This window comes from Pinus tabuliformis, chromosome 4_2 (genome assembly GCF_031772625.1).
Source record: "Pinus tabuliformis cultivar Carrire ecotype Pingquan chromosome 4_2, CPIR1, whole genome shotgun sequence".
In the NCBI taxonomy this organism is placed as follows: Eukaryota; Viridiplantae; Streptophyta; class Pinopsida; order Pinales; family Pinaceae; genus Pinus; species Pinus tabuliformis.
Genome location: NC_142304.1, coordinates 502,266,976 through 502,555,333, shown reverse-complemented (window position 1 = coordinate 502,555,333; position 288,358 = coordinate 502,266,976).

Below are 288,358 nucleotides of genomic sequence, written 5' to 3'. Positions count from 1 at the left end.
AGATAAGGTAGTATCTGATGTTTATCTGCTAGAGCAATCATCGAATACGAGATTCCTCAATAATCGAATCCCACCTCTGGCCGTCACAGAGAATCACTGTGGTATCCATCATGTGTACAAATAGCTCACTAAATAGCTTCCCCAACCAAGTAGCTTCATACAAGATCATACTCGTAGATATGTATCCAGTCTCGGCAGTGCTTATAACAACCAACTTCTGCTTCCTGCTCATCCATGATATCGAAGTAGAATCCAAAGAGAAACAACACTAATAAGTGCTCTAGTGATCCTCCACACTTATTGCCCAATCAACATTCAAATAATCATGCAATTTCATATTTCCAGCAGTGTATCTCAATCCATGAGAGATTGTGCCCTGAAGACATCTCAGAAGATTCTTAGCACCAATCCAGTGAGGCTCAAACAAATATGAGCTCCCCGTGCTAACTGCAAAACATATGTCTGGACGGAAGTTCACCAAGAACTTTCCCAAGTCTGGTCTGGCATCACTACCGTATAACTTCTGAAAGTTAAGATCCTCGAGGTAGTCACAGGCTTGCAGTTTATCATTTCACATCCGGAATCCAACTCCCTCTTACTTCTGCAAGTGAGAGGGTCTGCATAGGTCGTCCTCATAAGGTGCTAGTATGAGAGGTCTATCATCCACAGCCTTTGGATGGTTTGGATCCATTTCACTCCTAGTGAATCTCAGCTTTATCAGATAGCTATTGATCCTCTCATACTATGCTTGGGGTGTTTTGCTTCAAGCCATAGAGGGCTTTCTTCCACCTGCATATATAAGATTCCTGATTATCAATCTCAAACTCCTCCGGTTGTTCCAAACCCGTGGACCAGTTGTATGAGGGGAATGGCCCCCTTATAATATTTTCCTTCAATACATCTCAGACATGTACCTTCATGCTCTTTTAGGCATCCCTGTCACCATCTAACTCACAGGCCTCCGGTGCTGTGTTAATGGACATGGTCCCCAATGGATTTCTTGCAACTTGATACAACCTTGAACTCAAAAACATCTTTGAAAAATATATTTCAGACATGTACCTTTCCATCGATGAGTGCCATCTTGACTTCCATTTCGGAGATGGACACTAGGTTCTTCTTGCGATCAGGTACATAAAAGAGATTCTAGGGTTCCTTGCTTTCTTTGAAGAGTCGACCATTTCCTTGATGACCTGCATTATCAGTCATTCCTTTGATCATTGAAGATGTGAATGATTATTATCTTCATCAAGAGATGTGTCTCTGCCCTTCGGACACTCCTTTGCATGATGGCTGAACTTATTGCAACCAAGGAATCTTCCTTTCCTTCCACCCTTAGTGAATGAGAAGAGGGATAATGATCCCATTGATCCTTTTGTCTTGTCCCAACTATAATTGGTGATTGCTCTTTCCCTCTTGCTTGGGCATCGTCTTCAGCTCAGCTCTGATACCATGTCAATTTTAGGTATGTTCTATGCTAGAACAATTTATTTAAATTTTCACAGTTCGCAATCACATCTGCATTAAAGTAAACTGCAGATAGAACATAAATATAAATTGTATAAGACAAGCCAAGACAATAGGACACAAGATGTGGCACTAGCCAGGGACAAACCCCAATGTGGGGAAACCCTTGATCAATTCTTCTTTTATGTTCTTCAAAGTTCAGTAGAGAGAGAGATAGTACATTAACAACAGAAGTCAACACTTTGACTTATCTAGATTTGAGCATAGATCATCTCCTATAACGATGAGATCAGTTGAAGACATTCTGTTTCAACTGTTTCTCCAAGGTGATGGCTTCACCTATCGTAGTGCTACCTTTCGTCCATTTGTTGCACATAACTGTGTGACACCATGTTGTACTGTCACATGTGTTGAACCTTGATGGCTGAGCTGCTCCTGCTCTCATCATCATGCTGCTCATTATTTATCATGCCCACTGTTTCATTCGTCATAATGCTACCCTTGCTAGTGTGCATCATCATCATCATGCTACTCCTTGATCATGTTACCCTTTACATCATCATGATCATGTTGCCCTTTACCTTATCATGATCATGCTCATATACATATATATGATGATGATCTATAATTAATGTGATCCTTATCACTGAGATCATTGATGTCACATTACTCTTGCACATTGCCGCACTAAGATCATCACCCTAAGATCACAAGAATACAAGATCATGATTCTAATACTATGACAGCTACGAAGACTGTATGTCTCCCATCACAAGTATGCTGAGAATCTATCATCAACGAAATCTTGTTTTATCTTTAGGTTGTGACAAGACTGTACCATATATATATGAGGTTAAGTTAACATTTGACATGGTCTTCACTAAGCCAAGAGAGAGATCTATCACTGGTGTTCAACGTGTCTAGGCTGCTATAGGAGATCAACCAAGATCTAATGCCAAGATGGTTCCTTGTTAAGTTGAGATTGGTCTATCACTGTAATACCAAGTCTAGACCTACAACATTCATCATACGATGTCTTAACCGACTGATCTGTGGCTCCTTAACTATGGATTTTTGCAGCTGCTCTTCCTTTTATGACTGCGACTTCTTAACCCACTGATTTGCGGCTTCTTAACCTTACTGCGGCCCACTGATCTGCGGGTCCTTAACCTCCATTGGTTGTGGTTGTTCCTTTTATGACTATGGCTTAGGGTAGCAGATTACGACATCACGTTGACTGTATATGACTGCATGTAAGGAGTATCTTAGCCCTGTGTATAAATGTCTTCTAGAACAGCGTATTAGAGCCTCCATATTTTGACTGCATTTAAGTGCTATTGGACAACGTATTATATTTCCTCATAAGCATGCGGCTTACTGCTACTAGGGAATCACGTGGCTGTAGTTTAGGGCTGCATTTAATACCTTTTCCTCCACTGTGTTTAATACCTTCTTCTCCAAGACTTGTAGGCCAGTGTATTAGTCTTGGTGTCTCTCTCCTTCTCCAAAAACCCAAGACGTGGAGAGGAGGAGATCATCTCAAGAATGTTTGTTCAAAATGACTTCAAGTCCACGCCAATTTATACTAAAATGTAGATGATGAATAGACACGACTATTGGGCTTTTGAGCCTACTCAAGTTGCTGACCGACTTGACAATTTGTCTTATAACATAAATAAATTCATATCTCCATGAATACATATCATAATTGGATGATCTTTAGATCAATCATACACCTCTCGATGAGAGGGATCCAATAAAAATATTAGCTTCCATAAATAAGATGACACGCATGGAGTTTTGCCCTAGTTTCCAATTTTAACACAATCGCAATCACAAATCAACAATGCTAGGGGCTGATTCCGTAACCCACAACCTCTGTTTTCTGCAATATGCAATATGCAGGACCAATGGTAGCCTTCCACTTGGCGCTTCCCCATTCACTGAAATTTTTCCACTTGGACAAGTCAATATTTAACTTTGACTTGATCTAACTTCTTCGTATGAACTCGGATTTGAGTGTCGTTCAGACTGTTGGAATCAGAATGACGAGCACTTCAATCTGATGATAAGTTTCTTTAGATTCTGCTACTTTGAGTTTTGAGCCTTTTACCATGCCACTGGTACTTTTTGAAGATCCAATTGGATCAATCCTCTATGATTCTTCTAGAGTAATCCTCCAGGATCCTCTTGGATCAATCCTCCCAACTAAGAGATTTCGGACTGCCAAAAGCCTTTTTAGTCAATCGGTAAGTGAGGAAATTTCTCCCTCACTTTTTCCTTCTCCATCCATCGAGCTTTACTTGGATGCATTCGTTTCAAGCCAACATGAATGTACTCCACATATCCCCATTGTGAAGTTCTAGTTTCCCGATCGAGTATGATATCTCGGGAAAATTATCTAGATACTCTAGTGTAAAATCATCCACTGTAGGAATCTGTGCATCCTCTTCGATATGCATAATCAATGGAGGTCCATAAAGCTTCAAGTTTTCAACATTTACCACTGAGTAAATTTGCATATAAGCGGGAAAGTCAAGACGAAAATCATTGTCTCCAATCTTTGCCAATATGGTGAAGGGTGATCTGGATTTAAATCGGAATGCAACAAATTATAGAGATAACCATAAACACAGAGATGCAGTGGAAATAATACTTCATTTCATTAATGTAAAACACTGAAATATGCTTACAAATAGAAATCGAAATAAACCAACTAGGGTGATGGTAGCTTATCTCTAAGAAGATATGTGGTGGCTACATGCCTTTGAACTGTGTTACAATGAGGCTTGAAGGCCTATTTATTGTTGAGAAACAATGGAAAACCCTAAACATCCAAAAACCTAACCCTAGAAGATGAAACACAAAATTGTGGGCCCCGTTTGGGTAAATTGGTACATCAACTTGCTGGGGTCGTAACTTTGGAATTCGATTTCCGTTTGACGTGTACAATAGCTCGTTAGAAAGATCTATCTGAGGAATATAACTTTGGGAAGAGAAACATGTTTCTCCTCTTTTTCCCCAAAAAATTCCATTTAGGGCTTCAAAACAGCTCCGGAAGTTCACGACCCGAAAAACTGCTAAAAATAGTAGATTGTGCTACAATTAAGGAAACTGAAAAACTGAAAGAGACAGTTGTGGGGGTCCAAGTGGGATAGGTGGGTGACTACCAACATCCACTTGGATCAATGGGACCATATCGAATGGGTCTCAATTTATTCCCTTCTCCCTTCATTCTATCCTTGTTGATGTGGAGCCATACCTTGTCGCCAACTTGAAACTGATGGTCAACTTGTTGCTTATCATGTCGAGCTTTATACAGAGCCTGAATCTTCTCCAACTTCTCTTGTACTTCCTAATGAATCACTTGTATGCGCTGAATAAACTTTTGTGCTTTGTCCCTATCATCTCATCCATTGCCATCTTCATCTTTCCCAATGACCATGTCCAAGGGATCTCTTGGTAGATAGCCAAAACATGTCTCAAATGGTGAGCTCTATGTAGATGAATATGTTGCTCGATTGTATGCATGCTGCACATAAAGAATTTGTTCATCCCACAACTTGGGATGTTTTCTACAATATCCTCGTAACAAGTGTACCACAGCATGGTTGACGACCTCTGTCTACCCATCAGTCTGTGGATGAAATGTCGTACTTCTTTTCAACTTAGTGTCCATCATTCTCCACAAGATGGTCCAAAACTCTCCAAGAATGCAAGAGTCTCAATTTGACACTGTAGATGTGGGCAATCCAAAATGGACCCAAACATTCTAAAATAAAATATAAGCAGTTTGCTCAGCAGTGACCTGCTTTTTACAAGGCATTAAAATACACATTTTACTAAAACGATCCACAATGACATACAAATAGTCGTGACCTTTCCTAGACATTGGAAAACCTCCTACAAAGTCCATGGACACACTTTCCCATGGTCGAATCGGAATAGGGAGTGGTGTGTAGAGCCCAAGTTTTCTATTAGAGGGCTTTGAAACAAAACACAACACACAACCCTTTACAAATCGAGTCACAATGTTTTTCATATGAGGCCAAAAACAAAACCTCTGTAAATGACATAAAGTTTTTTCAATTCCAAAATGATCAGACACCAGAGAGGTATGAGCCTCTCAGATTACATGAACCCTTTCATCAATGGGTATGTGCAACTTGCCAAGGTTGTACAATAGTTTTCCCTACAAATAATAATTGTCCACCTGCGATCCATGAGTTAGTTTTGCATAGATGTCTTTAAAACCATCATCATTAGCATATTTTTTAGCATAACTATCTAACGATAAGGAAACATTCTGCAAAACTACAGTTGTAGAAATAGGATGGCGAGAAAGAATATATGCTATTTTGTTGCTGGGTCCCTTCTTGTATTTTATTACCAGATGAAACTATTGGAGGAATCCCATCCATCTGAAATGACGGGCTTGCTGAAGCTTGGTCTATGTCTAAAGGTATTGCAAGGGCTAATGATCCATATGGATGGTGGTCTCCTTGTCGATCAGGTAGTCTTTCCACTTCTTTACACTCTGAACCAAGGCGTACAACTCCCTGTCGTACGTGGTATTATTCACAACAACCTGGGAAAAAGTATTTAAATGTTAACATACAGGCTTTCTTTACTGCATCAATACAACACCCATGGAATATCCGTTGGCATTTATTTCAATCTCAAAAGGTTATTGAAGGTCTGGTAAGGCTAGCACTGATGTTGTACTGATCTTCTCTTTCAGCATGTCAAAGGATTTCTGCTACTTTCCTCCTCACTAGAAGGTCTGCTTCACACTAGTCAATGCATGTAAGGGGGTAGTGATAACAAAGAAGTTCGCAATGAACCTTCTCCAATATTGTACCATGCCCAAGAAACTTCGGACCTCTGTAACATTTGTGGGCTCAAGCCATTTCATAATCACATATACTTTAGAGGGATCTATACTCAATTTCCCATTACCAACTATGTGGCCTAAATAAACTAGAGAGGTCTTCCCAAACTCACACTTTGATAGTTTCACATAAAACTTTTCATTTTTCAAAACATCCAACACTTTCTTCACATGACATACATGTTCATCCCATGTCGTAATATAAACAAGAATATCGTCCAGATATACAAGCACAAAATGATCAAGAAAAGGCCTAGACAGGTCATTCATTACCCTCATAAACATGGCCGAAGCATTGCATAGTCTAAATGGCATCACAACCCATTCAAACAACCCCTATTTGGTTTTGAACATAGTCTTCCAAATGTCTTTCTATGCAATTCTAACCTAGTGATATCCACTCAGCAAATCCAATTTTGTAAAATAAACAACATTTTTCAACCAATCTAATAATTCATCAATGCGAGGGAGAGGGTATCAATTCTTCATCGTAATATTGCTTAACGCCCTGTAATCTATGCACATTCTCCATGTGCTATCTTTCTTTGGCACCAACACGATTGGTGAGCCACAAGGAGAAGAACTCGTTCTGATGACTCCCTGATTTAACAGTTCCTACACCTGTTTCTTGATCTCCTCCATATCGATAGAAGCCATCTTGTACATGCCAACATTCGGTAAAGGAGAATCTTGTTGTAGATGGATCTCATGTTGGATTTCCCATTTCTGGGGAAATCCCCTCGGTTCTTGAAACAGTCCATCATAATCAGAAATAATTTCAAACAATTCTTTCTTATGATTAGGATTACAACCTTTGAAAGCATCAGCCATCTCGGCTTCTTTTGCTCTCACTATCATGAGCATGCATCCTTTGCTGGAATTAACCAATCATTTAATTGGTCCTACACTTACAAGGCTAGAATTAACTTTTGTATGATGAGCTTTGACTATATACTCTACCCCATCCTTTGTGTTGGGTTGTGTTATATTCTTTCCAAGACTAGCTACCCTAGTTAGCTCCAGGGTTAGAGGGGGGGCAGATCCCCCCCTTCGTTGCGCAGCAGGGGGGGTCACAGGGGGTTTGAGGGGGGTGGTTAGCCCCCCTCTACGATGTCCAGGGCAATGCCCTGCTGAATTTTTTTTTGGACCCTATATTAGGTTTGGAGGACCTATGGTTTTGTGTGTGGTTTTGGGCATGATGGTATTGGATGCTTCAACATGTATATATATATGTGTTGTGACATTGAAACGAACATAATGGAAAATCAAGCTGGTAGTCCTGGTTTTGGGATCCAGGGGAAAATATCTGTGTATATGTGTTTTATGTGTTATGCTCTCGCATTGTTTATTTTCTGTTCTTAGGATTCGTATGCAAGTAATTTCTATACGAAGTTAAAACCTACACTTTGTGAGGTGGTATTTGTTTTCATGTCAAAAGAAAAATTCCTTTCTATCATATAAATACGAGATTCCCAAGATGATTCCATAGATGTCCAAAGCACAACATCTAACTCTACCTCATCAACTAATTTAGAAGAAATAACAAATCTGGCCCTACATTGCTTGGTTACCTATAGTTTGGCTTTATCGCTTGCCCAACCAAGCAGGTATGGACTCAAATGAGGCTTAGTTTCAAGGCCTACCGTTTTCACTAAGGACTCTGAGATTAAGTTTTCTTGGGAACTTGAATCGAATAGAGTTTCCACCTTTGTATGTTTTATAACAACTCTAATGCGGAATAAATCAATTTTCTTTTTCTCATTACTTACAAGCTCATTCAAATAGCTAGTACTTGCAATCGAATTATAACTATCACTAATAGAAAGAGTACCTCTTGTGCCCACAACTGTGATCAATATGTCATCACCGAAATATGATCCAAGGTCCTGCATTTTTGCCACTGTCTTCTACTTCCCCTTTATGCTAAATCTCTTCGGTCTCAGCTCCAAATGTAGCTTCCAGTAGTGGTCCACGTCATGACCTTCTTTCTTTCAATGAGTGTAAGACGGTGTTGTTTTGTCCCCTTTCTTGGCTATGACAACCTTCTTATCCTTCCCTTTGCCTTTCTTCTGGAATTCACCATGCTGAGGTTTGAATGGTTGTTTCTTGGCTTGATCATCTTTGTCATTCTTGCCTCGGATTTCAATATGAATAGATTTTACATTGGCTGCATCAATTTTAGTAGGCTCAAACAATAATAATGAGTGTTTGATGTAACTATGTAGCCTACCTACATATTTAGTTACAGTCTTGGGTGAATCTAATGAGATGCCCAAATTCAATGCTTCTTTATGAAATTCTTCAGTGAATCTTTGCACATTTTTGCCCTTACCTTGCCTTAGATATTTCCATTATTTAAGTGCCTTTTGTTTATAACCCAAAGGGTAAAATTGGTCTTTCAACGCAGAAATAAAACTAGACCAAGAGGACAGAAGGTTACCTAACTTTGTGTTGCCCTTTTGCAACCTGCTCTCCCACCAAATGAGAGTTGTACCACTTAGTGAAAGAGATACTAACTAGACTTTCACCTCATCTTCTTCAATCTACTGGATCTGATAGTAAACCTCTATCTGTCTTATCCAATTATTAAGTTTTTATGAACTACACTCTCCATTGTACATAGGCAGGTCAAACTTTACGTCTAACTTGAAGAATGATTTCGTAGATGTTTGCTTGGAATTTCGATGAGAGTTATGAGAACTATTGCTTGAAGAAGGAGAGGGAGGAGGATCTTCTCCACCACCTTCATGATTTTTTGACCCATGGTCATTGACATCCTTCTTCTCACACCCAAGTGCCTTCTCATACTCTGCGAACAACTTTTCTACTTTCCTTGCCATATTGTAGAATACCTTGTAGAAATTATGTTCCTCTTCCTAAGGAGCTCTTCATTGGCCATGTTTCTTCTTCGTTGTGCACATCCTACTTTAGGATCAAAGGACTTAAGCGTTCCTTCTCATTTTCAAAACTTGTTCTGGGTTAGCATAAACTCTTGCAATTCACATCTATAAAGACCTACTATGATACCAAACTTGATCCAAGATATTTTACTTATAGATGCATAGAAATTACATATAATAGATCTAAGTAACCATGGAACTTAAAAGCACATAAATAATGCAGAAATAACTAGAATAACATGAAGCCATGACACAATGATTTGATTACGGAGTTCGTCCAATTCGGACTACGTCTCTGGGCCCCGCTCAATACTGGGGAGGCCTTCATTCATTAAGTGGGATAAAAAGAGATAAAAGTAAAAGAAAAATTCTTTACAATCCCTATACCTCCAAGCTAGAATATTGACAAATAATGGAGAGCTCAGCTTCAGAAACATACAATACCACTGAAATCCTGGTGAAAAATCATGCAAAAACACCAATCCAAACACCGAATTTGGATAATCAGACCTTCTGCGACTTCTCAGAACCTCCATGCTACTCAAGGTGAGGATCCAGCCTACTGGAAAGTTAGGGTCTACTACATGCAAAGCTTTTGAACTATTCTATTGATTCCGTCTACCTTCTTCTGACACAAAATGGCCTTTTATACAAGTAGGGTGGAAAATCCTCAATACTTGGGCAGTTTCCAACCATAGACCAAGTTAAGCAGGTGGGGTAGTCTAAATACCAAGGATATAGAGCCTGAATGATAAATGTAACAAACCTTTACAAACATGGCGAAATTCTTTAACTATGCGTTTAAGCCGGCGACAGGACTATCGATGTTCCTCGCAATCGGGGGACAGACCCCAAGCCCAAACAATAGGCACTCTGCAATACAATAGACCTGTTGAGAGCATAAAACATAATATATAACACATCGCATCTAGGAACCTCATCGCAATCGCAATCGGCACTTAAACCATTGGCGTATCGACCCAAAAACTGTGTTCTATGATAACATGGACCCGCCAAATTATAAATTACAGTGGGTAATAGATCAAGTCTGGAAGCATATTGCAATCACAACCGGGATTACTACTAGGGCCCCTTTGTAAACACTAGCCCTTTTGCGATTGCGATATGTGATATATCACATCACAACTAGGCTCTTCTAGGGGTCGATTCGTAATGCTTGTTCCTCCTCTGATATGCGGTATGCGATATCACAATTGTAAATTGTCAATGCTGGGAGCCAATTCCTGAACCCGCAACCTCTATTTTTTGTGATATGTGATATGTGGGACTAATGACAGCCTGCCACTTAGCGCTTCCCCATTCGTTGAACTTTTTCCATGTCAACTCCTCCTGCCACCTGGACAAGTCAAACTTGAAATTTGACTTGCTCTAACTTCTTCATATGAACTCGAATTTGAGTTTCGTTCACACCGTTGGAATTAGGATGATGATAGCTCCGATATGATGCTAAGTTTATTTAGATTCTTCCACTTTGAGTTTTGAGACTTTTACCATGCCACTAGTACTTTTTGAAGATCCACCTAGATCAATCGTCTAGGATCCTCGTGGAGAAATCCTCCAAGATCCTCCTAGATCACTCTGAAATGCTTCACATCTTCCAACTATATGTATGCTTTCCCTTTGAGGTTGAAAATAACTATCTTGGCCTTCATGTTCTCAGTGTAATCATGCAACTTAAAGAATTTATTCATCCCAAGCAACCATGCCTCTGCATTTTCTGGTTTCTTCAATTCTCCATCAAGTGTAGTTTCATTGGATTTCTTGAAATAATCTAACAAATATCCCCTATCACTCCTCCTATAAGGATGATAACAGTGATGACCATGATTCTTATTTGAACCAAAACTAGAGTAAATAGCACGTCCACTGGTTCTCCTATCAGGTGTATCCAAGAATCTTCTATCTCTGGTCATGTCATCTCTATATGACCTGTTCCCACCATGAGAACTACTACCATATAACCCATTGTTCATTTCCTCCTATCCATGACTGATCCCAAGCAGTCCCTGTCTTTGTAAGTTTGACAAACTCTGAAGGATAACTGCATTGACCTCTACTTGTTTCTCATGTGCCTTGGAAAGTCTCTCTTGTGACTGAATGATTCTGTCATTACCTGATTTGCAACTTATTATCTCATCCTTTAAACTTCTCAAAGTGTTTGCTATGTCATGAGAGTACCCATCACCATGTTGTTCATATGATCTGTAGGGAGAGTCTTGTGAACTATAATCCACCATTTTGCTAATCATTTTGATCTTCTTCTCCCACAAGTATATCATGTCAGATAAACCAAACATAAACATAACCAACATACCTTGGTATAGTTTAGGGGAGGATATCTCATTTGCAATATCAACCAAATTAGCACGATACATGTATAATCATAACAATATATCGACCTCATGCATGCCAATACCAACTGCATACCATGACCTTATGCACGACAACCATGAAAATAACAATGCATTCATAACAAACATATAGACATTGACATGCATAAGAAATACATGTACAACTGACATACACGCATGACAAACACAATCTTCCCATCCATTCCAAGTATTGAATCATGCTCTGATACCACTCTGTGGTATCAGATATTACCCAAGGAGAGCACAACCTTATCTGATATCACTTTGTATGACTCTCATCCAACACTTACCTAATTTCATCAGTCCACCGGGGTAAATATGTGACAAAGAGTTACTATGATATGACTCAATCTACTAGGTACAATTAAGGAAGTGGAATCATCTACCTAAAACTTTACTGACCTTTCTCAGGACCTACAGGATTCCGAAGAGCTAAACAACTATTCCAGATGCCTAGACCTCAAGCTAGATTTCTTTTTCACCAACCTAAACCCCCTATCACTTGCATAACAAGGAAAGCTAGTGATAGTAAGCCTTCAGTTGCATGGATAAACCTGCATCCCAGCAACTGCAGTCTAAATTACCGAGTTCTATGCATGTGACCCCGAGATTTGAGCTACTTTTTTAGGGCTAGGATCCAAACCTTTACCCAGAACTTGATAGAAATTTCTAGAATGATGATTAACACAAGGGAAAATCCATTAATGAAAAACTTAGTGAATAAATTGACCTAACTAGGCCTAACCATGACAGGAATTTTGTCAAACACATTGTGAACATGTAGTCTATAGGTCATAGATACATATCTAAACATAGGGGTCTCATACTTATATGAGAATGATCAAGAAGGTCTGATGCCATCTCACAATAGCTACATTATCATCTATTAGGTCATACATTCATTAACCATTCATTTAGAAATCAAAACATGATGACAATCATAACTAAATTCTATCATAAAACCATGATTATAACAAACATATAACCAAAATAATAACAATGATAGAACAACCATCAAAGCCACATAATATCAAGTATAAATACTCATGAAATACAAGAGGAAAATAGATCTTATTAACATATGCAAATCCAACCAAGTCAAGGACTTCCACGTACCACCTAACCATAGATTGGGTTGAACAAAATATTTCTTTCAGCCAATCACTCTCATGCCATATTCCAAGAATGAATGTGGGATTCATAACAAAACAACTAGGGCTTCCTCATGCTTTACCACAATATCGCCAAAACTGGTCAAGGGACTCCTAGGATTGAAAACCTATCCTATACAACCAGGATTTACTACAATATTGTTGGGAAAAATACTAGGGGGGGGGGGGGGGGGTGAATCAATATTTAAACTTTCAAAATAATGATTTTATTTTTCAAACTATATACGCTATTTTATAGAAACCAACCAGTGTATGTCCGCACCTATAAAGAATGAAACGAATGTATAGATAATAAACTTTGATAGACAACTAATTCATTATCTTAAATCAGTGTGTGATGCATTTTCTAAGCAGTAAATAGATGCAGTAAGATCAAAATAAATCAACACCCATTAGCAGCACACATGAACACCACAATCTTTTAGGTGGAAACCCAATGAGGGAAAAACCACTGTTGTTGTCATCTCAGTATTCAATCTTCTTATTATAAAAAAATGTTTACAAGTTTTGTATTGTTGCAGACTTTTTCCAGTACGTAGGCATCTACCTGCTGAAGTCTACAACCTTCACTCATTTTCTAGCTTCTATTGGAAGGGAGCTCCAACCCCCTAGCTCTTGTACTGGATGACATGTTTACTAGTACGTAGGTGCCGACCTATAGAAGGATACTACCTTCACTCTTCCTCCGGGGGCCACGTTTCATACATTTTCAAATTGGATACTCCTGGTACATAACAACACAATATGTAGGCCATGTTTCATCAAATTTTCATACTAGACCCATCAATGACATTGAAGCTCAAAATCAAACACAACCACAATACAACCATCAAATAAAACTACATCTATCAACAATCAATCAATATGAACAGTTAGATCACTGTCACCAGAACACAGAGATGAACCAAGAACGCTGCATCAACAACCATAACCAACTGCAACCTCAAAAATCATATGTCAGAATGCATACGCTACTTCAATGAAGCCAACCTGCATGTATATGCTACTTCTGTAACCCAACTTGCGTATACCTCTAAATATACTGAATCATAAAACCTCTAAACCAAAAACTATACAAGGCAATGACATTCTAAAGATCTATTGTCATATTACAGGGTTCTAAACAGATAGCAACAAAGATCACCCTTCTTACTCAACCAATCAATCAACCAGACTCAATATCCTTATACAATTAGTTTTACTTTCAGATATAATGAAGACATCAATGAAAAGCAACAGTAAAATAACAACGTTTATAGATCAGTCATCTCTAAACAACAAGCTTTTCTTATGCATACACTACTTGGAAGTGTCGAACCATCATTTATACATGCCTTCACCAAGGCGAACCAACGTATAGATCTGAAAATAATAACTTATAACTTCACAGCTATTCCAGACTTCAGATATACCCAGACCATAACATATAAAGGATGAAACATGCATTAGCAATCAGATCTATACTATCCATTATCAGATCATACACTGATAAGTCATTCAGGTCTCATGATCCTGATCCAACATTGTATCTAAGGGTGAACGAAATATTTCAGATCTATATCATAACCATAGCCCTTACAACACAAATTATACTTCAGATAGAAGTATTCATGAAAAATCATTTCACTTGCACTCCTAGCCCTTTGATATTCTCCTCCTTATATACTTAGAGCCCTTTTCAATACCTCAGACCAAAAATATTTAGAACCTGTGGTATTCTTAGACGGGAACAAGTAACCAAAATTCCACTCAATATTGTGGGCTAATACCATGGTATGGACCCTTGGTATTCTTTAACCTTAATTTTCCATCCCATACGTGCTTTTCCTCTTGTGAAAGTGTGTGCATATGTATATGCTCCTTTTGTTCTATTTACCTGCTTGTATACACTACTTGGACTAGGTGAACCAGTATATACAACTTAATACAACTTAAAACATTATTTTTTTTCAATTGCTTGATTCTGATCTATAATCCTTTGTTCCATCATCCTTTTCTTCTGTGCCATTACTCTGTTACCTCTGAATTGAACCGTTACAATGTGAGTTTCCCTTTATCAATTCTGAACTGACCTATGTGTGGGTTGCCATCAAGGACAACACATGTATCATAATGCCAACAATCTCCCCCTTTGGACTTGATGGCAACCATATTGGTGTTGATCAATGTAGAACCAAGCTGTAGAACCTGTTATCTATATCAAACAACACCAATATACTCTCCCCCTTTGAAATCAAGGGCAAAGGGTAGACCAAGAAATTCTCCCCCTTAATACATGCTGAGATGCACTATAATGTCCATGCTCCCCCTGAGCACATGCAGAGTCTACAAAAATATTTTTCAAAAGAATAACATGACTTTATAACTCAACTATGTGAGTATGACCTTCCTACCACCAATGAAATATACATACATGAATCACCCAACCAAGTGGGGATATACCAAATGTTGATACATGACTGAAAATTGCAATTATTACATCATCCTTCCCAGGCATAGTGGGGGTACAAATTACATCATATGTCCAAAGGACTCATTCATAATAGAATATGAGAGAAAGAGACATATTATTACACAATAGGTATTTACATGACCTTTACAACAAGTGATATTAATAACGGAGACCATAGTTGAATTCAGCAACCATGATGCCAACAATGGATAATGTTTTGAAGGGTAATGCTCCCCCTGAACCTGTGCTACCTGTGCATTGTCAACAATTCATTCATCAAGTCGTCTTCATCAATCAAATAAAAATCAATGAGAAAAGCATCTCAGCAGACTGTAACCATCAATATCAGACTGAACACCCATGTCAGAATTTGATTTTGATTTTGACCCACTATTTTTCTATCAGGAAAACACATACGCCACTATAGGTACAGAAACACACGTATATATGTGACTCCACTTCATGAAATCCACGTATAGGAAACATTCCTCTAAATATTGGTTTTAACAATAGGATGAGGGAGAAACAACTCCCAACTTTTGTCTGAGATATTGAAATGCTTCTTTGGGAAGAGTTTTGGTAAATATATCAACAAAATATTCTTTGGAGGGAACATACTCAAATTTAACCTTTTGTTCAAGCACTTGTTCTCGTAGAAAGTGGTACTTAATGGGCATGTGTTTGGTCTTGGAGTGCATGACTAGATTTTTTGAAATAATAATATCACTTGTATTATCACATAGAATGGAGATGGGTGGAGAACACGTTATTTGAATATCTTGTAATGCTTGCATCATCCAGAGTAGTTGTGTGTAGCAAGATGCAACAACCACATATTCTGCTTCAGTTGTAGATAAGGAAATCTAACTTTGTTTCATGTTGAACCAAGATACTAATCGTGATCCCATATAGAATGCACCTCCAATAGTAATTTTTCAGTCATCAATATTTCCAACCCAATCTGCATTTGTATATGCATGAAGAGTGAGATCTGTATCTGTAGGATACCATAGATTGAAGTCATGAGTTCCTTAGAGATATTTGAATGTTCTTTTTAATGCCTAAAGATGTGGTTCCTTTGGATTGGCTTGGAATCTTCCTATAATTCCTACTGCATGCATGATATCTGGTTTGGTACCTGTTAGATAAATTAGACTTCCAATCATAGATCTGTACTTTGGTTGATTCACTGTAGGAGATTCATCATTATAACTAAGACTACATCCTGTTACCATTGGAGTACATATTGGTTTGGAATCTTCCATTCTCAGAATTTTCTTGTGATATTTAGTTTGTGAAAGAAAGATGCCATCTTTTGTCTGTTGCACCTGTAGACCAAGAAAATAGGTTAGTTCTCCAAGTAAAGACATTTCAAATTCGTGCTGCATAACAAAAGAAAAGTTTTAACTCATAGATTCTTCATTACTACCAAAGATGATATCATCAACATAAACAACAATAATTAGCAGTTTATCCTTATCAATTTTTGTATATAAGTTGTTGTCTGTAGATCCTATTGTGAAACCTTGTTATTGAAGATATTTGTCAAGACGATAATACCATGCCTTCGGAGCTTGTTTTAGTCCATATAAAGCATTTTTGAGTTTTCATACAAGCTTTGCATCATTTCCCATAATGGATCCTTCTAGTTGTTCAATGTATACTTCTTCTTGTAAATCCCCATTAAGAAATGTAGATTTTACATCCATTTGATAAACTTTGAATTTTCAAAAACTTGAAAGAGAAATAAACATTCTTATGGCTTCAAGTATAGCAACAGGTGCAAAAGTTTCTTCAAAGTCTATACCTTCTTGTTGAGCATACCCTTTACAAACAAGCCTTGCTTTATTCCTAATAACCTCTCCATTTTCATTCAACTTATTCTTGAATATCCATTTTGTTCCTATAACATTTTTATCATGAAGTCTAGGAACTAATTCCCAAGTATCTTTCTTTTCAATTTGGTCAAGTTCTTCATCCATGGCCTTAACCCAACATTCATCTCTGCTAGCTTCATTTAAATTTTGTGGTTCTATGGAGGATAATAATGCTAGATAACTAGAAGATCCTATAAGAGTTCTTATTGTCTGTACTCCAGACCCTTTTTATCCTAGAATTTGAGATTCTAGATGATTCTTTTGAACATAATTGGATGGATCCTTTTCCCTGTCAAATGTATCTTCCTTTTATGCTTCATTGGTTTCTTCCTCTATATCTTTTCAATTTCATATGGGAAATAATTCACCGTCTTCATTATTATCATATTCTTTTGTTGATGTCTCCTATTTCGTATTTCTACATGCTTCATCGATTACAACATCAATGCATTCAATTTTTTTTGAAGTCTCTTATTATAACATTTGTATCCTTTACTTCTAGATGAATAACCAAGAAATATTCCTTCGTCTACTCCGGGTTCAAACTTACCAAGTTTTTCATCAATCTTTTTGATGAAACATTTGCTTCCAATAACTCTGAAGTGTTTTATAGTGGGAGAATTACCATACCAAAGTTCATATGGAGTTTGATCACTATTTACATGTACATGATCTTTGTTGAGAATATTTACTGTAGTATGTGCAACTTCACCCTAGAAGGTATCAAGAGTTCTAGAATCATCGAGCATAGCTTAAGCCATTTGTTGAACTCTTCTATTCATTCTTTCCACCGTGCCAATTTATTGAGGAGTTTTGGCAATAAATAATTGTCTCTTTATTCCATTTTTTTCACAAAATTCAAAAAATTCATTTGATGTGAATTCTCCTCCCTAATAAGATTTGAGACATTTGATTTTTAGATATAATTCATTTTCAACTAAAGATTTGAAGACTTTAAACATTTCAAATGCTTCATCTTTATGTTTTAGTAAATCAATCCAACACATTCTAGAAAAATCATTAATGAATAAAATGTAGTATTCTTCTTGACGAGGTGAGTTTTTCCTATTCGGTCCACACAAATATGTATGAATGAGTTCAAGAGGATTACTTGTTGATCCTTCCTTTGCATTGAATTGAAATCTAGTTTTCTTATCGAATTGACATGGTTTGCAGATGGTATTTTCTGGGATGATGATATCTAGAATATCATGAACAACCTTGAGCCTACATGATTTTCTTATTTGAGAAAAGCTTAGATTCCCCAATCTTTTGTGCCATAACTAGTTCTCTTCTATTTTTCTTAGATAACATTGTTCTTGACTTCCTTTTAATATATATAGATTGCTTGAAGTTCTTGTGCCTTTGATTATGGTCTTTCCTATGTCAAGATCATGAAACACACATTCTTTTGATTGAAACACAACTTCATTTCCTTGATCACACATTTAACTAACACTCAATAAGTTATCCTTTAAACCATCAACATACATAACATTTCCAGCTTTAACATTTTATTTTAGATAAACAAAACCTTTACCCTTAATGATAGCTGATGTGTCATTTCCAAAAGAGACATTCTTTTCATTTTCTAAAGCATTGTATGAAATGAGTTTATGTTTATCACCTGTCATGTGTTTTGAGAATCCACTATCAATGTACCATTTATATTCTTATCCTTCTACAAACAGAGCTATACCACATATTTATGATTATAGTTCCTTCTTTTTCCATGCCTTGGAGTTGGATGATGTTTGCTCCTTTTGATATGTTGGCTGAAATGTTCTCCTTCATTTAGATTCTTCATGACCAAAGTTATTGCAAAATGAACATTCAATTTCATATTCAAGAGGAGAAAAGTTATTATAAGAGCTCTTCTTGATTCCAGTCATGCTCCTTTGTTTTCTTGCTTCGCTAGTCATGATAGTTTTGTAAGAAACACATTGAGGGACCTTATGACCATAGTTATGGCATGAAAAACATTTTCCATTAAAGAAGAAGTTTCTGTGATCATAAAATATTTTAGTATTTTTCACCTTTTGGTTGGTGCTTCTATTGATGTTCACCTTTGGAGTAAAATGAACATGATTTACCTGGGGAGTACCTTTAGGCTTTTGCTGAGGATTGATGCATTGTTCATTGGTTTTTGCTGCATCAAGATAGCTTTTGGTGATGGCTGAAGGCTTTTCTGGTTGGGATGTTTCTCTACTGTATCCAAGACTAGTTTTTATAAGAGGAGAACGTTGAACCTTGATGATTTCATCTAAGATTTCTAATCCTTTAGCAAATATAATATTCAAATATTTTGTCTTCTCAAGTTCTTTTTTGACACACTACTTGACATTCTAATTTCTCATTGTAATTTTCCCTTTCAGTAAGTGGATGTGTCAAAGTGTCTATGACCACATTCTTTTCTTCCAAACATATTTTTAGATGAGTGATTTCTTCAAGAAAATATTCTTCTTCTAAGGCATCCATAAACTCATCATTTTCATAAGCTGTGAGTAGTTTAATATCTTTTTCAGATTCACCTTCATCACTCTTAGACAGGCCATCACGATCTGCATGAGTATAATGAATCCTTCTATTAACAAACTATTTCCTATTACCTTTTGCATAATCCTTTCCTTTGTCATGGTTATCTTTATGAGGAAATTTGGTAGCATAATGACCAACTCTACCACAAGAAAAACATTTGAAGGGAAGCTTACCTTTGAATCTTTAGGTACCTAATTGAAGTTTCTTGACAAATTTTACCTATTCTTCTGATATATATCTCGATTCCTTGTGATCTTGCTCATTTAAAAGGCAGTTAAAATTCCATGAATTTGAACAACAGTAACAAATTGTAGATCTTGCTTCTCTTCAATGGAAAATACTTTTGACTCAAATTTAGAAGATAGAGATCTTAAAATTTTCTCTACTAAAGTAGCCTCCTTTATTTCTTCACCCAAATTATTCATACGATTTAAAATCTCATCTATTTGTAAGAAGCAACTAGCAATAATTTCATCACTATGCATCTTGAGAGTTTCATATTGAATTTTGAGAGTTTGGAGCTTAACGCGTTTTACTTGGGAGTCTCCTTCACAAATCTGAATGATTTTGTCCCATATTTCTTTGGTTGTGTTGAGCTGCATGACTTTGACGAATTCTGATTTTGATAGACTTCCCAATAATGCATTGACGACTTTGTCATTGGTTTCATATTCTTTCTTTTCTACTAGATCTATGGGGACTGTTGCTGGATATTGGCATCCTCCTTCCAAATTTGCCCAAACATCAGCTCCAAGTGACTGAAGATAGGTTCTCATTATTGTCTTCCAATATGTTAAGTTATTTCCATTCAAGATTGGTGGTCTGATAGATCCCATTCCTTCGTGATTTATCATCTTGAGAGATCTTCCTTCAAGTGATAAAGCTTCTTCTGAAGGACCTAGCTCTGATACCAATTGCTGGGAAAAATACAGAGAAGGGGGGGGGGGGTCAATCAATATTTAAACTTTCACAATAATGATTTTCTTTTTAAAACTCTATACGCTATTTTATAGAAACCAACGAGCGTATGTCTGCACATATAAAGAATGAAACCAACTTATAAATAATAAACTTTGATAAATAGCTAATTCATTGTCTTAAATCAGAGTATGATGCATTTACTAAGCAATAAACACATGTAGTAAGAACATAATAAATAAACACACATTAGCAGCACACATGAACACCAAGATTTTTCAAGTGGAAAACCGATGTGGGAAAAAACCACCATTGTTGTCATCTCAGTCTTCAATCTTCTTATTATAAAAAGTCTTTACAAGTTTTATATTGGTGCAGAATTTTTCCAGGACACAAGCATCTACCTGCTGAAGGCTACAACCTTCACTCGTTTCCCAGCTTCTACTGGAAGGGAGTTCCAACCCCCTAGCTCTTGTACTAGCTTATATGTTTACCAGTACATAGGCGATGACCTATAGAAGGCTACTACCTTCATTCTTCCTTCAGGGACCACGTTTCATAAATTTTGACACTGGATACTCCTGGTACACAACAACACAATATGTAGGCCACGTTTCATAAAATTTTCATACTGGACCCATCTGTAACATTGAAGCTCAAAATCAATTACCACTTCAATAAAACCATCAAATACAATTTCATCTATCAATAATCAGTAAATCTGAATAATCTGACCACTATCACTAGAAAATAGAGCTAAACCCAAAACACTGCATCAGCAACCAGAACCAACGACAACCTCAAAAATCATATGTCAGAATATATACTCAACTTCAATGAAGCCAACTTGCATGTATATGCTAATTTCTGTAACCCAACCTACGTATACCTCTAAAGATACTGAATCATAAAACCTTTGAACCAAAAACTGTACCAACCAATGACATTTTGAAGATCTAGTGTCATATTACAAAGTTCTAAATAGATAACAACAAAGATCACCCTTCTTACTCAATCAATCAATCAACTAGAATCAATCTCCTTATATAATCAGTTTTACTTTCAGATCTAATGAAGACATCATTGAAAAACAATAGTAAAGCATCAACACTAATCAGATAGATCAGTTATCTTTGAACAACAAGATTTTATTTTGCATACACTACTTGGAAGTTCTGAACCAACATGTATAGGTGCCTTCACCAAGGCGAACTAGCGTATAGATCTGCAAATAATAAATTATAACTTCGCAGCTATTATAGACTTCAGATATAACCAAAACATAACATATAAAGGATGAAACATGCATTAGCAAATATATCTAGACTATCAATGATCAGATCATACAATGATAAGTCATTTCAGGTCTCATGATCCTGATCCAACTTTGTATCCAAGGGTGCATAAGATATTTCAGTTCTATATCATAACCATAGCCCTTAAAACACAAAATATACTTCAGATAGAAGTGTTCATGAAAAAGCCTTTCACTTGCACACCTAGCCATTTGATCTTCTCCTCATATAATTAGATCCATTTTCAAGACCTTGGACCAAAACAACATTTAGAACCTGTGGTATTCTTAGACGGGATCAAGTAACTATAATTCCGCTCAATATTTTGGGCTAATACCATGGTATGGACCCTTAGTATTCTTTAACCTTATTTTTCCATCCCATACACACTTTTCCTCTTGTGAAAGTGCGTGCATACGTATATGCTCCTTTTGTTATGTTTGTTATGTACACCCTCTTGTATATGCTACTTGGACTAGGTGAACCATCATATACAACTTAATACAACTTAAAACATTCATTTTCTTCAATTTCTTGATTCTGATCTGTAATCCTTTGTTCCATCATTCTATTCTTCTGTGCCATTAATTTGTTACCTCTGAATTGACCTATTATAATGTGATTTTCCCTTTATCAATTCCGAACTGACCTATGTGTGGGTTTCCATCAAGGAAAACACATGTATCATAATTCTGATAAATCTTTCCATTATCGATCAAGGGATTCCTAAGCCCAAACAAAAAATACACTACTAGGCTTTACCACAATCATGTCAAAACTAGTCAAGGGATCAGTAGGTCCTAAACAAGCTTGGATGCCTTCATATTTCTTCATCAATACCTTGAGGAATATTCCCGTCTCCACCCTTAGGATTTACAAAAATCCCACCATTGTTGGTTAAGGTATTCCTAGGCCCTTGGGAATTTTCCTGAGATCGCCTCACCCAATTCCAAAACCATCCGACATTCCAAAGCTTAAACAAATGAAAAAACCCCATCACATCATGGCTATCTGGAAATGGATACTCAAAGTTGAAACCAATGTCACACCTGGCAAAACCCATGCATTGACATCAAGTAAACCAAATAAAAAAATGTGTGTACCATGCATGTATAAAATAGCAAGGAAATCATGCATGCAACTTTATACCTCAAATAATCTCGTAGTATCCACTTGATCCAACTCTTCCTTGATTGATCTTTGCTTTCCTTTGCTTTCTTGTCCTTCCTTTAACTTCCTTTCTCCAATTCTATAGTGCTCCAAGAATGCTCTAAGTGTGCAAGAGTATGATGTAATAAAGAGAATAGAGAGAGAGCTCGAAAACTGAACTGACAAAAGCTACGCTAAAAAATCTATGAAGTGACCCTCACAAGCCTTTTTATCATTGAGGCCTCTATTTTCTTCAATTTCCACTAATTTTCCTTCAATTTCCTCCTCACATGCAACCTGTGACCTTTCACCTTCCTTTTCTCCTATTTTACATTATTTTCATAATTAAAATGCCAATTAATGCCTCTTTTCCTTTTCAAATACTTTGCCATTTCCTTTGCCAATTTCCTTAGCCATAATAAACAAAATGAACACCCACTAGGATGTTTTCACAACATCCAGCTTGGAATACATGCCCCATGACCTTGGTCTTATTTTTCCTTTATTAACTTTATTACATCAACTTTTAACTTGGGGTTGTTACACAGGATCAGGGAAATGTGTCATGGTATTAGATTGAAAAAAAAGTTGTTTTGATGAGCATGGCAATGAAAAATGAATGAACAAGTTGTTATATGTTAAAACAAATAGATGAAAATAATGATTACAACGTGATGAACAAGGTATGGCGACATTAGTTATGATTACAACTTGATGTACAAGGCATGAAAACATTGTGATAATAATAACATGATCAATTTTTGAAGACCTATATTGTTTTATGGTGCATGTGGATCTAGTCTAAATTTTTTTGAAAGGTGGTCCACCAGTTTGTGAAGGAGGTGGGTTACTCCATCATAGGTTGGCACCTCAATCAAGTTGTTTCCTACACCATTCAAAGGTTGGTGCTTGAACCAAGTTGTTGCCTACAACAAGCTGGTACTTTCATCATTTCGAGGTTAGTGTCTTAATCAAGGTGTAGCCTAAAGCAAATCGATGCTTTCATTTTTTAGGGGATGGGTGTCTCCTTCTAGTTGGTTCTAGTAAACAATGTAGATTGAATATTGAGGATTAAGGATAAGGATATTTTTTTATTTTCTCCCAAAGGGATTCCCCCATAATATTTGGTGTTCTCTTATTTTGATGTAATGATTGTTACTTGATGCATTGTTTTATTCACTTTTATGATGCATGTTGTTTTTTTATTCATTGTTATATCTTCAGTTATTGATGGAATGGTTTTGAATTGTTAAATTGGTTATTACACTGACTCATCCTACCTCTCAATGTAATATTTAGTCTAACAGTTGGTATCAGAGCAGTTTCCCTTAGGAAATATTAATCATTTGAAGGTAGATCATAGTGTTATAGGCCATTTTGTCGCATCTAGTCAATAGGCCTACAAATTAGATCAATCATCATCCATGAACATGTTGTCATCATCCCTACACAAAGCCTTAAGAATGACCATTCCAAGTAACTGAGTTTCTGGGTCTACATGCTAAAATTAGAGCTTTCAAGCCTCATCACACCCTGCCCCTTTAAAGACCTGCATTCAGTGTTGGTTGCTTTCTTCTACACCAACGCTGGTCAACACCAACTTGCTCCTTGTACTGCCATCTACGACATCAGGGTTGGATTTTGGAGACTGATCATACCCTCATACTGCTGCCTTGAATCTAAGAGAGTCATCATCTTCATGCGTTAGGGTGACATTGAGGTGTGCTTTATGACAAGGAAGGACAAGTCAACTTGGGGAGATCTCTACAAGATCAACTACTATTTTTGGTTGTAAACTTTCTCCTATTTCTATTAATAAAAAGAGTATCATGTTTTCCTATATGTGTTATGTTACATTTACATTCATGTATTTAAATTCCTGGCTAATTCATTGAATAGAGTAATTGAATTATGCTACATAGATGTTATGGATCCTTGGTTTGTTGTGGTTATATGTGCAGGTCGTTCTAATTATAACAATCAGAGCTATGATTGGAGCTTACAAGCTGGGAGGAAAGTAAATCTTACTACAGATTCCAAGTAATCCTCTTTCCATTCTTTAGTTTCTCTAAGGGAAATTATATATTCTTTGCTTTATGTTGTTCTTGACCAGTCTACTAGGTATAGGGAATATAATTTTGTCTGCAATCGTAATTTTTGCATAACAAATTAGAAACTCAACTGGGGATCGAACCCAGAATCTCTGGTTTCACTGGGTGGGTGGCTGAATTGTGTATGAGTGTTAATTACCTCTAAATGTCATCAAGTTTTAGGTAATATTTTGTTTCATTCTTTCTTTCTTCATGTCAATTCAAGTTTGCATGCATAGATTGATTGTTGAATTTGAGAAGTAACTTTACATTACAATTAAGTTTGTGTGGTTTCTTTTCATCAGTGATCAAGTTTCATTCATATGTTTCTTTGCATTTGAAAAATTAGAATAAAAGATAAAAAAATATTTGCATTACATATAGGGCTTTGCTTTGATTGGAATAGTGAACTTGAGGAGATCAATTATTACATCAATTCTTTGTTGCATTGTTGATTGATTTCTTCTTCCCCTACTTAGTTAGGCCTTTCATTGTTAAAAGGAAAATCAAAAGAGTTAATTTTGTCATAATAGTTTCATTATAGGTGTTTTTAGGTGACATCAATTTTTGAGCATTGAAATCAAAACATAATTCAAGATAAACTATAAAATTCACTCAATTTACCGAAGGAGCATTTGAAACTTAATGACACACATAGAGGTCTAGGCTAGAGACGTGTTCTGAAATCTTTAAACGTAGGAGTTTTTATTTCTTGCTAGTGTTACAATCTAGGGGTGATATCTCATTCCACGTACATGAGTGTATCAGATCATTCTCCACATACTTTTGGGTATATCGGATGGCGCTCCACGCATGAAAAGTATATGGGAATGCTCTCATTGTACAGCTACACATCAGAAAACACTAATAAGGACTGTTCTTCCACATACCTTTGGGTATATTTTGGAATTCCCTTCTAGGTTGCTATCCCACCTTAGGTAACCGAGTCAGCCGCCTTGTACGATGTTGTACACTGGACACAATATTCAGGGAGATTTCCTTTCCGTATATAAATCATTGGTTCACCAAGGTGGTATATTGCAGTTCACAGTGACTTGGTAAACCCTTTTGCCCAGTTACCCCTTTGTTTTATTTTGTGTCCTTAATTTCTAAAATCAATTAATTTACCACAAAATAAGACCCTCCCTGTGGAATGACTCAATGGATCTTAGGTTGAGAGTAATGGCAACAGTTCCTGAGTCCACCCATCAAGGAATCCTGTCTAATGGGAATCCTAGACCTTTTCCTTCTTTTGGAAATATTGGTGCTCCTTATATGCAACATTGTCCCTTCCCATATTTACCATTGGTTTACCAGTTTGGTTGTTTTTGACCCCTATGGTTTCGAATGTCCAAACTTTTTCTCAACCAAGTTCTCCTCCACCTAAACAATATCAACCCAAACATGATCCTAAAGTTGACCCTTTTCCTTCTTCACTTATTGTTTCTTCATCCCTTTCTTCCTCCTCACCTGGTGAAATTCTTGATTCTAGTAACTAGGAAGCTAAGAAGAAGAAGAATAAAAGGACAAAGAAGAAGAAGTAAAATAAGCATGGGGGCAACCAAGTAACCATTGCTATCCATGCGACTGGTATGGATAAACTTTCCAATCAACCCCACAAGGTGAAATTCCCTTGTAAGTTATGTAAGGGTGACCACCTTCTTAGTGATTTCCCTGGTATTCCATAAGTATTAGAAGTGTGGTCCACATGCTCACATCAGTCTTTGTCATCATCTTCTAGAGATCATGTTGGTGATAAACCATCAGCTAGTATTCATAAGGTTCACAAGAGAAAGGTTAAAGTCAAGTTTCCCTATAGGTTATGTGAAGGAAATATTCCTATTCTCCTTTTTCCTTATATGGATGAAGCCTCAAAAGTGTTGGCAAACCTTACAACTTCTCAGCCTCGACTCCCAGCTAGTTACTGAAAGCTTTCCCCTAATTCTCCACTAGTTGATGAAATTATTGATCAAAATCCATCTCCATTCAATCCCACTCTCTCTGAACATGAATCCCATGAATAATTTCTCGGCCAACCATCAGTTGAGAAAATGGTTGACTTGATTCCGCCTTTAGTTGATCATACCTTTCTCGTAGAGAGTGAAGTCCATACTGCTCAGGATCTTCTTGTTTCTTTCGATTCTAATGATTTGGGGGAAATCCTCCCATTACAATGACACAAGGGAAATCCTCCCATTCCCACGATACAAGGGATTAGTTCTCTTGTTCCCATAGCACAAGGGGACAGTTCTCCTATTCCCATCACACCCCCTCCAAGTAGTATGATCACTTCCTTTTATTGGAGTCGACTAGTAGGATATTGTCTTCCTCTTGATGTGCCCTTCCAAATCATAGTACATGCTTATAGTATGCCCGTACCTGACACAATCATAAATAAAGGTGTGTTTGTTAGTATTATGTCCTCAAATACTTGGCAAGATTTTGGTTCCCCACATTTTGTGCCTATAACCAATAATCTATTGGATTTTAACAGAGGAACTAGTCAACTGTTAGGGATCCTTCCTTAGTTTCCTATTACTTTGTGAGGAAAGATTGTCTATAAAGATGTGATGGTAGTCCAAGGCCCTTTGGATTTTAATTTACTCCTTGGGCGTGACTATGTCTATGACATGGGAGTTCTTGTCTCTTTACTCTTTCATGTGTTGTGTTTCCTGCATGAAGGAAGAATCATGACCATTGGGCAACGTTCTTTTTTTGGTCCTAATTTGACTCCCAATCAACCAATTTCCCTAAATGGTCCTTATATGAAAGTGGTATCTCCCCCACCAAAGAATAATTAGGTGGAAACCCAATCCATTCTTGTGTCTACTGATGATTTAATAGGTGTTATGGTAAATCATTTACTGGGGGCATTGGAGCTTGATCTTTCCATTCGATCCTTTGATATGTTTCCATTCCAGAGAATTGTTCTCCCATATGATGAGAAATTATTGGAAGCCATAGTATTTGTGGAACCATGATTAATATAACCAAAGATATTGGAGCAAACTCCCTTTTCTCATGTCAAGTTCCTTAAAAAATGCAACAAGGTCTTGGAGCAGAGTACCTTGTCTTGTGTCAAGCTCATTAAAAAATGAAACAAGGTGTTGGAGCAGAGTTCCTTTTCTTATGTCAAGATCTTTAAAAAATGAAACAAGGTCTTGGAGTAGAGTTCCTTTTCTTGTTTCAAGCTCGTTAAAAAATGAAACAAGGTATATGAGCATATTTATTTTCTTGCGTCAATCTCATTAAAAAATGAAACATATCCCCTTCTAATTCGAGTCTTTGATTAGATCTCATAAATTCCCAATCGAGTCTTTCACTTGATCTCATAAATGAAACTTCATTTCGCCCACCTATTAGTAACTGGGAGTCTGCTTAGGTGAATGAAATGAATATTATGGGGGGTGCACCTCAAATTAAGTCATTATGATAGGGGCATGAAAACTTATTTCAAGCATAGTTTGTCCCTGTTTCAAGATTGTGTAAAATTGAAACCAATATCAAGCATAGTTTCCCATGGTTCAAGCTTATGTAAACATGAAACCATTCTCATCCTATTCTCATGATTGCCATTTTTATCAACTTGATTCTACTAGATGAACCTTGGTTTTCTCATTCCATCATTGCCATCTACTTGGCTGATCATATTATTTCACTTGGTTGTTTTACCCTTTCTCGAGGAACCACTGCGATGAGTGGTCTTATTAGCCAACCCCTTGACCTTTGCATGTTTTGAGTAGTTTCATCATGGTCGGGACCAATTGATACCCTTTATACAACTCGTTCCTCTAGGAGGAGTCCTTTTTTAGCTCTTTTCAAACTCCCTAAACATGAAAATATTGTCGAGTAGTTGTATTTTCAAACTCATCAAAGTAAATGAAAAGATATATTCCCAGTATAAGTATAACCCTTTTTCAGACTAGGATAGACTATTTATGAAAAACAAATACCTTAGTCAAACATGGCTAAGAGGCTCTCATGATTATTGTTTTCTACCTTTCTAGGCTCAAGAGGTTACTTACAAAAATGAACCTTTAGATTTTTCTTTTCCACCTCTTTTTCAAACTCTTTAAACATGAAAAAGGAGTCGAGTTTCACCTTCGCTAGACTCGTAAAAGCATCAAATAATGATGGATTCATCGAATATGATAGTACCGAACCATGCCTTCTCATGGTTTGTTAAAAATACTCAGAAGGATTCGTCTGAAGGATAAAATTATAAATCAAGCATATGTTATCCTCCTCAAGCTTTTAAAAAAATAAAGAGGTACTGGCTAGGAATGGTTGGGGGAATTGGGAAACAAGATACTCTACCTATTAATTGCAGTGAGTCGCTTTTGAACATGAAACTCTTCCACTTCATCTCCATGGTTTTTGGTTGGGAAATATATTTGTCTTTTGGTTCATCATACCATATCAAAGCCTTTGCTTTTGGTTTTGGGTCAATGCTGACTCCATTTAGTGTCACTGATATGTTCAAGAGAATTCATTCAATTGATATTTGCAACAATACTCAAGCCTTCATTCATGTTTGTTGTTACTGAACTAGTTCCACATAAACATCATTCTGTCTCAAACCATGATACCCATTTGGTGTCATTGATGGGGGCTACATCAAGGCCCTCCTGTGATGGGTCACTTCCTATCGACATTAGCTCATTATCTAGGAAGTTGAATTAGAAACTCTCCCTTTGGTATATTGGGGCTTGCATACATTAATGGCATGTTTCATCTATTTTGGAAACAATTTTTCATCATTGGCCTTAAACCAAAATATTTTGTGTGGTGTTTGACTTGAACTCATTCATTTACACCTTACGGATTATACTATTGTACCTTGAGATCCATTAACATCATCAATGTTTTCTCTCGCATATGTTAATGGATTACATCATTGACCAGTAATCAAATGGTCTTCACCATGTTCTACTTCAACTCATTTATTGACATGGTTATACTTGTACATTAGATGATTGAGTGAACAAGTTAGAAGACCCTAGATCTAGTTCCATCCATCCCGGTTGTGATTTCAGGATTAATGCAATATTACAAAGCATGGTGGTTATTATCATACGAGATAGTCACCCAAGCATGGGTCCACTATTTGTCATCAGTAGTCGTGAATTTTTTATCATTGTACGTGTAATGTTAGCTTATGTGCTAAGAAAGGGTATGCCTCCATAAAAAAAATATATCATGATGAAAATGTATTGTAATAGATAATGATCTCGATCGATTGTTCTTGATATGAACTTGTCACAAGGTAAAGCACTTAAGTCATCAATTGTCATTTATGACTTTACGATTTAGGGGGAAATCTATTATAGGCCATTTTGTCCCATCTAATCGATAGGCCTACAATTTGGATCAATCATCATCCATGAACATGTTGTCATCATACCTACAGAAAGCCCTAAGCATGGTCATTCCAAATAAATGAGTTTCTGGGTATACTTACTAAAAATCAAATGTTTTAAGCCCCATAGCACCTTGACCCTTTAGATACATGCATTCAGTGTTGTTTTCTTCCTTCTGAACTAGCGTTGGTCAGCAACAACTCGCTCCTTACTGGGGATGCGTTGATTATAGAAATTTGGGAAAATTAAAAATATTTTTGAAGCTTCCTCTTCCAAAATATTCCGGGGTTGTTTTAACCATTTACCTTGGATAAGAAGTTCAAGTCCTATCTGGTCATACCTTGGAGACTTCACCTCTTATCCTTTGAGGTCATCCTCCCTTCATAAGTGGATCTCAAGCTCATTATGGTAAATTCTAAACTACTATCACTCTCCTATAAATTTATTTCCATCCTTAATATCAGGGTAGGCTTTTGGAGACTGATCATGCCCTCATGACACTACTTTGAATCCAAGAGACTCATCATTTTCATGCGTTAGGGTGACATTGAGGTGTGATTTTTGAAAAGGAAGGACAAGTCAACTTGGGGAGATCTCTACAATATTAGCTACTATTTTTTGGTTGTAATTTCTCTCCTATTTCTATTAATACAAAGAGTATCATGTTTTCCTATATGTGTTATGTTACATTTACATTCATATATTTCAATGCCTATTTTATTCATTGAATGGAGTAATTGAATTATGGTACATAGATTTTGTGGATCCTTGGTTTGTTATGGTTATATGTGCAAGTTTTAATTATAGAAATCAGAGCTATAATTGGAGCTTACAAGCAGGGAGGAAAGTAAAGCTTGTGACAGATTCTAAGTAAGCCTCTTTCCATTCTTCAATTTCTCTAATGAAAGTTTTATATTCTTTACTTTTTGTTGTTTTAGACCAATCCACTAGGCCTAGGGAAGATACTTTTGTCCTCGATCATAAATTCCTCATAACAATAGAAATTATGGCCAATAAAGAGAAGAGTAAGAATATGTTATCTTAAAATAGGAAGGGCTTTGATTATGTAAGTGATACAATAGATTCCAAAAAATATATCTTATTCATGGTAATGAATGTTGAAAACAAACAGAAAGAGGAATCATGTATTACATATTATTTCAATTGTAGTAATGATGGTCACTATACATATATGTGTCCATGTCTTGTTATAGATAATAAAGATGATGTTCCCCATCTAAATTAAGGTTAGCCACTCAAAAGAAGAAGAAAAAGGAAAAGATGAAGAAAAAATTGATAAGTGATCCAGATTGGATCATTATATTATTTTTCATCCATCTCGATGCATTTGAAGTGGAAAAAGGGGAGGAGTCAGCTCACGGGACTATTTTACCGGTGGGACCTTGCTTGGCAAAAAGGGGCCTGAAACCTTCTGGGAGATTTTTGAGGCATCAAACGAAATTTTTTGTGGCTAAAAGTTTTCCAATTTAGCACCACACTATTTCATGCTATTCTACAGATAGAGATCCTTCCAATGGTGCAAGAAGCACGTCAATCAGAGTTTGTATGCAAAAGTTATGCCACTTAGAAGTTGGCCTTCCTGGTTTTAGACCTATAGTTCAAGAGGATGCCACATTAGCCCCCATTATTCATGGAAAATGGGCTAGCCACATGATTATGATTAAAAGAATCTAGAAGAGTCTATATTGTAACTCTAGTTAAGAGTTGTAGTCAAAATTAACCACTAGTATGCTATCGAGTTGTGTTATAACTAGGCCATTAGGAGGAAGAGACATTCCATTCTTTTGAGAGAATTTTTGTTCCATAGCGTTGGCGGAAAAATAATGGATGGTTTGAGACTCAGGGTTTGGGAACAGGGGCCAAAAAATTCTTCGTCATAGTCTAGCACAATGCTGACATTTTCACCTTATTCAAGATGAATAAGGCATCTCACCTAAGGCATGTCGTGACCTTAGTCAGTTAAGGGGCATGAATTCAGTGTCAGAATGAACCACATGGAGGTGATAAACACCTAATAAATTATGAACTACAAAAATTAGAAATCCAACCATAACAGATCAAGCGCACATAGAGAAATAATATCATACAGGTATAAGCATATTTAATTTTGAAAAAGCCACATAAGGCCATACACAAAGGTACTCAAGTATCCCTATAATATCTTCTTCTATTAAATCCTGCAACATTACAACATTTCATCAGGCTTGAAGGCCTCATAGACATTACAGGAAAACTAAAATGAAAAAGAAATACACAAACAATATAATAAGGAACAGAGTGTCACTCCAACAACTCCACAAAAACATTTCAGTATACTCTCCATCTCTCTCCCTCTCGGCTTTCCCCTTGACCTTATTGAACCCTACGCTCACTTGGACTACAACTTCTCCGTTAGATGATCCATATTTTTCCTCTTTCAACTAATCTTGTTTCTCAGTTGCGTCTGCTTCCTCAACTGTCACCATTCCTCTGAACTCGACTATGACTGCCTAAGTATGGGTTTCTCTAGCCATCCTTCCACAAGTGTTGGTCTTTAGCGGGTCCCTTATTCTTCTCCAGTTGTCTCCTCCATGACTTCCCAATGGTTACCTCTATTCAAAATGTGTTCAACCTCTATAATGTATCGCAACCCAAAATGAAGGACCCAAAAGGCCCCGACCACATTCCATTGACTCATCCCCGAGTCAATCATTTGGTGATGTTGGTGATTTAACTAGTGCTACTAGTGCTTCTTCCTGTGTTGTTCCTTCTTGATTGGTTCCCTCAAACAAGGGACCCAAATCTCGTATAGACTCAATGGTTTCATCTTTGAACCTTGTGAACTCCTAAAGAGACTCCTGCCAGGAACCTACCAGAGTGCCTTCTTAATCAAGGAACTGCAATGTAAGTTCAGGAGTAGGATTGGTAGAGCACGTCTTGAGGAGAGTATTAAAATGCATTTTTGTTTCTTCACTGATCTATTTTAGTGTCTCCAGGTGACCCTATGATGGCTGCTTAAGGTCATGAAGGATATGTTTGGCCTTACTCGACTCATCTTCAATTTTGTGGATCCAGGTCTTTAGGGCATCCACTTGTGCCAGAATCTCCTTCCGTTGTGTCTTGTCTTTGGTACCCATAGCTTGGTTAAATAGAGGATTGGCGTGGTGGCATAGAGGGTAAAGAGGTTGATTTTTCTTAGCTAGGAAACCTGGCTCATCGTGCACTTTATCCAAGAGTCCCTGAGCTTCCTCTGTAACCTAGATGATATAGGCTTTCAGACTAGCCAATTTTTCTATTTTCTGCTCAATTTCTCGAGCATACTAGATGGCAGGATTTGGTAGTGTCGTCTAAGTGGTAGTAATACTTCTCTTAAGCTCTCGGTTGGTTGAAAAAAGGTCTGCACAAGTTCCTTTGATGTTAATGCAACATTCAAGAAGAGTGGAGGCTAAGAAATATTCATGGGAATCTATGACTATATCAATGAAAGAGGGTCATAGATCCTAGATTTTTTTCAGTAATTTGGTCGAGCTTACCATGGATAGTCTACTTCTCCCAGAGAAGATGGTCTTGATCTGCCACAAAGGAAACAATTTTCTCCTGCTAAGTATCTAATTCATACTTGCAGTAACTGATTAGATAACAGAGTTGACCTCCATTTTCGTTTATGTACCGAGCGAAGTACCAAATGACATGATTTCTGAAATGGTGGCAGATGTGGAGGTTGTGCAAGGTGATAGATTGCATGATTGTAGTGATGCAATGGAAGTGGAAGGGATATTTTCCTCGATGATGGGTGTGGTGGTGTGAAAATGGGCTTCCTCATCCATGAGATCAAGAAATGGGGTGGAGGTGCTCGTTTTCTTTTTCTTGGGCCTGGATGGTTGCTTGGTGGTAATAGGTCAAGGATTCATAATTTTTTGACTGAGAGTGGGGGCCCACTATAGGAATCAAAGCAACAAGTGGGCTACAAGGTAAAGAAACGTGTAACCTTGAACTGTGAAATTCAGAAAAAGTTGGAAATGGACTTACTAAGGCATTGATATTCACCATATTTTCCTATAAGGACTACATCTGTGTCTTGAGCCTCTTTGATGACAGGGTTCATTGTCTCCTCGACCAACTTCTTTCTTGATGTCGCAGGAGTTTCTTTCGGTAATGAATGAGGAACCATACCTCTAAACAAGTATATATGCCTCCCCTCCTAAACTTCTCTAGCAATCCTTAGCCAGGAAGAGACTTCGATATGGAAGGCTTCTTTAGTTAACATAAAGTTTTGGGCCAGCATCTGAAATGTGTCAGGATGGATGCACTTAGGCCATATCCAAGCACTGCCATGGTAGATGTCGAACCATATATCCTATGACTAGTTGTTAAGGAGTAAATTTGGGATTCTTTATGTGGCCCTGGTGACTTCCAACATCTTCTGATACCATTCAGAAAAGGAGGTCTCATTGATTTCTTTACTGCTAGGATCCTCAGAAGTTCACTATGGTACATACCTGAGACCAAGTGAATAGTCTTCAATAACTGTTGCCATCTCTCGGCCCTCTCATGAGTACAATTTCCACATGATCAATGTGACAACAAGATATCCATAAACAAAGAGAGTATCCCTTTTATACACATTTTCACAAGCATCAAAAAGTTCCTCTAATAGAAAGATACAACAATTCAATCGTGTTCCCTGCACATAGGCCTTCGCAACTAAAATGGTGTCTAACATGCACTTGCCTCTAAAATAATGCTGCATGATTTTCCAAAAAATTGTGTAATGGGCGAATTTTATGTTGGGTTTATTAATTGTATCTATCATAATGCACTTGCCTCCTCGTTGGGTACCATACATGTTATAATAGTTGTCATCACCCGCTTTCTTCCCCTGCTTGGATATTTTTTGAAAAGTAGTTGATGCAGTGGATCCAAAAACAAATAGGCCTGTGAGTCTTTGAATGTGAACAACATGGGTCGGGTATTCCTTGTATATCCATAACGAACCTCTATGAATCCTACTGATGAGGAATTTTGTACATTGCAGAGTTGCTCCAGTCATATTGAATATTGGAGAAGCACCGACCTCTATAGCCCTTTGAAGTCTTCTGTAACTTTATTGACTAGATTATATCGACTTTGATAACAGGTTTTGTGTATACCTTCTTTCTTGAGTGTCAGAAATTGGAATGAATCCAAGAGGTCATTGTGTACAAGCAAAACTTTATCATTATTGCCATAGAGATGCTCTTTCTTCATAATTTTTGAATCTGGTTCAACTTCTTGAACCAAAATTACAGTCTTTGTCCTTGCTACAAAGCGGCGGTGATACAAAAAGAACACAGGGGGCTTGAACTCGGGCTGGGAACAGGGAAATTTAGATACAAGCTATAGAATTGGCAATTCGACCACCTCAACTTTTGGTTCTGAGAAACATATCATTAACATGCAAATTAAATAGAAAATCCCAATACGACATTTTTTATTATACTACTTAACTAGTTAATAGGGTAACTTTCCCCACTTAGTATCAAACATGGCAACAATGAAGACAGTTGAGCCGAACCTGAGTTAGAACTTTAAAAGGAGGATGGAATTCATGGGTAATTTTTGTGCTATGATGACAGGAACCTAAAAGATGATGATAATCATGCAAGGGATATTACAAGAAATATTTAGCCCAAATTTAAATTGAGATAGGGAATTATTACTTAATTATTATGGATACAACTACTAAAAGATGTGACTCCTTAATCACAAAAAGTTGCAGTGGGGTGAAAATACTTTTGTAACTAAAAGAAAAAAAAAATTATCTCGACTGACTTCGAATGGGACAAGTCACCAACTAAATTAACTAACACAACTGATATAATACAAAGGAATGACTAACTCTACTTAAACCTACCTATGATCCCCTTTTAGAGATTCAATCAAGTTTATGCAGAATTATTCGAGCCATGGAAATCTTTCAGGTGTGCACCATTCATCCATATTGTCAGTAAAACACCATCCAATTGGGTGAGATTGACAACTCCTGATTCTTTCAATTTCTGAACAATGAAGGGTCCCAACCAATGCATTTGCATCTTCCTAGGAAACTTTAAGCATTTACTGTTGTATAGAAAACATGTCCTCCGACTGTAAAGAATTTATGTTTGATATGCCTATCGTTCCATGCCCTTTGCCTCTACTTTTCAACAATTTGGTGGAAATATTCCAGAAACCTAGCCTTGTCCAGTTCTCAGAGCTCTTCCAACCACTTTGGAATTGAATCCTCCTCTGTCATTTGAGTGGCCTGCGCAATCAAAAGTTTGGAGATGATAAAATCAACATGTACTACATCTCTCATTATATACGAACTAGAAGGGAATATACTTGTGTAAGCACTTGAAATTTGTATGATAGGCCCGTAGAGTAGATGACACCCACTCATCCCAGTCGTCTCTATTGGCTGATCATATCTTAGTGAGTCCCCTCTTTAAGATTTTTTTAAGAGCTTCCACAATACTATTTGCTTGAGGGTGATACATGTTGCTCTTATGGTGCTATATCATAAAGTTTTGTAGTAATGAGGTGACCATTTCATTAATGAAATGGGTCCCCTGGTCACTGGTGAGGCTTCAAGGGAACCCAAATTGGGTGATGGTATTCCCAAAAATGAATCTAGCAGTAGTGTATGTAGTGAAATCTTTAACAGGTTCAGCTTCAGGCCATCTGGTAAGGTACTATATGGCGGTGATAATGTATTTGGCATGGGAGTGGTATGTCAGTGGGTTAATAGGTCCGATGAAGTCAATTTCATATTTCTCAAAATCCTGCATTTCTCTTACTGGTTGTAAAGGAAGTTCATCCTGTTGGAATTATGATACAAGTGTTGTCCTTGATGGCAACTCACTCAGAGGTTGATACAGGTAATGGAAACTTAATCAGAGGACAGATCTTAGTACAACAGGTCAAGAGAGAGATATACGCAGGTTCATTGTGAAAAATCCACGTATACACACGGGTTAGATGTTACAAAGGTGCATATGCGTATACACACACTTTCACGCAAGGAAAAGCGCGTATATGTTGGAGAACTTACTTTTGGTCCGTGGTAGTTAGTCCTTGGTATTTGAACCTATGGTTTTGGACCATGGTATCTCGTCAGAAGTGTTGATCCAATGTATTGGGTCCATGGCATTGTTTCTACATGGTTTTGGACCATGGGATTGAGAGAAGCCTAACCTATATAAGGAGAAGATCATTAGGGGAAGCAAGGAATGGATATCTGACGAAGTGGGAAGATCTAGTATTGCTGGTTATGGGTTTGTGATGCTTGGCACGGGTTGGATATGACAGCAAAGGTATAAGTAATTATCTTTAGATCTGTATGCGGGTTGTCTCTGGTGAAAGTGTGTATACATGTGGTTTTGATATAGTCAAGTAGCATATGCATTATGAGATTTGGTGTTTCAGGTTGCTGTTGATTCTAGTGGTTTTTGCAGAGTTTTGGGCTTTGGTTTGTGTTTTGTGTTTTTGATGACAGGGTTTCACTGATTCAATATTGGGTGATTTAGAGATTTATGATGCAAGTATAAGTTGATGATTGTATTGCAGTAGTGATTGTTTTGTACTTATGGATCCAGTCTGAAAATGTATGAAACGTGGTCCCTGGAAGAAAAGAAGGTTGTAGCCTTTTGTAGGTCAGCACCTACGTACTAGTATCTTGGCTAGTGCAAGAGCTAAGGGGGTTGTAGCTCCCTTCTAGAAGAAGCTGGAAAACGAGAGAGGGTTGTAGCCCTTGCAGGTTGCAGCCTGCGTACTGGTAAAGGACTGCACCAGTACATTGTAAAAGAAGTTTCTTATTAAAGGAAGAAAGAGACGAATTGCAGCAGGTGGTTTTCACCCACATTGGATTTCCACCTTATATCATGGTATTCATGTGTGCTTCTTATGTGTGATGATTTGTTTTGTTTTAATGCACCTGTTTACTGTTAATATGGTTAATAATGTTCTGATGCAATTACTGAAGATAAGCTAACTGAATCATAAGATTACTGTATGTACGCTAGTTGCATTTAACATAGTCACGTATATACGTGGATATACTAAACTGAAGCTCCGTATATAAATCTGAGTATGAAAAATGAAAAGTATCTGATTTGATAATACTGATTCACCCCCCCCCTCAGTATTATTTCCAACAATTGGTATTAGAGTAGGTCCTTTAGAAGAAGCTTGATCGCTTGAAGGAAAGATCCATCAGAATGGCTAATCTAGAAAGGGAGGCACACATCAGGCCACCAATCTTTGACGAGAACAACTTTACCCACTGGAAGATAAGAACCACGACATATCTACAATCGCTTGGAGCAGAAGTTTGGGGAATCGTGGAAGGAGGATACAAATACCCATCAACAATTCCTACATATGCAGCAGAGAGAAAGCAATATGAGCTCAATGCCAAAGTTGTTACTGTCTTATTGGGTAGTTTGACACAATCAAAATTTATGAAAGTCATGCATTTCAAATCAGCTAAGGAAATATGGGACAAAATCATTCTAAGCTACGAAGGAGATGAACAGGTAAAAAGAGCAAAGCTTCAAACTCTCAGAATCTGGTATGAAAATCTTAAGATGCATAGTAATGAAAGCATAGCTAATTACTTCTTGCGTATGGATGAGATTGTAAATTGTATGAGGAATTTGGGTGAAGAATTTAAGGAAGTTGTCTTAGTTGAAAAGGTTTTGAGATCCCTGTCTGCTAAATTTGATTCCAAAGTGTCTGCCATAGAATAAAAGGACAATCTACAGAAAATCACCATGTCACAGCTTCACGAAATCTTAACTGCTTTTGAGATGAGAAAAGAGGGACCATCAGAAGCCGCATTCGAAGCATCAGGATACATGTCAAAAGAAGAAGATGAGGTAAATTTTGTCAAGAATCTTGAATGGGGAACTGGACGGTTCGAAGGTAAGATACCATTCAAATACTTTTCATGTGGTAGAGTTGGTCACTACGCCGCTAGATGCCCTCATAACAAAGGAAAGATGTCTGAAGAAGGTAATAGAAGCTATTATACCCATGTTAAAAGTAATGACTCATTCAATGATAGTGAAGACATTAGAATTCTCATGGCATATGAAAAGAAGGATGCAGAAACTGAAGAAGTTACCAAATTAAACGAACAATTGGAGTCAGTAACCAGGGTAAGGGAGAAATTGCAGGATATAGTAAAATATTTGAGCATAACAATTCAGAAACTTGAATCAAAGATCCTCTCTCTAAAAGAAGATCTTGAAAAATCAAAGAAGTAGAACAGAGAATCTCTTGAAGAACAAGAACATGAAGTGATCAAATTAAAGCAGCAAGTGGAAGAAGGAAGAAAAGCTAAAGAAGACCTAAGGAAACAATATCTGGAAAAGGAAGAACAACATTAGGTTAAGGTAAATATCTTAAAAGGTAAATTAGAAGAAAATGATAAATTGTTGCAATTTCTAGATAGTACTAAGATTTTGGATGACATTCTTGGTAGTCAAAGATCCCCTATTATCAAAACTGGTCTTGGCTTTTATGAATCTGTTGAAGGTGAATCTAGCTCACAAGGTGAGGCAAGAAACTCTAATGAGAAATCTGAAATGCTCAACAAGGAACAACCAAGGAAAGAAATTTCTCAAAGAAAATCATTTACTCCTAACTATGGAAGTGATAGACAATTATTTCCTTCACTGAATAATGTTGAATGTTATGTATGTCATAATCTTGGACATGTTGCAGCTAGATGTAGAAGTAGAATGGTTCAAGACCATCACAAAAGATCATCACATTCCAGGTATTTCACAGGATATTGTTTTGCCTGCAATGTGTTTGGACACAAAGCAATTGATTGCAATAGAAGGAACATGAAATATGTAAGATGTTATACATGCAACAAACTTGGACATAAAGCAAGGGAATGCAAGAGCAAATTTTAAAATTCAAAACAAGAGGACCATACATCATCACAGTTCTAGGAATTGAAGAAGACAGAATTAGAGACAGAAAGGTGTGAAATAACTCAGTTAGCTGACATAACAGGGGAAACTAAAAGTGAAGAAATTCAGTATTCCATCTTGCATACACTGATATAATGAAGATAAGTCATGTATATATGTGAGTTACATGCTGCATAGTCGCGTATATGGAGATCAGAAGAAAAGGCAGCAAAAAAGACTCAGGAAATGGTTCGGTCATGATATGTAATGGTTGGCACAGGCTCAGGGGGAGCATATACTTCAAATAATGCATTGTTGGCATTATGGTTAGAAGTTGTTGATCAAGTTTAATGATACATCTTGTTGTTTGATCAAAGGAATGATATTGCAGGTTTGGATGCTGATGCTTATGGTGCAGATCATATATGATGTATGATAGGTGGCTAATGACTATCATGGTCTTGAATGGATTGCTGGTCTTAGAACTTGCATTTGCTCAGGGGGAGCATGGATGGATTGATACACCTTGGCATATACAAATGGGAGCCCAATCAGAGATTTCAATAGGTACTCAGGGGGAGTATGAACAGCAGAGGGAAAGAACTTCTTGGTCTGCCCTTTGCCCTTGATGTCAAAGGGGGAGAGTGACTTGGTGTGGTGGTTGCCATCAAGTCCAAAGGGGGAGATTGTTGGCATTATGATACAAGTGTTGTCCTTGATGGCAACTCACTCAGAGGTTAATACAGGTAATGGCAACTTAATCAGAGGACAGATCTTAGTACAACAGTTCAAGAGAGAGATATACGCAGGTTCATTGTGACAAATCCGCGTATACATGCGGGTTAGACGTTACAAAGGCGCGTATGCATATACACGCACTTTCACGTAAGGAAAAGCGCGTATATGTTGGAGAACTTACTTTTGGTCCGTGGTAGTTAGTCCTTGTTATTTGAACCTATGGTTTTGGACCATGGTATCTCGTCAGAAGTTTTGATCCCAAGTATTGGGTCCATGGTATTGTTTCTACATGGTTTTGGACCATGGTATTGAGAGAATCCTAACCTATATAAGGAGAAGATCATTAGGCAAAGGGGAGGAAAGGAATGAATATCTAACGAAGTGGGAAGATCTAGTATTGCTGGTTATGGGTTTGTGATGCTTGGCACCGGTTCAATATGACAGCGAAGGTATAAGTAATTATCTTTAGATCTGTACGCAGGTTGTCTCTGGTGAAAGCACATATACACGCGGTTTTGATATAGTCAAGTAGCGTATGCATTATGAGTATTGGTGTTTAAGGTTGTTGTTGATTCTAATGGTTGTTGCAGAGTTATGAGCTCTGGTTCGTGTTTTGTGTTTTTGATGACAAGGTTTCACTGATTCAGTATTGGGTGATTTAGAGATTTATGATGCAAGTAGCAGTGATTGTTTTGTACTTATGGATCCAGTCTGAAAATGTATGAAACATGGTCCCTGGAAGAAAAGAAGGTTGTAGCCTTTTGTAGGTCAGCACCTACCTACTAGTGTCTTGGATAGTGCAAGAGCTAAGGGGGTTGTAGCTCCCTTCTAGAAGAAGCTGGAAAATGAGAAAGGGTTGTAGCCCTCTGCAGGTTGCAGCCTACGTACTGGTAAAGGACTGCACCAATACATTGTAAAAGAAGTTTCTTATTAAAGGAAGAAAGAGACAAATTGCAGCAGGTGGTTTTCACCCACATTGGGTTTCCACCTTATATCACGGTGTTCATGTGTGCTTCGTATGTGTGATGATCTGTTCCATAGTATCTAGAACTTCGTCATTGAACGAGGTAGGTAAGGGGTCATGAACACATTCATTATTCGGATTGTAGAAATCCATGCAGACCCGAATTTATTTAGTTTCCTTCCTATTTTGTATAACAATTGGGTTGGCCCACTAAGCCTCATCGACTGGGAATATAAGCCTTGCCGCTAAAATTTTATCTATCTCCTTCTTCACTTTCTCTTTTACTCTTGGATTCATCTCCCCTAACTCTCCCCTGATCCCCTTAAGCTCTGTAACAGACATAGGGAACAAATATTTGTGCTATATTAGGAGATCAAAGATTTCCTTGATAGTTTTCTCATCCCAGTAATCTCTGATTGAGGCTAGCTTTAGCATCTCCTCAGTGTCGATGTTATGTTTCTGCAACTTCAAGGGTAGTAGCTACCATTAGTTACAGGCCCATCTTCAACATTCTATTCACCCTCATTTTCATTGAATGTCAAATGTCTTAGTTCCTCCAAGTCATCCTCATCCGGCTCCCATTTGATCTTTCCACAAGATATGAATTCGTGAAATCTAGATTCGTATATATTCTCAAGGGTGTCCTAGTCTATACATCCCTTTTTCAATTGTCCTACCATGAGCAGAACTCGTTTAACAACTTGCAAAGAAGTGGTGATTCATTCATCACTATCAGTAAAGGAAAAATATTTGATAAATTGAGTTGCCATATAGTCCCAATCACGGGTATACCTCCTTATATCCTCCTTTACGTACCATGCCTTTGTAAAGGTCGCCAGGGTGTGTATAAATATGTGTACCCATAAGTCCTTTGAAAGCCCTTCCCTGATCTAGCTGGCCTTAAATTCTTGCAAGTGTTGCTAAGGGTCAGAGCTCCTTCTTTACTTCATGAAGTTTTGTGGGTAATCCTCTGAATGCCTAAATATGACTCTTATCATTGTCTTAATCTTCTTCCATTCCCTAATATGGTTGCAGTGAGATCCCCACCACCTTGTTGGTGTCACTTGTAAGGCAACAACCAGTAAGGGAAATTTGTATTCTTCAAAGTCAATTTCATCAACTATATTAAGAAAATCATTAACCGAGTCCATGCCATTGAAAATAGGGAATTTTTGTACCTCAATACCAACCCCGTTGATATAATGGGTCGTGGCACAATGCCTAATGTTGATTTTGTACTTTCCCTATTGCAAGTCATCCTAAGCAGCCTCAGATCCAACCTTCGAGCTGGGAATGCTCCTCTTACTGATCGATCCCTCTATTGTCAAATTGATATAGTCTTCTATTCTTCTTGCTATAAGTTGGTACAAATAATCCAACAACCCAAGTTCTTCCCTTTTATCTCCTGGTTCGGTCAACCTTGGTCCTTGGTATGGGTCTAGGGGTTGGATCACTCTAACTCCCTCCACTACAAATGTCATCAACTCCTTCTTTAAATCAATTATCGTGTAATTCTCAAAGGCCCATTATATTCCAGAAATGCTAGATAGGGGTCGTTGTCCCCCATAATGTCTATTACTTCAAAGTTAGCATAAGTTTTCATCCCTGCTATGTCAACTTCTATGTCCTCCAGCCTTCCAATTGGAAGGATACAATATTGATTTTCTATACCCAGCTGAATTGGATAAAATTCCAACTTCATCCTTCCTAGGGCTTCCCAGGTTTCTATCGGTAGGATATTCACATCTGATCCTAGATCCAACATTGTATCTAATGAGCCTTTCAACAAGAATGTTGAAACTCCCAAGGCTACCAACTTTAATTATCAACCCGAAGTTCCTACAAACTTAAGAAGTATCGACACTATATGTGAAACATATAATGTGTCCTTATTTCGCTTTCTTTATGTAATGGAGTGAATGCAATGAAATCAAACCCTAAAGTAATTGCATAAATGGACATGTTACATTGAAAAGAAATTAATCCTAGGCAAGAACAACAATTTGTGATTGAAATACTAAGAGCATGAATTCAAATAAATAGGCCTAAACTACTTTTTAAAAGACATGTCCTAATTGGTGTTTTATTCTTCCTCAATCACGGATTTAGAGACTAGGGGTTATGATTAAACCCTAACAGACAAAAACCAATATTTTGGAGAAAATTTGGTCAACTTTACACATGCTAGAGGAGTGCTACAAGAAGTTACAGTGTTTGCTACAGGAAGTTACAGATTTGCTACAGGAAGATATAATTCACCGAATGACTAAGTAAATCAAATCCAAATGGGATGGGACAATTTTTTTTATTAAATAGGATGTTTTAGGTCTCCATTCCAAGTGGAATCACTTAGAAATACCTTTGTTAACATGTGCTAAAAAATAACAGAAAATTACTAGTCTAAAATCTAGAAATTCAAGAGCGAGTGAGCTAGTTAGCCTATCAAATGACTAACCTAATAAAGTGAAAATGAAATGGGGTAAACCAGGGAAAAAATTCATGTGGGTCATATTATTCATGGCTGATAATATTTTTATTAGATTCCTCTCATCGAGAGGTGTAGGATTGATATAAAGATCATCCAATTCCGATAAGTATTCATGGAGATATGAATTTATTTTGATTATGGAATTATTATCAAACCGACCTACAACTCATGTAGGCTCAGAAGCCCAACAGTCACATCTATTCACCCACCAAAGTTGTGTATAAATATAAGAGGAATTTTCCTCATTTAGACTCACTCATCTCATCACATCTCTCTCTCTCTACTGCGCAGATATGAGTCTCTTCTCTACTGCGCTGAAATGGGTCCCTCTCTCTCACACATGTGAAGCCGGAAGCTGTTGAATTTGAAACTGCAACTGCAGAAGTAAAGATTGACTTGCGTGGCCTAGAAGATCTCCTCTTTGGAACTACGTTGTAGGTTCATCTGAACCTCCTTTGAAAGCTGCAACTTTTGGTGGTGGAATGAAGTCAATCCGACAAACGGTTTGCAAGATATCGACTACCCTAGTTTGAAGCTGGAAACTGCTGAAACTGAAGCTGCAACTGCAGAAGTAAAGATTGACTTGCGTGGCCTAGAAGATCTCCTCATCTGAACTGCACTGTAGGTTTATTTTAACCTCCTCTGGAAGCCGAAACTTTTGGTGGTGGAATGAAGTCAATCCGACTGTCGGTTTGTGAGATATGGTCTGCCCTAGTTTTGATGCTATTGATCTAGGGTTTGCTACTGCTGATATGAATCAGATTTATTGTACTATTTCTCTTTGCTGAATTATTGAAGATAAAAGAAGATTTGATCAAAGGGTTTCCCCACACATTGTGGGGTTTGTCCCTGGCTAGCCGCCACATCTTGTGTCTCTTGTCTTGGCTTGTTTTCTGTCGATAATTTAATGTTCTATCTGCACTTTACTTTATGTACATGTGATTGCTAATCGGTGGAATATAATAAGAAAAAGAAGTAAACTATTATAAGCATAGAACATACCAGAACTTAACATGGTATCAGAGCTGAGGTGAAGACAAAGCCTGAGCAAGAGTAAGAGCAATCATTGAAGAAAAGATTGGCAAGGCTATCCTAAAAGAACTATGGGGTCCTCAACACTCTTTCCTGCCGAAGACAAGCTCCGTGAGAAAGCTGACTATCACAGATGGAAGATGTCTATCGATCTAAACCTTGAAGATCAAGGAGTGCTGGACCATGTAAGAGGCAATATTGTTGAGCCTTCATCAAATGCATCTGTTGCTGCCTGGAACAAATGGAAAAATGGAGAAGTCAAAACAAAGAAGATCATCCGAGACTCTATCGACAAGCGCTTGGTGGCCTACATCTCTAATCTAGACACCTCCAAGGAAATCTACGACAGACTAGTGAGTTTATTTAAAGTTAATGATGCAAATCAAGTTTTTTTCTTAGAAATAAGTTGAGGGAAATCAAGAAGGGTAAAGATGAAAGTATGCAAGCATACTTCTTAAGAATCACTGAGATCAAGAACGATCTCCTATCTATTGGGGAAACCATTACTGACAGAGAAATGGCACTCACAACTCTCAGAGGATTACCATCTGAATGGTATGTATTCAGGACTACTCTTTTGAACAATAATGTAATTCCTAGTTTCAAGGAATTAATGGATATATGCATTCAAGAACAAACAAGGGTAGAAGAGCAGGAAATGCCCTTGCCTAAAGGTCCTCCTGCTGCTTTTTCTTCTCATGCTAAGAAAAGAAATAATTCTGGGTCTAAATCAAAAGGAAAGGCTGGACCTAAGGGTGGAAGAAAAGGATGATGTTACATCTACGATAAAGCAGGTCACTATGCAAGGGAGTGCCCTGATAGAAAGGACTCACACCGGGACAATGATCAAAATCCCTCTGATGGCAAATCAAAGGAATGACAAATTCAACAGCCAAGGTAAGAGGAGAGTTGGGGATCAAGGAAGAGGACAACCATTCAAGAAGGCTAGAAAGTCCAGGATGTATTAAATGCACCTGACCTCAAAAAGAACCTAGTGTCCATCTCGGCAATGGAAGACAAAGGCTACAAGGTAACCTTAAGCAATGGCAAGGTATGTATATGGAAATGCCTTTACTCTTGGGTTTAGTGTTGATTCATCATATCAAGTCGATGGAAGTCCGCTAGGTGTCATGTCTTGTGACACAACTCTTCAGTCCGAACTTTGGCATCAGAGGTTTGCCCACCTTCATTACAAAGCTCTACTTGGTGTAAAACAAATGGTGACAGGGATGCCCGAATTCCAAGTAGAGAAAGAAGGTGTATGTCCGGGATGTGTCGAAGGAAAGCTCAAAAGGGGACCGTTCTCCTCAAGCCAAAGCAAGACCTCCAATGTATTTCAGTTGGTTCACTCAGGCATATCTGAGGCTGGCATTAAGAGGGAGACTACTACACCACATACTCTTGAGCATAATGGTGTGGAAGGAAGGAAGAACAACTCGATGATGGAAGTTGTCCGGGCCATGCTACATGATCAAAGACTTCCAAAGTTTTTATGGGATGAAGTTGCAAACACTACTGTATATGTACAAAATCAATGCCCTCATCAAGCATTGGGTTCCAAGACTCCTGAAGAAAAATTCACCGGTAAGAAACCTGATGTTTCTCATTTTAAAATTTTTGGAAGCCCTGTATACTTTCATGTGCCGAAAGAGAAAAGAAATAAATTGGGAGCATCTGGAAAGAAGGGAATTTTCGTGGGCTATGGTGAAAATACTAAAGGCTATAGAATCTATGTAGCCGATCAAAGGGAAGTCATTATTAGTCATGATGACACCTTTGACGAAGATATGGCTCTCAACAAGGTGATCAATCTTCCGACTTTTAGGAGCTCTCAAGAAGCTGACACCAGGGAACCGAATACCCTCAGCGGACAAGAGCTAAACGCTCCTTGCTTTCCTAACGTCAAGCAAGCAATAAATTCCTTACCCTCAGCGGACAAGTATCTTCGCTCCTTACTTTTTCTTTTCTAAATACCTGCCCAAGACCTAGTACCCTATACTTGGATGAATGAGGGGCTTAGGAGGTACCACTATAGACCCGGCATGGGATGGTATTTCACTACCTTACTCTTACCTTTACACCTTCAACCTAGGAGATAGAGTGATGGATGCGGATGCCCAACCCCGGATGATGAAACAATGCCTGATGTAGAAGAACCCATGGATCCGATTGATCCTCATTCACATGAGCCTTCCTCTTCTAGGAAGAGGCCTTCATGGCTTAGGGGGATACTTGATGATGCTGAAGGACATGCTGCACCCTGAGGAACCTTCCATCAAAGTAAGAAACTTAACAGGTATCAAGGATACCTGACCATCATGAGCACGATCATACAAAATGAACCTTCATCATTCTCAGATGTCATCAAGCATTAACTATGGAAGGATGCTATGACCATAGAATATGAGTCTATTATGGAGAATGATGTCTGGGAAGTAGTTCCCAGCCCCTGGACAAGACAATTGTTACTTCAAAATGGATTTACAAGATAAAGCATGCAACAAATAGAAGTATGGAAAAGTATAAGGTTCATTTTGTTGCTCGTGGTTTATTCCAGAAGGGAGGTATAGACTATGATATTTGCACCTGTTGCCAAATATACAACTATGCGCTTGATCTTAGCCCATGTAGCTTCACAAGGATGGAACCTACATCAGATAGATGTTAAGACTGAGTTCTTGCATGGTTCTATCAAAGAAGAGGTCTATGTGGAGCAACCTGAAGGATTTGAGATTTATGATTGAAAATCTCATGTATGCAGGTTGAAGAAGGCTCTCTATGGGCTGAAGCAAGCACCCCGAGCATGGTATGAGAGGATCGATAGCTACTTGATGAAGCTGGGATTCACTAGGAGTGAAGCTGATCCTAACCTTTACTTTAAGGTTGAAGATGACAAGCCTCTCATACTGGTGTTGTATGTGGATGACCTATTTCTAACAGGTGCAAACCCTCTCATTCACAAATGTTAGAGGGAGATGGATTTTGAATTTGAAATGAAGGACCAAGGACTTGAAGTGTGGCAGAAACCAAGGGAAATTTTCCTATCTCAAGGAAAATATGTGGTAAATATATTGGAAAGATTCGGTATGATGGACTGCAAGCCTGTGACTACCTCAAGGATCTTAACTTTTAGAAGTTATATGGTAGTGATGTCAGACCAGACTTGAGAAATGCCTCTGAGTTTCAAAAACTCATTCGCATTGATGTTCTTGGTGAACCTCCGTCCGAACATATGTTTTGCAGTTATCATTGTGAGCTCATATTTGGTTGAGCCTCACTGGATTGATGCCAAGAATCTTCTGAGATGTCTTCAGGACACAATCTCTCATGGATTAAGATACACTGCCGGAGATGTGAGACTACTTGGATATACTGATGTTGATTGGGCAGGCAGTGTGGTGGACCATAAGAGCACTTCCGGGTACTGTTTCACCTTGGGATCTTCTTCGATATCCTGGATGAGCAGGAAGCACAAGTCGGTAGCTTTGAGCACCGCCGAAGCAGGATATATTGTTGCTAGCATAACCTCGTGTGAGGCAGTCTGGTTGCGAAAGCTCTTCAGTGAGCTGTTTGGATTTACATTGGATACCACTGTGATTCTCTGTAACAACCAGAGGTGGGATTCGATTATTGAGGAATCCCGTATTCGTCAATTGCTCTCGCAGATTGACATCATCTGGGATATGGTAAGTTGATGAGCAAGGAAGCTCCATCACATTAAGATAATGTACAGGTTGATACACCTTGTCAAAGCCCCGAGGAAAGATCTAATCTATGATTTTCCAAAACGACTTGGAGTTGGCAAGAAACCTTTGTACAAGGGTCCTGCATGTTGCATACATTGAGCTCTGGGAGCTCTAAGGGCTTGCGGTTCCTACTGGAGCAACATATGACCACAGGGTGACTCACCCTCCCCTGGTGGTGCACACTGGAACAGGATGATTCGCTCTCTTGTGGGATAAGATGATTCACTCTCTTGTGGAATAGGATGATTCGCTCTCCTGTGTAGCAGGATGATTAGTTCTCCTATGAGGCCTGGATTAATGTGTTCTCCATGGCAGCTTGGATTGATGTGTTCTCCATGGCGATTGTAGCAGGATTGATGTGTTCTCCTGTGAGGCTTGGATTGATGTGTTGTCCATGGAAATTGTACCAGGATTGATGTGTTCTCCTGTGAGGCATGGATTGATGTGTTCTCCATGGCAATTGTAGCAAGATTGATGTGTTCTCCTGTGAGGACAAGATCGATTAGTTCTCCTGTCGAGGCATCCTACCCATGTAGTCTGGGACTCATGGGAAGTACCTCTCATCTAATCAATGAGCAGGGAAATGAAGTTAGGTACCATAGTAGTACCGATGGACGCATCGTTGTAACTACCGTACTCCCTACACTAGGATGACCTCCATTGATCTAGGATCAATGATACTGGTCTGGGACTAGTGGTAGGAGTTGTACCATACTATGACGCTGTCTTCGGGTCAGTTGAGACTGGTTTGGGATCAGTGGTACATACTCTAAGACTGACTTTGAGTCAGTGGAGGATGATATTGGTCTGGGACCATTGGAGTTGTACTCACTATGATGCTGACTTTGGGTTGGTTGAGACTGGTCTGGGACCAGTGGTACATACTTTGAGACTGACTTTGAGTCAGTATGATACATCCTCGATCATTTCTTCTTCTTTATAATTTGAACAAAAGCAGAGCAGAACAGAACAATGCAAGAGCAGAGCAGAACAGAGAAAAATAGTACAGATCAGTGCAGGCAGAATAAGACAAAGCAGAACAGGCAGAATAGAGCAGAGCAAGGCAAGGGTCAGGCTCTACAGGGTTGTGCATTTGATGGATGAATAGTAACGACCGATAGACAAATTGCAGATGAAGTTCTCCATGGTTGAGAGGGAGTGTTAAAATTGGAAACTAGGGAAAAACTTCATGTGGGTCATCTTATTCATGGCTGATAATATTTTTATTAGATTCCTCTCATCGAGAGGTGCAGTATTGATATAAAGATCATCCAATTCCGATAGTATTCATGGAGATATGAATTTATTTTGATTATGGAATTATTATCAAGCCGACCTACAACTCATGTAGGCTCAGAAGCCCAACAGTCGCATCTATTCACCCACCAACGTTGTGTATAAATATAAGAGGACTTTTCCTCATTTAGACTCACTCATCTCATCACATCTCTCTCTCTCTCTACTGCGTAGATATGAGTCTCTTCTCTATTGTGCTGAAACACATGTGAAGCCAGAAGCTGTTGAATTTGAAGCTGCAACTGCAGAAGTAAAGATTGACTTGCGTGGCCTAGAATATCTCCTCTTTGGAACTGCACTATAGGTTCATCTGAACCTCCTTTGAAAGCCACAACTTTTGGTGGTGGAATTAAGTCAATCCGACGAACGGTTTGCAAGATATCGACTGCCCTAGTTTGAAGCCGGAAACTGCTGAAACTGAAGCTGCAACTGCAGAAGTAAAGATTGACTTGCGTGGCCTAGAAGATCTCCTCATCTGAACTGTGCTGTAGGTTCATCTGAACCTCCTCTGGAAGCCGAAACTTTTGGTGGTGGAATGAGGTCAATCCGACTGTCGGTTTGTGAGATATGGTCTGCCCTAGTTTTGATGCTACTGATCTAGGGTTTGCTACTGCTGATATGAATCAGATTTATTGTACTATTTCTCTCTGCTAAATTATTGAAGATAAAAGAAGATTCGATCAAAGGGTTTCCCCACACATTGTGGGGTTTGTCCCTGGCTAGCCGCCACATCTTGTGTCTCTTGTCTTGGCTTGTTTTCTGTCGATCATTTAATGTTCTATCTGCACTTTACTTTATGTACATGTGATTGCTAATCGGTGGAATATAATAAGAAAAAGAAGTAAACTATTATAAGCATAGAACATACCATAACTTAACAACTTTGTTATTAAATTGAATGTTTTTATGATATAATGCAATTTTAATAAACTCAAATGAAGCTCATTAGCATGTTCTACAAAATAGCATAAAATTACTACTATTTGATACAAGGGACTTCCAAAATATTTTAGCTTTGTGAATAAGAAAACTAATCCAAGAAGCTCAATGAATACTATGACCTTCCAAAGTTTTTACAAGGATTAAATCATACTTTGATCTTGTAGAAGAACTCCAACCATTTTACCCAATCCTACAACATGAAATGATCAATGCTAAATGCAGAAATAGGAAAAACAAGAACAAGAGATGCATGTGAATACGAAGTGAAAAGAAGAAAATTAAATTATAAAAAAGGGCTCTGAGGATCCTGGGATGGCCAAGCCCAAGGAAACTTAGAGTCCTATGAAATATAACAAGCTTTAGAAGATAAAAATGGCACCGAGCTTCATTATTTGAATCAATCTAATTACATCCCTGCTAGAAATAAAAGTGGAGCTGCAAAAATACAAGTTTTCTCCAGGAGAAGACTAAGAAAAATCAACTCCTAGAGGAAAATTCGAATTGGTACTTATACAAAATGATGAGAAAGAATTCTCCTTGAAAGGAGGAAGCTTTCCCCTAAAAAATCCCTCAAATAGTGGATCTGGTTCCCAACACTAGGAATCTGCATTAAATGATAGGGAACACATTCCTAGATTTTATCAATAATTGGAGCTCTAGAATTTATGCAATACTTTCATAATATCTTGTTGATTTATTAACCAATATTTATCCTCCTGTAGTTGGGAGCAAGTCCCTAAATTATCTCCTCCTCCAAATCTTCATAATATGCCCAATATTATCACAATATTCTACAAAAGTAAATAATATTAGGCACAAATACGCAATTATCCATAAACCTTCCTAATTAACATATTAAAGATAAAAATATGTCATCTAATGCAAAAAGAGAAGTTTAATGTGTTGAAGGATGGTCAGATGGGCCTTAATTTATGTCTAGTTTGGAGGCCCATCATACCCCCTTGCTGAAAGTGTTTCTCATCCTCTAAGAAACTTAGTGACCTCATTGTGCCTCATTCATAGCCTTGATGGCCTCTCTCTTTTACATTCCTCAGTCCTTTCTCTTAAGAATCTTGTTTGTAGGTTCTGCATGGTCAAACACAAAATTTAGTTATTTTCATGATTGTTTACCAGTCCTTCAAGCAAAAAAAATAACTTTCCTCTTTGCAAGTGAACTCTGTTGGCTTGTAGATCCATTTCATTCACATCCTCTCCCTTGAAACCTTCATTCCATTTTCACTCATTTTTACAAAACTGTTTGTGCATAGAAAAGTCAAAGTATTTCTAGAGACCATTAGCCTGCCTTTTTCCCCTTATGTAATATGGGCTTTTGAAGATTTTTTTGGTTTGGAAAGTTCTTCTACATCCTTTTCCAATCTCCTACTACCTTTTTCCACCATTTGGACATCCCTGAAACCCTCAAAACGCCCTCTGATGCGATCCTGTAGGAACACAAGGCATCATGTAGCAGACTGATAACACACCAAAAAATTTATCAAATCTTGACCAAAATTGCACCTCATGCCTAATTTTTTCCTCTTACATTTCTATAACATCTTCTAAGCCTTGGAAAAAGCTAGAAAAATATTAGAGACCTCTTGGAAAACCTTTTTTCATCACTGTGGTTTGAGTTCTATTTTGATGGTGAATGACTTCTTTCCTTTTATTTCCTTCTTCTTCTCTTTTGTGGCCTAGATGATTGCCTAATAGGATTTTGATTTCTTTATTTTGATTAGTTCTCCCTGTTTATTCAAGCTCAATTAAAATGAAACATCCATATTTCATTTTTTTATTTGTAAACATTTATTAGAAGTTCCCCATAGGCTCTACTACTGAAAAAAATGAAAATGTTTGGAGGCTTATTGTTCACATATGACAAGAAGAAATATGCATTTACCCTTGATTTGGGTGTTTTCATTTGAATCCTATGGTTTGGGAGTGAAATTCCTCAAAATCGGGGTCTCTTGCAACAAATTTTGCCTTCCTGTAGCATCTCTGTTTTCTCTTGTAGTAGCTCTATTTTTTCCTGTAGCACGTAGTCTGTCTCTCCTGTAGCAACACTATTTCTCCTATACCAACTGTGTTTTCTCCTGTAGCGGTGAAAAATATTCTTACAACTGGTTATTCTTGGCTCGCTAAGTGTTTGGATTTCTCTATGAGGCTTGGGATACTTCCCCTTATCTTGGAGGTAGGTTACTCCATCAATCTACTCCTTATTTCCCTCCAATTCTTCCTTTGCTGATAGGTCGATTGCTTAACTGTGATTAAGGTTGCTGAGGGAGGTTGAGGCTTCCCTTGCATGAGTCTAGTGCTTCTCCTTATATTAAACCTTCCACCCATTTCTCTTAGTATTGCTCCTTGATGTTATGTAGGTGTGGAACCGAGAAATTTGTAAAACAGTCTCAGTGGTGAAAAAGTCATAAATTGTTTGGTATTATTGAGGAAGATGGGTGCTTGAACTAATTGTTGGCATTATGAAACCGGTGTTGTCCTTGATGGAAACTCACCCCGATGATTGTTCACAATGCAGCAAGTTAACAACAAAAGATTATAGATGAAACTCCAAAGAATGAAGAAAGAGAGGTATATGCAGGTTCACTTTGTCCAAGGAGTGTATACACGCGGGTTAACAGAACAAAAAGAGCATATAACGTATACACGCGCTTTCACAGGAGGAAAAGCGCATACATGTTGGAAAACTAAGTTTTTGGTCTGAGGTATTTGGTCCAAGGTATTTTTGTAACAAGGTATTGGTCCAAGGTATTTGGTCCAAGGTATTGACCCTAGGTATTTGATCCAAGTTATTGGTCCTAAGTGGTTTTGGTCCAAGGTATTGATAACGGCCTAAGAGCATATAAGGAGGAGAATATCATTAGACTAGGTGTGCAAGCAATAAAATTCTAAGGAATACTTTTATCTGAAGTATATTCTATGTTGCAAGGTTATGTTTGGGACTAGATCTGAAATATTCATGTGCACCTTCAGTTCAATATTGGATCAGGAATCATGAGAATTGAAATGACTTATTCTTGAATGATCTGATATTGGGTGAGACTAGATCGGACGTTTTGCGCTTGTTCTATTCGTTACCTATCATGATCTGGGTTTGTCTGTAGTCTGGAATTGCAACAAAGTTCTAAGTCAATATTTGCAGATCTGTACGTAGGTTCGTCTCAGCCAAAGAGAATATACACGCAGGTTCGGTTCCGTTAAGTAGCGTATACTAAACAAAAGTTTCTTTTCAGATATGATTGATCTATTTGATAACATTATGTTATTTTACTATTGTATGTCAATGAAGTCTTCTTAGATCTGAATGTAAAACTGAATGAATAAGGAGGCCGACATTTGATTGATTGATTGTATAAGTGAGAAGAAGTGATCTTTGTCTCCGCCTGTGTAAAGCTTTGAAAGTTGACAGTAGATATTCAGAATATTGATAGTTGGTACAGACTTGATTCAAAAGTTTATGTTTTCAGTGGTTTTAAAGTTATACGCAAGTTCAATTAATGGAAGTAGCATACATACTTCTTACCTACAGAGTCTGTAGGAATTACTACTGGGGATTGATATCCTCCTTCCAAAATTTCCCAAAAATCTACTCCAAGCGATTGCAGATAGGCTCTGGTTCTTATTTTCCAATATACTAAGTTGCTCCCATTGAAGATTGGTGGTCTGATGGATCCCATGCCTTTGTGATTATTCATCTTGAAAGAACTCCCCTCAAGCGATCAAGCTTATTCTGAAAGACTTGCTCTGATACCAGTTGTTGGAAATAATACTGAGAGGGGGGAGTGAATGAGTATTATCAGATCAATAATTTTATTTCCAAAACTGATTTATATAGGCTACTTTTGTGAAGTGAACTATCGTGTAAATGCAACTGTGATTAGAGAAACTAGCGTATACCCAGAGAACTTGTGATTTAGAAAATTTATCATGTGTTGATCCTAAACAGTGCATCAGTAACTTATTAAACAGTGTAGTAAAACAAAATAAAGCATCAAATATAACCAACACACATGAACACCAAGATTTAAGGTGGAAACCCAATGTGGGTGAAAACCACCTGCTGTTGTCGTCTCTATCTTCTTTTAATAATAAGAAAATCTGTTTACAATCTTGTACTAGTGCAGACTCGTGCCAGTATGCAGGCACCCACCTGAAGAAGGCTACAACCTTCCCTCGTTTTTCAGCTTCTACTGGAAGGGAGATGCAACCCACTAGCTCTTGTACTAGTCAATGAGTTTACTAGTACGTAGGCATCGACCTACAGAAGGATACGACCTTCTTTCTTCTTCCAAGGACCACGTTTCATAAATTTTCAGATTGGATGCTCCTGGTACACAAAAATACACATGAAGGCCTCGTTTCATAAAATTTTCATACTGGACCCATCAGAAACTTTGAAACTTAAACTGCATCAACCAACATTCAGTTAATCTGAATAATCAGATCACTAACACCAGAACACTTTGCTGAACCCAAAAACCTGCATCATCAGTCAGAACCAGCTATAACCTCAAAAACCATGCATCAAAATGTGCATGCTACTTTTCTGAACCCAACCTATGTGTATACGCTACTTCTAGTAATCAAACCTGCATATACCTTCAAAATTACTGAAACCTTAAACTTTTGAATCAATTTTGTACCAACCAACAATATACTAACCATCTACTATCTATTTACAGAGATTTACACAGGCAACAACAAAGATCACCCTTCTCACTTATACAATCATTCAATCAGATATCAAACTCCTTATTCATTCAGTTTTACATTCAAATCTAAGAAGACTTCATTGACAAACAACAATAAAATAGCAGCATTGATATGATAGATCAGTCATCCTTGAACATCAAGCTTTATTTTTCATACACTACTTGGAAGAGCCGAACTGGCATGTATACGCACCTTCACCTAAGCGAACCAGCATACATATCTACAAATACTTACTTCATAACTTTGTTGCACTTCCGGACTTCAAAAAAACCTAGATCACGATATTTAAAGAATGAAATAGGAATACATAATCAGATCTAGCCCAATATCGAATCATTCAATAATAAGTCATTTCAAGTCTCATGATCCCGATCCAATATTGAATTCAAGGTGCACAAAGTATTTCAGATCAAATCACAAACATAGCCCCTACAACATAAATTATACTTCAGATAGAAGTATTCCTTAGAAACCCATACACTTGCACATTTGCTTTTACTTCAAAAGATATTCATTCCTTATGTTTTTAGCCCTTTTATCTTCTCCTCCTTATATACTTAGATCCTTTATCAATACCCTGGACCAAAACCACTTAGGACCAATACCTTGGACCAAATACCTAGGGTCAATACCACATACCAAATACCTCGTACCAAATACCTAGGGTCAATACCACGGACCAAATACCTGAGACCAAAACCTTGGTTTTCTAACATGTATGCACTTTTCTTCCTGTGGGAGTGTGTGTATATGTATATGCTCTTTTTGTTCTGTGGACCAGCGTGTATACGATGTTTTGACTACGTGGACCTATGTATACTTCTTTAAATTTCTTTTCATTAGCATTTTCCCTTACCTTCTTTATTCTGATCAGTATACCTTAGTTCCATATTCCTGTTCTTTTGTACCACTGCCTTGTTAACTATGAAAATACCTGTTTTATTGTGAGTTTCCTTTTACCAAAACTGAATTGACATATGAGTGATTTTCCATCAGGGACAACACTTGTATCATAATTCCAACAAACATTTTGTATCTAATAGGGTGGATTTCAACCAATTAGGTCTCTTTCTAGTCCCGAGGATTACCACAGGCTATATAGGGTATGTTGGGCATGGAATCCCCCCACAACATGTTTTGGGGCCAAAAGCCCAAGTTTTGGTCAAATGTATTGTAAGACTCCGCGAATTGCGGGCGTGAAGTGCAAAGTATAGGTTGAGTCATAGGGATGTTTGCCCTAAGTATTGTAATGTAATGTAATATATGTCATCCTACCCATGGTCCGCATACCATGGGATTGTATAAATATAGCAAGGCTCTAAGTGATAAAGATAGCGAAGGGAAGAGATAGATGAATACGAATGGTTCGAGCATAGAGTAAGAGTCTAAGTGTATTGGGTCGTAGTAGTAGGAAGAGGCTCTACAGCTGAGTGCACAGAGGCCTAGTAGAGTCCGTAGCTGAATACACGGACCCCTGCAGCTGAGTGTGTAGGGCAGTGTCGAGTCTATAATCTTGAACGAAGAATAATAAAGAGAAGTTGATTCCAGTTTCTATGGATCTACTTGTGTATTGCCTTCTTTACATTTGTACTATTTTGGTTATTGCGCTCACTTATATGATTATTGGATATACTCTTAACTATCACTAGTCTTACACAGATAAGTTAAGAAATTGGGTAATAACAGGTTAAATAAAAAAGGAACTTGGGTATAATACGAATCGTGCCTCGAGTAGGGCTACACAAAGGAAACCTCATAGGTTGTGAGGGACTAATAGTACGTGTAGCGATGTGTGTGCAGGGTCAAACCGTGGACCACCAGAAGCCCATCAGACATCCCCCAAGGTGCAAAAACTTGGTTCTAACACCCTCTCATACTACTTTGGGTGAGACCTCAGTCCGCGCTCCGCGGACTGTTGCTGAAAGGGCCAATAGTACTAGGATTTGCTTGGCTAAAATACATCTAAACCTAGGTCAAGCACATACAAGCCAACAAATGCTTTCGTTGCTGGGACCGGGATCTGCATAAGGAATGTCTGACGTCGTGCCACTGGAATCCAACAAAGAAAGAAATTGAAGAGTGGTTGGACAGGAATATTCACGAGTTCGCAGTGCAGGAAAACAGAAATCCGCGAGTGTCTAAGGAACAATGGTCGGAGTGCTACTTGTATATGGAAATCCATGACATTTTATTTGCATCCTTTACTTTTTAGCTATGTGAGTGGATCGCGAAGCTAGCAGACACTCAGGGAAGGTGTAGGCTCGACAAACCAATAATGTGGACTCCGGAATTAGTGCGCAAACTAGAAGTTCCAGGAGATAAGATCGCGTGAGCTATGGACCATTGGCTCAACCGAATTATAGGAAGATTTATCATTGAGTTCACTGTAGATACGACTGTCAACTATAGTGAGGCGGAGCGACATTCCTCAAGGGACAGCGAGGTAAGTATATTAAATATTTGAACACTTGGATTAAGATGTTATTGTGCGAAAAGTAGGTTATGTGAATAAATTAATGTATGGGGCTACGTGAAGTGGGAAGATCTATAGAAGTGGACATGGAAAATTTTAGGGGCGAATTTTTTCCCTTGGGCGAAATTAAGGGGTTTTATATTTTTATTGGGCAAATATTTTGTATCACATTACATTGTTACAAATCACCTCAAATTTATTTTATAAAGAAATTAGGTATGGAGGTTAGCCCACCTTATTTTAAGGGAGAGAGTAAAGAAAGTAAATTTAGCCCTTGAAATTAGGAGTTACAACCTTCCATTCACCCTAATTTTCAAGAACAGGTATTTATGATAGTTATTTCACCCTCCACATTCGGCGTAAAAAAGGTTTTTTTCTTTCATTTTCCCTTATTTCATGGTATTGGGGTTAATTTCGAGAAAATGACCTTATTTTTTGGAACAAATGGTCACAAAAGCATAATTCATTTTATTTAAAAATTCAAGTCTCTTGTTTTCATGTTTATTTAAAGATTGAATAATGTTCTTGCCATATTCCAAGTTTGCATCTGTTTAGTCATAATCATATAAAGAATAATGGAAAATATTTTTTTTATATTTACTCCATAAGTCACCTTATATTTAGTGTGTAAATAAATAAAAATAAAAATAAAGTGGAGTATGGTAAATAAATAAAACCTCTTTTTATATTTAGTCCATAACCCTCTTTCTATTTAAGAAGGCTCAAAAGAGAGGTTTTATTTAGGTGAATCCTATGGGCCAAATAACATATTTATAAAAGAGGTATGATAAATAATAAAAATATAAATAAATGAGAGGTATGGTAAATAAATAAAACATTTTTTTATATTTACTCCAGAAGTCACATTATATTTAAGAACACTCAAAAAATGTGTTATATTTAGGTGAAGCTTATGGGCCAAATACCATGGGCGAAATTATTATTAATACTATGCAAAAAAACATTATTAACCCTAATATTAATATTAATAAAAAAAAGATGGCACATGGTATTGACCCATGGTATTCACATGGAATGTAGGCTATTTAAAGGGGAGAATTAAACCAGTATAGATCCATGTTTGCTCTGGATCTACTAAGTCGAGAGGGATCAAATATCGTGATATGCAAACTAGCATAGAGTGAAAAAATATTTGATCCTCCGGCTTGGTAGATCAAGGGTAAAAATGGATCTTGTAATTTAATGTCACTTAAACATTTTAATTTGGTTAAAATAAAAAAATAATTTAAAAATCAATTATTAATTTTTATAAATTACTAATAATAGTTTTTAAGCTCCAGTTTTATGATAACCCATGGTATTGACCCATGGTAATATCATGGTATTCATGTGAGCATAAACTATTTAAAGGGAAAATTCTATCATCTTAGATCCATCTTAATTCCAGGTTTACCAAGTGCTAAGAGGGATAAATAGATTTCATCCCTCCAAGAGTGGTAGAAGTGGAGTTAAATGGATATAGGTTGGTTTTTATGATAATGAAGATATTAAATAGACTTAGGAAATTATATTATAAAAAACATCTTAAGGTGAATGGTTAAAGCTACATTTAGTCACTTCACTAAATTTAGTAAAAAATACCAATATCTCCATTAATATTGGTTTTTCTGATTTAACAAAAAAAAATTCAAAACAGTGAAATCTTATCACTCTTTCTGCATCACCCTCGCAGAAGAGAGATAGTCAGTGCCCAGATTTCCCACCATTTTTCAAACATTCTCAATGTGATATCTTCATGAAAAAGTAAGGTACTGATGTTTGATTAGTTGTTTGAAAAATATGTTGGTTTGTACAACCTTTCATCTTCTCTGTTATTCTTAATTTGTCGTAATGATCTGTAGGGGTTGGGCAGTGCTTGAAAAATATGTTGGTATGTACAACCTTTCATCTTCTCTGTTTTTCTTAATTTGTTGTAATGATCTGTAGGGGTTGGGCCAGTGCACCATATTGTCCTAAAAGGCAGAGATTGTGCACCAAAAAGGAAATTAATCCATATGTTACAACGTTGTTAAAAAATGCAAGACATATGAAGGTAGTGAATTATGCTAATAAGCAATTTATATTGGGAGAGACGTAATTAAATTTTATTATTTAATTGAAGATTTCCAACTAAAATAATAATAAATCAATATGTATATATTAATATATTGATTGGAAGGCTTCTGACAACGACCACTTCCTTCCATTAGATCCCCTTCATTCCTTTTGGATACCTACTACTTTCTTATATTATATAGTTGGGGCTTGCTACTTGTTGGCGTGTTGGGTTAAACAAAATGTATTTTTTTTATCTTTCAGTTGGAATCTATGGAATAAGAAAGAAATTTGATAGCGTGACAAAAGTGGTAGAGAAAATATTAATCTCTCCTACCTTGATAGATCTGGTGGTCAATATCAACACCTACAAGAACTTTGTTGTGGAATATTATCAAAACTAATAGAAGGATATGAAAGAGTGTACAGTGAGAACCTTGACAAACATGGCCACTGAAACTTGCAACATTGTTTGTAGGAAGAGAAAATTATGTTTCTTTTTTCCAAACATGTATGTTAGTATATTACAATTTAATGAATATGTTTTCCTATTATCATATATGGTTTCATACTTTAACAAAACATTCGCCAAGACTTCACTTTTTATTATTCAGTGAAAGATTTGCCAAGATCTTACAAGATTTTATAATTCAGTGATAGATTCGCCATGACTTTACAAGATAATATAATCCGGTGAGAGATTCGCCAAAAAAATTATATATACATATTATATTATTGATAAAATCGCCTCCCATTTTTCCTATGTATCATGGGGATTCACCCATTTATTATACATATAAATTTAGGGTGGTTCTTAAAATTTTCCCTGGAAGCGGAGGTAGAGAAGAAACCAGTCCCTTAATTTCACCCTCACGGGAAAGGAAGGAAGAGCTCGCGAAAGTTTCTCCAAGAAGCGCAGTTAGTCTGATAAGGTAGCCCATTCCATGTTTACCACCTCAAGCCACACCACCACCCATCTCACCCTCCTCACCTCCATCTCCATCCACCCCACCTCCCCACCACCACAGTTCAATATGGCGAGTGCAATCAAACTACCAGTATTCAGAGGAGTGGGGAATGAAGATTCGGACCAATTCTAGTTCGTGGTAAGAGCAGTATGGGAAGCATAAGGCATCATGGATGACAATATCAAGAAGGATATGCTAGTGAGCGTGTTGAAGGATTGCACATTAACATGGTACATCAAGCATTATAATGACCATCCAAATGCAGGAATCACAAAAATCCAGACTGCGCTTAATAGGGAATTTAGCAGGCCAAAGTAAAAAACACAACCAATCATCAGGTTTAAGGAGATCACGATGCTCCTAGGTGAGACCCCCTAGGATCTAAACCAAAGGTTGAAGGGTACAATTCGCAAAGCCAATATGACTTTAACAGATGGACAACATTGCACATGGTTTGTAGTGTCACTTACACCGCACTTAAGGATGGCATTGTCACAGTAAAAACTTTCCACCCAGGCCAAAGCTTTGGAGATCGCAATGAGATTGCATGAGACCCCTATACAAGACCCTGGGTTGAGAGTCCAAAAAATACACGTGCAACTGCAAAATCAGTGTTTGGAGATGAAAAGTTTGAAACAGGACAGGACATCTCAGCTAGAGGTGCAAGAGGAGGTATGGTGCATAAAATGCAAAGGCCAAGGGCATGACAAGGACCACTATCCAGCATTCACGAATTACTTAGCGGGAGGAGGGTCGATGCCGTTAAGACCTGAGGCGCAGGTAGGCCCAAGCATGATACCTGCATTATGGTGTGTGATCTGTAAGCTAGGATGAAAACACACTATGAATAATTTTCATCTATTGCAGAAGTATACGCAGATGTCCCAACAATTGTTTTGTAATTTCTGCAGATCAGTAGGCCATGATGAATGCACGTGCTGAAGCTACAAACTAATGATGGATCGAACTCATGCCTACAGGGTGCAGACCGAAACACAAGCCCTCTACCCAAATGCAGGAATGGCACGCACTACATTTCAAGGGCGCAGTCGAGGTCGAGGCAGAATCAGACCAGGAAGGGGTCGCAGACAACTAATTTGTTACAATTTAGGAGGGCCAAGGCACTATGCCCACGATTGTACAAACCCGACAAGGACATCATGTTTGTATTGTACTTATTTTGATCATGAGGAAGAAGAGTGCCCTTCATTGATAGTGAGGATGCATGAAAAAGGAGTACTCCAGCCCCCTCCGACTCAGAATTTGTAGATGATGAGGTCTGAACTGCACAAAGAAGACCCGAATGTAAAAATGATGCTCAAGAGCGGTGTGACAACTGGCGAGGATAAAGGGAAACAATCAGAAGAAAGTGCGTGGGTTCACAAGGCTCCTACAAAGGAACTCGAATTTGATTTAGAATGCGCAAAGGAGACATTCATGGAAGATAAGAAGAGCTTCACGAAGGCCTCCACTTCAGGTAGTAAGGATCAACTAGAACCAAGGATGGTTCCTTCAATGCTCACTACCTTTCTGGAGACATGCATGAAATTGTTGCACGACAGCAAGGCAGTAAAAGGACTACAAGTACTTATCACTAGGTGCGTGAGGGCAGGAGAGCCATGTGTGGTCCGAAAATTTGGTAAGCATGCATTGCGCACGAGAAGGGAAATGAGGTTGACTGCGCAAATCGGCAAGTATGAAATGGATCAAGTAATCCTAGATCTGGGATCGGACGTGAATGTACTACCAAAACAAACATGGGAATGCATGGGCAGACCCGCGCTACAGTGGTATCTTATTCAGTTACAAATGGCGAACCAATAAAAGATTTTTCCCATGGGAAGATTGCAAGGGGTAACAGTAGATATTGAAGGTGTGAGTGTGCAAGAGGATTTTGAAGTGATAGATATTATCGATGATAGTAATCCCTATCCCCCACTACTAGGAATAAACTAGGCCATCGATATGAACGGAGTCATAAATCTAAAAAAGCGCAAAATTATTTTTGAGAAAAAGTCACTACGCGTAGTAGTACCTCTAGATCCAACTGAAGGAGTGCGATATACTGAACTGGTGTGCGCCGATGATAGTGATGACGATCTTGATTTTATTTACAAAATAACTACACGAGAAGAGGATTGGGTGAATCTGGTTGCAGATGGAAGGATTTCGTGCGAGCATGAAAGATCCTGCACTTTTGATTCAGACGAAGAAGTAGAGCGATGGCAGAATCGGTTGCACAAAGTAATAATGCTTAATTGCAACATGATGGTTAGATCACTGCACTGCATGACGATAGAAGCAAGGGATCTACCGACGTATGATGGGTTGACAGCAGTGGATGGATTCCTGAGAAAATTTGAAAGCGTAGTACCAGAACAACAGCAAGTCGATGCTCTGAAGTGGGCGCTGCGTGCAACGCCTACACGATGGTGGGATACGCATCAGTGAAGCTTTGAGGATTGGCGCGGATGTAGAAGGATGACACACCTATGTTTTGGAAAACCCTAGCTCGAAACGAGAGTCGGTCAACTAGGGTGGAACAACTTGTGCACCCACCTTTCTCGATGGGTGCGGACACATGCGGTATAGCCCACACAAGCACACACCACTCCTAGAATAAATAATCAGAACAAAATACAACAACAAGAAAGGCGATGTGCACTACCAATTATCCACAGAGAATCATTCGCTAGGGTGTGCGAAGTACTGAAAAGGGTTCACTAGGTGAGACGCACTGATTGGGACCTATGCGTACTAGCGGTTCAATGGGCCTACGGGACCATGTGTAAAACCCTGACTATGGAAACAATTCCAAAGGTGTAGAACAGAGTGGAGACCATAATTTCTAAGGAGAATGTAAAGAGGAATCCTCACATAATAGCTCCCGCAGTTGTGGCAGTGCGCAAAGACCAACATGAAGAAATCACATAGTTATGCGAGGTTGAACACATAAGGGTTCAGGAAGCCATTCCGCAAGGGAACCTTAGACTTCACGAACTCAGAAAAGACCAGGTATGGCTGAGGAAGAAAAGAATTTTTATGGATGCCGAGATCAAGAGGTTAGAAAACGAGATCAAGCAAGCATGTCTCATCAATAAACCAAGGATGACAAGACAAGGTGTGGATGATCATACCACTGGATTAAAAGATTATCATCGAGAATTTATGACTCTGCTGCCATGGCTACAACTGCACCTCACCAAATGTAGTAATCAGGGGAGCACACTACATATGGTAGAACACATGGCGCCAGCTATTGCAAGGGAAATTGAGGAGTTTACGTAGACTATACTAGAAGGCGAGTTGAAGACTCACACAGGTGGTGCGACCACCTGAATAGCCGTAGGGAGCACAGTCTTAGCACTCCAGGTAGTTGAAAGAGAGTGCAGGACTATAAAAGAGTCTATTTTGGAGCTGCGCGATAAGGGAGATGCGTGTAGGATCAACATGTCACAAGGTTCATGCCTGCACATGGGGGGCTACGTTGCCGTGCGGGTAGGCTGGGAAGTTACCGTTGGTGTCACTGTTCATGACGGGATGTCTGATTTAAGGCAAAAAGGAGTGAATGGCGGGCATTTAAGACATAAATTAAGGGCAACATTGGGACAATCTGCTGCCAAGAAAGCATTAATGGCCCAAAATTGGTGGGAACGGTCGAATTTGAATTCAAAAGGAGCTATAAAACTCCAGGGGCTAGCCATGAGACACACTTATTCACTTGAGATTTGAGGAGTTTATTAGAGAACCGAGTGTTGAGCGCCAAGCGGTATTTGAGCCCTGAAGTTCATGAACGACCACAGACAGTTCAAACAAGATGGCGACTACCGAGAGATGTTTGGGCTTTGTAGCAAGAAATGCTGAAGAGGCTGCGCAGAACCCCACAGTACACAAGGTCCCTGAATATGCTGGGGACGCACCCGAAATCCCAAAATCATCGCAAATGCCAATACTAAAAAAATATAAGTAGGCAGCGGGACCAGTCTGCATGTCCCCGTGGAATCCATGGTTCGGTAAGCTCTCAATGGAAGAAAAGGGCAAGGTTGTCACCATTGAGACAGATGATGAGGAGGAGGACCTACAGGCTCTTGTCAATGAGATAGAGGAAGCAGAGGACATGGAAGAGGACATCCAGTCGGTGTGCTCTGCAGCGAAATTTCCCAAGTACGTCCCTCTGTAAAAAGGGAAAACTAAGACAACAAAGGATCTGGATGCCACCAAGAGTGCACTCCAGACCTTGCTCCTCCCTGATGGAATTGTGTTCGAGGGCTTGCACCTAGGCCACATGCCCATAATGAAGTTTGAAGATTTGGACCTCGCGGACAGCGAGAAGTTCCCACACTTAGAGATGGAGAGCCTCATGAAGCAGAGCACGGAGGGGCCAGTCACAACATTAGAGCCACGAAAATGGTTGTGTGGTGTGGAGAAGGCCAAATTTCTTCATCTGTTATGGATTCCACACTTTCACTGTGCGCCCATCACTATTTTCATCATCAAGCAACTGCTATGCCTAGTGCACGATGGGTACTTATGGCTGGAGGAGCCTATTCCCATCATGGCAGATCTCATCCATAGAATTTCTCGGCTTCCCTGTAAGGGAAAGGACCTCATGGCGATAATAGGAAAAAGTGGCGATTTGGATCTCGCAGAAGACATGAAGAAAAAATATAAGCTCAAAAAGAAAAAGAGGGGTTACACAATCAGCAACATCAAAGATAAAGGGGTGCATGTAGACACCCAACTCCTGGCTGGGAAGGTAATGAGGAAATGTTGCAGTGATGAAGTACCAACACTGGTAGTTCCATTGGCTGAACAATGCATAGAGGGGGTCCAATTCAACTGGGCTGGGTTCCTCTGCGAGGAATTCTTGACCAACTGAAAGGAAGCCCAAGAGCAAGGTAAGACCTTCCACTATGTGTTGTTTCTCTTGTCCATTCTGTTGATAGTGGGAGAAATGCCAGAGGACAGTTAGTTCTCAAGCATTGAACAAGACTTACCAAAGGCCACAAAGTACGCATCACTTTAGGATACCAAGGACACGAAGCGGATTTGCGAGACAAAAATCTTCTGGGTGCTGATGGAGGCGAGCATCTGGATGTGGATTAATAGGAGGCCTCGCCTATCCCCCATAGTTTACAATAGTTTGCGGATCTTTGTGGACTTCAAGGTAGACATGCACAACCTCTACATCAAGGTGCGAAAGGATTCAGCGCAACAGTGGACCAAGATCCCCTTCATCGCCATTGATGATGCAATTTTTTACAGTGTTAGAATCATGGCTTCTCGAGTGGCGCGCCTCAGATTTGGTGGAACTAGATAGGATAGTAGCACAGAGAAGAAAGGATGAGGTTCAAAAGAGGTGAAATGAAAAAGTGGCAGCAGAGGTAAGGGCAGCCCACGAGGCAGAAAAGGCAGCCACAGAGTAGGCAAAGGCTGTCGAAGTAACAGCAGCAGCGCAGACAATAGGGGCCACAACAAAGCAGCAAGAAGAGGGCTAGGAATTGTCTACAGCATAGGAGGCAGAGGACACAGACCCTGCAGAAGAAGGCGTGGTCATAGGCACAACTTATACCCAACTGAAAAGGTCGTGCATCACAGAGAGATCGGGTCCACGGAAAAAGGTCAAGGCCTCCAAATTGGCCTTTGACTCGATCACATTAACAAAAGGTGACCTCTACGACATCGGTGACATGGTTCGTGAGGTCACCAAGGAAGCGCTCCAAGAAGCCATGTCAGAGTAGCAGACTATGTTGGGGGCCCTAAGGGTGCAGCTGCAGGAACTACAGGTGTGGTCCCCACAGGAAGGAACCGTAGCCACCTACAGTGTAGAAAGCACATCAGCAGTGGAGCAGTTGCTACGCACAAAGATGGCCAACACCATAGTGCTACCAGAAGGGGCACAGTAGAGAATGAGACCGATAGAGCCCCAGTTGGAAGGATCAAGGGACTTGGCATTAATTTGGTTGCTCTTCTGCGAGACACATTGTACCAATTGAAGGATGGCATAACAGCAGAGCTCCACACCAAGGAGGGCCACACGATTCAGGTGATGAGTGATCAAAAGATCAACAATGAATAGCTCAACCTGTAGTGTGACGAACTGGTGTCACAAAACCAGCAGATAGTGTAGACAGTTAACGAAGAATGCTGGCAAGTACCAGAGTTGTCCATCATTGCAGACTTACCAATAGAAATGCGGATCCACTATTTGGCAAGTGGAGTCTAAAATGCACGCGAGGAAACAACGCCAGTGCAACTGGAGCTGAATCTCTATATTGTCGAGTTGCGGTTGAAGGCTCAACCTTCCACTCTTCTAGAAGTTAGAGAGCAATGCATTAGTGCTATTCAAACGGGATTGGAAGAAATTGGACGGGCAGTGCAGGATTGTACCAGTATGTTGGACCAAGCCTTTAGAGTCCTCACATCCTTGCAAGAGGACCCTAGCATACAGTGCCTAGAAACAGAGGCACGCGAGCTTTAGGAGTCGTACGATAGTTTAAGGGGAACTATGTAGATAGTCATCCTCACTCAACAGCTGGAAAAGATGCAGCAAGCAAGGGCACTAAAAGAGTAGGTGGATGCTGCAAGATAGAAAGAGGCACTCCTCAAAGCGCGCATCCAACCGTGGATTGATGAGGCCTTCACCATTATGGCAGATATCGAGGGTAAGCTTTCATAGATGTAGGGGTTCTACGCACGACGACAGGGATTTTATCCTCACAAATAAGCATCAGAAGAGTGCATGCAACAGGTCTAGCAAACCACAGAACAATGCATTGCGAACCTTTGAGCAGTACGACACCAGTTGGATGGACTCCGCGCCAAGATCGTTGTGCCAACAGAGTGACTCAGGGATGAGTCATGATGACTATTTTGCGGTCTCGTTGGGCGTGGAATCCCCCCACAACATGTTTTGGGGCCCAAAGCCCAAGTTTTGGTCAAATGTATTATAAGACTCCATGAATTGCGAGCATGGAGCGCGAAGTATAGGTTGAGTCATAGAGCTGTCCACCCTAAGTATTGGAATGTAATGTAATGTCATGTCGGCCTACCCATGGTCCCCGGACCATGGGATTGTATAAATAGAGCGAGGATCTAAGTGGTAAATATAGCGTAGGGAAGAGATAGATGAATACGAATGGTTCGAGCATAGAGTAAGAGTCTAAGTGCATTGGGTCGTAGAACTAGGAAGAGGCTCTGCAGCTGAGTGCGCAGAGGCCTAGTAGAGCCCGCAGCTGAGTGCACAGACCCCTACATTTGAGTGCATAAGGCAGTGTCGAGTCTGTAATCTTGAATGAATAATAATAAAGATAATTTGATTCTAGTTTCTATGCATCTACTTGTGTATTGCCTTCTTTACATTTGTATTGTTTTGGTTATTGCACACACTTATATGATTACTGGATATACTTTTAATTATCACTAGTCTTACACATATAAGTTAATTACTTGGGTAATAATAGGTTAAATAAGAAAGGAACTTGGGTATAATACAAATCGCACCCCAAGTAGGGTTGCGTGAAGGCAGCGTCACAGGTTGCGAGGGACTAATAGGTGTGTGTAGCGACGTGCATGCAGGGTCAAACTGCAAACCACAAGAAGCTCATCAGACATCCCTAGGGTACTTCAAGTGAGACCTCAATCCATGCTCCACAAAATGTTTCCAAAAGGGCCAGTAGTACTAGGATTTGCTTGGCTAAATTACCTCTGAACTTAGGTCAGGCCCATACAAGCCAATAGGGTCACTGGGACCTTCATCTTCATGACTTGATTTTGTTTCTTCCCTAGTAACTTTCTCTTCAAATACCAGAAGTTATTCATCATCAGAGTCTATAAGGAGATATTTTTATTTCTTGAATGCAATACTTTCATCAAATATCATATCTCAACTAACATCTATTCGATGTCCTTCTTTTATGTAGATCCTACAGGCCTTAGAGGAATTACTGTAGCAAAAAAATGTTTCCTTTGTGCTTGATGGATCCAAATTATTTCTCTTGTCCTTCGGATATGAATATAAACATGACAACCAAAAATTCAGAGATGATATATGCTTGGTTTCTTCCCAATGAATACTTCTTCAAGAGTCAAGTTATCTAGTGACTTGTGGGGACTTCGATTTTGTATGTATAAATTTGTCTTTGTTGCTTCATCCCACATGAATTTTGGAAAATATTGATCATGTAGCGTTGATTTTACACTTTCTTCAATGGACCAATTCCTTCGTTCCTCAACTCCATTTTTCTTAGGATTATATGGGACTATCAACTCCCTCTTAATCCCAGATTCCTTACAAAAGGCTATAAGTTCTTTTGAATTATATTCTCCTCCATTATCAGATCTTAAAATCTTGATTCTCCTTTCTATAAGGTTTTCTATTTTAGCTTTGAATTCTTGAAATTTAATAAATACTTCATCCTTCGATTGCATTAAGTAAACCCAATTTTTCTTGGACTGTTAATCTATAAATGGGACATAATATAGATGACCTCCAAGTGACTTTGGAGTCATAGGACCACAAACATCGGAATGAATAAGATCCAAGATTTATTTTGACCTTGAAGCATTTCTTCCAAATGGTCTCTTGGTGTTCTTACCCAATGCACATCCCTTGAAAACACCTTCATGATATTCTTTCAGTTTGGGGATGCCATTTACTATGGTATTTAGGGATGGTAATATTTTGTAGTGGAGATGACCAAATCTTCTATGCCAAAGTTCACATTGGCTAACTTAAATGTGAACCAAGGCTTGAGCAAGGAGAGTTATCAATCTATAGAGTCTTCCTTCATGAATTTGAATAATTCTTGCATCTTATATGCTTGAGTTTTTACCCCATACTACAACCTTTACATCAATGAAAGCAACTTGATCACCCTTGTCCTCTACACATGAAATGGAAAGTATAATTTTTGTGCAAACCTAGAACAAATAAAATATTGTTGAGATGGATGTTTCCTCCATTCTCCAGCTCAAGAAAAGTTGATCCAATTCACCAAGTTCTATAGAGTAAGAGGACTACCCTTTTGATAATGTCTTCAATTGTTTGGGTTGAACTATCATATATCTTGATGATCAACTATTGATCACCCAAATATTCTCATCTTGGAAAGTCAGGGTTAGTGTTGAGAATAATCCTTTATTCTTTGTAAATGTCTTGGTCACTTCCTATTTAGAAGAAAATAGGAGATCCCATACTTCTTTGATGTGCTTATTTATATGAATTTCCACCTTTCTACACTTCTTTAGGAACTTCTTTAATGTAGAGGAGATATTCATTGTGCCCTTAGCCAACCTTAGCTTTGATTCCATCACAATTATAATTTGATATGATACAAGAAATAAAGTGGTCCGATCTTGTTATTTCGATGGAGAATAAGGTATCATTAGTTGAATTTCAATAACTTACTTGTATATTGTTATGTTGATATGTCAATTTGCATTTCTTGTGTTGAGTTGTTTGTTTATGTGTAACTTGAGTTATTTTGTGCTCCCATTGGCCATATCACCTTTATAAAGCACTAACCTTTCACTATGATCAATTCCTTAGAAATTAATATCCAATCATGGCTTTATCAAGTACTTTCCCAAAAACCCTAGGCTAAAGGATGGATGCAAGACCATGTAATACATAACTTGGAGACCTTATCTTGTGCATTAAATTAAATTGCTTGTTTAATTAGACCACTTTACCAATTTTGGCTTCCCTCACCTACTCTGTATAGATGGAAGATAATGTTTTTGTCTACAATATACTCATTACTCCATCTATATAATTGTCATGGAGAGTTCTTAGTGCTTGTGTGATGCAATAGAGGAAGGCCTAGAGTTTGTGACATAAACCATAAAGAATAAATGAATATGAATGCTAGTAGTAGGTGTTATCACTCAAAATTTTCTCTAGAAGTTATTAGAAGAAAAAAAATGACCGAGGTAACCACAAACCAACTTTTAGGCTTAGTCTCTAGCCAACCTAAGTCTAGATAGGTCTCTCCATATATGATTTAGCTTTGTTTTACTAAGGTATTAGGCTAGTTCTGAAAGGTTCAGGGGGTTTTTTATTTGTATTGAAAGATTGGGTGGTGGGAATCTTTAAACATATGGATAGAAGGATGTCTCTAGACCATTGGGCATATGGAGTCAAAAGAAGGGTAGCAGAACTGGATCAACTCACTAAAGGGAATGTTCAAAGGGCAAGATAGCAGGGTATAATGTAGGTCTTTAGGCCAGTGGGATGGAAAAGGTTTGAACTAGGGTGAGAGAAAAATTAAGAATTCTCAGACCGGGATTGAAATGAGGAACAAGGGGTAATTTGAAACAAAGGGAAATTAATAATCCTTTGCTATAGATTAAAAGAAACAACCTGAACTACGAAGCAATTAAGAATTCCTTAACTTAGATTATTTGTAGAAAACATATATTTGCATAATTGTTATAGCAGAGTGTAATTAAAAAAATTCTGATATAATACTTCCAGTTATGGCATTCAGATTTAGATCAATAGTATGAAAACTTTAAGAGATAACAACAATGTGAGAAAATACTTGTCTACACTTTGCTCTACACATGAATCCTTTGAAATATCTTGTCTTTATTCTTCAATCCAGCTGGCTGGCTCAATCAATGCTCCAATAGCTTTTACAGTCTTTCAATTAAGAAGTCTATAGAAATGTCTAAAAATCCACCATACATACTTTAATTTGTGAAGTATTTATACTAAGGGGTTGTTACAAATATCTCAAACTGACTTGAGATTTAATCTAGGAAGTAGAAAATATCTTCTCACAGGAAGATAGAGACAACTAATGAACTGCTTTCATGTTGTCCCTTTTATTGTGGTACCGTTGGCTTTTATTGTTTGTTTTAGCTCTTTATGCTCTGGCTGTTTGAATCATCTCACTGGGTGCTTTAGTTACCTGTGTCTTTCATCTGATATTCTCTGTCACTAATACTCTTTGACTTTGATGACTTGTCTTTATCCTTTCTGTTTCTTCTTCCTTTCACTATTACAATTTACCTTTTACTTTGTTTTTCAACAGTAAATTCCTTTGTTTCTCATGTGTATCAGCATCGGAAGTGGATATCGATCAAGTTTCAGTGTATTTTATTTATTTGACTTCTATCTGCATCTATGGTCTGGTTATTCTATTCTGAACTGTCACTGCTTTGTTCCTTGTCTTCTTCTCAGCTATGTGTGTATTAGTCTTCATCTTCTATGCATGTATACTAGTTTTCTTCTTCTGAATATGGTCTTTTAACAGGTTTCTGGTCCGGGTCTTGGAGTAAACAAGTTCTTTGACTAGTATCAGTACTATTTATCCAAGCTCTGATCTTAGTCTAATAACCTGAAAAATTCAATAATATTTTAGAAAACACCAGTCTGTAAGAAGGGCGCTTGATGGATCTCTAGCACAGGAATGCTTAGGAAAGGGGCTATGGCAACATTTTAGACATAATTGGAGGGGAAATTACATCATAGAGGCTTAGGGTGGCGATGAATGCTTTCATAGGTTTACATAATAAAACAGGTGAAAAGCGAGAAAACTTGGGTTCTTAGGGTTTAAAATTTAATGGGAAAACTTTTGAAATATGGCAGGAACTTCATTTTTATTAAGGATAAGTGGTCTATTAGAATGGCGAGGAGGTGGTTTTGAAGGTTGTCACACCGCTTTTAGGTGTGAGAGGTTTTGAGGAGGGGTCATCTGATGTATGTTAGTGCATGACACGTAGCGATCAGGAGTCGGGGGAAAACTACCTTATTGGGTAGGTAAAGGTAGTCCATTGGGTCCAACCGATATGGCTTTGGGCAGTTGGATCTACGGGATTGCAACTAGATGGTAGTCGGGTCGGACAGCTACATGGGGGGGAATGAATGGGGATTGAAGGGGTACCTAGGGTTTAATCACGACAGTTTGGGATTATTTTAGGCTTAAACCTTGGGTTAAGAGATTGGGCCAGGCTTAATGAGGGATTAGGGATTTGGGTGAAGCCGATGTGGGATAAAATTAAGTTTACCAAGATTGGGTAGACTAAGTAGAGTTATATCAGGATAAGGGGTAGTTTATATTATTTTTTATTAAAACTAAGGGTCGGGGTATTTTATATAGGGGTTTAGTTTAATACAAGAAAAGGGCTATATTGGGGTCATATAATAAAGTTAAGAATTAATATGAATTGTGATGGCAGGGGTTTTTTCCTAAGTAAAGAGGGGTAAAGTGTATGTGATTGCACATTTATATCTATACTTAGGATAAAAAGGCTTTTTGTGGGTTTTTTGTGCGAAAGGGATTTACATTGGGGGCGGGGGGTATTACTTTTCCTAGGTAAAAGGTGTTTAAATCTTAGGGAAAGGGGTTTTCTTAGGGTGATAAGTGGGAATGTGTTTATGAAGGGGATTCTAGTACTTGCATCCATAAATCATTAAGCCAAGGGTCCGGTCCCTCCAAAAGTTAGAGCAATGCTATGAGCCTCTTTGACTTGTAGGGTTAAAGTACTTAGAACATACTTGTCGATAGGAAATTAGTAAGTAAAGGGTAAAAGTGAATGAGGGGAAGTTAATCACATGAACTTGCAAACCTTTGTCTTTGCCTTCATAGTTGACCGTACATGTTGAAATATGTATCTAAGCATGATGCATGTTCTTTGATCCAAGTAGCTTTTTAATTCAACAACCTTTCTTCTACTTACCTATTTCTTACCTCTAAAATATTTTCTTCATTTCTTGGTGTGAATTTAGGCTAGCAAACCCTTATTCATATTAGTTTTCTTTTGGAAAGTAATATATCTAATTCTAACCTTATATTATCCAAGGGCTCAGATTAAGCTAATGTGCTCCTTTTATTTTCTCTACCTAACTATGATCTGCCAAGATTAAACTGTTTGGTTAGATTTTATTCTCTAATATATAAACATAAAATTCAAAGCATGGAATAACCAAGATTAAATAGTTTGATTACCATGCATTGTGGCATGAATAACAAGTTGCACACAATCATTATTATGCATAAAAGTAAATAGTAGTGGCATTTTGACTTGCACACTTTCATGGTCTTTTGCTTCTTGGGTTCATATACTTCCATTTTTTTTACCTTCTTTTATTCTTTTTTTCCTTTGATTTATCTTTTAGGACATGCCCTCTTTACTTTTTTAATTTTAATAATATGGAAAACATTTGCAGAAAGCAAAGGTATGTACAATATTACAAGGCTTAACCTTAGATGTTCAAAATTATGACTCCTATTGGTATAGTAACCTAACAGTGGCTCCACTTGGGGATGGCATTTCATTGTGAAATGTCAAGAACTTTAGAGACCAGTAGCCTTTGAATTGTTTTTGGTGTTGCCTTGCAAAGTTTTGTTCTATGAATCTACATTATTGATACTTATGATAGTGAGTCTTTTGAAGCTTAGGGCCTTCTCTTCGGGCTTCAACCTCAAAGATCACCATCCAATCCAAACTATACTTTTGAAAATAGAATATATACAAATGAAAATTAGTAATTAGGTCCAAAGTAATGTTTCAGCATTTGACCATTCACTGGCCCACCTTCTGCATCTGTACCATCAATTTCTCTTAAAAATACAACATTACTTCCTCTATAAGCATAAATGGCATAGGGACCTTTCCATAGGAAATCAAATTTCTCATGTTTTCCTTTATCTTCCCTTCTTGAGTCCCACTTTAGCACTTTGTCACCAATGTAGAAGTCTTCAGCCTTGGTTCTCTTATCAAAAATCTTCTTTATCTTTTCTTGCACAACTTGAGACTTGACATAAACCTCTTCTCTTGTTTGTTGTAGATGTATAGTTTGGTTGATTCTTCTTTGGATACTATTTGGTTCAACCTATATTTCTTGAAGTATCTTCATTACTGGCACTCCCAAAGAGGATGGAAAGACAACTTACATTTCATAAACTAGTTGATAGCGAGAAGTACCAATTGATTTCTTAGTAGTCAATTTGTCTTCCCATAAGGAATTGACTAGCTTTCTATTCCAAGTTTTCTTATTTTCCTCTAGTAACTTTTTGATGATATTTACTAGGCTTTTGTTTGAGGATTCTGCCATTCCATTACCTTGAGGGTAATATGTTGTGGAATGGCCAAGGGTGATATGGTATTTATTGTAGAAATATATCATTATTTTGGATTTAAAGGCTGCTGCATTATCAGTAATGAGCTTTGTTGGACATCCAAATCTAGATAGAATATTGGTTTCAAGGAAGGTTATGATAACAGTATCTATGGCTTTCCTTGAAGGTATGGCCTCTATCCATTTTGTAAATTAGTCAGTGGCAGTAAGGATCCATTTGTGTTGGGCAGAGGAGGGTGGGTGAATTTCACCAATGAAGTCTAGACCCCATTGTTGAAAAGGTATTTCAGCAGAGATTGGCTTGAGGGGTAATGGTAAGAGATTTTTCTTTCCCTAAAAAATTTGACACTTGTGACAGGAGGTCACATATTTCTTGACATCAGCAAACAAGGTAGGCTAGTAGAAACTAGCTCTAAGGATTTTATCTGCAGTAGTCTTCCAGTAAAGGTGTCCTCCACAGTCACCTGCATGAAACTCTTGTAAAACTTTGTCAACTTCTTCTTTTAATAAGCAATTGAGAAGAATACCTTCATGGTCTCTCCAAAACAAAACATTGTCTAATATACAAAATCTTAAGGATTTCATCTTTAAAAACCTGCTTTTAGTCCTAGATAATTCAGGAGGAGCTTGTAAATTTAGTAAAACATAACAAATATCAACATACCATGGTGATTTGAGAAAGGCCTGGCTCATTAGAGTCACCATCTCCTCTTCATTATCTCTTGCTGCAATAATGTTAATATCCAAGGCCTGGCAGTTCGATTCAGCCATGAGCTTGGCTAAACCTTGGCCCTTGATTAACTTCGTTGGTTTAATTTCTATGTCATACTCTAAGATAGTAGCAATCCACTTCCCTCTCTTTCCATCTGGACCATCCTGAATTAGGATGTCTTTTACTACTGAATTAGGAACGTAGGCTACTATGTGAAAATATAAGATGTATACCCTAAAATCTTTAATGGCTTTGACCAAAGCCAAGGCCTATTTTTCCATTATATTGTATTTTAAGGGGGCATCTCTCAGGGCTTTGCTAAAGAAAGCAATGGGTTGTTCATAGCCTTGGTCATTTTTCTGTAATAGGACTACAACTATTATGTTCTCTGAAGCAAAGGAAAATAAAATGAAATCTCTATCAAACTTGGGACTTATTAATACATGTGTTTTAGTTAAGGCTAGTTTAATGTCTTCAAAGGATTTCTTAGCCTCAACAGTCCACTTTATTATGGAGTCTTTTTTCAACATATTGTTAAGTGATCTAATCAATTCTGCTAGTTTAGATATAAATCCTCTAAGAAAATTGATTTTTCCTAAGAAAGCTTGTAATTCTCTAATGTTCCTGGGGTGTCTTATTTGTAAGATGGCTTCTATTCTGGCTAGGTCTATTCTTATACCATCTTTCAAGATTATATGACCTAATAAATTTCCTTCCTCTAACCCAAACAAGGACTTTTGGGGGTTCAAGTAGATTCCAAACTTCTTGCATTTAATAAAGACTTTCCTTAGATGATCTAAATGTTGATTGTCAAACTTTGAAAAAACAGTAATGTCATCTAGATATATCACAAGGAAATCATGAATTTCTTTAGAAAAGGCTATATCCATAGCCCTCTGGAAAGTGGCTCCTGCATTCATTAGCCCAAAAGGCATTTTCACATAAATAAAAGTGCCCCGAGGAGTAGCAAAGGCAGTTTTGGGTTGGTCATCAAGATGAACTAAGATTTGATTATAACCAGAAAACCCATACAACAATGAGAATCTGTTTGATCCAACTACTCTCTGCAAAATGTAATACATCTTGGGGAGAGGCTAATTGTCTTTCAGTGATACTTTATTGAGGTTTCTGAGATCCACACAGAGTCTGATCTCACCTATTTTCTTTCTTGTTGTCACTAAGTTTGATACCCAATCAGAGAATATAAGTGGTGCAATCATTTTAGCATCATACATCCTTTGAATTTCTTTTTCTATGGTAGCTAATCAGACATGATTGATCCTTCTTAGTTTTTTTTTGAAAGGCTTTTGATTTTCTTTTATGGGAATAGTGTGCTGGATGATGTTGGTGTCATAGGATTTAGGGTCCTCATAACTCAAAGAAAAAACATCCCTAAATTATTTCAACAATTCAATGTATTTTGCTTTTTTAGTTGGAGGTAATGATTTTGAAAGTTTGATCATTTTGGGACTTTCATTAGTGCCTATGTTGCATTCCTCAATGTCAGATCTTAATGGTTCCATTTTAGGTTTCCTAGGAACATCATTTGAATCAAATAAATCTTCTATAGGGGTTAATCCCTTTAGTAAGAAGTTATCCTTCAGATTCTTTACTTTAGTTTCTCTATTTATCATTTCATCAATTTCCATTAGCTCTATGTTATCTACATCTAATTTGTTAAATTTAGTTGGGTTAAGTCTATCTATTTTATCATATTCTAACTTGTTTATTTCTATTTTATCCTTAGTGTTAGGATTTATGGATGTATCTGTATCTATGTTATTATTTACAAACTCTTCTTCTAAAAGTAAAAATCTATTTATCTATTTATCATTAGTGAATATCTGTCAATTCTTCAAATTATCAGGAATTGCAGGTCTGTGCCTAACTTTAGCAGTGTATTGATAGTTAGGTTGGAAGGGTAACTTACAAGTGCTCGCAAACATTGCTAAACTATGGGCTTGCATGTTATGTTTTCTAGGGATGAATGCAAGCTTTGTTTCTAAGAAAGTATTAAGTATTTCTACAATAGTATCTCTATAGCAGCTTAATCTAGGGTCTTTAGTCATATATACAACATCAATTTTTTTCACAATTAGTCCAGAGTCTCCCATAATAGATACTCTTTTAGCTTCTAGATTCCTAACTAACTTAAGACCTAAAATCAATGCTTCATATTCATCTATATTATTTGTACATTTAAAATTTAGTCTATATGCATGGCCTTCTGAATAATGATTCTCTAAGTTATATATCCACACTCCTGCTTCTGCTCCTAACATATTTATTGATCCATAAAACTCTAAATGCCATAGTATCTGATGATCATAGTTTTCACTATCTAGTGGAACATACTTTTCATCATTCACAACAATTAGACCTTCTTGTTCATTGAATAGCTCTATAGTCTGATAAGTCTCATCTAGTATAGAAACTGCAATTTCTTTTGGTTTTGTATTAGTGTTGTCTAAAAGTGTTTCTTGAGTCTGATAAGCATTATAAAAAATAAAAGAGTCAATATCTGAGTGTATGGAGTAGATGGGAAAGTTTTGAGGACAATCCTGGCTACTTACCATATATTTCATTAAGGTTTTTCAGTACAATTTCTTAGGTTCTCCAAAAACAGAAATCGTTGAATAAGACATATCTAGTCGTAGAGATCCCTGAAGTTTGGCTCCCCATGATCTAGATAAAAGCATGCCATACTTTGGTGGGATGTCAACAACTACAATGTGTTGGAAATAATACTGAGAGGGGGGGGGGGGGGGGAGGATCGGGTAAATCAGTATTATTAATTTAACAATATTTCATTTCCATAAACAGATTTATATACGCTACTTCTATTAATGAAACTTGCGTGTATATGCAACTGTGTTTAGAGAAACCAGCATATACCTTGCAAACTTATAATTTAGTTAGTTGATCTTAATCTGTGTATCAGAACCATATAACCAGTAATCAGGTGCAGTAAACAGAACAGAAAATCACACACATGAACACAAGATATAAGGTGGAAACCCAATGTGGGTGAAAACCACCTGCTGCAACCGTCTCTATATTTCTTTAATAAGAAACTTCTTTTTACAAATTTTGTACTCGTGCAACCTTATACCAATACGCAGGTTTCTACCTTCAAAAGGCTACAACCTTCTCTCATTCTCTAGATTTTCTTAGAAGGGAGCTACAACCCCCTTAGCTCTTGTACTAGATAATGTGTTTTTTAGTACATAGGTGCTGACCTACAGAAGGCTACAACCTTCTCTTTTCCTCTAGGGACCACGTTTCATAAATTTTCAAACTAGATCCATCAATAACATCAATCAAACAGCAAATATATCTGCACCAACCAAAACTGAATCAATCAATCACCTTTCTAAATGTTGTAACCAAAACACAATAACAGTAACTAGAACCCAAGCCAAAACCCAGAACACTGCAACAACAAACAGAAGTAGCTAAAACATATTTTATGAGGTGTATGCTACTTCAATGTGTCGAACCTGCATGCATACGCACTTTTCTCAAGACAAACCTGCGTATATGTTGTTTTGAACCAGTGTGCATACGTGCCCTTGCTGTAATGAACCTGCATATAGATTTGTAAAAGATGATTTAACCTTTACAACTACTCAAACATCAATTATACCCAGATCATCAGATTTACAGATTACGACATGTGCCAATTATTCAGATAAAAGATCAAAACCACATAAAGATACTTCTCTTCAAGCCTTAAGATCTTGACCCATCAATTGAACTTATCCTTCTTCAAGCGCTCAGGTTCTTCCTTGATTCAGATTCAGCTATGCACCATAACCCGATGACCAGTATTCTAGATCTTGTTCTTCATTAGATATTCAATTACTTGAGTGCCTTTGCCTAATTATCTCCTCCTCCTTTTATAGTATTAGGCCTTACTCAATACCATGGTCCAAAACCACTTAGAATCAATACCTTGGACCAAATACCTGGGGTCAACACTTTGAAAAAGATACCTTGGACCAAGGGTCAAAATACCATGGTCCAAATACCACTAACCAAAACCAAATTCTCCAACATGTATGCGCCTTTCCTTGCGTGAAAGTGCGTGTATATGCATACACTCCTTTTGGTCAGCGAACCCGTGTGTATATGCGGCTTGGTTAAGGGGAACCTGTGTATATCTCTTTTTCCTTCATTCTGAGAGCCTGAACTGTGATCTATCATCTGAGTGAGTTGCCATCAAGGACAACACCTATGTCATAGTGCCAAACCTGTGTCATAATGCCAACAATCTCCCCCTTTGGACTTGATGGCAACCCCAAGTAACTCTCCCCCTTTGTCATCAAGGGAAAAGGGTTATGCTCTCCCTCAGTACATGCTGAATTCTCTGATATGCTGAAGTGTGATGTTCATGCTCCCCCTAACTGTAAGCAAGGTCTACAAAAAGATGTTCTACAAGAATAACATGACTCTATACGTCATAAATGACCTTGCTATCACCAAAGACTCATACATACATCCATCTCCCAACCAAGTGGGGATATACCAAGATTGGCTCATCCACCCAACCAAGTGGGGATACACCAAAAGTTTATACATGATAAAACAAGAACATTACATCATCCATCCCAGGCATAGTGGGGAAACAAAATAGGTTGTTACATGACCTTGATAATAAAATATATACATGACATAGAGACAAAATATCTAAAACAAGACTATGATAGTCATCAGTAGCTATTATCAGCAACATCTGTCAATCACCATCCAGACCAACAACCATGATCTCCCTCTGCACCTGTTCCACTTGAATCAGAAACAATTGTGAAATTGTACCAAGATAATACCAACAATGCATTATTAGACGTATATGCTCCCCCTGAACTTGTGCTAGATGATCATTGTCAAACCCATATCAGACTCTTTTCCTCCTGAGTCTGGCCCACTGTTTTTCTTCAAACCAACTTATACACAACTCTATCCACAGAAACTGGCGTATGTACACAGATATGCTTCATGAAACTCATGAACACCCACTTTTCTTTGAATCAGATAGGTTTCAACAACAAGATGATGCATCAACTACTCCCAGCTTCTGTCTGAGATATTCAAATGTCTCTTTGGGAAGGGGTTTGGTGAATATATCAGTAACCTATTCTTTGGAGGGAACATACTCCAATTTGACCTTTTGTTAAGCACTTGTTCACGAAGAAAATGATATTTGATAGGTATGTGCTTGGTTTTGGAATGCATGACTGGATTCTTTGAAATACTGATTGCACTTGTATTATCACATAGAATGGAGATGGGTGGATTATATGTGATCTGAATGTCTTGTAATGTTTGCATCATCCAAAGGAGTTGTGTGTAACAAGATGCAACAACCACATATTTTGCTTCAGCTATAGATAATGCAATTGAACTTTGTTTCTTGTTGAACCAAGATACTAATCTGGAACCCATATAGAATGCACCACCACTAGTGCTTTTTCTGTCATCCACTCTTCCTGCCCAATATGCATCTGTATATGCATGAAGTGTAATATCTGTATCCCTAGGATACCATAAACCAAAGTTTTTTGTTCCTTGAAGATATTTGAAAATCCTTTTGACTGCCTGAAGGTGTGCTTCCTTTGGATTTTCTTGGAATCTTCCAACTATTCCCATTGCATGCATGATGTCTGGTCGGGTACCTATCAGATAGAGCAGACTACCAATCATGGATCTGTAGGTTGGTTGATGTACTGTTGTTGATTCATCATTTACGGTGAGGCTGCATCCTATTACCATAGGGGTACATACTGGTTTAGAATATTTCATGCCATATTTCTTCAAGATCTACTTGAGGTACTTGGTTTGTGATAGAAAAATACCATCTTTATTTTGTTGAACTTGTAAACCAAGAAAATATGTGAGCTCACCAAACAAGGACATTTCAAATTCTTTCTGCATTACCAAAGCAAAGTTTTGACTCATGTCTTCTTCATTGCTACCAAAAATGATATCATCAACATACACAACAAGTATTGGCAATTTATCATTGTCAATTTTTATATATAGATTGCTATCAGCTGATCCTTTTGAAAAACCTTGTTGATGAAGGTATTTGTCAAGATGATAATACCAAGCCCTTGGAGCTTGTTTTAGACCATAGAGAGCCTTTCTGAGTCTGCATACAAGTTTTGGATCATTTCCAAGGATGAATCAATCTGGTTGCTCAATATATTCTTCCTCTTCTAGGTCTCCATTAAGAAAGGTGGATTTCACATCCATTTGATATACTTTGAACTTCTGAAAGCTAGAAAGAGCAAGGAGCATTCTTATGGCTTCAAGTCTAGCAACAGGTGCAAAAGTTTCTTCAAAGTCTATACCTTCTTGTTGAGCATACCCTTTACAAACAAGTATGGCCTTGTTTCTAATAACTTCTCCATTTTCATTCAGCTTGTTTTTGAATATCCATTTGGTTCCTACGACATTCTTATCATTAGGTCTAGGAACCAATTCCCAAGTATTATTCTTTTCAATTTGTTCAAGTTCTTAATTCATGGCCTTGACCCAACATTCATCTTTGCATGCTTCATTTACATTTTGCAGTTCGACGGAGGAAAGAAATTGATCTAGGTCTGGGTGTGAAGAAGGACCCTTCCAAGACCTTTTTCTTTCGTGATGTGATAAAATTGCTTTTAAAAGAACATCAAAAAATAAAACTACAGAATATAATGAAGAGGAATATAACAATCATCAGCACATGAAAACAAAAGCCGTTGATAACGGAGTTCGTCCAGGAGGGACTACGTCTCCGAGCCTCGGTGTTAAGATGGTGTAGGCCGCTGCATTACGTGTTGTCAATAAAGATGATGTACACAGAGATGATGTCTCGATCATACAAGGAAGAATGCCCTCACGTAGGAGTGGCTCTAAGAGATGTTCCACAACTAGAACTCTCGATCAAAAGACTCCTATCAGTATGACACAAAACAAGCATGGTGTGCATCCCACCAACATGGCACAAAAGGGATGTCAAAGCAAAACACATGCATGACGACAACAAGAGTATCCCAACAACATACAGAAATGGATCTCAAAGCATAACATAAAGAGTTATGACAAAAAGTACATCACATATAAATATTCCGCATAACATAAAGCAAGGAATCATGACAACATGAAATAAACAAGATCCTGCATCAATCATCAATCATGAATCTATACAACATAATGCATAAATAAGAAGTACATGAACACATCATATACCTCACCACCAAAGGCCATCTGAAGCAAAGGATGTCAAAGTGATGAACCTTGCTGAAGCATCGATTTCACATCGTCAATCGCAAGAAGAAGACTATTCGCACATGAAGATGGACATCTACACTGACACTTAGAAAAGTGTCTGGGAGAAGAAATGAGAGAAAGACAAATCTAAATGCATCATCAGATTTGTGGCATCGAGTAGTACTGAAACGACTGTCAAAAATCTGAATTCTGAGAATTTGAAAATTCGGAGCCCAAGGAATCTTTTAGATTCCCTCGGGATTCCTCAAAGATTCTGTTTTAGGGATGAGCTGAAATTCCACTACTCAGATTTCAAATCTGATTTCACCATTAGGATCCCTATAAAAAACCATGAGAAACAAGTATAAACTTGACCATATTCTGTCAAAGTGAAATTTTACCTCCTTGGGAAAATTTCATGGCTCATGGTTCCACGCCCTGCTTTCGCTGAAATCATGGTTCCACGTGCATTCACGAAATGAATGGAAGATGAAAAACTCAAATTGAAAAATGGATAGCGCCATCGTGTTCGTGGCGATGAGAAGTGTAAAATCCATATAAAATTTGTCAATTTCTGAGAAAATGAAAATTTTGCCCTCCTACAAAATTCATGATCCTGCATTAAAAAATTATTAAACTGCCTCGATTTTCATGCTTTCTCTTGTCTCGAAATTCATGTTGTCCTCCTCCTCCCAGCGCTGGTAAAAGTCTGAGTTTAATTTACCAAAAAATCTGTTTCGCATAATTGGTAAATGGTTAATTTAGTGTGGAGAAGGTTGTCTAATCCCAACTTTCCACAAAATATCACTTCTCAATTTTATAACCCAACCAATATATACCATATATATTTCTTTTAATTAAAAAATACACTTTAAGCATTCCTCGATAACCGTGAACGCCTTTGGAGTTGGTTAATAGCTCATATTTGTTGACCTATAATCATTAAGCGCCGGTGGGCATTTGTATTAATGGGAGCGTACAGTTTTAGGTTTAAGGTTTGTATATTGCTAGTTGGTTATACAACCATGCCACATATCCATTCATAAAAATTTCATTAACCACTTTGTGCCCATATTAATCCAACGTATCTCGTATCTTGGTTAATGGAGTTGTTGATATGTATATATATATTAACCCTTTTTCTTGAAATTTTTTTTTTTTGGTTAATATCTATATCTATATATATAAAAAGATTTTGTTTTATATGAATTTGTTAAATTATTTTTATATATAGTTATTTTAATAACTATATTAAAAATATTTTTTGTTGTATGATTTTTAATAATGATTTTCTTTTGTCTCTTATGTAGGTGGAAGAGGTTAATGACGGGCTGCCATGTGTCAATGGCTGATGGGCTGCCATGTGGGTCTCACTCTCTTACTGAGATGCCATGTGGCATATTGTGGGTCCCACTTTTTCCCTTGTCATGTCAAACTTTGAAGAGCTCCATCTTTTGCATACAAGCTCGGTTTGATGAACCATTCGCACCTCCGTGATTAGGATGACAAGATCTATGATCTGGTCTTGGGTCAAAGTTATTCTGATGACTTTGATTTTTGAAAATTCATAAGCCCTCTTTGTCCTGTGTGTGTTCCTGAAGATCCACCTGGATCAACAATGCTAGATAGCTTGAAGCTTCTATAATAGTTCTTCTTGTTTGCAAACCTGCCTCTTTCTGCCCCAAAATTTGAGTCTCTGGTTGATTCTTCTTAACATACTTGGATGGAGTCTTTTCTTCTACCCTTATCTGTTATTCTGGTGTCTCATTGGTTACTTCTTCAGAATTAGTCTGATTTGATGTGGAAGGATAGTCCTCATCTTCTTCATAATCTTTGATTTTTACCTACTTTGGATTTTTGCCTGCTTCATCAATCACAACATCAATACTTTCAACATTTTTCCCAATCTTTTATTATAACACTTATATCCTTTACTTCCAGAAGAGTAACCAAGGAGAATGCTTTCATCTGCTCTAGGTTCAGCCTTTCCAAGTTTTTCATCAGTCCTTTTGATGTAACATTTGCTTCCAAAAACTTTGAAGTATTTTACAGTAGGAGTCTTACCATATCAAAGTTCATGTGGAGTTTGAGTGCTGTTCACCCGGACATTTGTTTTGTTGAGAATAGTGATGGCAGCAAATGCAGCTTCACCCCAGAAGGTTGTGGGAGTTCCAGACTCATCTAGCATAGCACGAGCCATTTGTTGAACAGTTTTGTTCATCCTTTCTACCACTCCATTTTGCTGAGGAGTTCTTGTGGTAGAGAATTCCCTTCTTATTCCATGTTCTTCACAGAAGTTGAAGAATTCATCCGAGGTAAATTCCCCCCCTCGATCAGACCTAAGGCATTTGATTTTGCGATCTGATTCATTTTCAAACAAAGCTTTGAAGGCTTTGAACTTTTCGAATGCTTTGTCTTCATGCTTTAGAAGTTTTATCCAACACATTCTTGAAAAGTCGTCAATGAACAATATAAAGTATTCTTCTCCACGAGGTGACTTTTTCCTAGATCGACCACATAAATCAGCGTGAACAAGTTCAAGAGGCTTACTAGCTGATCCTTCCTTCTCAGGGAAATGTGCTTTGGTTTTCTTAACAAATTGACATGATTTGCATATTTTATTCTCTGGAATGCTGATATCAGGAAGATCACGAACAACCCGGTATCTGCATGCTTTTATTATTTGAGAGAAACTTAGATGCCCCAATCTTCTGTGCCATAGCCAGTGTTCATCGTTTTTGCTTAGGTAGCGCTTTTGTTGTCCCCCCTTGAGTATGTACAGGTTGTTTGAAGTTCTTATACCTTTGATCAATGTTTCTCCTGTATTAAGCTCACGAACAACACATCCATTTGATCGAAATACTACCTCATTTCCTTGATCACACATTTGAATGACACTCAATAGATTATGCTTTAAACCATCAACATACATAGCATTCCTAGGTTTAACCTTTTCTTTTAAGAGAACAAAGCCTTTACCTTTTATGACTGCAGGAGTGTCATTACCAAATGAAACCTTTTTTTCTTTTTCTAAGGCATTATATGACTAAAGTTTTTCTTTATCACCTGTCATGTGTTTCGAACATCCACTGTCGATGTACCACTAATTTTCTTGTCCTTCTGCATACAAGCCTATACCACATCTTTATGTTTGTGGTTCTTTCTTTCTCCATGTTTTGGGACCCAATGAAGCTTGCTCCTTCTGAGATGTTTGCTGAAATTTACTCCTGCATTCAGAATCTTCATGACCGAAGTTGTTATAGATAGAGCATTCTATTTCATTTTCAAGAGCATAAAAGTTATTGTAGGTCCTTTTCGTTATCCCAGTCACATTCCTTTGATTTCATGCTTCTCTAGTCATGATGGTCTTGTAAGAAACACATTAAGCAACTTTGTATCCAAAGTTATGACATGAAAAACATTGGCCATTAAAGAAATTCTTGTGATTATCGAATCTACTGACCTGATGATTGTAGTTTCCTTTGACATTGATTCTTGAAGAAAATTGAGAATGACTTACCTGTGGTTGGTAATAACTTCTGTTAATCCTTGAAGTAGATTGAACCCGATTTACGTAGTGATCTGCTTTATGCATTTGCTGACGATTGTCAACCTGTTCACTTCTCCTTGCTGCATCAAGATAGATTTTGGAGGTTGATGGCTTTTGTGCTTGAGATGCTTTTTCAGTATATCCAAGACCTATCTTTATCAGAGGAGAATGCTGCACTTTGATAATTTCATCTAAAGTTTTTGATCCTTTCGCAAATCTAAGATTGAGAGCTTTTGCTTTCTCAATATCTTTTCTTAGACCCACAATTTCACATTCTAACTTTTCATTGTGTTTTTCCCTTTTAGCAAGTTGGAATGTTAGAGTATCTATAATCATACTCTTTTCTTCTAAACAGATTTTAAGTTTAGAAATTTCTTCATAGAGACCATCTTCATCTAAAGCATCCAATAAATCATCATCTTCAAAAGCCATCAAAAGTCTATAATCATTACCATATTCATCTTCATCGCTATTTGATAAACACATCGCTATCTTTATGTGTATAGTAGCTCTTCTTACTTACATTCTGTTTTCTATTCCATTTTACCGATTCCTTACCTTTATCAAGCTTATCTTTATGAGGACATTTGGCTGCATAATGACTAACTCTTCCACAAGAAAAGTGTTTGAAAGGTAGTTTGCCTCTAAATCTTCCAGAACCTTGTTGAAGGTTTTTGACAAAGTTTGCTTCTTCCTCTCCTTCTGAAATGAGTCCCAATTCATTGAGCTATTCTCTTCTTGAAGTCTTGTATGTGGCTTCTCTCATATCCGATGGACCTCCTTTTCTCATTTCAACAACATTTAGGATTCTGTGTAGCTGTGGCATAGTCATACTCTAAAGATCCTGCTTTTCTTCTATGGCAGGAACTTTTGATTCAAACTTAGAAGACAAGGATCTTAAAACCTTTTCAACTAAAGTAACTTAGCTGCCCATGATGATAGATCTTCCTTCAAGCGATCAAGCTTCTTCTGAAGGACCTGCTCCGATACCAATTGTTGGAAATAATACTAGGAGAGGGGGTGGGGGAATCAGAATTAGCAATTTAACAATATTTCATTTCCATAAATAGATTTATATACACTACTTTTGTTAATGAAACTTGCATGTATACGCAACTGTGTTTAGAGAAACCAGCATATGCCTTGCAAACTTATAATTTAGTTAGTTGATCTTAATCTGTGTATTAGAACCATATAACCAGTAATCAGGTGCAGTAAACAGAACAGACAATCACACACATGAACACAAGATATAAGGTGGAAACCTAGTGTGGGTGAAAACCACCTATTGCAATCGTCTCTATATTTCTTTAATAAGAAACTTCTTTTTAAAAATTTTGCACTCGTGCAGCCTTATACCAGTACGTAGGCTTCTACCTACAGAAGGATACAACCTTCTCTCATTCTCCAGCTTTTCCTGGAAGGGAGCTACAACCCCCTTAGCTCTTGTACTAGCTGATGTGTTTGCTAGTACATAGGTGCTGACATACAGAAGGCTACAACCTTCTCTTTTCTTCTAGGGACCACGTTTCATAAATTTTCAGACTGGATCCATCAATAACATCAATCAAACATCAAATATATCTGCATCAACCAAAACTAAATCAAACAATCACCTTGCTGAATACTGTAACCAGAACACAATAACAGTAACCAAAACCCAAGCTAGAACCCATAACACTGCAACAGCAAACAAAAGTAGCTAAAACATATTTTATGAGGTGTACGCTACTTCATTGTGTCGAACCTGCGTGCATACACACTTTGCTCAAGACAAACCTACGTATATGCTATTTTGAACCAGCGTGTATATGCGCCCTTGCTATAACGAACCTGCGTACAGATCTGTAAAAGATGATTTAACCTTTACAACTATTCAGACATAAGTTATACCTAGATCATTAGATTTATATATTACGACATGCGCCAATTATTCAGATAAAAGATCAAAACCACATAAAGATACTTCTCTTCAAGCCTTAAGATCTTGACCCATCAATTGAACTTATCCTTCTTGAAGCGCTTAGGTCCTTCCCTGATTCAGATCCAGCTATGCACCATAACCCAATGGCCAGTATTCTAGATCTTGTTCTTCATTATATATTCAATTACTTGAGTGCCTTTGCCTAATGATCTCCTCCTCCTTTTATAGTCTAAGGCCTTACTCAATACCATGGTCCAAAACCACTTAGAATCAATACCTTGGAACAAATACCTAGGGTCAACACTTCGGACAAGATACCTTGGACCAATACCATGGGTCAAAATACCATCGTCCAAATACCACGGACCAAAACCAAATTCTCCAACATGTACGTGCCTTTCCTTGCGTGAAAGTGCATGTATACGCATATGCGCCTTTTGGTCAGCGAACGCGCGTGTATACGTGGCTTGGTCAAGGAGAACCTGCGTATATCTCTTTTACCTTCATTCTTAGAGCCTGAACTATGATCTGTCATCTGAGTGAGTTGTCATCAAGGACAACACATGTGTCATAGCGCCAAAACTGTGTCATAATGCCAACACAATGTCCATCAGGATGCTTTTGGTAGGATATTGGACTAAAGTAACACATAGGTCTTTGATTAATCCTAGACACTTTACTTGAGTAGAGTCAAATGAGAATAAGTATTTGTAGGGCCTGGTTATGTCTAGGTTCAATTTTTCCATTACTGATTTGGGCATTAAATTGTGAGAGGCTCTAGAATCCAACATTGCATTGTGTAGAATCTTATCATGGATAATAAGGCTTATATAAAATGGTGGAACTCCTCCTTCTAATGGTTTGTGATTAACATTAGGACTGAATATAAGTTTTGGTTTATCATCAAACAAGTTAACTGAATCCTCATTTCCAGCAACGTGTAAGGTTTGGTTTATTTGTGATTTGTAAGGTTCATTCTTGATTAGTTTTGTTAAAGGGACTGGAATCTTTAGCTTTGCTATCTCTGCTCCCAAATTGAAAGGCAAAGAAGATTTTTTTGATTGAGGGTTTTTAGTTTTAGCAGCAGGGATTTGAGTAGGATTGTTTTCTTTTTATTTATTGGGGATCTCTTTCTGTGTATTTTCAAGTGGAATTGAAGTGGATGGTCATCAATAGAAGGTTGATCAGGGGTTATATCTACAATTGTGGGGCCAGAAGGATTTGGGTTCTGCCTAGGGAGAATTCGAAGGACCTTTGAAACAGGGGCTTCTATTGTCTTCTTGGGATGATTTTGGGTTCTTTTCTTTGTTTGGTTAGGTACATCCACATTCCTTTCTTAGATTATATTTCTTGTGCACTTCAAAAATAGCAGAGTCATATCCTTGTTTATAATCAAATGATTCACTATACTGTACCTGTAATTGCTACAACATATACAGTTCGTGCTCATCTTGGCTTAGAAAAATAGTGTCTTCATCATTTACTCCCATTAAGTTAATTTGTGTGTCATGTTCTGGATTTTCTAGATTGGATGTTTCTACATAATTTTCTTGAAAAGGAGGCCTTATGTTATGATCTAGTCTATTTTTCCCTATGTTTCGGTTATTTCTGAAATTTGGGTTTCTAATAAGAGGTGCTTGTTGGCTATCCCATTGGGGTTTCCTTTCCATGTTACCTATTCTCTCCATTATTATTTCCATGTTTTTAGCCAAGTTATCTATTTTAAGATCAGATGGTGAAGTTTCTTCCATAACAGTTCTTTTTTCATTTCTAACTCTAGCCCTTTTAGCTAGCAAATTTGCTTCTACATTAACAGCTACACTTTGCATTTCTTCTAAAGTAGGGGGGTTTCTTTCCCTAAGTTGGTATGATATATCAGTATCAAAACCATCAGGGAACTTTAGTAATGCAAAGTCAGGTGGGGGTCTAAGGTTAACTAGGATTGCATTATATATATTATTGAATATAGTACAGTAATCTTGAACAGTTTTGTTAGGTCCTCTCTTAATATTCTCATATTATGAAAGGATTTGTAAGGGATTCTTTTTCTTTTCCCACCTATCAATAAACAACCTTTGGAAGCTTGCTAGGTCTGCTATGTGATTGGTATGGAAGGCTTTAAACCACTTCTTGACATCACCAGTAAAAGATTTGGCAAAGAGTCTCATATGGACATCAACTTCATCTAATTCATGTAGTTCAAAGAAGTCAGACATCATGTTTACATGTTGTTGGGCAGTGTATTGACCAATAGCATCAAACAAGGGAATCTTCCTTTGATAATATACAAGCATAGCATGAAGTTGGGCAATTAAAACAAGAGGATCATATCTGTTTGCCATTGTTGTTGATTGGGATGGGATAAGTTATGGGGTTGATATAATTGGGACTAATGCAGTAGTGGATGAAGAACTAGGACAAATAGGTGGTGAATGAGTAATGATAGGCTGGTGAGGGAGTGAAGGTGTAAATGGTGGTGTAGAATGGGGTTCAAGAGGTATTGAAGTTGCAGGGAACAATGGTGAAATCAAAGTAGTGGAGATATGTTCAGAAAAATCAAGGGTAGTAGTGGTAATGGATGATTATGGAGATTTCAGAATATACTCATCAATGGATCTGTTGACCTGTTGGACTTCAAGGTCTACAATGAACTTAGGGTCTAGAACAGTATCGTATATTCCACTTTCAGACTTTGCTTTAAATAATGAAAGACCAAATTGCTCGTCAAAGGGAGGATCTTCTAAAAACAACCACTCATTAGGACATGAATTATATTTTACTAAAGGTGTGTGACTAGCTAAAATTTCTTCTTTTTTTGTTTTTCTTGAAATCAAGTCGGGATTATCAATTACTAGGGGAGGATTGGGATTTGAATTAGCCCTAGTAAAATGAGTCTTCCTAGAAGCCAAAACTTCAAATTTTCTAATTGTTTTTGTAAGATTTTTCAATATAACTTCTAAGAAACGACTTTAAGAGCCTTAAAATACAGAATTAGAAATTTCTTAAAGCTTTATTAGGACTGAGGAATTGTTGGTTCCCCAGTGGAGTCACCACTATGTTATCACTCAGAATTTTCTCTAGAAGTTATTAGAAGAAAGAAAATGACCGAGGTAACCACAAACCAACTTTTAGGCTTAGGCTCTAGCCAACCTAAGTCCAGAGAGGGCTCTCTCTATATGATTTAGCTTTGTTTTACTGGGATATTAGGCTAGTTTTGAAAGGTTCAGGGGCTTTTTAATTTGTATTGAAAGATTGGGTGGTGGGGATCCTTAAACAGATGGATAGGAGGATGTCTCTAGACCATTGGGCATATGGAGTCAAAAGAAGGGCATCAGAACTGGATCAAATCACTAAAGGGAATGTTCAAAGGGCAAGATAGCAGAGTAGAATGCAGGTCTTTAGGCTAGAGGGATGGAAAAGGTTTTAACCAGGGTGAGAGAGCAATTAAGAATTCCTTAACTTAGATTATTTGTAGAAAACAAATATATGCCTAACTGTTATAGCAGAGTGTAATTAAACAAATTTTTATATAATAATTCGAGTTATGGCATTCAGATTTAGATCAAAAGTATGAAAAATTTAAGAGATAACAACAACTTGAGAAAATACTTTTATACACCTCACTTTGCACATGGATCCTTTGAAATATCTTGTCTTTATTCATCAATCTAGATTGCTGGCTCAATCACTGCTCCAATAGCTTTTACAGTCTTTCAATCAAGAAGTCTTTAGAAATGTCCAAGAATCCACCCTACATACTTCAATTTGTGAAGTATTTATAAAAAGGGGTTGTTACAAATATCTCAAACTGACTTGAGATTTAATCTAGGTAATAGAAAATATCTTCTCGCACGAAGATAGAGGCAACTAATGAACTGCTTTCATGTTGTCCCTTTTATTGTGCTACTATTGACTTTTCTGGTTTGTTTTAACTCTTTATGCTCTGGCTATTTGAATCATCTCGCCGGGGGCTTTAGTTACTTGTGTCTTTCATCTGATACTCTCTGTCACTGATACTCTTTCACTCTGATGACCTTTCTTTATCCTTTCTGTGTCTTATTCCTTTCATTGTTAAAATTTACCTTTTACTGTGTTTTTCAACAATAAATTTCTTTGTTTCTCATGTTTATACATCGGAAGTGGATATCAATCAAGTTTCAGTGTGTTTTTTTTGTTTGTCTTCTATCTGCATCTCTGGTCTGGTTATTCTGTTCTGAACTGTCACTACTTTGTTCCTTGTCTTCTTCTTGGCTCTGTATGTGTTAGTCTTCATCTTCTGTGCATGTATAATAGTTTTCTTCTTTTGAATATGTTCTTTTAATAGGTTTCTGGTTTGAATCTTGAAGTAAACAGGTTCTTTGACTAGTATTAGAACTGTTTATCCAAGCTCTGATCATAGTCTGATAACCTGAAAAATTCACTAATATTTTAGAAAACACCGGTTTGCAAGAAGGGCGGTTGATGGTTCTCTGTCACAAGAATGCTTGGGAAAGGGGTTGTGGCAATGTTTTGGATGTAATTGGAGGGGAAATCACATTGCAAAGGCTTAGGGTGGCGATGAAGGGTTTCATAGGTTTACATAGTAAAAGGGGTGAAAAGCGAGAAAACCTGGGTTCTTGGGGTTTAAACTTTAATGAGAAAACTTTTGAAATATGGTGTGAACTACATGTTCATGAAGGATAACTGGTTTATCAGAATGACGAGGAGGTGGTTTTGAAGGTTTTCGCACCACTTTTAGGCACGGGCGATTTTGAGGAGGGGTCACCTGATGCGTGTTAGAGCGTGACACGTAACCATCGGGAGTCGGGGGAAAACCGCCTTATCGAGCGGGTAAAGGCAGTCCATTGGGCCCGAACGATATGGATTTGGGCTGTTGGATCTGCAGGATTGTGATCGAACGGTAGTCAGGTGGGAGAGCTGTGCGGGGGGAAATGAATGGAGATTGAGGGGGGGGCCGGGTTTAATCATGGCGGTTTGGGATTATTTTAGGCTTAAACCCTAGGTTAAGTGATTGGGTTGGGCTTAATAAGGGATTAGGGAGTCAGGTGAAGCCAATGTGGGATTAGCTTAAGTTTACCGGGATTAGGGAGACTAAGTAGAGTGATATCGGGATGAGGGGTAGTTTATATTAGTTTTTATAAAAACTAAGGGTCGGAATATTTTATATAGGGGTTTAGTTTTAAATGGGAAAAGGGTTATATAATAAAGTTAAGAATTAAGATGAAATGTGATGGAGGGGGTTTTTTCCTAAGTAAAAGGGGGTAAATTGTATGTGATTACACATTTAGATCTATACTTAGGATAAAAAGGCTTTTTGTGGGTTTTTTGTGTGAAAGGGATTTACATGAGGGGGTATTACTTTTCTTAGGTAAAAGGTGTTTAAACCATAGGGAAAGGGGTTTTCTTAGGGTGATAAGGGGGAATGTGTTTATGAAGGGGATTCTAGTACTTGCATCCATAAATCATTAAGTTGAGGATCTGGTCCCTCCAAAAGTTAGAGAAATGCTTTGAGCCTCTTTGACTTGTAAGGTTAAAGTACTTAGAACATACTTGTGGATAGGAAATTAGTAAGTAAAGAGGAAAAGTGAATGGAGGGAAATTAATCACATGAACTTGCAAACCTCTGTCTTTGCCTTCATAGTTGACCATACATCTTGAAAGATGTATCTAAGCATGATGTATATTCTTTGATCCAAGTAACTTTGTAATTCAACAACCTTTCTTCTACTAACCTATTTCTTACCTCTAACATATTTTCTTCTTAGGGTGCATTTACGCTAGCAAACCCTTATTCATCTTATTTTTCTTTTGGAAAATAATCTATCTAATTCTAACCTTATACCATCTGAGGGCTCAGATTAAGCTTATGATCTCCTTTTATTTTCTCTACCTAACTATGATCTGCAAGATTAAACTGTTTGGTCAGATTTTATTCTCTAATCTATAAACATAAAATTCAAGGCATGGAATAACCAAGATTAAATAGTTTGATTACCATGGATTGTGGCATGAATAACAATTTGGACACAATCATTATTAGGAATAAAAATAAATAGTAGTGACATTTTGACTTGCACACTTTCATGGTCTTTTGCTTTTGGGGTTCATATACTTTCATCTTTTTTTTTACCTTCTTTTATTCTTTTTGTCCTTTGATTTACCTTTTAGGACATACCCTCTTTACATTTTTTAATTTTTATATATGGAAAACTTTTGCAAAAAGAAAAGGTATGTATAATATTACAAGGCTTAACCTTAGATATTCAAAATTATGACTGCTATTGGTATAGGAACCTAACAGTAGGGATGATCTCGAGTCTTAGCACTTATCAATTATTTTCGATATGGTAGGACAAAGGGTGTATTGAGGTCTAAAACTTTTGTTTTGTAGTGATATATATGTGTGTGTGTGTGTGTGTGCGTGTGTCTGTGTCTGTGTGTATATACATATATGTATACACATATATGTATATATATATATATATATATATATATATTGAATGAATTAAGCAAATATGTAGGGACATGGCTATTCGAATAGGAACATTTACGATGTAGGCCTATGTTGGAGCCTTTTTGAAATTTGAAGGCCTGGTTGGAAAGAAAGGACCTGAAACTCTATAGGACACTTAATTTTCTAGTCCTATGGGGAGTATGGTTAGCACACAACTTGGTGATTTTTCAAAACATATCACTTCCTACATTCTAGCCTACAACACAAGTTTGTTCGGTATTCCAACTCTACCAGACCCTTATTAATCCTAAATCAATTAGACAAGTGGGGTAGGTGACAATAGACCTATAGATGCAATGTCAACTAGTTTTTCGAGAAAATTAATGAACAAATTCAACTGGCCTACTTTTGTGATTACATCCTTTAAAATTGATGGTGTAGTATGGAGAGAAGAACATAAAGAAACTTGAGGTTTAAATAATAGGGCTAAGCAAAATCATATGCATTAGAACTACAATAGAGAGCATGAAATGGATAGAAAACGATGTAGAGACTACAAAATGCTTCATTGATACTTCTTAGATAAAATTCACAAATATCTCAACTATTCACATGACATTGATAACTCTATTAATGAAAGAAACCAACAAATTCATTACACAAGTCTAAGAAGAAGAATAACACAAATGCAAAGTTACTAAGAAACACCTCTTTGGCTGCCCATTTTCAAGCTTTGGCAAGCAAGATGAAATGGCTTGTTGTTATAATATCTGTTGTTACAACATCTGTTATAGCATTTGTTGCTACAACATATGCTATTACAACATCCGTTGTTACAACATTTTCTTCTCAATCTGCTATTACCTATGTTTGTGCTTCTCAGTTTGTTTTCTTGATCCCATAAGTGCTAATGTAGTGTTGGGTGGTAGAAACACCTCTTTGGTTTCCCACATTCAAGCTTTGACAAGCAAGATGAAATGAATTTCTACCTCCTCAATTGTTAGAACACCTGCTGTTACAACACCATTGTTACAACATATGCTATTACAACATCCACTGTAATGGTCACTGTTTCAGTAGTTTCAATAGTATCAGTTGTTATAACAAAATATTTTACAACATTTTAAATATTTGCAACAGCAATGGGTGTTACAACATCAACTGTTACAACATTTTTAGCAGATTTACCATTGACATGTTGTTATGGCATTGTTGTTATAACATATCTTGTTACAACATTCGTTGTTACAACATCTTCTTTTCAATCTGATGTTACCTATGTTTGTGATTGTCAATTTGTTTTCTTAATCCCCGATGTTGTATCTTTATAGATATTCCTCAGCTAAAGAAATGAGCCAAAGCATCAATGTGAGGAATTGAGAGGAATTTAGAAGGCTAAACATTATCCCTAGACATTTAATCATCTAATAATAATAAAGACATATAGATGAACCTCTATAGTCAAAACCAATATATCCAAGTACAACGTAGAAGCAACAATCTAAAGATTTTTGGGGAGTAAATTAAACAAATTTTTCAATTTCTAACTTAGTTGTGAACATACTATTTGCAAAGGTATGTTAGAGAGATTTCTACTCAATCTAGCCCTTCCCAATGTCCTATAATATTCTCAAATATATGTAGAAACAAACTATGAAATTACAAGAACCCACAAGTACACAATCGTTGTCATGAATGAAAACCAAAAGCCTTTGAATATATCTAAGTTGAAAGTATTACAATAATATTACAAAAACTTGCTCCAAGAAGCAACCCTTTCTTATTCAAAAATAAAGTACATATAGAGTGCTTTAAAAAATATCCTATCTCTTAAAATATTTACACTCAATATCCAAAGCTTTGGATAATTAAAAAAAAATAAAAATTAACCAATGTTGCAAACATCGACATTGGGATAAATCGACAAGAGTCCAGAAAACCAAAAAATCGTAAAAATTGGAAAAATATTGGTAAAAATTGGCAAACATTGGAAAAAAACAGGATACCATCAAAATATTGGTAAAAATCGGAAAACATAGGATGCGCCAAAAAATCGTGATTTTGAGATAAAATTGGGATGTTATTGAGATGTTTGCAACACTTCTATTAACTAAAAATAGAAAATTGCTCCAAAAATGTCACCAAATGCGCTTGATTTCTACATTCAGGTTCAATATATTTGAAACTGCTTTATTCTTCTTGCTTGAAATGCTTAATAGTTGTGATTTGTTGCTAATATGTTGCATTGATAAGATAAATTTATTGAACAAAATTGACCAACTACTATCATTCTTCATTTGTTGAGTAACTGAGATCCATCATTTGTCTGTATGATTCATTGCATTAGTATACTTCTCATAAGAAGGTATACTATGAATAAGTGTTTGATTTCGTAGCAAATGAAAAGGTCACCAGGTAACATTTGAAGTAGATTCTTAACACTAATATCTCCCTTGATTCCAACAAAATTTGTCCTGTCCCCTGCCTCTATCTTCAACAATATTTCATATTGGTCTTCTGCTACCATCTGGCCATATGAATTCTTAAATGATGGAAGACCTCTCTCTTGCAGTTTTTTTTTTTTTTGGTTTTGGATTTTGTTTTGTTTTTGTTTTTTTTCTCTGTAAAATTTATTAATTTGCACTATAATATTTTCACACTTCTCCTTTGTCTTCAACATCAAGGTTTTCTTCATGAGAACTTTTATAGTCTAAATAATTGATTATGTATTGTCTATAATTCCTGGTTCTTCAAGTTCTTCTCTTGAAATTGTCTTTAGAGCTTTTATTATCCGACTTTCTTGTCCAAGTTTTTTTCCAATTGTATTTTAATGTCATTAATAACTTCTTTGGCTCTTTCAATCATCTCATCCTATTCTACAATAATCTCCATAGATTGCCAAATATCATACACAGATGACATAATTTCATTCCAAATTTTTTCTTTGGTTTGTGATAAACATTGAATACTATTGGAGTTGCTCAAATATTTTTCTAATTAATTTTTCAAATTTGCATTTTTCTTTATTTCCCCAGTTAAGGAATTTTCTGATTCATTCTTTTTCATCTCAACTCTGTCAATTTTTTCTTTCAATATTCTAATCTCAACATCCTTTATATTAAGAGAAGATAATTCTTGTGATAGAATTTCTATGGAACCCGTTTCTAATGTTGAAATTACTACACTAACACTTTGGGATTCTCTTTTAACAACTCTTCCATCCTTTCTTGCAATTTATGAATTTGCAGGTTCTGTTCAATTAGATAGTATAATATAGTTTCATTCTCCTTCTCTAATTCCACAATCTCTTGTGTTTGGGCATGCTTTGTTGTGGGAATATTCAATTATCTTCTAAGTGCTTAAATATATTCAATTTTATTCTTGACAATCTCTTAAGTTGCATCCACATTTTTGGGATCCAAACCTAATTTAATTACAAGTTCTTCGAGTGATTTTACCCTAACATCCTTTTCTAGAGAATAAGTATTTTCCATTTTAAGTTCTGCAATAGTGTTACTCGAATAATTTTGCAAGTTTGATACATTTGAAGCAGAACTAGTATGAGAGGAATAAATCATCTCACCAGTTTGTCTATGCATATCAATTTGATCTATAGGATGGATCTATTTAATATTGGAAGACAAAACAAAAGTCTTATAATATCTAACAGCTCTAGGAGAAAAAAAAATAGGTTAAAAAATTGTTAACTTAAATTCACCTTTTCCAATATCAAAATCTGAAAGAAACCTACTTTTACTGGAAGAAGTTTGCTTCCAGAACATGATATAAGTTACTTCCTTCAAAGCCTCATTCTATTTCTTCATTTTCGTAAACTCAAAAAAGATATTTTGGTTAGCAGAAGAAGGAGAAGATTGTTCTATCCCTGGATCCAATTCTTTCATTCTGAAAATAGGCTCACCTGAAACAATAATAATTGGTGAATAAATGTTAGATGAGACAATTTATGATACTTTTCCCTCTATATTGTTTGTCTTATTTCTCTTGTGTACTCTAAACTGTTCCATTTCTAGCTCTGATTAGTTTTGATCTGTCCTTTTAAGTTCTTTTTATTTCATTGGAGGTGTAACCATAATTTTCTATCCTACTGAATCCTCCACATTTTGTTCTTCAATCGCTTCCTCCAAAGTGTTTTCCTCCCAGGTGTCCTTATTAGAAAACTTCTCTATCTCAGGCTTGGACACATGAAAATAAGGTGGGGCTTTCTATTGAACTCTGATGGATGAAATTCTCCGAATGGTGTCATATGGCCATGTAACCCCTAATTTAAACTTCATTTTTGCCAATAATTGTTCCACCTCTTTGTTTGCTGACCTATAATTCATTATAAATGGCCCTACTCGTGACTTTAGTTTAAAATTTTTTTGTTTCCTTCTAAGTAAAAATTTCACTTGATCTACATTGAGGATTTGTTTGATGAATTCAAGAACAAAAATATGCACAGGGAAAAAACTGGCAATTAATAGGGTGGAAGTTCACACCCATACAATCTAATTTCTATCAAATGTTGGTACAAATTGATGAGTCCCATCAATAGGTACATTTTGAAGACCATTATGCCATCCTACAACCTTAAAACTATAATTCTCTTGCATTAATTCACATTTGTTGTTATAGTATGCTTAGTAAGAGGATTAAAAGGCGTTTGTCATAGTATGTGGATTAATGTGGTTTAATTGCAAGAAACTGAATCATTTTTTAGACTACTTACTCTGCAGGGGTTTGGTGGAGACAACTAGGAGAGAGTCAAGGGGGTTTTTCCACCTCCTTAACTCCCTAAACTTGACTTGGGATCACAATATTCTCTCTCACCAGTTTGAGTTCCTTGGCTGTCGAGTGACTCCTAGTCCAAGTGAAGGTCAAGAGGGACAAGATCCACCATTTTATAGATCAAGGAGGGAACCACTCCTAATTTCAAGGGAGATACTTTAGTTGCCATTTTGTATAAATAAAGTAGAACAAGAGCTCATTAGGATTCAAAGTTTTTGTTCAGATAGGTGTAGCTATTGAGCTTAAAGATTGATATTGTGACTTTAAACATTTATGTGATGTATTAGACCTGCACTTTTTGATAATGAGAAGTTGGATTTTGTTATGAAACCAGCTCAAGAAAAGATAGAAAAGATAGATCAACACCTTATAATTCAGCCTCTTCGAGGGGGCAACCTCCTCTACATTACATAAATGAACAATTCTTGGATGATTCAAATGACAAAACCTCCTTTCTATATATAGGAGTCTAAGGAGTCACAATATAATCTAGCCGACCTAACAATAATAACATAAAGCCACAAAAATAACAATAGAGGGATTCTATGGGGCACAGAAATAACAATATGGGGGTAATAGGGGCACAACAATATAAATAAGGGGTATAACTACAATAGTAATGGGGTAATCGCTAGTATTATAGGGACCCAACATGCCCCTCTCCTTCAAAAAAGTGTTGTCATCAACGCTTGAGTAGTTCTAGATACTTCTGCATAAAATTCTCATCCTCCCATGTGGAATCTTCAGCGGATAAGTTCTTCCACTTGATAAGATACTTTGAAATTGATCGATTTCGTAGCTGTCGAGTTCTTGTTTCTATGACTGCTTCCGGTTCCAATATAATTTTTCCTTCCTCGTCAAGTTCTGGCAATATTGTTTGAATTGGGAGCTTGTCGCCTATAACATTCTTTAAACATGAAACATGGAAAACTGGGTGCAATCGAGAAGTTGCAGGAAGCTCCAATTTGTATGCCATAGTACCAATCTTTTGCAACACCTTGTACGGACCATAATACTTTGGTGATAATTTATTATCCTTCTTAGCTTGCTTTAGGGACATTGCGTATATGGTTGTAGCCGTAGGAATACCCAATCACCTACATCAAAACTTCTTTCACTGTGATGTTGATCTGCCTGTTGTTTCATTCTATTTTGTGCCAACATGAGGTTATCTTTTAAGAGTTGGAGGACTTGTTGTTGATGTTCGATGTGATGTTCCACTGCTTAAACTTTAGAATTTTCTCTTAAATATGATGTGATGGATGGTGGTTGATACCCATAAAGTGCCATAAATGGGGTCATTTTTGTTGCTATATGGAAGGAAGTGTTATACCACCATTCAGCCAGAGGCAACCATTTGACCCATTGTGTCTGTTTATCAGATACAAAGCAACTAAGATATCCTTCCAAACATTTGTTTACTATCTCAATTTGCCCATCAGATTGAGGATGATAAGATGAGCTATGAGCTAACTGAGTACCAAGACAAGAAAATAATTTTGTCCAAAAATTTCCAGTGAAAATGGGATCTTTGTCACTTACAATAATCTTTGGGTTTCCATGTAGTTTTTGAACTATTTCCATAAATGCAGTAGAAGCTGTACTGGATTTAAGTGGTTGTGATAATGCACAAAAGTGTGCATACTTGGTAAGTCTGTCAACTACCACCATGATGACACTCTTTCCCTCAAACTTGGGTAAACCTGTGATAAAATCCATTGAAACCTCCTCCCAACATTGGCTTGGAATGGATAAAGGTTGTAATAGACCCGGTGTCTTAATTGTTTCAACTTCATTTTGTTGGAAAACCAAACATTCCGCCACAAACTTTTGAATATCTGATTTAAGGCCATCCCAAAAAAATTCCTTCTTAACCCTGTGGTAAGTTTTTAAAAATCCTGAGTGCCCTCCTAAGGGAGAAGTGTGCAATTCCATAAGAATCTTTTGTTTTAGCTGGGAATTATTACAAAGGTATAAGCGATCTTTGTACCATAACGAATCATTTTTCCAGCTAAATGTATCAGAAGTACTGGAATCTTGTTGTAGCTTTCAAATAAGTGCCCACACTTCTTCGTTATTCTTCCATTCCTCCCTTGCTTCGTTTATCCAATCTGGTTGGATAATAGAAATGGCACACAACAATGCTTCCACATCCTCATCCTTTCTTGAGAGTGCATCTGCCACCACATTTTGCTTCCCTTTTTTGTAGATGATTTCAAAGTCATAACCCAACATCTTTGTGACCCACTTTTGTTGCTCTTCAGAGGATAATCTTTGTTCTAAAAAGTATTTAAGGCTATCATGATCCGTTTTTACCTTGAATTGTCTTCCCATTAGGTAGGGTCACCATTTCTTAAGTGCATGGAGTATTGCCAACATTTCCTTCTCATAAATAGCTTTTCTTAAAAACTTCCCTTGATTGGACGACTTTCAAAAGCAATGGGTTTTTCATCTTGCTTTAGAACAACACCAATCCCATTTCCTGAAGCATCAAATTCCACAATAAAGGTTTTTGTGAAGTCCGGTGTAGCTAAGATCAGTGCTTGGCACATTGCCTCTTTAAGATGTTCAAAGGCCTTTGTTTCTTCAGGAGTCCATGAAAATGAATCTTCTTCAATAATGTTGTTAGAGGTGCTGCTATACTCCCATAATTCTTAACAAACTTGCGATAATACCCTGTCAACCCAAGAAATCCTCGCAGATGCTTTATGGATGTGGGGATTTTCCATTCCTTAATGGCTTTAATTTTGCTAGGGTCTACCTTAACTCCTTCATGAGATACAATATGACCCAAATATTCCACCTCCTGGACTCCAAAGAAACATTTGGATCTTTTTGCATATAATTGTTTCTCCTCCAATAGTTGTAGCACCCTGTCAACATGTTCAACATGATCCTTCCAAGACTTGCTGTAGATTAGTATATCATCAAAAAATACTAACAAAATTTTCTAAGGAATGGTTTGAAAATTGAATTCATCAAACCTTGAAATGTTGAAGGTGCATTGGTAAGGCCAAAAGGCATGACCAAAAATTCATAATGACCCTCATGAGTTCTAAATGTCGTTTTCGGAATGTCTTCAATCTTCATTCTGATTTGATGATATCTCGAACGAAGATCCAACTTGGTGAAGTAAATTGATCCATGCAATTCATCCAGTAATTCATCAATGACAGGAATGGGGAACTTATCTTTAATAGTGAGCTTGTTGAGCTCCCTATAATCCGGACACATGCGCCATGATCCATCCTTCTTGTGCACCAATACTACTGGAGCTGAGAAAGAACTTTGACTCGGTTGAATTATACCAGCCTCTAGCATTTCTGCAACCATACGTTCAATTTCACTTTTTTGGACATAGGGATATCTGTACGGCCTGATGTTTGGAGGAACACTTCCTGGAATCAGATGAATAGCATGATCATGATCACGCATAGGTGGGAGACCTTTGGGAGTCTCAAATACCTTGGAATGATTGTCCAGGACTTTTTGGAGATCTGGAGAAATAGATGATTCCAATGTGGAAACATCTAGCGAACATAATTGTGCAATTACACCTCTTTGCTCCTTTTTTAGAAGCTTTGTCATGCCATTAGAGCTGATTATCTTTCCTGGTTTCCCTGCAATACCCCTTAATTCAACTTCCTTTCCTTCCGTAGAAAATTTGATGAAAAGTTCTTGAAAATTAAAATCTATTGTACCCAAGGATTGTAGCCATTGGACTCCTAGTACAACATCAGCACCTCCCATTGGAATGGAAAGCATTGGGCTAGTCAATACATATTCTCCCATGGATAGCTTGATATTATGGCACTTTCCAGAGCAATTTATTGTTCCTCCATTTGCAATCATCACTTGACACTCTGGTGCTGGATATAGGAAGCAATTCAATTCTTTTGCTACCCTACAATGAATAAAATTGTGGGTGCTTCCTGAATCAATCAACACTATTACCTTTTTCTTCTTGATTTTTCCTTCTATCTTGATGGTTTGAGGAGTGGTAATTCCCGCCAATGCATTACAAGATATGGTTGTATTTATTTGTTCTTCATCTAGGCTTTGTTCCTGGAGTATATCCTCTTCTTTTGACCTTTCTTGCTCCTTTTCTTCTTCCTCTTCACAATCTATGTAGAATAATTTCTTCTCAGCACACTTATGACCTTTTGTGTATTTGCTATCACAACTCTAACAAAGCCCTTTTGCTCTTTTTTCTTCCAATTTTTTTGGTGTCAACCTTGTAGGTTGTGGAGGACTAGGGGCAACAACACTTTCGTCTTTATAGTTGTGAGTGGTATGCTTCCTAGTTGCCATAATTTTGCTTTCCATTTTTCTTGCTAACCTGAATGCCTTCTCTAATGAATCAGGTTCCCAAAGGCAAACATCATGTTGGATATTATCCTTTAAAGACCCTATGAACACATGAATCCTATGCTCCACTGGAATATCTTTTACCCTTATGTTCAATTTTTGGAACTCCTCAATGTGCTCCATTATTGAACCCTTTTGTTTGAGACTTATCAATTGGCTAAAAAAAGTGTTGCTTTTTGTATCCTCATAATGTGCTATCAATTCTTCTGTAAAAATTTCCCAAGTTATAAATTGTTTACGAGAGCAAAGCCATTGATACCATACAAACTGATTAGGTTCCAAATATACAGTTGCCATACGTACCTTTTGTGCGTTTTGCACATTATTGAGATCGAAGAATTGCTCCATCTGTAATATCCATGTGGCGGGATCCTTGCCATCAAACTTCCTCATATCGATTTTTGGAATATGGTGATTCTTCAATCCAACATTACTGTCTATGGAATCATGATTAACATTTCTTTTTTTCTCATCATGAATTTCCTTTACTACCTTTTCACCATTAGTAAGTATTTCTTGTAGAAAATTTGTCAAATCTGTCTTTAAATTTGCCATGCCTGTCTTCAAATTTGTGTTCAAATCAATCTTCAAATTGTCCATCTTAGCTTCCATGCCATTCATCTTAGCTTCCACGCCATTTATCTTAGCTTCTGTTAAATTTTATGAGCATGACCTTTGTTGCACTTGTTCTTGTAATTTTGATATATCATGTAGCATTTCTTCCTCTTCTTCATGAGTCATGCTAGAGCTTTCAGGTTCCTTACTAGGTGTTTGCATTTTATTTCCTTGGGGCATCAGTTACTGATGATAATTCTCTACTATGCCCTTTAAATTCCTTCAAAATAAATTTTCAAACCAAGATTAAGCAAAAATTTAAAAAAATCTACACACCTTTTTTCACTTTGTAGGAGCTCGATATTGACTCTGATGTATCTCTGTACTTTCCAATCACCTAGTTCTGAATTTGTGACCTATAGTAGCTCTCTGTGTCCTCTTTCTAATGCCACCAATCTGATCCAAATTGGATTCTCCAAGAAAGAGTTATGCACAATCTCCCAAGATGACCTCATTATAGACCTTTCCAGAAGAGCGAAGTCATATGAAGTGCCACGTGTAAAATTTTCGATATTTGGTTCTGAAAAAGATATACACAAAACTAAAATCTGTCCTCTTTCTATACCTTCTTACAAAATTTCAATCTGATTCCCAGATAGAAAGTTATGACGATTTTCCCCAGGTCACCTGTTTTGAATGTAATTCAGGAGTCTGCAAAAAGACCAGCTTCCTCAGATCATATCTCCGCAAATATCGCGCGAAAAGCTCTGAAATTCGGACCCAAGGTTCAACGCGACTTCTTCTCAAATGGGTTTTTTTGCAACTTCTGAAACGTTACAGAAAAAAGTTATAGCGAAAATGACACGATGACCTGTTTGGAGCAGCGAAACCCTAGAATCCAAAGCTCTGATACCAAATGTTATGAAATCAGGTCAAGAAAAGATAGAAAAGATAGATCAACGCCTTATAATTCAGCCTCTTCGAGGGGGCAACCTCCTTTACATTACATAAATAAACAATTCTTGGATGATTCAAATGACAAAACCTCCTTTCTATATATAGGAGTCTAAGGAGTCACAATATAATCCAGTCGACCTAACAATAATAACATAAAGCCACAAAAATAACAATAGAGGGATTCTATGGGGCACAGAAATAACAGTATGGGGGTAATAGGGGCACAACAATATAAATAAGGGGTATAACTACAATAGTAATGGGGTAATAGCTAGTATTATAGGGAACCCAACATATTTTAAGTTGCACTTGAGTTAGTTTTAGAGGGATGAGACACTTGGGTTTGGGCCCAACAGAAAGGATTTTTTTCCCTCTTACTGTACTTGTTTCTTCTTGATTCCAGGAAGTTCATAGTTTCTTGCATTTCAGTAGTGATTAATCTATAAAATATTATGGTTATAGCCTCTACGTCACCTCTCTTGCGGGAGAATGAGTTGAAGGATCACAACCACAGTCCAGAAATATTGTGTTTATGATTTCTTGGAAATAGATTAGTGTTACTTATCCTGTTTTACATTTTTTTTCTATAGCATACAAGGCAGTTTAGTGATTAGGCTAGTGTTATTGAATAAATTAGATGTTATTTAAATTAAACTCATCTTTTTCATCATAAGTTACTTCATTTTATTAATGATAAATGGATGCATGCATGTGATTTATTATAGGGCTAGTTGATATGCATGGCAAGGAACCTTTACCACTTCCATCTCAAGCTCCTTCACCTTCTCTTTCCACTTCCAAATTCTGTCCCAAAACCCTATTTTATAAGTCATTTTTCCTAGTATCTCGAGAACACTCATCCTAGAGAAAGACAGGCCTATGAGAGGTCCTGATCTTGGATAGGAGCTCAAAGAAACCTCCCTCCATTTGATTGAACTTCTATCCACCTCTCCATACCCTCAAGACAACATTTTCACCTTCAAAAACCACTCGGATTCCCTCCTGTAGCATTATAGTCCTCATGTAGAAATAACTTGTTGAAAACCTATAACATCACTTTCCTTCATCAATTTTGATCCCTATTCCAACTTTGACATATTATAGATGAATGATGACCCTCAGTCCACTCCAACCATTCCTTTTCTTAACTGCAAAAATAGAGTAGAGTTAGTTTTTTTGTATCACAGGTATGATGCAAGTAGGCTAATGATTTATAAGCAAGTGTGAACTAGGTAGATGGTACATGAAATTCCAATTGATAGTTTGATGAATTATGCAAGACAAAATAGTTTACTTTATACAAGTAAATTTAGTATATTGATGGATTTTGCAAGATAAAATACATTTCTTTCTGCAAGTAGATTAGCCTTTTCCCTTTCATGAGTTTATTAGTTAGCATTTACAAGTTGAGTCAATGGAATTTCCACTTTCATAGCTATAAGTAATTTCCAATTCTACCTTTATCAACAAGCTTTCATTCTAATTCAGTAGGAAGAATGGTCTTTGAGTACTTTTGATCTAATGTCATAACTGAGGGTGGTATGAGTGGAATCCTATCCATTGTGCATATAGCATTGTCACCTCAATGTTTGTACAAACCCTAGGTTGATAATTTGAGTTGAGGAACCCTTGGGAGTTGAAACATTCTTGGTGCAATACCACGACTCACCTATTTTTTGCATTGTTGCTGGGGAGGTGTCTAAGTAGATGTTGTTTCTGCTTAAGCATTATTTTCTGTTTTGCATACAAGCTTTGAGAAAGTAAAAAAATAAATCAAACATATTTCATTCATTCCTCATAAGAGTAGGGAAAATTCTTACCCTAAAAACCCACACCCTCAAACAGTCAACCTTCACTCTTCTTCGGTGACTATGAGCTTACCTCTCTGACTATAAGGGAGTTAGGAGACCCTCTAGGTGAGAAACCTGAATTTTTTGAAGAACCTATTATGGAAGAAGAAGAACCCACTTTACCTACCCAAACTATGACTGAAAAAAGGACAATGAGGTTTTCCTTATCAAAGAGACCAATGGAGAGGCTAGAATGAATAACATAAGCCCTACTACCTTTCCACACTTCCATGTCTTAACCTCTGAGGATCATGATACCTTAATATTTGAATTTCCTATTTTCTGTAGGACCTATGACTATGCCTCTAATGAGTAGAAGCTAAATTTATTCCCCTCAACCCTTAAAGATGTTTCCTTGCGCTTGTTTATGGGTCTTCCTAGGGGTAGCATCACTACCTAGGCCCAAATATAATAGGCCTTCAATAGCAAGTACAAAGACTACTATAGGTCCAAATAAGCCAAGGAAGAAATATTTAGGATGAATCTTAGACCCAATGAATCCCTAGAATACTATGAGGAGAGATTTCAACTTAGTTATAGGAGGGCCAACTGTACCCTTGATCCTAAGTCACTCAAGGTAGTTCTTCTCTGAGGGATCAGGGAGGATATGTTGGAAACCCTCAATATGTTGTCTAGAGGATATATCTATTAGTTATAATATGATGACATCAAATTTGTGTTCAAGAATCACTTTAGGGCTTCCAGGAAAAAGGGTAGGGCTAGTCAAAGCTTCGCCAACTCCTCTCCCTCCACAACATCCATTAAGAATGAAATAGGTATTATGTTGGAGGATTTCAAGAGTGAAATGTTGCATACCTTTGCATTTCAAATGAATACCATGAAAATAAAAAGAAAATAGGAGGAAGAAGGAAGGGAACTAGCCATTTTCTACCCTAAATACACCAAAAGACATCCTAGGAATGAGTGCCCATTGAATGTCATGGAGGTCTGCCTGTCTATGAATAAAATCATGCAACAACCAAATTTCCTTATTTTCTAGGACTAAAAGTTGTATATAAAGGGGCAGAATGGGTTTCAGAGCAACTTTGTTTCATCAATCAAATAAGACCTCAAGGACCTAGACCATATCAAGAAGGCATTCAGGGTGCAAACTACTCTTATTATAATCCAAATCAGAATGCATGCTTGCAACCCTGGTACTCTTACACTCAACCATCCTAGTCCACTCCTCACTCTTGGCCTTATGCTCCTCCATATCCCCCTCAACCTGTCAAACATCCTTTACATCCATATTCACCCCAATCTTTTCAATGGGGCAACCCATCACAAGGGTGGAGGCCTCAAGTTAACCTGCCTCCTGCTTTACTACCTCCACCCCAACCTCAACCACATCTCATTCATCCTAGTCCATCTAAGCAACCTCAAATTCCTACTCAACCATATCTTAACCTGAACAACAAGTAAGCACAACAAGTCTATATTGGAGAAACATCTTATCCTGCTTATACTATGGAAATATAGGAGATCAACGCTCAGTCTAAGAGAGTTCTTCCAGATAAACACCCACCTTATCCACCTCAAGAGCTTGAAAAAAGACAAGGAAGAATTTTTTCCTCAAGTCAATCCACCTCCTTTTCCTGAGAGGTTGATCCAGCCTATCCAACACACCCTAAAAGAGGTTGAACTTTGGGGAGAATTGAAGAATTTACGTGTTAAGATACCCCTTCTCCAGGATATTAAATATGTTCCCATCTATAATAATTTCATCAAGGAGAAATGTTTCAAAAATACTGGGAGAAGAAAAATAGACATCGCCACCATAAACGTTGTCGGGAAATTATCTCATTTGATGCTTGGGAGGTTGATCTTCCCAAAATATCTAGACCCTGGAATCCTTGTAGTAGGTGTACACATTGATGGCCTTATAATCCCTAATACCCTTATTGATCTTGGGGCTACAAACAATGTGATTACTAAGGAAACCATGCTAAAGCTAAATCTTTAAGGGGCTTTGAAGAAGACCACCACAGTGCTGCAACTTCCAGACAAATCCACAGTAGCTCCTGAGGGAGTTGTTGAAGATGTTATGGTCTACATTGACTCTTGGGAGTATCCTATTTATTTCCTGGTTCTCCAACCAAAAACCAAGTTTAAAGGCTATCCTCTCATCTTGGGAAGGCCATGGCTAGCCATTACTGATGCTTACATTAGTTGCAGGGCTGGGAACATGACCATTAAGAATGGACATTTGTCTAAGAAGTTGGTATTGTATCCTCCTTCTCAACCTTCTATTGAGCATGACTTACCTCTTTGGTTAGAAGATGCGGAATAATATGAATTGTGTCACACCACCCCCCACCCAATCTGTACTCTGGATATTATTATAGGAGGGGGGCAACTTGATGAAGATGATCTCATTAACCATATCCTTCATAATCAACCTCCCACTACCATACCAATTGATGAGTTAATGAAATAATATGGGAGTAATCCTTGGGATGACTTATTCCCTATTGAAACAAGTCCATACCATGTCAATATTGTAGCCCATCCAGAACCTTAAAGATTTTCTAGTCAATTTAACATCTTAAATTGCTCTACATAAATTATCAATCTGAGTATCGTAAACTGATGAAGTGTGGTGCACTATATGTGCTTAGTTAACCTTTTTCTTACTTCATTGTTTTATAGTTTATGTTGTTTTAGGGGTTTTGTTCTTGTTGGTTTCCTAAAGTGTTTAATGCAAATGGAAATCCTATTCTAAGGTCTTAAGAATACTTTTAAAGGTCAAGTATGGATGTAGATTTCAAGACAAGGTTTATGTCCCTTATGGTAACTTCCAAAACTTAGCACTTCAAAAGATCTCAAAGCATGCTATTAATAATTGAATAGGAATGTAAATATGTAGCTACTTAACTCAAACAAAAGATGAGATACTAATCATGAAATCACTGTCTCTGTTGCCCATCTAATTACAGAAATAAAATCTAAACTATTGCACTCAAACAAACCAAAAATTGCAAACTAACGAAAGCAAGATCAATTTACTTCACTTATAGTCCGATAGCTCGCCAAGCAGCTTTTCCAGGTTAAGCCATGGCTCTAGAGATAACGTCAATAACATGAAGAATTGATATCTAAATTACCTACTTGCAAATGAAAGTAAAATCAAGTCACTTCACTTATAATCCGATAGCTCGCCAAGCAGCTTTTCGGGGTTAAGCCATGGCTCTGGAGATAACGTCAATAACATGAAGAACTTGATATCTAATTGCAGAGATGAAAGTAAAATCAAATCACTTCACTCATAATCTGATAACTCGCCAAGTAGCTTTTTGGGGTTAAGCCATGGCTCTGGAGATAATGTCAAATGACATGAAGAATTTGATATCTAAACTAACTAACAACAACAAATAAATAAGACTGAAATCAAAGCATAATTGAAATTGAAAAGCTTAAGAGAAAGTTTAGCAGAGAGAAAAATCTCATGTCACTATTTGGTGCAAAAACATGTAAATAAAAACTAATCTACAATCAACTGGTTGAACACACTTGCATGAATTAAAATTGCATGAATGGTAAATATAGACTATCAAACTTGAAAGCAATAAAATGACATACATGAACGAAATCAGAGAAAACTTACAAAATAAAATATTCTCTACCTTAAATTCTAATATGCTCCATGACATCTACTTCACATCTCCTTCCATGTTGAGAACACCAAAGCTTTATTCAAATTCTTCAAAATTACAAAGTACAACAAAGCTCTCCAAAGCTTTCCAAAGCCATCAAGGAAGAACTACAAATCCAAGCTAAGCTAAGACTAACAAGCTAGCAAGCTAACAAATGAAGGAGAGACATCTCCTATTTATATCAAAAGATAAGAAGCCATCTCATTAATGAGAGTCCATGAATCTCTCCCTCTACCTCTAGATTCCTAATCAAAATAGGAACTGATAAGACACTTGTCTTTTTAGAGTTTCAATACAATTAGGAGATGTGACACATATCCTCATGATGATTCTCTCCACTCAAATTCGAATTTGGCCTTAGAGTGCCACATAAGGGTCTTCTAGAAGCCTCCTTTTGACCTACACATGTCAACAATCTCAACCCACTTGTTATATAAGCATATGCACATTATTTTCTAATTTTTAACCACAAATTCACTTAAAAAGACTAAGAATTAATAAAGTTTGGAAAAACATAAATGTGGCCCAATGATAATTAAAGTGGGATTAATGTAGTGATATAGTAGTGAAATGGAGGTGATATAATGGACATAATAGTGAAAGTGTAATGGAAATGAATGACATTTTCAAGACCCAACAAAGATCATCCCTTCTCTCTCGGTCAAACTTGAAGAACAATTGTGCAAAGTGCTAAGGCAACACCTGGATACTTTTTCTAGGGACTATAAGGAAATGAAAGGTGTGCATCCCTCAGTTTGTACTCACCATATTTACATCAAGTAGGAGTGAAAGCCTATGCACCAACCCCAGAGAAGGATGAAACCAACTCTTAAGGACATAGTGAAAGAAGAACTGCAAAAACTACTGGAGGCAGGGTTCATATACCCCATTTCATATTGTGAGTGGGTGTCATCTCTTATGTTAGTTCCTAAGAAGAATGGGAAGTGGAGAATTTGTGTGGATTACCAGTAAATCAACAAGGCTAAAAAGGAGGACCATTTTCCCTTTCCCTTCATAGATTAAGCCCTAGATGGCCTTGCAGGGAATAAGTTCTTCTCCTTCTTGGATGGATTCAGTGGATACAACCAAATCCAGATCACCCCCTAAGACCAATATAAGACCACATTCACATGTCCTTGGGGTACCTTTGCTTATAGAGATCTTCCTTTTGGTTTATGCAATGCCCATGTTACTTTCTAGAGGTAAGTTTTGAGTATTATTGTTGAAGTGGTTCATGAATCAGTTGAAATATGCATGGATGGTTTCACTCCTTATGGGTGTGACTTCCATGAATCTCTCTCCAAGGTTTCTAAGAAATGCATTGAGATGAATCTCTCTCTAAGCCATGAGAAATGTGAGTTATTATGAATGAGGGGACCATCCTTGGCCATTCCATATCTAAGGAAGGGATACAGATAGACCTAAACAAAATTTACATCATCAAAAGGGTCCCTACCCCTCAGAAGAAAAGAGATGTCAGGAGCTTCTTGGGACTAGTTGGGTATTATAGGAGATTTATCAAAAACTTTAGTAAAGTGGCTTCACCTTTGTTTGGTTTACTGGCCAAATATTCATATTTTTATTGGACCAACCATTGTCAAGTGGCCCTTGAAGTGTTGAAAGAAAAGTTGACCACTACACCCATCCTAAGGGGTCCCATCTAGGCATTGCCTTTCCATATCCATACTGATGCATAAAATAAATATATGGGGGAAGCCTTGGGACAAGTAGAGGATAAGTTACTTTATGCTATATACTTCATTAGTAAGAATTTGTCTGAAGGTGAGATGAATGACACTATCACTAAAAAGGAACTCTTAGTTTTAATACATTCTTTAAACAAATTTAGGCACTATATCACTAGGTGCCAAACTTTTGTTCATACTAATGATGCAGCCATTAACTATTTGATGAACAAGCCTAATTTTAATGCTAGGATAATTAGGTGGTTGTTATTGTTACAAAAAATTGATTTGACTATTATTGACAAACTGGGGAAAGAAAATGTGGTTGCATATTTTTGGTCTGGGTTAACCTTGCCTGTAGGTGATGAAGAGGTGGTGGATGATCAACTGCTAGATGAGCACATCTTTTCCATCTCGGTGCTTTCTCCTTGGTTTGTTGACATAGAAAACTACTTAGTTTCTGGGAGGTTCCCTCCTAATCTATCATCCAGGGAGAAAAGAATGATTGTAAGGAAAAGCTCTCCTTTCACTTGGATTGGGGGAAATCTTTTTAGATTGGAACCAAATCAAATCTTGAGGAGATGTGTAGGAGGAGAGGAGGTCTTTGACATCCTCTCGGCATGTCATGATGGGCCTTGTGGAGGTTATTTTGCTGCAAAAAGGTCAACCTTTAAAGTTTTATAGGTTGGTTACTATTTGCCCACTTTACATCAGGATGTAAGGAGATAGACCACTAGATGTGATCAGTGCCGAAGGATGGGAAAACCCACACCTAGGGATGAAATGCCACTACAACTTCAAGTGGCCTTAGAGCCCTTTGAAAAGTGGGGCATTATTTCATTGGTTCAATTGATCCTACATAAGGATAGGAAAAGTACATCATTGTGTGTACTGATTACTTAACAAAGTGGGCTGAGACAAAGGCAGTCAAAGTAGCAACTGAGCAGAAAATGACAAAATTTTTAAGAGAAAAAATCTTCTACAAGTTTGGGTATCCAAGGGAGGTAGTCATCAATCAAGGAGCATAATTCACATCCAATTTGATTGAATATATCATGAAGCAATGCTATATCAAGCATAAGACATTCATTATCTATCACCCTCAAGCAAATGGGAAAGTAGAGGTGACAAACAGAGCATTGGAGAGCATCCTCACCAAGGTTGTTAGTAGTGACAGGAACGTTTTGGAAGAGAGATTAGTAGAGGCCACTTCGGCCTACACTACCACTTGGAAAACCACCATGATATTCACTCTTTAGGATTTGGTTTATGGGAAGAAATATCTACTTTATATTGAGTTTGAATATAACACTTTGAGAATGGAAGCTCAGTTGGACGTAGATGTCACCACAACACAACAAGAAAGGTTGTTCCAACTGAATCGCTTAGATGAGTTCAGAATGCAAGATCACTTACACACTAAAGTCATACAACTACAAAGGTAGGTCTAACATGACAAGCATATCAAGGAAAATACATTTCAAGAAGGGGATTGGACCTTGTTATATGATTCTAGGTTCAAATATTTTAAAGGGAATCTAATGACAAGATGGTTGGGTCCATACCAAGTACAAAAGTTTCATGAAAATGGATATGTCTAGATCATAACCAATGATGAGGAAGACAATCCCTTAATTGTAAATGGTTATAGGTTGAATCTATATAGAAGACCTCTATCCAAGGAAGAATTTATCAGTTTAGTCAACAAAGAATTAAATGCAATTGGGAGTTTCATAGCTTCCAGTCCACAACATTCTTAGAAATTTGAAAAAAATAAAAATAAATAAAATGGCCTAGATGAAAACCTTTGTGAGGCATATAAGGCCAACTCCAGGGTTGAAAACCTCTCTGAGGTAGCCCATGAGGAAAAAAAAAAGGAAAAGAAAAAATAATAAAGATCCCTAGGTGAAAACCTCCCTTGAGGCAACTAGGGCAGACATGCAGGTTTAAAACCTCCTCTGAGGCAGCCTGTGTGTCTCAAGAAAAAGAGATAAAAAATAAAAATAAAAAGAGAAGAAAAGGGGAAAAAGGAAGAACCTTATGTCATGTTTTCTAACCTTTCTTTTATCTTGCAGAATTGTACACAATGGAAGATTTCATGGCTATAGGAAAATACCTATAAACTACCATCCATTCCTCCATCCATACACCTCATATCCATCCTCTCCATTCATATTGCTATCTCTCTCCACCATCCCATCATCAATAAGTCCAAATTTAACCTCTTCTCTCTCATGCTATAGGAAGGACTTGTATTGTTGCAGGAGGGTTTTGTAATGCTACAAGAGGAGCCTATGGAGCTATAGGAGGGAGATACGAGGAAAACAATAGCCCAAAATACAACCCTAAATCTGAGAAATGATAAAGAGGGTACTCCTATGAATTTTCCATCATCCATGCATCAACCATCCACTCCATTTCACCAAAAATTTGCTCAAATTCTCCACTCTATCCTACCTTAAGAAAAAACACACAGAAGTAGTGTTGACACTACTCCTCCATAACTCTAACCCTATCTTCATAGTTTATCATAATCTCCCTCATGTCCATCATACAAATTGAAGACTTCAAGGGGAGATCGAAAGACTGTTGTAGGAAGAAACTCTTCCTATAGTAGCATGTGTGACCACAGCAACAATCACTGCTATTATTTTTTCCTCCACTAGAAGGGATGGTGAAGCTTTGATTACAGCTATCAAGAGACAACTCATTCTCAATGAGGTTTTCCACCAACAGCAACAACTTGGATATCAGAAGAGGCACTTGCAAACACACAACAAAAGCAACAGTCAAGGTCTATCTCCAACATGCAAACCTCTACAATAGATCAATCCATAGGTAGGCTCAAGTATGGAAATCCTAACCTCCTCCCTCTACATAAAAATGAAAAAAATGTGTTTTGAGCAAGAAAAGTTGTTTTAATAGGCTACAGGTGGCCAGTGAACTTGACCATCCTTGACTAGGAAACTCAACTATGAGTTAAGTCACCCATGAAACGTGGAAATGTCAAATCAAAACAAAGTGGTGTTCTTGAAGAGTGGGGTGATAATCACGAGGAGGGAGAAATGATTATAGTTAGTGGGGAAAATGGTCCAAAAGAGGAAACTCGTTTTCATTCCAAGTCACTAGAACTCTCTAAGCAAAAGAGGATATTATGTGTTGGCTCAACTTCATTTGCACCATCACTTATACCAAAAATAGGTAGAGGAATGATGAGCTAGTGGACCGAGCAACCTAGAGTGTCGTTGAGGAGCTTCAAACCTTGCCTGCAAGTGCTATAGGATAAAGATACAGGCATTCCTACAATTTATACAAGAGGGGCGAGATGAGCTATAAAAGGAGTTGGGAGGAGAAAAAGAAGTCATAATGGCTTGATTCTCTCAAAACCTTCATGCACACCCAAAATTTCTCTAACAAGAAGTAAGTGACACCCTCCTCCTTTGTTTCCACACCCAATTGCATGAGAAGGCTTGAAATTAAGAGGCTATAGCAGTCCATTAGTTAGTAAGAGGTAATTTTTTATTTTGTTGTGGCTAAGAGAAGAGAAAATAATTTGGTTTTTATCAATTGGAGCACCCTTCTTCCTCACAACAACCAAGCACTTCACCACTGTTTCACCAATGGGATTGTTTGAATTTTTCTAAATTCGACACCTACATAGCATCAAGGAGTAACAAAGAATAAATGGGGGGAGGATTTAACAAAATGGAACCCTTAGACACTAGGAGAATTCACCAACACCCTCTTGTAGTTGACATCTTCAGAAGACACCAATGGTTGGGGGAGGATTTAACAAAAGGGAACCCTTAAACACCAGGAGAATTCACCAACACCCTCCTATAGTTGACATCTTCAGAAGACACCAGTGCTTGGGTTTCTTTGAGTTGCTAAAGGGGCATGATGATGGTATTTCCCATGAATTTTCCATGGAATTACACTCTCAAGAGGAAGACAATGCTACAACTATTATCAGAGGGTTGACCATCTCTCTTAGTCGTTTAACCATCAGCAGAGTGACCACCTTGCCTTTAGGAATTAGGTGGAGCAAATAAGACAGACAAGTAAGTGTCATAGCTAGGAAAAAATTCTTCCTTTCAAAAGAGAAGCTTGTAGAAGGCAAGAATGGAGAGAGAATAGGAAGTTTTCCCTACCCTTGGGATGAGGTAGCTTACCATATCCTTAAATATATATCTTGTTAAGGGGGATTAAGTGTGGTTTATGCCTACCACTTCAAGCTACTCTAGGAGATGAGATCCAAGGCAGAATTACCCCCTTCTCAAAGATTTAGTGTCCCTTATTTCCGCCTAATGAAAAAGGAGGAGAAGGAACCATTGTATATCAGGGAAAATCTAGTGAGCCCAAAGGTTTTCATTACAAATCATAACCTCATCTCCAATGATGCTACTTTAGCACCCGAATAAATTCCTACCTAGTAGCAAGCCATTCTACACTTTGAGGACACATTTAGGATGTTGGGAACATAAAGTTTGCAACATTTCCAAAGGAGATGGCATGCCTTACCCCACTACCTATAGATAAAAGAATATCAATCTACTAAAAGGCTAAGGAATTTCCTGGAAAGAACAACATTGCACAAGAGGATCATGTAGAGGATGAAAATCAGGTGGATAGGACAAAGATAGAGAGGAATTTAGGTTTTTACCCCCAAGAGGGCATGCCATATGAGGAGCCTTGGGATATCAGGGAGGCCACCAGGGACATGAAAGAGTTACACAAAGATGACTGAGTTTCTTAGAGGATGAGCAACACTTTCAGTAGGGGGTGATGATGGGTCCCATCAATAGGTACATTTTGAATATCATTATGCCATCCTCCAACCTTAAATCTATCATTCTCTTACATTAATTATCATTTTTTGTTATATTATGCTTAGTAAGAGGAGTAAAAGGATTTTTTCATGGTATGTGGCCTAATGTGGTTTAATTCCAGGAAAATGAAGCATTTTTTAGGTGATTACTATGAATAAGTTTAATGGAGACAAATAGGAGAGAATCTAGGAGGTTTTTCCACCTCCTTAACTCCCTAAACTCGACTTGGGATCACAATATCCTCTCTCACCAGTTCGAGTTCATTAGCAACCAAGTGACTCCTAGTCCAAGTGAAGATCAAGAGGGAAAAGATCCACCATTTTCAAGATCAAGGAGGGAAGCAATCCTAATTTCAAGGGAACTTCTTCAGGTACCATTGTGTATAAATAAACTATAAGAACAACTCATTAGGATTCAAAGTTTTTGTTCAACTAGGTGTAGCTATTGAGCTTCAAGCTTGACATTATTATTTTAAAATTTTACGTGATGTATTAGACCTGCACTTTTATATAATGATAATTTGGATTTTAAGCTGCATCTGAGTTAGTTTTAGAGGACTGACACCCTTGGGTTTGGGCCCAACCCAAAAAATTTGGTCCCTCTTCTTGTACTTATGTTTCTTCTTGATTACAAGTAGTTATTAGTTTCTTGCATTTCAGTAGGGATTAATCTATAAAATCCTCTGGTTGTAGCCTCTACATCACCTCTCTTGTGCGAGAATGAGTTGAAGGATTTACAACCACAGTCAAAAAAGGTTGTGCTTATGATTTCTTGGAAATAGATTAGTGTTATTTGTTCTATTTTACATTTTTTCTATAGCATAAAAGTCAGTTTAGTGACTAGGTCAGTGTTATTGCATAAATCAGATGTTATTTAAATTCAACTCATCTTTTCCATCATAATTTATTTCATTTTTTTAAGGATAAATGGATGCATGAATGTGATTGATTGTAGGGTTGGTTTATACACATGGAAGGGAACATTTACCACTTCCATCTCAAGCTCATTCACCTTCTCTTTCCGCTTCCAAATTTTGTCCCAAAACCTTGTTTTATAAGTCGTTTTTCCTAGTATTATGAGAGCACTCATCCTAGTGCAAGACAGGGCTCAAAGAGGTCCTGAGCTTGGCTAGGGGATCAAACCAACCTCCCTGCATTTGATTTAACTTCCATCCACCTCTCCATACCATCAAGACAACATTTTCAACATCAAAAATCACTCGAGTGCCCTCCTATAGCATTACAGGCCTCCTATAGCAAACACTTTTAGCAAACCTGTAACATCACTTTCCTTCATCTGTTTTGATCCTCAATGAAACTTTGACTTATTCTAGATGAATGATGACCCCCAACTATGATTTTATGATCAGGGGAAGCTCCTAGGCCACTCCAACCATTCCTTTTCTTCACTAAAAAAAAAAAAAGAGTTAGTTTTTATTTTATCACAAGTATGACGCAAGTAGTTTAATGATTTACAAGAAAGTGTGAACTAGGTAGATGGTACATGAAATTTTGATTGATAGCTTGATGAATTATGCAAGACAAAATCCTTTACTTTCTGCAAGTAGATTTGGAAGTTTGATGGATTTTGCAAGATAAAATATCTTTCTTTCCGCAAGTAGATTAGCCTTTGTACTTTCATGAGTTGATTATTTATCATTTATAGGTTGAGTCAATGACATTTTCACTTTCATAGCTAGAAGTAATTTCCAATTGTACTTTTATCAACAAGATTTCATTATAATTTAGTATGAAGAATGGCCCCTTAGAACTTTTGATGTAATGTCATATTACTGAGGGTGGCATGAGTGGAATCCTATCTGTTGTGCATATAGCACTGTCACCTCGAAGTTTTTAAGAACCTTGGGTTGATAATTTGAGTTGACGAGCCCTTGGGATTTGAAACATTCTTGGTGCAATACTAGGGCACACCACAAATACCAATCACCAATCCTTGTTTGTTCACTAAGCTGCATAATCCTTTTTATTTCAGGTGAAATTCTTGGAGGACTATCGCTAATCAATATAATGTAGCATATGCGAAGAAATTTGTTCACAAACTCAGCGAAGGAAAATTCCTCAGAATTTCTTCTAACCAAGGATGTCCAATGAATAAAAAACTGTTGATTCCCTTGAAGATCTTGATTTTGCAATTATATTGGGAATGTGTTTAACTAGTAATGCAAAAACAAATAGACCATGACTGGTTGATATTTAAAATCTTTTTGAGCTCCAAATTTAACAAAACGGTCATGAATGGCCTTAGATCAAAATTGGCTGAAAATGAATTAGGTTTGTGGTTTCTTATCTGGACATAAATTTGACAGAAAATATAGAACTACTTCATCCACTTTCTCATCAATATGATACCCTAAAATACAACATAAAATGGGTATTATTTGTCTTGAAAGATCTGGAAACATTGATTAAGGGTAAGGTAGATTGCGAGTGGGAATACATGTGCCTTCAAGAATGAATAATTCAAAAATAGCCACAAATTTTTCAAAATTTAACTTATGATATATTTCTAAGATAATTTCACTAGAGAATGGGCGCAAAGATCTGGTAAAAGATATGCACGGGGCTTTTAAAATTGATTCAAAAGTTACAGAAAATAGGGTTTCACCATTTTGAAATGTTTTTCTCACTGCGTAAGTACCTATGTGCACACCATACTACAAATGATGGAAAAGGATGAGTTTGTAAACTTGGGTAAAAAGGACTCCCATAGAGAAAAATCATCGCTATTATCTTGAAAATTTTGGGAATCCCAATTCTACAATTCATATAGGTCAAACTATGAGTTTGTATCTTTTATTCTGTTTTCCCTATCAACTAAGGGAAATCCATCAATTTTTGGGAGGGTTTCAGACTGAACCTGGAAGTCTTTTCCTTTAGTTGAAATCATTTTAAACTATCAACGTTTAGGAAGTAACATAATTATTTGTCAAACGTACCATGTGTTGTATTTCTCAGTTGTTGCTAAGGGATTTCTGTAATTCCACACTTTGATTCTCTGTGTCTGACGACTAAAGGAAAGGTGAGAGCTGATAGACAAAGGTGGGAGAAATTAAATTATGAATGAGAGTGAGAACAAAATGGAATGAACGTTATAATAAGGGGAATATTTAGAATTAAGTCGAAAATGGTATTTAGAATTAAATGACAAACAATCAATAAAATGGTGGCAGGTGATATTTATTATAGAAAACTGGGAATGGTTTTTTGCACGGGGGGTAGATGGTAAGTGGTAATGAGTGGCGGGGGGTGCAATTCATATGTATTTTCCATGTTGCAAAAGTTAGTTTTCTAAGCTAAATTTTTGCGTCCCCCCTCCCTTTGTTAAATGTCAAGCAAGCCAGGGGGTCGCACAATAGAATAAGAGTCGTCGATCACCAAAGCATCAAACACCACCAATAGAAAATGCACAATAGTTAGTGTGAAACAATTTGACATTTTATTTATTAAAATAAAATAAGATAATATATTTCGGCATGATATATTTGTGTGTAAACTATTAAAAAGTGCAATAAAAACTTTTTTTTAATATTTAAATCAAAATTTTGAAATTTTCAATGTAGCAAGAAAATGTTACAACACCCCAAGTGTTGGTGTAGTGTTGGGTGGAAGAAACACCTCTCTGGATTCCCAATTTCAATATTTGACAAGCAAGATGAAATGGATTTCTACCCCCTCAATTGTTACAACATCTGTTGTTACATGATCTGCTATAATGGTCATTGTTTTAGTAGTTTCAATAGTAGCAATTATTATAGCATCAACATTTACAGAAGTTTCAACAGTAATGGGTTCTACACCAGCAACTGCTACATCATTTTCAGCATATTTAACATTTCCATGATGTTATGGCATTTGTTTTTACATCATCTACTATTACAACATCCGTTGTTATAACATCTTTTTTTCAATCCGTTGTTAACTATGTTTGTGCTTCTCAATTTGTTTTCTTAATCCCCTTAGTGCCATAGAATTTGGTGGCGGAAACACCTCTTTGGCTTCCCACTTTCAAGATATGACAAGAAAGATGATATGGCTTGTTGTTACCACATCCTCTATTATAACATTTACTTCTCATTCCACTGTTACCTATGTTTGCTCTTCTAAATTTGTTTTCTTGATCCCCCAAGTGTTGGTGTAGTGTTGGGTGGAAGAAAAACCTCTTTCACTACCCACTTACAAGATTTGAAAATAATTTTGAAATGGATGTCTACCCCTTTAATTTTCTCCTCATGGTACTGCATCTCCTTCAAGGCTAAAACTTCAGTTGCTTTAATAACATATGATCCAAAAATAGTAGGCCTATCTACTGTTTATTTTATCAACATGGATCATTGTTGTTGGGGAAATTAAATGAATGATATATCGCAAAAAATTAAATTATCAACCAGGGATTCATAATTAGTAGAGTTGATATACTATATGTGCCGATAATGAATAAGTTCCTATGTCTTGTTAGAACCTAGATTTGCTTCAGGTTGAAAAAACAAGGTTCTAGGTCCACATCAAACCACGCTCAGCCTCATAGCTAGTCCTACGAGGACAGGAGAGGGCTCTCTCCGAGTCGATCTCGGCAAAATTCAAGTGATGGGGCTCAAGATGGCTGAAATAAAAGCTTATTTTAGGCTAGGTATGAAGTACAAAATATTTGATTTGAGTTTTGGGGTTTTTATGTTGGAACAGGGAAAGGCAAATTTGGGTCCAGGGATGAGGCACAATTTCTGCAGAGTTCTGATTAGGGCAAGGAAGGTAATTTTTTTGATGCTATAAATTGAGTGAATGAATAGATCGGACTGGTGAGGAGCTAAGGAGAGCAAGAGAGTCTCAAGAATTCTCCATAAACTGATGAAAACATGGAAATTTAAACAAATTCAAAGGCAGAGCATAACAGTTAATGGATTCCACCTTAATCACTCATTTGTTCAAATTCAGAAGAAGATACAGGAAAATGATACACATAACACTAATGAACTTACAATTACTTAGAGAAGAACACCATCAAAACATAAAGCCACATGGATCCCAAACAGTGCTGCAAAACCGTGGTATTTCCTTAGCCAAAAATACAGAGATAGAATGTACAATGATATGCCAAAGTAGTCCCAAGTGTCCAACCATGAAAATGACTTAGAAATTACATAATATAGACAAGCCAAACCTATTCGCTTACCTCTAGGGGCCGAGCTCATCATTCTAGGAGCTGTTTGAACTAATTCTAAACAAGGAACTGAAAACTAGGTAGTCAAACCACTTACCCCTATATGCTAGGAAATTGATTCATTCACTCACATTTAACCTTTTGGTGAATGAATCTTCTAGAACAAGTAAAAATGAGCCAATATTACATCATGGTTGTCAAATTACATCATGAAAAGTCAAGAATAACTTCAAGAAGCAAAACTGGTCAAAACTGGGCGAATTGCTGAGCTGAACAATGAAAAATAAGCCAAAATTCTCTGTGCGCCACGCCAATTTCTCTCTGCATCACGCCACTTTGAGGCTAAGTTTGAGGCACTTCCTGAAGTCAAAATTGAGCCCAAGTGTGCTTTTTGGAAAGCCCTACCTATCTACTTTCCAACCGAAGTGGAATTTCTGAATTTGGTTCTCATTTTCCCCTCCAAAACTTCAATCTCCCAAGAATGCTTGCTATGTGTCAAAATAGGGGTAGAGAGGTCATTTTCTGAGTGTTTTTGACCTCATGAGGATTCAAAATCGCCCAAAATTCTTGGCCATGCGCTAGCAGTCATGATTTTTCATGACAAATCCAAAAATATAAAGTTTTTTCCATTTGGAGATTCCTATCATAAGCGCGCGCCACGTGGCACAGCGCATAGGGAGAAAAACACTATTTTTGCTCAAAAATGTCTAGGTCCGCACTTTTTCTTCACATTTCCTGTGGTCCCACACCTAATGGTCATCTATCCCGTGGACCTGACCACACCTTTTCTTTGTGACAGGTGCAGACCCCTGAGTGCGCCATGCCTTTTTCAGATGACTTTTGGAGTACTTCCCAGTGTCCAAATTGGGTTTAGGATAGCTCTTTGGAAAGGTATTTGAGTGTAATTTCCAACCCAACTAGAATTTTTCAATTTGGAGTTCATTTTCCCTGTCAAAATTCAAATCTCCCAAGACTAGTCAAAATGTGCAGAATGAGGCTGCCTCAAGGCAGAGTGATGTTGCAGTCAACTTTTGAACGTCTTCCTCAACTCAAAATTGAGCTCATGATAACTCATTGGAAGTATCATTGCGTTGAGTTGTCATTTGACTCATCAAGAAACTGATGTGGCAAACCAAGCTAGGAGAAAACTTTATTTTCCCAAGGTTACTTCAGAGGTGCATCAATTCTCCCGAGGTGACTGTATTTTTGACTTTTCTCTAAAACCATGACACCTGTGTAAAAAGTGAAGGGCGCTTTTCTTCCATGGCCTGTTGTGAACAAAAACCTCTCTCAGGTTTTCCAAATTCATCTTCCCTTGCTCAGAAACATCATTTGAGTGAAACCTATCCCGATGTGTGGAACAGGGGATTTGTCGAAATGAAGCGAAATGAAGGGGATAAGGGGGTTTCTAAATTCGTGAGGAAATTTTTCTAGGTGGGGAGGGATGTTAGAAAGTGGGGAAAGTGGAATATCAGAAATTTAGTTAGGGGAAGGGGTGAAAAAGGGAAAAACACAGGCCTAGCCTTGAAAATTGTCAAGTTGTAGCAAGAAACTAGGGTTTGTGCGAAAATGAGGAATTCAGGGGATCTCAGTGATGGGAAGTGTTTAATAGGGTATATTAAGGATAGAGGAAGGTGTATGAACATCAGGATACAAGTTTTGCCGATGATTTGACCATTCAAGAGAAATTGCCTTCAAAACCCTAGGAGAGGGAAATGACCTTACCTAGGCGCAACTGAAGCATGAACAAGGTGTAAAATGACCCATTGGAACCTGAAATGATGATGAAAACCCTCTGAATGATGGTAGAATCAGCTAAATAGTGACATAGACCGAAATTTGGACAACTTTGAAAGGAGTGAAAGCAAACCCTAGACCTAATGCCTAGTGACCAAATTTTACTTAAAGACTCACTGAAATGATAAAATTTGACCTTGACACCTTAAAATTGCTTTGTAAGAGCATGTTTGATCACTGGAGGAAGGCTAGAAAGACTGACACTAACATGTCTAATGAGTATAGCCTAGATAATAATCATTCAAAACTAATGCTCCATTTGAAAAAATTTGATCTAACTTCCTCACATAATTAGAAAAAAAACTCAGAAAAAAATATTAATAAGAATGTAATCTAATGGTTCTTACTCAGGTAACAAGTTTGTACATTTATAAGCTCATGAAATGAAAGGATGGATTCAACTTTGTTTTCCTATAGTCGCTGGTTTCAATTAACTTACTACAATCAAGCATCAAAGCAAAGAATTACTAACCTAACTAGTTATAAAGGAAACCATACAATCTTATACATGAAACATTAGGTATGACAAGATTCCTCACTTAACGACACATGTAGGTGAATGGTGAGATCTTTATTCTTAACACTTCTTGTTCTTTCCAATTAAAATTCAACATTTAAGCCTATAGTCTAAGAAATAAGTTTGCATTCATAAAACCAATGTGTTATCACTCAGAAATTAACATCTCTAGATTTATATCTCACACTTTCCAATAGATTACTAAAAACTGGAATCATATCAAACACTCTGAAATTGAATTATCATACTAAGTCACTCTTCACACATAAACCAAACTAAATTCACAATAACTGTAATAAAAACTTGCCTTGATGGCTTTGGTGGGCCCTTGCCGAGCTACCAAGGAAAGCTAGAAGAATTTACAGAACTAAGCGATCTACTAACATATCGAATTCATCAGTTGCTACTTATATCATTGATTTCAAAAGAAAGAATTACAAAATCAAGTCTCCAACATAACAATAATGTTAAAACTCTGTCTCCAACTCTAACTATGTTACTAACTCTCTGTCTCCAACTTTAACTGAGACTATCTTACTAACTGTCTCTAATAGATATAATCTACAAGCCTTCTCTTATAGAGGAATGACCATTATATACAATGTTAAAATATAAGATCAAATCATTATAAAAATATACAGTTCACTTTCTTTTACATGCTTCGCTTCATCCTCATGACACATAGTGCATGAGTGATGAAGCATATCATCTTGATTTTCCATAAAAAGGTAAGGCATTGACCATTAGTTCCATCAATCTCATCGAAAGGCATCTCACTCGAACTGTTGACGCTGAAGAGTTAGGCATGGTATCGGATGAACGCAGGTAGTGGAGGAAAATCACAGGTACTAAATTAACACAGTGGGTATCATATGGGTGATATCAGTGCCAGATGAATGTGGGTACCAGATGAATACATGTATGTTGTTACAAGATGAGAAGAGGTACCAGATGAACACAGGTGCATGGGTACCAGATCAGAAGGAACAAGGGTATCGAATGAGAAATGTTGGTACCGGATGAGTAGGAACAGGGTCTAAAAATCTATGTGAGACAATCCAATCATTTAGAGAGTAAAAAGAATCAAATATTCCATTCCTACTAACAAGAAATCATAAAAACCATGCTTTAAAATATAAATTACCTCATATATACACAAGGAGGCTAAAATTCATGTTCTTGAAGAAGGTAGGTGTCACACGGAATGAGTCGATCTTGCGGACAAGATAGACCTTCCTAGAATCTAAAGAAGACCTAATGACAAGCAAACCAACCAGACACTATCTTTCTCTAAATATGCTTCAATAAACAATAGCAAACAAGCATTTTTAGGGCCTACCATTGGTCCAACGCAAGCTTGTGGATGCCCTTGCTCCTTTGATCCAAATGAGCTCCTTTTCGCGAATCTGCAAACACAAACAAGGCAAAAAAATTAAATAGCACCTGAAAAACCAATTGCATAAAACATATTTAACATGAAAGTCAAGGAGTCCATGAAACAAATAACATAAGATACTTGTTGAGAAAAATGAGTTTGATTGTATTAATTCAAAAGAAGAAGAACTTTACAACCTTTTCCTTGACGCTGTACAAGCTCCTCCTAGGGTCCAACAAGATGTCTCCTCTACTTTGACAAGTTTCACTCACTCTCCAACGGAACCAAGAGGTATGTGATCTCTCCTCTCAAGCTCAACCAAAGAGTCTTAATTTCACCAGCATTTACCCTCAAAATGTTCAGCTTCTAACCTCCCTAGTCCTCACCCCAATGCCTGTATTTATAGTGCAATGGAGGTAAGTTGCTAGGTCCTCCTTCAAAGGGATAAAGCCCTCCTTCAAAGGGATAGCTCCTTTAGTCAAGGGATTAGCTCCTTCTCTTTTGGGATGCATGAACGACCTCAGAGCGAACAATCCACGTCAAAATTCCTTCTAGAAAACTCTAGAATTAACCCAAAGTGAGTTTTTTAAGATAAAACTTGCGCCTTTTGACTTTCACAGGGGTCCGAACCTACACCATTATGGACAAAGAGGGTAGGTACGCTTTGTATACAGAAGGTGTGGGACCGCAGGTGACCATGAGAGAAAGTGCGGAACCAGAGTTACATTGATTTTTAATGTCTTTCTCCCACTTCCAAAGCTTGATTTGAAGAGCTGAGGTCTTAAACTTGCTTAGGAGGACAGTACAAGTGATGATAGACCCATACTGACTGCAAATAATCATAGTGACGATATTTTTGTGTAACAGATTGCCCCCTAAACTGTGAAGTCTATAAGAGATGAGGATTTCATTTATCATATAGTAAGAGTGAATTACTTTATCATTTCGAGTATCATCTTGTGGAGAGCCCGATCGGAACCTGTAAAAACATTCAATGCAAGATATATATATGAGATCATATCATCGCTGAGGTAGGCATTCCCATACTCAGATCAAAACTAACTAGAAAACTATCTACTGCTCTGATATAGGAATGATCTTGTAAAACATCACAAGTATAGACTCATGTGAACACAGTATGGATGCAACCATATGTTTATGAATAGTACACAATACAATGAATACAAAATTCCTCGCAGCATGGATGGTAGAAACTAGATCCAGGGTCTTCATTTCTACTTCGTGAAAAAGTATGATTCTATCCATGCGAATAAATGTGTTCATGTCGAACATGGTAGAAACCACTTGATTACCAGTCAATGATGTAAACTGTTAACAAGTGTGAGAGAAACCACCAGTGATGTCAATGGCTCTCAAAGTACCCAGTACAATCCATGAGATGTGAATAAATGTGTTGATGTTGAACATATCACGGAATCCTTCGATCGAAAGTCAATGATGTAAACTGTCGTCAAAGGTGAGAAACCTGCCATTGAGGCATGCAGATTTCAAGGTACTGACGATTCCTAGATCATCTTTCTAGATAATGAGTTGATGTCGATAGAAAGCGATCCGTCGTAGGCAAGCCCACAACACGAAATCATAGATCAAGTTGAAGAAATTTAGTTGCAAGGACTGACTCAGGGATGGTCAAGATGGATGACAGGTATTTTTACATATGAATGGATTATTGGCAGTGACCTCTTGAACACATAACGACACGACAGATGGCTTGGTGACAATTGACCCAAAGTTAATACCCAGAAACTGGCTGAAGACTTTCAATGTGGTTTGATCAACTGTTAGGCAAAGGATTTCCCAACCCAGGTGAATAAAAGTGTCGTGTTCAAGAGTGGTTACAAAGTATGACAAACATACTCATTTTTCTCTCTTTTCCCCCACCATTTCTGGCAAGTACCTCTTTATTTTTGACAAGCTTGAGGAGGATAACATTTGCTTGATTATAAGCTCATCCTTCGGATGAGTCCAACTTAGTTTAAATTCGAACCCTAAGAAGGAGTGGTTCGTTCCTGTTTGTATTTGAACAGGTCCTTTACTATGAAATTTTAACGAGTCCAATATAGGAGAAACTCGGGTTTTTCAGTTTTAGAGAGTCTGAAAAAATGTAAGAAGACTCCAGAGTTGACCTTTTTCGTAAATTTGTGTCTCCCAAGCCCGAAAAAGTATAAAATAATACTTGAGAGAACCGCTTGATCTTTTACGACCAAGGAGTACTTTTCGTTAATAGTGCCCTTGACCCGAAAAAGTAAAAAAGTGATCAATGGCACGTCGTTTTATAACCAATATCGAATTCGAAACGACAAAAATCCGGCAATCTTTTCATGTTTTTACGGTCGGAAAAGAGCTGTAAGTGGACCGTCTTTTAATTCCGTTTTAACGAGTTTAAAAGAAACACTCGGTAATCTTTTCATGTTTTAGGAATCAGAAAAGAGCTTAGAGATGACTCTACATGTTTTTCTGTCGAAAATGATAGATTTCGCCTCAATAATCCTTTATTCTGCACAAAAACACAAACATTACTCATACCTGTTTGAAATGGATAAAAGCGTTGCAAAATACATTTTCAAAGTGAAACATAAACAAATTTGCGATTTATTTACTCAAAAAACTTATAAAAAGGGCCTTTGTCGATTCATTTTTACCGTTCGAGTTTGGGTGAGAAAATAGTGCTTTTGCTTAGAAAACTTCCCGTGAAGATTGTGGAAAATCCAACCGTCAGAATCGAGCGCCGTCTTCTCCAGGTAATCCACATCATCCTACTCTTCATTTTCAACCATTTAGTTTTTTGATTTAGTCCTTCATTTCATTTTTGGGAGGGATTTTAGGCGCAAAACCCGTGCGCGGGGGTCCGCAGGGTTACCATTGCGGACCCGCGGACCCCGACTTTTTCTCCATTGGGAAAAAGCTCGGGGTCCGCACCTTCCGTGTAGACAAAGTGCGGATCCACGCACTGTGTCTAACTCGGAGGGTGCGTACCCCGCCGCAAGGGTTTTGAACCCAAAAGTTCTAAAAAATGGACCAATCAAAATGTTTTCTAGTAATTTAATTAATCTTTATACTTGATGCAGAGAGTATATCATGCTAGATTGGCGTGAACGAGAGCATGAGGACATGGATACTGCCGCATGGAATCATCAGCCTTCACTTGATGCTTTGAGGGCATGCGGACTGTACAAATTCTGGACCATTCCTGGCATGAAGGCTCAGGTGGATTTCTTACAGTGGCTGGTTGACAGATGGAGCATACAGGACCAGTGTTTTTTCATTGGAGGCCACCGGCTCAAAATCGAGCCGACGGACATTTATTTCTTGACTGGTTTGCCTAAGAGAGGCGAAGACTTGACTCTGCATGGGACTAGGCCAGGTGGCCAGTCTGTCGATAGCCTCCGGCTAGAGTACTGCAACAGCCAGGCTAGAGACAAAAGGATAGACATAAAGACCATATCCCGTCCTGGGCTCATGGTGATTGCGTTTACTGTCACCAGACTTTGCGGAGCTGCCACATTACATAGTGCCACCGGATCCCAGATGCGTATGGTAGTTGATTGCTTTCGAGGCACCATCTTCAACTGGTGCAATGCTGTGCTGGCCAATGTGAAAGGCCAACTGACCAGGGCCAAGAGCGGACGACTAAAGACTTTTGGTTATGGGGCTTTGGTCATGAGTTTTGGCCTGGAGAGGGTTCCTATGCTGATCCCACGGCACCTTAATGTTGGAGTTGGGCTTCCTCGAGAGCCCAAACTGATGCGATGGGTCGCAGTCATGGCCCGTCACCCGGACGAGAGGACAAAAGTTGCTCGATTCAAACCTGAGTATTTCTAATGGTTGGAAAGTCAGGTATTTTCCATTCAGGACTTCCCTTACGCTGGGATAGATTTCCGTGGTGACCCAGACATGGCTCTTCCACCAGGAGAGCAGTGGGATGAGTCAGGTAAAATCCTTTTCAACTTTTCCTATTTTAATTTTTTTATTTTTCCATCGTCTCAAAACTGATAGTAAAAATTTCAAATGCAGATGTGGGTCCACAGCGACCAGCCGCTCTCCGACCTTTCGAGAGGAGGCAACCAGTTGCACCCGCGCCAGCCCCATAGGACGAATCAGTAGAGGTTTTGGCCGAGTTGGAGGGTCATCTTGAGCGCTTGACAGGGGATATTCCTGAGACCACTATAGACGACATTCCTCGCCGACTTCAGCGCTATGTGATTGGAGTCCCGGGACCTTTTAGGAGGTTCCTTTGCAAGGTGGCCTGGGCAGTGGTTTCTTATAGAGATCATCACTAGTGATAGGATGATCGCCTTTTGTGGGCACATGTGACATTTTCGTTTTTTGTACTTATCATGTTTTCCGATCATAAGGTGTTTTTTCAACCTATGATCGAAGACGATGTATTTTTTGACACACTCCTATATATATATCACTATTACCGGCTTATCTTGTAAATCATGTTATGGAATGGTTTTAAATTTACATGGATGATTATTGCAAATGTCTATTTAACATTCGAGAAGCAATTGCATCTGCTAATGTATTTAAAGACCTTGGAATATGCTGATATTCAATATAATCAAACTCACGTTCCAAGAGACGCACTCTCAAAGATAATCTTAATAACACTAGATTTCTAATGGCATACACTCTATTAAGTTGTAACACAACGAGTTCAGAATCTAACCTCACTATCAAACTCCGAATCCCAAATGAAATATATTCAGACAATAACTCAATCACTGCACTGTACTCTGCAATGTTGTTTGTTGTTTGACCGAGGCTTACCCCATGCATAGAAACTAACTCGTCAGAGGGTGAATAGATAACCCAAGCTGCAGAAGAGATGTTCCGTGTATTACGAAAAGCACCATCAGCAAATCCAATGTATGTTTGGAGAGGCATCGACTTCTGCAATATCAAGAGTAAAACCATGATAAGCAGGAATAATGACGGAAAAACACTCTCTAAGCTAAGCACACTTTTTTTAAACTAAAACACACCAGCTAGAAAGAAAAACTATCCTAACTAAAAATCTCCATACCCCATTCTTTTAAGCATAATACCTCTTCAAGTAAAGGCCATTTCTGGGTTTACCTAAAGAGTCCCCATCAAAGTCTACCAATTCATAAGCCCCTTTGGCTAGCTTTCGCTTGACAACATAGGGACCATGCCACATAGGAACGAATTTTCCAGCGCCTAATTTATCATTAGCTTGATCATAAACTAAGACTAGATCCCCTTCCGAAAGATTTCGAGGGGTCACATTTCGATCATACTGAGCTTTCATTCGCTTTGCGTGAGTCTCGATCGCCAATGCAACATCACGTCGATTCTCATCTAATTGAGCTAAGTATAATAAATTCTTTTCCTCTTCGGAAGTGGCTTGAAGTAACTCGATGGCCATTTGTAGTGACGAGATTTCGCATTCAATGGGTAACACGGCTTCAAAACCATAGACTAGTTGGAAAGGAGTGAACCTTGTTGATGTTTTTACTGAGGTTCGATACGCCCAAAGCGCTGAAAATAGCATGTTGTGCCAATTCGACGGATGAATCCCAATGATTTGTCAGATCATGATAACTAAAACTTTGTTGATGGATTCAACTAGACCATTCACTTGTGGATAATAAGGGGTTGAACTATCGTGACGTAACCCAAGCTGACCTGTAAGTTCGGTCATCATAACGTTTCGAAAATGACACCCATGATCAGTGATTATCGCTTGTGGGACACCAAACCTAGCAATTATATGATTGAACACAAAAATTGCAGTTGTTTTGCCGTCTGCCTCGAATGTAGGCATCACCTCAGCCCACTTAGTAAAATAATCTACCGCAAGGATGATATACGCATGCCCCCCGGCCGAGTGAGGGTTACATGTAATAAAATCGATACCCCATTTAGCAAAAGGACCAACGGAAATTATAGGGTTGAGAGGAGCAGGTGGAGCGTGCATCTTACGATAAAAAATCTGGCAGTTGTGGCATTTTCGGACTGCCGTAATACAATCTTTAAACAAGGACTGCCAGAAATAGCCAGCGCATAATATCTTTTGGGTTGTGGCATACCCAGACATATGACCGCCACACGGTCCATAGTGACAGTCATTTAGAACCCTTCCAGCCTCTTCGTGAGCTAAGCAACGTCGAAAAATAGAGTCCGCCCCACGGCGATAAAGAGTATCTCCAATAATTTTGAATTGTTGGGAATGGAATCGAATTTTTCGACGTTTCGACCTTGAAATTTCTGGCCGAAAGGATTGGGTTTGGAGATAGATGATGATATCCCCATACCATGGATCTAAAGTGCTGATTAGAAACAAATATTCGTCCGCAATGGGCTCCTCTGCCACAGTTTCCGTGTCAGCACGCGGGAAGTCACACATTAATTCTGCAAAAACTAAAGATTTCTTAGACTTAGATTTCTCAAACTCCAAGTCGAACTCCTGCAGGATAACGATCCATTTAGAGTACTTGCCCCCTAGCAATTGTTCGGTCAAAATGTATATCATAGGGTTGCAATCCGAAATTACCGTAGTTTTACGTAGTAAAATGTAGTGATGAAAACGTTAGACATCTTGAACGGCTGCAAATGCCAATTTCTCCCATGTGAGTATTTTAGCTCAGTTGGATTTAACGTTTGACTAAGGTAATATATCACATGTTCCGTTCCGAATTCATCTTCCTGAACTAAGACCATTCCAATGGTGGAATGGGAGGCGGTGAGATACAAGAAGTAATCCTGGTTGTAGTTGGGAGGATGCAACAACGGTGCATGGGTCAACGCGTGTTTGAGTGCATCAAAATATTTCTGAGCTATCTCATCCCAAGAGAATTGAGTATTTTGTTTCAACAATCAGGTAAAACCCTTTGTAACTTCGGCGTAGTTAGGAATGAATCGTCGTAAAAAGTTTTCTTTCCCCTGCAAACTTTGGAGTTGGCGAAGACTCGAAGGAGGAGGCAATTTGATGATAGCTTCGACCTTTGAGGGATCAACACAAATGCCAGCTTTCAAAACTACAAATACTAGCAATCGACCCGTTTCTATACAGAAGACACATTTGTGTGGGTTCAACCGAATACGATAATGCCTACACCTCATAAAGATTGCTTGTAAATGGATGAGGTGATCAGCTTGTTGTAATGAATGAGCAGGCAAATCATCGAGATATGGTTGCACAATGTGTTTGATGTCATGAAACGCATAAGACATCGCCCTTTGAAAAGTTGCTCCGGCATTCTTAAGCCCAAAAGGAAATTTGCAATAAGGAAATGTCCCCCATGGACAAATGAAAGCCATTTTTGGTTGACTGGCAGGTAGAATGTTGATTTGATTGTATCCGGAAAAACCGTCCATAAAGGAAAATATTTCGCTGCCGGCACAATCATCAATGATTTGATCGATATAGGGGGTTGGGTAATTTTCCTTTGGACAGGCTCGATTAATGTCCCTATAATCGATGCATATTCTTATTGTTCCCTATTTTTTGTTAACCGGAACAATATTCGATACCCAATCCGTTAACGAGATTGGATAAATGAAACCTGCTTTCAACAATTTTTCAACTTCTGCTTTAATTGCAGCAGCTTTTCGTGGGTGAATCTGACGCAAACGTTGCCGGATGGGTTTAGCATCCAGGTAAGTCTTGATCTCATGAACAACAATCGCGAGATCAATTCCTGGCATTTCCTCATAGGACCAGGCAAACATGTCGTGAAATTCTTGAAATAGGGCCTTATATGATTGAATTTTGTCATCTGCACACGAGGCACCTATATGAATGTTCTCAATAATTCCGGGCTTAACCGAAAAGTCAATGGGGATAGTTCGAGAGATGTTTCCCAAATTTAACTCTAAGTCGGGATGTTTCATTGGATTCTGAGGTTCCTTGACATATTTAGTCGTAAAGATTGATGAGAAATCATTTTCAAAACGATCATCCTCAGTTAAAAACGAAGATCTGTGATGGAGATCTTCCCATTGTAAATCATCTACACATAGGATTTCACGAATTTTCTCATCAGAGTGAACAAGTTCAGAAAACGTAGTTAGTCTGAGGTTGATGTGAAAAGTGATTCCTCAAGGACCACATTCATTAAGTCATTTTCGGTTGAACACGGGTTGGCAAAAGACTGCACGGCTTCATAGGCAATTTCATATGGACTCAAAGGCATGGAATTACCAAATGAGTCTATTTCAGATTCAGAAGGAACGATCCAAGGATTGTCATAAAAAATGGTGTCTGATGTAATCATATGAATGGTTGCAAATGAAGATGATGCATTGATTGGAGGAAAAGGAAAAGTTCCCAGTGAACTGACATCTTTAACTAATCCTACTCCAACATCCTTATATGGGATAGTCGATTTACCGACATGCTGAATACTCTCCAAAGAGGCCGGGTCGGATGAAAAGTAAGCCAGCTGGTCTATTGTTACGATCTTTCCATTATGTGGAAACTTTATTACTCGAAAGACCGATGAAACGAACGCTGTCATAGCGTAAGACCAACTTCGACCCAAGAGAAGGTTGTAGTCTAGAGGGGCATCAACAACCTCCACATCTAGACTAACGGTTTTTCCTTCAACCCCTATAGGCAAATCCTATAGAATGCCAAAAGGATGAAACCCACGGCCATCAAAGGCCTTAAGAATTGTCGGGGATTGATTTAGTGAAGGAGAACTAAGCGATCTCCAACACTGTATCGACATAATACATGTTGAGGCTCCCTCATCAATTACAGTCCGATGAATAGGCCTGTTTTTGACTATCATTGGGATCTGGAAAGCCATTTGATGACGCAAACGTGGTGTACTATTTTCTAGATCAAAGATTATTAGGTTTGGGTCCTGAACGTCAACAGCTCCTATAGCCGATAAAAGTAATTTACGCTGTGCTGGGCATGATTGCAGCACTTCCAAAGCTGACATTGCTGAGGGTGAAACAACTAAATCCTCAACAATGTTATAATTCTGAGCCGCTCTCGCGTGTGGATTGAAAGCTGACTTTCGAAGTATACCCTTGGCGGGCGATTTGATTACTAAGTCTGGATTAGGTTTCTCGATCTGTAGTGGATCGGAACTGGGAGCTGAGGTTGATGGATTAGAATGAGAAGATTCTGCTTCTTTACCATCAACAAGACTTTTACTGCCATAATCTTGCGATCGAGTCGCAATCCTTACATGGGACATCATCAATATGGGTTCTTCATTAGCACTCGAGGAAGAACCTATCATCTTGCTATCTTGACTTGGAAATGGATCCTTCAAAACAGCAGGAGTTTGGGAACCTTTGACGATCTTTGCAACCTCTGCTCGATGAGGGAAGTCTCTTGTAAAATGTTCTTCATCACAAATGAGACATGGATAACGAGGTTTGCGCTTTTCATCATTGGATTCTGCCTTTTTAGATTTCTCTTTTGAAATTTTGTCCGTTTTATTCTTCTTCTTTCCTTTCTTCTTCCCACCGGATTTTGATTTAGCTGTAGATGACTCTACAATGTGAATATCGGCGGAAACCTCTGCAGAAGAATCTCCTGTCGGGGAATTAGGCAAGGTTATGATAGGACAAGAATTCTTGGCAGACTTCTTCTTACTTTTAGTGTTAACCGTACCAATCATACCGTCAGCGGCATGAGATCCTGAAGGAGCTGCAGTGATTTGATTTGACTTGGGAAGATCGGGGATATTTTCGTGTAACGTACCTGACTGAGTATAGACCAAGTCAAGGTAATGTGCTTGAGCAATCACTTGCTCCTCAGTAACAACTCCGGCTTTAGCAACATATTCAGTGATCCTTCGTAGCAAAGATTTTACAAACCACTCAGCCAAGATTTGATCCGGAATAAATACCTTCACTAAACGTCGTCGACGTCTCCACTCATGAATATGATCTAAAATGTACGTGGATGTTGACTATTTTAGTGAAGTTAACAATTTCGTTCCATTGTCATATCGGACTGGCAACTGGAAATGAGTTAAAAACGAGGTAGCTAACTGACTAAAGTTATAAAAAGTGCCTCGCGGTAACTCAATGTACCACTTGGCCACGAGACCAATTAGAGTGCACTGGAAAAGTCTAAGACGGATCAAATCATCTGTGATGGAGTTAGATGCACACCAGAGGTGGTAAGTCATCACATGGTTCGACGGGTCCTCTCCTGATTTACCTTCGAACTTGGGAATGTCACTGGGCAACTTATTCAGCATTGGCGACCAAAAAGGAAGATAATTAATCGGATCGTTCGTTAGGCGCGACAAGTTTGGTAAGTCCAAAGTTGCGATAAACGGTAACTGCCGATTAGGATCCCTAAAACTCTGGGTCATGAGACCAGCCCCAGGAAGAGGATATCCGGGATAACTAGGAATAGGAATCGCGTTTGAGATATTGTATCCTCCCAGAAAACCAGGATTAACCGGACCGTACTGGAGTTGTTGAGGTTGTTGATAAGTGTACCCAGGATACGGTTGATACTGATAAACTAGCTGCTGGACAACAGGACCGAATTGGTACTGTCCCTGGTACGGTTGATAGGTGAATTGTGGTTGACTTGTGACAACCGTACTTAAACCAGGTTGTCCTACAGGCATCTGAACCGTAGTTTGAATTGTGTATCCAGACGGTGGTAAAGATGTCTGAGGAGTAGATACAGGAACAGTACAAACCGGAGCTGTCGATACTCCAGAAGTAGGTGGGGTAGATTGAACAGATGTTGCGGCAGTTGCAGTAGTCGTTTGAGATGGAGTACGAGGCGCAGTAGGCCCATACTGAGAAACTACCGAAGGTACAAAAGTTTGAATATTAGACTGGACTGGTTGCTGGGGTGTACCAGAAACTAAGGGTTGTCCAGTTTGAGACGACAACTATACACTTGGCTGCAACACCTGTTGGGTTTGCGATGGATCCCACACTATGTTCATTCTGGGGTACTGACCCATAACAGGTTGAGAATATTGAGGACCATAACCGGGTTGAGGGTAGGATTGATAATTGACAGGTACATTTCTCGTTCCTTGAACATAAGATTGACCTTGGGGTGGTTGGAAACCTTGGTTCGAGTACTGACCTTGGGGTAGATACCCTTGAGGCATGTACTGATACTGGGGTTGACCTTGAGGTATAAATTGATACTGGGGTTGACCTTGGGGTACATATTGAGTCTGGAGTTGACCTTGAGGAACGTACTGTATCGTAGGTACGTACAGTCTTTGAGGTTGCCCCCCAGATGCAAATTGTGTACCTTGAGGTTGCCCCCCAGGCGTTAGTTGAGGCTGCCCACCAGGCAGTAACTGGCCACCTTGAGGTTGAGAATTGGGAATAGAACCTGACATCATAAGAATGTCTTCTACGCTCAACGGCTTTGTACTATTGTTTCCAGTTAATAACCCTTTCTCAATGGGTTGAGGAGATGCTCCAGAAAAAGTACCAGAAAGTGACTGATACCCAGAGGGAACAGAAGGACCGCCGTACAAAAAAGATTCAGGCGATTGAGTAAACATGGACAACTGACCTGACATATTTACGGGAGTATAAAAACCTCTAGGATGATAAGGAGCACGAGGTGGTGAAAAACTTAACGCTGGGTTTTCCAAATAATTAGTCAAAGAAAGATACCAAGTAGTACTCCTAGGCGGACTGTAAAAAATTGATTCACGCTCCCTTAGATCAAGAACAGGTTGATTTTCAGGGATAGGGATGCCTACTTCTTCTTCCGGAGCAAGTTCTTCAATAGCAATAAGTCCAGAAGGAAGATCTTGGGTAATTACTCTTTCTACCCTAGGTGAATCAGGACCACTAGAAGTTGGAGAGACAAACCCCGATGTTGGAGTAACAGGTTCAAATATCTCAGGTTCTTCACCTATATCACTAGTAGATGAAAAGCTACCAGCAAGTTCAGAGACCGAAATAGATTCAGGATTATAACCTGTTACTAGAGTTTGGTAATCAGGATGTACAACCAATGAAGACTCTCCTTCTTCAGGTGACCCAACTTTACTACCACTAGGAGTTACGAGGAATTTCAAGCCTTCAAGCTGGCTCGGGACTTCTTCAGGAGGTTGGCCCCGAAGTCTACAGGACTTCCTCAGTAAATCCGCCACGGTTATAAACTCAGGAGACTGGCCCCGAAGTCTACGGGGCTGTCTTGGTAATTCAGCCATAGTTAAAAAATTTTAACTACTTCACACACAAACAACGTAAAATCTCAATGAAAACCACCTAAAGCCTCTAAAGAACCAAACAAATTTGAATCACACGCCTAAAGAATCTAGAGATCAAACACATACAAACAGTAACTTTCTGGACTGAAAACACTAGTTGGTGATGAAATCCAACGTCGTAGAATTCAGTACAGAAATGGCGGTTGGAACAGTTACCCCGGCAACCTGCTTAATGAATAGACTGGACCAAGTTGCTCCACTTAACTGTATCGAGTGGAGTGAACCCCCCAGAAAATCCAAGTGAGTCTAGCCAGCGTCTGCTCTAGGTACAGTGGGATCTTCCCACCACTGTCACCTTAGGAAGAATCCTAAAGAATATGGCCACTAAGGTTTCCAATTGAGACAAATACACCTGGGGGAATAGTCTACGATCTGATACGCACACAAGGGGAGAGTAGCAAGCTCAATCCCCTTGAAGGCTCCTTGAAATAATCCAAGGTTTACCAACAAGTGACCCCAGGCTCCTCGACAATGGTTAATCTGAGGTTTACCATTTTTAATACGTGAATATCTGGCGTCGTTCCCAATGAGGAAGGATTGATTCTGACACTGGTTCAGACACGATCTCGTGCTTCTCCTTTAAGAGGATCTTTCCCAGAGCATAAATGCAACAATTGGATTTCTTCCTACCACAAGATACAGCTACTTGTTTGTTTTTACTGTCTTGGAGAGTTAATTACTCTCCTACTCCAAGACACTAGCCTAAGCTAAGCTGGTGTATCAGAGCCCTAGAAATAAAATGTTACTAGGTGAATTTTACTTTAAGCGTTAATTTTAGTGGTTGTTGTTTAATTCAAGAGGTGGCGGAGATGAAACTCGTGGTGTAAAGACTCGACTCGAAATCACTAAAAAGATGCACCTAAGATGATTTAAACAATCTTTTCTCTTCGATGAACTTCTATACTAAGAAAGAGTTTGAGAATGCAAATACTTTGTAAAGACAAATCTTTCTCAATTAAACAAATTTAAATAAGAGCTTTTTCCTTTCCAAAGCACTCAAAACGAGACATCTAGTTATTTCACAAAAATTTACCTTTTCTTTTCAAAGCACCCAATCACTACAAAAACAAACATTTTCCAAAAGATATTTTTTTTTTATATATTTTGTAAATAAAACACTCAAAACTAATGAAAATGACTAACTTTGAGAGCTACAAACTATAAAAATCTACTTGAAGTCAAAGCCTACTAAAAGTATTTTTGAGGATGTTTTAATTAGCTAAATGTGAGCTAAGGACTAATTTATGCAGAATCACAATTAGTCAAAAAACAACCAATCTTTCGTTTTTCTTTTTTAAAAATGAAAATTCCAACTTTCAATTACAAGTTTTTTGAAATTTTGAAATGAGAAAACACAAAGCGGATTCCTCAACAAGGGGAGATTTCATAAATGGTCAGACTCATAAGAAGACTGGTAGACACCAAGGTAATCTGAGGTCCCTACGGTTTCTAAGCTCAGAGCCACTACACAACCAAAAACGAAAAACAAACCCAACAAGCAAAATTCCTAGGAATTCCACCTAAAACCCTAACGCTAATGAAATTAAACCAAGGAAAGTTTTTGACAGGGAACAAGCAGGTCTTGGCAATGGCTAAAACCTATAAACAAATTCTAAATTGCTAAAAAAGAGAAAAATTTAAAATTTTTCAAATTTTTGACACGGTACACAGGCAACCTGTTTACACAGGTGCGTCCACGCTCTGTGCACAAAGGAAAAGTGCGTACAGGTACGCACTGTGCTTAACTCAGAGGGTGCGTACCTCTCCCAAAACTATGAAAAATAAAAACTGACTCAAAATTAACTAAATTCACCCAATCCCACAATCATCAAGTCAAAAATAGAAACAGAAAATACAGTTTCTCAGGTCAAAGTATAGACAAGGAAAACAATCAAGTCCCCAGTGGAGTCGCCATTTTGTCGCATGGAATGAGTCGATCTTGCGGACAAGATAGACCTTCCTAGAATCTAAAGAAGACCTAATGACAAGCAAACCAACCAGACACTATCTTTCTATAAATAGCCTCAATAAACAATAGCAAACAAGCATTTTTATGGCCTACCTTTGGTCCAACGCAAGCTTGTGGATGCCCTCGCTCCTTTGATCCAAATGAGCTCCTTTTCGCGAATCTGCAAACACAAACAAGGCAAACAAATTAAAGAGCACCTGAAAAACCAATTGCATAAAACATATTTAACATGAAAGTCAAGGAGTCCATGAAACAAATAACATAAGATACTTGTTGAGAAAAATGAGTTTGATTGTATTAATTCAAAAGAAGAAGAACTTTACAACCTTTGCCTTGATGCTGTACAAGCTCCTCCCAGGGTCCAACAAGATGTCTCCTCTACTTTGACAAGTTTCACTCACTCTCTAATGGAACCAAGAGGTATGTGATCTCTCCTCTCAAGCTCAACCAAAGAGTCTTAATTTCACCAGCATTTACCCTCAAAATGTTCAACTTCTAACCTCCCTAGTCCTCACCCCAATGCCTGTATTTATAGTGCAATGGAGGTAAGTTACTAGGTCCTCCTTCAAAGGGATAAAGCCCTCCTTCAAAGGGATAGCTCCTTTAGTCAAGGGATTAGCTCCTTCTCTTTTGGGATGCATGAACCACCTTAGAGCGAACAATCCACGTCAAAATTCCTTCTAGAAAACTCTAGAATTAACCCAAAGTGAGTTTTTTAAGATAAAACTTGCGCCTTTTGACTTTCACAGGGTCCGCACCTACACCGTTAGGGACAGAGCGGGTAGGTACACAGCTTTTGTATACAGAAGGTGCGGGACCGCAGGTGACCATGAGAGAAAGTGCAGAACTAGAGTTACATTGATTTTTAATGTCTTTCTCCCACTTCCAAAGCTTGATTTGAAGAGCTGAGGTCTTAGACTTGCTTAGGAGGACAATACAAGTGATGATAGACCCATACTGACTGTAAATAATCATAGTGACGATATTTTTGTGTAATAGTAGGCAAGTGGTAAGTAGGTTTCGAGGTAAATTTGGTCAAAAATAGAGGGCAATATGGGGTATGAAAGGTGTAAAAAAGGAGACTCATCATTCCCCCATGCCTAATTCACTGCATTTCCTCATGCAAAAAGTATTGAACCATTCCTCAAAATTTCAAAAATGGAGTCTTCTTTCAAGTTGCATGAACGCCATTTGTTTGGATCTAATATGTTCACACCTGAAGCTTCTTCTTTCAGTTACCTTTTAATAACTCTGACATAATGTATGAGGCGAAGAACCTCCTTGAGCTTAGTGGAGACCTCATCACACTCATCTTGCAACTTCTAGTTATTCTCCTTTAATTTCTCATTCTCTTTCTTAATATACCTGTCTAACAATTTATACTCTCTCAATTTTTCCTTTAGTTTTTAATTTTCCATATGAAGTTTCTCAATTGTCATCTGATCACTACTTAGAAAACTAGCAAGTTCAATTATTGCATGCTTAGTGGTTTCTTTACTAGACTTCGTTTCTTTTTCACTAGCCTTAACTTTTTTCCTCAATTATTTCAAGGTTTATGTGATTAATTCCTCTATTTTGCTAAGTGTTTCAACCTGTGCCTGTTCCTTTTTAGGTGAAGTAGATACATCTAATGGATTTTCTGGAACAGAAGGGGTATGTGTGGCCATTACCTGATGTGCCATGCTCCTGGTAGTTCATCATGTAGGTGTTGATGACTCATCAAATTTGTTGTCAGGAATGAGGATAAGTTATTAAAACAGCCTCATCTTCTTCCTTTTGGTCTGTGACATGGACTCTGAGATCTCTCCCCTCTGTGCATGTTTCTCCTTTCATTCAGCAGTTTGTGTTATGTCACCTTCTCACTTGTCTTAGGATTTTCCATCTTTTTAACACTTGGCTCAAGAGTGTCCTCTTGAGGCAATTCACCAACTACCTCTGAAACAATACATGTTAGTTCTTCTCCAGCGCTGTCAACTTTCTTCATTTTCTTCTTCTCACCATTTGAGACTTTACTTTGAGTTGTTGAATCAAGATAAGGGCTTTTACCTTTTAATGATCACCTTTTTGGTGCAGGAGATTCCTCTTCCTATATTGCTTTACCCTTGTCTGACTGAGTCACATATTTTGGTGAAGTAGGGAGAGAAATTTCTTATTTAGTTCTTGAATTCTTATGTTTCTTCTTACTACTCTCCTGCCTACTATCCAAAAAGTTATTACAATCCATTGTCTTGTTCCCTTCTAATGATTTGGAACTGCCTTCTCAAACAAAACTATGTCTAAGTAACATTTTCCAACTACTACCCTGCTTCCTTATCTCATTAGTAACTAAATTTTTTTATCAATCCATGATGATAAATGTTGGTCTCAACCTTTTTGGACGCTGATTTAACCCCTCTTACCATCTTGTTCAAACTTATCCAGAGGAATAAGGAATTTTTCTATGGTCCCCCTTCAAAATGTAACTAAAGTCTCAAATGGTAAAGAAAAGTGATTTCATACCTTCCTTCACATGTTAAGGATATCTACAAGCTATTAATCATCAGCTTATATTCATGTTTGATCTAGTTCCGAGGAATACCCTTAGACTAGTAAGGATTCACATGTTCAGATTCCAAGAACTTTCGACAAAGATCTTTTTTTATATTTACACCCTTGAAGTATTTCTCCCCTACAGCTGGTAATCCTGTAGCTTCCTCTATAGCAGCCTTTGTGATCACTAATTACAGACTTCATGTCTGAACATATTGGCCATCATAAATTTGGGTGAAGGCATGAGAAATACCCTCATGGTATCCCTTAAACTTCTCTGGGAACAAAATCCAGCGAGCTTGCTCAAATTTCTCTTTGGACAACTAATAACTCTGTTTCTTGATAAAATTAGAACATTGGTTTGTTTCGATCTACCCCCATGCCCTCTTTAAAAATGGGTCTTGGAAAATTTCTAGGGAGAAAGCGCAGAAAGGGTTGAGTACTAGAAGTAGCAGGATATCGGAAATCACAGAGTATCAAAAGTTGGGTTATGGTAATAGTAAGACGGAGCTAGCGCTAGAAAAATGAGTGGAATGAAGGCTGAATGGTATGCAAGAGGGAAATGATGCTCATCTGGATGGTGAAGCCATCTAGAAGAGCATTTATAATTTGAGAGGAGATGGTAATGGTCAAGTGGTTTCCATAATTACAAGGTGAGCATATATAGGATGACGGCAATAAGTCATATGCAGAGCTTATTTAGACATTCATCTCCATTAATGATGTCAAATTTCATTCAAGTGTAGGTTAGACACGATGGAGAGAACATGGTTGATTGGACGAGTACATCAGTACGAGACAACCAATGTCATGGTTTCGTTGATCATTCATCACAATCATTTAGTTTATGGTTATGGGATAGTGGTAAATTATTGTTTAAACAACCCACGGAGATAAAATATCTATCATGAGGTATTCAACATATAATACATTTGCTCAAATTATGATTGGAATTCTCCCAATTACACTCATGATTACCCCATTCGACTATATAAAAAAATGAATTGTTCTTTTAGAAAGCAAGGGAATAAAGATGAGTACTTTAGGATTAGGAAAGGGGCTTAACAACTGATGGTAATACAAATATATGAGGGTAATATATATTTATCACACGATTAATATGAATCTTAATAGCAAAAAATAAAACACTGACCTCATACCTCTATTATCGGATTAACACAGGAAATATTTTAGTACCAGATGAATACTGGAAACTTCTTTCTAGTACTAGATGAAATTTTAATAAGATACCCAGATGCATAGTCTTCAAATTGGAATCAAGTAGACTTCTCCTTTTAGCTTAGCATGTTCTGAGGGTTAGGATGGAGTAGGTGCTAGTGATTACTGATGCTACTTTGTGAATTTATTATGCTAGAAGGATTACACTAGAAAAACTACAAACAACACATTGGTACAACAACTTTGAAATTGCACTAGAACTTTTACAAAATGAGGTAAAAGAATTAAATGATATTTCTCCAAGATTTGTAACAAGAAGGTATTTGGTAGCTCAAAAACCTCCTATTTTTGGAACCAAACTAACCAATGCTCCTGTTTCCACTTCCATTTTATTGACAAATAAACCTAACTACTATTGTTCTGTGGATTTCTCTTGAGCCCAGATCAGTTAATGCTCACTAGTATTTTCAATTTATAGGAGTATAAAAAACTTAAAGAAAAATCCATTTCACTTACTCGTGCATTTTTCTTGAGCCCAGGCTAGTTCATGCTTGCCAGTGTTTTCAATTTCAAGGAGTCTGAAGAACTTAAAGAAAACTCCATTTCACTTACCCGTGGATTTTTCTTGAGCCCGGGCTAGCACATGCTCACTGGTGTTTCCAATTTTAAGGATTCTGAAGAACTTAAAGAAAAATCCATAGGTGACTTTTCCATAGATAATTTACCGGGGCTGGTTAAAGGAATAACCTTACACCTGCTAAATCTAGTTCTTTATTGTCTATCTATAGGGAAGGAAGCACAATTAGTAATACCAAAATCATTATCCAACAACACACCTATATACATATGTACAAAATAAAAATAAATTATACAACAAAACTTACAGTGGTGGATCAGCAAGAGGAGAACTCCCCTTTCTAACCAACTGCATTTCAGGATTTTGAAGAACATGTTTGGTGAAATACTCTTTGGACAATGGCTTATGATAAAATTTCAATCGATGTCCCTTCATGACAAAGGAATTTTGATCTGCATCAATAGTTTTTACCTTGACCAAGCCATTGTCATAAACTGTATCTACCTCATAATGTCCATGCCACCATGTTGTCAATTTTCCTTTGAAATCCTTAAATCTACTATCGTACAATAGAGCCCAAGCACCTGGCTGAAAATGTTTCTTTTTAATAAAATTATTGTGTCATTTAGTTCTCTAATCTTGAACAAGCATCGTCCCCTGAATAGAATCTTGTCTAATCTCATCCAATGCATTTCATTCCATTAGCCTTTGTTTTTGTGCCTCGTCTAAATCCATTCCCAGCTGCATGGTAGTTTTTTAAGGTTTTAACTTGGAATTTTATAGGAAGCAAAACCTGTGTTCCATAAACCAACTCATATGGTGAATGTCTTGTTGTGTTTCTCTAGGTTGTCCTATAGGCTCATAAATCTTCTGGTAACCTATCAACCCAAACTTTATGATGAAATTGTATTGTCTTGGTGACAATGGCCTCGATTAATTTATTGGTAGACTCTACCTGTCGATTCGCCTGATGGTGGTAAGCTGTAGATTTCTTGTGTATGATTTTATAATGTTCTGTAATAGCTATGACCAATTTGGAAGTGAATTGAGTACCTTGATCAGTTACTATTTCCCTTGGTACACCAAAATTGGTAAATATCTCTTCCAATAAAAAGTCAGCAATAGATTGGTATTTAGCATAATATAGTGATTTAGCCTCTACCCATTTGGTTACATAATCTGTACATACCATAATATATTTATTCTTTTTGGACATAGGAGAAATTGGTTCTACAAAATCTAATGCCCATTTATCAAAAGGTTCAATGACTACTTGTGCTTGAAGAGGCATTTCATCTGCTTGGATAGGTTTCCCCATCCTTTGGCAATCATCATAGCTAGCCACATATTTCTTGGCATCCTTGAAAATGGTTGGCCAATAATTCCCGGATTGTAATACTTTATATGCATTTATTTTGTTAATGAAATTTCCACCACGTGGCTCATTATGGAAAGCTTTTAGAATGCATTTCATCTCATCTTCTCGTACACATATTCTGATCATAAGATATGGTCCAGTATGGTATAAATAATCCTCGTGCCACATATAATTAGTGCTAAGTTGTATGATTCTCTATATTTCCCTTGAGGACAAATTTTGTGGAAACTTTCCTATAACCAAGTAATTAGCTACATCTACATACCAATGAGTATAAGTAGAAATAGAAAATAAACTATCATCTGAAAAATCATCAGTAATTGGTGCACTATCACTTGTGTTGACAAGCCTGGGGAGAAAATCAACAACAAGATTATATTTTCCTAGTCTGTCAATGATAGTAGTATTAAATTCTTACAGTAGTAACAATCATTTAGTAACACAGATATTGGTAATAGGTTTATTCACTACAAATTTAATAGTTGAATGGTCTGTATGTACTATACCCGGTTATATAATTTCTAAATTTATTAATGGCATGAACTACTAATAAGAATTTTTTCAGTGACTGTGTAATTTAGTTATGTAGGAGAGATATTTTTTCTAACAAACTAGACGGCATAGGGAATTTGATTCTCTCTTTGGCCTAAACCAGCACCCAAAATTGTGTTTGAGGCATCGATACAGATATGAAAAGGGAGGGCCCTATTTGGTGTTGTTAGAACTAGAGCAGTTGACAATTTTTGTTTAAGAGTTTCAAGGTAAATTTGACACTGAGAGTCCCACTGGAATTATGCATCTTTGGTTAAAATTTTGAACATAGGGGCGGTTATTGTTGTCAAATTTTGAATAAATCTTCTGTAATATCTGGTATGCCCTAGAAAGATCTTAACTTCTTTTTTAGAGATGGGATTTTTTATCTGAGCGATTATTTCGATCCTAGCAGAATCTACTCTTATTCCTATCCCAGAAATATGATGGCCTAACACAAAACCCTATGTAAGCATCATTCTAGATTTTTCATTTCTAAGGGCAAGGTTAGTCTCTTGACATCTGATTAAAACTTTCTCTAGGTTGTCTAAATCTTGTTGGAAATATTCCCCATATATTATGAAGTCATCCATATAGACTTCACATTGTGGAAAATCAATACGTCCTATTAAGAACAAGTTCAAAACTTGATCTTTGGTTTTTTCTTGAAGACCTTTAGATTGTTCAATTATTAACAAAGGTTCAGTACATTCCTCCTCTCCATATGGGTTCTCTATCCATAAGGGGATTTTTGTAGTAGGCTGGGTAGGAGGAAATAAGGTAATTTTTTTGGCTTTGACATCCATTGGAAATTGTCATCTCTCCAGTCCTACATCCAATAAAGGCATCAATAGTGGCTAGCCAAGGTTGACCCAGTACTACTAGATGTCTAGGTTTGGAGGATTTTGGATGGATCACAAAGAAGTCTACAGGATATTCCCAAGAATCTAGTACAATTGTTATGTCATCTAGGCTTCTTGTGGGTTTAAGGATGGATTTGTCTGCGAACTCCAATAATATTTGGGTTGGCCTCAAGCCTTCTGACTAGAGATTTTGCATAATATCCATATTCATGACATTTATTAATACACCTAGGTTGAAAAGAGTGTTTGGTACAGATATGCCATTAATTTGTATGGTCACTACTGGATTCCCAGGATTAGTGTATTTAGAAGGCATCTTTGACATGGTTTTTGACAATTGGCTGACTACTTTTATAACAGGGGGTCCTTCCTTTTCATTCCTAGATTTTTAATGCAATGATCCCTTATAATATTTCCATAGATAGGAATACCTTTGATGGCTTGAATCAAGGGTATATTTACACAAATATTTCAGAATTCAACCTCTATATCATATCCTAGCAAGACCTCAAGCTTTTTGACAAACAATCTCTCTGCATAGGGTGGTTGAGTAACCTCCTTAGATTTTTTAGGTTGTATGGTAGAATTGATGGGTGTTGAGGGAGGGTTTTCCTCTTCATCAAGAGGAGAATATTCCTCTTGACTATGTATGTCCTTGTCTTCAGGAGGTGATTTTGTTGGTTGTTCTTCTTGAATGATCACTGCAAGTCCTGTTTTATTTAATACCTTCCCAGATCTTAGTCAAATTTCACTGATTGGAACTGAAGTGATAGTGTAGGTAGGGAAGGTTTGCAACTCCATCTTTTGTATAGGTTGAGCTGGCAAGTTATTAGGGTTTGAAATGGGTTGTGCAAGAATTGAGTAGTTTGAGGAAGATTAGATTTTGGTGGCATTTTTTGTTGATTCAGATTCATGGGCAGAGAAAGTTGTTGTGGACTTGAATTCATAGGCATATTTTGTTGACTTGGATTCATGGGAAAATAAAATTGTTCTGAACTTGAGTTCGTAAGAAACTGTTGTTGAGGAAATGAAGGTAATAGAGGTGGGTTAAACCCTAGCAATAACTGAGAAATATTTGGAGGATATTGTGTGCAGATTGGGTAAGAAGTTGTTTGGTATGGTTGTGGAGGAATATTCCCATAGGGAGTCCCCCTCCAACCTTGTTTCCAAGCATTTCCTTGTGATGGTTGAGGCCCCCATTGGGAGTAAGGCATTTGAGGGGCCCACTATGGTTGTGCAAACTACATGGAAGGATCCTGGAACATGGAGGGGTTTTGTTGCCTCCATGGTCTCCTAGGGGGATAAGATGGATCTTGTGGTTTTGATCCCCCTTTGTAAATGGCTTGCAACCCATGTAATGATGGGAATTCATTAGTTGGGTGTTTATCTGTGTAAATTCCATGGAACTCTATGGAATGAAAAGGCATTATTTTTTAGGATGCTTCTTCGTGCAGTGAGAGCAAAAGATAGATAAAGTAATTTTTTCCTGTTCTTGTTTCCTGTCTCTGTTGAGGGTATCTAGCTAATTACTAATTGTGCTAAGGATATCAATTTTAAGATTTTCCAATAGATTTCCCAACTCTATTATAGTCACACCACTTGTATTAGGTTTTCCAACTTCACTTGTAAGTTCTCTTGGCTTTTCCCAGCTTTAGATTGACTACAGGAGTCCTTCTTGCAGTATTCGGTAATTTCAACAAATGATTTTTTATAAACATCGCCATAGAGCATGAGATTAATTACTTCCATGCAGTCATCCCATACTCCTTTTAGAAAAAAGGTTCTAACCATGGTTAAGTCAAGAGAAACTTGCTTCATTTTTTGGTAGTTGTAAAGGAACCTTTCTAGGTAGTCTTCTAGGCTTTCTTCTTCAGTCTGCTACATTTTAAAGATTTCATTCTTGGCATCCCTAAGTCTACAATAGTCCTGGCAATTTTGGAGAAAGGTTGCATTCATATCATCCCAATATGTAATAGTGTGTTCCCCTAGACTTAATGTTGAGTTTCTTAAGGTGGCTCGAAAAAGATTTAACTTCTGAGCATTATCTATATAATTATAACTTCTACATGGTCTATCGAATTCGAATAAAAATGAATCAATATCTTGGGATGACATACCATTGAAGTGATGTAATTATGACAAAGGAATGTTCTTCATGGTGACATTCCTAGTAATGTCAAGAACTGGAAATCCAAATGTTTCTACCTCATTGTTGGCTTCTTTGTTTTCTAGATTGCCTACTCTTCCTCCTTCTCCTTCCATTATTTCTTCCCACAACTTGGAATTTGTGGAATTAGGAGATGTCTTTCTTTTAGGAGATAATGGTATAGACATTGGGTTTTCAATGTTCCAAGGTATTGAACTTCCTCTACTGTCGTCTTTGTTTCTGCTCCAAGTTTCTTTACTGATGTCCCCTCTACTGTTGCCACTGGAATTTTCTCCTCTATATTTTTCCTCGCATAGCGATTAGCAAAATTAGTTTGATTAACAAATTTGGGAGCATATAGGTTTTCTAGGATTTTTATAAAACAAACCTATATTTCCTATCTCTAATTCTTCTCATGAAATGGAAGCATCAAACTTTAAATACTTACCAAAAGAGAGGACAAATTAACTTTGGAGCAACCCCACTATAGTGGATGTGTGGCACTTCACACGACTTACCATCTTCTCTCCACCCTTAGGTCATCCTCAATATCACTCAAAATACAAAAAACGAAAAAAAAACAAAAAAATCATTACCTAATACCATTTACATCTCCCCAACAATGACACCAAAAATGTTGGGGCAATTATATGAATTATATATCACCACAAATTAAATTATCAACTAGGGATTCGTAATCAGTAGAGTTGATGCACCATATGTGCCGATAACATATAAGTTCCTATGTATGTTGAGTGTATCCTAGATAAGAAGCATTCAAAACCAATACTCCATTTGACAAATTTCGATCTAACTTCCTCACACAATTAGAAAACAAAACTCATAAATAAAATCTTAATAAGCATGTAATCTAAAGGTTCTTACTCAGGTAACAATTTTTTCCATTTACAGGCTCATGAAATGAAAAGACAGATTCAAATATGTCTTCCTGTAGCAGCTGATTTCAATTAAATTACTACAATCAAGCATCAAATCAAAGAATTCCTAATCTAACTAGTTCTAAAGGAAGCCATACATTTTTGTATAAGAAATTCTAGGTATGAGAAGAGTCTTCACTTAACAACACATGTAGGTGAATGGTGGGATATTTGTTCTTAACTCTTCCTTTTCTTTCCAATTAGAATTCAACACTTAAACCTAAATCCTCATAAATAAGTTTGCATTCATAAATCCAATGTGTTATCACTTAGAAATTAAAATCTCCAAATTTATTTCTCACACTCTCCAATAGATTACTCAAAACTGGAATCATATCAAACATTCTAAAATTGAATTATGACAATAAGTCACTCTTCACACATAAAACACACTAAATTCACAATATCTATAATAAAAACTTGCTTTGATGGATTTGGTGGGCCCTTGCCAGCTTAGCAAGGAAAGCTGGAAGAATTTATAGAACTAAGAAATCTACTAACACATCGACTTCATCAATTGTTTCTTATATCATTGATTTGAAAAGAAATGATTACAAAATCAAGCCTCCAACATAACAATAATGTTAAAACTCCGTCTCCAACTCTAAGTGTGTTACTAACTCTCTGTCTCCAATTCTAACTGCAATTGTCTTACTAACTGTCTCTAACACCTATCATCTATGAGCCTTCTCTTATAGAGGAATGGACGTTACATACAATGTCAAAAGATAAGATAAAATCATTATAAAAATATACGATTCACTTTCTTTTACATGTTTGGATTCATCTTCATGACACACAGTGCATGAGTGATGAAGCATATCATCTTGATTTTCCATAAAAAGGTAATGCCCTGACCATTAGTCCCCTCAGTCTCATCGCAGGAAGCTCACTCGAACCGTCGAAGCTGAAGAGTTGGGGCCAGTACTAGATTAATACACGTGTGCGGGATGGCCTCAGGGACTAGATGAACACAGTTGATATCATATGGGTGATATCATTGCTAGATGAATTCAGGCACTGGACATATACAGGTACGCGGGTACCAGATAAGCAGAGATACCAGATGAAAACATGTGCATGGGTACTAGATGAACAAAAGGAGGGAAAATTTTAGGGAATAGTATTCATAGGTGAGCTAATTTTCCATGTTTAAAAAAAAACAAATTCCCTAATTTCCATTTTTTCTAAAATGATTCGCGCAAATTTTGCATTGTAAAATTATTTTACCTTAAAAATCACCAAAATTTGATATAGAGACTATATACAATTATTATAAATTCGAATAGTTTTACAAAAAATTCACTAAATAATGTATAGATTTCATATTATGGACTAGTGATATTCGCCAAGGTTTCTAAAATTTAATATAAATTTCCATCCTTAAAATTTTTTGTGAACATAGGTGCACTAAGCAGGAACACGAGTACCAAATGAGCAATGCTGGTACCAGACGAGTAGGAACAAGGTCTAAATATCTATGTGAAACAATCCAATCAGTTAGAGAGTACAAAGAATCAACTATTTCATTACTACTAACAAGAAATAATAAAAACCATGTTTTAAAATATAGATTACCTCATACATACACAAGGGAGGCTAAAAGTCATGTTTTTGAAGAAGGTAGGAAAGTGTTGAGTAGGTTTCAAGGTAAAGTTGGTAAAAAATAGAGGAAAATATGGGGTATGAAAGGCATAAAAAAGGAGACTCAACAATTGTGAAAATAAATATAAAAGAAAAAATGATGTCTCTAAAAGTCAATGATTGTTTGCAACGAAATTCATTAATCAATTGTTAATGCAAGTCATTTACGAAACCAAAAATTTGTCAAGTCGATTTCAAGGATTCTTTGTTTCAATTTCAAGGATCCTATGTCAGTCTAAGTGAGTTAAAGGATCCTGCCCATGATGCATTGTTGTAATTCATATAACCCATATTCAAACTTCAACTTGTATACAATTAACCAAACGAAACATTTGTTGGGATCAATGTTCTTAATCTGTAACCGTGTGCTCCCACATTTACCCACTTTCACTAGTTTTCCTAGGGAAAACATGAGCTAAGGGTCAATATGATAAGAATCAACCTCATATATGACCTTAAGGAAATGGAGTCCGCAACTTAAGATCTTACTGACTTCCCTAAGGTGCTACGGGACCTCCAGGAGCTGCCCAACCCCTCCAAGTGTCCAACCCTTAAGCTAACTTTCCTTTTCACTGACCTATAGCCTTAGTTTCTCCCTTAGAAAGGCCTCCAAGAAAATGTAAGCCTCAATTCACTCTCATATGTCTGCTTCCTAGTGGCTGTGGATTTTTTCAATCAGTTCTGTCTTAGTGACCCCGAATTTTGGGCAACTTTTTCAGGGCTAAGACTCAGGCCTATGCTTAGAACTTAGTGAAACTTCTAGAAATGATTAATAACATAGAAAAAAAGATTCTAAACAAAAAACTTTAACAAGGACTTGAACTGAACCCTCCCAACTAGGACAGGAATTCCATCAAACACATGGTAAACATGCAACCTATAAGTCATGAAGGCATATCTGAACATAGGGATTTGAAAGTTATCTGAGGCTTAATAAGAAGGACCCAAATCCTTCTCAAAATAGTTTTCATAACACCAAATAGGCCATGCACTCTTTAACCATACTTTGATTAATTAAAAAGTGATAATATCCACACTTAAATTTGTCATATAACCATGCTTATAACCAACATATAACCAGATATATAACAATGATAGAACCACCATTAAATTCACATAATAACAAGTATAATTACTCATAAAAGATAAGAGAAGCTTAGCTCTTATTAACCATATGAAATATCCAACCAAGTCAAGGACTTCAATGTACCATAGGCTGACCAATATAGATTGGGATAAACCAAATCTTTCTTTCAGCCAATATTCCTCGTGCCATATTCCAAGCATGAATGAGGGATCTCATGGGATAAACCAATCCATAAACAACCAAGGGAATCTAGAGGTTAAACCACCTTCACCCTCACCATATCGTGATCTCACCTAAGCTCGTCCCCAGATCACAAAAGCAAACCAATCCGGGATCACTCAGATTTCCTTCACCATCCCTCAAGGAATTTTCCTGTCTCCACCCACCTGTTGAGGGTTTCCTGGAGAAAAGAATATCCACCCTCGGCCCTTGTTATTTTCCTGAGAACACTCACTCAGATCCAAAACCTTCCAACAATATAAAACTCAACCAAGGAATAATCCCATCACAACATGGCTATCCGAAAATCGAAAGGAAAGGCTAAAACCACTGTCAAAGCCTGGTAAAATCCATGCCAATGACCTCAAAGAAACCAAATACACACATGCAGATACCATGCATGCCAAAACCAACTAAGAAATCATACATCAAACTTGTTACCTACAAGTATACCCTATGAAGCCACTTGATCCAACCTTTCCTTACTTTATCCTTGCTTTCCTTTGCTTTTTCTTGTCCTTCCTTTGCTTGCTTTCTTTCCTTCTTCTCTTGGTTCTCTTCTCCTCTCTGAGACTAATTCCAAAAATGAACTGACAAAAGGCCCCAAACTGATTCTCTGATGTCTTTTTATTGTTGATGCCTCTAATTTCTTCATTTTCCCTATATTTTCCTTTAATTCCTCCTCACATGCAACATGTGGCCTTTCACCTCCCTTTTCTCCTATTTTCCTTTATTTTCATAAATAAAATACCAATAATGCATTTTTTCCTTTTCAAATCATTTTCCATTACCTTTTTCAATCTCCCCTTATCCATAATACATAACAAGTGATGCCCACTAGGATGGTTTGCTCAACATTAAGCTTGGAATAAGTGTCCCATGATGTTGGTCTTATTTTTCCTTTATTAACGTTATTACATGAATTTTTAACCTGGCGTTGTTACATGATCAGCAAAGGGAATAATCGACTATGTTTGCATTAGGTTTCAAGCCTAATTCAAAATGGATTCCAACATTATAATTCATCAATAAGAGGTTATTTCATAAGGTATTTTGATTTATTTAGTTGAAAATTTGCTCCGGACCTTTGCGGGAGGCCCCCAAGTCAAAAAAATTGAAATGCCAGAAGAAAAGAGGAGAACACACAATAACTAAACCACAAATAAACTTTTTTATTAAAACATATAATAGCTGTAAAGGCTACATTATGGTGGACAATATGTCTTTTTACAAAATGGGACTTGTTACTTATAACCTTTTTTGGTTACAATACCCCAGGTAAATTCCATGGGTGGGTAAATACCATGGATGAATGAATACCATGGGTGTATGTCACAATACCATTGGAAAATACCATGGGTGAATGAACACCATGGGTGGATGCCACTTACAATACCATGGGTGGATGAATAACATGGGTGGATTCCACTTACAATACCATGTGTAAATTCCATGGGTGGATGAATAACATGGGTGGATGAATACCATGGGTGGATACCATTTTCCATTCAGATCATTCCTCCCTCCTTAATAAGTAAAGGTCCCCATTGCGTGAAGTTCCCTCCTACGAAACCTTTGCTGAATATGAAGAGCCAATAAAGAGAAGGGTTTTGTGTGGTTAACCCACAACAATGACAAACAAAGATTCGAGGATAGAGATACCCTGTAAAAATGATAGGATAATAGATGTCCACGAATTGTCGTTGGAAAAATTTCTGCAACACAACTGATTTTAAATCAGCGATAGCTCCCTCCTCCAGACTCTCATTCAGTCGATTTTTTTTGAATTTGGGTATTTTTTCGCAAGGAATCAAGATATGTTAATTATTTTTCTAAATGTTTCACCAAAATTTTTATATCTAATCTGCAAACTCACCGCCCAAAAAAATTCTTGAAAAAAAATGAAAAAAGAAAAATTCTTCCTGCTTTGCCGAAGAAATTGCTATGTAGAGGTTGTAGCACATGCCTGAAGTTTATTGAATATTTCTGTAAAAACTTGAAACTAAAATATGCATCAAACTCTCATTCCCATGGAATCATAACTTGAATCTAATACCACTAGCTCCCAAGATCTGAAAAACTGAAATACCATAAGAAAAGATGGGAAAACACAATACCAAAACCACGAAGAAGTTTTTATTATTAAAACAAATAATAATAATAAAGACTACATTGTGGTGGACAATCTTTCCTTTTACAAAATACAACTTGTGAATTATAGCCTTTTTTGGTTACAATACCACAGGTAAATTCCATGGGTGGGTAGATTCCATGGGTGAATGAATACCATGGGTGGATGTCACAATACCATGGGAAAGTACCATGGGTGAATGAATACCCTGGGTGGATGTCACTTATAATACCATGGGTAAATTCCATGGGTGGATGAATATCATGGGTGGATGCCATTTTCCATTCAGATCAAAATTGTTGCAACATCTAAAGTGCATAGGTTCACTAGTGAATAGAAGTTCATCATGCCCAATCTATGAAGTGACTGATGCCAATTCACAGATTCCATGGATTATCTTAATTTTGACTTTGACCCCTAATTAGTATCCCTGGAAAAGTCTACCTTGAGTATTTTCTCAAATTGTTAGGCAAGCACAAATAATTTGCAACAATCATCTATATGGAAAGTGTTTACCTTGTAGAAGTCCCATGGAACAATCAAATTATAGTTTTACCGTAGACCTGTAGCATCTATTTAGGATAGCCCTAGGTCACCTCTAAGCCACCTTCCTTAGCTTCATTCTTAGACTAAATTCAAGTTATTTTTTCATCCCACAAGTCATTGACTTGTTTTTACCTCTAAGCCTAAGCCTAGGGTGGAACAATCCCTCTATCTCCTAGCTATTCTACATGTGAACTTCAAACACAACCATTTCTTTAGGAAGTGATATAGATAAAGGCAAGCTCCCTTTCACCAATTCTTACAACCAGAGAGTCAATGCTACTAGTTGCAATTGCATTTGTGCCATTCTTACTGATCCTTTTGCTCCACCTGGCGTTGAATCTAGTATCATTCCCGATAACCGTTTCATCTTCAACACCTTTAATACATCTAGCTACTCAAAATTGAAAGGAAACATTGACCATCCCTTCACTTGAGTGTGGAACTGTAGTGTATACATAGCACAAAATTTTACAAAATCTTGGCTCAAAGAGTTCCTATATCTCGCTTTTCTTTTTCTATATATATATATATATATATATATATATATATATATATATATATATATATATATATATATATATATATATATATATATATATATATATATATATATATATATATATATATATATATATATATATATACAATGATAAAACAACTACAACACCATATTTTAAGAAAAACTTCTTCAAATTGCTAAAAAGTAATGATACTACTAGGTTGAAGGGATCTAAATGGGTATTACAACATGAGCTATTATAGAATTTTCAAAAAAATTAACATTGACAACTCTTATGGCATTTATTATTACAACATTTTCTGTAATGGTCACTATTTCAGTAGTTACAATAGTAGTAATTATTATAGCATCAACTTTTACAACATTTTCAGCAAATTTAACATTGACAATTGCTATGAAATTTTTTGTTACAACATCTTGTGATAGCCCCATCCATGGTTTAGCATAAAATGCATTGTAAATATTTTTTACAAATATGTGAAATTAAGAAAAAGGGAATAAGTTAAAGGGACAAAGATTCCAGAGCTGGGGAAGAGGACTGCTTGCTTGGGAGGTTGACGTTTTCTTATGGAGAAAATATGAAATGTTTGGGACAACCATTAAAATATGGTTGGTGCATAAATTAATGAACTGGTTCTTAAAATTGAATGAATTGCAAGGAAAGTATACATGCCCATGCACTTGGGAACCTTCACAATGAAACGGGAGAAGAAACCAAGAGGGGAACTGTGCAGTGCAAGAAAGAAAGGACAAAGTAGTAAATGAGAGATAGGAAAAGAAGGCAAGGCATGGTATTTAAATTCATCCTAAAGCATAGAGGAGAGACAATTCAAGAAACAAAAAGATAAAGAAATTTGGTTCGGTCAAAAGGAAACTTAGAACATGAGAGAACAGAAGGGAATTCTCTCTCAGTTTCCTTGGAGGTTGTGGATTGAGTTCTAGTATTTGGATCCCTTTAATAGTTTGGAGTTCCCTAGAGGTTGTGCGTTGAGATAATATCCTTGGAGCACTGTAACAGCTTGGGTCCCTGGGGCCTATGGGTTGACACAGCCTTTGGAGCCTTGTAATAGCTTGGGTCTCTGGAGGCTATAGGTTGGGATGTAATCTATGGATCCCTATATCAACTTAGGCAGCCTAGAGGTTGTTGATTGAGATAACAAGCTTTAGAGTCTTAGAAATCTTGGGAAGAGGCTAATCCTGCAACAACACGAAAAGAATACTTAATTAAATATCTTGGTTATTGCATTATTGTTATACTGGATCCTGAACTCCTTGGAAGGGAGTGAATCATTGTGTATGCACTTGGGGTGAGGTAAGAACCTATAGAATCCATTTGATGAGAAGATGGTAACATCAACTGGTAGGATTGAGGAAGAGGCCCTCTAAATTCCTTGCTTCCGTTGGCAGTTGGTATTCTAATCCGTTAGGCAAGCACCCCCCTAAGAATCTAGAACCTGGCTTGGGGGTAACAACTACAAGTGTGACTATAGTTGACTATGGTTGGGTGGAGAATCCTTGTCCTAGACTTAGTTTCCATGTAACTTTAAATATAAGTATATGTTTATGTTTCTTAAATATTAATGAACTTATGATGCATTTCTAGTTGAAATGGTTTGGATTCTTTTTGGACTGTAACAACGTTTTTAATGTGATGAGCATGTGGATGGCTCTCTTTGCAGAGATAGATTTATAGTTATGATAAATAAATGCATATATAAACACATATGTTAAACCTCTGAAATTAGCAGTGTTGATAAACAAGTTGAACTAGTGTATGCAACTGCAATAGAATGAAGTGTTGTGTTAAATGCTCATTACAACAATTCATAGCATATAGTGTGTAGTAGAATGTGTAATGTTGTATACAATAAACGAATGTGTAATGTTGTATATAAGAAACTAACTTGATTCATGTTCTTGAATCAAAATCTTTTCTTGGGGTAAATTCTCATTCATATTGACTAATAGTGCATATGTAGGTAATACAAAGATGTCATGAAAGGCCATGCAATAGAAGGATCCATAAGGATCTAGAATAAAAACTTGGAACTTTGGGAACAAAGACCCTTTCTATTAATATAAAAGAAGTATATAAGAGACTTCCCATTTGGCAGGGTCTGTACATATACATGAATGTTCCTTCATCAAGATATAAGCCCTTTAACCTATGCAAAAGGTGTTCAGTTAACACTGGACGGATTATCCTCCTGTTAAGTGTAGGAATAGTCAAAACCCATTCAGGTAGGCTTCACGAGCCTTAAATTATAAGCAACCTAGATATATTCTACTTGCATCAAGGTGTATCTAGCTCAGCCCCAAAAGTACCTGCATATCTCCATGGAGCCGCTTACAGACCTGCTTTGAATCCTGAAACCTTTGGCATGTGGCAAGCGAGGTGGTGACCTTTTAGGAGTTCGCACGTTGCCAATTGTAGGTAAGGGCTGCAAGAACATTTATGACAACATACTTGGAATTCCTTGTCCAAGAACGAGGAATGCAGAAGGGCTAGGACCACCTTGGAGTTGGGTTGGCTCAATCTCAAAAGGGATAGCACCATAGGGCATCTTAATAAGCCACCGACATCGACACCCGATACTGACATCAATCAAGAGGTCTAAAGGAGCTCTGAGATAGAGCCATAGTTGAAATAACTAGCTCAAGGAAACTATGACCATGTTGATACTTACTCTTGCGATGGTCATAAATATCCGCATATTATGCATTTCTTAAGGCAAGGTTAAGATCCATTAGTTAATCCATGACAAATATTGAAGGAAATATCAATGCAGTGCAAGAGGGAAAACCTTAAACATATAACAAAAATTTGACAAAACCTTACATTGCTCCAAACCCTATCCATGCAGCCCCTTGATTGGCATGACCTGATTTTTATTTTAATGCAATTGGATGAGGAAGTGATGATGTGGCTTAGAGGTACAAACCTGAAAGATTACCCTAGAGGATTATTTGGTGTAGCTATCGGATTGAACAGGATTATGTCAATTAGGAGGAGATGGCTGACACACCAACCCATAAGTTCTATGATTGGTTAGAGGTGGACCCTCTTGACAAGTCGATGACGAGATGATGCGGTGAGCGGAGGTCATTGCATTCAGTAGGGCTTGATCTATATATATATATATATATATATATATATATATATATATATATATATATATATAGATATATATATATATATATATATAGAAGCATGTAGAGTAAAATCTTGAGTTGTGAGTCCCTTATGAGGATTTGGGAAGACAAGTAGAGTTCGAAGGAAAAAAATAAATAAATATTTCTTACCCCATTACTCTAATAGCATGAGCGGTTGGGTGATGTTGCAAATCTATTGTTACAACATTTTCTTTTCAATCTATTGTTACCTATGTTTGTGCTTCTCAATTATTTTTCTTGATCCCCCAAGTGTTGGTGTAGTGTTGGGTGGCAGAAAAACCTCTTTGGCTACCCACTTTCAAGCTTTGAAAAGCAAAATGAAATGGATTTCCACCCCCTCAATTGTTACAAAATTTGTTTTTACAACATCCACTATAATGGTCACTATTTTAGTAGTTTCAATAGTAGCAATTGTTATAGCATCACCTTTTACAACAGTTTCAAGATTTCAACAATAACGGGTGTTACAACATCAATTGCTACAACATCTGCTTCTCAATCTGTTGTTACCTATCTTTCTAATTCTCGATTTGTTTTCTTGATCCCTCAAGTGATGTTGTAGTGTTGGTTGGAAGAAACACATCTTCGATTGCCCACTTTCAAGCTTTGACAAGCAAGATGAAATGGATTGTTGTTACAATATCCACTATTACAGCATCTATTGTGGCATTTGTTGTTACAACATCTACTATTACAACATCCATTGTTATAACATCTGCTTCTCAATCCATATTTGCCTATGTTTGTGCTTCTTAATTTTTTTTCTTGATCCCCCAAGTGATGGTGTAGTGTTTGGTGGAAGAAATACATCTTTGGCTACTCACTTTCAATCTTTGACGAGTAAGATGAAATGGATTTCTACCCCCTCAGTTGTTACAACACCCATTGTTACATCCATTGTTACAATATCCACTCTAATGGTCACTATTTTAGTAGTTTCAATAATAGCAGTTGTTATATCATCAAATTTTGTAGCAGTTTCAACATTTTCAAGAGTAATGGGTGTTATAACATTGTCAGAAGATTTAAAATTAGCATGTTTTTATGGCATATGTCATTACAAAATCTATTGTTACAACATCTACTGTTACAACATCTACTTATAAATCCACTGTTACCTATGTTTTTGCTTCTCAATTTTTTTTTTCTTGGTCCCCCGAGTTCTGGTGTAGTGTTTTGTGGAAGAAACACCTCTTTGGCTGCCCACTTTCAATCTCTAACAAGCAACATGAAATGGCATGGCTTGCTATTACAACATTTGTTGTTAGAACATATGTTTTTACAACATCTAATGTTACAACATCTTAGTTGTAACTTATTTGAAATTTTATTATCGTATGTGCACTTTGGTATGTTGTAATATGATTATTTTTTCATTTCATATGTTGTAATATTAGATATGTGAGAGAGAAATTAATTAGTGCATGAAATAAATAATTACTTTTCATTCTAAATGTCTTTCCTTGCAGAATAAGTATCTTCCAAAAGATTTGAAATCATCCTCATCACGTAGATGCAGATCACATTGGCTCTGATGCTGAGATGTAAAATGTTGCTCATGATGACACAGATAGAGATGACAATGAGGCCAATCCTGATACAAAATATGATGAAGATGATGATGATCACAATGGAGATGATGATCATGAGGCAATTGTTAGTAGTAGCTGGTGACATTCATGATCATATAGAATGCATCTTGGAGCATTTTTTTATATATTGTTTTGATGCCGATTTTCATGGTTACTATTATATGTATCATTTTTATGGCCTCCTGTACCATATTATTGAGTTATATCTTTTTAACATGTATCATTTCGACTTATATCATTTGGACATGATGCATCATATTGACTTATATCATTTTGTCTTACATAATTCATCATTTTTATTTATATCATTTGTACATGATATATCGTTTTGACTTATATCGACTCTTGGACATGCATCATTTTCACATTTTTTTTAAGGAATAAGTATATTTCTATCAATCAAACTAGAAACTAGTTCGTACGATTACATTCAAAAGCATCAAAATTTCTAGAGTGAAAAATTTCTATAACCAGTATCTTTCGGTATGCAGTAATGTTTTTTCCAAATTTATTACATCATTCTTCTTGTAATTTCTCAAAAATACCCCATTAATAATTACATACCTACATAACATAATCTACCTAGCTATTACTATGAAATTAACTATCCAATTACCTCCACATTGTTTTGGCAGAGTTCCTCCGTAGCAACCTTATCCGCTTCCCCCTCCTGGAATGGTTTTGTTGCTCCTTGCTGCCCTTGACCTTTCTCCAACTCCTACTAATTAGGAAACACCTTAGGAAGAGCCCCTCCCTCACCAATCTCCATATCATGTTCATCGCTGACATCGAGGTCAAGTATTTCTTTTAACACTGAAACAACTACATTCTCCACGTTGAACTTTGAGCTCTCCACCTTGTAATCAAGATTTTCTATATTGGATAATTACCTCCAATGCCACTTGCATAATTTCAACATATTTTTTCAGACCTTCCAATTGACCCATTATTAGGGTGAAATGAGAGCAATCTTGAGAAATTATTTTCTCACCTATCCTAGAGATCATCTCCGTGATTTCTTGCTTGAATTTATGGTCAATATCATCTAGGGAGACACCAACACCATATCCTGATGAGGAGGCCATGATTTCTTCAACTCGGAAGGAATGTATGGAAATCCATTGTGTGTGAATTCCACACAACCATATTCTTATAGCCAAAATTAACTCTAAAATGATGGTGGGGGGAGTCCCTTCAAGTTTAATGTTGTTTGAATTAACAATTGTGAATTCGTTCTTCCTTGGCCACAAAAATATCAAATCCTTTGTTGACGAAATCTCACCTGCCCACATGCTTAGCATTCCTCACATTTAATCATTAGTTGGATGAATGACCCGTCATTATGTTGGAGCAAACACCGATGAAATGGAGCGATCACTGATGAGCTTTTGTACCATTACATGACTACCAAATTTATGCAACCTTAACCAGTCATATTATTCTCCTTAATTGCCCTTAAGCATCTTGAGATCCTCAAGTTATGAGTAATCATGGTATGTGGCATATAGTTGTTATGCCACCCTCATACATCAACTCACCTTGAACCAAATTGATGCCTTTGTTAACTAGATCTTTCGCCAAAGTGTTGTTCTCTCTCTAGATATGATAGAACTCCAAAATTTCAAATTTATCCATGATCAATTGGATTCTTTGTAGAGTTGGTCTTGTATTTAGATCCTTGCAATGATTCAATTTGATACATTTTTGAATTGTAAAGAGAGAGTCTCCAAAGGCATATGATGATGATCTTGTCAGTATTGACTCGTTAATTTTTATATGTTGAAAGCGGTTGATAATTTGGATGCATATTTATTACGTACGATGGTTTTGATTCACTGCTCATAATGGATGTTGTCAAGTTAACTTAAATTACAAATATTTGATTCACTTGTTTTAATTATATATGATGATCATGTTACAATAATTATCTTTTTATTTTATATATACTTGATGTTGTAGATTCTATTTTGAAGGAGATTTAATAAGTATAATGATGTTGTTAATTTGTACAGATGTTTGTTTCCCTAAAAATTATTTATAAATGTCATCATATACAATATTTCAAATTCCTTCATATGATTTATAATCATATAACTTATTTAAGAGGCATGATATATTTAACTAATTAAATTGAATAAAACATATTAATTTAACTGTATGCAAAACAATAAATATTTTTTGGAAGCAAACAAAGAAGCAACAATGGAAGCCAAATTGGAAGAAAAGTTGGAAGCCACACTAGAAGCAAAACAAGAAGCCACACTAGAAGAAAAATGGGAAGCAAAACTAAAAGCCAGATCAGAAACCAAACTTGACGCATATCCTAGCACTAAACCTGGCACTCAATCTGACACTAAACCTAGAATTATTTCCTATGATTGGAAGAAAAATAAGCAACATTGGAAGCCAAATTGGAAGCCACACTAGAAGAAAAGCTAGACATAAACTTGGAAGCCACACTAGAAGAAAAACTAAAAGCAAAATTGCACGCCACACTAGAAGCAAAATTGGAAGGCACAATAGAAGAAAACTGGAAGAAAAATTAGAAGCCAAACTAGATGCAAAATTGGAAGCCGCAATAGAATAAAAATTGGAAGGCACACTAAAAGAAAAACTAGAAGAAAAATGGAAGCCAGACTAGAAGCAAAAATAGAAGCCACTATAGAAGAAAAACTGAAAGCAAAATTGGACATTAAACTAGAAGCCAAACTAGGAGCCAAATTGGAAGCAAGTGCTCTCTCTATTTTTGGTGCTATTCTAGGCATTATTTATGACATTATTCTTGGTACTACTTAAGCATTATTTTTGGTGCAACTCCAAGAAAATTGTGGGGCGCTATTTCAAGAGCTATTTTGGGCATTACTTTAGGGGAATTTTGAGGTCTAAAATGGACCTGCTAAGAAAAAACTACAACCAAAATAAACTTTATAAGAAGTAATAGGATTCAATATGATGATGTCAACCATGGGGGATGATTCACCATTTTTGGAGTAAAAAAGTAAAAAGTTCAAAAAAATAAAAAAATAATAAAAATACTTTTTCAACTTGTATTTTCAACTTATCTCCCTAAGGTTTTACTCAAATTTCGAGTAGGAGTACTCATTGGATGCAAAACTTGATTCCTCGTCCAAGGAGTACCCATGTTGCATACTTTTGATGGACCCTACTACATGAAAAATGAGATATACATAAAACGATGTGATTACAATCACATTTTTCATGTATTTCTCATTTTCATCTAGTAGGGTTCATCAAAACTATGCAACTTGGGTACTCCTTGGATGAGGAATCAAATTATACATCTAGCGAGTGTTGTCTCTCGAAATTTGAGTAAACCCATGGGAAGATAAGTTGAAAATATGAGTTGAAAAAATAGCTTTTTCTTTTTTCCCTCTAAACTTTCATGATGTAATGTAATCTTATTTTATTATTTCCACTATTATTTCATAATTTCCTTAGGAGGCCCATTTTACACCTCAAAATTCCTCTAATGTTTATGGTGCTATTTTTTTGGCACAATTTTCGATGTTGTTTATGGAGCAATTCACAGTGAAAAATATGGTGCTAGTATAAACATACCCGATCATCCCCATTTTTGTGTCAAGAAAGGTGTCGAATTCGTGAATTGGAAAACACTACATTTGGATGCAATTTTAGGCATTATTTCCTTGTTTTATTATAGTGTTATGTTAGGTGGACAAATATTGTCTTGCGGACAAGATAAGATATCCCTAGACTCAATGAATGAATCTAGTAAGAAATAAACAAACTAGTAAATATATCTCTAGATTCATCTTTATTGAATCATAAATAAGAGTAATGGAGTATAGTATCCATACTTGCAAATACATAAACAAAAACAAGATCAAAGGCACATGATATATAAATGATTCAGTATGACCTATACTAGTGATCAAGGAGACTAGTACCTAATATCATTATCAATGGAAAAATGGAAGTAAACACACAATACATCAGCTCCATTAAACAATATACTGAGAAAGAAACACTCTTTTGTATTATAATTGAATGAGAAGGAGAAATACAACCTTGGCCTTGATGTTTCAAACCTCTTTCCAATAGTCTCTAATCCTCCCTTAAGTGACAAACTTGTAGGCTCAATTTGGAAACATACGTTTACATCAAAAAGTCCTTCTTTACCCTCCAACCTGTGTTGAATTTATAGGCCAAGACGAGGAATTTCGAGATCCTCTATTCAAGGGATGAGATCCATAAAGAGAGGGATTATGGTTCCACAAAGAGAGTGAGTTTGATCCATGAACCAAGGGATGAGACCCAAGTAGGTAGGGGCTTGAGGCCTTTTAGTTGAGAAATATACTCCCAGCAAGGCTTCTAAATGTAGAAATTTTGAATAATTTAACACATATTCATAGAGATTATCCTGATCATACAATTATAAGCAGAACATGAATAATACATAATCTCCTCTACGTTGATCATCAATTTACAAAAGCAGAAACATTCACAGGCACACATAGAAGCATCAATCAAACTCATTAACACAGTATGTATCCCGGGGAAAGCATCTCGCTAAAAACCCCACACTATCTGTATATTATATTGATTGAATCATGTAACATTACAAATTACCATGCTTATCACAAGAAATCCAGTACCAGCTCCACCTGTTACACACAATACAGCTCAGATCTAATCTCCAAATCTCCCACGCTACTTGCCTGCCTCTCCAGCTCAATACCTGCTCAAGAACTGATGAGAATGGCTTGCCAAACTCGTATTTGACATGCAAATAATCACTCACACTCTGTTGGACTGAGCACAAGCTATAATTCTTGATATTTGTCAATTCATTGGCATACTCAATCCCTCTGATTGTGCAAATCATCATGCACAACTATAGTCACAACTAATAGCAATCTGATCCTCTAACACCTATCCCTGCTGAACTGAACATGCACTGACATGCAACTGAGTTAACTGATGTATTCTATAGTTGCATTATGAGTTAATAACTTGTGAATTAATTAATAACTAATTCACCCAACTCATCTCTAGTTTATTGATCAGTTAGACTAAATACAACTAGTTTAACAAGGCTAAACTGAACACAACTCCATCAACTGCACCTCCAGTCCACTAAACTCAACTCACTTGAGTTCTAACTGAAGTCCTGCATGCAAATATTAGTCATCCCATAGGTAACCATGTATTTCCCACTGGGATCTGCATGTACCACATCCGTAGCTCATCCTGAAGTGCTCCAAGAGAATAAGATCAAGTTTATAGTCCAAATATTATTATGAGACAATAATATTTGGCTTTTCTATTTTTGACAGCCAGTCTAAAAATAGACTTTGAGCACTCACACTATGATCACTCACACTGTGGTCACCCACACTGTGATCACTCATACTGTGATCACCCACACTGTGATCATCCACACTGTGATCAAAAATAGAACTTGCGCCATAATTTTCCTGCGGGCCCACTTAATGAAGGCGACTCTTTTCACTAAGCTCCATCATCTTGTTGCATTCTCAACAAGAATTTCTTGTTGCACACTTTTCAACACTAGAAATTGATTTGTATTTTTACCTACATTAAGAGGTTGTCATACCTTTCAATGGAGAATAGGGTATAGGATTGTGCATGCCATAATGATCATAACTGTGTTTGTGCAGGTAGTGACTAGGAAACATGTGCAAGTTCTTGCAATAGGTTTTTTAAGCAATGTATTCCAGGATTCTTGTTATCTTTGGGATTGTTTTTCTTCCAACATTATGGGGCATTTCTTTGGAACACTTCATCAGATAGCGAGAGATCCGGATTGGTGGTAATTTGACTAATGGTGAAAAAATGGCGTGTAACACTTTATTTTCTTAGGAGTGGTTATATGGGCCTTATATTTTGTGTATTTTTTAGGCCCATCAATCATCACCCACGATTTTCATGTACAACAAAATTTGAGGGAAATAAATGATAGGTGGTGGGTAATGTAGCCTAGTTCCATTGGGGCTTGGTTCCACTAGTTCCTACTCATTGTCAATTATGCCCCCATACAAAGAGATCTTAACTCCACCTCCTATTAGTAATGTCAATGCATATGCATATGAAGAAAGAGACTAAGGCTATATTGTGATACACGGAGGAAACCACATTTCTTGTGCCTTACTGTTTTATGTTTTAAAAATATATATGGCCCAAGAGCCTAAACACAAGCCCTCCACTGCATTATTTTTGTAACAAAGAGGCAAAAATAGACTGTCAATTTCTTGGAGTTGTGGCTTCAAGGGTATGATTCCCAAACATCCAGTTTAAGTATGAAGCTTAGTATATAGAAACAAAGTAGGTATATGTATATTTATCCATAAGTTTTTGAATTCAACTTGAGTGAACATCAACACATGAAAATAGTAATGAAAAAATATTATATGCATACATTAAAATTCTCAAGCATATAGGATATGATTTTAAACATGCATATAATAATGAGTCTCAAAGCTCAGGCATCCATTTCATTTATAAACACACAAGATATTGCACCATTAATGAAATAATAAGAATTAATACAATCCATAAATAAATATCGGTAAGTATGTTTCATTTATGTATGTATTCCTAAATGGTTGGAAACTAAAGGAGGATCATGAACTCTCGTCCCAACCATAGGCCAACCCCACTGCAATCTTTCTTGTAGAGTTGACTACCCCTGAGCTGGATCTAGAGTTTGAGGGGAAGCTTGCTTAAGTAAATCACACCAAAATATAGGTCACACACATAGGAGGTGGAGTCCACTGTCCAAGTTCCTTATCTACTACCCTTTGGAGGTAAGCATAAAAACAACTCCCTATTCCTCTATTCTCAATCAAAGGGCCTCAACCTAAGGTCCAACAAAATTTATTCTATCAATTTGGCTCCATGAGCCCTTAATATTTCTCTGTGGATTTATTTTTTACTACCTCCCTCTACTCTTCATTGATTTCTCTATGTAGAAATTCCCACTATAGATCAACAGATTATGCAATATACTAAAGCAAAATGCTAGATATACTTCTACAACAAACTTGCTTAAGCTTAATTGATTGTGAGCAAGATCAAATAGAACACATATAACAGATGAATAGAAATCAATCACACATGACCACAAAAGAATACTCTAGGGAAAGCCTCAGCTAAAAACCCCGATCTCTGTATTATCATACAAGTGGAAATATGTTCAGATTACACAAAAAATCAGCTCAAAAGATATCCTGATCTTAGTACAATCGAACAATACAGCTCACAGACTAAATAGACATAAGATGTGCCTTCCCTCAGCCCTCCAAGCCTCCTATTTCCTTGCGCAGTTTTCCTTGGGGTCCAATGCTTCCACCTGTGTGAATTAGCCTCATCACACACTCATAAAACCCAAAAGTAACTACACAATCTCCAAGGAATGAATTCCTTCTACATGCAAGAGATATCGTCATGGAATATTCCTGCAAGTGATAGTACATTGTCACATCATCCGATCTCAACTAGGTCTCTATCTGAACTGACATGCATGAGTTATTTATGAGAGAATATTCAGTTATCTGAAGTGCAACAGTTACGTGCATGCATGCATTAACTAACTGAACTCACAATTAGTTCAACAAACTATTTGAACTAATCTAACTGGACTTAACTTAGTTAACTGAGCTAACTAATTACAACTCAAATTACCACTCATCTTGATCTCCTTTAATCAAGCGATAACTTCCACAATCAATGGAGAAACTGTTGCATGTCTTCACATAGACTTCATGTTTGATTTTCTACAACTAATTAACTCAATATTAATTAATTAACTATTTTACAAACAGTTGCTAAGGTCAAATTCGAATTTTAATTCTCAATTTTATTTTAGGGACTAACTAAAATTGGAATGTATCACGAAATGCTATTTATAGCATTGCTAACAATAAATGGATTATCGGTAACCCCAATCATGTCTCTGTGGAACTCAAACTTGCATTTTGACAATGCCTTAGTCAAAATATCTGCATCTTGTTCCTTGGTCAAAACATACAGCAACAACATGATCCTCTTGACCACACAGTCTTGAAGATGGTGATCCTGCATATCAATGTGCTTGGACTTGTCATAAAAGACTAGATTCTAAGAGGGTTTGATACAAATCTGATTATCGCAATAGATCACAATTGGATCCATCCTCTGACCAAATAATCCCACTAGAATCTTCCGCATCCAAATGGCCTCACAGACTACCTAACTAGCAACCATGTATTCAACCTCTGCTGAGCTAAGTGCAACTAACCTCTGTTTCCTACTGTACTAGGAAACTGTTGCTAAACCGAGGTTGAAGATTCCTCCAGAAGTGCTCTTCTGGTCTGATGGAATCCCTGCCCAATCTGCATCTGTGAAGACCTGAAGCTTCACTCCCTCTATCCATATGTACCACAAACCACACTGGGATGTGCCTCTGAGGTATCTTACCATATGCTTCACTGCCTTCCAAAACATCTTGGTAGGCTAAACTGTAGAAACTTTTTCTACAATTATCTAGCTCTGATACCATGTAGAAACTTTTTCTACAAATCAGCTAGCTCTGATACCATGTAGAAATTTTGAATAATTTAACACATATTCAATGGAGATTATCCTGATCATGTACTAATGCGGAAAACATACACAATACATAAGCTCCTCTACGTTGATCAAGAATATAGCAGCATCAATAACAATAAAACATCAAGAGCATTCACACATTAACACAGTATGTATCATGGGGAAAGCATCTCGCTAAAAACCCCACACTATCTGTATATTAATGATTGAGTCATGTAACATTACACAGCATAATACTTCTCACAAGTATCTCCACCTCTGTTACACACAATGCAGCTCAGATCTGATCTCCAAATCTCTTCCACTGCTTGCCTGCCTCCACTGCTCAATACCTGCTCAAGAACTGATGAGAATTGCTTCCCAAACTCGATTTTCACCTGCAAAATAGTCACTCACTCTTTGTGGACGTGAGCAAAGGCTAAAATGTGGGCCAAATACGTGAGCAAACTCATTGGCATACTCAATCCCTTGATTGTGCAAAATCTGGTGCACAACTATAGTCACAACTGATAGCAATCTGATTCTCTACCACCTGTCCCTGTTGAACTGAACATGCACTGACATGCAACTGAGTTAACTGATGTATTCTTTAGTTGTATTATGAGTTAATAATTAGTTTATCAACTCATCATTAGTCTATCTGCAGTTAGACTAACTACAACCAGTTTAACTAAGTTAAACTGAACACAACTCCATCAACTGTACCTCCAGTCCACTAAACTCAACTCACTTGAGTTCTAACTGAAGTCATGCATGCAACAACTCAACTGACTCATAAGAAAAACGAATTTCCTTCTGACAGCTGCATGTGCCACTTCCGTAGCTCAAACTGAAGTGCTCCAAGAGAATAAGATTAAGTTTATAGTCCAAATATTATTGTGAGATAATAATATTTGACTTTTCTATTTTTGACAGCCAGTCTAAAAATAGACTTGATCACTCACACTTTCATCAAAAATAGAAGTCCATCTATCTTTCCCAACTTGATCAATCATCCATAAACATAGACATGATCCATATGTCTAAAAATAGACATAGTCTAAAAATAGACTTGCGCCAAAAATAGCCTGCGGGCCCACTTAGTGAAGGCGACTCTTTTCACTAAGCTCCATCATCTTGTTGCAATCTCAACACTCCCTCTCGACAAGATATGGATTATCAGCAACCCCTATCCTGCCTCGGTGGTACTCAAATTTGCTCCTGGTGAGAGCCTTCGTCAGAATATCAGCATCCTGATCCTCCGTTGGAATGTACGAAAGTAACATGATCCTCCGCTGCACACAATCTCTGATATGATGGTACCTGATGTCAATATGTTTAGATCTATCATGAAATACAGGATTAGCCGAGAGTTTAATGCAACTCTGGTTATCACAGTAAATCACAGTAGGATCCAAAAGAGAACCGAACAAACCAACCAGGATCTTCCTCATCCATATAGCCTCGCATGCAGCCAAACTTGCTGCCATATACTCGGCCTCCGCTGAACTGAGTGCCACGGATCTCTGCTTCCTGCTGTACCAAGAAACTGCTGTCGATCCGATACTGAAGACCCCTCCTGATGTGCTCTTTCTGTCTGTTGGGCTCCCTGCCCAATCTGCATCCGTGAAGCCACATAGCTTCACCTCATCCTCCTGTCTGTACCACAAGCCATATCCCGATGTGCCTCTCAAGTAGCGCAATACATGCTTGCCCGCCTTCCAGAAGAGCTTGGTAGGCTTAACCATAGCTTGTGAAAGCTGGTTAACTGCATAGCATATATCAGGTCGTGTATTGACCAAATACATCAGCGACCCCACCAACTGTCGATAAACAGTGGCATCCACTTCTTCTCCCGAAGTGGCATCCTCCTTCCTCCAACCTCCAGGAAGAGGAGTATCAACAGGCTTGCAGCCATGCATGTTGAACTTCTCCAGTATCTCCCGAGCATACTTGCCCTGAGAAACAAACAGTCCACCACTGCGCTGCCATATTTCCAATCCTAGGAAATAGTGAAGGAGGCCCAAGTCCTTCATCTCAAACTCTGTAGCAAGATCCTTCTTGCATGACAGTATCAACAGCTCATCACCCGTTAGAATCAAATCATCAACATACAGTACAATGATAAGCAACTTACCCTCCACCACAATCTGGTATAGGTTCGGATCCGCCTCGCTCTTGGAGAATCCAAGTCCTGTGAAATAGCTGTCTATCCGTGTGTACCAAGCACGTGGTGCTTGCTTCAACCCATACAGTTCTCTCTTGAGCCTGCACACATGCGACTCGCTGCTGAAGACTTCAAAGCCTTCGGGTTGCTCAATGTACACCTCCTCCTCAATGACTCCGTTGAGGAACGCAGTCTTCACATCCATCTGATGAATGTGCCATCCCATCTGCGCTGAGAGAGCAAGAATCGTCCGTATGGAAGAATACCTTGCGACAGGTGCAAAGGTCTCCTCATAATCGATCCCCTCAATCTGTGAAAAGCCTCGGGCAACAAATCTTGCCTTGTACTTCTCCACACTCCCGTCAGCTGCCTGCTTAACTTTGTAGATCCATCTCGAACCCACCACTGATTTCCCTTCCGGTCTAGGAACAATCTCCCATGCACTGTTTCTGACAATAGAATCATACTCTTCCACCATGGCGTCTACCCATGCGGGATCCTCCACAGCTTCCTCGAAAGAGGATGGCTCAGTCACAACACACTTGCTCATAAGAGCCATGTATCCAGTGTACCGATCAGGTGACTGTCTCTGCCTGCGTTGGGCTGTAGGTGGTCCTACAACTTTCTCTGCATCTTGAGCCAGTCGCTCAGCTTCTGTCAAGCGCTTTCGCCCTCTGATGGTTGGCGCTGCATGAGTGGTCTCTTCCACTCTATTATCACTTAGAACCATGGTTCATGTATGTAATGTTGTCCACAAGTTTCATATAAAAGTCTTCAGTTTTGTGAATAGGTTTATATGTGTGTGTGTCATTTTGAAATTTGAATTTCAAAAGGTATTGATGTAAGTTCGTGTAAAAAAAAATCGTTAGATACCCTCCATCATTGTCAGTTAAGGCATGTCATGTCATTAGTACTTTGCGCAGTTTCGTAGCGCAGTCTGTTTGGTCAATTTAGCTGCGCAATGATGTTTCCGTCTTTTCGCAGCGTACTGTTTATCAGCCATTTCGTAGTGCGTTTTGTTAAGTTTGAACTGTCCGCGCTACGAAATCGGGGTTTCGGGGTTTTTGTAGCGCTTTTTCTTGCAATGTCAAATCTGGGAGGGGTGAGTCATAGGTCCGTTCATGTTTGTCAGTTGATGTCCTCTCCAGGTCATGATAAATCATCATTCCGCCATAAGGTCCAGAATCACGCATATGAATATCTTCTTAAGGGATTTTATGAGGTATGGTTGTGTCATAATGTGTTTTGCATAATGTGTAAACACGTTTGCTGTATGAGAAGCCCGAGTTCTCATTTAAAGGGATCATTGCAAGCGAGCCTGCACTCCAAAGTCGAGATTGTTTTCGCGCTGTAGCTGCCATTAGTCCCCTGTGTGAAGATATTCGAAGCAAGATGGAAAAGAGGGAACATCGATCCTGGAAGTGCCTAAGGACAGAGCCAGAGGGGCTTGATGTTACACTCAGGGATGAAGGTGTGGCAAGAGATTTTCGGAATGCTGGTTGCTGGAGGTTCTGCGAGAAGTTGAAGGGAGGACATGCAGAGGTAACGAAGGCTTTCGCATTAAATTTTACTGGATTGAATTCAAAGGTGTCAATGTTAGAATTTCCTGTGTCTCCTGAAGCCATTTCCATTGTCACTGAAATTCCGAGGGGAGGTCAAGAATGGTTCAAAAACTTTAAATTCGACATGAGTCCCTGTAAAGAATTTTTGAAGGAACCGTATGTTAATGAGGACCTCACCAAAGCGGTGCCAAGGAGTTACATAAAAGAACATTATGCTATGCTCCTCACATGCATCCAGAAATACCTAACATGCGAGGGAAGGTACAATAAAGTTTACTCCTACCACTTCAAACTTTTGTTGCATTTCACAGGTAAGGTTTCAATAGATATACCTTTCTATTTGTTCAGAAGCATTAGTAAAATGTGTGATAAAATCCAGTTAAAGAAAGATGGTTGTGAAACATCCTTGTTTCATCATGGTTTAGTAAAGTTGCTGGTGTTGGATGGTTTACAAAAGATTGGCAGAGATTGGGATTCATTTGTTTTTATGGCCGGCTTTCCAAGCAAAACAGGCCTCACTCCATTGCCTGTGAGGGAAAGGGAAGAAAGGAGTGAAGAACCTACTCTGGCTGATCTCAGAAAAGAGGTGACAGATCAAAAGAAGCCTAAAACCAAGTTAAGGAAATCAGAGAAGTCTGTGGCAGCAAAAGAGACACCTAAATCATCAGCAAAGGAAACACCTAAGTCATCATCTAAGGAGACACCTCAGTCATCAAAGCAAAAGATCCAGAAAAAGAAGGATGAGGCTAAACCTAGTGAAGTTGAAAAGATTTCAAGGGTGAAAACCAGAGGGCAACTAAACAAGGAGAAGGGTAAGTCAATTACTGTGGAAGAAAACCCTATTTCAAAAGGCAGTTTAAATGACTTACTTGAAGCTATTGAACTTGAGCAAGATCAGCCAATACAGATTGAACCAATAGAGTTTGAGCAAGATCACCCAGTGCAGCCAATGCATATTGACCTCACTCAATCTTCACCCGAAAGTTCTAAAAAACCAAGAGCTTCAAAAAGGTTGAAATTTGAGGAGCCTAGTAAAGAATATGCTTTCAAGCCACGTAGGCCAGTCACAAGAAGACAAATGAAAGAAATGGAGAAAGCGCAGAAAGAGAAGGCACCTTTAGAAGTGCCTAGTACAGATGTACTTGAGGTTTTGACCAGAACAGTTCATGCAGCCAGAAGTAAAAACAAGGGTAATAGGGTCATCATCAGCCAAGGTGGAAATGTCATTGCTATCAAGCAACAAGCAGGAACAACACAAGAAGAAGTGCCTCAGATTAAAAATGTTTCTAAGGAAAGGGCAGTGAGATATGCAAATTATAAAAAGGTTGTGATAAAAGGCAGAACAAGTCTAATGAGCCAAACTGACTTAGTGTCTGATGCATATGTGTGGACGGTGCCAGCTCTGAAGCAGGCAAAAATCATGAAACATTTAAGAGCAGAAAACAAGGCTTTGAAGGAAGAAGTTAGCAGTTTGAAGAAGAAGCTAGGTAAACTAGCTGATTAATTCAAGGGGAAATTTGCTTTTCAAGTTTTGATAAATTTTGGTTGTCATCATTTTGAAACTTTTGGATCCCTTACACCTGTACAAAGTAGCTGAAGAAATCACGGAGTTAAATCATCAGTGCTTTAAGATTCATATGTTTTGTTTTGATTACCTACAGTAGTTTCGTAGCGCGCTACGAAACTGCTGTAGATGACTGTTTATGCGAAAAAAAATGAAATTGATGCTGAGGTCAACAAATCTTGAAAAGGATGACTCGAGGCCAGCATGGAGATTATACAAAGCTATCCAGATATTCAGAAGGTGACAGGTGTAAGTATTGAAGAAAAAGATGAAGTTTTTGTTAAAGTCTTCCTAAAGTTACTTTATAGCCGAATTTTTAGGGTTCTGGTAGGGTTACCGAAATTTTGAGTGGTACACCTGTTCAGCTCACAAAGTGTCCAGATCATAAGGCATATTGGATTATGCATGGTTATTAAATGAATTAAATGGCTTGGAGCATAGTCTTTTAGTGCATAAAGACTAATGGGAGGCAGAGACCATGAAAATAGGACACAGATCTTCATCAACTGATGAGTCATCCACACAACAAGTATCCGAAGCTGCTCGTTCAGTGAATGTTTCTCCAGCATGTATTGGCTATTACTGAAATGGTACAGGTGTCAAAGTTCAAGAAAGCATCAATGCAGACGAGGAGATAGACTTAAAGTTTCAATGGGAATGGGACTCTATGTTTTCACAGCGCAATACCTTTGTAATTAATTAGTTTGTTTAGATATGGATAAGGCAATTAATGATAGGATTTCGAGCTCCCTTCATGCTGGTTGAGGAGTCTCAAGTAGTTGTATTTTTGTTTTCCTATATATAGAAATGAATCTGATGTAAAAAAGGTTGGAGATTTTATACAAAAACAGAGTTTATTTGGGCCAATGTAAAGACTTATTACAGTAATAGTAAAACAGTGGTTTTTTCTTCTCAAGATTCTCAATGGATTATATTGTTCAAATGTGATGGTGGTTTATTTTCTTAATGTTCTTTTACAGCCTTGTTACAACATAATAACTCAGAATTCATATCTTATGCTCTGACTTCCTGTATGTTTGGCAAGCTGTGGTTTTTGTGAAGTATGTTTGAACATCTAATGCAAAGAGCCTTGACTTCCATGAAATGACTGTGCTTTTGTTTACTAAATGTGTGAGACTCCATAGCCCAATGAAGACTTACTTGATATGTGTCCAACCAGCTTTGTTTTTATAAATTTGTGAAGAGTTAGCCATCTGTTGTTGTGATTGATTTTTATCAAAAGTCTGTGAGAGAGCCCTCTCTGACCAAGGAGGCTAATCTTTGGTCTAAAGTCCGGTTGAAAGAGTTACATGAAATCTTTCTTGGCTGCAGCCCTTAGTACTGATTTTGTGATAACACACTCCATGAACCTCGTCCTGTGGCTGATCCACGTCCTGAAGCTCATCCTTAGGAACAAATAGCTCCTCATCTGCATGCAAGTGTAGCTCCCTCTCAAGCGAACACTTCATGGCTTTCTCCTCCTGAAATTTTATATCCCGTCGCACAACAGTTTTACCACTGTCTGGCAAATACACACGATAGTTGTGGGGCGTATCAGTGTACCCCACAAATATCCCAACCTCTGCAGTCGGCTCCAACTTCTTTCTGGCATCCTTCGTCACATGCATGTAAACGTTAGCACCAAAAATCCTCAAATGAGAAAGATCAGGCTTCTTACCAGAATAAGCCTCCTCGGGTGTACTCATGCCAAGTATCCTATGAGGACAACGATTCTGCACATAAATTGCTGTATTGCATGCTTCTGCCCACAAGTGAAGGGGTAGGCCCTGATCATGCAACATTGCCCGTGCAGCACCCACAATCGTTCTGTTCTTCCGCTCAGCTACCCCGTTCTGCTGTGGGTTATGGGGAGCTATGAGCTCTCTACGAATCCCTTCTGCCTTGCAGAAATCCTTGAACTCGTCCGAGATGTATTCACCACCATTATCGCTCCTAAGAGCCTTCACCTTCTTCCCCGACTCCTTCTCGACCAGTGCTTTGAATTCACAGAACTTTGAATATGTCTCGCTCTTCTTCTGCATGAAGAAGATCCAGCACTTACGAGAGAAATCATCAACAAAAATCACATAATACCTGTGTTTTGCTGTCGAAGCAACTGAGAAAGGTCCACACACGTCTGTGTGAATTCTCTCAAGGATCGTCGTGGCGCGACTATCCTTCTCGTGAAAGGTGGCTTTCACAAACTTCCCCAAAGTACACCCCTTGCATTGATCTGACTGCGCAAGTGTGCCTTTAGGAAGCCCTGTAGTGATCTGCTGCAGTATCTTCAAGGCTCCATGGTGAAGGTGACCCAATCTCCTGTGCCACAACTCGCCATCATCCCGGCTCACCAATCCTTCTGCCTTGCCTGCCATTGCTGCGCATCCATCTACATGCAACTAATAAAGGTTCCTCACTCGAACCCCTATCTTCCGGGTCTCACCAGTTGTCTTGCTGCGCAGGAAGGCCTTTCCCTCGCTGAAAACAACATCATACCCCTTGTCTTCTAACATCGCCACTGAGATGAGATTCTTCTTCAATCCTGGAACATGCATGACTTCCTTCAATACAAAGGGTTTACTAGACTCCCTCTCAAAGGAAATGGTACCGATACCGGTCGCACTGTATCTACCATCATCGCCCATCTCGATGTGCACTCCAAGATCTTTGTCCTCCAGATCAGAGAACAAATCTCTATCTCCCGTCATGTGAAAAGACGCACCACTGTCCAAGAACCACACTGATCCCATCACACTTGAAACCAAGCATGCGATCAATAAAAAATCAAGCTCAAACTGAGAAGCTAAAGCCTCTCCCCCTGCAGATCCAGCAGCTTGCTTGTTCTTCTTCTTCTGTGGACAATTTGTGGCATAGTGTCCATGTTGGTGACAGTGAAAACACTTCACTTTGGACATATCCTGCTTCTTGCCTTTCGCACCAGACTGAGAAGCTTTCTTGCTCTTCCCTTTCTTTGCTTTGGCAGCCAAAGCACAATTCTCTTCATCAGATACCTTTGATGAAGATCCATTCTCACCTTTATTGTTACTGAGTTTATCCTTGAGCGCCAGGTCGCTCTTGCTTTGGAATAACATTTGCAATCCGTTGAAAGACATTTCAACAACACTACTGCAAATTCGAATTCCACCAGCAACCAACTCAACTGGTTCCAATCAACCCTCGCTTGATATCCTGTAAAAATCTCTTCTACAAATCAAGCTGCTCCGATACCATGTAGAAACTTTTTCTACAATTATCTAGCTCTGATACCATGTAGAAACTTTTTCTACAAATCAGCTAGCTCTGATACCATGTAGAAATTTTGAATAATTTAACACATATTCAATGGAGATTATCCTGATCATGTACTAATGCGGAAAACATACACAATACATAAGCTCCTCTACGTTGATCAAGAATATAGCAGCATCAATAACAATAAAACATCAAGAGCATTCACACATTAACACAGTATGTATCACGGGGAAAGCATCTCGCTAAAAACCCCACACTATCTGTATATTAATGATTGAGTCATGTAACATTACACAGAATAATACTTCTCACAAGTATCTCCACCTCTGTTACACACAATACAGCTCAGATCTGATCTCCAAATCTCTTCCACTGCTTGCCTGCCTCCACTGCTCAATACCTGCTCAAGAACTGATGAGAATTGCTTCCCAAACTCGATTTTCACCTGCAAAATAGTCACTCACTCTTTGTGGACGTGAGCAAAGGCTAAAATGTGGGCCAAATACGTGAGCAAACTCATTGGCATACTCAATCCCTTGATTGTGCAAAATCTGGTGCACAACTATAGTCACAACTGATAGCAATCTGATTCTCTACCACCTGTCCCTGTTGAACTGAACATGCACTGACATGCAACTGAGTTAACTGATGTATTCTTTAGTTGTATTATGAGTTAATAATTAGTTTATCAACTCATCATTAGTCTATCTGCAGTTAGACTAACTACAACCAGTTTAACTAAGTTAAACTGAACACAACTCCATCAACTGTACCTCCAGTCCACTAAACTCAACTCACTTGAGTTCTAACTGAAGTCATGCATGCAACAACTCAACTGACTCATAAGAAAAACGAATTTCCTTCTGACAGCTGCATGTGCCACTTCCGTAGCTCAAACTGAAGTGCTCCAAGAGAATAAGATTAAGTTTATAGTCCAAATATTATTGTGAGATAATAATATTTGACTTTTCTATTTTTGACAGCCAGTCTAAAAATAGACTTGATCACTCACACTTTCATCAAAAATAGAAGTCCATCTATTTTTCCCAACTTGATCAATCATCCATAAACATAGACATGATCCATATGTCTAAAAATAGACATAGTCTAAAAATAGACTTGCGCCAAAAATAGCCTGCGGGCCCACTTAGTGAAGGCAACTCTTTTCACTAAGCTCCATCATCTTGTTGCAATCTCAACATAAACCATAGCTTGACTCAACTGGTTCACCGCAAAGAATAAGTCTAGTCGTGTGTTCACTAAATACATTAGTGAACCCACAAGCTGCTAATAAACAATAGCAACTACTACCTCACCTGAAGTAGCATCCTCCTTCCTCTAGTTCCTAGCTAGAGGAGTCTGCATGGGCTTGCACTTCTCCATGTGGAAGCACCTGAGTATCTCATTGGCATACTTGCCTTGAGACAAAAATACTTCCCCATATTTCTGCCACACTTCCATGCCTAGAAAGTAGTGCATAAGACCCATGTCTTTCATCTCGAACTCTCTTGCAAGGTCCTCCTTGCAAGACTCAATCAACTGATCATAACCTATCAAAATCAGATCATCCACATAAAGAACAATGATCAATGACTTACCTTCTACCACGATGTGGTAAAGGTTCGCATCTCCTTCACTCTTGGTGAAGCCCAACCTGGTGAAATAGTTGTTGATCTTGGTGTACCAAGCACGGGGTGCTTGCTTCAGCCCATACAAAGCCCTCTTGAGTCGGCACACATTCGACTCATGATCGAAGGTATCAAAACCTTTCTTCTACTAAATGTACACCTCTTCGTCAATATTCCCATTAAGGAATGCTATCTTCACATCCATCTGATGGATCTTCCAACCCATCTATGCTGATAGTGCCAACATCGATCTGATAGGTGAGTACCTTGCTACAGGAGCAAAGGTATCATCGTAGTTGATCCCCTTGACCTGTGAGAAACATAGGGCAACAAACCTTGCCTTACGTTTCTCAACACTTCCATCACCTTCCTGCTTTACCTTGTAAAGCCATCTGGAACTCACCACTAACTTGTCTTGAGGTCTTGGGACAACATCCCACACACTGTTCCAAATGATAGAGTCATACTCCTCTACCATGGCATCAACCCAAACTAGTTGTTGCACTGCCTCCTCGAATGAAGAAGGTTCAAACTCTATACACTCGCCAACCAAGGCCATGTAACTAGTGTACCACTTAGGTGACCTCCTCTGTCTGCACTGAGAAGATGGCTGCCCCACATTCTCCCATGCATCCAGCATCAATCTGTCAGCTTCCATTGAGCGTTTCCGCCCATCTTTGGAAGACTCAGCATGAGTGGATGTCTGTATTCCTAGATCCTCTACATGCGGCTGCTCCGCATCAATCTGAGGCTCCTCCTCCTGAGGAACTGAAAGTTCCTCCTCTGCATGCAACTTGAGCTCCCTCTCAAGTGATACTTGCATGGCTTTATGTTCGTCGAACTTCAAATCTATGCGTACCATTGTCCTTTGACTAGTAGGCAGGTACACCTGATAGGTGTGGGGTGTATTAGTGTACCCCACAAGTATCCCCAACTCAGTTGTTGGATCTAATTTCCTCTGGGCATCTCTGGTCACATGGCAATAAACCGATGATCCAAAGATCCTAAAGTGACTCATATCTGGTCGCTTCCCGAAAAGGGCCTCCATAGGTGTCTTCATCCCCAGTATACGGTGTTGGCTTATATTCTGCAAGTATATTGTTGTATTGCATGCCTCAGCCCACAAATGAAGTGGTAGGATTTGGTCATGTAACATTGCTCAAGTTGCTCCCACAATCGATCTGTTCTTCCTTTCGGCCACCCCATTCTGCTGTGGTTTATGGGGTGTCGTCAACTCCCATTTAATTCCTTCTACAACACAAAATTCCTTAAACTATTGGGAGACATACTCTCCACCATTGTTGCTATGCAAGGCTTTTATTTTCTTTCCAGATTCTTTCTTTGCCAAGGCTTTAAACTCAAAAAACCTCAATAAGGTCTGATCCTTATTTTGCATAAAGTAGATCCAACATCTACAAGAAAAATCATCAATAAAAATAACATAGTACCTTTGTTTAGCGGTGGAGGTTGTAGAGAATGGTCCACAAGCATCTGTGTGAACTCGCTCCAGGATTGCTCTAGCTCTACTATCTCGATCCTGAAAGGAAAATTTCACATACTTACCCAGGTACAACCTTTGCACTTATTCGTCTACTCCAGTTTTCCCTTGGGAAGTTTGGTAGAAATCTGTTGCATGATATTCAAGGCCCCATGGTGCAAGTGGACCAATCTCTATGCCATAGCTTGCCAACATCTTGGCTTTGCACCACCTCTACTTTGGAACTCAGTGCAACACAGTCGTTTACCTCCAGCTTGTAGAGATTCTTAACTCGAATCCATATCCTCTTGGTCTGTCCAGTACCGATATGCCTCAGGAATATCTTTCCTTTAATAAAGACTACATCATAGCCTTTATCTTCTAGCATAGCGACATACACAAGATTCTTCTTCAAACCCAGTACATACTTTACATTATTCAGGGTGAGAGGAGCTCCATGCTCCCTTTGAAACACAACCGTACCTTCACCTAAAACACGATACTTTCCATCATCGCCCAACTCGATCTGCATCTTGAGATCCTTCTCCTCCAGGGTACTGAAAAGATTCTTGTCGCCAGACATGTGGAAAGAGGCTCCACTGTCCAAGTACCAAACACATCCCACCATGGATGAAACCATGCATGCGATGAGAGAGAAATCCAACTCGAACCATGAGGCCAGTGCCTCATCGTCTGATCCCTTCAAGGATCCCTTCTTGGATTTCTTCTGTGGACAATTCGTAGCATAATAGCCCACTTCATGAAAATGAAAGCATCACACTTTTGATTTGTCAAACTTCTTCCCACCATGGGAAGAACTGGATTTAGGATGGGATGCCTTCCCTTTACCTTTCCTCACCTTACTCGCTAAGGCTAGATTTTATTCATCATCTTGTTTTGATGAAGATCCATCTTTGGTTCTTCTTATTATCTCCTCTTGCATCAGATCCGACCAAAGTCGTTCCCAATATGGTAGCTTCTCTCTTCCATTAACTGAGTCTTGGTAGCTATGCCAGCTCTTAAGACCGAGGAGTGCAAGACTCACCATGTCATCATCGATTGTCGTGATCCCTACACTTCCAATCTCATCCCTGCAGGTGGTGAGCTTGTTCAGATATGTAGAGATCGTGTCGCCCTTTTCGCACGATTTTTTGAAGCTTATCTTTCACCGCCAACTTCCTTTGATCGCTGCTATTCTGATACAGATCTTTCAATGTTTCCCACATTGAAAATGGTGTCTCCTTCCCATGGAGGCTCGAGACAATGTGGTATCGAACTCCCTCCAGGAGGATTCTCCTTGCTCTAGCCACACATTTCTTCCATTCCGCCAATTCTATAGCATTAGCTACTATCGGCTTAGGGACTTCTTGATCAATGAATTCCTTTAGATCGTTGTCCTCTAATATTGCTTCTATGCGATCCTTCCATGCTATATAATTCGAGCTAACATCAAGGGCATACTCAAGTCCTAAACCACTGAACGCCATTGGTGAAATTGAGATGTGATAAGAACTCGATTTCTATAATTAGGAACTTCAAACTTCGAACTTCTCCCTTCTTTGTATACTTTTCTTCGCTTTGATAACTTGTCTCTGATACCATGTATAAATTCCCACTCTAGATCAATAGATTATGCAATACACTAAAGAAAAATGCCAGATCTACTTCTATAAGAAACTTGTGGAAGCTTAATTGATTATGAGTAAGATCAAATAGAACACATATAATAGATGAAGAGAAATCAATCACACATCAACAGAGAAGAATACCCTGGGGAAAGCCTCAGCTAAAAACTCTGATCTCTATATTATCATACAAGTGGAAATATGTTCAGATTACACAAAGAATCAACTCACAAGCTATCCTACTCTCAGTACAATCGAACAATACAACTCATAGACTGAATAGACACAAGATATGCCTTCCCTCAGCCCTCCAAGCCTCCTATTTCCTTGCATAGTTTTCCTTGGGGTCCAATGCTGCCACCTGTGTGAATTGGCCTCATCACACACTCATCAAACCCAAAAGTAACTACGCAATCTCTAAGGAATGAATTCCTTATGCATGCAAGAGATATTCTCCATAGAATATTCTTGCAACTAATAGTACATTGTCCCATCATCTGATCTCAACTGGGTCTCTGTCTTAACTGACATGCATGAGTTATTTATGAGAGAATATTTAGTTATCTGAAGTGCAACAGTTACATGCATGCATGCATTAACTAACTGAACTCACAATTAGCTCAACAAACTTTTTGAGCTAATCTAACTGGACTTAACTTAGTTAACTGAGCTAACTAATTACAAGTCAAAGTACAACTCAGCCTAATATCCTTTAATCAAGGGATAACTTCCTAAATCAATGGAGAAATTGTTGCATGTCTTCACATAGAATTCATGTTTGATTTTCTACAACTAATTAACTCAAGATGAATTAATTAATTATTTTACAAACAGCTGCTAAGATCAAATTCGAATTTTAATTCTCAATTTTAGTTTAGGGACTAACTAAAATTGGAATGTATCCTGAAATGCTATTTATAGCAATGCTAATTTTAGCACTTCTATTTTTATCATTTCTCATTGCTATTTTCAACACTCTGGTTCTCCACAATCTACTTGAGAGAGTGTCTATGGCCCCATTTAACATAGAACTCTTTATCTACTTTTTATTTTTAATTTTATTTTCCAATGGCTTGATTCCCATATTTTTCTCTCCTCTCCTCTATTCTACATTGTCTAGATTTTCATGTTGTGTATTCCTTTTCATCTAATCACATCCTTTCATATGTCAGGTGGTGATTTGGTCCTTTATGTTACCTCCTCCATCTTTGAGTGAGGGCAACGTCTCCACTTCTCCACTCTGTCTTCCCAAGACTTTGTTCCCTTTGTTTCAATCCACAAGGAGGAATATGGATGGAACCATCCTTCCGCATGTTTCCTAGCAAGAAACCTTTAGTTATTATCAATGTAGGTTGGTGGTTGTTTAAGGAAACATTAAAATGGTTAAATGTTTCCAGTATGAGTCTACCCAATAGGCATGTCACCAACAATCAATAGGCATGCCATAGGAGACCAACATGAATGTAACAAGAAAACCCCTCAAAAATTTAGATTTGTGTTCCCCTCCCCCATTCAATCAAACCAATTAAAATTCACATTTATTTTAATGTATGTTTACAACATAATGTCTCATCCAACCATTGCCTCCATGTTGGTGCAACAGAGTCATAATTTTAACATTAAAAAAACAAGGTAATGTGAGGGTTTTTACACCCAATTTTCATTAGAAATCAATATGATTTCCATGATTTCCTCATGAGAGGGAATATCAACATCATGAAAGTCATGAGAAAGTTGATGGTCAAAAACCAAAATGGGATTGGTATAGTCATAGATTTGTTCATAAATGGTGCCACTCACCTTAGAAGTATGAAATGTTGACTAGATGGACTGGTAAGAAATATCAATTGGACTTAAAGGTATATTCTCACCATATAGGCCTATTTCTAAAGGAGAAGACATCATCCAAGTATTAGGTGACTAATGGGATCCATTGGTGACATAAGAGATCATATGCATGGGAGCCACAAAATTACAAGGAACATCAGGTCAAGGTATATGAACGACATCGATAAGTGGCATGTTTTTAAATAGACCCACAATAATGCTCTCATAATCCATAGGCACATCTCTAATAAATTTTGTCGTAGTTCCCATAGTGGTATGCTTATTTTTTGATCTGGATTGGATCATCATATTTTTTATCATCCATATCGATGCATTCAAAGTGAAAAAGTGGAGGAATAAACTCACGGGACTATTTTTACCGACGAGACCTAGTTTCACAAACGAGGTCTGATAACCTATGGGGATCATCTTGAGGCATCAAAAGATGTGTTTTTGAGACAAAACATTGTTTCTTTAATTCATAACCTTTTCATGCTATTACACACACAAATATTTCTAACAACGTAAGAAGCACATCAATCAAAGTCTGTATGTGAAATTTATGCCAATCAAAATTTGACCTTCCTATTTTAAAACCCATAACTCGAGAGGATGTCGCATCAAACCCCACTATCCATGGAAAATGGGCTAGTAATGTGTCTATGATGTAAAATACTCTATGATAGTTTATATTGTAGCTCTGGTTAAGATTTGAGGTAGTCAAACTTAACCACTAGTAGGTTATTGAGTTGTGTTATAACCAGGCCAATGGGAAGAAAAGGGATTCCATTCTTTCAAGTGCATTTGTTCCATATACGAGAAAAAATAGCGAAGAGGGATAGGAGGTATAATACATAGAGAGTATTTGTGCATTGTATTAGCTAACAGGCCACACTTCTTTGTACTCACAACCATAATTCTAGGTAGAGAAAGAGAGCAGAGCGACCTCACTTTCTAGTTGGGTTTTTCTCCCAAAAGTGTTTCCCAGGGCAAAACTTGTGTCATATGTGTGTGTGATATTTTTTTTCGTTCTCTATTTTCTACATAATTTTTATTTGCATGCATGCACTATTTACAATAAAATCTACAGATCTATAAATCTAATAAAATTGTAATAGTGTAAAATTCCATATTTTAAATATAATATTATCAAATTTGTTCTAAGAAATTGTCCGGTGGAATATCCATGACAATTTACAGAACATATTAGTATTAGAGTAGGTTTCTTTATCTATTCTGTGGATATTTGCAGGGGATGTAGATCAGTAGGGCCAAAAATCATAAAACCCTAATCATGACCAACGAAACAGTGAATGACTCTCATGATCCTGCAGAGGTGAGGTTTTTGTGGTTGGAATAATAAGGCACAGATATAAATTATAATGTAAACCCCCTCATGGAATCCTTGAAAAAAAATCTTGGAATATTTAGAGAAGATGGAGGTTCAAATGTAGAGGAAAAATTAGAAGGGGTATCAGGATATCGGGAAGAAACGAAGAACCAAATGAAGAAATAACCCACAAAAAGATCAAACCAGTTCAAGTGTCATGAACCAATCACAATCCCTATTTAAAATGGAAGCATGGTTTATATCAATCCATACTATGGCAAGATCAACACTCTAAAGTTGAATCATTGGTTGTAGCAATAAAAAGTTTATTTCAGCATCCATCAAATTGAGGAAGGACAAAAGATTTCATTTATGTAGATGAAATTAAAGGGCCATGCACTAACTTGGTGGGAGAGCCACGCGGAAACCATAGCCTCTAGTGACTAAGTGGGAGCACTTCAAAACCCTCATTAAGTCACAATTTTACCCTATTTGGTACATAGAGGACCAGTGGATTCGGTGGCAATATTTCAAGCAAAATCTGGGCCAAAGCATGAAAGAGTATACCACAGAGTTCAGAAAGATGGCCATAATGATGGGTATCTCCCCAAAGAAACTAAATGTAATCCTAAAGTATTTGAGGGGTTTTCATTTCCATCTATGGTAGAAAGTGATGATGTTCAAGCCCAAATCAATGGACAAAACTTGTGTATAGGCACAATACCTAGAGAACATAGGCCTGAGGAGAGCGCAATCAAGTGGATCGAAGCAGAAGGAGCAACACGATGCTTCTAAGTAGGGGAAGAAGAAGAAAAAAAGGGGAAAAAGATAAAAATATAGTTCCATAACACATAACTGAAAAGATCCCAGAAACCACTATAACATTGACAACCATACAAATAATAAGTGTTGGAAGTTGCATCCAGAGATAAACCCACAGACCAAGAAGAAATATAATAAGAATAAGAATCACCTGGCCACTAATTCAAGAAACGAAGTTGAAACTAGGTCAGAAATGGATGAGAAGATTGTTTGTACATTAGTGCAGAAGGAGGTGAATCTGAGTAGCCTTTAGCAAAGGAAGAGAAATAAATGACCAAACTCTTCCATATGAAGATACGGGTCAAGAAGACAAAGATTGATGCTCTATTTGACTCAAGGTCATAGGAGAATATTGGTGGGCCCTAGTATTGCAGCAATAATGCTGCAACTCTTGGGACTCCCTTCTTTACTTTTATCAACCCAGTAGTTCGTAACAAACTTGGAAGCGACGGTGCTGTATGCACAAGTACTAGCTCTTGTCGCAGCTGTCACTTGATCAGCTGGCACAAGTCCGCTAGGAGCTTAAGCCAACTTCTATGAGCTCTTAGAAGAAGCTTTTTAACTAATGGTTGAAAGCTAACTCAAAGGAGGCTAATCTACTTGCAGAAAGAAACTGAAAGCGGAAAGGAAATGCAAACCCTAGCAAACCCTAGTTTTACTGACTAACCCTACTAGTGCAATAAAAATGATGAAAGATACAGAAAGGAATGCCATTGACTCTTAGAAAGTTAAAATTCATGTGACTAAGCTACTTCTGAAGTGAAATCTGAAAAGAAACATCTCTTTGTATTTTTGAGTAAGTTGGCAGAATTATTGTGCATGTGCTTTAACTATTTTTGACTGTGCAGAGGTGGATTGGTGAAAGGAAATTCTTTCAGGAGGTTAGGAAGGTTAGAAGGGGGCCTAAGGGGTCCCTATCACCCTTCCAAAGAGTTTCACAGTGATCGGACTCAAGAAACCGCTTTCATGAGCTTCTACAGGAAGTTTGCAGGGGTTCTACAGGATGTTTTGAAATTTCTACAAGATGTTCTAAAAAGAGGATTTTGGAGGGTTGATGGAGGAAAAACGGTGGGAAAGTGGACATGGAGGTTGGATAAGGAATTTAAAGGGTCTAGGACTTGATGCATGAGGCTAAGGAGTGATTGTATTTGGTTCAAGGATGGAGGAAGCAATGATGTACAAGAATGTAGAAATTAGGCCAAAGGGAGAAAACGTAGAAAATGAGAGGCAAGAATCTAAGTTGGAGGACAAAGAAGGTTGCATGGATGGGGTAAGGGTAGGAGAGGAGGTTTCACAGGTGATCTGCACGTGATTTTTCAAAACTAACCAACAAAACTAAGAAACCCAAAGATCTAACTGTTTTAACCTAATCTGACCTAAATAACAACAAAGAAAATGAACAGTAGTTTATTTGCAACGAAATAATGTGAAATAACTATGCAAACTAAGGAATCATGAACCTGAGCATGTAACCACAACTGGTATCAACTTCTGCAAATGAGAATCTAACACTAATAATTGCATGATGAAGCAAAACCAATGTTTTTGGTGGCAGCAACGACGCCTTGGTCCCATCTCATGGTCCCACTGAGGGAGAGGTGAGATCAGAGGTTCTTGATAGCCATTTTCTTAAGATCTCCTCTGCTATTAACCTATCAAATCAATCTGAACATGAAAAGCCTTTTTAATCATCAAAAGCAACCTAAACAACAAAACAAGATTTAAATCTAAATAGCATATTTTATTCTAAGAATGCAGCAAAAACACATAAAGGTAAACAAAGGAGGTATTGGGCACTTGGGTTGGGCACAACCCCAAGAGCTACAGCCTCCTAAGAGAGATTAGAGCTGGTGCAAAGCTGGACTCATCTTTATTGAGCAAGAAATAATATTTACATCAAAAACTGTCCACAAGGGAAAGCTTGAAAGTGTGCTAAAATGCAGAGCTAATCTATTGCCTAAAAAATGACTAAAAGAATGACTAAAATCGAACTACAAATAGCTAACTTCTACCTACAAAGTGAATAAATGAAATGAGGCTCTAAGCCTTCTTATTTATACAAATTGAGGACCCCAACAACCCTCCTAAACTTTAGGAACTCGGCTGCCAAAACTTGTAGTTAACAAAACCTTTACTAGCCCTTGCTCGGTTGCCCTTGTGATAATTGATTTGGTGGCCCCTGAACTCCGAGTTGATGGTGGAGAATTCGAGGTAAGGGCCCATAAATGAAGGGGACACCTTCCTACAAATCCTCTCCCTTGTTCTTCCACGAATTTGGCTGCCAAGTTCTCATTAAAACCTTTGATTTTGTCTCAAAATTGACCAAAAAACTGCACAAAGCACCCATTAGACTTGTTGGCATAATGACTAACCCAATTCACTCTATTAACATAAATATAATAAAAAACATGCAATAAACTAATGAGAATGGTGGATTAAGTCGAATTAGGAGGCTGAATGAGCCCATATAATTATCCATTTTTGGGGCTCATCATCACCCCCCTACTGAAAGTGTTGCTCATCCTCTGAGCAACTAATCTATCTCTTCTTCTTTGATGGCCTTGGTGGCCTCCCTATCATGCCAAGCTTCTGAAGTGATGTCCTCTTCTCGGTCATGAAACCATGCTTTTCTCTCTACTTCTTCCCACTGCCTGTGCTCCTTTTCTTGTACCAGTTTTGTTAGCGCCTCAACCTCAGCCTGCAACTTGTCCTCTCTTTGTTGTTTATCAGATGTTTCCTTGTCTTTCCTTCTTCCTATGATTGTTTGGCCGCCTTTTCCTCCAATTTCTCGGTCTCCTTTAGCCTAGCCAGCGTTTCCTATAGAACAGTCTCATCATCCTGTAGAGAGATCTTTGTTTCCAACATTTTAATCCTTTCTCTCCAGATGGACGTTTTCGGGCTTCCCCATTCATAGGTGATGGATGCCTTTGAAGGAGACCTTTCCTTTTGTTTAGTTGGGGTGTCCACAATGGTAATTGGCTCTTTAGATTGTGGCTGGGGTCTGCCAGTTTTTATCCGCATGCTCCTTCTTGCCTTAAAATACATGGAAGGCTCCCTTTTTCGCTTCCCTTTTTGCTTTGGAGATGTGCTTAAGGAAGCCAGCATAGTTGATGCCTCCCTAGCCAAAATCTCAGGTGATTTCTCCTTTTGCTGCTCTGTTTCCATACTTCCTGTAGAAATTCATGTGTCGATTGTTTTCATGCTTCCCGTAGAAACTGTTCCAATTGTTTCGGTCTGTTTGGCTGGATGTGTCTTTCCTTTTAATTTCTGTGTGGTTGCCTTGGTTGTGACAACTTTCATTTGGGTTTTCTTGGCCTTTTTCTTCCCAATATTTTTTCCTTTTTCGCCCTCTTTGTTTTTGTTGTTGTCTCCTTTTCTGTCTCATGCTCAGCGGTCATGTCAAATTCCTCTTTTTCCTTTTGTTCTTCCTCTGTTTTTCCCTCTTCTTGAATGTCTTGTGCTCCCTCATCAAAGTTCTTCTCAATTTCTTCAGTTGGCATGGTGTTGAGTTTGTGTTTTAACCAAAAAAAAAGAAAATTGTTCAGGAAAATAATCATTTCATTGCGACAGAGGATAGCTGAATTTTCTTCTTTTTCTGAGACTAGATAAGGAATTTTTCATATGCTCCTTACAACATCAAATGGCAGTAATTCCCTTGTGTTAAAACTACTATCATCTAGAATTGGTCTGTTTGTTTATGAAAGAAATTTTTTTACAGAGCAGAGCATAAGGACATTGGTTTTTTGAACACATTGATAGATATGTAAATTCAAGTTTTTCCATCGATAGAGGTTGGTCTCTACTGCTGCATGTATTTCCTTGCAAGGGAAATTTTTTTTCTCTTTTAAAACTGATGAGGAGATTTCGGATGTAGAAGAAAAAAAATGGGTATCTCTCTGCATGGTTTTTTTTTTTTGCGTTTCCTGTAGAAGCCTTCCTGTAGATTGAAACTGTGCTTCCTGTAGAGCCTGATAGGCGAGAGATTTAAAAAAACGGCAGAAATATCGAAAAATCAGGTAGGAATCTTATAGAGGACCACTGGTTAACTGATCTGGAGGTGGTGGACATGTGCTTCAGTTGTGACCGCAGTTGAACAAAGAGTGGTGAGAGTTTCAGCCGAGCATCATTTAATTTCGGCATGATTCGCGTGTGAAGATGAGATGGCCAGGTGTACATGGCCACATGCAGACTGCAGTGTCATCATGGGACTGGATGTTTTCTGCCTCAAATCCCTTACTATTAGTTGCACTGGAGTTCAAAATCTCTACCACTATTTGTTTTTTTTTAATTTCCCATGAGTGACTACACACGTGCGCTGGTGATCCCTGGATGAGTGCAATCGAACTGGCTAGCTTTCTGGCTGAATCCCACCATTTCATTCATTCATGCAGTTCTTAAATTAGATTCATGCAATAGAGGAACGAGTTTAGTCACGTACCTGGAAGTCGAATGTGGCTGCTGTACGTGACTAAACTCGTTCCTCTGTTGCATGCAGTAGCCATTTGTTTCTGTGGTTGCATGATGGCTTGGTTGCTGATTCATGGTTGTTTTCCTTGTGCAGGTGTCCTCTGGCCAGATCTAAGCTGCAAGAAGTTGTTTCCACGTTTAGACTTGCACCCTCAAGTGGCTGATGTTGAATTTTTACAAGGTAGTGACTTATTTTATCCATTGCTCTTGAACGATAGACCAGATCGATCTGAAACTTTCTGAGCATGTTCCTATCATCATTATGCACCTCCCATAGAAAAATTGTGATCAATGGATACACAGATTTCAAGAAAAATGGAAAATGGCTGAATATTACAGAGATCAATTTCTCGGAAACCATGCATCGAGATCGACTAAAACTTCTTGGGTAGGTTACTATCACCCATATGCATCTCCCCATGAAACAGGCTTTGAAACAGATGCACAGATATCGAGAAAATGCAAAAATTGTTGAAGGTGATGGAGGCTGATTTCTTGGAAACCGTGCACCGGAATTGGCTGAAATTTCTTGGGAATTTTTCCATCATCCCTGTACAACTCCCCATGTAATAGTTTTTCAAATTGATGCACCATTTTCAAGTTAGGGCAAAAACAAATTTCAGCACTATGTATTTTTGCTTCCAAGCATTCTGCAGTTTTTTGCATGGTAAGAAAAAATGAGCTTGGGCTATGATGCAGGCATGGAAATGATGGAGGGGGGGTTTGAAGATTGTAGGAGGAATTATGAACCCTTGAGGAAACTATCATGTTCGCCAAACTCCCTTTTTTAAATCCATTTCTAGCTTCCTGTAGAAATCCTGTAATTTTTACAGGAACTTCCTGTAGAACACACAATTTTTAGGAAAGAAGCACAATGAGATGGAAAAAATAATGGATAAGGGTGAGGGATGGAAACATGGATGTGTGAAGGCCTTATGAACATATTCCCAGCCTTCGGGTCCTCTGCGGAGATCAATTTTTGTCTGTTTGTAGGCTTCGTGTAGAAGACATAGAACTTCCTGTAGAAGAGACAAAACTTCCTTTGTCTTTGTTTCGAGCGATCCTCCTAACCTGCAATGTCCTTGCTGCAACCTGCAATTATTAAATGGAAATTAGGTTTATTTTTATTTCTATTTTTCTCTTTTTTGAAAACAACTAGGGCGCCTCATGGAGGTTTTCACCCTAATTTCCTGCCCCGGGCACCTCGAAGGGAGGTTTTCACCCAAGGATCTTATTCTCTTTTTATTTTCTCTTCTTTCCAACCCATTGACTGCCTCATGGAGGTTTGCAATCAATGAGCCAATCTAAGGCACCTCCGAGGAGGTTTTTCAACTTGGATTTTTATTTTCCTCTTATTTTCATTTTTTTCTCTTTTTTCTCTTTTTTTTTTTCTACCCTACCCTACTTGAAAAACAAAATCATTTTCAAGTATAAGAATACTTCCAATGGAGCCATGTGCACATCAAGATTAGAGAAAAAATGATGTGGAGGCTTGAAATGCATGCTTTGACAGCTATCTGGATTTCAGAGACCAAATGATTTTACTTTGAAGGGATCAAGCATAGCTGAGGAAGAGAGTATTGCTACAACTTAATGACCGTCTGGAACCATATCTCAATATAGCTATGATATCCTTGGTCCTTTTACTGATCTGGATCATTCTTCATATATTCTTCTATCATGACTTTCACATCTTCCTCTTTTTGCTGATTTTTATCTTGAATACATGGAGGATTTGATGGTAACCATGAGGTAGCTTTCTCGATCTCTGATTTTGATGTCTTCTCTTCATCTAGTGCAACCCATGGTTCTTTGATATCCTCTTTTGAATCTTCTTTCGCTAGATGTGGTCCTTCAATGCCTTCAAGATAATCTCTTTTTTGCAATACTCTTCCTGAGCTACGATGAACATCATTGAGCTCAAGAGGAGTCGTTTGGACATGTTGTGCCTCAGCTTTGCAATAGGGTTGAGCTACTCCAATGGGCAGGTTTGGAAATGGTGGTATGGGTAGTTGAGTGGAGGTGTATATTTGAGATGGATTTGGATGGGGTTGTGGTTGGGCAAGCATTTGGGGCTGCCTTGGTGGAGGAAGAGGCGATGGTTGCGGTTGAGCAGGTGGTGGAGGCAAAGGAGTGGGAGGAGAGCTGTACTGGGGCGTCCACCCTTGATGAGGTGCATTCCACTGAGGCTGTGGCTGAGCATAAGAGTGAAATGAGTGAGCAGCTCGTTGGGCATAATATAGAGATGGATCCGACCAAGGAGGGGGTGTGGACCAGGAAGGATGAGTAGGGGGACCCTAAGAAGGCATGGAAGTGGCTGGATAGGGGTCGTAATAGGTCTGGGATGTCCCTTGCATTCCCTACTGGTAAGGTATGGGTCCATGTGGCCTCCTTTGGTTCAGATAATAGTGTGGTTCAGTGGCTCCTTTTTCCCTCTGATATGCAGCTTTGATTCTAGGTAAGGAAGGGCACTGTTCTGTAGGATGGTATTTTTCACAGATAAGACGCACCTCTATGGAGTGCAATGGACATTCATTCCTAGGATTCTTTCTACTGCACCTGGGAAAAAATATGGCCAAATCCCTCTTGGCTTCCTCTTGGTTCCTTTGGATCTACAACGTATCCAGTTACATGGCAAGAAACTGCCTCATATCACTCTTGAAATCTTCCATCTGATTTGCAAATTCGTTTTTGGATAAGGTAGTGCTCCCAACATTTCTGCTTGTAGCCATTTTCTCCAGAGGAATATTTTCTTCTTCTTCCCCCCTAGAGGTTTTTCAAATATGTCTTGTTGTCCACCTAAGGGTTCTTTAATCATAGCCATCGAAGAAGAGAGAAGGTTGGCTGTGTGAAGTAGTGGGGGTGTTGTGCAATCATTTTTCTAAATTATCTCTACTCCTACAAGGCATGAAAGGAAATCTTTTTGGTTGATTTTTGCTTCTTCTTCTTTCTTTTTTTTCTGCTTGTACCTTCAAAACCACAATAGATTGAATTGAAACTAAATATCTTGCTGAAATGAAAATGCGGAATTGAAATGAAAGCAGGAAAGGACTAATCTATTTTGCTCAAATAAAATTGCAGGAATGAAATGCTAAGCTACGCTTGGAGAATGGAAATTGCGGAATTGGAATGCTAATCTACGCTTACAAAATTGAAATTGCAGAATTGAAATGATAATCTATGAAAGCGGGAAATATCTAATCTATGCTTACTGAAATGAAATGAGAGCAGGAAATGTCTAATATACTTTTGTGGAAATGAAATTGTAGAATGGAAATGAAATAAACTACTTAGCAGAAGATGGCAGTAGAAAATAGAAGAAAAGCAGCAATCACAAATACTCTAATGCTTCACCGGCAACGGCGCCAAAAAGATGGTGGGCCCTAGTATTGTAGCAATAATGTTGTAACTCCTGTAACTCCCTTCTTTACTTTTATCAACCCGGTAGTTCGTAACAAACTTGGAAGCGACGGTGCTGTATGCACAAGTACTATCTCTTGCCGCAGCTCTCACTTGATCAGCTGGCACAAGTCTGCTAGGATCTTAAGCCAACTTCTATGAGCTCTTAGAATAAGCTTTTTAACTGATGGATAAAAGCTAACTCAAAGAAGGCTAATCTACTTGTAGAAAGAAACTGAAAGCGGAAAGGAAATGCAAACCCTAGCAAACCCTAGTTTTACAGACTAACCCTACAGGTGCAAGAAAAATGATGAAAGCTACAGAAAGGAATGCCATTGACTCTTAGAAAGGTAAAATGCATGTGACTAAGCTACTTCTGAAGTGAAATCTTAAAAGAAACATCTTTTTGTATTTTTGAGTAAGTTGGCAGAATTATTGTGCATGTGCTTTAACTGTTTTTTACTGTGAAGAGATGGATTGGTGAAAGGAAATGCTTGCAAGAGGTTGGGAAGGTTAGAAGGGGGCCTAAGGGGTCCCTAACACCCTTCCAAGAGTTTCATAGTGATCGGATCTCAAGAAACGGCTTTCATGAGCTTCTACAGGAAGTCTGCAGAGGTTCTACAAGATGTTCTGAAATTTCTACAGGATGTTCTAAAAAGAGGATTTTGGAGGGTTGATGGAGGAAAAACGGTGGGAAGTCAACATGGAGGTTGGATAAGGATGTTAAGGGGTCTAGGACCTGATGCATGAGGCTAAGGAGCGATTGGATTTGGTTCAAGGAAGGAGGAAGCAATGATGCACAAGAATGTAGAAATTAGGGCAAAGGGAGAAAACGTAGCAAATGAGAGGCAAGAATATAAGTTGGAGGAAAAAGTAGGTTGCATGGATGGGTAGGGGTAGGAGAGGAGGTTCACAGGTGCTCTGCATGTGATTTTTCAAAAATAACCAACAAAACTAAGAAACCCAAAGATCTAACTGTTTTAACCTAATCTGACCTAAATAACAACAAAGAAAATGAACAACAATTTATTTGCAATGAAATAATGTGAAATAACTATCCAAACTAAGTAATCATGAACCTGAGCATGTAACCACAACTGGTATCAACTTCTGCAAATGAGAATCTAACACTAATAATTGCATGATGAAGCAAAAACAGTGTTTTTGGTCGCAGCAAGGACACCTTGGTCCCAGCTCATGGTCCCACTGAGGGAGAGGTGAGATCAGAGGTGCTTGATAGCCGTTTTCTGAAGATCTCCTCTGTTATTAACCTATCAAATCAATCTAAATGTGAAAAGCCTTTTTAATCATCAAAAACAACCTAAACAACAAAACAAGTTTTAAATCTAAATAGCAGATTTTATTCTAAGAATGCAACAAAAACACATAAAGGTAAACAAAGGAGGTACTGGGCACTTGGGTTGGGCCCAACCCCAAGAGCTACAGCCTCCTAAGAGAGATTAGAGCTGGTGCAAAGCTGGACTCATCTTTATTGAGCAAGAAATAATAGCTACATCAAGAACTGTCCACAAGGGAAAGCTTGAAAGTGTGGTGAAATGCAGAGCTAATCTACTGCCTAAAAAATGACTAAAAGAATGACTAAAATCGAACTACAAACTAGCTAACTTCTGCCTACAAAGTGACTAACTGAAATGAGGCCCTAAGCCTTCTTATTTATACAAATTGAGGACCCAAATAACCCTCCTAAACTTTAGTAACTCAACTGCCAAAACTTGTAGTTAACAACACCTTTACTAGCCCTTGCTCGGCTGCCCTTGTGATAATTGATTTGGTGGCACTTGAACTCCGAGATGATGGTGGAGAATTCGAGGTAAGGGTCCATAAATGAAGGAGACACCTTCCTACAAATCCTCTCCCTTGTTCTTCCACGAATTTGGCTGCCAAGTGCTCATTAAAACCTTTGATTTTGTCTCAAAATTGACCAAAAAACTGCACAAAGCACCCATTAGACTTGTTGGCATAATGACTAAACCAATTCACTATATTAGCATAAATATAATTAAAAAAATGCAATAAACTAATGAGAACGATGGATTAAGTCGTATTAGGAGGCTGAATGAGCCGATATAATTATCCATTTTTGGGGCTCATCAAATATCATTGCAACATAGTTGGTTAAGAAGTTGGGGATGGAATTTTGTGATCATCCAAACCCATATCCATTGGGATGCATAAATAAGGATGTATAGTTGAAGGTAACAAAACAATGAAAATTTAGGTTTTGTATCAATTCTTATTTTATTGATGAAGTATAACTAGATGGGGTTCCCCTTGATGTATGTAGAATCGATTGTGGGAGTCCTTACATGTGCATTGTGCATGTCATATGATATATTCATGTGTAGAGATAATTAGTATCAGCTCATTAATAATGGAAAATCATTCATCATCAATGTGCTCCAAGGAAAGTAAAAAAAAAATATAGTAAGTTCCAAACAAGCCAAGAAATTAATCAGTTCCAACAAGAAGTATGTTTTAATTTTTTTTAAGAGAAAGTCATTTTGTAGAGGAGTCAATAAGAGGGAAGGAATCCCTGGAGGGATTTACTAAGAAACAAAAACAACAACCAGAGGAGTTGTTGCAGGCATACATGGATGTGTTTTGAGATCCTAAAGGGTTATGACCTAAGAGGGAAGTGGAGCACGAGATGCAAATATTATTGGACTCCCCATTGCCAAACATTGGGATGTACATGTAGTCTACTATAGAAGAAAGTGAGGGTGAATAAAATCATGCTAAATAATAGATACCCCCTGCCTAGGATAGATTATTTGTTGGATCAATTGTAGCAATAAGAATACTTCACCAAGGTAGACTTAAAGTCTGGATATCACTAGGTTCAATTCAAAGAAGAAGATACCCCCTGCCTAGGATAAATTATTTGTTGGATCAATTGTAGCAATAAGAATACTTCACCAAGGTAGACTTAAAGTTTGGATATCGCTAGGTTCAATTCAAAGAAGAAGATACCTAGAAGACCACCTTCAAAACTAGGCAAGGTTTGTACGAATGGTTAGCCATGTCATTTGGCCTATGCAATGCACAAATTATCATTATGAGATTAATCAATGATGTATTATTCCATTTTATAAATTCATTTTCTGTTGCCTATTTGGATGATATACTGGTATATAGTGCTACCTAGGAGGAGCACATCTCACATTTGACGCAAGTGCTAGAGACATCAAAGAATAACCAACTACTAGCAAATATCAACAAGTGTGCATTTGCATGGAAATCTTTGTTGTATCTAGGGTATGTGATAGGTGGAGGAGAGTTGAAGATAGATCCTACCAATATGGAGGCCATCATGAAATGGCTAGTGCCCACTAATTTTCTTGAGAGTTTCATTAGGGAAACACAATACCTAAGGAAATTCATAGCCTCATTTTCAATGGTAGTAACATGACTCCATACAATAACAACAAGTGGTAAGAGTTTCCAGTGGGGAAAGCGTCAGCAAAGGGCTTTCGAGGAGCTAAAGAAGAAGATCAATCAAGAACCCATTTTGGCATTACCAAACTTGCAGTATATTTTTGAAGTGGAGACAATGTGAGTGGGTATGCTATGGGAGTTAACTTGATGTAAGGAGAAAGGCATGTATGTTATCATTATGAAGTATTTCATGGGGTAGTTCTTAAATTCCCTTCCTATAACAAGGAGCTCTATGCCCTGGTGCAAGTTGTAGAAAGGTGGAAGAACCATATGATGAGAAAGGGGACATTAATCCACACAAATCACCAACCATTACATTACTTGTAGGCCTAGAGTAAGCTACAATATCCTAGACATTACAAGTGGATGGGATTTCTATAAAAAACCATTTGGTGATCAAGTAGAAGAAAGGAAACATATACAAGTTGGTCAACATGCTTTCAAGGCCAACCACACCAAATATCACAACTTTGGGGACTCTTATATACATGGATCCATTCACCCATGATGCATACAGAGAGGCATATTCATAGGATGAGGACTTCAAGGAGGTGTATCAACAATTGCAGAGTCATAGTCATGTGCACGATAGTGAAAACATTGTTGACTACTGTCTCTATAATGGGTTACTCTATAGGCTAGATAAGCTATGTGTTCCTAAACATGAGCGATTGCAACTGATTAGAGAGGCTCACACCTCCAAGGTTGTAGGGAATTTTGGTATAGGGGATATCGTGGCCAACTTGCATAGGTATGTGTATTGGCCCAAGATGCAAGAGCAGGTAGCTAGGTTCATAAGAGGAGGCATGGTTTGATGTACCAACAAGCCTAGAAATAGGAAATAGGGTTTATATCATCCCTTATTTGTACCCACTCATCCTTGGGAAAAACTTTTCATGGACTTTGTGGGATGTTTACCAACAACTAGGAAGGGACACAACTACCTATTTGTGGTAGTTGACACATTCAACAAGATGTGCATTATGATGACCTATAAAAATACCATAAGTGGGAAAGAATCGATAAACGTTTTCTCTGGATAGGTCTAGGTACACTTTGGGATACCAAGGAGCATCATTTTAGACAGGGATATAAGATTTCTCATTGCATTCTAGACTACATTATGGGAGAAGATGGACACGAAGTTGAAAATATCTACAACATTCAATCAAAATACATATGGACATGGAGTTGAAAAAATATACAACATTCTATCCACAGACATATGGGTAGACAAAAGTGGCAAATAGGACTTTGATGCAACTAGTGAGGGGATACAACTAGAAGCATTCAAAAAGTCGAGATGAAAATATGGTATATATACAACATTATTACACTAGAGTAGTCCACACTTCTATAGGAATGTCCCCATTTGAAACCTGTTTTTGATATTTTACACCTTCATCTTTGGACATTGCATATGGGAAGTAGGGTGGAGTGAGGGAATATCTTACAAGAGCTTCCTTGAGGGCTGAAAATTTTGTAGGAAAGATTAGGAAAATCCATCTACAGGTCCAAGGGACACTATAGAAGTTGCAGGATAAATATAAGGCTAGGCATGATCAAGATAGAACAAAGAAATCATTCAAGGTGGGAGATAGAATATGACTACATTTGAATAAGGAGAGGCTACAGGGGCTTGGTAAGAAAATCAAGGCTATGAGATATGGTCCCTTTGAGATATTGGTAAAGATATGTGATAATTCTTATCGACTCAATTTACCACCATATATGCACATTTACTTAGTTGTGAATGTAGAGAATTTGAAACTCTATGAGCCTTCCAGGCTAGATCAAGAAGAGGGATAAGCCCTATCTTCTATGTAGGATTTGGCATCAGATGCACATGTATACTTTACAAAAGATAAAATTTTATAGAAGAGGTCCAGAACTACAAGGCATGGGTAACAAGACCTTTGGAAGATTAGGGTGAAAGGACAAGTTCCAGGCAAAGATAATGGTACATCAGAGAGAAGGCAGAGGAAAAATTTCCTCACCTCATTCAGTAGAAGATTTTGGGGACCAAAATCCTCCTAAAATGGGGAGGTGTGATCCAAATTAGATCATTATATTGTTTTTCATCCATATTGATGCATTCAGAGTGGAAAAAGTGGAGGAATAAAATCTTAGGACCATTTTTACTGGTGGGACCCAGTTTGGTAAAATGGGGCCTGAAAACCTTCCAGGAGAATTTTGAGGCATCAAATGACATTTTTTGGGGGTAAAATTTTTTCAATTTGGCACAACATATTTTCATTCTATTCTACACACAAATATATTTCTAATGGAACAAGAAGTGCACCGATCAAATTTTGTATGTGAAAGTTATTCCAATAAGAAATTTAACCTTGTTTTCACACCCATAATTTGGGAGGATGTCACATTAGCCCCCATTATTCATGGAAAAAGGGCTAGCCATGTTTTTATTATGTAAAAAACTCTAGAAGTCTCTATATTGTAACTATGATTAAGAGTTGAGGTAGTCAAACTTAACCAGTAGTAGGTAATCGGGTTGTATTATAACCAAGCTACTAGGAGGAAAGGGGATTCCATTCTTTCAAGTGCATTTGTTCCATAGATGAGAAAAATAACCAAGAGGGATAGGAGGTAGAGCATACATAGAAGATTTGTGCACTATAGAAACCCATGGGCCATAGGCCACACTTCTTTGTACTCACAACCATAATTCTAGATAGAGAAAGAGAGTGGAGCGACCTCATCTTCCAGCGAGGTTTTTCTATTGAAAGGGTTTCCCAGAGAAAATATTTTATCATATTTGTTTGTGAGATTTTATTTTTCAATTCCCCATTTTCTACATAATTTTTATTTGCATGTGTGCACTATTTATAGTAAAATCTACATATCTAGAAATATAATAAAATAGTAATAATGTAAAATGCCAAATTTTAAATATAATATTGTCAGATATGTTGTAACAAATTGTCCAATGGAATGTCCATGACAATTTTTAAATCAATTGTCAACATATAGTAATACATATGATCAATTGTGATGATCTTTACTTCATGGGGAAAGTAAAAAATGTGGAAAAATGATGACATGTAAATAGTCATATTGTAAAACGAACCATGGCCAGGTAGAAGATTATAACCCAATGGGGCAGCAACAACCTCTACATTGATGGTAACAATTTTCCCCCTTGCTTGATGGAAAATGTTGGAAGAATGCCTTAAGGCCATGGGGGCTTCATTGGGGGAGAAATACCATACCACGTGCCTTCATATTGGGGGTTATATATTGAGGAAAAAATGACATAATATATTGATCATATATTAGGGGGTAAAGGGTTTTTTTATTGGTAGGTATAAAAAATGGAGATCAAAGTTAATGAAAAAATATAAAGGGTTATAAAAACATTTAATGAAAAAATGGATACCTACAATATCTAGTGAAACTAGGGGTTCTTTTAATTGGGAAGGTGTATTGGGTTCATATTGGTAGGGGGTTAAATAATGTGATTTTTAGAAGTATTTTCCAATATTTATTCAAATTAGGGGTATTGTTTAGTATGCCATGAATGAACGTGATATGTCCAAGGTTTATTGAGTGAATCCCCTGTGATTAAGGCATAAAAGTATGTCCATCAAAGGCATAAAACATAGTACTTTTATTAATGAGTGATAGATAACTTAGATATTTCTTGCATGATGAGGCCAGTAGGTGGAAGATCCTTTGTCGACAAGAGTGTGGTGTACATCTTGACTAAATACATGTACTTATATATAAAAGTAAACGTGATGAGGTAATATAAAATGACTAGCATCAATGTCAAACATGATCAAATTTGACTCTAAGGGATCAACCCCTTTAGTAAAGGCCAACAAGGATTTGCACTATGTAGAACAACTCCGCAAAACCTCCAAGGAAAACATGGAATAGGGACTTTGGGATAGGTTATCATTAATATTACAGTGTTGTAAAACCCTTGCATTCAGATTGTGTGTTGACTTATGGAGAAAACCCTTATGTGAGAGAAACACTAGATCTGAAAGCTTATGTAGTGATCCAAGGGATCAAATTAGTGCTCAAAATTCATAGTGTGTCACAGAGCTTGAAACCTGAATGACTAGATAGATCTTGACGATCTAAATCCAACACAACTCTTTTCACTCAAAATCGATATTGTATGCTCCCAATCTCATGTTCTGAATGAATTGCTAAACAAGTAAATTTTGGCAAAAAAAGGACAGGTGACTAGATGATTTGGTCCAGTTGCAGGCTGCCATATGGCCTCACCAGATTGGTCAAAAATTTCAAAATATATAATATTTATATTTTTTTTATATCTCCCAAAGTTTAAATTTTTTATTAGTTTTTATGCTGACTGTGTATATGGAGTCAATAGTGGAGGGCCATGTGGGCCAACCAATGGCAGCCATGTGGCCTCCGGAGTTTGGTCCAAAATTTTGGTTGGAGGTCGAGTAGCCCACAGGAGTTGAACTCATGACCTCCCACCAAGCAACCACAAGCCTAACCAGTAGACCGCCACATGTTTCTTATTAACTATGGTAGATGGGCGATATATAAACTTTACAAAACACACCATTGGGGAAGGGGGATGGGCTAAACCCTAGCCCTTGGCCACCCTAGTGGCCATGGGATTGTAGGTGGAGGGGCCAAGGGGCTAGGTCTTAGCCCGACCCATGGACACAACACCCTGCATATATAACAGTCGGAGCCCAACACACAAGACCAAAGGCAAAAATACGGAGGGGGCTAGCCCAAGGGGCCCAAAACCAAGGCCACATGATAGACCAATGTAAACAAGTACGTAGAAAAGAGGAGGAGGCCAACCCCAAGAAACATGACAAACCACAGGACCAAGGGTGCGATGGAGATAAGGGGCCAACCCTAGGTCATTGGGAACCAATGCGACCAGGAGCATGGCCTATCCAAAAGGGCTAAAAAGATGGCAAAGTTAAGCCCTAGAATGTCGGCCCCCTATGTAGTCGTATGTGTGTCACGTAACAAAAATAATTTGGGCAAGGGGATTAATGGGAAAACTAACTGTCCTACAATTTCGCCCATCCAACAGGATTGTAGGCCAGATTTTCATGTTGGTTCTGGGTTTGGGGCACACAAGCCAGGATTAGGCCGAATTGGAGGATGATTAGCTGTGGAATTGTGAGAAAACTAGAAACATGCATAACTTTCTCAAATTTGGCCAAATGACGTGCAGAAAGAACCCAAATGGGGGTTTTTGACAGTGGCATCAGTTTTGTTGTTTGGGATATTTAAAAGTATGTAAACACACTTTTGAACACTTAATGAAAGAGGCCCTTCACTCGAAGCTGGACCAGGAGATGTAGCCTAGGATAGGGGTAGACTCCTTTATCATGTTTTTTGTTATGTGTTTCAGATATGCTTATTTGTCTCTGTTTTGTTGTAATTTGTGGTTAGATTCAACTGTTTTATGTGTTTATTAAATTGATACTCTACCCAAAACACATATAATTTTCACTTGAAAATTGTTAAAACACTTCAAGTTTACATATTAAAATCATTTTGGTATTAGAGAAATAGGTTATTATGAAGTTTTGATTTGTTTTCAAGTGTTTTTTTTATGCTTACAAGATTGAAGCTCAAAAAAGGAGCAGGAGAACTTGTGGAGCCAAGATCTCAAATTATTTCAAGGAGAACAAACACCCCTCAAGATTCAATAGTCATTGCACATGAAGAAGGTCATGTGCACATGAAGAAGGTCCTGAAGGGATGTTTGAAGATGAAAGAACTTTCAAAGAAAATATTCTTTGAAATGTCTAAAATGGTAAAGTTTCTTTGTGTAGAGAGAACGCTCAAAACCTCTAGAACAAGATGGAGGAAAAGGAGACAATCCTCCAAAAGGGAATGGAGTGAATGGTGATAAACCACCACCTTCACCTCCATCATCCTCATCCTCATATTCATCCTCATCTTCTACCTCTTATACCCTTTCACAAAAACAAACATATCCAGATTCTCCAAAAGGACATGGTAAAACTCCTTTGCTAAAGCTTCATATTAAGTTTGAATTGCCTATGTACAATGGAGAGGTAGATGCTGGGAAATTAGATAATTGGATTCATCAGATTGAATTTTATTGCAGGACACAAATAATCAAGGATGATAAGACCAAAATTCATCTTGCTTCTCTTAGAATGGAAGGTGCAACACTTATTTGGTGGGAAGCCAAAACTCAAGAGGACATGAAGAAACATGGTAAGGTTTCATCCTCTTGGAATGATTTTTTTGTTGCAATAAGAGAGCAGTTTTATCCATTAGCATTCATGCAAAAATCTATCATGGATTGGCAAAATGTTAGGCAAGCTAAGGGGGGAAATGTGCAATCTTATACTCAAGAATTTAGGAAAAGAGATTTGATTTTAGGTATAGATTTTTCCTCTCAAGGTACTTTGCTCAAATACATTGGAGGATTGTAGTAATTGATACATACCATTCTCATGTTTAACCCTACAAAACTAGATGAAGTTTGTGTATAGGAAACTCATTTAGAGGCAAGAGGGAAAATGTTTCTGAAGAAACTAGTGAGAAGCCATTCAAGTATCGAGAAAAAGGAAAAGGGAAATTTAAAGGCAAGGATAAGAAAATTGCTACAGTCAAGAAAAAAGGAGAAAACATCACATGTAAACATTGTTCTAAAGAAGGCCATGATGAAGACCACTGTTGGAAGCTTCATCCTGAAATGAGACCCAAAAGGTTTAATAACATGGAGAAAGACAATATTGTTGCAAATACACAACAAGATCTAGGCTTTAATTCAAGAGATGAAACAAATATCACAGCCATGGGTTTGAAAGGTAAGGACATTGCAAGTACTATTTCTTCAAATTGTCTCAATGATACTAAATATGAAAAAACACGAATAGAGTTTTTCCACATCAGAGACATTTCAAAACATACAAAGATAAATACATTGTTTGATAGTGGTTCACAGGAAAATCTTATCCAAGAATACATTGTCAATAAGTTGAATTTAGAAACCATTCCTCATCATAAACCTTATCCTTTAGGTTCGGTATGTGAGAATGCAAAATTCCAGGTGACAAAGAAATACATACCTAGATTTGTAATCACTGCAAAATTTCTTGATGAGGTTGAACTTGATGTATTTTTGCTTGATATATGTGGTATTGTTTTGGGAAGTCCATCTATTTATGATAGGAGAGATATTTTTCATCACCATGAGAACAAATATCATTTGTTCAAGAATAGGATTGAGTACATTGTTAGAGAAAGAAATTGAGTTTATCAATTATGAATGATGGACAAATGAAGAGGATTGTTAATGCTAGTCAGAATTTTGCATTATTAATGCTCAAGTACAAAGATTTTCATGAACCTAAATCATATCAAGCATATGAATCAAGTTTTAAATCTAATTTTATGGAGGTTTATAATTCATGTGATAATATTTTTCAGGAGTCTAACAAGTTGCCTTCCAAAAGAGATAAACAAAATGAAATGCAATTGCAATAGGATGCTTCATTGTTGAACATTGGTGTGAACAAGATGCCAATGTTAAAGCATGCAGAGGTCAAAAAGCAAATGCAAAGGCTATTTGACAAAGAGGAAATTGGTCCCAAAACATTTTCTTGTGGGTTTCATAATTTTTTGGCTTCAAAGAAGGATGGTGCGTGGCGATGGCAGTCACATTTGGTAAAGAGTCAAGCCAAGTGGAAGGCTAGACTCTTGAAGTGAATTTGAAATTAAATAAGTTTCCTTTGATTAAAGGTCACGGAGGGAATGTTCATATTTCTTTAGCAGAAGTTTTCTCATCTAAACCTCTTGAATAATTGCAGTAAGGTGTTATATTTGACAGAAAGACAAAGACTTCAAAAGTGAACTACATTCATGAAGAGCTCAAAGTGACAAAACCAAATGGATTGAGGTTGGAAGGGCGAGGGAACTGTACCCTCATCTAATTGTTGATTGAAAATGAGCATTTGGAGGTCCAAAAGATTGCAATGGGGAGGACTGATCCAAGGGATCAAATTAGTGCTAAAAATTCAAAGTGTGTGACAGAGATCAAAACTTGAACGGCCGGATAGATCTCATCAATCTTAATCTAATGCAATTTGTTTCACTCAAAACCGATATCATATGCTATCAATATCATGTTCTAATCGAATTGCTAAACAGGTAAATTTTGGCAAAAAAAGGAGAGGTGACTGGACAATTTGGGCCAATGGCAAGCTACCACATGGCCTCACCATATTGGTCATAATTTTCAAAATTTATAATTTTTAGAATAATTTTCTATATCTCCCAAGGTTAAAAAATTTTATTGGTTTTTATGTCGACTGTGTATATGGAGCCAATAGTGGAGGGCCACGTGGGCCAACCAATGACAACCACGTGGCTTCTAGAGGTTGGTCCAAAATTTTGGTTGGAGGTTGAGCAACCCAAAGGAGTCCAACTCATGACCTCCCACCAAGAAACCACAGGCCTAACCATTAGACCTCTGCATGTTTCTTATTAACTATGGAAAATGGGTGATATATAAACTTTACAAAACATGACATTAGGGGAGGGGGTCGCGCTAAGCCCTAGACCCTAGCCACCCCAGATCCCATGGGACCACAGGTGAAGGAGCTAGGCCTTAGCCAAGCCCACCAAAATAACACCCCACATATATAACATTCAGAGCCGAACACACAATACCGAAGGCAACAATGCGGAGGGGGCCAACCCCAAGGCCACATGATGGACAATTGTAACTGGGTGTGTCGAAAAGAGGAGGGGGAAAACCCCAAGGCACATGAAAACCATAGGACCAAGGGAGTGGTGGAGATAAGGGATCATCCATAAGTCACCACGAATCAATGCGACCAAGAGTGCGGCCTATTCAAAGTGGCTAAAGAGATGGCAGAGTTAGGCCCTAGAATCTCATCCCCCTATGTTGTCGTATGTGCACCACGTGACCAAAATGTTTGGGACACGGGGCTTAATGGGTCGAATAATTGTGAGGCCAAATATGTGCATCAATTCTAGGTTTGGGGTGCACAAGCAACATTTGGTCCGAATTGGAGGATGATTAGCTGTGGAATTGGGCAAAAATTAGAAACATGCATACCTTTCTCAATTTTTGGCAAAATGAGGTGCAAAAAGAACCCATATAGGGGTTTTTGACAATGTTGGATCCATTGGAGACATTAGTTTTATTGTTTGAGCTATGTAAATGAAAATAAACACACTTTAGAGCACTTAATGAAAGAGGCCCTGCATTGGAAGCTGGACTAAGAGATGTAGCCCAAGAGAGGGGTGAACTCCTTTATCACATTTTGTGTTATGTGTTTTAGATATGATTTTTTTGTCTCTGTTTGGCAATAATTTGTGGTTAAATTCACTTGTTTTATGTGTTTAGTAAATTGATCCTCCACCCAAAACACACATAATTTTCACTTGCAAATTGTTAAAAATATTCAAGTTTACATATTCATATCATCTAGTGTGAGAGGTCTAATGGGTGAAGTGGGAATAATCGAGTCCTTGGAAGCATAAATCAACTCTAGAGTCTCATAATATTTAACTCTCATAAACATGCTAACTTTTTGATTACACATAAGGACAGGTGCAAAACCTCTAAGAAAATATTTTCCTACCATCTCCCTATGCAAAAGTGGAGGAAGTTGTGCAACCACTTGTTCAGGTTGGGAAAGGAACAAATGTGTCAAAATAGTTGGTTCTCTTAGAAATGATGGATACCAAGACATCAATGAGAGGGAGGATGAATCAATAGTGTGGCCAAATTATACAATTCTTCACAATTTAGACTTTTCAATTACTTTAACAATTATTTATCAAATAATAAATATCAAGCACATGAGAAAAATATACACAAGACAATGATATTTCTTCTATTACAAGCTTGAAATTGATTACACCATGGCCCCACAAGTTACCACTTCTAGGTTTATTAGGTGATACTAAAAGGAAATTCAATCCCTGCTCATTTATCATCTACCACTGGAAGGGACTACTTCCCGTGCTCATTTACTAGCACTCAGAGGAAGGGAATCTTTCCCTTGTTCGTTTATCAGTCTCTACTGAAAGGGACTGTTTCCCCTGAAGATTTACTAGCATCCACTAAAAAGAGTTGCTACCCCTGATCTTCAAGGTACAACTTTTCAACCCTGTTGATCCAACTTTCATCCATTTTTAAACTCATTTCAAGGCCGCTTACCTCATAAAAAAATAAATTTTTTCTTATGCAATTGCTCACTAAAGCTACCATAAAAACATCTTCAGCAGTCTCTCGTTACTAATACAAATCACCATCACCTTTAGCAACTTATGATTTATGAACTACCAATACCAACAACTCTACCTCATACAATTTGTTTCTCTTTCATGCAACACCCCAACAACATTCTATTGTTTTCATAATTGTTTTGCACTCACTCATGTAACCATCCAACTCCAACAACTTTTTGTTGCTTTCACTTATGCAGCAAAAATAATCTCTCACACAATTTGTTGCAATTCACATAATCCATTACTTGAAATCTCATTCAACACTCTAGCCCTTGAAACCACCTGTTGCTTATTACCACTCATAATTTCGCTTTGCTACTCAAGGTTTGGTTTAAATAATTCCGCATTGATATTTTTGAATTGAACTATTGTTATCTTGCTGTCAAATTTGTTGCATGAATTAATACTTTTTTCACCTTTTTCCTATTCAGATTAGTCCTCTAACTATGTTTAATCTTGATCTACTATTCCGGGCTTGAAAATTGAGTCAAATTGTTTTTTTCCTCAATTTTGGTCTTGGTTATGGGATTTAGTAGTGCACCTATTGATTTTAACTACTGCTAACAATGGCCTAGCTTCCAAATTTACTGTTGCTAACTCATTAATACATGCAACTAAATTGGCTTCTGACTATTGATGTGTTTGAATTTTGATGTGTTATCATGTTTGGCTTGACTACCAAACTTCACCATTTAAAAAAGTTTCCAACTCATTACATGATGTTATTAGGATTCTAAACTCCACAACAATTTCTAGCTGCTACCAAACCTAGCTGCAACACTCTACACTTTATTGTAGGATGAGATGGCCTTTGTGGCCCTTTTTAATTTGAATACAAAAATTATACCAAAACTTTTGAATTGGCCTTTAACACCTTTTTATTTGGCTCCCTTTCCTATTTTGTGCCATAACACCGAGTCTCTGTGACCACTGACTTAGGCCCCAAGTGCTTACCCTGTTTGAGCCCTTCGCATGCAAAAATACTTTGTTAACTATTTTGCACCATTGGTTAGACCTCTGCACAAGGTGACTACCCATTAGCCCAGAGGAAAGTTCTTGGTTCTACTAAGAGACTGTTATATACCTAGGGGGGATAATATGGGGTACCAAGGGAGGTAGCCAAGGTAATAATGTAATAATGGGATGGGCCATAGTAATAAATAAGGTGATTAACCCATGTCATGTAAGGGACCACAAGTAGTTAATAATAATGTAAGGGGCCCATGGTATTAGTTGATGGTATGAGGAAACCATGGTAATGATACATGGTATTGTATGTATGAGGCCTATATAAAGGCTAGAGACTCCAGATGAAAAGGAAGTGAAGTATTGTTGTATGAACAGGCATATGGCTTGTGGAGTGCTCTCCTTCCTTAAGGAGTGAATGTATGGTGTTGCCCTACCATAAGGGTTTTCAAAATAAAGAGAATCATTTCTATCTATTTCTATCTTGTTATTTCTTGGGTTATGTTCTATTCTCATATATCTTTTGGATTAGATCTACAACAAGTGGTATCAGAGCTCTTTCTTCGGCAAACCGTGGAGATTTTTTTTTTTTTTTCCATTTTTGCAGGGTTTCTGGGGCGGTGAGTTTGCAGATCAGATCTAGATGTCTTGGTACAAGATCTGCAAAATCTAATTGCAGATCTGGATTCTTTGGGAAAAAATACCCAATTTCAAAAAAAAAAAATCAGTTGAATCAGAGTCCGGATGAAGGAGATATCGCTGATTTAAAAATCATTAGGGTTGCAGACAATTTTCAGGGCAGCGATTTTTCGGCACAGATCTAGAAGCCCTGGTGCAAGATCTGCAAAATATAATTGTAGATCTGTATTCTTTGTGAAAAAACACCCGATTTCAAAAAAAAAAATCGGTCGAATCAGAGTCCGAATGAGGGAGATATCGCTGATTTAAAATCAGCTCTTTTTGCAGAAATTTTGGGTGACGCCGGGAGCGTAGCAGGGCAGATCTGGAATTCTAGTGCCTGGATCAGGATTTTTATCATACGGGCACATGCAGAATGATTGTTCCATTTCCAAAAATAGGTTATAATAGAGATTCTGAGCAATATTGACAGATTTGTGGCCATTTCAAATTTTCGCCAAGTTTTTTCAAACCCTCTTCATGGAGAAGCTATATTTTACAGGGAAAGATAATGGTCCTACTATTGAAGAATTCATACAAAGAATAAAGTCTGAATATGGGATATGTTGGAAAAATGTAGTACGGTTTAATTTGAGAGATGAGGCTCTAAAATGGCAATTATCACTTGACTACCAGCAGTTGATCAAACTTTCAGATGCAGAATTTGAAAAAGTCCTTTTAGACAAATGGTCTCGTGCTAGAAAAAAGGAGAATGAGACACATAAGGGGTTAATTGCTACGGGTGTCTCCTTATTGCAAGTTCATGGATTGATTCAGAAGGAGAAAATCATTGTGTATATAAATCCGAGTTGCAAGCAAAATCTCATAAATATCAACTTAACAAAGAAATTGCAAGTCCCAGCAAAACAAATTGAACATACACAGGTTGATGATAAGGATGTTCAAATCTATAAGGATTTGAAGCTTTCTATGGATAAGTATGCATTTCATGGTGATTTTTATGCTTCAGAGATGGATAATATCGATGTTGTTTTGGGATATCCTTGGATGGAATCGGTGGGTACTATCAATATTAATGTGCAGAAGAAATTCCTGAAGCTATGGTATAAAAAGAAGAAAATTACATTACAGGATATTTCCATCCATAAACAGGTAGAGCACATGGAGGCTGAAGCAGAAGATGTTCAAGGGACTGACATATCAGATGATGAGCCTCTGATGATCAACAATCAAACACAAACAGAGGCTACAGAAGAAAAGGTTACAGGTGATGCTACATCAGAGGAGGGCTCAGTGGTTGAAGTCATATTGACAAAGAAGACACCACAACAGGCACCACAGCAGGGTGAAGCCAAGCAAAAGCCATCGTGGGTTAAAACTTCAACATATCATCACCCACATCACCCAGCAAGATGGAAACCAAGTCGTCACATGACGGATAGCGAGGAGAGAAGATCCACCCACTGCACATCAACACAGAAGAGCTGCCACGGTCAACTTCCATCTCAAGCGAGCGAGGCACCAGCGAGATCGAGGGTTCACCTTTCTCTTGGATGGCTAGATGCACGTGCATGGTATCAATGGACTACTCTTTTGAGTAGATCTTATTATTTGTGTTCTTCCCATGTTTCAGGGGCGAAACATGCTTAGGGGGGTGGAATGTTATATACCTAGGGGGGATAATATGGGGTACCAAGGGAGGTACCCAAGGTAATAATGTAATAATGGGATGGGCCATAGTAATAAATAAGGTGGTTAACCCATGTCATGTAAGGGACCACAAGTAGTTAATAATAATGTAAGGGGCCCATGGTATTAGTTGATGGTATGAGGAAACCATGGTAATGATACATGGTATTGTATGTATGAGGCCTATATAAAGGCTAGAGACTCCAGATGAAGATGAAGAGAAGTATTCTTGTATGAACAGGCATATGGCTTGTGGAGTGTTCTCCTTCCTTAAGGAGTGAATGTATGGTGTTGCCCTACCTTAAGGGTTTGATCAATAAAGAATCATTTCATATTATTTCTGGGTTATTTGCATTATCTCATATTTTTATATCAGATCTATAGTATTTCTGGGTTAGATCTACAACAGAGACTCTAGGCTCTTTTATTTCCTCTGCACCCTTTGTCTCTACACAAAAAAAACAGGGCTAGGTCTAGGTGCTTATCCCATAACCGCTTATCTGGGTGCTTCCTATTAATCATAATTTTATAATAGCTACAGGATTGCGATATTCAGGGTTGTCCCCACACTCTATAGCCGTTGCACCCCTGGTCTCAATTGCTGCATGGAACCTATGATTGACGCTAAGGCTGGAGCTCCCCTTTAACTCATCGGGGTCTTGCTGCCGGGTTCACATGTTCTTGGGGACCACCCAATGCTCTCTCTATTTGTTGTCACTTCTGATACCATGGCTCATATCTCTCTTCTTGGTGCCACCACCATTTTCATTTTCTAATGTTTTCGAGGTAAATCTCACACGATGAATTGTTCTGAGGGGTCCTCTTGACACTTCTCTAATTGGTTGTCGCTCTGTCAACGTACCAGCATGGACCATCTGTAGTTTCCTAGAATTTCTCTGGGCAGAAAAAATAAATCATCTGGCTCCAACCTTTGGGATGATGTTAGGATGATGTCACCCATGCTACGTGTCAACCTCTAAGTGGTGACATGTGTCACCGAAAGAAAAGGCCACTTGGGTGCCCAAAAATGTTGAATCCACTAACCACGTGTCCTATGTTGATGTCATCGTTTTCTATTATTCGGGCCAATCACAATTAACCACCTGTACTTCTGTTAGAGAGGACAGAGGAGGTTCTCTGAAGTATTTTTTGCAGCATATTCCTTTATTAATTATTTTTTTGACTTATCGGCCAACTTATCCTAGTTTGAACCTTTAGTCTCAGGCTCCACTCTTGAGTGGATTTTGGTTTTGGGAGGATTACCCCCATAGTAGCTCTCCACCATTGATTTGCACAATCAACTATGCAGGAAACCACTTTGAGGATCACAAATCCAATCTAACGGACTATCTCTAGTGCCCATCTAAAAGCTGCCATGTGGCCCAACATTTTCCTCCCGGTCCATTCCTTTGTGAGCCAAAGGTTTTTGCATCACAGTAATGCCACCAAAATATCCCCGTCGGGTGGGCTCCACTGGCTCAGTTCTTACTGGTGCTTACACCAGATCCTTTGCACCTAAGATGATCTGCTACTCCAAAATTGACTGCAAAGCCTCTACACCATAACATTGCCACCAATGATTGTAATTTTTTCCTTTTTCCTTTGCTTCATCTATGCCATCAATGACAACATAATTACCAGTGTAGTTTCATTTTCCAATATTTTCCATTGCATTTGTCATCAATGACAACACATTTCTAACAATCCCCCGCTTTTCCATTGATATCAACATCAAGATCAAACAACACATCATTACTAATGAGCATTACCATCTTGACACTTCTCTCTTTAAATATCCACTGATAATTTACATTCTTATGTTTTATTAGCAATAATTCTCCCCCTTTGACATTAATGGGAAAGATATTATCATGCTCCCCTTGTCAACGATCTCCCTATTTCTTCTCATCCTATGGACCTGTCAGCTACTACTTCTTTTGTTGAAAACCTTAAGTACCTTATGTTAGCACTTGAAATTTCACCTCAGGCTGAAAAGGCAAACCTCAAAGCTACATCAAACCATTCAGCCTCGTAGCTAGCCCTACGGGGCAGGAGAAGGCTCTCTCCGGTCAATCTCGGTAGATTTTCAATAGGATGAGATGACCAAACAAGGTAACACTGATATTAGGCTAGTAAACTGATTTGAAGGTTGATTTTGGGGTTTTTGGGGTTTTTGGTGGCAAATTGAGGAGCTGCAATTTAGGGTGCGGGGATTGGACACAGTTTCTACAGGGGGGGTCTTTGGGGCGAGGTAGGAGCTTGTATTGATGTCTTTAGCTGAAGTGGGTGATTAGGAAGAAAGATAAGAAGGCTAAAGAGAGCAAACAATGAATTTGAATTCTCTTTAGACAGTAGAAAACATAGAGATTAAACAAATTTAAAAGTAGAGCATGGCAAGCATGAATTCTAACTTTATCGCTTCATTTGTTTAATATGCAGCAGTATAGAAAGGAAATGAATCACATAACAAAGCTTACAATAACATGGAGTAACACACCATCAACACATGAGTCCACAAGAATCCCAAAGATGACTGCAAAACCCTGGTCTTCCTTAGCCAAAAATTGCAGAGATACAGTGAAAATATACAATGATAGCTTCTCCCTCAAGAGTCCAACCATGAAAATGAGCAAGAAAGTACATAATATAGATGATCTAACCTCTTTTCCTACCTCCATGGGTCGAGCTCACTATCCTAGGAGCTGTTTGAACCACTTCTAAACTAAGCACTACAAAATAGGCAGTCAAAACAACTTGCCTCTATAAACTTGGAAACCAGTTCATACATTCAATTTTTACTCTTTACATGAAAGAAACTTCTAGAAGAGTTAAAAAAGAGTAAAAGTATCCAAAAAGTGTCATAATTACATCCAAGAGGACCCCCATCCACCTCAAAAAGTCAAATTGGAGCCATACTGCGTTTTCTGGGCTGAACTGGTCAAAACTGGCACAATTTCCTCAACGGGTCGCGCACTTTGGAGCTCTGTTTGGAGGCCTTCCCGGTGTCAGAATGAGGTGCAGGATAGCTCGTTGGAAAGGTATCTAAGTCTAGTTTCCAAACCAACTAGAATTTTTGAATTTGGAGGTCATTTGCCTAGTCAAAAGTCAATTCTCCCAAGACTGCTTCTGCAACTCAAAAAAGGGGCAAAAAGTCAAATTTTGCCTGTATTTTGACCTTTTGGAGGCCCAAAACTCCATAAAAACTCAAGTCCATCCATAGGCATGTGTAACTTTGCATGAAAAATCTAGAAATGTTGAGTTTTTGCAAAACGAAGCTACGATGACAAAGGGTCTCACCGGGGGTGAGACCCGTTGAGAAGCCAAAACCTGTAAATTTCCCAAAAATACAAAAATTATCCAAAATTCTCGAAACTTTTTGGGATTTGTGCTATAGATGATGCTAGTGAGTGCCATGATCCTTGAGGGATGCCTCAGCCAAGATACAGAGTGGGTTGGTCTTCTTCTTCCGCCTAAGAGCCTCGGACAACCTCCTTTGGAATACTTTCATTTTGGCTTTACATACATGCATTCTTGCCCAATAGTGATTCTTCATGTTTCTCAACAGCTTTTTCTCTTGGTTGGCCTTAGCCAACAACCTCTCCAAGTGAGCATTATCCTGAATGAGCAATGACTCTCGATCAGCAGGCAATGGATCACCGGGCCTCCTACGGTTCAAGACTCGGTCGCTACGAATCCTCCATAGCTCATCAAGTGCCTTCTCCTCCTCTAGCTGTGTGTTCCGCTGCTCCAGGTAGGTGATGGTCCATTGGGCACCCTCAAGTCTCCTCTGTAAAACATCATTTTCAGCCTTGAGATGCTGAATGATCTCCTTCGCTTCTTGGCTTGGAGAACTGGGCTCGAGATCAATCACCGGATCCTCATGAATCATGGGCTCTTTGCCCCTCTGCAATACCTGTGCTGATGAAGAAAGCGAGGCCCCTTCCACCTGATGTGGAGATAAACTCGCTGAGCTGAAGATGAAGGCGAGACCCCTTCCACCTGCTGTGGAGATAGTACTCGCCTAGCTGCTGCAAATAAGGCCCTTGGGCCTTTCTGATAAGTGACCAAAGGAGAGGAGCTAACATGTCGGGTGACGGGAGAATCAAGCTGCTGAGATGGTCCTCCCTCCTCATGAATGACCTCCTGATGTGGCTGAGGTGGCACTGTGAAAAACTCACGGGAGATGAACTCCTCCCATGAGATGCCCTGCTGTGTCAACTGATGCAATACTACTAGCTGAATCAAACCATAATGGCAAAGGCTCCTGTACTGCTGGGCCGGGGTCTTCCTCTGCAACATAGGCACCATCCTCTGAATGTTATGAAACAAGAAGACCGGGATGTTCATCATCTTCACTTGGGTGAAATGCATCAAAAGGCGAATGGGATATGAATACACCTGTGAAAATCTGCCCTCACAGGTAAAATAATGCATAATAAGCCTCATGAGGGGAGCATACTCGCTCCGAAGAAATCTGAATGGGAAAACACCTGTCAAAAGTCTCACAAATGATGGCCGGACATAGGGCTCAAAGTGAACAAAATCAAGTATTCTGCGCTTAGGCCACACCTCACCCACATTTGGTATCCCTGTAGCCTGTGAGATCACCTCAGGTGTCAATGAAAAGTTCACCCCTGCCAAGTGACATGTCCATCATGGAGGTGTAAGACAAACAAGCGGGCCAACTCTCTATGATGCTGAATCTGAGAGATCCTCTCACAAAACTGATAGCAAGACATGTACTGGAAGCAATTCACTGCCAAAGGACAGGCCTGTAATTCTACCAAAGAAGTAGGCTCCTCCCGCTTATGATGTCCTCCCTTACCCCCTCTACGAGGCCTCCTCTGTTCCTCAACCTCTGTAGATGATGAATGGTCATCACTTTGCTCATAAGTTTCGGTTTCTGACATGGTTTTAGAGCAAAGTGGACAAACTAAACTGTTGTCTCTGCCTGCAAAAGGTGCTGAAATCTATGTTGTTTCAAGGGGAACCAAACATGAGGGAAATGTTAGGGGAGGGAACTTTTTAACCAGGAATGGGAATATATAAAAATAACAGGGAGTTTTTAAGGGAAATTTTGCAAATCATATTCATATAGGAACACATATTTGTAATAGGGAAATCATTTGCAAAGAGGATTACATATGGGAAAAAACATGCATACAAGTGAACATGAGCACATATGCATACATGTATCAATAGGGAAATAGGGAAACCATATACAAAATTTGCTGATATATTCACCAACATTTGCTATTATTTTCACATGAATCTTTTCTTTGTTTTTTACATGTATATGGTAGAGGGAAATTAGGGTTTTGTATGCTTTGGGAGAGGGGTAGGGTTTACATTTTAGTGATTTAGGGATGGGAAGGGGATTTGTATGTCATTTATAAAATAATCATGGGAAAAGGAAATGTACATATGAGTGTGGGCAAAAGGAAAGGGAAAGGAAATCAACTGAAGGGAAAAAACAACTTGAAACATTATAAAACCCTAGCACAGTTTGCATACGAATATGGCAATCATATAAGTCCTTTTCATTTGCATAATTTGAGTCTAAAATCATAGCATAGGGGCTTACATTCATCATCAACCTCAAATACAATGTGTAAAGACCCTACCTCGAGCAACTTAGATGATTTGAAGAGAAATTAGGGAATTCCTTTGAGGTTTGCAGGCCAGCGGCTCAACGGGTCGCGCAGGCCTCCCAACGGGTCGCGCCCGTTGATTTTTTGAACTGCTGGAGCGCTCTGGACGGGTCGCGCACCGCCCAACAGGTCGCGCACCTCCTTGAACGGGTCGCGCACCACTCTGTTGCCCGAAAACACTGTAATTTCGCTCCTTTCTCCAATCACTCTCTCAAAACCTCTCTTGCAAGCTTTAGAATGCACAATGAGAGTGAAAGGAGGGAATGTGACCTTTTATAAACTTCATTTGAAAAAATTTCATCCATAAACCCACTTTATAAAGTTCATTTTGACACTTTTTTAAAACACTAATTTTTTGGTTTCCTTTATCCTGAATTTGACTCTTTGAGTGCTTTAACTCGATTCTTTTTGCAAGTAGATCATCTGAAGGACTGTGGAAAGGGGACCAGGGTTATTGCTTCATTTTTGAAGACTTTTTGGAAATTTATTCTTTTTACAAAAATTTTAACATGACCTTGGCTTTAAAAACAGAGTTTTTAAATCCAAGGTTAGAAATGAACTGTACATGATGAAAATATCAAAGGAACATGCTTACAATCCTCCCTCTGGCTTGCTGGGCACTCAAGGGCTTTCAAAGACATGACCTTGCTGAGACAAATGACCAAAACCCTAGACCTAGGACCTTTGACCTTAAGACAAAAACAAGACAAGCTTGAAAAACTCAATGACTGATATGATCTGATCCAGCAATGCCAAGAGGGGTATAAGTAGACCAGCTCCTCCATCAGGGTTATGGCATGCCTAACGGGATGCAAACCTTGACACTGATGAGACACCTACTAATGCAAATGCAAAGAGCTTTGATCACTGATGGAGGGCTTTCAATACCGACACTAACACCTTATATGATCCAAGCAAATTCCTTTTTGTCTTGTGAATAATGTTCAATAGAAGGGAATGGAGTATTCACTACCAATATTTTCCTCAAGCAAACATGAGGGATCTCTTGCTAAAACAAAACATGATTGTGCAACTAAGCCATGAGAAAATGATTCCTGTTGGTCTGAGTCTCAACTAGGATTACATTCATAACATTTCCTACCTACTATACATACACCTATCCTCTAACAACAAGAACAACCTTTCCTATGCATGACACCATCAATTTTCAACAAAGTAAAACACTTTGACTCTCACCAATGCATGCCTAGATCAACAACTCAGCTTTTTCTTTACCTGGTAAAATTCTAATGACAACAAACTTATCTTGACACATTTGACTCCTCATGTAAAAAAACCATAACAATACTTTCCTATCAACACTAGACCACATGAACACCATACTCTAACGAGGAGCCTAATGACTGTAAATATCAATTGACAATACCTTTTCTACCTAGTGATACCAAATTAAAATGATGTCAGTTGTTGAATTGATGCCACTATTAGCAATAGCTGAGCACTTAATCACTAAGTGTCCTCATCCTCTAATCCTACTCTTGTCACCACAAATATTATGTTTGATTACCAATTGGAACAATGTCATAACATTCAATCCATTCTGAGTACTCTCATATACAACAAACACCATTAGCCTCTATAATGCAGCACACAACTTATACCAATTATCAATGCATACTCAAATATTGACTTGAGTATACTCCCCCTGTGGCCAGTATCCCTCTTTTCATTTGAAATATGCAAAGAAGAATCGTTGGAAAAACTTATAAACATATCATCACCAACTAATTTGACAACAACATCAAATTTATTAGTAATCAACATAAAATGGAATGCTTCACTTTATCCTTTAGATGAATTCCTTAGCATGTTCCTTTCTTCTCCTTGCATCTGAATTTTCTAAATTCCATTGAATCCATCCTCTTCTTTTCAATAAAGAGGAACAACAGATCTACTCCCCTTGAGTATAATATTCTCCTTTTCCTTCCACACCTACGCATGTTGAATTTTCTCAACACATTGAGCTTGTTTCCTATGTGGATCTTCCTGACTGGGTGGATTTCTGCCATTACCTGAGCATGCATACCACTTTTTGTCTTCCTTCTCACTGTCTTTCTTTGGTGAACTATCAAGGATGACATTGCTTCTTTTAACTGATTGAATTCTCTGCCTATTGCAGGTTATATAGGAGAGATCAACCACCGAATTCTAGACTTTGAATCTTCTTCATCAAACATGGTTCTATGCTACGTCCATGCACCATTTGATCAACCTTTCTTCTGGGTGCTGAAATATCCCTAGTAAAATTTTCTTTGCTGGCTCTCATCATAATCCATGCCACTGATTGTAGATTTATGGTCAAATATTCATGTGGCTACTTTGTGCCAAAACATCTTACACCTATAACATTCAACTTTATTCTAGAAGGGGGAAAATGAACTAAACTTCTTACCAAATCTTGTTCATGTCCAATTTCTTGGATTGATATTCATCATCCTACTATAATTGGGCTACTAGTCATATTTTATTTGAGGGGAACTCGATTTATGTACTTGGTTGTTCAAATATATCTTTTGATAAATCGTTGTTGTGGCTAAACCTCCAAATTCCACCTATGTTGTTTCACCTTCAATTTCCTCTCTATACACTTGGAGGAAAAGTGCCATGCGTTGTTGCAATAAAAAAAAATTAGGGGTTGCATACATTCTCCTAGATGTCGCGTTCTTTTCTTTATTTTTCCTATGTTGTGGAATTTTTCATTAACAAATTTGGCGGGTCCCTTTAACTCTGTTGCATTGTTGGATCTATTTTTGAAAATGTTGGTAGGATTTTTAAAAATGCTTCTCTGTCACTACCATATTTCAGTCATCCTGATAAAAAAACTGGCTGGTCTAAACTTCTTTAAACGCTTTAGAATTCTTTACATGCAATTGAAGATTCAACAACTGCTCTTTTAATATCCCATTCTCATTTTATAGCTCCACATTTCTAGCTTTTATTTTCTTTATCTCCTCAATATCTGATATGAGATCCTTCTTCAAATAGATATTTTCATCAAGATCTTCCAAGTCACTAGAGGAGCAACTGGATTCATAACAAGATTCTTTTTCACTCTCATCTTGTTCAAGACTCTTTCCCTTGATGACTCTAGGGATTCTTCTTCTTCACTAGAGGTGGACCCATTTTCTTCTATATCTGCTATTGCTACTAAGGTAGTCCTTTCTCCACTAGAATTTGATTAACAACTCTCACTTTCACCAATACTTGCAACTGAGCAATTTGAAAATAAATGGCCTATTGTTCTACAATAATAACATAATAACAACTACTTATAGTTTGCATCTCCTTTGGGTTTTGATCATCGACTTGTCCTATTTATACAAAAGAATCATCATCTGACCTTCAATGTTCTTTGAATCTTTACCTAATTCATTGACTGCTCCATCCTCCATGGAAATCATCTTGAAATCACATGTAGCTTGCATGTATTCTTCATATATGCACTGCAATTTGTCCCATATCTCCTTAACAATTTTAGAACATATTACTTTTTCAATTTCTTCCTTAGACAACCTTGTCATGATTTCCTTCCTGGCTTGTCAATCAAAGTTATCATTATTACTCCATACTCCACATATAGCCATATATCCAAATCAAGATCTTGCAAGTAGATTCTCATCCTTACCTTCCAAGTTATATAATTTAAGCCATTAGAAAATGGAACTCCATCCAAGGTAATATTGCCATGGTTATCCATGATCCCTGATCTTCCTTCCAATTATTAAACTAGTCTTGAAGGACATTGGCTCTGATACCAATTGTTAGAAACAATGGAAAACATGACACTACTGAGAGGGGAGGTAAATCCGTAGTGTGGCAAATTTATACATTTCTTCAAAAATTACACTTTTCAATCACTTTAACAATTATTCATAAAATCATAAACATCAAGCACATGAGAAACATATACACAAGACACCAATCTTATTTTTATTACAAACTTCAACTTGATTACATCATGGCACCACAAGCTACCACTTGTAGGTTTATCAACTGCTACTAAAAGGAACTTCAATCCCTACTTGTTTATCAACTACCACTTAAAGGGATTGTTGCCCCTGCTTGCTTACCAATACTCACTAGAAGGGACTCTTGTCCCTACTCATTTATCAGTCTCTGCTGAAAGGGACTGCTACCCCTGAAAATTTACTAGCATACAGTAGAAGGAGTTGCTACCTATGATCTATAAGCTACCACTTTCTAGCCCTCCTGATCCATATTTCAACGATTTTCAAACTCATATCAATAGGCCACTTACATCATAAACCAATTAAATTTTTCTTACTACAATTGCTCACCAAATCTACCATAAACACACCTTCAACAATCTCTTGTTGTTGATACAAATCACCATCACCTTCAAAAAATTATGATTATTGAACCACCAACACCAACAAATCTGCCTCATAAAACATGTTGCTATGTCATGTAACACCCTAGCAACATTCTATTGCTCTCACAAATCTATTGCACTCACTAATGCAACCATCTAGGTCTAGAAACTTTCTGTTGCTCTCACTTATAAAACAACCAAAAACTCTCAAAAACTCTGCTCCAATCCACACAATATACTACTTGATATCTCATTCAATGCTCCATCCATTGCAACCACCTACTACTTCTTATCACTCATAATTTATCTTTGTTGCTCGAGCTCTACATTAAATAATTTTGCATTAATATTTTTTAATTGAATTGTTGTTATCCTGTTGTCAAATCTGTCGGATGAATTAATAATTTTTTTTCCTTTCCCATATTCATATTAGTCCTCTAACTATGTTTAATATTGATCTATTATTCTCATCTTGAGAACTGAGTCAAACTATTGTTTTCATTAGTTCTGGATTTGTTACAGGATTTAGCAGTGTGCGTGTTATTTTTAACTGTTCCTAACAATGGCTTAGCTATTAAATTTACCACTACTTAACTGTTTCCAACTCATTCATCCATGCAACTAAATTATCTATTGATTGTTCATGCATTTTCATACTGTTGTGTTATCAAGCTTGGCTTGACTTCCAAACTTCACCACTTAAACAAGTTGTCGACTCATTACATGCTGCTATCATGCTTCTAAACACCACCACAACTGCTAGCTACTACGAAACCTAATTTCCTGAATAAAACTTTACTGTATGTTGAGAAGACCTTCATGGACCTTTTTAATTTTGAAACAAAAATTCTGACAAAACTATCGAATTGGTGTTTAGCACCTTTTTCTTTGGATCCCTTACTTGTTTTGTGCCATAAGATTGGGTATCCACGACCAACGATTTAGGCCCCAAGCACTTAGCTTGTATGAGCCCTTTGACGGCCAAAATCCTTTATTTACAGTTCCACGTTGTTGGTCACACCTCTACGCAAGGTGACCACCCATCAACCCAAAGGCTAGTGCTTATTTTTTCTAAGAGGCTCTATGGCTCTTTTATTTCCTCTATGCCCTTTGTTTCTACTCGAAACAAACTAGGGTTGGGTCCAAGCACTTAACCCGAAACTCCTTATCCCATCACTTCCTATTAATAGAATTCCAAGATCTGGGCTTGTCCCCACACTTTATAGTTTTTGTTGCCTTGATCTCAACTGCTACATGAAACCTGCGCCCAGAGCCCCCTTTAACCCGTCGAGGTCTTACCACTAGGTTGACTTTTTATGGGCATCATCGAATGATCTGTTTATTGGTTACCGCTTCGACTACCATGGCCTGACTCTATCTCCCAGCATCTGAGCCATTTTCATTTACCAATACCGCCAAGGTAAAGCTCGCAGGATGAACTATCCTATGGGGTCCTCTCAACACTTCTCCAATTGGTTGCCTCTTTGTCAAAAATAAACCATCAAGCTCCAACCTTTGATATAATGTCACTCATGCTACATGTCGACCTTTGAGTGGTGACACATGTCAACCAAAAAATAAAGGGACACTTGAGTGCCCAAAAACATTGAATCCACCTGCTAAATGTCCTATGTTGATGTCATCAATTGCTATTGTTCAAACCAATCATGAGTCGCCACCTGTCCTATTTTTAGAGAGGAGAGAGGAGGTTCTTTGAAGTCTTGTTTTGTAGCCTTTTCTTTCTTCAATTCATTTTTAGACTTACCGACCATTTTCTCTAGGTTCGAGCCTTTAGTCTCAAGCACCACTCCTAAACAAATTGTGGTTTTGGGAGGGGTTCTCCTAGAGTATATCTTTATGATTATGTTAATGGTTTTGGACCCGCCAACATTCAGGGGATCACCCCGTATGAAGTCCCACCTAGACCTCACACCATTTGGTGTGCGAGTCCCATCCGATATGATTTCCATTGTCTTAAGGATTTTCCTAAACTCTTACTTGTCAGCACAATGTGCCTAGTGAGTATAAGTGTACTTGTGTCAATGGTTCTTTCACTGTGAGGGGAAGAAGGAGAAGGCGACTTCCAGGTTGCAAGGGATCATTCCCAACTCAGCTAGGAACACACAACACAAAGGACATACACAACTTCCGGCAGAGCAGTCCACTCAGATGCAACAGTCACAGCATGCAATGTAAGATAACACGTAAAACACTCATGAATCAGTCCAAATGAGTGAAACGGTTGTTACAACAAGGTTCATGTGAAATTTCTATCTGATGTCCAGCAGAGTAGTCGACACGGATGAGACAACATAACAACATATACAACACATTTCCATTAATAGATTATGTATTACAACAAATGAATCATTTCATATGTAGAACACAGGTTAAAGCAACATGCATTACAAGTGTTAAATATCAGTCTTACAACAAATACAATACATGTGTGAAAATGTGCTTGCTTGTTAACAGGCTTATGAATTAAGTGAGTGTTCTAAGACACATCGTTACACCATACATCAATAACCCCGTCAGTGGGGCATTGGAGCCACTACTTACTCCTCAAAGAAAAGATTACAAACTCTCTTGGCTATGTGGTAGGAGCTGAGGTGAAAATTCCTTTCATGTACAAATGAGGGGGGTATTTATAGCCAAGCATGAAACTAACCCTTGTGGTTGTTCGGCTACCCTCATGACCATTCGAATTCCATGACTTTTCAACCTACATGAATCTATGTTCAACAAGTGGGTCTCTTGAACTTCCACATTACATCACATTGCATAGTAGAGATGTGGGAAACATGACTCATGACTTGACATGACAATGTTGGTACATTCGCACGGATACTGGAGTGCATGTCGAGCTATAGTGTTGTTGAGTGATGGATGTCTTCATGGTGTATCGTAGCTTCACCTCCGCATGACAAAGTGTGCAGAGTCTTCGATCATCCTTGGTTCACTTGATGAAGCTTTAGCATGTTGTTCCTTGCTTTCAGGCTGGAAGACTTGACAAGCTCACTTGTTCGCGAAGGTGCATGTTCTTTGCGTTCGTCTGCTTCACATGCTTCATTTGTTCGTCCGTTGGTGAACCTGTCCATTTGCATGTGCTCCCTTTGTTCATCATGTTCATTGCACTGACATGTTTTTTGGTGTACGTGTACCTGTAGTCACTCATGACGAGACGACATCAAATCCAAAACCTCATAATCTACCATGACACGTGATCATTTGGATGCAAGTGATTTGGAGAGGTAGCAGGGTTGTGATGGGGGATTATGGCTCCAGGGAACCGCTGATGAAAACTTTGCAAGAGTCCCTGAGAGATGGAGATAGAAAATCTGAGTTTTCAGTGACTGTTTGCAAGGTCTGGCTTAGCTGGGAGGCAAAATTGTGCAAATTTAGGGAGGGATAGTTCGGGTTGCAAGAGGGCAAGGAAGGCATGCTTTGTACATTTTCCAAAACGAACTATCAACAGGGGTTGGGTAGCCAGATTTGCACTATTTTTGAGAGGAACGGGTCAGGTTGCATGAAGGGTCAGCAAGCATGGATTGTGCAATCTTTCTGTGGAACTGCCCAAGATACTGGAAAACAAAACTGTGCAATTCCAAAAGGGAACGACCAGTTGGCTGATGGGTCACTAGTAGCCAGAACTACGCAATTCTCAAAGGGAAATACCATTTGGCTACTGGGGTCACTAGTAGCCAAAACTGATCAATTCCTAGAGGGAACTGGTAGTTGGTTGCTCAGTCACTGGCAGCAGAAACTGCACAATTCCTGGAGGGAATAGGTAGTCTATTGTTAGGGGCTCCTAGCTGGGAAATCTGTAGTGAGGCTGAGAGGCCAACCTGCTGATCATCTCTCCATAATTTCTGAGTTGAGATGACTGTTAGGTAGCAGAAGGCTTACTCATGAGCACCACACAATGACTGTCTAGATGACTCACTGGGAAAACTGCATAATTTTTTGAAGGAGACAGGAACGGGCACTTGGTGTTTGTCCAGCCTGTCTGCCCAATTTCCTTAATCAGTTGAACGAGAGAGGTCAATGGCCTTTGCAAAAATTTTGAGAGGATTCAGTCTCGAGGTGACTACTGAGTCCGACTATCTAGGAGGCTAGAATGAGAGTTGATTGAGATTGCTTGCGGGAAGCACAAATTGGAAGGACTAGCTTGGTGCTTTTGCGCTGTTCTGGTTGACAGTTGATCGAGTCGAAAGTAGGGTGATGGTCCATCTATCAGTGAGGAGTTTGGTCGTCATAAATTCAGCAAAAATGACTAAGTATGTGAACAGTTGAAATATGCATAAGTGATCATACGAACACACACTCGCATGACTTGACGACGAAATGACCAAAACATCCAGATACAAATGTTCAACATGACTGACCGATGGTACAAGAGACAAGAATGATACTCGTGGTTGATCGTTCATGATCGAGACGACGCTTGCGCAACAGTGAATGCGACTCCATGTGTGAGTGTGATAGATTCTTCCATGGTGAACACAACAAACACATACGAAACAAATACTTTGAGAATAACTGGAACATGATCGCAAGCATGACTTAGACATCAATATGCAGGGAGTTGAATGAAATAAACAAGCAAGGTGGATGTAAAGACTAACATGAGCTCACGGAGTGAACCCGAGTGTGTGTATTCATCAAGTGAAACTCTTCAAGGGAGGCTCTGAAATTGGTGCAAGCCAGAATTTTGGAGGGTGGTTGTAGCCGTTACAGGACTTGGAGACACATTGGTAGAACTCTAGCTTCTCTGTTTCGGTTCATTGCTAACACAGGGCCTTGGTCTTTCGGGTAGTATTGAATCATTGTGTAGGTTAATTCAGTTTTACCAGTTACCCCATTGACATACATGGCTCACCCTTTTCTAACTCAGTCAAATACAATCAAAAGTTCATCGTAGATTTCATTGTTTCGAATCTAGGAAGGGTAATTTAGTTCATGATTTGAATATTTTCAGAGTATAATTTTTCATCTCTGGTGTTTCTCTGCTACCAGAAAGCCTCCATAGTACCCCAGTGGAGTCATACAGCAACACACACATTGCTCCAGTTCCAGCGAGCCTGGTCAGTACCCCGGTGGAGTTGCATGCTTCACCTCTCTGTGCAGGAAGCCTTTCTCTTCTTTCTCCTTTGTATTTTTTAAGAGGACTGTGCATAGGAACTTATTTATTTTTGGGAAGGATGAGGGATCTCGACTTATTAAGAGCAGAAGAGGTTGTTCCTTCAGAGAAGCTTGTAAGACCTCTGACACAGGTTTGTTCGTTTAGATTTTTCCCTTCTCCATTTCTACTAGTTGGATTAGCTTAAATAGAGAGAGCAGAAGGTTGAGTACATGCATGGGGCTTTCCAGTGTGGACACAGGTTCATGGTTGGAGCAAAGCTTCCCTTACAGATGGTTCTTATTTTATGTCAGGACTTCATTGGCCAAAGGTTGTAACCAAGCACAGAGAAAATGGACTCAAGACTATACAAGTACTGCAATGTCACACGTCTCTTCAAATTTCAGCCACATACTCTATTCAAAAGCCAGAACGTAGAAGTTAGCAACACTTATTTCCAAAAAAAAAAATAGTAATATATCAAATAAACAAAATGAACTGAACAAAAATAGTAAGCAGAATCAAACAAAGCGAAAGAAAATATAATAAGCAAAACGAACCAAATGAAACAACAAGCAACAAGTAGACTATGTACATGGCATGGGTGTGACCTGACCTACTAAAAATAATGCTTGAGATCTTGGCTTTTGACAGGAAGGATTTCAATCCTCTCATCAAGTGATCACAAACGATACATGTATGGACCAAGATTCTCGTGAAATGTGTACGGGCCAATCCACAGGGACTGGAACTTCATATGTTTGCCTTTGTCTTCATGGGGCTTGTCCCATTTCAGAACTAAGTCATCCACATCGAAGCTAACTTTCCTTGAAGACTTCTTATTGAACCACCTCTTGATATGGTTCTAGTGGAGCGTGAATTTTTCTTTTGCTTTCATCCTTTCTTCCTGGAGCTCATGGATAGTGTCCATCCAACGCCAAACTCACTGGCAAGGCTTGCCTTGGGATTCCTCAGAAAGTTGAAGAGAAGGGAAGTAGATATTTGGCAGGAGGATAGATTCTTTACCATAAACCAGGAAGTACGATGAAGATTTTAGACATATTTATGGGTTACACTGTCAGCTCATAGTGCATTCATTAGGGCGCTATGCCAATTATATTGCTCAGAGAAAACGATCTTCTTGATTATATAGACGAGGTTATTATTCATAGACTCTGCTAGACTTTTTCCTTGCGGATAGTAATTCAATGAATTCTTTAACACAATATCATTCTGTAATGCAAATTCATATAGTTTCAAAGATGAAAAATAAGTTTCATTATAAAAAACAAGTGATACTAGAATGTCGAAGCGTGAGATGATATTCTGCTGGAGGAAGTTGATGAACTCTTTTTCGTTCACTTGTTTGTGCGGAACTGCCTCTCTCCACCGCGTAAAGTAGTCATTTTTTGTTAGGATATAGTGGATTTTCTTTGACAAATGAGGGAAAATTTCCCCAACAATACCCAAACCCATTGTTGGAATGGTTCAGTCACTACAACAGGGTGTAGTGGGGTTGTTGATCTTCGTTTTCCACTGATGCATCACTAAGAGACTGGGCATTTGCGGGCATAGGCATGTGCATCCTTGAATAATGTGGACGAGTAAACATTGGCTCGCATAACCGTGTGTGCCATGGTATTTCCCGCAAAGTGACCCCCGGTGGATCTATCATGCAGATCTTGAAGTACCTTCTTTGATTCCTGTGCCTCTAGGAACCTGAGAAAAACTCCATTACTGTGCTTTTTGTAAAGCACTCCGTGCACTAGCTGATATGCTAAGGCTTTCATGCATAATTCCTTCTTCTATATGATAGAATAGTAAGAGGGTACGGTTCCATGCTCAAGGTACTCGTGTACATCTGTGTACCAAGAGGTTTCATTTTTTGTGGGTTTTTCTCGCCTTATTTCATACATTTCAATCTCCTTCTCCCAACCAACGAACTCTTCTTTGTTCTCTAGAGTGTGTACTGCTTCAGCTACAAGTCTGTAGAGCCCATGTCCTTTGATTGTGTGTACTGGCTTGATTTCAAGATCATCTTCTTGCAAAAATATCATCCAGTTCGCACATCATTCTCCCATCTCTTGTTGTACTAGCAATGTACGAATTATTGGGTGGGGGGCAAAGACTATGCAGTGGTTCTTCAACAAATAGGGCCTGAAGTGTTTCACCACCTTATAAACTTCATAAGATTGGTGGGGTAGTTAAGCTCTGGCCCCTACATGCTTGCACTCAGGAAAGAGATGGGATGTTCATCATGAGCTTTGTCTTTTTGAGTGAGTACTATAACTAGTGGGTTATCAAAATTTAAGGTGTATAGCAGGAAATCTTTTTTGAAATATGGGTTGTAAAGTGTAGGTGATTCTGCGATGGCTTGCTTAATCTGGGCAAATTCATGCTTTTCTTTCTTGCCATAGGTGTACACTACATCTTCCTTAATCATGTCCTGCATGGGCTTGACTGTTTGTGCATAGTCTGAGATGAATTTCCGGAGGAAGTTTATCTTGCCCAAGAAGGACTGCATGGATTTCTTATTAACTAGGGGATGAATCTGTGTGATAGCTTGGACCTAGTCCAGATCCACCTTGATCCCTCTCCTGGCAACAATGTGCCTGAGGAGTTTCCCCTCTGACATGGCAAATACGCTCTTCTTGGGATTCAAGGAAATCCAGTATCTTTGGCATCACTCAAAAAAATTCTTAAGATGGTGTATGTGGCCTTCTTGTCTTCTAAATAACAAAGTCAGATCATCGAGGTATACCACCATGCTCTGCCCAATGAGTTCGTGAAAGCCAATTTCCATAGCATGCTAAAATGTTGCACCAGCATTTAGAAGCCCAAATGGAATTCATCTATATGCGAACGTACCCCACTTGGTAAGGAAAGTAGTTTTGAGTCTGTTGGGTTCTACTACCAGAACTTGATTGTATCCTAAAAACCATCAAGGAGAGAGAACATCTATGCCTTAGATACTGTTTGCAAAATATGGTCTATAGACGACATGGGTAGTTGTCTTTATCCGAGGTGTATTAATGTTCCAGAAATCGACACATAAGCATATTTCCCCGGACTTGTTTTGTACAAGCACAAGTTTGGAGACCCAAGTGGAATGATGAACTTTATATATGATCCTTGCATCCAACAATTTAATAAGCTCTTTCTGTATGAGGGGTTGAAGTGAAAAATGTACTTTTCTCAGATTTTGTTGATATGGCTTGACCCCTTCCTTGATTGGGATGATATGTTGGATGATCTACATGTCATAAGTTTTTAGGTCATCATACGTCCACACGAACACATCCCTGTACTGTTTGAATAAGGAGATGAAGGCTTGTCATTCTTGTTGTGTACAACATGTACCAAGGTTAACAAACTATGGGTATTGTTGTTCCTTGGCCCTTGGAACTTCTTTTGTAAGTCATATCGCTTTTCCAGTGATACCATGCCTTTTGTGATAATGTGGGCTTTCATGCCATCAGCTCCTGCTTACAGAGAGCACTCATGTTCGTCATCGTCTATTGCTGCATCTTTGAAAATTTCAGCGTTGGCCATAAAATGTAGTATCTATTGATCATCATTAAACACGCTTAAGTTAGTTATGTTGTCTGGGATAGACAGTTTGTACAAAATTTCAATAGTGAATCTATCCCTAATCAGTGACATTCTTGAGGATGCATTTTCTAGTGCATTGGTAGCTGCATTACACGTATGTGGCACAACAATGATATTAAATGCTTGGAAGTTTGATATTAGTTTCCATACCTCTTCTTGATAGTTTTTTATATGTTGTGATAAATAGTGAATGGTGTCACGTACCTACTGTACCACTATCTCTAAATCACCTCCCACTTTAAGCATGACCACTTTGAGGATGATGGCCTTCTGCAAGCCCAACACAAGTGCTTCATATTCTGCTACATTGTTCGTGCACTCAAACTCTAAGTGGCTTGACACCAAATGCTTCTTGTTGCAAGGGTCGATCAAAACACACCTGGCTCCTGAGCCATCCTGTGTCTTTGATCCTTTGAAGTACAAAGTCCAAAAATCATCTATACGTGGACCGCTTGATGCGATAGTACTGCTACTACTATTGTCACTGCTACTACTATCCCAACTGTGTGTCTAGTGGGGTTGGAGCTAGTTGTGCAGGATAACACCCCAACCTTGTCTCAAGGAGGTAGTTGTCGAGCATGAGTTCTGTGAGAGCCAACGATTCATTCTCGCCATTGATGGGAGTGACATTATGCTTCATGTAACTCTCGGATTCTGCCCAGATTTGGTTGCACTTGTCCTTGTACGAAAGCCACATGTGAGACCAGTCTATAGTGAAATATCCATCTAGCTTGCTGGACCAGTCTCTATTGAGTAATAGCCCATATGCTTCGGTTATTTCCAGGACAACTATGTTAATGCATTGGTGGACTTGGTTGCCATGGGATAGTCAGATGTTCACATCCCGCAGTTCAGCAATCGATGGTACCATGTCTGATGAAGTTGGATGATTCACGCGGATGTCTCACTCCACTATGCATTGATATTCTTCGCAATGGAGAGTGGCATGATGTTGTTGGCATTATGATTCTGGTATGGCTCTATGTTACAGGTGTTTTACTTGATGGCAACTCACTCTAGTGGAAATTTTCTGTTCAGGCTCTCAAAATGTTGAAAATTAAGAGGTTCGCAGGTGAATGGTTCAAAAGGTGCGGACCCGTAGGCACGCCGTGCAGGAAATGCGGTCATACCCGCAGTTTACCCGTTCAAAAGGTGCGGTCCCCCAGTTCACTCACTTCAAGGCAGAGAAGTGCGCTCTCGTGGGGTATTTTATGTTTGGCCCGTGGTATTTGGCCCGTCGTTCATGATCCTATGGTTTTGGCCCGTGGAATAGGATCTATTTTAGCCCCGGTTTGGATCCCTTGTTTTGGTTATTTGATGGTTTTGCCCCATGGTGTGAATGAGGGCTTGACTATAAATAGGGAAGGAGATCACTTGGCCAAAGTATCTTTGAAAATTGAATATCTTAAGATCTGAAATATTGGTTATCGGTTTAAAAGCTTGATCTATATAAAAGTGAAGTTGAAAGTGAATCTATAAAGCGTGATCTATCGGGAACAAGATCAGATCTGAGAATCTGACTGTCAGTGGCACATAGGAGGACTATTTAATTGGGCTCTAATCAGAGGTGCACAGACCATTCACTGTGAAAGTGCGGGCATACGCAGCAGAGCAGAAGTTCCGGTGCGAAGGAACGCAGGTGATACACAGAGAAAGTGCGAGGGTACGCAGCGAAACAAAAGTACTAGTGCGGAGGTACGCGGCGTGATAGAGGTTCAAGTGCGGAAGCACAGTAAAGGTACGCGGTGTGATACAGGGTGAGTTGTGGAGGCACAGTAAAAGAATGCGGCGCTACAGAAGCCGTAGGTACGTAGCTCTGCGGCGCGATAGAAGCCGAGGTGCGGGGGCACAGTAACAGTACGAGGAGTGATTGAAGACACAGTGCGTGGGTACGCGACGAAGCGGAAGGCTCTCTGCGGGGTTACGCAGAGATGCAGAAGGTGAAGTGCGAAGCCTCGAAGTCCAGATAAAGAAAAACTGCGGATCTGTCTTAAAAAAATTTGGTTGTTATCTTTTATCTCTTGCTGCAAGTTCTGGGTTTATATTTCTGGTACTATCTTTCTGTTTATAGCATTCTGTGAAGTTGGGTGATTCTTGGTTGATTGTATAAGGAGTTTGGGTAAGTTGCATGTACTTGATGATCATGAATCTAGTTTGAAAATGTATGAAAAGTGGTACTTGAAAGAAAAGAAGTAGGGGGTTGTAGCTCCTTTCTAGGAGAGACTGGAAAACAAGAGAGAGCTGTAGCTCTCTGCAAGTTGTAACCTGCGTACTGGTAAAGGACTACACCAGTACAAAAATCATTGTAAAAGAAGTTTCTAATTGAAAGAAGATAGAGACATATTGCAGCAGGTGGTTTTCACCCACATTGGGTTTCCACCTTATATCTGGTGTTCTATGGTGTGACTATCTGTTTTTTATGTTCTTGTTCATTATTAGGCATAAGTTAATCATCAGTATCTAAAGAATAAGTTTAAGTATAAATTTGGATGGTATATTGAAAAGTTTTAATAATACTGATTCACCCCCCCCCTCTCAGTATTATTTCCAACAATTGGTATCAGAGCCAAGTTCTTCAGAGAAGCTTGATCGCTTGAAGGAAGATCATTCATCATGAGCAACTACGAGAGGGAAGCATCAATCAGGCCACCAATTTTTGATGGGACAAACTTCAATTATTGGAAGGTAAGAGTTACTGCCTATCTTCAATCTCTTGGTACAGAAGTTTGGGATATCATAGATACAGGCTACACTTTTCCTTCAACTACAACTACAGATCCGACCGAGAAGAAGAAATATGAAACAAATGCTAAAGCAGTCAATACTCTACTGGGATGCTTATCTCAAACAGAATTCGTGAAGGTTATGCAATATAAATCCGCAAAAGAAATATGGGACAAGATTGTCTTGAGCTACGAAGGAGCTGAACAAGTAAAGCGTGATAAACTTCAAACCCTCAGGATTCAGTATGAGAATCTCAGAATGTATAATGATGAAAGTGTGGCAAACTATTTCCTTCGGGTAGACGAGATTGCTAATTGCATGAAAAAATTGGGTGAAGAAATAAAAGAGGCTATTGTGGTTGAAAAAGTTTAAGATCATTGTCCCCCAAGTTTGAATCTAAAGTGTATGCATAGAAGAAAAGGAAAATCTACGAACTCTTACTATGTCTCAGCTACACGGAATTCTAACTGCTTATGAAATGAGAAAATGAGGTCCATCAAACAGGAGAGAAGCTGCTTTTAAGGCTTCAGGCAAAGGAGACTACTATGAATCAAGTCACGTGCTAGAAGAAGAAGAAGAATCAAATTTTGTCAGAAATCTTCAACGGGGTACTGGAAGGTTCAGAGGTAAGTTACCTTTTAAATGTTTTTCTTGTGGAATAGTAGGTCATTATGCTGCCAAATGTCCTCATAAGGATCAGATTGATAAAGGAAAGGAACCTGCTAGATGGAACAAGAAACATAATGAAAATAAGAAAAGCTACTACACTCATGAATACAGTGATGGTCTATCAAATAGTGATGAAGATGAATGAAGTAATGACTATAAACTTTTAATGGCATTTGAAGATGATGATTACATGGATGCTATAGATGTGGATAGCTTTTATGAAGAGATTTCTAGACTCAAGACATGTATAGAAGAAATGAATGTGATAACTGATACCCTACAATTTCAAATTGATGAAAAAGAAAAACTTCTTGAAAAGTTAGAATGTGAAATTGTTGGCCTTAGAAAAGAAATTGAGAAAACAAAGGCTATTAATCTTAAGTTTGTCAAAGGATCTGAAACTCTGGATGATATCATCAATGTACAACATTCTCCACTAAACAAGACAGGTCTGAGATATAATGGAGAAACATCTCAAGCATCCACCTCAAAGAGTTATCTTGATGCAGCAAGAAGGAATGAGCAAAAGCACAATGGAGATCACCAGGTAAAGCAGGGACGAATTACATCGAAAGCAAACAAAGACTATCGGGTAAACCAGGGGCAATTCATCTTAAGGGTGAACAAAAGCTACAACCAGCCACAGGTAAAATCTTCTCAATTTGCTTCAAAAATGGATGACAATAGAAATTACAAACATTTGGCCGGTAGACTTGATAATCGTAGAAGTTTCTTCAATGGACAATGTTTCTCTTGCCGTAACTTTGGTCACAAAGCAGCTCAATGTGTTGCATATAAAACAATCATGACTAGAGAAGCTCAAAAACAAAGAAGCATGACCGGGTTTACAAAAAGGACCTATAACAACTTTTCGGCTCTTGAAAATGAAGTTGAATGTTCTATTTGCAATAACTTTGGTCATGAAGATTTTGAATGCAGGAGCAGGTTTCAGCAGACAAAGGAACAAGCCTCAAGCACCAGAACATGGAGAATAAAGGAACCACAACAAAAAGATGTGGGATAGCATTTTATGCAGAGGGACAAGAAAATCTATGGTACATCGACAGTGGATGTTCGAAGCATATGACAGGTGATAAAGAAAAACTTGAATCATATTCTGCTTTAGAAAAGGGAAAGAAAGTTTCTTTTGGAAATGATACTCCTACAGCTATAAAAGGAAAAGGCACTGCTCAGTTAAAGGAAAAGGTCAGTATGTTGATGGATTGAAGCATAATCTTCTGAGTGTCAGCCAGATGTGTGATCAAGGAACCGAGGTAATATTTAGATCAAATGGATGTCGTGTTCGTGATCTTAATACAGGTGAAACAGTGATCAAAGGTAGAAGAACTCTAAATAAGCTATACATATTTGAAGAAGGACAACAACAATGCTATTTGAGCAAGGATGATGAACATTGGTTATGGCACCGGAGGTTGGGGCATATAAGCTTTTCACAAATAAGGAAAGCATGCAAATATCAGGCAGTTCGTGGTCTTCCAGATATCAAAATTCCAGACAACACCATATGCAAATCATGTCAGTTTGGAAAGCAAACCAGAACTAACTTTCCAAAGAAGGAAGGATTAGCTAGCATGCCTCTTGAGCTAGTCCATACAGATGTGTGTGGTCCATTTAGGAAAAGGACACCTCGAGGAGAAGAATACTTGATATTATTCATTGATGATTTCTCCAGGTTTGTTTGGTTAGGAATTATGAAGCACAAAGACGAAGCATTCGAAAAATTCAAATCCTTCAAAGCCTTGGTTGAAAATGAATCAGGTTACAAAATTAAGTGCCTCAGGTCTGACAGAGGTGGGGAGTTTACCTCAAATGAATTTTTTGATTTCTGCGAAGAACATGGGATAAGAAGAGAATTCTCTACAGCTAGAACTCCTCAGAAAAATGGAGTGGTGGAAAGGATGAACAGAACAATGCAACAAATGGCTCGTGCTATGCTGGATGAGTCTGGAACTCTCGCAACTTTCTGGGGTGAAGCTGCATATGTTGTGGTTGTTATTCTCAACAAAACAAATGTTTGAGTGAACAACACTCAAACTCCTCATGAGCTCTGGTATGGTGAGACTCCTTCGGTAAAGCACTTCAAAATCTTTGGGAGCAAATGCTATATTATGAATACTGATGAGCAACTTGGCAAACTTGAACCTAGAGCAGACGAAGGCATTCTTCTTGGTTATTCTACACATAGCAAAGCATATAAGTGCTACAATAAAAGACTTGGAAGAATTGTTGACAACATTGGTGTAGTGGTTGATGAAAAGGGATACATTCCTAGGCAAGTAAATCATAAAAATATTGAAGAAGATGAAGACTACCCTCAAAGACAGAATGATGAAGAAGAAGAACCTCAAGAAGCACTAGAGGAACAGATAAGGATAGAAGAGAAGACTCCATCCCGGTACGTTCAGAAGAATCATCCAGAATCTCAGATTTTGGGGCAGAAAGAAGCAGGTGTACAAACAAGAAGAACAATTGCAGAAGCTAGAAGCTATTTGGCATTACTCTCTTCCACTGAACCACAAAATGTGAAAGAGGCATGCAAAGATGAATGTTGGGTCAAAGCAATGGATGAAGAACTTGAGCAGATAAAAAAGAACAACACTTGGGAGTTGGTTCCTAGACCAAAGGATAAGAATGTTATAGGGACAAAATGGGTCTTCAAAAATAAGTTGAATGAAAATGGGGAAGTAATTAGAAACAAGGCCAGACTTGTTTGTAAAGGGTATGCACAGCAAAAAGGAATAGATTTTGAAGAAACTTTTGCTCCCGTTGCAAGACTTGAGGCCATCCGAATGTTCCTTGCTCTCTCAAGCTTTCAAAATTTCAAAGTATTTCAAATGGACGTGAAATCAGCCTTTCTGAATGGAGACATAGAAGAAGAAGTATACATTGAGCAGCCAGATGGTTTCATTCTTGGAAATGATCCAAATCTTGTATGCAGACTGAAAAAGGCTCTCTATGGTCTCAAACAAGCTCCAAGGGCTTGGTACTATCGTTTGGACAAATATCTTCATCAACAAGGTTTTTCAAAAGGATCAGCAAATAGCAATCTTTATATAAAAGTTGAAAATGACAAATTGCTAATACTTGTTGTGTATGTAGATGACATTATCTTTGGCAGCAATGAAGAAGCTATGAGTCAAAGCTTTGCCTTGGTGATGCAGAGAGAATTCGAGATGTCCTTGCTTGGAGAACTGACATATTTTCTTGGTTTGCAAATCCAAAAAAAAGAAGGAGGGATCTTCTTGTCTCAAACCAAGTATCTCAAGCAGATTTTGAAGAAATATGGCATGGAAGATGCAAAACCAGTATGTACACCCATGGTCACAGGATGTAGCCTCAGTGCAAATGATGAATCAGCAGCAGTGCATCAACCAACCTACAGATCTATGATCGGAAGTCTACTTTATTTGACAGGTACCCGACCAGACATCATGCATGCAGTGGGAATAGTTGGAAGATTTCAGGCAAATCCAAAGGAAACTCATCTTCAGGCAGTGAAGAGAATTTTCAAATATCTTCAAGGGACTCAAAACTATGGCTTATGGTATCCTAGAGATACAGATCTCACACTTCATGCTTATACAGATGCAGATTGGGTCGGAAGTGTGGATGACAGGAAAAGCACAAGTGGTGGTGCATTCTTTATGGGTTCCAGATTAGTATCTTGGTTCAGCAAGAAACAGAGTTCGATTGCCTTGTCTATAGCTGAAGCGGAATATGTTGCTGCTGGATCTTGCTGCACTCAACTCCTTTGGATGATGCAGACCTTGCAGGATTTTCAAATCACTTGTACTCCACCTATCTCCATCTTATGTGATAATACAAGTGCAATCAGCATTTCAAAGAACCCAGTCATGCATTCAAAGACCAAGCACATACCGATCAAGTATCATTTTCTCCGAGAACAAGTGCTTGAACAAAAGGTCAAGTTGGAGTATGTTCCTTCTAAGGAACAGGTTGCTGTTATACTCACCAAACCATTTCCTAGGGAGACCTTTGAATACCTCAGGCAAAAGCTGGGGGTTGTTGATTCATCATCTTGTTTTTGAATCTCTTTTGATTGTTGGTTGTACATAAGGTTCATTTGGGGTATATGCATACATGTGCTGGGTTGCGGATTGGTCGAAGATCGCATGGCACAGGTTGAGGGGGAGCATATAATGCATTGTTGACATTATGGAGGAAGTATAGAAGGAGATCATTAATGCTGGTCTGAATATTGCTGCAATATGTATCTATCTCTTTCATGGTCATTTATGGTGTTTGGTGGATTATGGTTCTTCTTTGCAGATCTGGTTTATAGTCAGGTGGAGCATGTTCTTAGGGGGAGCATAACCCTTTGCCCTTGATGTCAAAGGGGGAGAAATGACGTTGTCGATCTTGAGGTTGCCATCAAGTCCAAAGGGGGATATTGTTGGCATTATGATTCTGGTATGGCTCTATGTTACAGGTGTTGTACTTGATGACAACTCACTCTAGTGGAAATGTTTTGTTCAGGCTCTCAAAATGTTGAAAATTAAGAGGTTCGCAGGTGAATGGTTCAAAAGGTGCGGACCCGCAGGCACACCGTGCAGGAAATGCGGTCATACCCGCAGTTTACCCGTTCAAAAGGTGTGGTCCCCCAGTTCACTCACTTCAAGGCAGAGAAGTGCGCTCTTGTGGGGTTTCTTATGTTTGGCCCGTGGTATTTGGCCCGTGGTATAGGATCTATTTTAGCCCCGGTTTGGATCCCTTGTTTTGGTTATTTGATGGTTTTGCCCCATGGTGTGAATGAGGACTTGACTATAAATAGGGAAGGAGATCACTTGGCCAAAGTATCTTTGAAAATTAAATATCTTAAGATCTGAAATATTGGGTTATCGGTTTAAAAGCTTGATCTATATAAAAGTGAAGTTGAAAGTGAATCTATAAAGCGTGATCTATCGGGCACAAGATCAGATCTGAGAATCTGACTGTCAGTGGCACATAGGAGGACTATTTAATTGTGCTCTAATCAGAGGTACGCAGACCATTCACTGTGAAAGTGCAGGCATACGCAGTAGAGCAGAAGTTCCGTTGCGAAGGAACGCAAGTGATACACAGAGAAAGTGCGAGGGTACGCAGTGAAACAAAAGTACCAGTGCGGAGGTACGCAGCGTGATAGAGGTTCAGGTGCGAAAGCATAGTAAAGGTACGTGGTGTGATACAAGGTGAGTTGCGGAGGCACAATAAAAGAACGCGGCGCTACAGAAGCCGTAGGTACGTAGCTACGCGGCGCGATAGAAGCCGAGGTGTGGGGGCACAGTAAAAGTACGCAGCGCGATTGAAGACACAGTGCATGGGTACGCGGCAAAGCGGAAGGCTCTCTGCGGGGTTATGCAGAGATGCAGAAGGTGAAGTGCGAAGCCTCGCAGTCCAGATAAAGAAAAACTGCAGATCTTTCTTAAAAACATTTGTTGGTTATCTTTTATCTCTTGCTGCGGAGTTCTAGGTTTATATTTCTGGTACTATCTTTCTGTTTACAGCATTCTGTGAAGTTGGGTGATTCTTGGTTGATTGTATAAGGAGTTTGGGTAAGTTGCATGTACTTGATGATCATGAATCCAGTTTGAAAATGTATGAAAAGTGGTCCTTGAAAGAAAATAAGTAGGGGGTTGTAGCTCCTTTCCAGGAGAGATTGGAAAACAAGAGAGAGTTGTAGATCTCTGCAGGTTGTAGCCTGTGTACTGGTAAAGGTCTGCACCAGTACAAAAATCATTGTAAAAGAAGTTTCTAATTGAAAGAAGATATAGACATATTGCAGCAGGTGGTTTTCACCCACATTGGGTTTCCACCTTATATCTGGTGTTCTATGGTGTGACTATATGTTTTTCATGTTCTTGTTCATTATTATGCATAAGTTAATCATCAATATCTGAAGAATAAGTTGAAGTATAAATTGGGATGGTATATTGAAAAGTTTTAATAATACTGATTCACCCCCCCTCTCAGTATTATTTCCAACAATTGGTATCAGAGCCAAGTTCTTCAGAGAAGCTTGATCACTTGAAGGAAGATCATTCATCATGAGCAACTACGAGAGGGAAGCATCAATCAAGCCACCAATTTTTGATGGGACAAACTTCAATTATTGGAAGGTAAGAGTTACTGCCTATCTTCAATCTCTTGGTACAGAAGTTTGGGATATCATACATACAGGATACACTTTTCCTTCAGCTACTCCTACAAATCCGGCCGAGAAGAAGAAATATGAAACAAATGCTAAAGCAGTCAATACTCTACTGGGATGCTTATCTCAAACAGAATTCGTGAAGCTTATGCAATATAAATCCACAAAAGAGATATGGGACAAGATTATCTTGAGCTACGAAGGAGATGAACAGGTAAAGCGTGCTAAACTTCAAACCCTCAGGATTCAGTATGAGAATCTCAGAATGTATAATGATGAAAGTGTGGCAAACTATTTCCTTCGGGTAGACGAGATTGTTAATTGCATGAAAAACTTGGGCGAAGAAATAAAAGAGGCTATTGTGGTTGAAAAAGTTCTAAGATCATTGTCCCCCAAGTTTGAATCTAAAGTGTCTGCAATAGAAGAAAAGGAAAATCTACGAATTCTTACTATGTCTCAGCTACATGGAATTCTAACTGCTTATGAAATGAGAAAAGGAGGTTCATCAGACAGGAGAGAAGCTGCTTTTAAGGCTTCAGGCAAAGGAGACTTCTATGAATCAAGTCACGTGCCATAAGAAGAAGAAGAATCAAATTTTGTCAGAAATCTTCAACGGGGTACTGGAAGGTTCAGAGGTAAGTTACCTTTTAAATGTTTTGCTTGTGGAAGAGTAGGTCATTATGCTGCCAAATGTCCTCATAAGGATAAGATTGATAAAGGAAAGGAACCTGCTAGATGGAACAAGAAACATAATGCAAATAAGAAAAGCTACTACACTCATGAAGACAATGATGGTCTATCAAATAGTGATGAAGATGAACAAAGTAATGACTATAAACTTTTAATGGCATTTGAAGATGATGATTACATGGATGCCATAGATGTGGATAGCTTTTATGAAGAGATTTCTAGACTCAAGACATTTATAGAAGAAGAGAATGTGATAATTGATACCCTACAATTTCAAATTGATGAAAAAGAAAAACTTCTTGAAAAGTTAGAATGTGAAATTGTTGGCCTTAGAAAAGAAATTGAGAAAACAAAGGCTATTAATCTTAAGTTTGTCAAAGGATCTGAAACTCTGGATGAGATCATCAATGTACAACGTTATCTGCTAAACAAGACAGGTCTGGGATATAATGGAGAAGCATCTCAAGCATCCACCTCAAAGAGTTATCTTGATGCAGCAAGAAGGAATGAGAAAAAGCACAATGGATATCACCAGGTAAAGCAGGGACGAATTACATCGAGACCAAACAAAGACTATCAGGTAAACCAGGGGCAATTCATATTAAGGGTGAACAAAAGCTACAACCAGCCACAGGTAAAATCTTCTCAATTTGCTTCAAAAATGGATGACAACAGAAATTACAATCATTTGGCCGGTAGACTTGATAATCGTAGAAGTTTCTTCAATGGACAATGTTTCTCTTACCATAACTTTGGTCACAAAGCATCTCAATGTGTTGCATATAAAACAATCATGACTAGAGAAGCTCAAAAACAAAGAAGTATGACTAGGTTTACAAAAAGGACCTATAACAACTTTTCGGCTCTTGAAAATGAAGTTGAATGTTCTATTTGCAATAACTTTGGTCATGAAGATTTTGAATGCAGGAGCAGGTTTCAGCAGACAAAGGAACAAGCCTCAAGCACCAGAACATGGAGAATAAAGGAACCACAAATAGAAAGATGTGGGATAGCATTTTATGCAGAGGGACAAGAAATTTTATGGTACATCGACAGCGGATGTTCAAAGCATATGACAAGTGATAAAGAAAAACTTGAATCATATTCTGCTTTAGAAAAGGGAAAGAAAGTTTCTTTTGGAATGATACTCCTGCAGCTATAAAAGGAAAAGGCACTACTCAGTTAAAGGAAAAGGTCAAAGCTGGAAATGTTTTGTATGTTGATGGATTGAAGCATAATCTTTTGAGTGTCAGCCAGATGTGTGATCAAGGAACCAAGGTAATATTTAGATCAAATGGATGTCGTGTTCGTGATCTTAATACAGGTGAAACAGTGATCAAAGGTAGAAGAACTCCAAATAATCTATACATATTTGAAGAAGGACAACAACAATGCTATTTGAGCAAGGATGATGAACATTGGTTATGGCACCAAAGGTTGGGGAATCTAAGCTTTTCACAAATAAGGAAAGCATGCAAATATCAGGCAGTTCGTGGTCTTCCAGATATCAAAATTTCAGACAACACCATATGCAAATCATGTCAGTTTGGAAAGCAAACCAGAACTAACTTTCCAGAGAAGGAAGGATCAGCTAGCATGCCTCTTGAGCTATTCCATACGGATGTATGTGGTCCATTTAGGAAAAGGACACCTCGAGGAGAATAATACTTGATATTATTCATTGACGATTTCTCGAGGTTTGTTTGGTTAGGACTTATGAAGCACAATGGCGAAGCATTCGAAAAATTCAAATGCTTCAAAGCCTTGGTTGAAAATGAATCAGGTTACAAAATTAAGTGCCTCAGGTTCGACAGAGGTGGGGAGTTTACCTCAAATGAATTTTTTGATTTCTGCGAAGAACATGGGATAAGAAGAGAATTCTCTACAGCTAGAACTCCTCAGGAAAATGGAGTGGTGGAAAGGATTAACAGAACAGTCCAACAAATGGCTCGCGCTATGCTGGATGAGTCTGGAACTCCTGCAACTTTCTGGGGTGTAGCTGCATATGCTGCAGTTGTTATTCTCAGCAAAAAAAATGTCCAAGTGAACAACACTCAAACTCCTCATGAGCTCTGGTATGGTGAGACTCCTTCGGTAAAGCACTTCAAAATCTTTGGGAGCAAATGCTATATTAAGAATACTGATGAGCAACTTGGCAAACTTGAACCTAGAGCAGATGAAGGAATTATTCTTGGTTATTCTACACATAGCAAAGCATATAAGTGCTACAATAAAAGACTTGGAATAATTGTTGACAGCATTGATGTAGTGGTTGATGAAAAGGGATACATTCCTAGGCAAGTAAATCATGAAAATATCGAAGAAGATGAAGACTACCCTCAAAGACAGAATGATGAAGAAGAAGAACCTCAAGAAGCACCAGAGGAACAGATAAGGATAGAAGAGAAGACTCCATCCCGGTACGTTCAGAAGAATCATCTAGAATCCCAGATTTTGGGGTAGAAAGAAGGAGGTGTACAAACAAGAAGAACAATTGCAGAAGCTACAAGCTATTTGGCGTTACTCTCTTCCACTAAACCACAAAATGTGAAAGAGGCATGCAAATATGAATGTTGGGTCAAAGCAATGGATGAAGAACTTGACCAGATCGAAAAGAACAACACTTGGGAGTTGGTTCCTAGACCAAAGGATAAGAATGTTATAGGGACAAAATGGGTCTTCAAAAATAAGTTGAATGAAAATGGGGAAGTAATTAGAAACAAGGCCAGACTTGTTTGTAAAGGGTATGCGCAGCAAGAAGGAATAGATTTTGAAGAAACTTTTGCTTCTGTTGCAAGACTTGAGGCCATCCGAATGTTCCTTGCTCTCTCAAGCTTTCAAAATTTCAAAGTATTTCAAATGGACATGAAATCAACCTTTCTGAATGGAGACTTAGAAGAAGAAGTATACATTGAGCAGCCAGATGGTTTCATTCTTGGAAATGATCCAAATCTTGTATGCAGACTGAAAAAGGCTCTCTATGGTCTCAAACAAGCTCCAAGGGCTTGGTACTATCGTTTGGACAAATATCTTCATCAACAAGGTTTTTCAAAAGGATCAGCAGATAGCAATCTTTATATAAAAGTTGAAAATGACAAATTGCTAATACTTGTTGTGTATGTAGATGACATTATCTTTGGCAGCAATGAAGAAGCTATGAGTCAAAGCTTTGCCTTGGTGATGCAGAGAGAATTCGAGATGTCCTTGCTTGGAGAACTGACATATTTTCTTGCTTTGCAAATCCAAAAAAAAGAAGGAGGGATCTTCTTGTCTCAAACCAAGTACCTCAAGCAGATTTTGAAGAAATATGGCATGGAAGATGCAAAACCAGTATGTACACCTATGGTCACAGGATGTAGCCTCAGTGCAAATGATGAATCAGCAGCAGTGCATCAACCAACCTACAGATCTATGATTGGAAGTCTACTTTATTTGACAGGTACTCGACCAGACATCATTCATGCAGTGGGAATAGTTGGAAGATTTCAGGCAAATCCAAAGGAAACTCATCTTCAGGCAGTGAAGAGAATTTTCAAATATCTTCAAGCGACTCAAAATTATGGCTTATGGTATCCTAGAGATACAGATCTCACACTTCATGCTTATACAGATGAAGATTGGCCCGGAAGCGTGGATGACAGGAAAAGCACAAGTGGTGGTGCATTCTTTATGGGTTCCAGATTAGTATCTTGGTTCAGCAAGAAACAAAGTTCGATTGCCTTGTCTACAGCTGAAGCTGAATATGTTGTTGCTGCATCTTGCTGCACTCAACTCCTTTGGATGATGCAGACCTTGCAGGATTTTCAAATCACTTTTACTCCACCTATCTCCATCTTATGTGATAATACAAGTGCAATCAGCATTTCAAAGAACCCAGTCATGCATTCAAAGACCAAGCACATACCGATCAAGTATCATTTTCTCCGAGAACAAGTGCTTGAACAAAAGGTCAAGTTGGAGTATGTTCCTTCTAAGGAACATGTTGCTGATATACTCACCAAACCGTTTCCTAGGGAGACCTTTGAATACCTCAGGCAAAAGCTGGGGGTTGTTGATGCATCATCTTGTTGTTGAATCTCTTCTGATTATTGGTTGTACGCAAGGTTCATCTGGGGTATATGCGTACATGTGCTGGGTTGCGGATTGGTCGAAGATCGCATGGCACAGGTTGAGGGGGAGCATATAACACATTGTTGGCATTATGGAGGAAGTACAGAAGGAGATCATGGATGTTGGTCTGAATATTGCTGCAATATGTCTCTATCTCTTTCATGGTCATTTATGGTGTTTGGTGGATTATGGTTCTTCTTTGCAGATCTGGTTTATAGTCAGGTGGAGCATGTTATTAGGGGGAGCATAACCCTTTGCCCTTGATGTCAAAGGGGGAGAAATGACGTTGACGATCTTGAGGTTACCATCAAGTCCAAAGGGGGAGATTGTTGGCATTATGATTCTGGTATGGCTCTATGTTACAGGTGTTGTACTTGATGGCAACTCACTCTAGTGGAAATGTTCTGTTCAGGCTCTCAAAATGTTGAAAATTAAGAGGTTCGTAGGTGAATGGTTCAAAAGGTGCGGACCCGTAGGCACGCCATGCAGGAAATGCGGTCATACCCGCAGTTTACCCATTCAGAAGGTGCGGTCCCCCAGTTCACTCACTTCAAGGAAGAGAAGTGTGCTCTCGTGGGGTTTCTTATGTTTGGCCCGTGGTATTTGGCCCGTCATTCATGATCCTATGGTTTTGGCCCATGGTATAGGATCTATTTTAGCCCCGGTTTGGATCCCTTGTTTTGGTTATTTGATGGTTTTTCCCCATGGTGTGAATGAGGGCTTGACTATAAATAGGGAAGGAGATCACTTGGCCAAAGTATCTTTGAAAATTAAATATCTTAAGATATGAAATATTGGGTTATCGGTTTAAAAGCTTGATCTATATAAAAGTGAAGTTGAAAGTGAATCTATAAAGCGTGATCTATCGGGCACAAGATCAGATCTGAGAATCTGACTGTTAGTGGCACATAGGAGGACTATTTAATTGTGCTCTAATCAGAGGTACGCAGACCATTCACTGTGAAAGTGCAGGCATACGAGGCAGATCAGAAGTTCTGCTGCGAAGGAAAGCAGGTGATACACAGAGAAAGTGCGAGGGTACGCAGCGAAACAAAAGTACTAGTGCTGAGGTACGCGGCGTGATAGAGGTTCAGGTGCGGAAGCACAGTAAAGGTACGCAGTGTGATACAGGGTGAGTTGCGGAGGCACAGTAAAAGAACACGGCGCTACAGAAGCCGTAGGTACGTAGCTACATGGCGCGATAGAAGCCGAGGTGCGGGGGCATAGTAAAAGTACGCGGCGCGATTGAAGACACAGTGCATGGGTACGCGGCAAAGCGGAAGTCTCTCTGCGGGGTTATGCAGAGATGCAGAAGGTGAAGTGCGAAGCCTCGCAGTCCAGATAAATAAAAACTGCGGATCTTTCTTAAAAACATTTGTTGGTTATCTTTTATCTCTTGCTGCAGAGTTCTGGGTTTATATTTCTGGTACTATCTTTCTGTTTACAGCATTCTGTGAAGTTGGGTGATTCTTGGTTGATTGTATAAGGAGTTTGGGTAAGTTGCATGTACTTGATGATCATGGATCTAGTTTGAAAATGTATGAAAAGTGGTCCTTGAAAGAAAAGAAGTAGGGGGTTGTAGCTCCCTTCCAGGAGAGACTGGAAAACAAGAGAGAGTTGTAGCTCTCTGCAGGTTGTAGCCTGCGTACTGGTAAAGGACTGCACCAGTACAAAATCATTGTAAAAGAAGTTTCTAATTGAAAGAAGATAGAGACATATTGCAGCAGGTGGTTTTCACCCACATTGGGTTTCCACCTTATATCTGGTGTTCTATGGTGTGACTATCTGTTTTTCATGTTCTTGTTCATTATTATGCATAAGTTAATCATCAATATCTGAAGAATAAGTTGAAGTATAAATTTGGATGGTATATTGAAAAGTTTTAATAATACTGATTCACCCCCTCTCTCAGTATTATTTCCAACAGATGTTGGCTGTCATGCCAGAATCAACCAATCATTTGTGAACATTGTAGTTAAAAACTTGAAATGAATGTAGGAATGGAGGGCAACCTGAGTTTGCTTCTTCCATCTAGAGCGTATTGAGTACTGTGAAAATGTTAGGCCCCTATACTACTAGTGTAACCCCTTATTGTTATTAGTACAACCCACTTATTATATTGATGTACCCATGTACTGCCCATATTGTTACTATTGTGCCCCATAGAAGCCCACTATTGTTATTATTGTGCCCTTATATTATTATTGTTATGTCGGATTTAATTATGTTATGACGCCTTAGACTCCTATATATAGAAAGGAGGTCTTTTCATTTGTATCATCGAAGAATTATTCATTTATGTAATGCAAAGGAGGTTTCCCCCTCGAAGAGGTTGAATTCTAAGGCATTGGTCTATCTTTTCTATCTTTTCTTGAGCTGGCTTCATAACATTTGGTATCACAGCTTTGGATTCTAGGGTTTCGCTGCAACAAATAAGTCATCACGACATTTTCGCTATAACTTTTTTCTGTGACATTTCAGAAGTTGAAAAAAAACCATTTGAGAAGACATCGCGGTGAACCTCAAATCCAAATTTCATAGCTTTTCGCGCTATATTTTTGGAGATATGATCTGAGGAATTTGGTCTTTTTGCAAACTCCTGAATTACATTCCAAACAATTGACCTAGGGAAAATCGTCATAACTTTCTCTCTGAGCATCAGATTGAAATTTCATAAGAAGGTAGAAAAATAGGACGGACTTTAGTTTCTTGTATATATTTTTCAAAGCCAAAGTTCGAAACAGTGACACGTGGCACTTCATACAAGTTCGCTCTTCTGGAAAGGTCTATAATCAAGTCATATTGGGAGATTGTGCATAACTCTTTCTTGAAGAATCCAATTTGGGTTAGACTGGTGGCATGGGAAAGCGGACATAGAGGGCTACTACAGGTCAAAATTTCAGAACTTAAAGATTCAAAAATATAGAGTTACAGTCGTTTCAAGATCGAGCTCCTAAAATCAAGAAAAAGCAAGATGAGGAAGTTTGATGGCAAGGATCCGATAAATTGGATACTTCAGATGGAGCAATATTTTGATCTACATGGTGTACCACTGTTACAAAAGGTATGTATTGCATCTTCATATTTAGAACCAGATCAATTTATATGGTATGAAGGGCTTTGTTCTCGTAAACAACTTGCTACGTGGTCAATTTTCATGGAGGAAATGGTAGCACATTATCAGGATACAAAAAGAAACACCTTTTTGAGAGCAACAGCACAACAATTGGAAAGAGTAAAAGGGCTTTGTGACATATTGGAAAGAAAAATTATGGAAACCAAGAAGCATACCCCTCACAACTATAAAGATGGAAGTGTTGTTTCTCCTAGCCTTCCACAACCTACAAGGGTTACACCACAACAATTGGAAGAAAAAAGAGAAAAAGGGTTGTGCTACAATTGTGATAGCAAATGCACTATAAGTCATAAGTGTGTTGAGAAGAAATTATTTTACATAGAATATGAAGAGGAGGAAGAAAAGGATCAAGAAACACCAAAAGAAGAGGCTATACGCTAGGACCCCACCCTAGAGAAAGAAGAAATGAATGAGGCCATATTTTGTAAAGCATTGGCAAGAATTACCACTCCTCAAACTCTCAAGATAGAAGGACATATCAAGAAGAAAAAGGTGCAAGAAGTGAAAGATCACATCAAGAAAGAAGAAATGAATCCAACCATATCTTGTAATTCATTGGTCGTAATTACCACTCCTCAAACTATCAAGATAGAAGGACATATCAAGAAGAAAAATGTTCAAGAAGTGAAAGATCACATCGAGCATCAAGAAATGAATTTGACCATATATTGTAAGGGATTGGAAGAAATTTCCACTCCTCAAACTCTAGAGATAGAAGGACATATCAAGAAGAAAAAGGTTCAAGTAGTGAAATATCACATCGAGCATCAACAACAAGTTCTCCAACTTTTAAAGGATAACGCCACTTCGGTGCAAAATAAAATGAAACAACAGGTAGATAACCATCGTAGTGAAAAAGGTTTTGATGTAGGTGATTGGGTATTTTTACTGCTACATCTCAAGAAAGCTATTTATCAGAAGGAAATGTTGGCAATACTACATGCACTTAAAAAATGGCGACCTTACCGAATGGGAAGACTCTTCAAGGATGAGGATGTGGAAGCATTGCTTTGTGCTACTTCTATTATCCAACCAGATTAGACAAACGAAGCAAGGGATGAATGGAAGAAGGATGAAGAAGTATGGCCACTTATTCAAAAGTTGCAAAAGATCCCAATTCAAACAATATTTCCAGAAATTGAAAAGGAAGGAAAAATCATATTGGAACCTGGAGCAGTCACGGAATCAAGAACCCGACAGCTATGAAATTGATCAATTTCAGAGTATCTCATCAAGTGGAAGAACTTACCCGCTAAAGATTCCACATGGGAGGACAAGAATTTTATACAGAAGCATCAAGAACTACTCAAGCATTGAGGACAACACTTTTTGAAGGAGAGGGGCATGTTAGGCCCCTACACTACTAGCGTAACCCCTTATTGTTATTAGTACAACCCACTTATTATATTGATGTACCCATGTAGTGCCCATATTGTTACTATTGTGCCCCATAGAAGCCCACTATTGTTTTTATCGTGCCCTTACATTATTATTGTTATGTCGGCTCTGATTATGTTATGACCCCTTAGACTCCTATATGTAGAAAGGAGGTCTTTTCATTTGTATCATCGAAGAATTGTTCATTTATGTAATGTAAAGGAGGTTGCCCCCTCGAAGAGGCTGAATTCTAAGGCATTTATCTATCTTTTTTTATCTTTTCTTGAGCTGGTTTCATAACAGAAAAGTGATCTGAGATGTGTGCCTACTCCCTGGCTTATAGAGGCTGCACTATCTGTTGTTGATTGTCCCAAAGCACACAACAAGATATCTCGCTGACTTTGGATCTTAGCCAATTTGAACAAATTGATGTTCGCTTGAGTTTTCTTCATGTCATCAACAATGTTGTAGTCCAGGGGTAGTTGACTCACTGAGGTGTTCGGGGTGGAATGAATGTTCATGTTGTTTGGCGAAGTGTTTCACAGCTTACTTTTCATGGATGTACTCTTATCTGCCATTGTCTTCCCGGACTTGCTTTGTGTTTTTGGCTTTGGGTCGGATGTTGGATCGATCTTCCTTATCAGCAGCCTGATATTTTCTTGCATCTCCCCGTGTTAGGGGAGCCCCTTTACTTCTAAGATTGTAATGGTTAGTTCACTTTCGGGGTTGCTTCTTGGGGTCCATCTTCACCATTATTTGCAAGCACTGATACGTGTTCACCACATTCTCAGAGCTTGATGGCTCATGAGGTGAAACCTCTTCATCATTGTCCATGTCTTCTAGTTTCTCCCTCATATTTCTCCCTGCTTCAAGTGTACAACTGCAAAAAGCATTTGTGACTCGCTTCCAACCCGAACAAGAGCTCTCAAGATAATGATCTTTATGGAAGGAACAAAATTTCGGCAGCACATTGTTCGATTTGGAACACAAGCTTCTACGAAGTTTTTGAAATGAACCAGTCGTTGCTTGATGAGCTGCTTTCCTGTCTCTGCCTAGGCGAGTGACTACTTGCAAAAGTGTATTTTATGTTGTTTGAGTTCAGACACTTCAGTGGTCAAGCTCTTGAAAATTTGAGTGAGGGTCTCAATATTGGTTTCTTCCTTGTCTCCACCCTTACTTGTCGTTGCTTGGGACTTCCTACTCACATCCTTGGAGTCCTTCGTCGATTCATCATCCTTGATGACTCCAACTGCACGTAGGTCTTTCTCAACAATTATATCCTCTTCATAGTTTTCCAATAGTGTCAGTCTCACAGCTCGCTTGACGAACTGTACAATACTAGTTGGCAGTGCAGATGTGTAGTAATTAGTAATGATGGAGTCATGAGCCTTAGTTTCTACTGGGAACTTGTTCAATATACGTGTAAACCTATGATTGAAATCTTTCATTTTCTCTTTTCCCTCCATCTTGAGGCTTCCCAACTCTTTGAGTAGCATGGCTGGGGTCTTCTCATCAACAAACTTCTCAAGGAACATGCCTTGGAATATGAACCAATTGTGTATAGAGTTCGATGGAAGGCTGTGATACCAAGTAGCTGCGCGACCAACCAAGGTACATGGGAACAATCTACATGTGACATCATCATAATGCACCTTGAGGGTCTGAAGTTGTAGGTAGAAGTTTTCTAGGTGATCTTCTCCCTTTACCATGTTGTCAAGATTGAAATTGACGTTCATTCTCTTCGCTCACCTTGACATCTTATGAAAGATAGCCAGGAGATCCAATGGTCCCTGAGTCATCCATTCAAGATTTGGGTCAGCCATCTATCCATCTTCTTCATACTCTTTCTCTTCTTCTAAGTTTGACATTTCCAACTCGGAATCTTTTGGTTCACCACTGCCTCCGCCTCCTCTGTTGCCTTCCCCTCCTCCTCCTACACCAAAGTCTGATCCCGAGATCGCAAGAGTGCCTTGTTCACTTTGTCGGAGGATGGGAGATTTATTTTTTTCTTTGATAGCTTCTCCTAGACCTTCAAGTGTGGAAAGGGTTGCTTGTTCCACTAATGATACAGCAACACTTGTGGGAGTGGTCTTTGGCTTCCTTGCTACATGTGGAAGACGTTGTCTGTTTGGGACCAGTCTGACTGTTTTTTGGAACTAGTGAGCAATGAGACGAATGGAGCGAAGTTGTTGATTTGAAGTCTCATGCTCAACACTGGGAGGTGAGGAGTAACCAACCGCTGAGTCATGCGTAGGTGAGAGAGAGTGCAACTTACTGCCTTGACTAGATGTTTGTTGAATGATTGTGAGGATAATTTAGCCATGTACAATTCGTTGCCCTCCTTCTAGCGCCAGAAATGTTGATGGTGCTAGACCTGCCAACATTTAGGGGATCACCCTGGTATGAAGTCCCAACTAGACCTCATACCATTTGGTGTGGGAGTCCCATTTGCTATGATGGCCCACTTGCCATTGTCTTATGGATTTGCCTCAACTCTTGCTTATTTTCACAAGAGAGCAGTTCGCTTTGTCTTTGAGAAATGAGGTTCGCGTGCATGGTGATTGTAAGTGTACTTGTGTTAATGGTTCTTTCGTTGTGAGGGGAATAAGGTGAAGATGAGTTCCAAGTTGAAATGGATCAGTCCCAACTTGGCTAGTAACACACAACACAAAGGACATACACAGCTTTCAGTAGAGAAATCAACTTGGATGTGGCGATCACAACTTGCAAGGTAAGATAACACATACATCACTCACCGATCAGTCTGAAAAAGTGCAATGGTTATTACAACAAGGTTCATGTGAAAGGTTTGTCTGATGTCTAACAGAGCAGTTGAGATGGACAGGACAACATTAACAACATATGTAACACATTTCCATTAATAGATTACGCATTACAACAAATGAATCAATTCAGATGTAGAACACAAGTTAAAGCAACATGCATTACAAGTGTTAAATATCAGTCTTACAACAAATACATTACATGTGTGAAAATGTGCTGGGTTGTTAATAGGCTTCTGAATTAAGCAAAAGTTCCAAGACACATCGTTACACCATACATCACTAACCCCATCAACAAGGCATTGGAGCCACTACTTACTCCTCAAAGAAAATATTATAGACTCACTTGGCTATGTGGGAGGAGCTTAGGTGAAAATTCCTTTCATGTGCAAATGAGGGGGGTATTTATAGCAAAGGGTGAAACTAAACCTTGTGGTTGTTCAGCTACCCTCATGAAAATTGCAACTTCCATGACTTTTTGACTTACATGAATCTATGTTCAATAAGTGGGTCTCTTGTACTTCCACGTTACATCACATTGATTGACAAGAATCCCATAGTGGAAATGTGGGCAACATGACTCATGACTTGAATCGGCATGACTTGACATGACAATGCTAGTTTATTGACAATGCTGCTAGAGTGCATGTTGAGCTACAGTGTTGGTGAGTGATGGATGTCTTCATGGTGTATCATAGCTTCACCTCCGCATGGAAAAGTGCGCGGAATCTTCGATGGTCCTTAGTTTGCTTGATGAAGGTTTAACATGTTGTTCATTGCTTTCAGGTTGGAAGACTTGACAAGCTCACTTGTTCATGAAGGTGCATGTTCATCGCGTTAATCTGCTTCACATGCTTCATTCGTTCATCCGTTGGTGAACCTGTCCATCTGCATGTGCTCCCTCCATTCATCCCATTCATCATCCTAACATGTTTGTTAGTGTACTTGTACCTGCAGTCACTCATGACGAGACAATATCAAATCCAAAACCTCCTAGTCTACCATGACACTTGATCATTCATATGCAGGTGACCAGGAGAGGCAGTAGGCCTGTGATGTGGGATGATGGCTCCAAGCAACTATTGATGAAAATTGCACAAGAGTCAATGAGAGATGGAGACAGACAATCTCAGTCGACAGTGCCGATCTGCAAGGTCTGGCTCGATTGGGAGTCAAAATTGTGCAAATTTTGGGATGGAAAGTCTGGGCTACAGTAGGGCAAGGCAAGCATGCTTTGTACATTTTCTGGAATGAACAGTTAGTAGGGGCAAGGCACTTGATGACACACTGAAATGTTGCGCCTACACTTACAAGCCCAAATGGAATTCGTCTATATGCGAACGTACCCCACTTGGTACAGAAAGTAGTTTTGAGTATGTCAGGTTCTACTACCAGAACCTAATTGTATCTTGAAAAACCATCAAGGAGAGAGAACATCTTTGCCCCAAATATTGTTTGCAAAATATGGTCTATAGATGGCACGAGGTAGTTGTCATTGTCCGAGGTGCAGTTAACATTCTAGAAATCGATACATAAGCAGATTTCCTCGTAATTGTTTCGTACAGTCACAAGGTTGGAGACCCAAGTGGAATGAAGAACTTTATATATGATCCATACATCCAACAATTTAGTAAGCTCTTTCTATATGAGGGGTTCAAGCGAAAAATTTACTTTTCTCAGTTTTTGTTGATATGTCTTGAACCCTTTATTGGGATGATATGTTGGATGATTCACATGTCATAAGTTTTTAGGTTGTCATACATCCACACGAACACATCTCGATATTGTTTTAACAAGAAAATGAAGGCTTGTCATTCTTGTTGTGTACAACAAGTACCAAGGTTAATAAATTTGAGATCCTTTTATGTTCACAAGTTTATCGGTTCGTGCCTCATTGTGGAACTATGGGTCTTGTTGTTCCTTGGCCCTTGGAACCGCTCTTGCAAGTCATATAGCTTTTCTAGTGATACCACACCTTTTGTGATAATGTGGCCTTTCATGCCACCAGCTCTTGCTTGCAGAGAGCACTCGTGCTCATCGTCATCTATTGCTACATCTTTAAAAACATCAGCGTTGGCCATAAAATGTAGTATTTGTTGATCATCATTAAACACGCGTAATTTATTTATGTTGTCCGAGATAGATGGTTTGTACAGAATTTCAATAGTGAATCTATCCCTAGTCAGTGACATTCTTGAGGTTGCATTTTCTAGTGCATTGGCAGCTACATTACGCATACGTGGCACAACGATGATATTATATGCTTGGAAGTTTTAGATTAGTCACCATACCTATTCTTGGTAATTTTTTAGATGTGGTGATAAACATTGAATGGTGTCACGTACCTGCCCTACCACTATCTTTGAATCACCTACCACTTTAAGCATGGCCACCTTGAGGCTGATGGCCTCTTACAAGCCCAACACAACTGCTTCATATTCTGCTACATTGTTCATGCACTCAAAATCCAAACGTCTTGACACTAGATGCTTCTAATTGCAAGGGGCGATCAAAACACACCCGACGCTTGAGTCATCCTATGCCTTTGATCTGTCAAAGTATAAAGTCCACAACTCATCTATACACTAACCACTTGCTATGCTAGTATTGCTGCTAGTACTATCACTACTACTACTGCGCAATTTTTGAGCTGAGCTGACTAATGGGTAGCAGAAGGCTTTCTCATGAGCACTACAAAATTTCTAATATGAAATTTCATTCGACTGTCTGGATGAATGACTCGGAAAACTACGCCATTTTCTGAAGGAGACAGGGACGGGCACTTGGTGTCTGTCCAACCTGTCTGCAAAATTTCTTCAGTCATTTGAACATGAGAGGTTAATGGCCTCTATGCAAACTTTGAGGGGAGTTAGTCCTACGGTAACTACCAGGTTCGATTGTCTAGGAGGCCAGCATGAGAGTTGATTGAGATTGCTTGCGAGCAGCACAACTTGGAAGGACTAGCTTGGTGCTTCTATGTTGTTCTGGCTGACAGTTGATTGAGTCAAAAGTAGGGTGATGTTCGGCTATCAGTGAGGAGTTTGGTTGTCAGAACTTCAACAAAAATGACTAAGTGTGTGAATAGTCAAAAGATGCATAAGTGATCATACTAACACACACTCACATGACTTGAAGATGAAACGACCAAACCATCCAGATACACATGTTCAACATGACTGACCGATGGTGCAAGCGACAAGTGCGATACTCATGGTTCATCATTCATGATCAAGAAGGTGCTTGTGCAACAATGAATGTGACTCAGTGTGTGAGTGCAACAGATGCTTTCATGGTGAACACAACAAGCACATACAAAGCAAAGACTTTGAGCATAACTAGAATACGATCGCAAGCATGACTTAGACATCAACATGCAGGGACTTGAATGCAATAAACAAGCAAGGCGAATGTAAAGACTCACATGAGCTCGTGGAGTGAACCCGGCTGTGTGCAGTCATAAAGTGAAAATCTTCATGGGAGGCTCTGAAATTGGTGTAGGCCAAATTTTGGAGGGTGGTTGTAGCCACTACAACACATTGATCTACACAATCAAATGTGTTGGAAACCACTTCTAGGACCACAAATCCCATCTCATGGGATGTTTCGAGTGCCCCCCATAAATCTGCCACATGGTCCAACATTCTTTTCCTGTTCCATTCCTTTGTGTTCCAAAGGAATTTGCGTCAGGGTAATACTGTCAGGTGGGATCCACCGACTCGGTTCTTCTAGAAACTTACAAATTTTCACCATAACTATAACCTCCAGGGTGAACCCTATAGGGTATGACTATTGGGATGGAATCATCCTAGTCCTCCTCTCTATAACACCCACCTCCCACATTTACCTAAGCTAACCAATCCACAGGGGTAAACTTGTGACAAAGAGTTACAATGATGTGGTTCAACTCCCTAAGTGAATTTAAAGAAGTGGAACCAATGAACCAACACTTTACAAACCTCCCTCAAGTGCTACAATACCCCCAGGAGTGAATTAGCCATTCTAGGTGCGCAACCCTTGAGTTAACCTATCCTTTTAATGAATTAAACCCCCAGTCTCCCCCATGAAAAGGCCTCTATGCAACTGGAACCCTCCTGTTGCTCCCACAATGCCTGCAAGGGAGAGACTAAAATATTTTTTAGCCAGTTCTGTGCTAGAGATTGTGACATTTAAGTCACTTTTCCAGGGCTAGTCTCCATACCACTTCCCAGAACTTGATGATACTTTCCAAGACAATAAACGACACCAAGACAAAGCCTCTAACACAAAACTTGATGAAGGACTTGACCTAACTAAGCCTAACCATAATGTACATTTCGTCAAACACATGGAAATAATATAATATATAGGTCATAAATGCACATCTGAACATAGGGGTCTCATATATATCTCATAATCACTAAGAAGCATTGATTCATTATCACATTAGTTGAATTATCATCTATTAGGTCATATATTCATTGCTCATTCATTTAAAAATCAAAACATGATGAGATCCATACATCATCATTGTCATAAAACATACTCATACCTAGGATATAAACAACATAAATAATAAGGATACAAAAACCATAGAATCCACATATGAACCAATATATTTACACGTGAAATACCAAGGAAAAGGAACTCGTATTAATGAATGCATAAGCCAACCAGGTTTGGGACTTCCATGAACCACCCGACCATAGATAGGCTAATCCAAGTATTTCGTTTAGCCAATCACCCACGTGTCATATTCCAAGCATGAATGTGGGGCTCATAAAAAAAAAGAGTCGAATGAGCATGGATTCCACTAGATTTCTCCACCTACACCATGAGGAATTTCACTTTTTGACTTTACCACAATCTACAATCTGATTTAGGGATCACAAGGCCATAATAGAAACACCACCCTCCACGATTTACCATATATCCTGTCATTCTCTGACTAACGATTCCTAGCCCTGATCAAGGGCAACCACCTCTAGGATTTACCATATATTCCACCATTCTCTGGTTGAGGATTCCTAGGCCCACTAAGGCAACAAAAATACAACTTTACCACAACCCATTGTCTAGATCATGAGTTAATAAGCCAAGGATATGCCAAAATCCAGAGTCTGATTCAGGGATCACTGAGCCATGCGTTATTCCTTTCAGAGATACACCTCACTCAGGTTTCAAATCCATTTGGAAATCTAGCTCCAGAAAACATGCGAACCCATCACATCAAGGTTATTCAAAAACATAAAGGCTAGGATGAAAAAACATTATCACGACTGGAAAAACCCATGCCAATGATAGCAAGAGAACCGAGAATAAACATACTTAACCATGCATGCTAAATCTAACAAAGAATCGCACATGCAAATCGATACCTACAAATAATTTTGTTGTAGCTGTTAGATCCTACTCTTCCTTTCTTGATCCTTGCTTTCCTTTGCCTTCTTTGGTTTTCTTGATCCATTGTTAAAGTGTTCAAAGAAAAATATAGGTCTCCAATAGTGTGAGAGAGAGAATAGATAGAGAGATCCAAAACTAAACTGACAAAATGTTACCAACTAATCCTCAAAAGATTTTTTATCAATGAGGACTCTAATTTCTTCAATTTACATTATTTTTCCTTAATTTTCCTCCTCACATGCAACCTATGACCTTTCACCTTCCTTTTCTCCTATTTTCCATTATTTTCATAAATAAAATTCGAATTAATTCCTATTGCCTTTCCAAAGCCTTAATAAACCAAATGAACACCCGCTAGGATGTTTTTCCCATCATTCAACTTGGAATATGGTCCCATGTCCTTGGTCTTATATTTTTTACATGAATTTTTTTACCATGGTTATTACAAAACCCTCCACCTTGGGGGAACACCATCCTCGGTGTTCAATGACACCTACAAGCCAACAAACCATTGAAAAAAAAACATACTTCCCATGGAGCTTTCTAACACAGCTCGTTGCAGTATTTACAATGGTTATTCCTGAAACATGACAATCATATCACTTACTATAGTTTTATAACACAATTCATTACAATATTTACAATAACCACCACATATGCTTACAAAATATTTCTTCAATAGTAAATAACCATACTGTCTATGGAGCTTTACAAATCTGGCTCTATACAATATTTACAATGATATAGATATGTACATATATGCACATTTTCTCAACCATCAAATAAAATGATACAATGCCTGCATCTACAACAAGGGAATCCAGAGGTTCACACCTCCACCCTCAAAGTAGTACCAGGATTCACCTCCTTCCCAAGAATTCTAGAATCCACTGCCAACGTAAAACCTAAATTCAATGTCGAGTGCTATAATCCTGTGCCACTTGTCTTCTCAGTGAATAGTTACCAGGTCATTATTCTAGGGCACACTCCTAATGTGCATCTAAGTCCATATGGAAATGATAATGAAAAACAAAAAAATCCATCCCCGACCTTCCCTTCTCTGCTACACAGTCCCTCTGGACATCCAGTCACCCACTTCCATACAGTCACTCACATTCCAAGTTCCCTGACATCCCCTTTCCTAGGAAATCCATCCCTTGGAAAAGATTCCTCACATTGAAAGGTCAAACAACCAAGACATATACCTGCCTTAAAACCATCACACCGATCATAGCATGGTCATGGAAATCAATGGACACTATTCGGTAATAGTGTCCCATGATGGCCTTGCTCCTGAAGTGCTTTACCAGTGTACTACTCCCTATTCAAATTCCTTTGCTGCTACTACTAATTCTTGAAATAAATTTCAACCACCAAACTGAGCATTTTCGTGCTTCCTTTACCAAGCACATAATTTTAATTAGAGTCAAAATAAATTGAAATAAATTCACATCATACCTCATCGGTAGCTTGTCAACAAGGTACACTTGCAACTCTGTTTACTTCCTATCATAGTAAGTAAAACTATCTATTTTATCAAATCATCATGAATAGACATATCTCATCTGGTTAGCTCAAAACACAACCATCATAGATCAAAATCATGAATCACATGTAATATTCATAAACCAAAATCATAGATCTCATGCATAATAAAACTGAAATAAAATATTGATAGTTATCCATTAATTGGTCCTTTGTCCTTTTGAACACACACCGGATTGGTTTCCACCCCCAAGAAAGAACCCAGTGCCTTTGCATCTCTTCAATCACATACACATACACACAGTTTAAATCACAACACGTACATCCATACCTGACACACAACACAAAACATACACTTACACAGGGTGTATGACACCACACAATACATACACCTACACCTAATATACAACCCAACAGATACATCTTTACCCGATGTACACCACCACACAATACATGTACCTACACCTAGCGTACAACAAAACATAATACATCTATACCCGGTGTAAAACACCACACAATACATGTACCTACACCTAGCGTACAACACAAAACAATACATGTACTACATAGAGTACAACAAAACGAAATCACATGTCATGATACCACAACTACCCAAAGCACATACATAGTACTGCATGCCCTCAACACAACATGTACGACATGCACACAATACCAGATGTACACCAATACCATATGTACAACATGTACACACTACCACCTGTACACAACACCGCCTTCACAACATTTGCACAACATCACATGTACAAGGCAGCACCTACACAATGTGTACACAATGCCACATGTACACTGCACCACCTATACAATGTGTACACAATACCACATGTACACAAAAAAACATGCATGACATGTAAACGACACCACATGTACACAATGACACATGCATGACATGTAGACAACACCACCTACACACAACACCACATGTACAACATGTACACAACACCACATGTACAATCATGCACCCAAAACCATATGTACATAGCGCAACATGTACAACATGCAAAAAACAACATATGTACTTAACGCTGCATATACAACATGTACATAAAATCATATGTACACAACACCACATATCCAGCATGCGCACAGTACAATATGTACACAACACCGCATATCCAACATGTACATGAAACCATTTATAACCAGCATTGCATATGCAATATACACACAACACCATATATACAACTTGCACACAAAATCATGTGTATACAGTACCATCTATACATAGCATTTCATAAATAACATGTACACAACACCCTATATACACAATGCCACATGCACACAACAACACAGGTGCAAAATGTAGAACATATATACAACCATTAAGGGAGTTTTGAGGTCTAAAATGGGACTCCTAAGGAAATTATAAAATAATAGTGAAATTAATAAAATAAGATTAAATTACATCATCAAATTTCAGAGGGAAAAAAGGAAAAAGTATTTTTTCAACTCATATTTTCAACTTATCTCCCTATGGGTTTCCTCAAAGTTTTAGCAGAAATACTCACTGGATGCAAATTTTGATTCATCATCCGATGGAAACATGTACACAAAAAATGAGAAATACATGAAAAACGTGATTGCAATCACATTTTTTTCATGTATTTCTCATTTTTCATGTAGCAAGGTCCATCAAAAGTATGCAACATGGGTACTCCTTGGATTAGGAATTAAATTTTGCATCCAACGGGTACTCCCGCTCAAAATTTGAGTAAAACCTTAGGGAGATCAGTTGAAAATACGAGTTGAAAAAGTTATTTTATTATTTTATTATTTTTTAATCTTTTTACCTTTTTACTCCAAAAATGGTGAATCATCCCCCATGGTTGATATCATCATCTTGAATACTATTGGTCCTTATAAAGTTTATTTTGGTTGTACATTTTTCTTAGGAGGCCCATTTTAGACCTCAAAATTCCCCTAATGAGTAGTAATGCACATGACCACACACTGACTCGACCAAGTAACCTTGCTTCTAGTGCCTTCCACTTATTCATGCATGTTCCAACATGCTTCCAATCACATTTCTTTCATTCCACTGATGTATCCCTCATCATTACTTGTCCATAACATAAACATAGCCATAGTACAAGCATATAATATCAATCTATATCCACATGATACTAACCTTGTATATTTGTAAGGGCTAATCATCCCACTTGATTCCTTATAATACTAGGAACCTCTTCATGTCATTTTCCTGGATGAGCAAACATTCCTCCACAAGAATGACCCCTGACAACCCTATCATACAATGACATAGATACATAGATACATACATATATACAAACATTAGCATAAAAAGATCATGATCCCATCAGACAACGATATACGTACATACATATATACATATAAACATTAGCATAAAAAAAATCATGATCCATGATGACCATACCCTGTAAGACACGACGTATATACATACATTTATACATATATAGACATCAACATAATCATGATCACAACGTAATTACGAGATATTATAAGATCTAGGTTAAGAGAACTCCCTTTATCCATGCATCACATGCACAACATGGAGAACAATAGTTCACAACATAGCTAAGGCATATAATGCCTCAAATCCATTTACTTTACATTTCCTACTACCTTTCTCATGATTTTTCTTCCATCATCCATTTACCCTAATGGACCCAACCAATCCCACAGACTTTCATGTCCTTGCCTTCACTTTCCCTTTACGAATGCACCGAGATTCATTCAAGTCTTGCATTACTTGTTGGACTTCATTTAACTCTCCAAGAGCTCCACTAACTTTCCTCTTTCCCAATCAATTCCAAAGACCCTCAAAACATAAAAGGAAAGAACAAAAACTAAATAATAAGAAAACCATGAAAAACCAATAACAATATGAAACCACAAACAAAGTGGTATGGTGATACACTAGGCATAACAAATCCGCAATCAAGTGAAACAAGTCACAAAAGACCAAAAGAACAAGACTAACAACAAACACAATGACTCAATCCCCAAGGTTCTTGGTGCTTCCAAAGTTTTGTGCTTATCAACAACCCCACCCCGCCCCATTTATTAGTATTAGTAATAACATTAATAAATGGGGACCCTTCCAAAAAATCAATCCTAGCATCTAGTCATGCCTTTTTATTTTTAGAATAAAATAAGGTGTCAAAACAGGACTTGCAAAATCATGGAAATTTTTCCTTTTCATACTTTAGCGTATAAAACTTCACAAATGATGAGTTTCATAAACAAGCACCATATGGTAAAATAACGTAAACTAAATTTACACCTGGAAATTCATAAATATTAAAATAATCCTTGAAAAGACCCTCTCTTAAAGGATAGATTCTCACATCGCAAAACAATTATGACGGACCTTCCTTATAAAAGTTACCCCATGAAATCGCGATCCGCAAAATGCGAAATCATAAAACTCCCATAGCCTTCTCGCATCTCATTTTCAACCATGCAGAGCTACTCAATAAATCATAAGTAAATATTGTGAAATGTGATAGCATCTCGCATATCGCATATCGCATCAACTTACACGGTAATAAGTCTTAAGCATAAATAAGTTTTTGCGATATAGCGATCTGTGATATCACATAGAAAATTGCAAAATCGCTTTTATCGCAACTCAAAAGGCTCACAGTTCTAAGAGAGTGCTTCCCGACTTTCGATGTGAATTAATGGACATTAAGTTAAGGATAACGGTTCATTAGTGGACATTTATTAAAAGAATGATTACGATTAGGTATGAAAGGCCATTTAACACAAGTTGATATCTTCTAACATGACTTAAAATTAAGACCCTCCGTTACCTTTATTTCATCCTTTTATTGATTAATTTATGCATTCACTATCATTTTTATCCTATTCTACTCTCCTCTTGTAACTTTCAGGAAGAACACATAGAGCAGGACATCTGAAGAAATGGTGAAGAAAGGAAAGGCATCCTCTTCTGAGAAATCATAGATGACCCCCTTATTCACAGATACTACTTGTAGTCGAGATGCAGGGATGTCCACATGGGATACTATGTATTAGCTATTAGAGGGAGAACAACCAAGAATTTTGGAAACAACAGTTATAGTGGATGGATGCATTTCTTCTGATGCTACTCTAACTGAGCTTGCATGCTTATTCTTGCACCGCACTGCTGCAAGACCAAAGATACTTCCTTATACTGACATGGTTAAGTGGATCATAGACGATGCGGACATATTAGACAGAGAATTCAAGATGTCAAGCCAATAATTCATAGGGTCGTTTACTCCAGACAACCTGAGACTCATGTACCATCTACCAGAGCCGTAGGCCATCTATAACAGGCAGTTTTTCGAGAAGTTCAACAAGCAAAATGAAGACCCGACAGAATGCATGAAGAATTGGTCAAACAACGAAGAAAGACTCAAGAAAGATAAGAACGGTATGTACACCACTGGTTCTCTTAGTTCCCATTTTTGTTTTGTTGCTGCTATGTTATGTAGATTGTTTGGTAAACCAGATAGCACCAAATTCTCATCAAAATGATTACCCCTAATAGATACAGCCATCAACGCTACAAATGAATTGGGCTCAAATCCTATCTGATAACTTAGCTAAGGTGATTTTAGAATACAGAAGAAAAAGGAGTATTGCTTCGAGGGTTTATCCTCCATTTTTCATGAGCGCCTATGTTTTGGATGCTGTTTGTTTTGGTTCCAAGTTTCCTCTTATGGGATGGAAGTGGACAGCTCAAAATCCTCTTCCTATTCAAATATATCACAAAGTCATGTGGGATTCTAATTTCGTACCACAATTCTTCAAGATTTGTCACAGGGTTATGCTTCCAATTCACAAAATGATTTACAATGGAGATGCCCCTAGGTTCTCCCAAGAAGCCGAAGTAGATATTCTCCTCATAGCCAGATAGTTCAGGGAAGAATTATTCACATATATCAGAGTGTTTGGCAGTATTGCCTCGCCCCATGTTCTACCTTTCGATGTCCTGGACAAACTAATGGCTAGGGAGATATCCTATCAAACATGCAGCAAAGGAGGTATGAGTAAGATATTGAAGGATTCCAAGAAGGCCATTTGGCCTCAATTTCCTGTAACATGTGGAGTATTTGCATTGCACGACTTAGGACATGCTTTCAAAGAAGTTGACAATGTATTATCTTTACAATTACCCAAGTTCCCGGGTAGACAATATGATCCCTTCAGTATTGTCAAATATTTTAATACAATGGTCAAAATAAGAATATTTACCCATGAAAAAGACCCCTTTGATGATGTTTTCCTACAGAAAAACACCTTCAAAGAAGTACAACATATGGAACAAATACTTTTTTATCAAAAAGTTCTACAAACATTTGGTAACTACAGGAGAAGGAGGTTATCTAGGGTCCCATTGGACCAACTACTCATTGAGCCAATGAGAGATCCTACTCCCAGTGTAAGAATAGATGGAGACTCAAAGGAAAAATCCAAAACAAGTTCTGGAAATGAATCTGTAGAAAAGTTTGTCGATAAATATGAGAAAACATCAGAGAATGAACACAACAAGACTAAGGAATAAATTAAAGACACATCCTAGTCCACAAAAAAGTTTGATTAGCAGGCTTCTCTCATAAAACAAGCCGAAGCCTCAACTTCCCTTGCAAAGCAAGCAAAGCCGCTTGTAATTGATTTAGAAGAATAATGGGAAAATTTCAATAAGAGACTCAACATGGAGGAACAAATCATAGATCCACCAACAAACCAACAAGAAACAACCACAAAAATAGTAACAAAAGGAGTTGTTAGCACTCAGGAAACAGAGCATATTCCTATTGCTCCCACATCTAAGATTGTATTGAGAATAGAGGAAATTCCTCCTCTAGATGTATTCTACAGCCCTCAACACAAAGCCATCGTTAGAAGACAAAGAAAGAAAATAAAGTTGGATTCCGTGCTCACTCCTAAGGATAAACCTCTATATGTTCTCTGGAAAGACCCATCTACAAATCCAATGGCTAACCTCACTAGACTCTTGCAGGTCACAGGCGCATATGCTTCAGAAACCATTGACAAGGCAGCAGAGGTACAACTATTGCTCAAAGAAAAAGAAGATAAGATTTTGTTATTAGAACAACAGTTATAGCAGGTCAGTATCAACCAACAAGTAGAAATGCAGTTGGCTAAACTTTAACAAGTGTTTCAACAAATGCAATTGACACATCAGAGTAGTTTAGCAAGTAAAGAAGCACAGTTACAGAGCATAGAAGAATTGCATAAAGATGATCCCAAGATTGAACAGTTCGTCACAGAAGCACTTGGCCTCAATTCCCATCTTTTACACCAGAGAGAAATATTATGCAAAAAGATTTCGCAGTGGAATTATCACTGCGAAATGAGCGATAACATAATGGATCAAGTTGTAGAATTGCAACTTGAATATGATACAATTCTTAATAAAGTTTCAGACTTTTTAAATTGATAGAAATCTGAGGATGGGAAAAGAGCAGATATGCCCAAATTAGATGAATCGCATAAAGAAATATTATTTGCAAAATGGGATTCTCGACTCAGAGAGGTAGAACAGGAAATGGAGGATGCAGTAGCAGTAGCAAACAATGTCATCGAAAGTGTGAATGAGAATTTACACAATGCTAATTTGGTAGAAGAAACCACCCCTGTCTTTCTTCCAAATATAGAAAAGCTTCAAGTAGTATGGAAACAGGCAGCGAAGGAAAGGGCAGAGGCAATCAAATGAGTAACCAGGTTGAAGTGGGAGGCGTATTGGCAATACTTGGTGAAACGGCACAGCCAATGGATGACCTTGAGATACCTGATCACTTCTATTGAGAAAATGGTGCTAGCACTCACCAATGTCGTATTTGCAGGACAACTGAAAGTTGAAGTCAGCCAACCAACACTCCTTAAGCCTATGCTGGATATTTGCGATCTCAAAGACTAGATGCAGGATTAGTCATAGACATATTGTGTTTTTGTTTTTGTTTATTTTCGCTTAAAATGAGGCAGGTCACTTAAACCTCCTCATCTATTTTTGTAAGTTCTATTTTTAGTTTCATAGATTAGTATTTAAACCCCTCTCATGCATTTAGAGAGGGGTCCAGAAATTTTATCAAAAACATTCTTCAGAACATGCACTTATGCCCCTTTGAGGAGGTTTTGGTAAAATTAATGGAATGAGATTTATTTTCTACTTGATTTTAGCATCTTCGAAATTTCACTTTTGTACTCTTAGTTGATGTTAAATGGTTTGAAGGTAGATCAATATTGCTAGAGCACATGAGTAGGACGTATATCAAATGGTACTTCTATCTCTTAATGCTTTTTACTTGTGTATCAAGCAATAAATCATTTTCAGTTATTTATGTATGAAAGTCTAAATTCTTAGTTATCATTATTGCACTTTTGTATGATGATGATTTATTCTTTATGTGAATATATGAATGACTCTTTATGCGATATATCTCTCATATCATTTTGGCTAACTTTTTATATGAAAAGATCATTATTAAACAAATTCTCTTCTTATCGTACTTGAATGATCTTTATTATTAATTACTTTCAGAAATCATTTTAGATCGCATATATAAACGTTACTCCCGGGATAGTATTAAAGTTAGATGTTTTTTATTATAATAAATTCCATATGCTAGTTAGAAGATGGAGTAATTTTAGAATAAGGATTTACCCCACAAAACCCAAAAAAGAAAAACATCATCCCGTTAGCACAAACATCACAAACATATTGGGAAATTGGTCCCATCATCCCCAGTCAGAGCCACTATTCCAAATGCCAAATGAGTTGTCCTAAGGTCCGAATTGGGTGGTTATCCCCCTTGTTGGAGTCCCGATTTTTCAAGCCTTAAACACAAATGAAAGCTCAATCTGAGCCTTCTCCAAGATTTCGGTCTCCTTGCCATGCAATCCCCTACATCATACTACCATAAACACATAACTATTAGTGCATAAATAAACATAACAATACAACAATTACCTTATCTTACTATTCCAAGAAGGTTTCCTTGCAACTGAAAACATTTGTGCCATCTCTCAAGGGACTCCAATTCCTTGAAAAATTCAGTTATAACTAGAAACCGACTGTTAGTTATGTAAACAAATCAACCATTTCCTTGTCATGCTAATACCAAGCATGTTTCCCGCAGTTCTTCACACATGTCAATCACATGTTCCAAATATCAAGACAACATATCTATTAATTTGAAATTAACCTTTTCCAAGACTAACAAACATGTCATAATCAACAATCAACTCACATTCATTGGTCATGATACATAATGTTACAACTATCACCTAGTTACATTCAAGTCCATATCAACTATCTCACACATATGTATTAGTACAATCATCTTAAAACAAGGCCATTCCTTCATGCAATCTTATAGACACATACACATATCATGTAAGTAATCAAACATTCAGATAATAAGTAGACGACATAATAGACACCAAATACTCAAACACCAAATAAATGACACAATCAAACATTTAAACACCAATTAGACAACATAGGAAAACTCGTACCTTAATGTATCTCAGGGGAGGTTATCTGTCTGCACAATCAATCTAGATTAGTATGATATAACTTCACAAGCACATCAACTCATACATACATAAGGTCATGATATCCATAAAAATAACTAGCTAACATGTTCACATCATAAACTCGTAAACAATTGGCATTCATGCATAACGATCACATATATACAATCAATCTAGATTAGTACAACACAATGTCACAAATAAGTCGACTCATACCTGAATGTTATAGCCCTAAACATCTGCATAGGCAAATCTAGTTTAGCATGATACATATAACATCAAGATCTTAGTTGCAATGACCATAATCATTAGGCATATGGCCATAATGAATACAATAATAGGTTATTGCCATTCATGATTATCTAACATTTGCATATGACTACACTGATCAAGTAGCATTTAATACATGTAACCACAATGAAAATAATATAAGTAACCCTAATGCTTATAAAAACCATTAACCACATACCTACGTGCCAAACATACAAACCTATATGACAATATGCTCTTATCCCGATGTTCAATGTTTCAAATTCATTCTAATAATCTACATCTCCTACTCTCTCTCATCCAACATATCAACATCATAACATACCAACAACATCACGGTGACACAAACTACATACAATGACTGCAAAATGCATGCATAACAATGCATAGACATTGACATGCATAACAAATGCATATACAACTGACATGACTTCATGACTCAAGAATCCCAATAACAACAGCATCAACTCCTACATGGAAACACAACTGCAACAATGAACACCACCATGCATACAATAAATGCATAAACCATAATAATAAAGAGAACATATGCAACTGACATGTATGCATGACCTACACAATGCCCATCTAGTCCAAGTGTTGAACCATGCAAAGTGGTATTCTATATCACCCAAAGAGAACAGAAACTAGACACCACCAAAAGAGAAAAAAAACCTCTCTGATACCACTTTGCCCACATTTACCCAAGATAACCGATCCACTAGGGTAAACATGTGATGAAGAGTTACTATAATATGATTCAACTCGCTAAGTACATTTCAAGAAGTTGAACCAACAAACCAACACTCTACAAACCTCCCCCAGGTGTTACAGGACCCCCAGGAGCTAATTCACCACTCCAAGCACCTAACCCTTGAGTTAACCTAGCCTTTCAATGAATTAAACCCCCAGTCTCTCCCATGAGAAGGCATCCATGCGATTGGAACCCTCCATTTTCTCCCACAATTCCTGCAAGGGAGATACTGCAGTCTTTTTCATTTAGTTCTGTGCCAATGATTGCGAGATTTAAGCCACTTTTCCATGGCTAGTCTCCATACCACTACCTGAAACTTGATGAGACTTTCCAAGACAATAAATGACACGAAGAAAAATACTCTAATATAAAACTTGATCAAGGACTCGACTCAACGAAGCCTAACCATAACATACATTTCATCGAACACATGGTGAACATATAATATGTAGGTCATAAATGCACATCTGAGCATAGAGGTCTCATACTTATCTGATAAATGCTAAGAATCATTGATGACTTATCTCATTAGATGCATTATCATCTATTAGGTCATATATTCATTACTCATTCATTTACAAATCAAAACATGGTGAAAGCCATACATCATCATTGTCATAAAACATGCTCATAACCAACATATAAAAAACAAAAATAATAAGGATATAACAACCATAGAATGCACATATGAACCAGTACATTTACACATGAAATACCAAGGAGAAGGAACTCTTATTAATGAATGCATAAGCCAACTAGGTTTGGGACTTCCACAAACCACTTTACCATAGATTGGTTGAACCAAATATTTCTTTCATCCAATTACCCTCGTACCATATTCCAAGCATGAATGTGAGACTCATAACTGAAAAAAGAACCAAACAAGCATGGATTCCATTGGATTTATCCACCTACACCATGAGTAATTTTACTATCTCCTAGTCCCTAGGCTTTAACGCTATCCACAATGTGATTTAGGGATCATTGGTCCATAATCGAGACACCACCCTACAATATTTACCGTCCATCCTGCCATTCATTGGTCGAGGATTCCTACGCCTTATTGAGGGCACCCACATCTAGGCATTATTGTATATCCCTCCATTCAATGGTCAAGGATTCCTAGGTCCACCAAGGAAACACAAAAATCTATCTTTACCGCAACCTGTAGTCTGGTTCAGGGGTTACTAGGCCAAGCCTTTACCACAATCCACAATCTGATTCAAGGATCACTAGGGCATGTGTTCTTCCTTTCAGATATCCACCACACTTAGTTTCGAATCCATCTGATAGTCCAACTCCACCAAACAAGAGAACCCCATCACATCAAAGCTATCCATAAAGGAGAAGGCTAGGCTGAAAGAAAATTGTCACCCTTGGAAAAACCCATGCCAATGACAACAAGAGAGCCAAGAATACACATGCATAACCATGCATGCTAAATCTAGCAAGGAATCACACATGAAAATTGATACCTGCAAATAATCAAGTTATCGATGCTAGATCCTTCTCTTCCTTACTTGATCCTTGCTTTCCTTTTCCTTCTTTAATTTTCTTGATCCAATACTGAAGTGCTCCAAGAAAACTCTAAGTGCCCAAGAGTGTGAGAGAGATAATAAAGAGAGAGCTCAAAAACTGAATTTATAAAAGGTTACCAACTGATCCTCATAAGCCTTTTTATCAATGAGGTCTCTAATTTCTTCAATTTCCATTATTTTTCCTTCATTTGCCTCCTCACATGCCACCTATGACCTTTCACCTTTCTTTTATGCTATTTTCCATTATTTTCAAAAATGAAATGTCAATTAATGCTTGTTTCCTTTCCAAAGCACTAATAAACCAAATGAACATCTGCTAGGATATTTTTTCCACCGTGAAACTTGGAATATGTGTCAAATGTCCTTGTTCTTATATTTTAACATGATTATTTTTACCAGGGTGGTTACACTCTCTCGGTTGCTTAGACTTGGGTTCTTAAATGATTTCGTTAGGGTGAACCCTCCGAGCTAGAGTGTCAGGCGGGTTCCACCTCTAGCGAATTAAAAACCTCTATGTTATTTTTGCAGCCTCCACATAAGCCCGTAGCTTCACATAGAGGCTCCACTATTAGGTTTTTCACTTGTTCCAACTTTGGTTGCACTCCAAAGTCTCCTCTAAACACCTTTTATCTCAACAAACTTTGACTTGGGGTCATAGAGCTTTGACTGGATCTATCTCATGAACTAGGAGGCCATTTTCAAGCTTTTATATATCTTTGGAAAGATATTTCATAGCTCTATCCATATGGGTGAGTGTCCTATGCACCTCAGATGATATGCTACTTGAAAAATGACTTCAAAGCCTCTACACCATACCTTTTACACCAATGATTTCCATGCCTTCATTTTCCTTTTCTTTACTTGCGCCATCAATTCCAACATACTTACCAATGCAGTTTCATTTGCGAATATTTTCCACTTCCTTTGCCATAAATTCTAACACATTTCCAATAGGTTCTTGAGTGGAAGTTGGTTGTGAAAACAAGCAATCAATCTCATCCATTCTAACCTAGTATATGAGTCATAATCTATGAGAGAGACGCTTATACATATTCAAAGTCTAAGATCCTAAAACATGTAACAACCCCTCCTCCTAAGTCTATCGAAGAAACCAACCAGTCAAGGTAAACATGCAAGGAGAGAGGTCACTATAAGGGATTCAATCTCCTTGGTGACCTTAAGGAAATGGAATCAATGGAACATATCAAACAAACCCATCCACATCAACAAAAACACCCTCAGGAGACATGTCATCCACTTAGACATCCTGTCCCTAAGTCCAACTGATATTTTAATCCTTTTAACCCCTGGCCGCTCTCATGTTATAGGCATGGCAACATCCAAAACCCAAATTCGCTCTCATAGGCCTATGCTCCATCATCCCTAGACTCTTTTCAGCAAACATGTCACAACGTCCCCAATATTTGAGCCACTTTTCTAGCCCAGAATCTCGACCTCTGACCAGAAATTGTTACAACCTCCAGAATCCATCAAAGACATGATGACAATATAAAAATATCAAAATTCAACCTCAGGACTAGGCTTGAGAATCCCCAACTGGGACTATCTTTCTATCAAACACTTGGCATCAATGCAACCTACAAGTCTAGGATACAAGACAGAGCATTAATTCCTAAAATAACTTATGGAACATAACCAGAAGGATCACTACCTTCTCCATTAAACCGTTATAACATTAATTAGGTCTTTCATCCATCCATTTAGCAATTACAGGTAAATACATTAAATAACCATGACATGAACTAGTCATATAACCATGCTTACAAACGACATGAAACCATGTAAATATCATAGATATGAAATCCATCAAATCCACATATAAACAAGTACAAAATTAAGAGAAATTAGCTTTTATTAATCATAAGAAAATTTGACCAGGTTCAGGACTTTCACGTACCACCCAATCATAGACATGGCTGAACCAAATATATCTTTCATCCAGTCACCCTCATTTCATATTCTAAGCATGAATGTGGAATCTCATAGAACAACCAAGGGAATCTAGAGGTTAAATCACCTCCACCCTCACCAAATCGTGATCACACCAAACCCGATGCTCTAATCACAACCGAACTGAAATTGGAATTCCATCTAAAATCCATCACTATCCTTGAGGAATTTTCTATCTCCTTGTCTCTCATGCTTTACTAAAATCCAATCATGGATCACTATGCCCTAAATCGAGACTAATCTCTCAAGATTTACCACAATCGAAACTTGTATCACTGGGCCTTGAACCTAGACTCCTCCCTCAGGCTTTACCCTGTATCCCACTAAAACGGATCAAGGGATTCCTAGGCCTTTGGAAATGAAACTTGAGACCACCTCCACCCCATATTCCAAAATCCATCCAGTAAGCCAAAGCTCAAAACCGAGATAAACATCCCAACATACCATGGCATCCGTAAAAGGGCAAGGCTACAATGAGAGCCATTGTCATAACTCCTAAAAAACCATCCCACAGACAGCAGGTGAACCATACACCAACATGAAAAGCCATGCATGTCCAAACCCACTAGGAAATAACACATGTAAAAGGTTACCTACAAGTATTCCTACTAAAGTTGTGTGATCCTGCTCTTCTTCCTTGATCTTTGATTTCCTTCCTTTCCTTTGCTTACTTTTCTTTCCTTGTTCCAAAGCTAGAGTGCTCCAAGAAAACTCTAAGTGACCAAGAGTGAGTGAGAGAGATAGAGAATAATGAGAGAGCTCCAAACTTGAACTAAAAAAAAGTTAACAATTGATCCTCAAAAGCCTTTTTATGAATGAGGCCTCTAATTTATTCATTTTCCATTATTTTCCTTGAATTTCTTCATCACATGCAACCTGTGACCTTTCGCCTTATTTTTCTCCTAATTTATTTTATTTTCATAAATAAATGTGACAAAAATGTATTTTTTCCTTCTAATGCCTTTGTCTTAGCCTTTTCCAATTTCCCTTCGTCAAAACACACATCTAGTGATGCCCACTAAGATATCTTTGCCCAACATCCAGCTTAGAAAAAGTGTCCCTTAACTGTGGTCTTATTTTTCCTTTATTAACTTTTATTACATGAAAGTTTAACAAGGGCTATTATAGAACCCTCCCTGTTGGGTAACATTTTCCTTAGTGTTAAAACACACCATGACCTCAAAAAAACCATTGAAAAGCAAAGATACTGCCCATGTAGCTTTATAACTTAGCTCGATGCAGTATTTACAATGAAAGACTTTCTCCAAAGAAAATCGTCATGACAACATGAAAATATAACAACCATACCACTTATTGGAGCTTTATAACTTAGCTCATGGTGGAATTTACATCCATATACATATCCATACATATACCAAAACATTAGCAAAAAATATGCCAAACATAAACCAACATCAAACCAAAACCGCTTTGCCTCAACCGAAAAACAATGAAGGATATAGGGCCCTCATCTGACCCGCCATCTCTCATGTAGCTTCTTTAGGCCCAAAGTGCTTCCATTGCACTTTAATTTTCTTTCCGACTTTGCACTAAGGCTCCGACTAGAACTCTCCTTATTGCTCCACTTGAAATACAAACCAATCAATAACATGATCAACATCCTTTATATACTTCTTAAGCAATGAAATATGGAAAACATCATGGAATTCCACTGTTGGAGGTAGTGCAAGTCGATATGCCACTAGTCTAATCCTCTCAAGGATCTTGAAAGGCCCACGATATCGTGGTTCCAACTTCGCAGATGAACCAATCCTCAAATAGATTTTCTTGGGCTTGATACACAAATACACATGCTCCCCAACCTAAAACTCCTTGAATACCCTCTGTTTATCTGCATAATTCGTATGCCTATCCTGTATGATGTTTAGATTCTTATTTATAACCTGCATTTCCTACTCCATGTCCTCCAACATATCTGGTCCAATAAGTACCATGTTCACTGGATCACTCCAGCTCATGGGAGTGTTACAACTCCATCCATAAAATGCCTCAAAACGACTCATCCTAAATGGCTCCTAATAACCATTTATGTATGTGAACTCAACCAATGGAAGATACTCCTCCCATTTCTTCTGCTGGTGCATCACATACATCCTCAAGATATCCTCCAACATCATGTTGACCCTTTCTATCTATCCATCTGTCTGTGGATGATAGGTTGTACTGAAGGCCAAATCTATGCCCAAACCTGCAAATATATCCTTCCTGAACTTGGAAGTGAAATTTGCATCCTTGTCCGACACAATATTCTTCATAACACCATGTAGTCTTACTATCTCTCTGATGAACTCATGTGCAACCTCACTGGCTGAATACGAAAATTGAAGTCTTCACTAGAATTAATTGAGCTACCTTGCTCAACCTGTCGACCATGACCCTAATAGAATCATACTGCCTCACTTTCCTCGTAATACCTGTAATGAAACCCATGGAAATGAAATCCCATTTCCATTTTGGAATCACTATAGGTTGTAGTAGACCACCTTGATGCTTACATTATTCCTTTACCTACTGACAATCTAAACATCTAGCCACAAACTCTGCCACCTCCTTCTTTAGATTCGACCAATAGTGGAACTTCTTCATCGCTGTCAATGTCTTCTGGTATCCTAGATGACTCGAGTATGGATTGATGTGAAACTCCCTTTAGATAAGCTTCTTGAGCTCACTTCAATTCAACACATAGATCCTATCTCTAAACCTCACCAAACCCTCTGTCGTGAGATGATAGTCTGCATCCCAATCACCTATACCTGTACATGTACCCTCACCTATACCTACACTTGTACATTTACCTGTACCCGTGCTTTGTTGTAATCTGTGCATAATCTCCATGTATTTGTCATCTCACTATCCTTCCTGCAAGATCCTATCCTATAACTTTGTCTGATAAGAGTGCATAACTGCTATATGATTTACCTATACCTTTTTGATAAGAGAATCTATAATTTGGATCTCCTTCCCTTTGATGTATCTGATCTCGAAGTTGAACTCACTAAGGGTAGCCAACCATCTATTTTACCTAAAATTTAGATTCAATTGGTCGAACAAATACCTCAACCCACTATGATTGCTCATTAATGTAAACTTCCTGCCAAGAAGATAGTGCCTCCACATCTTCAATGCATGTATAATCGTTGCTAGCCCAAGATCATGCATCAGATAGTTCTACTTGTGCTCATTCAATTTCCATGACCCATAACACACTACTTGTTCTTCTTGCATGAGAAATCCGCCAATTTCTCTATTGTAAGCATCTGTACACACTACAAACTCCTTGTCTGGATCCGCAATCTTTAGACCTGGTGCATGTGTCAACAACTTCTTGAGATGCTCAAACCTAGCTGCACATTCTTTCGTCCATTGGAACTTCTTACCTTTCCTCTACAATGATGTGATAGGATATGAAATGCGTGATAAGTTCCTGATGAACCTTCTATAGTAACCTGCTAATCCCATGAATGATCTTACCTCATCCACATTCTTAGCATCTACCCACTCCATGATGGCCCTTATATTTTCTCGATCTACTGCTATATCATCCTTGGAGACAACATGCCCCAAGTAATGTACCTTAGTCTGAAAGAAACTATGCTTTCTAAGTTTACAATACAACTGATGCTCTCTTAGCAATCTCAATGCTGCTACTAAATCCTTGGCATGATCTTCCTCATTCTTAGAATATACCAATATGTTATCAATGAATACAATAACAAACTTGTCTAGATAAAGACGCAACACACTATTCATCAAACACATGAATGTGGCTAGAGAATTAGTCAAACCAAATGGAACAACAACAAACTCATAATTCCCATACATGTTCATGAACATAGTATTGAATATATCCTCTTCCTTGATGTGTACCTGATGGTATCCTGATCTCAAGTCAATCATAGAGAACATTGTTTATCCCTTCAACTAGTTAAACAAATCATCAATCCTTGGCAATGGCTACCAGTTCTTTATGGTTACTTTCTTCAACTGCCTGTGGTCAATGCACAATCTAAGAGTACCATCTTTCTTCTTTACAAACAACACTAGTGTGCCCCATGGTGATACAATTGGCCTAATGTATCCCTTGTCAAGAATCTCCTTTAACTGTAACTTCAACTCTACCAACTCAGGTATGCTCATCCTGTAAGGTACTTTTAATGTTGGAGTTTCCCCTGGAACCAACTCAATATAAAAGTCTACCTCCCTATGAGGTGGCAACTCGCTAATGTCCTCAAGAAATGCATCCTGGAACTGCTACAACACTGGGTACCTGCTCAACACACCGGTATCGTCAACCTCCTTACCCTTGTCACTAGAAATGTGTGCTACAAACATCACATAACCTTTTTTGCAATTATGCTTAGCCTGCATAGCGATAACCATCCTCATTGATGTAGGCTTCCTCTTTCACTAAAAAGTCCTCTTTTCCTCACTATCATCCACACACTCAATGGAATTGTTGAACAAATCCACTTTGGTCCTATGAAGGTAGCCAATCCATACCCAAAAGCATATTGTATGATACCAATGGAAATACATTCAAATATAATGTTGTAGGCATAGCATTTAGCTCAAATGCGTAAGCTCTTACCCAATGGTGAACTTGCTTCTTTGTACATATACCCAATTGTACTAACCAAGATTCTACATGCACTTATTTTCTCAAACCACACTTATCCACCAGGTTAGGATTAATATAATTATATTTAGATCTAGGATCAATCAAAATGGAAACAACTTGATCACAAAACTTACCATCCATCTCAATGACCGATGCCTGATGATCCGCCTTCCTATTGTCCACACCTGCATAGATATGAAGAATGCTATGACTAACATACCAACTATATGTGCCTCCAAAGTACTATAGATCTAGGGTCTACCGCCACTTTGATACTGCAGAAAATCCCTCTTACGATGATCCTTATGACATATCCAACACTGCAATGGTTCCCTACCACTGCCCATAGCCTGCTTCTCTCCATGCCCCTTCTCAGTTGTATTGAATGTCTTGTAAGGAACTACATTTTCTTTCTCACTTACATCTTGAGGTCTTCCTCTCTTTGGTGGCCATTTTCCTTTAGCTTTCTCATTTCTTTTCAAGTCATGCTTAACTGTCTCAACTTTTCACTTTGACTGCTCATAATGACGCCTCAAATTTCGAATGGCCTCCTCCAACGATCTAGGCTCATCGAACTCAATCTGGTCTCTTTATGCTACTAGAAATCCAATGATGAATCTCTAAACCTTGGCCTTCTCCTCCCTGAGGTAAGGCACATATCTCAATAACTCCAAAAACCTGGTATTATAATCATTTGTCATAGAGCCCATCTGCAACTCATAAAAATCCTTAGCTTTGTCATCATATTACCTCTTTGACAAGTACTTCTTCTTGAAGAACCTTTCAAACACATGCCAAGTCAAATACTCCTTCTGTATACATTTAACTTTCTTTATGTCTTCCCACCAAATATCCGCTTTACCTTTGAGACTGAAAGTGGCTATCCTTGCTTTCATTTTTTTTGAATAATCATGAAATCAAAATAATTTCTTCATACCAGGCAACCATGCCCCTGCATCATGTGATTTCTTCATATCTCCATCAAAGGTAGGTGGATTTTCTTTCTTAAACTCATCTGGAAAGTATCCCCTATCACTACTCTTGTGAGGGTGATAACGATAATGATCATGATGCTTGTCAGAACCAGAACTGGAATAGTGCTTGTATCCATCACCTATCCTATCCAGAGTGTCCAACATCCTGCCATATCTTATCATGTCAGATCTATCCAAATTGTGTCTACTAGGAGACCTACTGCCATATGCCCCATCAGTTATGTCCTCATGTCGATGGCAGATCCGAAGTGGCCCTTTTTGCTGCAATTATGACAAACTCTGAAGAATTACAACATTCACCTCTACTTTTTTCTCTTATGCGTGCATGATTTTATAATTGTCTACTTTGCAACTCCTTATTTCTTCCTTCGGCCTTCTCAATGTGTCTCCCAAATCAAAAGAGTGCCCCACACCACGTTGCCCATCTGATTCATAGGGTGATTCTATGTAGTATACCACCTTGCTAGCCATTTGATCTCTTTCCTGCAAGGCATACTATGTCAGTTAAACCAAATCAAAATAAACCAATGTACCTTAGCATAATTCGAGGAGGATACCTTGTTTTACAAGATCATCAAATTAGCATGATACATGTATAACATAAACATAATAGCATATAGACATATAATGAATATGTGCATCAACACATAAACATCATTATAGATAGGGTCTAGTCATCAATGGAAGGCCATATCAATGACCTCATGCATGACAACAACCATTACTCCAATGTACACATTTCCACATGCAACTATCAACATGCATAAGAAATTCCTAATCAACTACACATACATATGAATGCATATAGTCGAGCATAAGTGATCAATTCTTGTAACCAACCTATAAGGCCGATACTTGTCATCAAACAACCAATAATGAAACCTAACATACAAGGATGTAATCAAGATACATATAATATTGTAACTAGTCAACTACTTGTGACGATGCATTCCACAAAATCAACATCAAGTTCCTCATGAAAACCTTACTACGACCATGATCAACATGATGCAATGCAAGTGTAAGAGACACACATGCAATTTCCATGCATGCATGACCAATACATTCACCCAAGGAGAGTGCAACCACGCACAGATACCAATCTATAGCACCCCTTCCTCCCAGTTCTACCCAAGCAACCAACCAACCGAGGTAAACATATGATGAGAGAGGTCACTATAAGGGATTCAAATTCCTTGGTGACCTTAAGGAAATGGAATCGATGGAACATATCAAACAAACCCATCCACATCAGTGACAACACTCTCAGGAGACATGTTAGCCACTCAGACATCTTGACCCTGAGTCCCACTGATGTTTTAATACTTTTAACCCCTAGTTGCTATCATGCTATAGGCATGACAGTGTCCAGAACCCAAATTCGCTCTCACAGGCCTATGTTCCAGTGTCCCTGGACTCTTTTCAGCAAACTTGTGACAATGTTGTTGAGATTTGAGCCACTTTTCTAGTACCCAGAACTTGTTACAACGTCTAGAATCCATTAAAAACATGATGACAATATAAACAAATCAAAATTAAACCTCAGGACTAAGCATGAGCATCCCCAACTGGGACTAACATTTTGTCAAACACTTGGCATCGATGCAACCTACAGGTTTAAGATACAAGATAGAGCATGAATGATTGAAAGAACTTATGGAACATAACCAAAAGGATCAACACCTTCTCCATTGAATTGTTATAACATCAATTAGGTCTTGCATCCATCCATTTAGCAATTACAGGTAACTATATGGAAATCATGACATGAAGCAATCATATAACCATGCTTAGAACCAGCATTAAACCATTTAAATATGAGAGATATGACAACCATCAAATCCACATATAAACAAGTGCAAACTTAATAGAACTTAGCTTTTATTAATCATAGGAAAATTTGATCAGGTTCAGGGCTTCCACATCCCCCCGACCATAGACATGGTTGAACCAAATCTCTTTTTCAACCATTCATCCCCGTGCCATATTCTAAGCATCAACGTTGGATCTCATAGAAAAACCAATTGAAGAACAATAAAGGGAATCTAGAGGTCAAACCACCTCCACCCTCACCAAATTGGGATCATACCAAAACCGGTGCTTTGATCACAACCAAACCAAACTTGGAATGCCATCCAAAATCCATCACTATCCTTGAGGAATTTTCCATTTCCTTGTCTCTCAGTCTTTACCACAAGCCAATCCCAATCACTAGGCCCTAAAATGAGACCAGTCTGTCAGGCTTTACCACATTCTAAACCTAGATAACTAGGCCCTCAACCAATACTCGTCCCTCAGGATTTACCATGTATCCCACCAAAACTATTCAAGGGATTCCTAGGCCTTTGGGAATGAAACTTGAGACCAACTCCGCCCCGAATTCCAAAATCCATTTGGAAAAACAAAGCTCAAAACCGAGATAAATATCCTAACATACCATGGCATCTAGAAAAAGGCAAGGCTAAGCTGAAAACCACTGTCATAACTTGACAAACCATGCAACCGACAACAAGAGAACCAAACAAAAATATGCAAACCCATGCATGTGCAAACCACCTAGGAAGTTACACAGGAAAATTTTTACCTACAAGTATTCCTATTGAAACTGCCTGATCCTGCTCTTCTTCCTTGATCCTTGCTTTTCCTTCCTTGCTCAAAATCTAGAGTGCTCCAAGAAAACTCCAAGTAACCAAGAGTGTGAGAGAGAGAGAGAGAATAATGAGAGAGCTCCAAACTCAAATTGAAAAAATGTTACTAACTTATCCTCAAAAGCCTTTTTATGATTGAGGCCTCTAATTTATTCATTTTCCATTATTTTCATTCAATCTCCTCCTCACATGCAACATGTGACCTTTTCACCTTACTTTTATCCTAATTTCCTTTATTTTCATAAATAAATGTGTCAAAAATGTCTTTTTTCCTTTTAATGCCTTTTCCTTAGCTTGCCAATTATCCTTAGCCAAAACACACTTCTAGTGATGCCCACTAGGATATCTTTGGCCAACATTCAACTTGGAATAAGTGTCCCTTAACTGTGGTCTTATATTACATTTACTAACTTTTATTACATGAACTTTTTAGCAAGGTTGTTACAAAACAAAAATGTGTTATGAACCTTCACGAGAACTAATCACTAAACACCATATATACACACAAATAACAAACACCTGAAAGCTCGAACCATGCACTAGTCACATAACATATCAACCATGTCATTGAAACAAAAAATGTGTTATGGCTCTCCATGAGAATTGATTGCCAAACACAATATATTCACATGGAGAAAAAATGCCCGAAGGCTTGAACCATGCACCAGTCACATAATAGATCAACCATGTTCTTCAAACAAAAAAGTGTTCCAACACTTAGCAAGAACTAATCACCTTATATAGGCACAAAAAACAAACTCTCGAAAGCTCGATCCATGCACGAGTCACATAACAAATCAACCATGCCACTAAAACAAAAAAAATGTGTTATGACTCTTTGCAGTAACTAATCACCAAACAACATATATAAGCACAAATAACAAATGCCCAAAGGATTAAACTAAGCATGAGTAGCATAACATATCAACCATGCCACTGAAACAAAAAATGTTTTATGACCCTTCGTGGAAACTATTCATTGAAGATAGTATATATTCGCAAAGAAAAAAATCTTGAATGCTCAAAACATGCACCAGTTACATAATAGATCAACCATGCCACCACTAGAGACCTCAACCTTGACTCGACTATAAATGTATCATTGAATTGATTTTTGTTTTTGTTGGAGTCCCAACATGGATATGTGTGTCTGTGTGTTACATGGACCTGGAGCTTCGAGGGTTGACCTTGGGCTTACTAGAGTTCAACATAACCTTTGTCACAATAAATATTTCCCATATAAATAGGGGCTTAGCCCTTTCACAATGAATGTAACCATGTGACCGTTACCATGAAACTTTGATATTAGCTCTCAACGAATTTTTCTTTGGTAATGTGATCATGCCATTTGACCCTTTCATAAGCGTCCATGGTCACCTACATGATGACGTTAACATCAAATCATCATGTCACATGGCAGCTTGAGAGTAGGGCCATGTGTCACTCATTTTTTATTATTTGACCAACCAAAAGCTACCATTTGGACTTTCACCATGGTAGTAACTAGAGGTGCTACGTCATACTACTAATGTCATCTCATTCAACCAAACTATAGCATTTCATCATTGCTACTATGTCATGGCTCAATGTGTAGGGGGACATGTCACTTCTATGTCATCAAACCCCTTGCTGCCACATGTCATTGTGGGGAAAGTTAATGACCTTGGTTAAACATCATGTAGGTTGAGATATCATCTGCCTTTCAAATCCTTCAATTCAAACATTGTATTCAATTGATCTAAGAAAGATGATTGAATTTTATGAATTAAACGTCATGCAATTTTTGTTATGATATGTTATTGACTTAATGATTGAACCATGGATCTACCCAGAAGATGTGCATTTGTTAAAAACTTTGGTGTTAGTGGGTTTTTCACTATAGTTTAGTACTTCAATTAATGTTTATTTTGAAATGGCCATAACTTCTCATCCGAGAGGATTTTTTTCAGTGTGTGATATACCATTAAAAAGGTCTTGATGAGGAATATCCAATCATGTTATCTGTAAACATAGTAGGGCATGGTAACCTTGTTAAAAACTCAATGACCTTCACACTTCTTTTGAATTCACCCTATGAGGGAATGAAAGAGATTTAACTACCATATTTCTTAGGAATACCTTTTGTCATCAATGGCACTTGTTTTCATCAATGGAAACACAATGTGCAACAATCTCCCTCTTTGCCATTGATGGAAACACCATTAGACATTGATGGTAATTGATGGAAATAGGCTAAGTTCTCCTTGATATGCACCAAACTCCCCATGACACAATGCATAGGACTCCATTGTCTAATTGTGAATATTCCTCTCATGTATGCATTCTTTCCTCTAATATTCCTTCTCAATTTATGTCAATGTCTCTTTCTCAAAGTCTATCAATGTCTATATCCATATATGAATTCTCTCCCCCTTTGAAATAATGGAAAAGGGACTTAGTTGTATTTCCATAACTATGTGTAGACCCAATCCTGTGATAAGTGAAGTCTCCCCTTGAGATCATACTCTCATTCCTAATATGTAAGTTCCTTTCAAGACTGCTCCAACTGTTTCTAGATAAAGTCTACCTTGAGAACATGTTTCCAATTATTATCCACCTATTATTGGATAGATTCACCCCTTATGACCATGCTTCCAATGCTTCTCCACCTATTCCTAGATAGAGTCTCCCTTTGAGATCATTTTTCCAATACTTCTCCACCTATTCCTAGATAGAGTCTCCCCCTGAGATCATGATGGTAATACTTATCCACCTATTATTGTACTTTCTCGTGGACTTGGAAAATTCTTCTCTTGATAATATGTTTCCATCTCTTCCTATAATTTCCTATGGACCTAATAGATTTCCCTTTGAGGTCATGCTTCCAATTATTCTCCAACCACTCCTGGACTTCCTTTTCGTATTTTTTAATGCCTGCATTCTTTAATTACAAGATACACTGAAAAATAATGGAACCCCTTTTCTCATAGTTTCTCGATTACAACATAGCTCAATAGCCTACTAGTGATTAGTATTGACTCCTTGAACTCTTAACTATAGTTCAAAATTGACTCTTCTATAATTCAGTGCTTCAACATGATCACATTTCTATCTCCTTTTCCATTAGTAATGGGGTTAATGTGGCACCCTCTTGAATTATGGTGGACAAAACAAGATGGTCAACTTCCAAGAGGCATAAAATTTACATATAGACTCTAATTAAGGTGATTATTGCACAGTTGGAAAGGTATTTTTATGTAGAATAGTAAATAAATGTTCTTGAATTAAATTAGAAAAAATTTACCCCCAAGAAAATTATTTTTGATGCCTCAAAATGCTCTTGGAAGGTTTCAAACCCCAATTCACCAAACTGGGTCCCTCTAATAAAAATGATCTTGCGAGTTGTTTCCTCCACTTTTTCCATTGTGAAAGCAATGATAAGGTCGAAAAATAATATAATTATTCAATCCAAATCAAAATATCCCCAAGGTATAATGTATCTAATACTAAATTGTACCTTATATATAGAAACATATCCTTTTTGTTGCTTTCCAATGACGTTGATGGAGTGTTCTCATATATGAGGAAACAATAAAAATAAAAATTAAAATAATATGATGGAGTTGAGTCAAACATAAAAGGATATAAACTAAATAATGGTACAAATTGGAATTTACTTTGAGTGTGGTACAAGTGGTAGCAAGTTTGACTCGAAACTAGAAGGGAGATGTGGCTAGCTTAAAATCTTCCATGTGAAACAAATAATAAGGTCACACACATACTTGGAATAATAAAGGGAAATTCATTTATTAGTTTGAAATAATTGAAGGACAAGAAAAGAATGAAAATTCCATAATTCTATCACTTCGAATTTCTTCATAAGGTTAGATTTTGGATGGGTTAAAACTTTGGGGTTACTACTAATGAGTATAAAGTCAAATAAATTTGGATTAGAATGACACCTATAAAATTTGATGTCAAGAAGAAATCTATCCATTCTATCATACCAAGCTAGAGGATCTTACCTAAGGCCATAAATAGATTTCTTAAGATGACAACCAAGGCTAGAGTCATTTTTTAATATACCCATGAGGTTGCTCAATGTAAATTTCTTCTTACAAAACCCCATGCAAGAAATACTATTTAAATCCATTTAATGGACCTTCCATTGAGGTGAAACGATAAGGGCTAGAAATTTTAGATTAAACTCATTTTCACTATATTGGTAAAGGTTTTGTTATAAACAATCCGTTATTCTTGAGAAAATCCTTTGGAAACTAATCAAACATTATTCCTCTGAATAGTTCTATCTAATGCATACTAATTTTTATACACCCATTTACATATGATAATTTTTCTTCCTTTTAGAATAGGTATAAGATCCTACGTATCATTTTTTATTAAGAAATTATATTCTTAACTCAATATTGTATTTGAATTTAGATGACGTTGACACCCTTATTGGGGGAACTACTTAGGCAGTCATCAACAAGGGAGAAAACCGAATCACATGCCCCTATTAGACCTCCTCTCATCTGGCATGGTAGTCTCTGACTAAAATATGGACCCAGTTTCCACTATTAGGTATGGGTTATTTAATTTCGTTGGAGATTATATCTAATTGTTAATGTTATTATTTTCCTGAATTAGATTTTTAACCTTACCCCTATGCCTACTTATACTATTTTATTCATACCAAATATTGATATTTTAGAATTAGGGAAGTCGATTCATAAACCAGATGAATCCAAATTCCCATATAGAGAGTTTTTCTCTTGAGTTTAGTAATAAGGTATTTAATGATTACAGATTTATCAAAAAATTAATCTATTATACAATAATCATAAGTGTATTGTCAATTAAAATCAATCAATTGGTTATAAAAGAATCAAAATATATTCATAAATTGGTTATAAAAGAATCAAAATATATTCATAAACTTTTGAAAACATGCAATATTCATATATCATTAAGATCCACAATTACTATAGGAAAGGAAATATAAATGTCTTCCAAAACATAAATTGCATTTATTAGCAAGTAGAACCTATTTTATAAAATATTGCAAAAGGACCCTTCAAAATAGCATCCAGACTCTCTTCTTCTCCACCACCTTTCCTCTACCAAGAGCTTCCCCATTTATATATATATATATATATATATATATATATATATATATATATATATATATATATATATATATATTCATTAATAAATCCACCATTTCCAATGCAAAATTATGACTTCTTCAATGATAGTAGTTGCTAATAGGTTTTCTAGCCTAAACGGACATTCAAAATTTTAGGTATTTGGGGGATTTTCATACGCTGCAATTCTCACTCCCATTTCAATACTTGATCAACCAACATTTTGATCTCTTTCTTCAAGCTGATGGTGTAACAATCGAGTTGTACTACCACTTTGGTAAGGCCAATGATGAACTTGTCCATCAACCTGTCATTAAACTTTGAAATCTTTCCAAATTCTATAACCATGTCTATCTGGGCCTTGCTTATCTCTTGATGTTTCAGTTTTATAGGTGTGGAACTAGGGAAATCCTCTATGTGTTCAAGATCCCTTCTCTATTAAATTTGTGATAGAAACCCACATTTTCTTAGCCATATATATATATATATATATATATATATATATATATATATATATATATATATATATATATATATATATATATATATATATATATATATATATATATATATATATATATATATATATATATATATATATATTCATTCATATATTCATTCATAGTTGTTCTAACCAAGTTGCACCTTGACTTACAAACATCAAACATAGAATGTTATTTCACCTTTTGTGTCTTATCAAGTTGGGGAAATGAGTCAGGAGCATCCCAACGTTTCTTTTTCCAGTTAATGACCTAGTCAAAAGCTTCACTAGTAGTGTACTAAGATTCTAACTAGGTGTTATACTCATTGGTTATTTGTTCTAGCTACACAAGATAATATTGAATTTATTCCAACCCCACAAAAGAATATTGGGCCTTTTGAAGGTCATTATTGATTTTAACAACCTAAAGGTTGGCTTAGGCCTTCAAGGCTTGTTAAAATTTGACATTTATAACTTCTTTCCTATGGCTCTCCTTCAATAATTTTAGGTCAAGGTGTGAGCTTATTTCAATTGGATCATTTTTTGTTCAACTTCCATTTGCTACTTTTTTTCTTTCAGTTTTGTTGACACGCGGGATACTGATAGACCCGGGATTTGTGACATAGTGACCAATAAACACCTACTTAGCATTGACCCTTTCGGAAACACCTAGAAAGTGAGCGAAGTCTCACCTAAGATGCTACTGAGTGACTGTTAGAACCAGGTTTCTATAGTATGTCAAGAT